General features: G+C 40.5%; 3 protein-coding genes across 11 annotated transcripts; 2 read left to right on the forward strand and 1 right to left on the reverse strand.

The window, feature by feature from the left end:
• The first annotated feature begins 474 nt into the window (after positions 1–474).
• On the forward strand, positions 475–126,867 carry NIN (ninein). 6 transcript variants are annotated; one of them, XM_058163093.1, is made up of 27 exons: positions 475–651; positions 25,010–25,216; positions 39,078–39,159; positions 54,013–54,182; positions 68,930–68,969; positions 70,517–70,704; positions 71,899–72,048; positions 74,402–74,569; positions 78,832–78,968; positions 80,859–80,999; positions 83,328–83,502; positions 85,290–85,400; positions 86,583–86,672; positions 88,919–89,051; positions 89,419–89,540; positions 92,878–93,389; positions 96,282–98,315; positions 99,971–100,040; positions 101,438–101,653; positions 102,293–102,406; positions 102,610–102,732; positions 103,481–103,594; positions 104,348–104,494; positions 105,966–106,142; positions 113,085–113,285; positions 120,905–121,018; positions 122,597–126,867. In XM_058163093.1, exons 2-27 carry the CDS (start codon positions 25,031–25,033, stop codon positions 122,801–122,803), a joined length of 5,922 nt encoding a protein of 1,973 aa, XP_058019076.1. In that variant the 5' UTR covers positions 475–651; positions 25,010–25,030; the 3' UTR covers positions 122,804–126,867. The 6 variants fall into 6 exon arrangements, with proteins under 6 accessions (XP_058019076.1, XP_058019079.1, XP_058019081.1 ...); XM_058163095.1 differs by lacking the exon at positions 475–651 and adding an exon at positions 785–894; XM_058163094.1 differs by lacking the exon at positions 475–651 and adding an exon at positions 1,671–1,887.
• Positions 126,868–137,138: 10,271 nt separating this feature from the next.
• On the forward strand, positions 137,139–157,997 carry SAV1 (salvador family WW domain containing protein 1). Of its 4 annotated transcripts, XM_058163103.1 has the most exons (6): positions 137,141–137,639; positions 138,918–138,968; positions 141,334–141,777; positions 154,255–154,525; positions 156,495–156,638; positions 156,896–157,997. In XM_058163103.1, the coding sequence occupies exons 1-6, from the start codon at positions 137,546–137,548 to the stop codon at positions 157,095–157,097; spliced, it is 1,206 nt and encodes a 401-aa protein (XP_058019086.1). In that variant the 5' UTR covers positions 137,141–137,545; the 3' UTR covers positions 157,098–157,997. The 4 variants fall into 4 exon arrangements, with proteins under 4 accessions (XP_058019089.1, XP_058019086.1, XP_058019087.1 ...); XM_058163106.1 differs by lacking the exons at positions 138,918–138,968; positions 154,255–154,525 and adding an exon at positions 152,166–152,436 and having other exon boundaries at positions 137,139–137,639; XM_058163104.1 differs by lacking the exon at positions 138,918–138,968 and having other exon boundaries at positions 137,146–137,639.
• Positions 157,998–158,109: 112 nt separating this feature from the next.
• Positions 158,110–202,046, reverse strand: ATL1 (atlastin GTPase 1). The gene is made up of 14 exons (XM_058163107.1): positions 200,804–202,046; positions 186,915–187,162; positions 185,980–186,114; positions 181,203–181,307; positions 178,171–178,221; positions 176,853–176,909; positions 173,991–174,083; positions 170,317–170,455; positions 166,881–167,008; positions 165,673–165,729; positions 163,445–163,516; positions 161,878–162,309; positions 160,193–160,207; positions 158,110–159,565 (listed from the first exon to the last, which is right to left on the reverse strand). Exons 1-14 carry the CDS (start codon positions 200,835–200,837, stop codon positions 159,452–159,454), a joined length of 1,680 nt encoding a protein of 559 aa, XP_058019090.1. The 5' UTR covers positions 200,838–202,046; the 3' UTR covers positions 158,110–159,451.
• Positions 202,047–210,997: the final 8,951 nt, after the last annotated feature.

Raw genomic sequence — 210,997 nt, forward strand, 5'->3', positions numbered from 1 at the left:
AAATCTGGCTTTCCCCTTCACTTTGTTTGTTGCAAATGGGGATCACATGACCACAGGGCATTGCAACGGTCATAAATGTGAGTCAGTTGCCAAGCATCTGAATTTTGATCAAGTGACCATGGGGAGGATGCAACAGTCAGGTGAAAAGCGGTCCTAAGTCCTTTTGTTCAGTGCCCCTTGAACGGTCACTAAACGGATTGTTGTAAATGAAGGACTGCGCCTGCACCTGCTCTTTTTTTGAAAACAGAAAGCCCTCCTCCGACTGACAAGCCTTCTTCGTATAGGGACTCTATGGAACGGGAAATGCGGGAGAACAGGAGCTGTACGAAGCACTGATGGCGGAGCGATGGGGGCATTTTCCCCCCCGTGCCCCCATTCCTCATCTTGCTCGCTCGCGCGAAGCTGCGCCTGCGAAGGGAGGTCTCCGGCCCCGGCTCTCCTCCTCCCGGGCGTTCCCAGCGCGCAAGCCCGCCCTCCCCTTGTCCGTTCTCGGCCTGCTTCTGCTTTCTATCCTTCCCCATCGCCCAGTTCCGTCTCGCTCGTCCACAGAGCCCCCCGCCCAACTCCTGTGCGCCGGGAAGCTCCAGGGGGCCACGCAAGAGCAAGCGATGCCGCCGTGACCGCCGGAGGGAGCGCGGAGCCCTGAGGCTGGTAAGGCCGGCTCCGTTTCGCGCCGCGGTGGTTTGCGTAATTGCGCGCGGTTGCCTCTCGCCGCCCGGGTAAAGCTGGGTAAACGTTAGCCGAGGGCGAGGTGCGAAGCGACCCCTACAGGGGGGTCTGGGGTACTGTGGGAGGGAAAAGCGAAGAGGGAGCCCCTGAGGAAAGGCGGCGGCGAGAGGAGAGATCCGGGCGGAAAGTGGGCAACTGGCCCGTGCCCGCTCCGCAGAGTCCCGGGTATGTGAGTCGTTTGAAGGCAGAGAGGCTGCCCTTTGCTGTGGGGATCGGCGACTTGGGTGTGGGGGGAGAGAGATGGTGTGAATGCAAAGAGGCTGCGGGAGAGGGGAAGGAAGCCTGAGAGATGCAACCCCCAAGGACGGAGGGGGGGCGGGCTAGAGCCATCAGCCTTTTCCAGCACTGTGGCGTGCTGGTTGGGGAGCATGGTGGTGGTGGGGGGTGTAGTCCAATATACCTCCAGAGTAGCTGGAAGGGAAAATATCAACTAGTTGGGCGAAGGGTTGGATGCCTCAGAAAAGTGGGGTGCTTTTCCCCACTTTTCAAGGCGAGGAATGAACCACCGCTGGAGGAAGCGATCGCGCCAAAGGGAGACTAACGGGAGGGCAAGAAAGAGCAATAACGGGAAGGGAGAGCCGGGCAAACGGTCGAGTAGCGAATAGTGAGTAGTAGACGACTTTGGTGTGTGGGGGTGTGTGGGACGCAGGCTGAGGAAGTGGCCAGTCTCTGGAGCAGCCAGAGCGGCTGAAGGAGAGAGAGAGAGAGATTCGAGGTGCGCGGGGCTGCGGGGCGGGTGAGGGAAGCTTCTCCCGGCTAACGGAGGGCGGCTGGTGGGACTCGAGCAAAGGAGCCGCGATTGTGCGCCCGGCGCGGATTTGTCAGGTGGATGTGAAGGCGGCGTTCACGTGTGGATGGGGGAGGGAGGGAGGGAGGGAAAGAAGTGGGGGGGGGGGCGAGGGAGGGATCCAGACGGAGGAGAGGAAAATCGGAGGCGGCTCACCTCTGCCCCCTCTGGGGCCGTCCCTTAGAGATGCTAATATCGTTCCAGTCTTCTCCCACCCCCACCCCACTCCGCTCAAGACCCCGGCCCCGAGACGGAGCGCATACAACAAAAGCCTCGTCTTTGGGGCCCTGGCAGGATTGCTGAGAGCCGCGGCGGCAGCAGAAGCAGCAGCGGCAGGAGCGGGAAAAGTGACGTGTAGTTCCCCGAGGCAGGTAAGATTTCGGGGTTGGGGCAGGAAAGTAGAGGCGTCCGGGACGCAGCTTTGGAAAAGCCGGCGCCTCGTTCTCAAGGCACTGAGAATAAAAGTCCCGCTGAAAGGGAGACCCGTCTCCCTAACGTCGTCTCCGGAAGCTTTCGGTAGATCCCTGGCCGTCTTTCCCACTTTTAAAGTGCTGCGTTTTCCTTTCTCCAGCACCCAACCTTGCTTCTTCTTGGAAGCCCACCTGTCTCTTGTAAAACAGAAAAACCGCGAAGGTGAACGCTTTCCCCCCCCTCCCTTTTCGTTTTCGCTTTGACTTGGACAATGGAGAAAAGCGGGGGGGGGGAGGACTAGTCAGTTTCATTGTTTGTCAATTGCGCGTGGCTCTAATCTTCTCTGGTAGCTATAAAGAAGTAAGGTTGTTGGGAGGGGAGACAGTAGGAAGGGGGTTGTTTTAGCAAAAGCTTTGGGGTTTTTTTCTTCAAATGTGCTTTCCTTAGAAAAGTTGAATGCCTCTTTGTGTTTGTGCCTTTGTGGGAAAGATAGGCACCCCTGCATTTTAAGTTGCCTAACTAAGAGGGCTCTAGTACTGCAACTGATGAGTCCGGTTGGAGGCTTGCTCAAGCTTGCTCTAAGTAACTTCAGAGGAAGCATTTGTGATTGGGCAGGTGGAGAAAGCAGATCTTCCAAGCTTTAGAAGGTAGCAAAGTTTCTGTCTTCAAGGAAAAAGAGGATGATCAAATCAACTATGAAAGAATAGAATTGCTATTCTCATGTTTTAGGAATATCTCTTACCCCCTTCATCCCCAATACTCTGATTTCTTTCTCTCCTCCCCCTCTTGGAGTAAAGAAAGGCATGAGCAGCATCTTTCTCAGAACAGCTAAAGAGGAAAAAAAAGTTTATAAGGTAGTATGGTCCTACAAGTCATTTACTAGTGAATTATAATCATGGGTTACTCAGCTAATGTAATGGGGGGGGGGTGCCATAAGTTAAGAAACTAACCGGCTGAGTTCACACAATATATTGGGCTAAAGTATGCCTGGCTAGTTTGTGTTTCAATGGTTGAGTTCTTCTAATATAGTAGATTGGATAAAAATGAAAATGGATCATTTGGGATCCAGCTGTTGTTTTAGTATTTTGTGTAAATGAAGCCCTCGGATTAAGTCAAGGTTTGTGGGAACATAGCATGGAACAAATCATTCATTCACTTTTAATACGGGTGTATGCCCGACCTGAGTGCATCCTTTGTTTGTGTGAATGTGCTTTATGGACTACATGAGCTTGTTCCTTGGTATCTTTAAACATTTATGTCAGCTTTGCCAAATCCTGTTAAGGAAAACATTGCAACTATAATGTTTCCAAGTTCTCAGAATCTCAGTGTTTGAAGCAAACTCTCCGATAGGCTGAAGAACAAAAGATTATTCAGAATTACAGTATGGAAACTCTGATAATCATGTAATTGTTATTCCTGGACACAAATGGGAGAGGGTCCCCCACTGTATCTTTCTCTCCTCCTCTTCAGATCACCTTTTGAAAGTAGAGGGGTGGGGGGTTTGTTTATTTTTGAGGTTTTTCTTATGAGGATTGGGTGAATTAATTACTCCATAGTACCCTTCTCTAATTTCCATTCACATTTTACAGAATAAAAACTGGTGGGGGTGGGTATGTGGGTTCCCCCCTTCCCCTTATTAGTGGAAAGGTTTATTATGGAAAGGCCCCTTTACAAATGAAAAAATTTAAATATTCACTGCTTCAGGGCTATTATCATAAATTTCTAGGGCTTTCCAGGCAACTTTATCTTTGGCTGAGCTTTCCTGGAACTCAGCCTAGTTAATCAACCTTTTTCCTTTGCAAATGCAAAAGAGGGTTTTAAAATTATTGGAAATATTGCCTGACCTGAATTGGTGTTAGTGGGAACATGGGGAGATGGCAGTGATAAACGTTCAACTGCCTGGCACTGGGTGGTGCAAATGATTGCTCTGCTCAGCAAATGAGGACAGTTATCAGCTGTAAAACTGACTTTCTTGGTGACCCTTAAAGTGGCTTGTGACATGATTGACTGCCACCATGGGTGCTGCATGCTCCTTTGTGTTCCGAGCTTCCCCTTAGAGATGTTCTTCCTGTGTTGCTCTGCTGAAGCTTCTTCAGGCAATTTGTGTTCAATTTATGAGACCGGAGACATTGTAAAATAGCTGATAAGTTGAAAATGGTTAGGAAACAAAATTACATTTTGTCTGAATTATTCTCCTGTGCTCATTTCTTATTATCTGCTTGGTGGACACTTAGAAGCAACTTTTCTTTACGATACAGATTGAATTGTTTCATGCATCATGCTAAAGTATGGTTGGTATCATCATGATTTACTGAATAAACAACAGTGTGTCCTTAGTGAGATACATAAACCCAGCCATTGCTTTTGTAAGAGGCTGTAATTTGTGACCTAAAAGACTCATATTTGCTCAACTTGTACATCATTAGATCAGGATTGAAATGTTAGTAATAAGATTTAAAGCTAGACAATCATATTTTAGCTCAGGATTAGTAGAGTTAGCCTTGGGTTCACATAATGTGTGCAGCCAGATCAGTACAGGCGAGAACTACTTAGTTCAAAGCAGAACAAGTTCTACCATTCCTTTTTTCCCCAGATATTGCAAGATCATTTCATTTCCCTTCTGATGACTTTTCTCCTATGAATGGGTCACCTTCTTGTATCTGAGAAGTTGCAAAAAGTCTACCACGGTTACTCTTCGCTTCCACTGAATAGAATAGAAGGTTTCCAGATGACCAAACCACAGAATAATATAGAACTGAGTCAAAGAAGCTTGGATTGCAGCAATTGCAGATTTCTATAACAGACAGAAATTAATAGGATCAAGCTACATTTAGAAACAGAGGAATCTGAAGTGATAAAATGGGAAAAGTCATTATGTTGGTAAGGAAAGGAGATAAGAGTTATTTGTATTTTACTGGTTTACCTGAGATCATCTTGCTTTGCGTCCTGTACTAAAAGGTATGGAATGATTCACTCATAAACCAGATTACTTAGCCATAGCTTATTGAAGAAACTGGTGGCTGGATAATCTAAACAAGTGAAGCCAAAGCCCACATACCATTTATAATTTATCATGCATGAAGAGTACAACTGAAAATTAACAGTTTTCCATCATTTTCAGGAACACCCTGAAATAGACATAAAACAAAACAACTATATCCCCCTAAAAGTGGAACCCGTTCCCCAATTTCTGCTACATGCATAATTATATCTATACCTTCTGTGGTCCATAAATTGTTAATGATGGTTGTTGGTCACCAAAATATGTTCTCTTGTGCTTAGCATCTTATGCAAACACAGTTAAGTAACCTAAATGTAGTATGCTGCATGGACTCATCCTACAGTTGGGTTCACATAATACCATGTGCCATAATTTCAAATGCAAATGGCACGTCTTATGCAACATGCTAAAGCAAACCAGCCATATGTTAGCTCACTTCAATGTATGGACCCAGTTAGAATCTGACTTTCTAATCAGGGAGATAAAAGCCTAGTTTCCTATGGTGAATATAAATGCCTTCCTGGTAACCACCCTGAAGTGGTCTTTGTTCTCTCTTTAATCCAGCCCGTTAGGACTGTGCCACACTTCAGATTCAAAGACCCAAAAGTGCTTTGAAAGGTAAAGGATGCTAATGTAAATCCATCTGCCATTTGTTAAACTAAGTACTTCTTTTTCTGAGATTAAGGGGACATGTTTGCTTTTAGGAGTCGAGGATAGGTAGCAGCGATTGTACAGCGATTGTTTTGCTTGTCACCATAAATCAGCTGTTCCTTACTCAATGCCTTTCACATGTATGGCTGGAGCAGCAGGTGGTGATGGAACTTCAAATCCAACCTAGTGGGGTAGAGCAGGAGTCGCCAAACTTGGCAACTTTATGACTTATGGACTTCAATTCCCAGAATTCCTCAGTCAACATGTAGCAACTTGGCAGCTTTACAGTTTGTGGAGTTTGGAGACCCCTGGGGTAGAGGGACCAACACATTACTGGAGGCTGCCTGCAGCAGAAGGATCCTTGTGGCTCTGCCCACTTTCACAAACCAGTGTCTGAACTGCTGGAAACAACTCTTACAAAGTTCTGGTGGTGAAGATCAAATACCTGATGGTTGGGAATTGCCTGACTTCCTGACAATTAATCACACCTGCAGCCAGCAACGTAATAACTGAGAGCAGTGGGAAATCACAGAAGGATTTTCCTGTCTTGGAAGAGCTAACTAGGTTTGTTTTGGAGAGCAGCTTTCTCATCAGCACTCCATAGAAATTGGTTTGTTTAAAAAGGGTTGAGTTTTGGCAAAGCAAGCCCCGCTTCGTGGATGGAGAGTGGCAGGAGAGCTAATTCAGCAGTACCACAGGGATTCTATGGGTGAGTAGCTGAGGTTACCTTTTTTTTTTCCAGGTTTTAATGGGGGACTGGGACCAGGAGGCCAAATCTTCCCACTTTTAAAGGGCCGGGACTTCCTCTTTTATGATACTTTGGGAAGGGCCTCAAGGACTGAAATGGGAGGATCTGACTTCCAAAATCTGCTGAATCTGATCCTCTCTCCAAGATGACAAAGCAGCTAAAATGGAAAAAAATTAATTAGCCTTAGCATGGGAGAAGGGATGTTAAAAAGGGCAGTCTGGTGGCTCAGACTGCTAAGACAGTCTGTTATTAACACAGCTGCTTGCAATTACTGCAGGTTCAAGTCCCACTAGGCCCAAGGTTGACTCAGCCTTCCATCCTATGTAAGGTAGGTAAAATGAGGACCCAGATTGTTGGGGGCAATAAGTTGACTTTGTATATAATATACAAATGGATAAAGCCTAGTTTCCTATGGTGAATATAAATGCCTTCCTGGTAACCACCCTGAAGTGGTCTTTGTTCTCTCTTTAATCCAGCCCGTTAGGACTGTGCCACACTTCAGATTCAAAGACCCAAAAGTGCTTTGAAAGGTAAAGGATGCTAATGTAAATCCATCTGCCATTTGTTAAACTAAGTACTTCTTTTTCTGAGATTAAGGGGACATGTTTGCTTTTAGGAGTCGAGGATAGGTAGCAGCGATTGTACAGCCTGGTATCCTGAACGATCTTTTGCTTGTCATCATAAATCAGCTGTTCCTTACTCAATGCCTTTCACATGTATGGCTGGAGCAGCAGGTGGTGATGGAACTTCAAATCCAACCTAGTGGGGTAGAGCAGGAGTCGCCAAACTTGGCAACTTTATGACTTATGGACTTCAACTCCCAGAGTTCCTCAGCCAGCTTTGCTGGCTGAGGGACTCTGGGAGTTGAAGTCCACAAGTCTTAAAGGGACCAAGTTTGGACACCCCTGATGTAATCTATTGTCCCTTGCTTTATCCAAATCTGAAGTGAAGGCTTAAGCCTGGAGAAATCAGCTTAATGCCCTTCCAGTTAATTTGCTAGCTTTTCACAGACAAGATTTTGATGTCTTTGAGGGAGAAGCATTTTCAAACCATGATTGTGTTTGCACATGTACATTCCTGATTGAGTGAATATGTACACAGTTCCAGTTTATTGTCCCCCAAATAGGTGCCTTTTTAATTTAAGCTACAGGGTTACAATATAGTGGCAACCTGAAATGGCTGCCATGTTGGATTGTTTATCAAGCAGATGTTGCAACAAAGAACAATCCTCAGATCTAGCAACCAATTAAGTTCCTTTGGATAATGACATGGGCGGCATATAAATTTAATAAATAGAATGATCCAGGAGGCAATTTGGGCTTCAAATGCCCTAAAAAGCCTAGCTGGTTGAAATGTTTTATGGAATGGGTTCATCTGTGTAAAATAGATCCATATATATGCTGGCTAATTAGTTGGGTGGCTATAATAAGTTTAAATGCACAGCATAATTGAGGTGGGGAGTTGAGCATATTTTGTAAGCAGAACTAACATTTCACGCATCTGGAAGATCTCCAAATAGGGGGGGGAAATATTTTGAAGAACAAAAGTAGCAACGAAGCTTGGCAACGTACCAGAAGCTGGTGCAAAATCTGTTGGGAGAATTTGTGTCGTTCCACATCTGTCGGGAAAATATGCAGCCTTGGATGGTAGGAGCTTTCTAGAGCTGGAATGATATTGCAAAGCGTTAGGATGATGGATGGGGCTTCATCTTTCAGGCTGGGATTTTAAGAGAACCCTTAAGATTCTTAGTTTTAATCCTAAAATAGGCTTAATTAGCATTTACACTGTTGTTTCCTACCTCAAAATGGCAGGAATCTGTTACTAATTGTCACTAATCATAAATACAGGAAGATATAGAAAAAGGGTCTTGGATTGCTTACTTATTTAGATACTGGGAGACTGTTTAGTGTGGATTTATTTTCAAATAATCCTGCCCAGATTGAGTAAAGATGTATTTTTTAAGTAGTTCGGGGATATTTTGATTCATATATATGTAGTTCCTCATCACTTCTGTTCAGTTCTGTTGCTGGTCCAGCTGTCTGCCCCTGAGCTGTGTTCCAAATATTTAAAAGGCTTTCGTGTTCCTTTGAATGGAAGCAGAATTCTCTGCATCTCTCCCTCCCTTTTGCAGACTTATAAGTAAATGTTGATTTAAAACAAGCCAATTCTATTGTTAGTAGTTTCTGGAATTATCTTATCAATTCAATCATCTACCTCTTTGTGAGCTTTCCTTGGAACCTTTAAGTTTGCAGTGGAGTTGATCTTTACACTTTAATAAGCATTTCTCACAGTCCTGACAGTTGATAATTTCTTTTGTCTTCTCTTTCTTTGCTGAATTAAGACTGGAAAGAAATCTTCTACACCTAGAACCTCCTTTTGTAATCCTTCAGATGAGGTGGTGAGTGTTTCCATCATTACCCAGCCTTTTGGCTAGTGATGTAGACTAACCATCTGAAGGACACTGAGTTAGGGAAGACTATTCTGAGTGTATAATTTTTGGCTTCACTCTTAACTCAGGAATGAGAAAGAGAAAAGAAAAAGTATTTTAAAATAACAGAGGAGTGATTTGATGGCTAAACATGACTCCAGTTTTAGATGTGTTTGGCTGAATTGGTAAGCTTGACTAATGAATGAATGCCCAGATGTGTATATACTCACACTAAACTAGTGTATATAAAAAATATTTTCACTTAGGTTCTTCACTGTATCTGCATCCAGTGCTCTCAACTGGGACTAGCAGCAACCTCCAGTAGCTGTGGCGGTGAATTTTTCCCTTCATTTCTCTACTATCTAGAATCATTTTAAAGTTAGAACTTTGCAAATGCCAGAAATTGTTTCACTATATCTAAGCCTGACGTACTGCATGCTGTTTCTCTGTTTTCCTAGAAAATCTCTGCAAGATTTCCCAGTAATCTAGTAGGGAGAGAAACAGATCAAGAGATTTGCTCTGTTTGCAAACATTGCAAGTCCCAACTCTGTGCTACTTTGAGTGATTTGAGACTGATTAGCCAGTGCCACTCCTATTGCTATATTTTGTGGAATGGCCTTTTAGAGTTGGGAGGACTTTATTTTTATTTTTATTTTTTTTCAAGCATGTATTTTATGACAGATACAAGTGTAAACATAATTATAAACACATGTAAAGGGTATGAATAAAAGAAAACATTAGGACAGGAATGGTAGCCATGCTGGTTTGCTTATGCATGCCCCTTACAAACCCCTTAGGAATGGGGTGAGGTCTACAGTCGACAATCTAAGGCAGGGGTAGTCAACCTTTTTAATACCTACTGCCCACTTTTGTATCTCTGTTAGTAATAACATTTTATAACTGCCCACAGTTTCCACAGTAATGCGCCGTGTATCATCGTCTGCACATGCCTCTTGCGCATCATGGATTGGATTGGGGGGGGCACCAGCTACCAGCTCTGCTTTTCTGTTACAGCTGGGTGGTGTGGGGGGGGAGATGCATGAGCTATTCTAGGATGAGGTTCTTTTGTTTGCGGTCGCACTATAGCGCCATTTAGTTTCACGTAACGTGAACTAAATTTATGCGCGGGCGATACAAATAGTATATTTTCAGAAATTTAAATTGTTACGGGGAATTTTATGAAAACATAATGAAAATGTTTTTAAATAATGCTATGAAAATTTTTTAAAAAGTCAATTAAATTTTAAAAAAGCAAAGTGCTTCAATATCAGACAATCCCTATTGTCCACCATGAAAGCTGGAACGCCCACTAGTAGGCATTGGGGACCAGGTTGACTACCACTGATCTAAGGTAAAAGTTTTGGGGATTTGGGGAAGAAACCACAGAGTCAGGTAGTGAATTCCAGGCGATGACAACTCTATTTCTGCAGTCTAGTTTGGATCGGTTTACCATGAGTTTGTATCTATTGTGTTTCTATTGAAATTCAACCAAAACAATACAAGAAATACATTTGTGAAGGCTTTGTGAAGAAATGTATCACTTCTTTTTTTTTTTTTATTCAAAAAGTTTTACAAAAAAAATTTTTTTCCCCTTTCCCCCCAACCCCTCTCCCTTCACAAACCCCCTCCCCCCTCCCCCCCTGGCTTCCCGGAACAAACACAAGGTATAGTTAAAAATAAAACAAACATATGCTAAAAAAATTTTTTTCCCAAAACTATTATACCAATTCTCCCTCTCTAGCTCTGACTTCCTCCTTACATAACCAAATCCTTCAAAAAATTAACAATAAACAGTAATAAAATATATAAATCAGTAGAACAAATTAATCCTAAAATATTTAAAACCAGCTAAAGCATAAAAATCCAATCCAGTTCAGAGAATATCTCCCTTATAGCTTCTATAACCATATAACCATATAATTTCCCCCCCAAGTCCTTCTTACATAAGATCTTTCAAGAATATTCTATTTAAAATTCAATACAACAGATTATAAAATTTATAAAATTTCAATAGAGAAAATTACAATATTATTTAATTAATTACAATATCTATTCAACTTTAGTCCTTCCTCATCAAAGTCCAGTATATCCAAATATCTAGTCTCTTATAATCACGAATTGCCTTTCGGGGACACTAATATTTTTGTCTATTAATATTTTAAAAAAACCTTGTTTCAAAAATAATACTTTTGTCTCTTGCCATTTTTTTTGGTGCATTAATCTCTGTCTTTCCTTCGTTGCTCCTTTTAAAAAGTCAATCACAATATTTCCTAGTAATTCCTTATGTCCAGAAATCCAAAAATTACTGCCGTATATTCCATCAGTCCAAAAAGAGAACTCTTGGGAAACATTAAGCTTGTGAGTCTTTTCCATTTGAGGAACAATCTCCTGTAGCACAAATTCAGGCAGCTCATCCAAACTATTTAAAGAAAACTTCTTTAGATCACCTTGTTTCTTCACGATCAAATCTTCATATTTATCCACTTTTATTTGTATGTCCTCCATTCCATTTTCCGAATAATTGCACTGGTTAATTTGCTCCAAACTCTCATCCAAAACGTCCCCATTTTTTGTCAATTCGTATTTTTGAATAATTAAATACATACTTTCTGTGTAGTCCTGTATAAAGTCACGAATCCATTCTTCTGAAAGAACCTCCATAACAAAATTCCTGCTGAGAATCCCCTTGTAAAGTACTTAAACAGCGTAATATAATCCAACAGTCCACAGTCAAACACAATAAGATAAAATCTCCATTCAGTTTCGATTCAACAGCAAAGCTCCCTTTGATGTATTGCTCTGCTTTCAGTTTCTCTAAAACGAAACTGAAGGGGGGGCGGAAGTCAGAAAATCAAAAATACTTGCAAACCAATAATTGTTCCTCACACTCGTTCCGCCTGCTTTTCGTATCCACAAAAAGAAATCAATTGTTAGCAGAAGTGGACACCTTCCTCTTTTCCTGTTTTTTCAGGAGCGCAGAGAATACTGGAGGTGGGGGAGGGGTAAATAAGGGGATTCGACCGTTCAGGACTTTGTATTACAAAAACAAAGCCCCTAGGGGAATCTACCCAAATCCTCCCCCTTGCTCTGTCTCTCTCTTTCAACCAGAGAGAGAAATGAAGCCGAGATCAGTTGTTAAATCCGGCTTTTACCATATTCAATGCGGAGTGCCATAAATTAGCACCCAACGAGAAAGGTGGCGCCACCCAGAAGCCTAGAAATGTATCACTTCTTATTGTCTCTTCGGGAAACCTGATGTCTTTCGCTAAAATCTACATGGAACCCAAGTCAAGGTGCATATGATTTCTCTAGGCCAAGGTGCCAGGGGGCTGACTCGAGACAGATATTCAAAGTCAAGGCAAAATATGCATACATGTGTGTATGTGTCTGTGTGTAAATATATACCAATATGTAATTAAATGCCTTGTGTCTTTACTTTTTTTCACCTTCTGTCATATTAGAAAGATTATAGTTTTTATTGTTCCCAAGGGTTTTGAAAGTGATGTCTAAGTCTTCCAAAGACCCATGTGTAATCCCAATGCCTCATTTAAGGGTAAGAGGAGTTTTCAGGACAGCTGATACAAGGAATTTGTTTGGCAAGCTTATCTAGCTAAGCACTTTGTTCCAAGTTCTCCTATGTTCTGAGATGCTTGTAAGCTTTTGTTTTGCTTTGTTTGAATTTTGAGCTTGGGCATCCAAGTTATACAAGGATGGATGACTGAATGGAGTATGTGAGGCTTACTTTGGTGGCAGTGATGGGGAAGGGGGATCTGTTGACATAAACCAGGGGTCTTCAAACTTGGAACTTTAAGACTTGTGGACTTCAACTTCCAGAATTCCTTAGCCAGCCATGCTGGCTGAAGAATTCTGGAAGTTGAAGTCCACAAGTCTTAAAGTTGCTAAGTTTGGAGAGCCCTGACATAAACTATTGGGAAGGTGTCTTGACCAAATTTTTTGCCCAGGAGAAAACCTGGGCAAAGGTGTTTGCCATTGCCCTGTCCCTGCAGTTGTCCCCTGGACCAGCTTTGCCTGGCACCTGATCACACTGCATCTATTTGTGCATTTCTGGACAGGTTGTTATTGAGGGTTGACCCTGTCCAAATTCTCCAGCCATGTTCTCAGCCACTGGGCCATCTGCAAGAAAGATAAAAATCTGCCTATAAATACTGACAAAGGCTTCTGGGAGGTGGAATGAAGCAACCTTCCCTTTGGTTATTTCCTCATATAATAGAATTAATTTTGCATTTGAAATACCTGGGAGATTATTTCGGTAACCTCTCTAATGTTAGGGATCCTACTTAATTTTTTTAATTTTTATCCTGCTTTTATTTCTTTAAAAATAACTCAAGAAGGTGAACATACATAATATTAATTCCTCTCCCCAACCCAATAATGTGGATGGGCTGAAAGAGAGTAACCCAAAGTCACCCAGTTGTCTTTTGTGCCTAAGGCAGAATTAGAACTCACAATCTTCTGGTTTCTACCAACACCTTCATCACTGGCTCTTGCATGTCCCCTCTTTGCATATCCCACTCGCCCCCAAACTTGGGTTGTTAAGGTTGAGTTGCAAAAGTTTGTTGAGTAATGAATATCCTGAACCATAGAGGTGCGTAATGAACATCCTGAGCCATAGAGAGGAGGGAGCAATATCTATAACAGTGTTTCTCAAACTTGGCCACTTTAAGATGTATGAGTGGCTAGGGAATTCTGGGAGTTGAAGTCCCCATATCTTAAAATTGCCAAATTTGAAAAATAGCGATCTGTAATCTGAACTGTTTTTCTTCTTTTTAGGAGCATTGTTTTCCAAATGGACTCTTAAACTTTCTGGACTTACAATAAATGTATTGTGAATTCTGAGTATCTGTTGTGAGTCTCTTCATAGGGCCATGACTGATCACAAACCAACATCCATTATCACAAGGAATATTGGTGATGTTGTATCCACCTACATATCTTTACAGCCAAATTTCCTTTTTTTCCCCCTGGGCATATGGGCACACTTCCAAGCAAGTTGTAACCAGTTTGCCCCCCAACCCCCTTGGAATATTTTTGAGTTTCTTGTGGGGCCCAGGAAGTTTCTTAGAGATAAGATGAGAGAGGAAGATGGCACTTTGTATCACACTATACAAGCTTCCCATTTATTACTTTTATGTAAAAAAACACATACCTTCAAAAAGTTGTGCAAGATTAAGAACATGCCAGTGTCAATAAAGTTGTGCAGCTTGCTGTAGACTTCTGGCTTAGAGGGTTAAAGAGTCGGATAAAGAGTTAGGAATAGAGGTTGACTCTGGCATGGTATGACTGTAGGCATAAATAACTTGGCACATAAAATAGAAGAGGGAGCCCACTTCATATAAGCTGTGGATCTCTTTGCTAAAAGTTAAGTTTCATACGGGAAGTACAGGTGTGTTATTATCAAAAAAATTGAATGCCTGCTTTATTGTGTGTGGGAGGGAGTTGTGCTATGATCTGCAACTAGAACACTGAATAAATTGGCAATTCCCTGGACAACCTCTCCAAGGAAGAATAAGCAGTTGCTAGGAGACAGACCAATCTTTGCATGTCACCAGGACACTCACATGGCTTTATGCTGTTGTTCAGTGTACACTGTAAACTTGAGGCAGGCTTTCCAACTACCAGAATTTAGACTCCTTTCTTAATCTGGGAGTTTGATCGTGCCTCGGGTCCCCTTAAAACACTTGCTGCTTCTTTATTGGGTGCAAATGGCTGTTCTTCAATGATCTCAGATGGCCTTGCATAAGATGATTATTTATTAGACTTTATTTACTAGAAAAAGAAAATCTCTAGCAGGGTTTTGTGGGTATTACCTATATCTGCTCTGTCCATGATTTCTGGTGTAACATACAGAGCGCTTTGTCTAAATAAACTCGAAAAGAAATCCCACAAGAAGTGCTTTTGGAATAGTTCATCAGAAAACTGAGTAATGGATGTGCATTACAAGAGCAGGATGTAGATCTTTATATATAAAGCAAGGATAACTTTTGTTGTCTGGAAAGGGAACAGATCTGATCAAGCCTGAATCAGTCCCTTCCTTCCATCAGTTAACTTCTATGCTGTCTCAAACTTCAAGCCTTACATAGTTTGGGGTCAGGTTATTTGAAAGACTGCCTTTCCCATGTTATACCACCCAGCCCACCAGGACGGGAAGACAGGGCACTTTATGGATTCTGTTGATTAGGGATAGTCATCTGGTGGGACCACAAAAAAGGGGGCTCCTTGGTGGTGGCTCCTTCTCTATGAAACATCATTCCTCCTGAAGTGTATGGTGGTTTCCACCCTGTTGCTTTTCTGAAACATGGTTTTGTCAGCAGGCTTGGGGACCACGAATGGAGACAGTTCAAGTGGCTGATTTGATTGTATTGCTGCTGCCATGGAGAGGTGCGGGAGGTGGGGGAATGGGTTTTATTATACGGTGGATTTTTACATTTTATAGACTGCCTGGTGTCACCTACATGTGAGTTGGCAGTTATATAAATTTGTTTAATAAACAAAAATAATCCATGATTAAGTTCCTTGCTTATAAGATTGTCCTAAACAGATTTAATATGAGTAAACTTTCAATGCAATTTCCCCATGACTAAAGTGCTCATGAAATTATGTAAGCTGGCTTTGCACATTGCACTTATTTATTAACAGAATAACAAAATAAAAAGAGTTGGAAGGGATGTTGGAGGTCTTCCAGTCCAACTCCTTGCTCAGGCAGGAGACCCTACACCATGTCAGACAAATGGTTCTCAAATCACTTCTTAAAAACTTCCAGTGTTGGAGCACCTACAACTTCTGGAGGCAAGTTGTTCCACTGATTAATTGTTCTAACTGTCAGGAAATTCCTCCTTAGTTCTAGGTTCTCTCTCCCCTTGATTAGTTTCCATCCATTGCTTCTTGTCCTCCTTCTGGTGCTTTGGAGAATAGCTTGATTCCTTTTCTTCATGGCAATCTTTAGATATTGGAATACTGCTATCATGTTATCCCTAATCCTTCTTTTCATTAAACTGGACATACCCAATTCCAGCTAAAACATTTAGCTTCCAGTCTCCTAATCATCTTCGTTGCTCTCTGCACTCTTTCTAGTGTCTCTTTTACATCATGGCGACCAAAACTGGATGCAATATTCCAAGTATGGTCTTATGAAGGCATTATAGAGTGGTATTAACACTTCATGTGATCTTGATTTTATCCTTCTGTTAATGCAGCTTAGAACTGTGTTGGCTTTTTTGGCAGCTGTAGCACACTGCTGGCTCTTATTTATATGATTGTCCACTAGGACTTCAAGATCCCACTCACAATTACTACTATTGAGCCAGGTACCACCTATATCCGTGATGGCAAACCTATGGCATGCGTGCCACAGGTGGCACGTGGAGCCATATCGGTGGGCACGCGAGCGTTGCCCTAGCTCAGCTCCGGTGTGCATAAGCGCTGGACAGCTGATTTTCGGGCCTTCTGGGCACACTGGAAATCTGGAAACAGGCCGTTTCCGACCTCCGGGGAGGTGGGGAAGGCTGTTTTTGCCCTCCCTGGGCTCCTAGAAAGCCTCCGGAGCCTGGGGAGGGTGAAAAACAGGCCTACTGTGCTTTCGCCTTGAAGCCCATGGCTTAGAGGTTAATATAGCTACCAAATATGCAAGTAGCCTGGGTTCAAATACCAGAAGGGTATGGCTTGCTGATGGCAGCTAAATAGATCTATACTAGTCTCCTTTTATTTCTTTGTCTGTCAGTAAAGCATAAATTTAACACAAAAATAGTTTTTCACTAAATGGATTGCCTGTGAAGGCCTCTGGATTGAGGCTGAAAGGCGAAAGTGGAAGCAGTATGCTCCGTCCCATAATTGGGTAGACCAGGTTGCCCTGATAAATACAAAAAACATTTAATTACTTATTAAGCCACAGCCATAAAGACCTGGTACAAAGATCTGTGAATTTTCTGGTATACAGTTGCCGGGAGGGAACTATCTCCCAAAGCATTTACTTTGAATCAGGTCCTTCTGTTCCTATAAATTTGTTTTTCTTTTTCCTGCTTTGACAAAGCATTACTTCAAACACCCAGGGAATCCATGAGATGCAAGGGGACGGTTTCTCCCTGCTTACCTCAGCTAATGCTCTTTAGAGGAACTAAAGAGATCACTTGCTGGTTGAATGGCTGGAGCTCCTGTTTAAGGAAGGAGATTGTTTACACAGAGACGTTCCCAAGTGCACCGCGTGTGGGCTTGAAGAAACTAATAGGAGCATTCTACACTACTGTAGTAATGGGAATTCAAAGAGCATGTTATTACCATATGGGCTTGAATACAGGTGGAATATTCATGTGTAGCAATGAAGCTTGCGTGCAGCCTCCTCCTATGCATTGATCGCGGGGTGCACCTTGATTTACTGAGGGGCTCTGGGAGATGAAGTGCCAAAAGAGATGCCTGGGGTACTATTGGATGAAGAAATGTTTTTGACGATCTGGGATAAGTTTGAGCTGGTGACTCCCAAGAAAGTGCAAATCCTGGTATTTTGTACTTTTTTTTTCCTAATTGTTTTTCCTCAATTGTAGCATCCCCTGGAATAGCAGCATCAATGTACTAGACTTTCTTCTTTTCAGTTAGTGTTATCTTAGGCATGTTATGAACAAAAGGCTTGTCTATTTGGATATTAAAAGTTGCATAACTTCTTAATTTGCTCATTTTCTAAAACGTTCTCAATTTAATAGTGTCAGTAGTTTTTTTCACCAATTCAGATTCAAACCTCTGGCAAAATTTCCATTGAATAATTCTGGTAATTTGTTCGTGACACTGCTTGTGGTCAGTGTGTGAAATTTTGCTAATCAAATGGTCAATTATTTGATTCTTTTTACTACAAAAACCAACAAATTTGCTGCTGTTACATATTTAACTGTTGCCTTCATGCAATTAATTGGCAAAGCTTGTTTTTAAGCCACTAAAATAAAGCCTATTTTAATCAACTCCATGTGGATTTTTTATCAGCTTTTCCTTCTACACCTTTCAGGTATTGACCATATATTAGCTTGTTCTTACAAATAACAAATCAGTTTTAAATTGTTTCTTTTCTATATTCAACCTCCATCTTTATTATTTTCAAGATTGACAGATGTCAGCAAGGGTTCTTGGCTTTTCTTAAAGGCCATGCTTTTCTTCCTCCAGAAACACAGCTGCAGAATCCTATATTATGTAGTTTTGGATCTTTACGATTAGAGCTAAAGTAAGGTAAATAAGTAAAGCATAAATCTCATGTAAATCTTACACATGAGGTTCATGGTTTAGGGCAGCCAGTTGTCTCTCTGCCTCACCTATCTCAGGAGTGTTTTGTGGATTGGGAACTGGAGGAGGGAGAACTCTATATGCTATCTTGAGCTCCTGAAGTCAGGCAAGGTACAGATTTCATGAATGATAGCAACGATATGCCACCTAAACTTATATTATGGGCACTATATATTATATTACGGATTGGCCAATCTTACCCAGCTGGTGTTCTCCTGCAAACCTAATCTTGGTCATTTGGTGTTCTCCAAAGTTTCTCGATTTCCGTTTCCAGAATCCCAAAATAGTTTGGTCGGGTAAGGGATTCTGGGAATTATAGTCTAAAACATCTGGATGGCGGCAGATATCCTAGCTCTGTTTCTGGATAAGAAGACTTTGCTCCCAGGCAAAAAGAAAAAAAATAGCTCTGATAAAGACCCGAAATGGAAACTTTGTACTTTTCTGTCCATCCGTTACCTATGAATATTTAATGAAATCACTTTTAAATAAAACGGGTGGAGAAAGATGAGAAGCCTAGGAGAAGAAAGTAAGAGGAAATCCATATGTTTGAAACTGCCTTCCAGGAGGGAAGTGGATTCTAGTTATAGACATTTATGATAGGATGCCTGAATGGGGCCCTTTTCTAGCTTTTAACAAACAAACAAACAAACAAACAATCTAGCGCACAGTTCAGGTGAGTCAAATAGTGTTCAGGACATTATAGAGATACAATATATCCAGGGACAAAGATCCTCATGAATATTGTATTGCCTACTCCGTCTTTAATTAGTGGCGTCTGTGCATTTTGGGTGAATTTCTCTATGTGTAATCAATGCTAATGTTTTTACCAGGAGTGGTTAGCATGAAACAACAACTTGTACTGTCTATCTCTTTTTTTTTTAATAATAATTTTTATTAAACATTTTTCAAAAAACAAAAAATCTTTAAACAATAGCTTCTTTCCAACAATTTTGCAATGGTTAAACATTTCTTACTTGTCCATTTTTTTCTCCCTTATTTCAATGTATCCTTTATACGTACAAGTCTAATATTAATTTATTTACATATATACATATAAATAACAGCGTACCCAATTTCATTTCTACAAACTACATTTTTTCTGTTTCCTCTTATTTGTTGTTACATTTCTATTCCTATATCTTCCTTATTTGATCTTTCCTTGCCTTTTATCACTCTCCTCTAGCCATTCCTACCATTTCTCCCACACTATATAATATTCTGTTTTCTCTTTTTCTTTATCTCCTTTGTTTTGTCTATCTCTTAAATCAGGATGCAGATAATGCACTGATTTATTGTATCAAGTGTCATATTTCCCTTTCTATTGTGTCATACTTCCATTACATAGACTTGGCCTTTATTTATTCTTCATTTCACAATATTATGGTCTCTAAGCCATGATGTATAGCTTAGTTACTGGACTGTGTCAAATCCACATGTGGAGTAGCAAATCAGAAGGCAATCACAAACTATTTCTGTTCTGTTGCTAAGATAATGTCCAGGTTGTGTCCTTGAAACCATCAGCAGCTGAGCACAATTCAGAGGTGACTTGCCTGGAACTAAATAATAGCAAACAGATACTTTTAGGAAGTCTATTAGCAGATTGTCAAGGCACCTATTGGCCACTTCTTTGTTCCTAGCATTAAATTACATCTGTCTTGAATATATGGAGTATGGAGATCCACCACTTTCTACCCCTGCCCAGTCTTACTATGTATTCACTTTATTAGTATACTCTGCACAAAGCCACCTCCTATAAGCAGAGTATGGTATGTAGCTAATAGTCCAACTTCTTAGCTGTTACACCTAATAGGCAGGTAAACCAATTCTATTCCATGGATTTTATGAAAGCCAGCTTTCTCACAGATTATGTCTTCTGTATAAATCGAGTTTTAACTTCCATTATTCCTAGCACATGTGGCCAACGGGGCAATGGACAGCACCAAGGTGAGTATGGCCAATCTGATCACTTTCCAAGCTAGCTGCACATTATTGCATCAAGTGTCATTATAAAGACCAAACTTTGGCCAGATTTATTATTATTATTGTTTACATTAATTGGCCGCCCAACTCCAGTGTTGGGCATGTTCATAGGACATCCTGAGCCACAAACCAGCCGACTGTGTTATCTCACAGAGTGTTGTGCAAATTTAGGAAATTGAGCATGATTCGGTTAATCCTAAATAGGCATATTGTACATACATTAGACGTCAGTTCTGCATCTGTGCAAACATTGCTGCTTGCATCTGTTTGGAATGGGGTGCCAGCCCATTTGATTGCATGCCTGGAGATCTGTAATTATGAAAAAGAGGAAAGCGCCCCATCCCCCATTTCCATGCCTATCATAATTTTTATAAAGCTGTCTTTCTCTTTCTCCAGAATCTTTTTGTTTGCTTTTCCCAAAGCAGAGGTAGAAAATCTGGAGTCAGAGTGTCATTGGCTCTTCCTTAGCGTTCCCTGCCTGTAACACAGCCAAGCATGCATCTGTATATTGGCACATGTTCACATACAGCCCTATCTAATCAGCTCTTTCTTATTCTAAGGCCATCGGAGCTGATTTCGAAATAGATTTAGAGCAGGGGTATCAAACTCAATTTCATTGAGGGCCACATCAGGGTTGTGTTTGACCTGGGGGCGTCAGGGGGGCGTGGCCAGGGGGCATGGCCAATATGACATCATTCATGTTGGGGAGTGCATCTGGTGGCCTGAGCGCTCTGCCAGCGAAAATAGGCTCTCGAGCTCCATCTTCGGCGGCGGTAGCATCCTGCATCCTGTCAGTGAAAGCAACTCAGGATGGCTGCACACGACCCTTGCAAGTTCCATTTTCGCTAGCAGAGACACCATGGGCCAGTTCTTTGCTGTTTCCAGGGCAGCTTTGCAGGCCAGATCTAAGCACCCTGCAGGCCAGATTTGGCCCCCGGGCCTTCACATGCTTGGATTAGAGTATCCCACCCCCATTGTCCTTTCTGACCAGTACTGGCCCTCCAACCTTGTTTGCATGCCTCTGTTTCTTAGTATTTTTTTTATTAGTTTCTCAAAATATAAAATACAAAGAGAAATAAATGTAAAGGGGAAAGTAAGGAAGGAAAAAAAGGTAAAGTGTAGTATAAAAGAGAAAAAAGAAAGAAAAGCATTGACTTCTGGCTCTTTATAACACAAAAGAATAAAGTAATAACCATTTCTGTAACAATAAATCTACAGAATCAACAAATCAAAGTTTTATGTGTTTTTGTCCTTTTTTAATTCATATTTTAGTACTTTTGTCTAGTAATAACTTTTCTATTATAGAAAGCTTTTGACAGCTCAAAAGAGTGATAGACTGTTCATATTTGACAGCAATTAATTTGTATCATTAGGCCAGAATACCATAACTGAATAACTGAATACCAATCCTTTATTACATGGTGTTAAAGTCCCCCCAAGAATCCATATCCAAAATTCAGCAACAAACCTCAAATTACGGTAATATATTTTCCTTCTTTTAATTTTTTTTTTAAAGTCACATTTTTGAGCGGCTCAATGTCCTTTTTTTTTTAAATTAAAAAAGTGGTCTAACCCCTTTAAATTTCCCTGATCTATGTGCCATGCAAAGACAGACATGATGAAAAGAATTGTCTTTCTTCAATTCTCATTCTTCTCCTAGAACGCAGAACATGGAATAATAAAGTAGTAAGGGACCTTGGAGATCTTCTAGTCCAACCCCTGCTCGAACAGGAGACCCTATACCTTTTCAGACAAAAGGTTGTCCAGTCTCTTTTTCAAACCCTCCCATGATGGAGCATCCACAACTTCTGAAAGCAAGCTATTCCATTGGTTGATTGCTCTCACTGTCGGGAAATTTCTCCTTAGTTCTAGGCTCTTTCTCTCTTTGGTTAGTTTCAAATCATTTTTTCTTGTCTTGCTTTTTGGTGCTTTGGAAAATAGTTTGACTCCCTCATCTTTGTAGGACCGCTCAAATATTGGAACAGTGCTATGTCCCCTCTAGTCCTTCTTTTCATTAGACTAGACATACCCAATTCCTGTAACTGTGCTTTGTATGTTTTAGCCTCCAGCCCCCTAATCATTCTTGGTGTTCTTCTTTGCACTCTTTTCAGAGTCTCAGCATCTTTTTTGTATTGTGGTGACCAGAACTGGATGCAGTATTCCTAGTATGGTCCTCCCAGACCAGTATCATGAGAGTGACTATTCACTCTTTCCAGAGAACTCTAAATTATGGCAGAGACTGCTTATAAAGAATGCAATTTGTTTTAAAAAGGAGAATTGGGAGAGATAAGAGATTTCTTATCATTCTTAAGCATGCTTTTTTGCTCCAAAGTATATGTGGGAGGTGTTGGGGTGGGTGGGCGAATTATGGAGGCATTTCACATTTTGCTGTTGGCAGTTAAGATAAAGTTCGCAGGAGATGAGAACTGAATTATAAAATTGACCTCTGAAGAGGTTGGTTTCTCTGCAATTTAGATAAGACTGGCAGTGGAGAAAGGCAGAGCCAGCTGAAAGGCAATTAACTCTGAATGTTGTTCAACAGTAATGATCTTGATTAGGTGTTTGCTTTTGCTGTCTGGCTGGAAATGTCTAAAATAATACTTGGCATGGAATGGATGGGAAGGGATAATTCAAACATTGCCAAGAAATGTGAGGAAGAGACCATGAAACAAGTGAGGAATTATGAAGAAATCGACCTGGTTCACAATTGCTTTTCATTCTCAAAACTGTTGGATACAGCCCAACTATACTTGTGCTGATGACTGAAGAATATATACAATGTGATCTAGCTTTGTCTTTTAGTGATGATACTAGCCTGTACAAATCCTTTGGTCAAAGATACCCATCCTGAAGTCAATACAGTTTATCATGTTTATCATGTCGCTGTACTACTGGTGACTTTATTAAATCTGGTAATAGCACTGATGGCTGTGTGCTGTATAATATTATGAGTTACAGCCATAGTTTCTGTTACTTTGAATATAGAGCAATTAATATTTATTTTTATTTATTTATTTATTTATGACAAGTTATATTTATTTATTTATAAATATAACTTGTCATGCAACTTTTAGTTTAAAGCTCTTTATTTTATGGTTTTATAATTGTTAATATAATTATGTAATTACATCAGTTGTTTTATTCTATGTTTGTACTATTTTTAATTATGAGTGGTTTATATAAATTGTTCCTACTGCTGTCGGGGGATATGGCAAAAGAGCTTAACTTTTATTACTTTCTTTGAGATATGCTCAGTGAATACAAACCATCTTGAAAGTGGATTTACAAATGACAGGCTACAAGTTAAAGATGCTACATGGATAAAGATCAGTGGTGGGATTCAAGTAATTTAACAATCAGTTCTCTGCACTAATGATTTCTTCCAACAACCAGTTTGCCAAACTGCTCAGAAAGTTAACAAACGGTTCTCCCGAAGTGGTGCAAACTGGCTGAATCCCACCACTGATAAAGATACTACATTGGACATATTGTACAAAAGAAATCAGCTGATATTTTAATAATTGAAAACAGTATGCAAATAGTAAACCAAGAGAGTAACCTGGATAATTTTCCTATGTTATATTTATAAAAGTGGCTTGTGGGATTCTTCAAAATTTTAACAAACCATTTTAAAAATTTTATTAAAAGGGTATTTTAAACATTTCATATGAATGGGGGAGGAGGAATCCTATATGTTTGGTTGTGAATACAGCTCACAGGTGTGGAGGAAAACATATGAACATGTGTTCACTGTGGAGCAGTGATTTTAGTTAATCTGAAAGTCTGGATTACTTAGGTAGATGTTAGATCACTTGCAGGCTGATCATCCAATAAAAGGTTTTTGTCCAGGATGGATATAGGTCACAGAATGATTTTAGCTGTGACCCATTGGCTATAATAGCATTTCATAACAGTTTATCACTGGGTACTAATTTGGTCTTACTTTGTGTTTTATATCTGTCAGTAATTATTGTTAAAAATATTTGATTATATCTGTTAAGAATATATCTTTTAACTTAGGGGTCTTTTGGCTTACATATCAGACTAAGACATGGTGTGCTTTTTCATGGAATACTGAATAAATTAAACTTGGCAGGGTTTATCAAGCAGGATAAGTCATGGTTGAAGTGCTACAATGGCTAAGTTCACAAAGCATGCTAAATCGAAACCCATCTAGCTAAGCCCACTGCATCCTAGAACTTCATTGCAGGCAATAAATTTTATATATTCTAAATGATGGCTGAAAATGTGCACATTTGTTTAAAACTTTAAATCCAAGAAAATGCCTGTATTGTAGATATATTGCTTCCATATACTCCTCAATGTATAGTTGAGATAGTAGTTTACTTTTATGGACTCCAACATCTGGAGAAAGAGAGCAAGCAAAAGAAAACAAATTTCTACTGCAAATAAAGAGTTCACACACCTGGGTCATAAGAAGTTATACTACTGTGATAAGTCTATTAAGACCTTAAAGTACTCTAAAAAAATGTGGAATAGCACAAAGTAGCAGTTTTCTACAATTTATAATTTGCTAAAATATCTGATTTAACACATAGTTTGGAAACCAGAGTCAGGAGAGGCAGTCAAACCAAGATCTATTATCACCACTTAAAGCTAGTTTTGCAAGCTATAGCTTGGTCAGCTTATGATTTAATATATCTAAAGCTGAGGAATTCTGGGAGTTGAAGTCCACAAGTCTTAAAGTTGCCAAGTTTGGACACCCCTGATCTAAAGTCACATTTGCCTGTGGAAGAGTCCATTGCTTAAGAGAATATGCTGGGTTTCTCAAGGAAAATAGAGATGAGAACTGCATAAAATACAATTTACTTATGGTTGAGAGTGTAAGTCCTGATTAGTATTAAGTCTGAAATGTGGGGTTAGTCTTCGGTTGTAGTCGAGAACTGCAACTGTTTGTTCTCTAGGATTTACACAGGAATGTTGCTATTTCTCTTTGTGACTTTCTTCTCTTTTCTTCCCTCCCCCCTTCAACAGTGAAGCTTGGTGGGCTATGGGATGGATGAAGCTGAGCAGGACCAGTACGAAGCCCATCTCAAAGAGCTCTTTGACAGCTTCGATGTCACCGGCACTGGTTGTCTGGGGCAGGACGAATTGACCGAACTTTGCCACGTGTTGCATCTTGAAGAAGTAGCTCCAGGAGCATTGCAGGAGACCCTGCTGCAGGACGGCCTCTCTAGGCGGGTAAGATCATACACTCTGTAGATGGGCACAGCTGTCTTTTCCAGCCTTGGAAAATCTGGACCAGTGGATCAGTGTAGGGTGTTCTTGGATCCAGAGGGAAAGTGGAGATTGGAATGGAAGGAAAGAACAAAGTAGAAATAATAGAAGGAAAAGTTCAGAGATAATAAGATAGGAGGCCACGTCAAATCCTATATGTACCATTGTGACTGAATTCATATATGATAGTAATAAAAAATGGCTTACAAACACACTGGACTATAGTTTAATAGAGTCACATAGCACCCAAAATTAAAACCCAATAAATATCATTACAGATAGTCTTTTCTTACAAGCACAATTAATTCCATTTTAAATTGTGTCTGGAACTCTGCACTTCGATATGGCCCAAGGGCTAATCAATAAAGTAAACTAACTACAACCACAATTGGGCCTGGGATTTCCATCATAAGTTGTTGCAGTTGTAACTCAAGTCAAACCCAATTTTACAACAATTTTTGCAGTGGTCATTAAGCAATTCCAGTTTCCCCAATGGACATTTCTTGCCAGAAAGCACCAAAAAAAGGTTACAAATTGCAGGATGCCACAACTGGTTGTGAATGTGAACTGGTTGCCAAGTACCCAGATTGTGATTATATGACCACTGAGGTGGTACAACCATGATAACAGGTCATAAGTCACTTTTTCCAAGGCCGTTGTGATTTCGAATCACTGTTAAATGGTATTTAAGTTCAGGACTACTTGTATGGTCTAGTCAGAGTACTGCACATAAAACAAGGTGGAGTTTGATTTCATCATCATGATTGCCATCTTGACTTTTTTGATCTTATTCTGTGGACATCCCTGACTGTAGTGAACTCTGCAAATGATGCTAATGTGCTTTGCTGGTTTCTGTTGAGGATGGTATGTTAATCCAGCAGCCCCCCAACCTTTTGGTTTTTCCACAGATCAGAAGGGGTGTGATTTCATGTGCTGCCTGTGTCCCGTGGATGGGGCTTCACTTGTTTGCATGGCCCGGTTTCCGGCATGCTACGGACTGGTGTCGGTCCATGGATCAGAGGTTGGGGACCACTTTGTTAGTCCATTACATTGAAGATCTTCTAATCCAGCAGTTTCCAACCTTTGCAACTTGGTGGCCCAATTGGTGGGGAGGGGAGAGGGGAACTGGGCTGCAGGAGCAGCAGGCCAGTGCACATGCACCCGCACACAACCCTTGCGCGAGTGGTAGGTTGGTGCAAATGGCTGTTCGATTTGCCTGAGCACACATGCGAGTGCCTGCCTCCTTGCCACTTGCATAAATTGAGTGGTGCATGTGCATTTGCATGCTCCAGCCAGCCACCCGTGCAGCCCAATTCCAAATAGGCCATGGCCCAGTAGGAGGCCATGGCCCCGATGTTGGGGACCCCTGTTCTAGTCCAACCCCCTGCTCAAGCAGGAGACCCAATATCATTTCAGACAAGTGGCTGTCCAATCTCTTTTTTTAAAAAAAATAATAATACAATAATTCCACCTTGAAATTAAACAGTGTGTTGTCCGTGTACAAATACCTTTGTAAAATGATAATCAAAATTTTATAATATTCATTACTGTCATCCCTGGAGGCCATCTTTTCTTTTGGATCTTCAGGGTTGCCACAGTTAGTCTGTGGGAAACTGGGAGGGGGGTTGCATGGAGTTGGTAGATAACAACATTCTTTTCTCTGGGAGTCAAGGACGTTCAGCCTGCACCTGGAGTGGCGTGACTGGGAGGCATTTGCAGTTGAGACGGACCATGTGATGGACATGTGGGTACAGGGGAAGGGACTTCGACTTTCCTTGAGTGGGGAAAATCCAGGAGCTTTCAGATTTGGGATTTCCTCAGATGTGTCAATATGACATCTCTAATATCAGTAAAATGGAACTTTGAGGAACTGTTGGCCTTGGAATCTTCATTGGTTGGGGTTGTTACTTGGAACCCTGACAATTAAATTAGATTTATTCTATAATATTAAAATGATAATATTAAACATAAAAATCCAATCTCTTCTTAAAGACCTCCACAATTTCTGAAGACAACCTGTTCTACTAGTTAATTGTTCTCATTGTTAGGAAGTTTCTCTATTAGGAAGCTTCATGCAGCCCATGAAATGGCTTCAGCCATTATTGTTTTTTCAACTGTCTTGAAACCTCCTGATGTTATTTGTGAATGCAATCACATTGAAGCACAACCCACAAAATAGATCTTCTTCTCCCAACCCGGCCTCCTTCCTGGACTACAGTTCCTTGCACCTAACAAGTATAATCATACTGACCGGGAATTCTGGGAGTTGTTCTACAACTCATGGGGATTATGCCAAGCTGGGGGAAGGCTAAAATAACAGATTTCTTATCTCCCTGACTCAGAGTTGGGTTTCAGCAGGTTGTGACCAGTTCTGGAGAACCGGCAGCAGAAATTTTGAGTAGTTTGGAGAACCGGTAGTAAAATTTCTGACTGGCCCCGCCCACATCTATTCTCTGCCTCCCAAGTCCCAGCTGATCGGGAGGGAATGGGGATTTTGCAATAACCTTCCACTCGATTGGAGAAGGAATGGAGATTTTACAATGTCCTTCCCCTGGAGTGGGGTGGGAATGGAGATTTTACAGTATCTTTCCCCTGCCACACCCACCAAGCCACACCACACCCACCAAGCCACACCCACAGAACTGGTAGTAAACAAATTTTGAAACCCACCACTGCCCTGAGTGTATTCTTTTTCTCTCTCTTGTGTTTCTACATCTACAATTTCTCGTTTTCTTTCCCCATCTCTCGCAATAGGCGTTTAGAAGAAAGGCAGCCTCTTCCACTTAATGTATAATTTTATGGCCATTGCATTATGGGTCCCTAATTCATTACATGATTGGTCCTTTGTGCAAATGTTCCTGCACCTTTGTATTCTTAAACCAATCTCCCTTAGGAAAACAAAGCCCACCCTTGCTCCAGTCAAAAGCCCTTTTCTTTCTCTTCCTTTGGAATTAATCTCACTCTCGCTTTGGTCTGTGATGTTAAGAAGCGAATCTCTGGGAAAGGTGGGGAAGAAGCAAGAAAAGCGCTTTCTGGCTCAAACTGGGCAAATCCTTTCTTTCTGAAGGGAGGGGGGAGGATTGGAGGGCTCCAGTCTCCCTGAGGGAAGAGTCTGGGTATCTCGAAGGGCACCTGGGAATTTGCACTGTGCAGAAAAGGAGGGGGTTGGATAATGAGCAGCTCTCAGTGCCTTTATTGTGTTAATAAGGGCACTGGCTCTGAGTTACCCTCCTTCTCAAATGGAATCTCCAATATTATTTCCTTTTGCTGTCTGGCACTCAGAAAACTCATCACTCAGAAGTTCAATGAAGCACTAACTAGCGCTGGGGAAACAAGCTGAACTCTCGGTATGTAGGACACCCTGTTAATACTATCACCTTTATAATTTTCTTTGGCTTTACCATCCTAAATGCTCTCTAATGGAAAAGATTAATCTAAGCTAGGTACATAATAAATTCCATCTCTTTTGACTTCTGGGGCCATGAGGCTCATTCAGATAAGACAGAGGGGAACTCACAGAGGTGGATGGGAGAATTTTCTGTATGCTTTGTTTCTACCTCTTACACTTTTGTCCTAAACCAGGTAGTGTAGCAATAGAAACAGGCCCCACATCTGGCTGCTTTGCAACCAGCGATGATTGGTTCATCTCGTGTGCTGTTGCATTTGGAGAAACATCCAAGTGAAAAAACATTTGCCACAATTTTGAAGAAGCTGATACCCTGCCACATTCTGGTTTCCCCCTAAAAGACCCTCGCGTTGCAAAACTAGAGTCAAAGCTTTGGTCTCCTTCCACCCAAGGGATGATGTAGGTGAGATACATGTGTTTCCAGGGCTGCATTTTTTTTTTATTTTGCACTTGTGCTTTAAATGAAGCTTGTGATATCATCTGATAACTCCTTCCGAAGACATTACGTTCTCCTATGCCAGTGGGATAAGTTACTTGAAGTGATTGCATTGATTTAGCTTTAGAGAAGTTTTTCTGGGATCTAGTCTTGCAGTCTTGAATTGATTTTTGGTCATTTTGGATCTCTTCCACACTGCCCTTCAATTCAAGACTTCGCATGATTGCTACTCCCTCTGAATGATAGGTTTTAACTCCTGTCAGTTATGTGATTTAGCCTCTCCTAATCATTCTTCCTTTGACCAATCAGTTTTCCCAAGTAAAAATATCATGCCCTAGAGAAGCAAAACCGAGGACATAATGCAATCATTGCATCTAGTAGAGCCTATATGCTCTAGAACAGGGGTCACCAACCTTTCGGACTTCAGGGACCACTAAATTCATAATTTTAAATCCTGCGGACCACTAATATGATCTGCCTAATGACCAGGTGGGTGTGGCAAGGTGGTCATGTGACTGGGTGGGCGTGGCCAACTCAACGTCACTCACATCGAGGGGCGCCTTGCCAGCCTCTACTCGCTACTCCTCACCTGGCTGCCGGGGCTCCTTAGGGCCCCAACAGGAAGCAGTTGCTGGAGCTAAGGAGCCACCATGAGAAAGAGTTGGCAAAACAGCTGACTCAGTTCAAATTGGATCTGACCGAGAAAGAGGCTCAGCAGAAGCACCTCATTGAGGACTATGAGCATAGGCTTTTCAAGCAGAGGGAAGACCTGCAGGAGTGCAAGGCCAGGAACCAGCGCCTGGAGGCTCAGTGGGCTGAGTTGGTCAGCCAGTTCCAGGCCATGATGCTGTCCCACTGAAAAAGGCCCTCTGTTTCTTTGCCATCAGCAGCGCTTCCCTTCAGCCTTCACCCAAAGCCCCACACCAGGAGGCTGAAGCAGACTCCAAGTTGGAATTTCTGCCCCCCTCCGACCCACACAAAAAGAGCCAGAAGGGAGAGACTCTCTGCAGTAACACAAATGTTCATTGCACGTATCTGGCCCAGGAGACATAGTTTGAGGACCCCTGATTTAGTGCAATATAAAAAATGCAAATAATTTTTCTGTGGACCACCAAAATGTTCTCACGGACCACCAGTGGTCCACAGATCACCAGCTGGTGACCGCTGCTCTAGAATGAGGTTTCTAGCCTGGGTTCAGGGGGACCTTAGAACCTGGATGGGTTCCACAAGGGGCCTGGCAGAGAGGACCCTCAAATGTAGTAATCTTGAATGCACAGACAGCCATCCCCTCTGTTTTTACCTCAGTGCTGCTTTTGCCGTTACACTGCACCAGTGTTTGTATCCAGGCCACATGTAGGGATTCACTGCCTTTCCTTTCCACCACTGAAATTGTCCGCAAAATGACTTCCTAGTTGTCTCCAAACTCCAACAAATATTTTCCTCAGCGGCCCAGGTTTTCTAAAGGGTGGCAGAGGAAGGTGAAAGAAGAGGTGGGAGCATCTAACTTAGCAGCACAAAAACAATTGTGAGTTCCTCACTCCCGTGTTAATGTTGAATTTGCACTAAACAATTTATTTTGTTATTTTATTATCAGTTTTTTTTATCGCTAGAATGTTGCCTCTTGAACGGAATTTCAGAGGCAGTGGGTTTTTATAACAAATAGGTTCCGTGACATGAAAAAAATTGAAAATCCCTGTTCTAAAACAGTGTTTCTCAATCTTGGTGACATTAAGATACATGGACTTCAACTCCCAGAATTCCCCTGGCAGCATAGGAATTCTGGGAGCTGAAGTCCACACATCTTAAAATCACCAGGGTTGAGAAGCACCATTCTAGAACTATTGGAATGTGTTAAAGGAGGACATTCAGTATTGCCTTGTCTGTCTGAATGCAGCAATTCAGGCAGCTCTGCTCAAATGTTGTAGCTATTGGGTTCAACAACATAGTAAATGCTGCAGTAGCTTTCTGTAATTTGGTTACAGAAGTTACTTTAATTAATTACTTTCACTAATTTTGTTTTTCCAAATATACTGTGTCTAGTACTCTGGAATTTTGTCATGCCTGGTGGGAGTCCTGGACATTTTACTAATATACCTGAGGAATGGAGAAATTTTATTTATTTATTTATTTATTTATTTATTTATTTATTTATTTATTTATTTATTTATTTATTTATTTACCATATTTGATTTTGATGCCAACAGCTTCAGAAGGATAGGTTTACATCACAAACTTAGGTCTCATGAAAATACTACTGTACCGCTTCCTTTTTTTTTTTTTTACCTTTCCCTACTTTATAAGCTCAACACCACCTTGTGTAAATTTTGATTCATACATTTTTAAAAATAAGCCTCTGAAAGTAGAAGCTGTGCCTTTTTTTCTTTTTTTTTTGGACTCTAGAAAACCCAGAGGGACTGACATCACAAATACTTTGATGGGAACATTAAAAATGTAGTATTTTAAGTTTCTTTGGATTGTCTTTGCTTTCCACGCTACAGTGCTTGAAATTTTAACCTGCTGTGGTCTGGAACTGGCAATGTTTTTGCACTGAACTGGCAAGTCTACTCAGTGATCATATCTGATGTGGTGTCTTTTGACGAAGTTGGACTAGCAAAATTTTAGCCTTAAGAGAACTGGAAGGCACCAAATTAACAAAAACCTGATGCATAGTTATTTGTGTCACTTGAACTCTATATTGGGATAGATTGTGGCCAGCTTTTGTTTAGAACCTCTGCCCACCAATACAGGTAGTCCTCGACTTACAACAGTTCGTTTAGTGACCATTCAAAGTTACAACGGCACTGAAAAATGAGACCTATGACCATTTTTCACAGTTATGACCTTCGCAACATCCCCAGGATCATGTGATCAAAATTAAGGCACTTGGAACTGATTCATATTTATGACCATTGCTGTGTCCCAGGGTCATGTGATCTCCTTTCACTTTCTGACAAGCGAGATCAATGAGGAAGTCAGGTTCACTTAACAATCGGGTTACTAACTGATCAACTGCAAAGATTCACTTAACAACTGTCAAGAAAAGTCATAAAATGGGACAAAACTCACTTAACAAATGTCTCTCTTAACAACAGAAATTTTGGGCTCAATTGTGATCATAAATTGAGGACTACCTGTAATCCCTCAACACTGTCAAACTATTTACTAAATTTGCACTGCTATTAATCTTTTCATCCTTCCCATCACCCATCTCCTTCCACTTATGACTGAATGACTGTAACTTTGTTGCTTGTATCCTTAGGATTTATACTGATACTGATTGTTTCCTGATTGCTTAATTGTAGCCTATGACTATCATTAAGTGTTGTATCATTAAGTGTTAAATTTGTACCCTATGACTATCATTAAGTGTTGTAAGATACCTTGATGAAGGTAACTTTTCTGTACACTGAGAGCATATGCACCAAGACAAATTCCATGTGTGTCCAATCACACTTGGCCAATAAAAAAATTCTATTCTATCCCTTTTTGATCTTGTGTTCTTCTGTGTCCAAATCCCATTGCTAGATTCATACATGGGACAGTAACTGGTGCATTTTCTCATGCCAACCAGACAGTATTTACACTTCAATACACTTTGCTTTTCCATGCCCCCCTGAGCATATGCTGTAGCCCTCCACTACATGTCCTCCACCTGTGGCCCCTCTGAAGTATCCTCTGGCCTTGGTAGAAAAGCACTCCCAGAGTTCCTCAGCCAGCAAAGCTCCCAGGAACTCTGGGAGTTGAAGTCCACAAGTCTTAAAGTTGCCAAGGTTGGAGACCCCTGCTTTAGAGCATAAAGGCCCTTTCCAGTCTAATACTAAATCCCATTTATAATCCTAGTTCTTTTTTCCCCTCTAATGAGCTGTACAATGTTTCCCCAAACTGACCCAAAAGTACTTTTTCAAAAGGCAACTGGACTTCTTGATTTTTCTTTGAAGATGTTTCGCTTCTTATTCAAGAAGCTTCTTCAGCTTTGATTTCCCCAAACTGGTTTTTTAAGTCGTGGTGAAGTGCCTCAAGGCAGAAAGGTGTTAAGATACTTTCAACTGAATATGCAGAGTGAGGTGTATTATTCTGAAAAACAGTGGTGGAGGTGTACATTTGATATATTCTACAACAGGTCCAGAGCAGAGTATTTAATATAGCATCTTGCTGTTCCTGTGTCTAATTGATTGCAAAAATGGTCTGGCTTTTGTTTGTTTGTTTGTTTTTACATGCCTTGTGATCCATCCGTGTGGGCCAGGCTCCATTCCAGGAACAGAAGGATATTTCAGAAAAGAATTGATACAAAAATCCAGTGTTAAAAATAACAATGAATCCAATTGCTAGAGTCTTGATTAGAAGCAACAAAGCCTATACGGGTGCAACTTTGATCCATTTTCCACTCAGCTCGCCCTGTCAAATTGTGATATTGTTTCCCTCGCCACACCCCACCCCTTCTGAACTTGGTTTAAATTCACTCTTCTTAATCTTCCCTTTGAGCTTCAGTCACGGTAAAATTGCTTCATGTGATCCAAACCCTGGCCATCTGTTCTGCTTGCAGCTGCAATTTCAAGGAAGGAATTTCAACCCCAACAGAGAAATGTTCACTTCTTCTACTCCATCAAACAAAATACCCTTCCGACTTCTCAATCCTTTCCTTTTTCTCTTTTTAACATTACCTTAAAATTTAGGCCAATTGCATAATAAATAGTGGAGTCCTTGATGCTCTCTGGGTTTGGTTGTTTGCTTATAGACATTTCATTACCCAACTAGGTAACATCATCAGTGTGAGGAAAGTGGGGTTTGCTCCTTGTTTATATATAGAAATATGTCCTGCCAATGTGAGGGGAGTATTGTTTTCTCCTTGGTAGTTCCTTGATTAGAGTATTGCTTTAGACAATGAATCGTCTGCAGGAAAACTGCAGGAAAGTTGTGAATGCTCCAACACTGGAAATTTTTAAGAAAATGTTGGATGACCATCTGTCTGAGATGGTGTAGGGTTTCCTGCCTGGGCAGGGGGTTGGACTAGAAGGCCTCCAAGGTCCCTTCCAACTCTGTTGTTGTTGTTGTTGTTGTTATTAAAACAAGCAAGCTCAGAGAGCACCAAGGACCCCTCATTTCAACCCTAAGCTATAAATATTCTTTATTGGTAATATTGCTTTCTTCTTGATTGTTTGTCTAGTGTGACTCCTTATCTAGGTGTGAGTTGCTGAATGTGCCTGGTCTTTTTTTCCCTTCTTACCAGTAGCTTTTTTATTGTCTCTTTTTAATTATGTGTAAATGTGGTTTATTTCAGTGTGTCTATTGATGTCTGATTTGGCTGAATGTCAAGCCTCCAGGACAGTGGTGGAATTCAAATTTTTTTACTACCAGTTCTGTGGGCGTGGCTTGATGGGCGTGGCAGGGGAAGGCTATTGCAAAATTTCCATTCCCATCCCACTCCAGGGGAAGGATACTGCAAAATCCCCATTACCTCCCCACTCTGGGGCCAGCCAGAGGTGGTATTTGCCGGTTCTCTGAACTACTCAAAATTTCTGCTACTGGTTCTCCAGAACCTGTCAGAATCTGCTGAATAGTTCAGGAATTCCTGCTCCAGGAATTCCTGAATTTAGCTTCGTCTAGGATGCTCACAGTTTCCCAGTTGAAAATATGGTTGAGTCTGCCCACATGTTGTAAGATTAAGAAGTTTTCATCCTGTCTTCTGACTACAAGTTGGTGTTCATGGATATGCTACATTAGTCTTCTGCTTGTCTGTCCTACATAGTGACTGTTGCAGTGTATGTTAGATGATTCCTCTTTTTGCTTCTGGGTTATTGTTTTTAGTTTATTTAAGGTGTTTTGGATGACTTTAGTTGGTATCTACAGTGATTCTGTATGGTTGTTATAGTCTGTTGGTTGTTTCTGTGGTGCTTTTGATATATGATAGAGCTGTCCTTTTCATAGCTTGTGGTGATTGTGCTATAGTGGATTAATTGGCCAGGCAACCCTAAGCTACATGTATTCCCTTATGTTGAAATAATAGTGTTTTAGAAAAGTAATAGGAGAGATGCTGAGTTATTTCTAAGGTTTTAGCTGGTTGTATTTCACCAGTCTCCTTTTAAGGCATGAATGTTTTGTTGATAAAGGAAATAATATACTTTTCATCATGGCATCCCATCATTTATTTTCTGCCACTTTGTTTTTTGAAAATTAAAATGTGATGAGAATTGCCTTAGAAAGCTGCTTTTAGTCAGATTAAGTACAGAATGAAGTCATGGACTAAAGATTACTGGATGAGTCTACACATACACCTAAATAAAACAAGTCACAGTATGTCTTAGCATATTGGTGAATCTAGGCAAATGTGATTTATTTGTGAGGAAACAATAGCTTCATTGCCAGGCCTTAATTTGTTTTAACTGCAATCCAATACATTACAGATCTGTTCACCTAAAACAGTAAACTATAAACTATGGTTTACGAACCACAATACTGGGTTCATACCAGGAGTGAAATCCAGCAAGTTCTGACAGGTTCTGGAGAACCAGTAGCAGAAATTTTGAGTAGTTCGGAGAGCTGGCAAATACCAGCTCTGGCTGGCCCCAGTGGGGTGGGAATGGAGATTTTGTAATATCTTTCCCCCAGGAGTGGGGAGAGAATGGGGAATTTGCAGTATCCTTCCTCTGCCACGCCCACCAAGCCACACATACCAAGCCACACCCACCAAGCCACACCACACCCAGCAAGCCACGCCCATAGAACTGGTCGTAAAAAAATTGGATTTCACCACTGGTTCATACCACATACTAAACCAAGATATATTTTGGCTTTGCATGATACGTGTACCCAACTTTATATATTAGTGAAGTTAGTGATTTATTATTTTTTAATTCTTCCTGTGGACAGCCCTAACTTTGAAGCTGAGGGCACCCTTTAGCTCTGATGTGTAAAATTGCCAGAAATAATAATATTAGCCTACTTGACCAAGCGTGTAACAGTTAGTGAGATTACACATGTTCAAAATTTTGTGAACACTGAAAGCATCTGGGCTCAAACTTACGCACTGCCCTTTGAAATATTTAACATTTCCCTAACTGTGACCTTTGGTTTAACTGTTAATTGGAATTCTGAAAAGTTGCCAGAGCTTTGAATATTTGGATTTTTGCAGTTTGGTAGCACCTAAATCTGAGAGTAAGTAAATAGCATCTTAAACCCAATGTACCTGATTACTTCTGTTAAAAATGTTGGCAAGTGTGCTGTTGTGTTACACTTCTTAGTTAGTGCAAGTGTGCTATGGATGAGTATAGATTACTAGGTCTTGCAAGTTCCCCACCCCTCAGCCCATGATTAATTGTAATGCACAGTGTGCTGCACACAGAGCCCTCCATAATCTAACGCTCCCTCCTCTTACAGTCAAGCTCATTTATTTTAAATGTCAAGGTATTTTTTTTAATCAGGAAAATCTTCCTCCCTGCAAACTGCTTTCTTTTAAGTACACCAGCATTTTGAAATATTGGTAGGATGAATGGCAGCTCTTAATGTATAAATGAGGCCGCTGCTATGAAGTTTAATTGAGCTGATTCCCAAGATGCTTTTAATTACTTCTTTGTGATAGGCACCAAGATCTCTATAGCTAGATTGTATGTTCAGTTCTGAAGTATTTATTGAGGTGGCACTGTTCGCATGCATGTAGGTACGTGCACAAATGGCATTCATAGAATGGCTCCATACAACTTTAGCTTATACTAAACTACAAAGGGGCTTGGTGTTGTGTCAGCCATTGCCTTAGTAAGTTGTGTGAAACAGGTTGTTGTTTTAAGCCATAATATGATTGTAGGGGATGCGGGGAAAGAGGAAGCAGATAATGCTGCATGAACTCAGTTATTGTGTTTTGTTAATTCAGGTTTGGTGATAAAATGTTGTATGAACTCAACATTAGGGCTGATATAGTGGTTGAAATATTATCTTCAGAAGTAGAGAAGGGATCATTCAGTTTTAGAGAGAAAGTCAATTGAATTGGCAAACAATGTTTGCACAAAACCCTTAATTAGGTTACTAATTAAGCCCTATATCTTGCCAGCTTAAGCCCAGGGAAGGATATTTCAAATCAGAATAAACCATGGGGCCCAATCCATAGTCAGCTTTGTGTGAATATCATAGGACAGTAAAAAGTGAAGATTGCCTTGACTGCGCAATATTGTACCAAAAAAACTGGAGTTGTAGAGTTGCTGGAAAAGCCGGTGGGAGAATGGGAATTTGCAGTATCCTTCCTCTGCCACGCCCACCAAGCCACACGTACCAAGCCACACCCACCAAGCCACACCACACCCACCAAGCCACGCCCATAGAACTGGTCGTAAAAAAATTGGATTTCACCACTGGTTCATACCACATACTAAACCAAGATATATTTTGGCTTTGCATGATACGTGTACCCAACTTTATATATTAGTGAAGTTAGTGATTTATTATTTTTTAATTCTTCCTGTGGACAGCCCTAACTTTGAAGCTGAGGGCACCCTTTAGCTCAGATGTGTAAAATTGCCAGAAATAATAATATTAGCCTACTTGACCAAGCGTGTAACAGTTAGTGAGATTACACATGTTCAAAATTTTGTGAACACTGAAAGCATCTGGGCTCAAACTTACGCACTGCCCTTTGAAATATTTAACATTTCCCTAACTGTGACCTTTGGTTTAACTGTTAATTGGAATTCTGAAAAGTTGCCAGAGCTTTGAATATTTGGATTTTTGCAGTTTGGTAGCACCTAAGTCTGAGAGTAAGTAAATAGCATCTTAAACCCAATGTACCTGATTACTTCTGTTAAAAATGTTAGCAAGTGTGCTGTTGTGTTACACTTCTTAGTTAGTTAGTGCTATGGATGAGTATAGATTACTAGGTCTTGCAAGTTCCCCACCCCTCAGCCCATGATTAATTGTAATGCACAGTGTGCTGCACACAGAGCCCTCCATAATCTAACGCTCCCTCCTCTTACAGTCAAGCTCATTTATTTTAAATGTCAAGGTATTTTTTTTAATCAGGAAAATCTTCCTCCCTGCAAACTGCTTTCTTTTAAGTACACCAGCATTTTGAAATATTGGTAGGATGAATGGCAGCTCTTAATGTATAAATGAGGCCGCTGCTATGAAGTTTAATTGAGCTGATTCCCAAGATGCTTTTAATTACTTCTTTGTGATAGGCACCAAGATCTCTATAGCTAGATTGTATGTTCAGTTCTGAAGTATTTATTGAGGTGGCACTGTTCGCATGCATGTAGGTACGTGCACAAATGGCATTCATAGAATGGCTCCATACAACTTTAGCTTATACTAAACTACAAAGGGGCTTGGTGTTGTGTCAGCCATTGCCTTAGTAAGTTGTGTGAAACAGGTTGTTGTTTTAAGCCATAATATGATTGTAGGGGATGCGGGGAAAGAGGAAGCAGATAATGCTGCATGAACTCAGCTATTGTGTTTTGTTAATTCAGGTTTGGTGATAAAATGTTGTATGAACTCAACATTAGGGCTGATATAGTGGTTGAAATATTATCTTCAGAAGTAGAGAAGGGATCATTCAGTTTTAGAGAGAAAGTCAATTGAATTGGCAAACAATGTTTGCACAAAACCCTTAATTAGGTTACTAATTAAGCCCTATATCTTGCCAGCTTAAGCCCAGGGAAGGATATTTCAAATCAGAATAAACCATGGGGCCCAATCCATAGTCAGCTTTGTGTGAATATCATAGGACAGTAAAAAGTGAAGATTGCCTTGACTGCGCAATATTGTACCAAAAAAACTGGAGTTGTAGAGTTGCTGGAAAAGCCGGTGGGAGAATGTGGGAGAGTGGATTGGAAGTGGGGGGGGGTCCCTGGGAAGTTCCCAATGTTTGTGAGACTTGGAGAAGATGCTTCCAGAACTGTTTGCATGATGGAATAAGCCAAATTTTGCCACCAAGTAGGGGTAAGGCACATTGTACTACAGTATACCAGATGTACTAATAATTCCTTCTTCTTTTTTTAAAGGTCCACTTTGATCAGTTTAAAGATGCACTAATCGTCATCTTGTCTAGCACATTAACAAATGAAGAGTCCTTTCAGCAACCAGGTAAGACCTGTTTTGGAAATGTTGAGATTCTGGCAACCACCAGGAAAGGAGAAAGTACCTAATGCAACCATAATTCATTTAGAAAAGTTTCCATGTTTATAATGAAGTGTGAAGCAGCATTTGGGCCAAGTGGCTTTGATTTCCTACCAGGAGTGGGTTCTACTTACCTTTACTACCGGTTCGCATCGTGCCCACGCACATGTGCAGATCACTTTTGGTGACATTCGGGTCAGTGGGCAGAACCTCCAGCCAGTTTTACTACCGGTTCTATAGAAGCGGTCCAAACCAGGGGCAACCCACCACTGTTTTCTACACTAAGTTTTCCTCCAAATAGGAACTAGTGGCTTCATTATATAAATATTCTGCTTAGTTTATATGCAATTTAGAAGAAGTAGCTGCAAGCAGAAGTAGGACATATCACCTCATCAAAAGATTAACAGGTTTTGATTGTTTGGCAAATGGAAATTAGAAATATTGGTATGAATCAAATTCAGGTATTCACAGCATACTTTGATTTAATTTTTAAAACTATTGGTACATGGTACTTATGGGCCAATCCGTAATCCAGTGTTTCTCAAATTTGGAGGTGTATGAATTTCAGGGTGAAGCTATGCTGGACTCCAAAGAAGCAATAGCAATAGCACTTAGATGTATATACTGCTTCATAGTGCTTTACAGCCTTCTAACTGGTTTACAGTATCTGCATATTGCCCCCAACAATCTGGGTCTTCATTTTACTAATCTCAGAAGGATGGAAGAATAAGTCAACCTTGATCTGCTCAGGATCAAACTGCTGGCAGTCAGAAGAGTTAGCCTGCAATACTGCATTCTAACCTCTGTGGCTCAGACTGGTAAAACAGTCTGTTATGAACAGCAGCTGCTTGCAATTACTGCAGGTTCAAGCCCCACTAGGCCCAAGGTTGACTCAGCCTTCCATCCTTTATAAGGTAGGTAAAATGAGGACCCAGATTGTTGGGGGCAATAAGTTGACTTTGTATATAATATACAAATGGATGAAGATTATTGCTTGACATAGTGTAAGCCGCCCTGAGTCTTCGGAGAAGGGCAGGATATAAATGCAAATAAATAAATAAATAAAATAAAAAATAACCACTGCGCCACCATGGAGCAGTGGTAGCTGAAGTCCGCATATCTTCAACAATAGATTTTCCAAAGTCCTGTAAAGTATTTGTTTCCCCAGATTCTGTCTCTGAGACCTAGATCACAAAATGTATTACACTTTTGCATGATTTAAATGTAGTCTGTTAGGAAAAATGTTAGCATTTGAGAGTTAGTCAACAAACTATAAGTACAGTAAACAAACCATGGCTTAGTGGAATGTATGAAAGCAGTTTTTATGTGATCACAGTTGTTTTTTTTCAGGGTGTAGCATATGACTCTTTTCCTTTGCATTCTGGTATTCACTTTTATGATCTCAGAGTCAGGCTATGTGAGACTTCTTGGCTGATACTCCAGGCTTGCCAGAATAAAGCTATTTTTGACCACCTGTCAAGAGTTTTTTTAAATGTATTTTTTCAATTTGTATGACTGCCCATCTCAGATATGACTCAGGGTGGGAAGCAATCATAAAGTCAATTAAAAACTGCAATCACAATACTAAATACATACACAGCTGCCAAGAAAAACATTATAGTCTATAGTAGTTAAGGAAATGCTTCTTTTTCACAAAATGACTGAAGTAAAGATGCTTAGCATTAATGAGTCTGTCAAATTGTCAAAAGACAGTTTGGAGAAGTGTTTCTCAATCCCAGCAAAATTAAAATAAATGGACTTCAATTCCCAGAATTCCTGAACCCCAACCTAGGTGTCTGAGGAATTATGGGAATTTAAGGCCACTCATCCTAAAGTTGCTGAGATTGAGAAAGACTGTCTTAGAATAAGGAAGGCGAGAGAGACAACTGATAGTAAATTAAATGGAGGTTAGCCTCTTGGGCATGAACTATAGAATTAAAGGTCCTGTCTTCTTTCCTGAGAAGAGGGCTTTGAGTAAGTGAAATGAGAGCTAGCTTAATGTAATGCAGTTAAACCTTTTATATTTTAAAATATTAAAGTGTAATAAAACATTAAAACTTTATTGCAAAGCTAAAGAAATATTTTGGATGTCTTTAGTAACTGAAGGGACAGCCAAGCTGACTTTGTTTTAAAGAAATAAGTTTTAAAATATAGTATAACAATAAGGGTTGCAGCATAGTTAGTAATTGCTTACAAAAATAGCTACTCAAGTTGATTAAACCTGACAGTAGTTAGCAAAGGAAAGAATTTTTGTGTGTTGGGACATTTTTTTCTGCCCAGTCCTCAGGGCTAAAACTATATGTTTGTGCTTGCACAGAAAATATTTTTAAATTGACTGGATTCATTTTGCTGAGTAGATACTTTACCAGAGGGCAAATAAAGAAGATTCATAAAGGTTTCTTTCCTTTATATTTTCTGACTGCCACTTGGAGATTCTCGGTTTGGGTTTTTTAAGTTGAAGTTTCTGAAGTGCTAATAATATATGTGGTCTAATAAAAGAAGTAAGAGTTCTTAATTCTAACTCATTTAGTCAATCAATTGGTTACTCATGTTCATATCCTTGCATTTAGAAAGCCAGCCTAAAATGAGTGAGAGGGGAGGAAAGGAGAAAATAATTGTCCCATGGCTGTAGACTATAGACCCGTGATGGGGAACCTATGATACGCCTGCCCAAAGTGGCACACAAAGCCATATCACCTGGCACACGTGCCCTTGCCTGTTTCTCTTCCGGGTTTCTGGCTCACATGCATGCAAGATGATCAGCTGTCCTTCGCACGTGGCAGTGCCAAAAACCAGAGTACGCATGCATGCCAGCCAGCTGATTGTCGGGTACATATGCGCACCAGAACCCAGAAGTTCAGCTTTTCCAGCTTTTCCAGCTCTTCACGCGCGTGGCAGTGCCAAAAACTGGCCTGCACATGTGTGCTGGACAGCTGATCATCAGGCACACATGCACACTAGAACCGGAAGTTTGACTTTTCCGGAGCATGACCCTGACGAGCATGCGCACACATGCGCGATGTTTCCGCGCGAGTGCCAAAAAGGTTCGCCATCATTGCTATAGACTATACTGTCTCTCTCACACACACTCAAGCTAAAACTTTTATAAGAATCATTTTCTCAAAGGAACCATCATTTTTGGTAGCATAATGTTCAAACTTTGCTCATGGAAGTTTAGTTTTTTCATTATTTTTAACATTGCTTGTCCATGACTTGATTAGCAAATCTACAAGAAGCCAAATGTGGAATGACTTCCAGCTCACATGGAAGCATTGTGGTGCATATTCAGATGTTAAATATTGTAGGCAACCATTCTGTAAACAGGAAGACAGTCTTGTCTCTAGAGATTTTTAATCATCCAGCTCATGGTTGTCCCAGAAGTGCTTTTCCAAAAGGCAACTGGCCTTTCTTGGTTTTTTTCCTTGAAAACATTTTGCTTCTCATCCAAAAAGCAGCACCGGTTCTAATGAAGTGAAATGTTTTCAAGGAAAATGTCTATGGAGATTCTCAATCATCCAGGTCACAGTTGTCCCAAAGGTGCTTTTTCAAAAGGCAACTTGACTTTGTTTTTTCTTGAAGACATTTCACTTCTCATCCAAGAAGCATTCTCAGTTCCAATTCCATTCCCCAGCATTCAGTCAGAACTGAGGATGCTTCTTGGAAGAGAAGTGAAACTTCTTCAAGAAAAAACAAAGTCCAACTGTACCTTTGGGTTTTCAAGGAAAAAGAGCAAGAGTTTTTTGGGAAAGCACCTTTGTGATGAAAACGGTCTTCTTCAATATAAGAGAATATACATGGTTAAAGTTAAACTGTAGAATCCTTGGTGCTCTCTGAATTCGGTTGTTTGCTTACAGACTTTTTGTTATAACATGAAACCAACTAGGCCAGGGGTCTCCAACCTTGGCAACTTTAAGCCTGGAGGCTTTGCTGGCTGGGGCATTCTGGGAGCTGAAGTCCTCCAGGCTTAAAGTTGCCAAGGTTGGAGACCCCTGAACTAGCCTCTCAAGAGGCTACTGACCTTGATGGTCATCTTGTTCTGTTTCTTTTATGCATATGGCCTGACTCAGCCTTGCTCTTGTTTTTATTGTTCTTTGTGTGCTGTGTTTTTTCCTGACGTTTGAAAACTTTCCATGTGTTAGATCTTGGGCAAAGAATGGATTCGAAATAACAAGTTACATTTATTAAGTTCTTACAGCAACATACACAGCGAAAGGCAAAGGCTTCAGGCTGGCAGCGCTCTTTATAGAGGGCTGTCAGCCATTAGCCAATAGATTTGGAGAATTTTCCCGCCAGAGGGCTGTGAGCCATTAGTCAATAGATTTAAAGTATTTTCCCGCCGCTAGCGCAGACGAGAGTGAAACTTATCAGCTGCGCCTGCGCATACACAACACCATGTATCCGTGCAGTCCTACAATAAAATGACTACATGCAAAGCAGTGCTTTTTGTAACGGCTTCATGTGTATTGCTTCAGAGATGTGGGTGTTTGGCTATTCATTCCAAGGCAACAAAATCTTGGAATGAAATTATGAAAAAGGTCTTGGGACCCAGTCCGTCAGCAGGGATAACTCTTTGAAACAAAATAGAATTGGAATATATTTGGTGTAGGGTGAGAAGGTGGCCAACCAGAAAAAAGTCTTGAGTTTTTACTGAGCTTCAGTAATGGCAGTCATGGCTTCTAGGCTGTGCTGAATACAGTGTATTTTCAAGCCACAATGCTATTAGTTGCACCTGTGAAATTCTTCTAAAGAAAAGTAGAAATGCTGCTTATGTAAGGAAAAAAATATAATTAAGCCATGGGTTTTTGTGAGCATTGTGAAACAACTAAAGGTTTATGAAAGTTATTAGTTTGGATTCTTTGAAGAGATCCAATTAGGACATTTATTAGAGAAGGAGAAGAGCAGCAAGAGGAGAATTTACAGTAGAAGCCATCTATGGTAACTACTTATCCAAATGGTTGGTGAGAAGAAAACTGAATATAAATAAACATATACACATATGTGCGCGTACACACATAAAGGAATGACACCTGTGCAAAAATGCAAAAAATAACATTGCACTAGAAGTCTGCAAGTGCGGTGCTATTAATCAGAAACCTTCCAACGTCCTACTTTTTCTGCAATGCAAGGTGTGAAAACCATGATTATATTATTGTAAGAGAAGGGCAGGCAGAGCTGGAGGGCAGAGTTAAATGCGTCATCAGTTTAGAGTCCTTGCATTGCCACAAGAGATTGCCAAGTTCACATCCACACCCCTTGAATTCTGTTGGCCCTTATCAATTCAGTGATGACCATTAAGTGATCAGATTCTTGTCAACTTTGTTCTCAGCAATCTTTCTGAGCGTGCCCTATCAATGTTGGGCAAGCCACTAGTATATAAAACAAGAGCAAACCCCATTCCTCACTAGCACTGATGATGTTACCTAGCTTGGTAATGAAATATCTGTAAGAAACAACCAAGCTCTAAGAGAGCACCAAGGACCCCATAGTTCAACCATGAATTACAAATATTCTTTTCTAATGGGGTCAATATTAGAATTCACAAATTCTTTTTTAGGAAATCATCACTAAAATTTGCTTATTTAGAGGGCTCTCCAGTGTATATTCTGCTTGAGAAGAGGGGCTAGATTGGTTTTTGATCTGACTCAGTAGGTTGCCTTGGTGTTTCCTTCATATGTTCCTATGAATGGCCACTGCCACTGCCCAGCAAGATCTGAAGATCTCTAGCGTTAGGTATTTTAATGGCTTTGTCACCGATGGGCATGGTAATATGTCAGCATATATAATTGCTCTTCTGAAATATATCTGCTTGTTCTGAGCTACGTATCTATTTAGTAAGATAAAATCTCCTTTGAGTCAAGGTCAGCTCCAGGGGATTTCATGGACAAATCTATGTAATATTGTTAGCAACCATAGAAAATTGTTGTTCCACTGTTATCTTCAGCAATTTTTTTTAACTTCCCAATTTAGCCTAAAGCCATGGTTTTTCATCCAGATGCTGAGCACATTCAACCCTCCTCAGTTTTTCAACATTACCCAAATATATCTATGCCTTGTTTAACCCCTGCTAACCACCGTTGCCAAATTTGAGTGCTGATGAATTGAAATTTGACTCTTGCAGAAGGCCCTACATAAAAAGGTAGGGGAGAAGCAGAACTGTAGTCAAAAATAATGTGGAAAGAACACAGTTCTCTTGCCTGTCTCCAGCCCAGCTTAGAGTACAATGGACAGGCCCCATAAAATTAGTTCTGCCTAAGATCAGCAAAGTACAAGTAGTTCTCAACTTAGAACCATTCATTTAGTGACTGTCTGAAGTTACAACGGCCCTGGAAAAAGTGACTTATGACCATTTTTCACACTTACAACCATTGTAGCATCTGGCTTCTCCATTGACTTTGTTGGCAGAAGGTCATGAAAGGTGATCGCATGACTCTGGGACATACTTACTGTATTTTTCGGAGTATAAGATGCTCCAAACTATAAGACACACCTTCCTTTTTTGGGAAGGAAAACAAAAAAAAACTCTGCATCTGCCTCCCAGCAATTTGCCTCCTTGCAGCAGTCAGCCTGCTTTAGTTTCATTTTAGTTTTCAGCACAGCCTGATTAGCATAAGTGAGCTGGGAAGTGGGCTGGGAAGTGGCTCAACAGGCTAATGTAGCCTGTTATTAACACACAGCTGCCTGCAATTACAATTACTGCAGGCTCGAGTCCCACCAGGCCCAAGGTTGACTCAGCCTTCCATCCTTTATAAGGTAGGTAAAATGAGGACCCAGATTGTTGGGGGCAATAAAGTTGACTTTATATATAGTATACAAATGGATGAAGACTATTGCTTAACACAGTGTAAGCCACCCTGAGTCTTTGGAGAAGGGCGGGATATAAATGCAAATAATAATAATAAAAAAAATTCAAATAATAAGGAAAAAAAATCTGCCTCCCAGCAGTTTGCCTCCTTGCAGCAAAAGGGGACGCCAATCCCTGCAGCCTGAAACAGCTGAGGGTTGGGAGGCTGTTCCAACCAACAATCAACTGGTTGTGCTAATCAGGCTGTGCTAAAAGATGAAATGGGCTGTTTGCTGCAAGGAGGTAAATTGCTGGCTGTGCTGAAGCTGAAACGAGCTATTTACTGTTTACTATTTACTATTTACTGTTTGCTGCAAGGAGATAAATTGCTGGGAGGCAGAGGCCAAAGGGTGAGGGCCGGCAGCAGGGTGTCACGCCTGGAAACCATACTAGGCCCAGTTATACAAACCCCAAAAGTCCCACCCCCACAACCCTTTTGCCGGTCACATGGTCCAACGTTCTTCCACTTTATTCGAAACCTCTTCTTGCCACTCCTTCTGCAGATGCAAACACAACCGACCTTGACCGCTTGAAGAATGTTATCATACCCATCAACCCCCCTTCTTCCCCTCAGGGGAGAAATGTGGCAGCATCTGGAAACCTACGGCCTAGTATGGTTTCCAGGCCTGACACAGGGCTACATTCAGTATAAGACACACACAAATTTTCACCCTCTTAGGGGGGGAAAATGTGTCTTATACTCCAAAAAATACGGTACATGCCAGTTGCCAAGCCTCTGAGTTTTGCTCATGGGGATCATGTGATCAAACTTCAGACGCTTGGCAACTGGCATGCATGTATGACTGTTGCAGTGTCCCAGGTTCATGCAGTCACCTTTTGTGACCTTCTGATAAGCAAAGTCAATGAGAAAGCCAGATTCATTTAACAACCGTGTTACTAACTTAACAACTGCAGTGATTCACTTAACAACTGTGGCAAGGTCATAAAATGGGGTCAACCTCACTTAACAACTGTCTTGCTTAGCAACATAAATTTTGGGTTCAATTGTGGTCGTAAATTCAGGGCTCCCTGCATTTTCTAACTTCCATTTGTCCAGTTAATTGCTACGAAGAATATCGTTTCAGCAGCTTCCAGCAGAATTTGTGTTGGTTTTAGACAGCCTTACCCATCCTGCCTCCCTTCCAGGTGTGTTGACAATACAGCTGCTAGGATTCCCAGCCAGTGTGGAAAAAAGCCACGCTGGTCCTCCTGGGGCCCACAACACGGCTGAGTGCCAGGTTTGGAAAAGCTGCATTATCCCCGAAAAGCCATTCTGGGAAAAATCTGGCAAGCAAACCAATCAAAGCTATGAATAAATAAAATACCTTTTAAACATATGACTGTTTTATAATCTCTGGCACTGCAGTCTGAGGGATTTTTTAAAAGATAAAAGAAAAATAAAAGCGATGTGAAGCTCATCATCGCTCGGCGGGATGGGCATAAATATTTCATGGCTGGACCCTCCGCTAGCTCAGAAATCAAGAGCTTTTTTTTTTTCCCCACAGCTGCTCGGCCTCCATCCACCCCCACCCCCCAAGCTGAGTGTGTGGAGAAAGTTAATATCGGAGGGTGGGGGTTGTCCTGATGGAAAAGTCTTGGCATCGAACGCTGATACATAACAAAGCATAGCCTCCAGCAATGGCTGATTGGGGGTGTAGTCAATCAGTTGGGTGGAAGCCCACAAAAATTCCCCAACTGCGATCTGATTTCATGCACTTGAGCCCACAAGCCCCCCACCTCGCCCCACACCACAGTTGCCTCTGATCTCAGCTAGATTCCAGCTGCAATGCTGGCAGGAGCCCAAGGCCTCTGACATCAAGAAGGGTTTTTTTCCCCTGTCCGTTGAATGATCTTTGGGGTCCCTCATTTCAGTTTAAGACAGAAAATCTATATTTAACAAAAGCCACAAAGAAGGGAGGGTGGTTGGCTTTCCTGTCTGTGCCAGCCTCCCTCTCAGTCTTGGTCAAGAGGGATGAGGGGCCTAGAAAAAGAATCCTTTCCTTCCTTTCACTCTTTGAATATTCTCTCATACCTTTTCAAAACATCTAGTACTCTTCTGTGATACCCAAGGACCTACTCCAAATAATTAATTTTATTATAATTGTAATCCTAGCTATATGTAAGGTAAAAAATAAACACTTCATTATACACGAAGCCCTAGAAAAGAGAAGGTTGGGGAAAAAAAGCAAGCCCAATATTAGAAATATTCCTATTTTACTACTAATATTAGGTTAGTGAAAAGAAGGACCAGGGGAGACGTGATAGCAATAGTCCAGTATTTGAAGGGCTGTCACAAAAAAGAGGGAGTCAACCTATTCTCCAAAGCACCTGAAGGCAAGACAAGAAACAATAGATGGAAACTAATCAAGAAGAGATGCAACCCAGAACTAAGGAAAAATTTCCTGACAGTGAGAAACAATTAACCAGTGGAACAGCTTGCCTTCAGAAGTTGTGGGTGCTCCATCACTGGAGGCTTTTAAGAAGGACTGGACAGCCACCTATCTGAAATGTTTAGGGTTTGAGAAGAAAGATGGACTAGAAAATTTCCAAGGTCCCTTCCAACTGATGTTCTGTGGTCTGCTTGCAGACACATAACTCCAACTATATTATGCGACAAGGTAGACGCAGACAGAAAAAAGAACCTAGATATAGGAAAACTAAAGATAAAGGGAAACTGTGGGTTTGAGAAATTATTTTCATATACAATGTATGAATGTATGGGAAAGGTTTGCTTGAATTGCTGAACAAAGCCCCTTATAAAATGGCTGATTAATGTAACTGTAAATTGCTAAGTGGGGCGAAAACAACCCCTTATAGCAGGGGTCTCCAACCTTGGCAACTTTAAGCCTGGAGGACTTCAACTTCCAGAATTCCCCAGCCAGCTGGCTGGGGAATTGTGGAAGTTGAAGTACTCCAGGCTTAAAGTTGCCAAGGTTGGAGACTCCTTCCTTATAGGATACTAACACGGGAGCGTGACTCAATGCTTCTTGTCCATTATAAAAATTTTGGGCAGAAAGGTAAGAGATACACAAATTTTGGGAGAGATCTCCTTGTGTTCTTTTTTTCTGTGCAGAATAAAAGTTTTTTCAGTCTCCACCCTGGTGTGTTCTTGATTGGGCTTTCATATATTGGGCACTAATTGAGAGTTTCTGGGACAACCTCTGCATCAGTGTATTTATTAATGATATCTATATGGCCGCCACCCAACTCAAAGCAATGAGACTCTGTGCAGTGAAGAATTTGTTTAAAATGCCAGCTAAGCCATAATAGGTGGGGTTCATCTATTCCATCAAACCAATATTGTGGCTTCATGCAAAGACTGAAACCAGTCACACGCAACCCACTGCCCAGTAGCTATTATTATTATTTATTTTATTTATAAAATAATAATTATTTTTATTTGTTAAATTGGTTTGCCACCCAAGTGACTTTGTGCAGTTTACAAATTATGTGGAAGATACTTGTCTATTGATGTGGGTTATGTTGTGACTGATTTCAAACTTTGCGTGAAGCCACAATATTGGCTTGATTTTGGTTCGGTGGCTTAGCTTTCATTCCGAACGAGATCTTGATGACTTTTTCAACAACTCATAGCTTTAAAAAAAATCTTGACTTAATTTGATGCATAAATCTAGACGATGTGTCCAAGTGTGATCATTATTAAGCGCATGTTGGCATCATTTACTGTAAGTTTTTGTGTGATGTATATTCACTGAATAAAACCTAGAATGCTTTGAAGCAGATCTAATTCTGTAATGCCCTTACATATCTATTGAATCCCTTCTACCATTCTAATAAGTTTCTCTCTAAAGCAAGATGGGGGAAAATGGAATGGGACACAGAGAGAAGCTAACGTTGCTAACATGCCAGAAATGAAGCAGTTGCCAGCAGCCCAGCTTTAATGGTAATGATAAGGTTTGCTTTTGTTCTTTTGGGTCTTATTTAATCAGCTCGCCTCGTTTCTGATTTTTCCTATCTGTGTGTTTCATCCTATGGCTTTTATGCCCAGGCTCCCAGCTGCAGGAAACCTTGTTAAAATTGCCTTCTTCAAACACAAGCGCCCGCTTGCATTCCCCAGGGTTTGTAATATGTATGGATGGGGGTAGAAATCCAGGGGAAATGAGAAGGGGGTTATCAAAGGATTTCTGTTCCTGTGTATTTTATAATTCATTGCATAGCTAAGCTAAAGAATACATTTTCACTAACAAGGTCTTGAGCAGAATCTATATAGAAAGGGTATTCAAGATGACATGAAGAGGTTGGATCTGAGCCCCTTGTATGTTCCTTGGCGTGTTTGAACATGCTTCTTGCTACTTAGCTTTAAATCCCGACAGCCTTCAACAGAATTCTCTTAAAATCAAACGTCATCTAATTTTGAATCCACATCTTAATCATCAGCACAACCACAGTACATGGCATAAAATCACTGGTATATGTGTAAATATGGATGTATATTCAGTGTACTTTAAAATACATTCTTTTTGGTGAAGTAGCTCATACATTTTGATACTTTATTCAACCCCTGGAATTGAGAATGCAGCAGTTTTAACACCATAGTCAGTTTTCCCTCGGCGTTGTCATGTTTAATAAAACTTGACTATCTCCCCTTTTTTATGGGTCGGAGCTGTCAGTGCCATTTAGAATTTATGCAAATCTCAATTAAAAGCTAAAAATAAAACTAAAACGTTTAGAGCAGATGGGAGATTAAAGGATTGAGTAAATAAAAATGTATTTGCTTAATGCCAAAAAGATAGAAGCTTTACGGGGTTCCTGGATAAGATCTTAATGTCTGATGTTGGATGATGCAATTGTTGGTTAGAACGAGTCCTACCATTTGTTAAAGAGGGGAACTTTCATCAGGCAGCAGATTCAGGGAAGTAGTAATGATGTATCATAGGATGCTACTTGCAAGAAGCGAGAATCGGTTTTGTCTAGTGGTTAAGGCAGGGGTTGGCAACCTTAAACACTCAAAGAGCCACCAAGGTCCTAACCGGAAGCTCCCATTCAATTCTGGACCCGACCATCATAGTCTCCTCCTAGTGCTGCGTCCTTTTTCCTCTGCTGACGAGAAGTCCGATTCCCCCATCATAGTCTCCTAGCACGGCGTCCTTTTTCCTCTGCTGACTGGAAGTTGGTTCCCCTACCATAGAGTCTCCTCGTAGCGCAGCGTCCTTTTTCCTCTAACTGTCCTAACCAAAAGCCCTATCAATTGTGGAGCCGACCAGCAATAGGGAGCCGCAGCAGAGGGATGAAAGAGCCACATGCGCCTCCAGAGCCGTGGGTTGCTGACCCCTGGGTTAAGGCACCAGACTAGAAACCTTGAGGTAGTGAGTTCTAGTCATACCTTAGGCACAAAAGCCAGCTGGGTGACTTTAGGGCAGTCAGTCTCCCTCAACCCAACTCACCTTGCAGTGTTGTTGTTTGTGGGAGGAAGAGGAAGGAGTATTGGATGTCTTTTGCCATGAGTTATCAATAAAGGGAGGGGGAGCTGCATACACATACAGTACACTGTCCCATCAGCAGCATTGATGAAAGATGTGGTTGCCACATGGACAAAAAGAATATAATACTGCTTTTTATCTCACTCAGATTTATATGTAGATCTAGTCTATTATTATAATAATAGCGTAGCATAATGTAATATAACATCATATACCTCTGTCTTTTGCCTTGAGATATATAATCCTCCCTTCAGAATCAGCAATGATATGCAAAATACAGAAAAGGGGTAAAGGACAGTAAGCCAAAGAAATTAAATGTATGAAATAAGAAAAAAGCAAAGGAAATAGAACTATACCTATTTTACAGCAATGGTATTCATTATAATTTACCCTACTATTCCTAAGTATTCTTGCCAATCATGCTTGCTTTCCCCATGTCCATACATCACTTTGTTCTTTCAACTTCTCATTTTTCTTTTTCAGAATCTCATCAACAATTTTCAGTCTTGAAGTTTTCGATTGTCCTCCCTCAATCAATTACTTTTCTTTCATATACCTGTTTGATGATTTGATCTTCATTCATTCAGCCATTGTGTACAACCAAGCCACTTCAGTGTATTTCTTTCATACCAGTCACTCATATATTCAATCAGTATTCACATAGTGCTAATTCATTTTGTAGTTCAATTCCAGACAATTCTATGACACTCTGTAACCTGATTATGTTCATTCTTTTCCAAGCAGCTTCCATCTCTTTTTTTTTTTAATCCACTTTCCATTCATTTTGTTGGGAGATTTATCTCCTGACTTTTTTCAAACCAGGAAAAAATTATCTTCCTGAAATTGCTGTACATTCACTTTTGTTTATTTCACTTCTTTCTCTTTCTTCCCTGTCTTTCCCCCCCCAAAATCCTTTTTTTCCCAATTTTGAATTTCAGAGCAGCTATTCTGTAATACCTTTTGCAACACAGAATGAGCTATATGCATTAAAATAGTATCTTTACAGAATATATATTTCACAATGTAAACCAGTGTATTGTGAACTGATTTCCTGGTATCTCTCATTATGAGAGACTTAAATGCCCAGAATCAATGAGTTTCCCCTACACTCACCATCTGACCCTTTTGTAGAGAAAAGAGGTGATACATTTTAACTGGCAGATGACAAAAGGAGACATCCAATAAAATAAAGGTGTGAGGAAGAGAGATTCCCTCAGAAAGTGCCTTGCAATGCAGTTGTTGTGCAGAAGTGGCAGTTCATGAATTAGTTGCAAGGATGCATAAAAAAGAAGGGCCAAAAGGAAATAAATCTTCGCATTAGCGTTTTTCCTGCTTATTTGATAGTGTAGGTGATGAAGAACCCATTAGATGTGTCTGGGATTATTATTTTCCAGAAGTTAACTTTTGTGCAAGATTTACTATAGCAGCAAAAACAATATTCTTTTTCAGTGCTCTTCCATAATAGAGTGCTTTACAGCCCTCTCTAAGTAGTTTACAGAGTCAGCCTATTGCCCCCAACAATCTGGCTCTTCATTTTACCCACCTTGGAAGGATAAAAGGCTGAGTCAACCTTGAGCCAGTGAGATTCGATCTGCTGAACTGCAGCTAGCAGTCAGCTGAAGTAGGCTGCAGTACTGCACTCTAACCACTGCGTCATCTCAGCTCTTGTATGATATGTTCCCTCAAATAAAAAAAAATTGGCACAGTAGTGGGAGAAACCATCCTTCTTCGTTTGAAGAGATTCGACTTACTTTTGCCATGCCAAGGCTCTGTCCCAGCTTGTAATGTAGTAGGAGTGCATTCCACTATAAAGCAATGATATCCGCAGAGGGGTGCCGAAAAAATCAATATGGGAACCACAACCACAACTCTTGTGAACACCCTTGTGAAAATAGGACCAAAATTACTACCTTGGAATAACTTTCTCTAATCTGGTAGTTTCCAAATTGCTATGCTGACTATGGATGAGAGGTGTTGCAGTCCAACCCAATTGTAAGCTGCCAGGTGGACAAAAAGCATGCATTCAATAAATAAATTGTACAGGGCCATCTAGTTGGTTGGCAATTCAAAGCAGTTTCTGGCAATCTAACCCAGTGTTTCTCAACCTTGACCTCTTTTTTTTATTATTTGCATTTATATCCCGCCCTTCTCCGAAGACTCAGGGCGGCTTACACTATGTCAAGCAATAGTCTTCATCCATTTGTATATTATATACAAAGTCAACTTATTGCCCCCAACAATCTGGGTCCTCATTTTACCTACCTTATAAAAGATGGAAGGCTGAGTCAACCTTGGGCCTGGTGGGACTTGAACCTGCAGTAATTGCAAGCAGCTGCTGTTAATAACAGACTGTCTTACCAGTCTGAGCCACCAGAGGCCCTCTTGAAGATGTGTGGACTTCAACTCTCAGAATTCTGGAAGTTGAAGTTCACAAATCTTCAAGGGGCCAAGGTTGAAAAACACTGATGTTGCACTGGTGTTGCAAACAGGCTACAGTCTATTCTGTTCTTAACATCATGGATTCCGTCTCATCTCCAGATTCTTCACTTGAAGCCCAGCCTAAATACATCAAGGATGGAAAGCGCTATGGGAGGCGATCCTTACCAGAGTGTCAGCAATCTGTGGAAGAATTTGCAGAGGTAACAGTGATTGAACCTTTGAACAAGGATGCCCTCTCTTCCCGCCTCTCCAACAATGACTGTGATGAGGTAAGGATTTAAAAGCAAGCCAAGTGGATAAGGAGAAGGGAGTCTGGATCTGAGATCGAAAATCCTTCTGTGTGCATGTGTGGAAAGCGTTTTAATGTTTGTTTCAAGAATTGTGACATTTTAAGATACAGGGACTTCAGCTCCCAGAATTCACTAGCTAGCATGCATAAATTCAAAGTTGCTGAAGTGGAGAAACATTGCTGTGGACAATGGGAATGAAAGTTTTGCTTCCTAAAGTCCATCTCTTTATATTGCAGCTTATTATAGTTTCTGGCTTTATAGGCCCTATGGAGAAGCACATTGAAAAAAAACCTTTTTTTAAAAGGAATTAAAAATGAAGCAGAAAAGGCAAAATGTAGAGAAACTTAAGTGGAACTAAAACAACATAATTAGGTTGCATCTTAAAATCAACAGATTACAGTGGCATAGGTCTGCATGGATCCTGATCCACTTCATTAAGAGAGGCACAGTTATACTCTTGAGAAAAGAATATCATGTTAGGGCTGTGCAATCTGGGAGGGTTGCTTTGATTCATAATCATAGACTTGCAGGTGACCTAAGAGATCCTCAAGTACAACTTTCTCAGGACTCACTCACACATTATTGCTGATAAATGTCTACCTACCCTGTTTAAAACCCCTTGTGAAGGAAAGAAACCATTTCCTACAATAACCTATTCTACCGATTGACTGTTCTTAGTGTCAAGACGTTAGTCCTTGAATCTAATCTGCATCTACATCCTAGGAATTTCATCCCATCAGTTCTACTCTTGTCCTCTGTAGCAAATAAGAATATTCAACATAATATAAAAGTCCCTTGGATATTTGAAGACTGGTGGCATATTCCTTTCAATGTTCTCATCTCAAAATAAACATACCTAGATCTTTTAACATACCTACATTCCTCATAGGACTTAGTTTCCAGTCCTTTCATTATTGTAGTAGCTTTCTATGGACTTGCTCAAGTTTGTCTCCTTTTTTTAAATAGAGTGGGCAGAACTGAATGCACTGCTCCAAATAATGCTTCTTTAAGCAGAATTGGGTGGGATAATTACTTCCTATGACTGGATACTGTGCTTCTCTTGAGGTTCTTCAACATGTCACTGACCTTTGCAGTTCCACTATATTGTTGAGACATGTTGAGCTTGTAATCTGTTAGTACATCAACATCCTACTTGTGTGTGCTACTCTTGAGCCACATTTTCCCCATCCTTTACGTTTCTTTCATTTTTCTAAGCTTGCCTAAATGCATACATTTTCATTTCTCCCTGCTAAATTTCATTTGATTTGTTTTTACTCATTCTTCTAGCTTAAGATTTGAATTTTTTCCCTCTCCTCCCTAAACCCTTTCTGTGGAGTTTTGTGCAAAGAACCCTACAAACCAGTGGTGAAATCCAAATGTTTTCACTACCGGTTTGGTGGGCATGGCTTGGTGGGCGGGGCTTAGTGGGCAGGGCAGGGGAAGGATACTGCAAAATCCCTATTCCCTCCTCATTCTGGGACCAGCCAGAGGTGGTATTTGCCAGTTCTCTGAACTTCTCAAAATTTCCACTACCAGTTCTCCAGAACCTTTTAGAACCTGTGGATTTCACCACTACTACAAACACACACACATGTTCACATACTTTTTAATGAACCAAATTTAAAGTTAAGCAAGCTGTCACTATATCTTAACCTGGATAAGCAATTAAGTTAAGAACCAACTACTGCTTCCCTGGCCTCACATGTCTCCCCAAACTTCTGTTGCTCCACACCCCCCATGCATGACTTTCTTAATGAGGAGACTCCTGGTGGAAGAACCCAGAAGCATTTGTTTCATCTCTGGTCTTCAAGAAGCCTATTTCATTTCTCCTCAATGTTGTTACAAAATTATTTGTTTACCAGTAGGCTGTTTGAAAATTAACAAGCCAACTATTCTTTGAGATTTTTTTTCTTCCCAATCGACAGTATGCTCATCGTATTGCTTTCATCCTACATTTGATGAGTCAACTCCATCCCATCCCATCACTCTGTATTCTGGATCTCTGCATCTGGTTAACATCTGTTGGCAGAATTTGTTCAGCTTTTTTGTGGTTCTGTATTTCAAGTGTTGCTTAACGTTTTTCAGGTTTTGAGAGATGCTCTGAAGCAAGAGACAAGAGCAGTGGCCAAGTCATTTTACTCTTCACAAATATCTATGTGACCTGCAGAATTACCATTTTCTAGTAGGGTTTTCTTCTCTTGCAGATGCTTCTTTCTTACAGGTCAAGTGGGTAGTAATAGACCAAATGCCTGAAATGCCAATGTATTCAGTGTGAAAAGTTTAAAATTAGAATTGCTCATGTAGCAAGTACATTACAAATGCAGTCTAATTGCTATCCAACTTTCTTTCTAGTGTTAAAATGCCAGAGCATCATCCAACTTTGCAGATGTCAAGAACTTACTGAAAGATTGTCAAGATTTTAAAGGTTGGAGCAGATGAGGAAGGTCTTAGCTCTTCTCTGGCCTGTTTTTTTTTTATGCCCCAGGTCAGGTATTTTTAAACTTTTCTTGATGACCCAGCATTTGTCAGGGACACTGGAAGAATGGCTGGAGGGAAAAACCAAGCCTTCAGTGCAAATGCAGATTGCCTAAGGATGTCGTCCATTCCCAGTGGTATGGGGAGAATTGATCCCTTGGGCTGTACTTCCATTCCTGCTTGAGGGTCCTGTACAATGGGAATGTGATGCCCATTAATGCAAAGAGATCCAGGAAGTATCTTTTTGAATTGGAAGTTACATTACTAATCCTAGCAGCTCTCTCTCTAAGTAGATAGACATCTCACATATATTTTAACCCGTGTGTGTGTGTGTGTGTGTGTGTGTGTGTGTGTGTGTAGAAGCATATATACACAATCCTTCTGATAAAGATAATAATAATAATAACAGAGTTGGAAGGGACCTTGGAGGTCTTCTAGTCCAACCCCCTGCCCAGGCAGGAAACCCTACACCACTTCAGACAAATGGTTATCGAACATCTTTTTAAAAATTTCCAGTGTTGGAGCATTCACAACTTCTGCAGGCAAGTTGTTCCACTGATTAATTGTTCTAACTGTCAGGAAATTTCTCCTTAGTTCTAAGTTGCTTCTTTCCTTGATCAGTTTCTACCCATTGCTTCTTGTTCTACCCTCAGGTGCTTTGGAGAATAGTTTGACTCCCTCTTCTTTGTGGCAACCCCTGAGATATTGGAACATTGCTATCATGTCTCCCCTATTCCTTCTTTTTATTAAACTAGACATACCCAGTTCCTGCAACCATTCTTTATATGTTTTAGCCTCCAGTCCCCTAATCATCTTTGTTGCTCTTCTCTGCACTATTTCTAGAGTCTCAACATCTTTTTTACATCATGGCAACCAAAACTGAGTGCATATTCCAAGTATGGTCTTACCAAGATATTATAAAATGGTATTAATACTTCATGTGATCTTGATTCTATCCCTCTGTTGGGTGATGCAGTCAAACTATCTGAGATGATGATGCAGTTAAACTACCTGGGACTTCATAACAGTACCCGAGATTCATTTTAGCAATAGCAATAGCACTTAGACTTATATACTGCTTCATAGTGCTTTACAGCCCTCTCTAAGCGGTTTACAAAGTCAGCATATTGCCCACAACAATCTGGGTCCTCGTTTTACTGACCTCAGAAGGATGGAAGGCTGAGTCAACCTTGAGCCTGGTGAGATTCGATCTGCCAAACTGCTGGCAGCCAGTGATCAGCAGAAGTAGCCTGCAGTACTGCACTCTAACTACTGTGCCACCACAGCTCATCATTTTGGAGTATATTCAGTGATGGAACACCTCCGAATATTCCCTGTGATGGCTTTCTCTTCTACTATCTCTTTGCCATAATAGACAGAAGAATCATAAGTGAGTTATGGCTATAATGTGACCCCCTTGCTTGTGGAAACTGTATAGAAGTGATAAGGAAAATGTGTTCATTCACTAAGTCATGTCTGACTCTTCACAACTCCTTGAACCATAGTATAGTATGCCATCCCCCCTCCGATCCTCACTGTCTCTCAGAGTTTGCTCAAATTCATGTTCATTGCATCAGTGACACTACTGAACCATCTCATCCTCTGCTGTCCCCTTTTGCTGATGAGAAAAAGGTAAACTGGTAAATGCTTCAACAGGCAATCAACAGTTAGAAAAAAAACTAAGAGTTATCCTGGTCAGTCACTAGTACCAGAATTGCCACCTTAAGTCTTGTTCTATTCCTAGGTACCTCCAAAGTTCAAGGAGGATGAGCACTCTCAAAATGGTGGCAGGTATGAATGGAGCTGTGGCCCAGGACAATTACTAGTGGCTTTTAAACTTATGGTGAATTTCTTCTTGCCTTATTTGCTTCAAAATGGAATGCAGTTCCAATCTTTGCAAAGAACATCCAGAGGGGACAGAAGCAAACTAAGAGGATTCTTAGTGCATTCAGAGAGAACTTTATTAGCTGCCAAGAGTGAACTGCTGGAACTGCTGCACATGGACCAGGAGCTACAGTTAGTGATCTCTCTGATAGCTATGGGAAAGATTATCTTTGGACAAAGGCCAGAATTGTAACCACTGAGCATAGTCCTCATGCAACTTTAGGAAAGACAAAGTTGAACCAAAAGAATATTCCATAAATACCTTTCAGCCCAAGTACTAAGTTGCTGCAGTTGAATCATAAGTAAATTCAATGTCCCGTGAAGATAATGAACTAGGTTTGAGGAGATCCATGGTCTCCTCATAAATGGAAGGTTACTATATGATTTAGGACTAGACACACTTTCTCAGTCAATCTACCTGAAAGGATTGTTCTGGGGAAAAAACTGGAGATAGAATGCACTATATATTTTGAGTTGCTGAAAGAAAATAGGCTACACATTGAGCAAATAATAAATCTAACAAATTTATTTTTTTGTCGAGTAAGTATTAGATAATATATATAACTATAAGCATGAATTGAATACATAAAATGAATACAATTAAAGGGAACATTAGGACAGGGACAGTAGGCACGCTGGTGCTCTTATGCACGTCCCTTACAGACCTCTTAGGAATGGGATGAGGAAAACAGTAGCCAGTCTAAGGTTAAAAGTTTTGGGGTTTGGGGATGAAACAACAGAGTCAGGTAGTGTATTCCAGGCATTGACCACTCCGTTGCTGAAGTCATTTTTTCTGCAATCAAGTTTGGCGCGGTTTACCTTAAGTTTGTATCTATTGTGTGCTTGTGTATTGTTGTGGTTGAAGCTGAAGTAGTCATTGACAGGTAGGACATTGTAGCAGATGATTTTATGAGCTATGCTTAGGTCATACCGAAGGCTGCGTAGTTCTAAATTTTCTAAGCCCAAAATTTCAAGTCCGGTAGCATAAGGTATTTTGTTGTGAGCAAAGGAGGACTCTTCTTGTGAAATATTTCTGGATGCGCTCAATTGTATTAAAGTCCGATATGCAGTGTGGGTTCCAGACAGATGAGCTGTATTCGAGAATTGGTCTAGCAAATGTTTCATATGCTCTGGTTGGTAGTGTAATCTTACTGGAGAAGAAGCTACGCAAGATTAGGTTTACAACTCTTAATGCCTTTTTGGCGATGTTGTTACAGTGGGCTTTGGCACTTAGATTATTTGATATGAGTACTCCAAGGTCCTTGACAGAGTGAGGGTTATCTACAAGGTCATGTCCATTTAGCTTGTATTTTGTGTTCTGATTCTTTTTGCCAATGTGTAAGACAGAGCATTTGTTGGTTGAGATTTGGAGTTGCCAATTTTTTGACCATTCTGACACAAAGTCAAGGATAAAATAGAATAAAATATATAAAAGGATAAAATAGAAGAGTAAGAGAAGAAAATAAATGATGGAATGTTCTTTTTATATCCCCATCCATCTACCCATCCTTGTGGAGTTGGAAAGGGCCATTAGGGCATTGAGAAACCCTTGCTCAGTGCAGCAATCTAAATTAAAAATTCCTTAACAGATGTGTGCCTGGTTTCCACTTGAACACACTCATCATCTTCCTGGATAATTGGGTCCATTGTCAAACTGTTCTTATCATTAGGGATTTTTTTCCTAAATGTGTGCAGATCTCTCTCTCTCTCTCCTTCACTCTCTCTTTTCTCTCCCTCTTTCTTTCTCTCTATCTTAGCTGTCAACTTCTGAAACACAATCAAGGTCTTTTAGAATTAGCACAAGGTCTAGTTGTCCTAGCACTGCAGTGGTCAGACAGAAGTCACCAGGAAAGCTCACAAGATGATTCAGTGCACAAAACCATGCCTCTGCTTGTTTGCTCTAGGATCCAGCAATCTAAAATATTCCATCTCTAATTATAAGATTTGGCATAGCAATTAAACTATTTGAATGAATTTGCACAACATGTTTAATTGGTTGTTGGACTAATCTATTGTATGAGTTGGCACAATACTTTCCACAGGCTCATATGCTATCCAAATGGGCTGAGTATGCACAACATACAAAACCACCCCAAAAACTAATCTTGTTTAAAGATAATTTGGTGTAGTATGTTGGGCAAATGCAGCTGTTAAACTGTTAATCTTGCTGAATATGGGGGTAGTAAATTTTTTACTTGATTTAAGACATTGGGAGATTGGTGTCCTATGGTTGTAAAATAGGAGTACAAGACAGCTGGATATCTTTGTCTAGATTCAGAAATTAAGCAAGATCAGCCTGGTTAATACTTGGATAAAAGATCAATAGAGAAGCCCAGGGCTATTTTTTTTTAATGCAATAGGAGCTGAGCTTCATTTAAAGGCACTTTGCCTTTTTATCATTGTAAAAAGCTGCACACATTTCACATTATTGTGATTGCTTAGGGCATCTGGAATATAACTCCATAACAGGTTCATTACAAAATAAATAATCCGAGTTAAGCATAGGCTTTTTGACCCTATAGCTAAGCATAGATCTTTTGACTATAAGAACTTAAAGAACTCCTGTTTTTGCCAAGGATCTGAGATCTGAGCTTCTTCTTTTTTTCTTTTTCTTTGGAGACAGCCATAAACAATGGCTTCATTTAGCTAGGGATTAACAACTCCTCTGAAAGGAAGATGTGACTCAAGGTCAGCGTGCATCAAGAATGGCTCACTCAATGTATCAAAATGCAAAATATGTCCATATGTCTGAGGAATTTTCGGAATCAGCAAGAGTTCTATTTCGCTAAAGTGCAGTGCAACCAAGAGACATTGATGCCTTTTACATCAAGTGGGCAAGATTTTAGATTTGTGCCACAGAGTCTAAAGAGTGCCTGGACATCACGAAATAGCAGCATGGTATCTGTGCATTTGATCGTTTTAATTAATGATATGTTCTGCGGGGAGAAGAAAAGGCTGTCGTGCGGCAGCAGATGGTCGGGTGGAAGAGGGAACTCTGAAAGAAGGGAGGAAAGATTGCATTAAGGAATTCTCAACCACAGATGCTTCTGTAGGTTTTGAGTTTGGTCATTGTGAAACTTTCAACCATCTGTTCTTTGGGCTAGCAAAGGCTTGGGTCTATCAAAGTAATATATTCCTGGAATATCGCATGGGCAAGGACTCCCCCCCCTCCTCCCTAATGTGTGGGACCCTCATCCAGCTGCAGAACAATAGCTGTCTGTATAAGAATACCTGGCATGGCCGAGGGGGGGGAAGGAGGTTTATGGTCCACAGAATCCATAGAGAGTGTCCCCCTTTTGTCTTAGCTGCAATCTGTTGGCTTGCCTTTGGGGGCAGCCATTTTGGGTTTAGTGATCTCTGACCTCATTTGCCTTCCCTTCACAATGAAGCTTTTGTTGAGCATCGGGTATGGTAATGAAGAAGGGTATGGTAATGAGGAAGCATGTGTGCAAAGGAGATCTGCCAGCTGATACTGGTGTGGCAGCATCCAGATACAATGGAGGGCCCTTAATACAATGGGAAGGGGGCCAAGTGGAAATGCTTGTAAAAGAGCAGACTTGCCAGAGCTTTGCCCTTTGTGCAGATTGGTCATCAAAATTAAGTTGAGGTTGACAAGTGTGTGGCTCGTCCTACTGTTGATATGGATTTTCAGGATATCATAGGAAGGGTGGGTGTTCCTTAAGGAAATCCATTTCCTAGGAAGACGGCCAGAGCATCATTGTCCAAAAGGCCCCCCAGTTCATATCTTCTGCTTTTTCTTTCCCTCTTCTTTTTCAATTATCCTCAACACTTTTCTGGCATTTCACACTTTTTTGTCTTCTTCTTCTTCTTGCAATGTTCAGCTCTGCAAGTTGCAAATATCTAAACACCTTTGGGCCTGTTTGAGGCTTTGCATCTCCTGTTACAAACCTCTCGGGTTGTTAAGATCTGCAAAATAATTTATTTTAAAGATCTCCTCATCGCAGCCCTACTCCATAGGGGGCTTTGACAGCTGATGTTGCCCAGGGTGAATTAATGCCATCACGTTGTTTTACTTTCCTGTGATGTGATGTGATAGGATGTGATGATTTTAAGAGCTACTTTGTTGTAGTAGTTAAGGAACCAGGGTAGAAAACTAGAGACTGTGAGAGCTCTAATCCCTCCTTAGGCAAGAAGCCAGCTGGGTGACCTTGGGCCAGTGACACCTTCTCGGCCCTAGGAAGGATGGCAAACCACTTCCAAAATCTTGCCAAGAGAGCTGCAGGGATTTGTCCAGGCAGTTGCCAGGAATCAACACTGACACAGGCGCCAATTTTTAAAATGATTTTACTGTATTTATTTATGGTTTTAAATTACGTTTATAATTAAGTATGAGTCAATTGATTTTAGTCGTATATAAAACTAACAAATATTTTTGACATGAGGGGGAGAACCTGCTCTTGCATTGCTCCAGGTGATGAATGCACTCCTTTGGGAATAGTACAGGTAGTCCCCGGCTTACGACCACAAGTGAGCCCAACATTTATGTTGCTAAGTGAAACATTTGTTCGGTGAGTTTGCCTCATTTTACGACTTTTCTTGCCACAGTCATTAAGTGAATCACTTTGGTGGTGTTAGCATAGGCAAACTGTTGTTAAGTGAATCTGGCTTCCCCATTTTTTTTTATTTTTTATTTTTTTATTTATTTTTGCATTTATATCCCGCCCTTCTCCGAAGACTCAGGGCGGCTTACACTATGTCAAGCAATAGTCTTCATCCATTTGTATATTACATACAAAGTCAACTTATTGCCCCCAACAATCTGGGTCCTCATTTTACCTACCTTATAAAGGATGGAAGGCTGAGTCAACCTTGGGCCTGGTGGGACTTGAACCTGCAGTAACTGCAAGCAGCTGCTGTTAATAACAGACTGTCTTAGCAGTCTGAGCCACTCAAGGACCCTATTGACTTCCCCATTGACTTTGCTGGTCAGGAGGTCACAAAAGGAGGTCACATGACCCCGGAACGCTGCAACCGTCATAAATATAAACCAGTTGCCAAGCATTTGAATGTTGATCTCATGGCCATGGGGATGCTTCAATGCTCGTAAGTGTGAAACATGGACATAAGTCACTTTTTTCAGTGCCGTTGTAACTTTGAAGGGTCACTAAATGAACTGTTGTAAGTCAAGGACTACCTGAATTTGTTCTCCGTATTCTTTCTATAGAGTATTTCTAAAAGGTATACAGTAATCAGGCTTGTTTCTTAGTTGCCCACATGGATTATTTTCCATTCGTGTATCTTAAAAGTCCTCTTTAGCAAGATTTATTGAAATGAAAAAAAGGGGGGGGGGGAAGAATTTCAGCAAGGGAAGTATTTTTAATCTAAAAATAATATATCTCCATGTACTTTAGGTTGGAGACATTTTTATTCTTATGAACCAGGGAAGAGTGGTTTGCAGCTGGTGGTTTGTATTAATAGTCTCAAAATTATCTGTCTGGGAACAACTCTTTCATTGTACCTCTTTCACTAAGTTTTAAACCAGGGGTCTCCAACCTTGGCCACTTTAAGCCTGGAGGACTTCAGGCAAGTCCTGGAGGACTTGGCCACTTTAAGCCACTTTAAATTGCTGGCTGGGGAATTCTGAGAGTTGAAGTCCTCCAGGCTTAAAGTGGCCAAGGTTGAAGACCTCTGTTTTAAACCATTCAGTGATTTCAGAATCTGTTTAGCATTAATTTGAATATATGTTTTTAGTATCTTATATTCCGTCTTTGGTTTTGAAAAATAAAGCGCTTGCCAAAGTAGAAAGACAGGGAATTAATAAAACAAATAATTTCTGTTTGCACTGAAGAAAGAGAAAAAGGTTGATGAATAGAAGGAGGAACTACAGTACATACAGCCAAAGATTATACCTTCTTACAATTTAACCCCAACAATATCCTGTGTGAAGCATGTGCAAAGACCTTATTGGGACTATTTCCAAAACATTAGTACTGAGAAGACTAGCCTGTTAATATCCAGAATGGTCAGAGATGATGACATAATATAAGGCAGTGTTTCTCAACCTTGGCAGCTTTAAAATGTATGAACTTCCAGAATTCCCCACCCATCATGCCCTTAAAATGGCTAGAGTTGAGAAACCGTGATCTAAGATACGTTTTTCTAATCTCATGCCACCCAGATGAGTTGGAGTTCAGCCCTTTTATTTCTCCATCCACTGAAGACTTAAGATCTTGCAACAATTCTCTCATCCACATAAACCTGTGAACAGGGAGGTTTGCAATATTGGAATCTCAGCTGCTTCTCAGCCTTTCAGATGATGAGTAACAGAAACTATAATACAGAGCTTGTTAAAGGCAGAGGACCTGGTCCAGTAGCCATTATGCTCTTGCAACTGAAACATGATTTCAGTTTTGCCTTAGGCAACAGTCCCCAACCTTTTGAGTACCAGGGACAGGTTCCACGGTAAACATTTTTTCCACAAATCGGGGAGGGGGATGGCATGATTTTGTCCACTACCTAGATTCTGCGCAGGTGCAGATGAAGCTTCACTCACTTGCGTGGACTGGTTCCTAATGGACCGCAGACAGGTACCGGTCCATGGACTGGGAGTTGGGGACCCCTGCCTTAGCGCATTAGTATCTTTCCTGGTACTCTGCAGGTCTTCCCTCAGATCTGTTGTTCATATAGATTCAGTTTCTTGTTTCTTTTGCTTTGTATCAACCAATGGAACAACTTGCCTTCAGAAGTTGTGGGAGCTTCATCACTGGAGGCTTTCAAGAAGAGATTGGACTGCCATTTGTCAGAAATGGTGTAGGGTCTCCTGCTTGGATGGGGGGGGTTGGACTAGATGACTTACAAGGTCCCTTCCAACTCTGTTAATCTAATTTTAATTATATATAGATATAGATATAGATATAGATATAGACATAGATATATAAAATGGCTCAGTGGCTAAGACACTGAGCTTGTCAATCAAAAGGTCAGCAGTTCAGCGATTCGAATCCCTAGTGCCACATAACAGGGTGAGCTCCCATTACTTGTCCCAGCTTCTGCCAACCTAGCAGTTCGAAAGCATGTAAAAAATGCAAGTAGAAAAATAGGGACCACCTTTAGTGGGAAGGTAACAGCATTCCATGCGCCTTTAGTGTTTAGTCATGCCGGCCACATGACCACGGAGACATCTTTGGACAGCGCTGGCTCTTCAGCTTTGAAACAGAGATAAGCACCACCCCTAGAGTCAGGAACGACTAGCATATATGTGCGAGGGAAACCTTTACCTTTTATACCTGAGATGCTGCTTTAAAACTTTGCAACCTAAATATCCTGTTGAATATACGAGCCTCTTTTTTTTGGCAGCTGTGGATATAAACAGGGAATTGCTTCATAAACAGCCACAGAGGCAGATCTCCTAGAGTCACTTTGGGAGATATTATATCATTTCGGTTACAACTGTGTTTTGATGCCTGTTTTAAAAATAAACCAACCATTACTTGTCACATTGGCTGAGTCTTTACTACTGTCGGATTCTTACAGCCCAGAGCTCTCCATATGGAATGACAGATGTTGAGCCCAAAGAAGAAAAACAAGCTCCCAAATCCTTGAAGCAATCATTTGTTCTAGTTCTAGATTTGCAGGGATTAGTTTACAGAGTCCTCTCTTCCTGGCGCAGTTTGGAAGTTGCATGTGTATTTGAAAACTAGACATGCATTTGATTACTCCTCGGCCCTGTCCCTTTGCAAAATAAGATGGGGGTCTAAATCTTGCAGGAAAATCTGAGTAAAAGGGATCTGCTGCTGAAGGTGATGAAGGCTCTCCTGCCCAACTGCTTGGATTCATCTTTTCAAAGGGTCACAGAGTGATAGAGTGCACTGGTCTCATCCCTTTCCCCACTATGCCTTTTTAATGTAAAAATGAACCTCTTTTCTGCTGTATATATGAATGGGGATAGACATGTTAAAAAAGAACCCATATCACATTTGCCCCTTAATGCGTTTTTGATGGATCTCATGAAGAAGAAGGACTCAGATAAAGCAGAGATCTTGCCTTGGTATTCAGCCCTGTCCTTAGATGGCTTGTTTGCTAGATGGTGAAAGGAACATCTGGTTGTCTGATGTCTATGGATGTTCTCTATTATCCAAGTCATGGCTGCCTGATCTTTCTTGTGTGTGCAGGAAGCTGAGAGGGGCTTTTGAACAGCACTGGTATATATTTCTATATTTTAGATCAGCACACATGTATGGAATCTTTTTTTCTGCTCCTCCCTTTATTTTTGTTGTGCTATGATTTTTTCTCTTGCCTGCTTTTGTCAAGGGAAGAGATGTGATGTTTACCTAACTGCAGGAAGATGTGTTTTTCCCACAGGACCGTGAAACATTTTAATAGGCTAATTGGAAAGAGAGGCTGTCTTCTATTTATGTACTTACATTACATATGAAATATTTCCATATTACATCATTCGTTCCTTACTGGCACGCTGCCAATCTAAGACATGACATAAAGTGGTACAAAATTACACAATTTGTGTCACTTGCATGAAGACACGTTAAGCGAATGATATAAATTCTCGCCAGAATTGGGCCTGCTGCATGTAGAGTCTATTCTGCTCAGATCTGCTAAATTTAATTTACCCTGCATTTTAAATCCATGCATGCCATGTGAAGTTGTATAATCCAGGATTCTAATAATCCTGTTTGTTTGTTTTACATCCTTTTGGGGGGAATATCCTTTTACTGCTCATGCTCAGGTTCTGAATAGATTGTATAATCCTGACCATGCTACGTTGGTTCTGCTCTTTGTATATTTGAATTCTTAGGGCTTTGACTGGGGAGGGGCAAGGAAGAAGGGCAATAGAATTTTTTATTGGCCAAGTGTGATTGGACACACAAGGAATTTGTCTTGATGCATAAGCTCTCAGCGTACATAAAAGAAAAGATACGTTCATCAAGAATCATAAAGTACAACACTTAATGATAGTCATAGGGAACACATAAGCAATCAGGAAACAATATCAATATAAATCGTAAGGATACAAGCAAAAAGATACAGTCATACAGTCATAAGTGGAGGGAGATGAGTGATGGTAACGATGAGAAGATTAATAGTAGTGCAGATTTAGTAAATAGTTTGACAGTGTTGATGGCATAATGTAGTAGCTGTTCTTGAAAATTTAAGAATGCTGCTCCCTGGGTACGTGCCTCCTTGGTTTTCCCCTCTGTCAAATGGGAATGTCGAAACATTCTTGCATGTCCTAAATGCTGTGGTGGTGCAGTGGTTGGAATGCAGTATTGCCGACTAACTCTGTCCACTGCCAGCAGTTCGATCCTAACCAGCTCAAGGTTGATTCCGCCTTCCATCCTTCCGAGGGCAGTAAATTGAGGACCCAGATTGCTGGGGGCAATATGCTGATTCTGTAAACCGCTCAAAGAGTGCTGCAAAGCACTGGGAAGCAGTATATAAGTCTAAGTGGTATTGCCAGGGCTATTGCTATTGCTGTCAGTTAAAAATGGCATAGTAGGGAATATCCCCAGCATAATCTTTTTTCCTTCTGCTGCCATTTTTTTCCCTTTTATATCAAGGTTGCCCATCCCTTCTCTCTCAAATTTGAGGCACATAATTCCTTGAAAACAAATAACCTAATTCCCCTATATAGCAAGCATCCACATGTATTCATTGCATCCACCTATCTGACAGATCATTTTTTAAACAGGCCCATTTTCAGTTCTTTGTATTTCAAGTTCTTTTATTGCTTAAAAAACAGCAGCTTGGGAATGGTGAGAGGGAAAGTAATTTGAAGTCTACTTTGCAAATAATGTTAAAAGGAGAGCTAATCTTTTGCATGAGAATCAGAAAGGCTTTGTGTCAAGAACCTTCATGAAAAGTTCAGGGATAAACGATAGGGTAGCAGAGGGATACAAGTACTGGTTTCCCCATTGACAGAAGCTGATTGGGAAGGTTGCAAATGGCAATCACTTGATTTCAGGATGCTGCAACCATTGGAAGTACCATTGCCAAGCCCCTGAATTTCGATCATGTGACTTTGGGGGGGGGTGCTGTGTGAAAACTAATCATAAATCACTTTTTTTCAGTGGCATTGTAAGTCAAAGACTACCTGTATTGGTAGTGTATAATTGATTGCAGAATTGCTTTTTCAAAACACCATGAAACAGACATTTTCATGGGGAAGAATCTAATTTACTTAGCTAAATGAATTGAAGTGCTCTCATTATTAAATGTATCTACATCTGGAGTAGGAAAATATTGTTTGGTCTTCATCCCAGTTACCGGTTACATTTTTAAGGTGCCATCAGATTGGCGCTAGTGACCCAACAGATTAATGGGATTGCTGTATTCCTCTTTTGGGTATACATATTTACTGCATTAAAATAAAACCTTATTTTCTTTCTTAGCATTGGCAATCACAAGACAGTGAAGAATATGAAGCCGAAGGTAAGAGAAGATGATGCCTGCTTCTTTTGAAATAAATGGAATAGAAAATGGACTAGGAGAAGGATTGTTTGATTTGGGAGCAGGGAGCAGAGAGAAGAGGGAGTTTTTATTTATTTTCTACATTTAAAAATTGTTTAACTTTTCAGAGCTTCAAAATCGCTGTTACAACCCTATCTACAGTATTTAACACATTACAATTCTGCCTTTCACTGTATTTATAATTTTAGAGAGTGTACAATTAATTGTAACAGAGTACAGAAGCAACAATGAAGTAATTTTATTGGTTCAGAAATTGTCAAGTGCTTTTGAACAACATATTATAAAGATACTATCAAAACTAAATATGATACATGAAGATCCTTCCAACCTGAGTTCTTTATTGTTTCACACAAAATCTTGTAGACAGGGCACCCTAATGTCAAATCTGCATCTACAGTATACAGTGAACTATTAGGGAGAGGCTGTCTCTCTCACACACAGAACATCCAGACTGAGTTGCCTCTTACTCCTCTGGAAGGCACCTCCTCCTTCCTGGAGATCCACCTCCTGACTGTATTCCATCACAGATACAGTCTGTCTTTAAAGTATCCATATTGAGTAGAAGCCGGACAGGAAGAGGTACCGTACTTTTTGGAGTATAAGATGCACTTCCCCCCCCCCTAAAAGTGGGTGGAAATGTTGGTGAGTCTTATACACCTCCGGAAACCCCACCACGCGTGTCCTGTTTTTGCTAAAAACGGGCCTATTTTTCACAAAAATGGATTGCACAGAGGGTTTGGGAGGCCTGCAGAGTGCTCCTGGGGGCTGGGGAGGGCAAAAACTTTTTTTTTTCTTGTTTACCTCTTCGAAATCTTGGTGTGTCTTTTACTCCGGTATGTCTTATAGTCCGAAAAATACAGTATGTAGTTCTGATCTGCATGTTATTTGGAAGTTTTGGAACTGTCCAAGGTGACCCACAGGAGCTGAACAGATCCCAGCACATAATCAACTAAATTTTTAATAGAACATTCTATATTAGGTTTGCAACCAGCAGTACTGGAAGAAGAGAATAGAAGAAGAGGAAATTGGAACAATGGAAAGCAATTTTGAACTATCTCAACCGGAACTAGAAATGAGATTAAGACAACGTCATAATGAAAAAACTTTGTATGAAATAGTTGTATGATGCTGTTAGAAGGACATGACAGTTAAGTTAGAAGTTAACTTAAGGACAGTTAGAAGAACGTATGGTTAACCTATACCAAAAATATTTTTTTAAAACTATACCTTAATTTATTTTAATTGTTCAAGGAGTTTATTAGACATTATAGTGTTGATTCTCTATGATAAATAATGTAGGATGTGTAAATTATTTAAAATAAGCAGTGAGGAAAAGCAATCTGTCTTTATATTAATATAACTAGAAAACATCAGGGAGAACATTGATAAGACTTTACACTTTTTGAAAGATTCACTAATTTTATTTGTGGCTTTTCCTCTGTGTGCTTTTTCCAATGTAGGGGTTTTTTTTTCCTCTCCCAAATCAAGCTTTGTTGCTTTCTTTCTAGGCCAGTTGAGGTTCTGGAATCCTGATGATTTGAATACATCTTCAAATATCTTCCCCTCTCAGGATTGGATAGAAGAGAAGTTACATGAGGTTTGCAAGGATCTTGGAATTTCCAGAGATGGCCACTTCAACAGAAAGAAGCTTGTCTCCATCTGTGAGCAGTTTGGTTTGCAGAATATTGACACTCAGGTACCTAATGAAGATTCTGCTCTGCCCTGCCCTGTCCTACCCTAAGTCAATATAACTGCTGGGGACTGTCATTCTTATTTCCTTAACTTTGCAAATTTAAACATAAATATATTTTCATGATTTGGGGAAAATATTCTGAGGTTTATAGGCTGCAGGCAGCCCCCTAACAAATTTTATAATTCTCCAGCACTTTGCTGAAATTTTGTAGCAAAATCACCAGTGGTGTGGTTTCCATTGATTTTTGCAGAACATGAAATAAAGCAAGTCTATTAACCTTCCAGTAGGCTCAATACAAATCCCCCATAGGGAATAATGAAATGACCATTCTCCCCTCCATCTCTTCAGGAACATCAAAATCTTTCTGCCTCCATCCTTCAGTTGACAAAATAATGTTAACATTATGATTTTGCTAATCCTGGAAGTAAAACAAAGACAAACAGTATCGCTACTGTCTGTTTTATATACTTTTTATAAAATTATTGTATATACTTCTTTTCCAAAACTACAGGATTTGTAAAAATCCCATCTTTATATTACTTTGGCATGAGGTGTTTGTGTTTTTTTAAAGCTAGTCCTTCTTTGGGGTAGGAAGTTTGCCACAAAAGCAGAGAAAAAGCTGCAGAGAGTGGTTGTCCTATGCATTTGTGGAAACTTTTATTAAAGTTGAATTCTCACGAAAACAAAGTTACAGAGCCATTCTTTAAATAACACAAGATTCAGGTCTACCTGTGCAACAATAGCTCTATTCTCAGCTTAAAGGTTCAGCATTTAGAAGAAGTTTAAGACTGAGTTCAGTAAGCCTAAAAACAGGAAAAGTCTTTTTGGCTTCAACTTGACTCCCAATGAAATCATGGATGCATGTGTGGTGTTTCCTTGACAACAGTATGGGTTTGTCATTGCCTTCTGGGATGCTTTGGTCTCCCCAGTCTGCCCTAAAGCCCTGGGATTCTCAGAGAGTTCTCCCTTATAGTAAGTATTAACCAAGATCGACCTTACCTAAGCCCAGATGAAGTTAGCCAGATGCTGCCACCTGCTGTTCCCTAGTCTCATTTTTCTAGGTTTCAGACTGCATCAGTGAATTTCAGTTATACAGGATTTTCTGAATTATACTAGGATATTCCGCCACCGCCGCCCCCCCGCCCCCAATGAGGCACTGCACATTTTTACTAATTTGAAACATTTGCTTCCTCTTAGATGCTGGAGGAAGTATTTCGCAACCTTGACCACAACAATGGTACAATGAGCATCGAAGACTTTTTCTACGGGCTCTTTAAAATTGGGAAGCCTCTCCCGCCTTCTGCTTCCACTCCATATAGGCAGTTGAAACGGCATCTTTCTATGCAGGTAAGTGCTTTCAATGTGCTTCCTCCATGCACATCACTAAAATGTTCTGCTTTGCTCTCCAACCACGTTTAATTCAATCTAGGTCAGGGGTGTCAAACTGGTGGCTCGAAGACCAGATATATCACGTGCAGGCCACACCCACCCCGGCTCCACAAAGGCAAAAAAGTTGTGATAAGTCATGTGACGTCATGTGATGCAATCTAGTTTGACACCCATGATCTAGGTCAGGTTTTCCTGTGTTTTGTTTTGAAAATAGCACGTATAGCTAAACTATTATGTCTAGTTTAATAAAAAGAAGGACTAGGGGAGATATGATAGCAGTGTTCCAATATCTCAGGGGTTGCCACAAAGAAAAGGGAGTCGGGCTGTTCTCCAAAGCACCTGAGGGTAGAACAAGAAGCAATGGGTAGAAACTAATCAAGGAGAGAAGCAACTTAGAACTAAGGAGAAATTTCCTGACAGTTAGAACAATTAATAAGTGGAACGACTTGCCTGCAGAAGTTGTAAATTCCCCAACACTGGAAATTTTTAAGAAGATGTTAGATAACCATCTGTCTGAGATGGTGTAGGATTTCCTGCCTGGGCAGGGGGTTGGACTAGAAGGCCTCCAAGGTCCCTTCCAACTCTGTTGTTATTATTATTATTATTATTAAAGACAGAGAGGAAAATATTCTTGTCAAATATTTGTATTATCTCATTGCTTTTTGGGATCATGTTTTTTCTCTCAACTGAGCTTTCCTATTCCCAATTTTTCTTTCTTTTATTTGTCCCAGGAGTTTATTGGATATTTATGGATGCTGCTGTTTAATTGACTGTGTTTGGCCTGATCTATATATGCCATCTTCATCAGCAAAATTGTAATGGTCATCTGAAAAATGAAAATTGAAACTCCTGTTTGGCCTTTATAAAACAAAAGAAAGAGCAGTGGCTCAGTCTTAAATATTATCCTGAGGCCTTGTTGCACACAGATATCATAGAATTATAGAGTTGTAAAGAACCACAAGGATCATCTAGTTCACTATTTTTAAAATTTGGCAACTTTAAAATGTGGGGACTTCAGCTACTGGCTGTGGATTTCTGGGAGTTGAAGTCCACATGCCCTATAGTTGCCAAGTTTGAAAAACACTGATCTAGTCCAACTCTCTGTAATGTACAGGAAGACCAGTTAAACTGTCCATGAGGGGTATAAAGCCTCAAGAGATGGAAAATCTAGATAGAATAGAATAGAATTCTTTATTGGCCAAGTGTGATTGGACACACAAGGAATTTGTCTTGGTGCATATGCTCTCAGTGTACATAAAAGAAAAGATATGTTCATCAAGAATCATAAGGTACAACACTGAATGATATTCATAGGGAACAAATAAGCAATCAGGAAACAATCAATATCAATATAAATCATAAGGATACAAGCAACAAAGTTACAGTCATACAGTCATAAATGGAAGGAGATGGGTGATGGGAACGATGAGAAGATTAATAGTAGTGCAGACTTAGTAACTAGTTTGACAGTGTTGAGGGAATTATTTGTTTAATAGAGTGATGGCGTTCAGGAAAAAACTGTTCTTGTGTCTAGTTGTTCTGGTGTGCAGTGCTCTATAGTGTCATTTTGAGGGTAGGAGTTGAAACATTTTATGTTCAGTATGTGAGGGGTCTGTAAATATTTTCACAGCCCTCTTTTTAACTTGTGCAATATACAGTCCTCAATGGAAGGCAGGTTGGTGGTAATTGTTTTTTCTGCTGTTTTAATTATCCTCTGAAGTCTGTGTCTGTCTTGTTGGGTTGCAGAACCAAACCAGACAGTTATAGAGGTGCAGATGACAGACTCAATAATTCCTCTGTAGAACTGGATCAGCAGCTCCTTGGGCAGTTTGAGCTTTCTGAGTTGGCGTAGAAAGAACATTCTTTGTTGTGCTTTTTTGATGATGTTTTTGATGTTGGGTGTCCATTTTAGGTCGTGAGATATGGTGGAACCTAGAAATTTGAAATTCTGTACTGTTGATACTGTGTTGTCTAGTTTTGTAAGAGCTGGTAGTATGGGATACCAGTTGTACTAGATGTGCTCAGGGATTGCTTATTTGGATTTATTCTGCGAGAGCAAAACCATATCTATAGCTTAAATATTACAGAGACGTGAGGCCTTTGGGTTATAGTTATACCATTACAAATATGGAGGGTGAAGATGCTCAAATGGAAACGCTTGCCTTCTTCTGGAAATCAAGCCCATCAAGAAGAAAGATTCCAAATTAATATCCTGACTTGATTGTTTCTTCCCCAGAGGGCACAATTTACAGGCTAGAGAAAATCCTATTTTTTCTCTCTCTCTCTTCTCCTCCCCCCACCCCACTTCCAGGCTTTTGATGAAAGTGGGAGACGTACCACCCCTCCCTCAGCAATGACAAGTACAATCAGCTTCCGTGTCTTTTCCAGCCTGGATGATGGGATGGGCTATGCTGCAGTGGAACAAATTCTTGATACGTGGCAAGAACAAGGCATAGAGAATAGCCAGGAGATCCTGAAGGTAATGTATTCCACGGTTACCCGGTTACTAATGCAGTTTCAGAAATAATATCTCAACCGCAGATTCAAAGTACTATTCAGAATCCACAAAGGATTTTAATGGGATGCCACACATTTCAATCTGGGGAGGATGCTCAGAGCGCTTTGTCAGGAAGCTTTCATCTTCCCCAACACAATTACACACCCCAGGGCTTCTGGGTGAACTGATGTGGTACAGTTAAAATGTGGATTATTCAGGCCTTTGTGAGCAAAGGGAATTCCCCATTGCAGTCTAAGCTGCTCATCTCCTATGCAACTCCCAGCTGTTTCTGAACCTCTTTTAAACATTTCAGCCCAGCATGCAGTTGCATTGATGTTCAATCAGGGCTGCAAGCACTGCAGGATTTGATTGGTTATTCCCCTGTTTCTCGTTCCTCCCACCTGTGCAGGGAAGGCAACCTTCATTGGCTAGCCCCTGTGCCTGCCTTTTCTTTTTAGAGCAGTGTTCCTCAACCTCAGCCACTTTAAGATGCGTGGACTTCCAAGTCTAGAATTCCTCAGCCTGCATGCTGTCTAGGAGATTCTGGGAGTTGATGTTCGGACATCTTAAAGTGGCTGAGGTTGAGAAGCACAGTTTAGAAATTATTCCTCCCCTATTAGTCTCTATGCTTTGCTAGGAGACATCTTTTACAGATGTTTGCACATGATGGCTTTCCCTTCCCTTGACACAAACAAAGGTTCTTCTGTTTTCGTTTTTTCCCCCATATTGCACCATCAGTGCTCTGAGGCTTCAGTAATCAAAGCAAGGGGAACGGATTGTCTCTTCATTCCTACACACAACTACAGGTCCATATAAGCTTTATGGCAAGAAAGAACTGCTGTTTCGGCATCATACAAGCAAAAATAATAATAACAACAACAACAACAACAGAGTTGGAAGGGACCTTGGAGGTCTTCTAGTCCAACCCTCTGCCCAGGCAGGAAACCCTACACCATTTCAGACAAATGGTTATCCAATATCTTCTTAAAAATTTCCAGTGTTGGAGCATTCACAATTTCTGCAGGCAAGTTGTTCCACTGATTAATTGTTCTAACTGTCAGGAAATTTCTCCTTAGTTCTAAGTTGCTTCTCTCCTTGATTAGTTTCCACCCATTGCTTCTTGTCCTACCCTCAGGTGCTTTGGAGAATAGCTTGACTCCCTCTTCTTTGTGGCAACCCCTGAGATATTGGAACACTGCTATCATATCTCCCCTAGTCCTTCTTTTCATTAAACTAGACATACCCAGTTCCTGCAGCTGTTCTCCATATGTTTTAGCCTCCAGTCCCCTAATCATCTTTGTTGCTCGTCTCTGCACTCTTTCTAGAGTCTCAGCATCTTTTTTTTACATCAGGGCGACCAAAACTGAATTCAGTATTCCAAGTGTGGCCTTAGCAAGGCATTATAAAGTGGTATTAACACTTCACGTGATCTTGATTCTATCCCTCTGTTTATGCAGCCCAGAACTGTGTTGGCTTTTTTGGCAGCTGCTGCATAACATGTTTGAAACATGTTAGCTTTATTCCAACATGTGCATTCAGATATAAGAAAAAAGAGAAATACTCTGAATAGGGTGGTAAAGCAAAAATAAAATGTTTTGATCTGGGCAGCAACTTAAAAGAAGTAAGGTTAGAATGGAGCAATGACCTTCTAGAGCAAGAGTCTCCAACCTTGGCAACTTTAAGATTTGTGGACTTCAACTCCCAGAATTCCTCAGCCAACAAAACAAAGTGGCAGAAAATAAATGATGGGATGCCATGATGAAAAGCAAAAATTCTGTTACTGAACATTTTCATTTGCTGAAATATCTAATCAATAAAGAGAAATTATTTCATTAATTGCAGAAGCCAGGAATCAGTGAAAACTGCAGATGACATCTCCATAAACCAGGGGTCTCCAACCTCGGCAACTTTAAGACTTGTAGACTTCCACTCCCAGAATTCCTCAGCAAAGCTGGCTGAGGAATTCTGGGAGTTGAAGTCCACAAGTCTTAAAAGTTGCCAAGGTTGGAGACCCCTGTTCTAGAGTAATGTTTTTTAAACTTGCCAACTTTAAAATGTGTGGACTTTTAACACCCAGAAGTGTGGGAGTGGAGGTCCACACATCTTAAAAGTTGCCAAGTTTGAAAAAACATTTCATTAGATGGTGAGAAGCAACAAGACAACTTAATGGACCATCACAGTATCAACTCCAAAATAATTTTTAAAAGGCAACTCCTGAGCAGCAGAAAGGATTGGAGCCAGGACAGAAGGGCAGCAATCAGCTGCTGGAGTGGAGGGCGTATGCCAAGCACTGTGGACAATCAGAGTTATTACTCTATTGGAATGAAGCACTAAAGACCATCTGCTTGGAAGGGCTTAAGAGGACTTACATAATGCTTTTAAAGTAGAGATACAAAACACATGGGATGGGGAGGGGTTCCTTTGACCAAGACTAAAGCAGGGAGTGTTATGTTCTGGCAATGAGACAAGCAGAAAGTATGGATCTTCCTCATCTGTCCATCTCGTCAGTGGTTAGTCTATCATTTTCAAGAGCAGCCATTATATGCCTATAGTACTGTGAAGCAGGGGTGAAATCCAGCAGGTTCTGACAGGTTCTGGAGAACCGGTAGCGGAAATTTTGAGTAGTTTGGAGAACTGGCAAATACTACCTCTGACTGGTTCCAGAGTGGGGTGAGAATGGAGATTTTGCAGTATCCTTCCCCTGGAATGGGGTGGGAATAGAGATTTTGCAATATCTTTCCCCCAGGAGTGGAGAGGGAATGGAGATTTTGTAGTATCCTTCCCCTGGAGTGGGGAGGGAATGGAGATTTTGTAGTATCCTTCCCCTGGAGTGGGGAGGGAATGGAGATTTTGCAATATCCTTCCCCCAGGAGTGGGGAGGGAATGGGGATTTTTCTGTATTCTTCCCCTGGAGTGGGGAGGGAATGGAGATTTTGCAGTATCCTTCCCCTGGAGTGGGGTGAGAATGAAGATTTTTTTAAAATTTGCATTTATATCCCGCCCTTCTCCGAAGACTCAGGGCGGCTTACACTATTTTGCAGTATCCTTCCCCCAGGAGTGGGGAGGGAATGGAGATTTTGCAATATCCTTCCCCCAGGAGTGAGGTGGGAATGGAGATTTTGCAATATCCTTCCCCCAGGAGTGGGGAGGGAATGGAGATTTTGCAGTATCCTTCCCTTGCCACAACCACCAAGCCACACCACACCCACCAAGCCACACCCACAAAACCAGTAGTAAAAAAAATTGAATTTCACCACTGCTGTGAAGGCACAACAAGATGAAGCTGTGCCCAGAATCCAATAAGTATCTATTTGGCTGCTGAGCTTTGCTTGTTTGTGCAAAGGGAACATCCGATCTGCAGAACAGATGATGTCCATGAAAACAAATTAACCATGGCTTTTTTCATAAGATTTATTCATTTGGTATCCACCCCAAAAGTTTGTCAAACTTTGCCTTTGTTATGCAAAGAATCGTTCTATTGGAACTGCTGAGAGATATAGGCTGCACTGAGATCCTGAGCAAAACCCATCTATTATCTGTACTCTATAGTTCCACTCATGTCTTCCTAAATATATTCCACATCAAAAATCAACAAGTCTTGTAATGGCATCCTGCATCTTATCCTTTGCTACCATCTTGACTTCTTCTAAAACAGAAGAGACAAAAGGGAAGTCATTTTTAAAGGCACAATGGGCTGAAACATTTTTTTCTCTGGCATATGAGGGTTTTGTTTAGCTTTGGGGGTTTTCCAGGGAGGGTTGCATGCAAGGGAGAACTAGAAAGAAAGGGAAGAATCTCTCTTTCATCTGATTCTTCTCCAGATTGGGGGAGAAAGTTGAGCCACATCTTCTACTCGGGTAGAATGAAATGAGAAAAATCAAAATACCATGTCAGACTTGGTGTTCTCTGGTCCAGCCCCCATCTATTCTCTGCCTCCCGAGTCCCAGGTGATCGGGAGCAAATGGATTTTGCAGTAACCTTCCCCTGGAGTGGGGTGGGAATGGAGATTTTACAGTATCCTTCCCCTGCCACACCTACTAAGCCACGCCCACCAAGTCACGCCCACAGAACCGGTAGTAAAAAAAAATTTGAATCCCACCACTGATCAGACTGTATGGTAATGAAATGTCTACAAGATAACCACCAAGCTCAGAGAGCACCAAGAATCCCACAGTTCAACCCTGAGCTACAAATATTCTCTCCTATCAAAGCTGACACGTTTATCCATCCTAACTTTCTTTCAGGCCTTAGATTTCAGTTTGGATGGCAAAATTAACCTGGCTGAATTGACTTTTGCCCTGGAAAATGAGCTTCTCATAGCAAAGAATGGGATATACCAAGCAGCACTGGCTGCTTTCAAAATGGAGATTCGGCATTTGATGTGAGTATCTTAACATAAATATGTATACAATGAGATGGAGATAGTAAATCAGTTTTAACAAAATCCTGAAATGTTGAGTGGTGGGGATTCCCCAAGGAGGACTTCACTTTGACAAAGCTTCGGTCAAAACACCTCTTCAAGTGCTGGATCAGAGATGCCTTGCGGCTTTGGTGTGAATGCTAAGCGCAGAGGCCCAATTTCCAGCAGGAATGAAGTCTTTAGCTAGAGAGAATCTTTCAAGGCATAGCAATAGCATTTAGGCTTATAAACTGCCCCCTAGCGCTTTACAACACTCTCTGGTTCACAATGAAGATGTATTATTTGCATATTGCCCCCAACAATCTGGGTCCTCATTTGATTGACCTTGGAGAGATGGAAGCCTGAGTCAACCTTGAACCCCATCAGGATCAAACTCCAGGCTGTGGGCAGAGTTTGCCTGCAATACTGCACTGAGCCACTAGGCTATCTTGACTCTTTTGGCGTTGCAACAAAGCAACTGATGAAAAGCCAAGAAAACTGTATAAGCCAAGGCTGACCAAGGCAGGAAAATTATAAGGAAACATCCTTTTATTTTCCAAACTGGGTTTGATTCCTAAAGACCGGTGAAATTCATAACTGTGTTTCACTGCCTGAAATGATTGTGGCAGGAGAAAATTAGCAGACTGTAGTCCCAATATTTTCCACTTTCTTGACACTCATAGACATATATCAGTTAGGGTGGCAGTTTCTTATCCTTACAAAAGCTCTGAACTGGGCTAGCCTGCTGGCTGCAGCATTTTGTTCAGGATCAGAGGAGTTTTGGCAAAGGAAAGGAACTCTTTTAAATAGTAAACCCATTTGTAGCAGAAGCAAAACCTTCTTAACTTGACGCTCTGTTTCTTAGCCATTCTCTTACCCCAGCAAACAAGCATATGCAGACTCATGCATATTCATTTCTCCCATCACTGTCAGTGCCAACCTACTTTGACTCCTGTGATTCTCTAGGCTAGCTTTCTAGCATAACCTCACAGCCTGAAAGATCTCACTATTTGCCTAATAATGATTTATAAAATTATTTGTTTATAAACAAACAAGTTATTTGTGCATCCGGGTAGATGTATGCTTGGAAATTTCAAGCTGCCCAAGGAGCTGCTGATCCAGTTCTACAGAGGAATTATTGAGTCTGTCATCTGCACCTCTATAACTCTCTGGTTTGGTTCTGCAACTCAACAAGACAGACACAGACTTCAGAGGATCATTAGAACTGCAGAAAAAAACAATTTCTACCAACCTGCCTTCCATTGAGGACCTGTGTACTGCATGAGTCAAAAAGAGGGCTGTGAAAATATTTACAGACCCCTCACATCCTGGACATAAACTGTTTCAGCCCCTACCCTCAAAATGATGCTATAGAGCACTGCACACAGAACAACTAGACACAAGAACATTTTTTTCCCGAATGCCATTACTCTGTTAAACAAATAGTTCCCTCAACACTGTCAAACTAGTTGCTAAGTCTACACTACTATTAATCTTCTCATCGTTCCCATCACCTATCTCTTTCCACTTATGACTGTATGACTGTAACTTTGTTGCTTGTATCCTTACGGTTTATATTGATATTGGTTGTTTCCTGATTGCTTATTTGTACCCTATGACTATCATTAAGTGTTGTACCTTATGATTCTTGATGAAGGTATCTTTTCTTTTATGTACACTGAGAGCATATGCACCAAGACAAATTCCTTGTGTGTCCAATCACACTTGGCCAATAAAAAATTCGATTCTATTCTTTTCTTTTCTATTCTATTCTGTTCTGTTCTATTCTATTCTATTCTATTCTATTCTATTCTCTGCCTTGCTGCGAAGTTCAGCTAGCATTATCTGACAACTGAGGTTTATTTGTTTTAGAGAACGGGCTGACCTGGTTCTAAGGGAAAAGGACAAACTACGTCTGGATTTGGAGAAAGTGGAGAAAAGAGCATCACTAATGGCCACCGAAGTGGATGACCATCATGCTGCTATTGAACGCCAAAATGAATACAACCTAAGGTATGTTGCCTTTATTTCAGGACTCACAATCTCTGTGCATGGAACCACAGTGACTTGAGTGTCAGCTAGGTCTCTTGAAATAACAACTGACAAGGCTGGCCATAGGTTCAACTGAGCCATGAATGTTAGAAACAGGCTGGGAAGTAGGTCTGTGGAGATACAACTTTAGCTTTTCAACATATTTCATAATATGTAGGGAGGCTAGACTAAGAACTGTAAGATGAGGCATCTTGAGGAGATGCCTTGAAGGAAGGTAGGAAGACCACGTGCTGCATACAACCCCTAAATCCATTTTACCACTTTTTATACCCCCAAGATCAAAATTAAATAATCCTTGATTATTAGTGATGTAATTTTTCATATTAAAAAAATCTTAAAGTATATGCATGTAGCCTTCAAGAGACTTGCTTTCATTCCCATATTCAGCAACAAAGATAAAAAACAAATGATTATAATATAATATAACAACAGAGTTGGAAGGGACCTTGGAGGCCTTCTAGTCCAACCCTCTGCCCAGGCAGGAAAACCTACACCCTCTCAGACAGATGGTTATCCAACGTTTTCTTAAAAATTTCCAGTGTTGGAGCATTTACAACTTCTGCAGGCAAGTCGTTCCACTTATTAATTGTTCTGTCAGGAAATTTCTCCTTAGTTCAAAGTTGCTTCTTTCCTTGATCAGTTTCCACCCATTGCTTCTTGTTCTACCCTCAGGTGCTTTGGAGAACAGCCCAACTCCCTCTTCTTTGTGGCAACCCCTGAGATACTGGAACACTGCTATCATGTCTCCCCTAGTCCTTCTTTCCATTAAACTAGGCATACCCAGTTCCTGCAACCGTTCTTCATGTGTTTTAGCCTCCAGTCCCCTAATCATCTTTGTTGCTCTTCTCTGCACTCTTTCTAGAGTCTCAACATCTTTTTTACATCGTGGCAACCAAAACTGGATGCAATATTCCAAGTGTGGCTTTACCAAGGCATTATAAAGTGGCACTAACACTTCACAGGATCTTGATTCTATCCCTCTGTTTATGCAGCCCAGAACTGTGTTGGCTTTTTTAGCAGCTGCTGCACACTGCTGGCTTATTATAATAAATAACAATACATTTACACACCGAAGAACAATAAAGACATTCAGTGAAAACATAGTAGGAAGATCAACCTCACAATTTACCAGCCTTCTGAAAGCATCAGATTTTAATAGCTTTCCAAAACTGCAATTGGATTGGGACTAAGCAAATCTCGAGAAAAGCACAGCTGCAGAGAGGCAGGCAGAAACGGAGAAATACAACAATTTGCACCCATGAAAGAATATGGGTAGCCCTCAACTTACAACACTTCATTTAGTGACTGTTTAAAGTTACAAGGGCACTGGAAAAAGTGACTTACGATTGTTGAGGCATTCTCATGGTCACATGATCAAAGATTCAGATGCTTGGCAACTGAAACATATTTATAATGGTTGCAGCATCCCTTTTGATGAGTCGTATGCAGTGGTGGGATTCAGCCAGTTCGCACCACTTCGGGAGAACCGGTTGTTAACTTTCTGAGCAGTTTGGTGAACTGGTTGTTGGAAGAAATCATTAAGGCAGAGAACCGGTTGTTAAATTATTTGAATCCCACCACTGGTCCTATGATTCCCTTTTGCAACCTTCTGACAAGCAAAGACAATGGGGAAGTCAGATTCACTGAACAACCATGTTCCTCACTTAACGACTGCAATGATTCACTTAAATGTGGCAAGAAAGGTCGTAATATCAGGCAAAATTCACTTAACCAATGACTCACTTAGCAACAGAAATTTTGGGCCTAGCTGTGGTCATAAGTCAAGGGCTACCTGAATTCTCAATTCATTTCCACATGCTCTCTTGAGGTGCTCCAGGATTCTATAGTAGTTTCAAACATTTAAAAATTCAGATGTATCATTTCTCTTGGGAATGAGAACTTCATTTTTAAATCTTCTCTGGTGAGGATGCCCGGCAGGGGTGAAATTCAGCAGGTTGTAACAGGTAACAGAGATTTTGAATAGTTCAGAGAACCAGCAAATACCACCTCTGGCTGGCCCCAGAATGGAGTGGGAATGGAGATTTTGCAATATCCTTCCCCTGCCATGCCCACCAAGCCATGGCCACAGAACCAGTAGTAAAAAATTTGGATTTCACCACTGATGCCCGGGGATTATTTTATGGGGCCATTTACATTATCAAGAAGATCCCAACGTGAATGATCATTTTACTAATAAATACCACTGAGTCTATGAGATTTTTGTTAGGTTGCTACCAACCACTGATTTCCAATACTCAATCCCTGACTTTTCTTAATCCGTGTGCATAGCAAGCTGGATGAAGAGTACAAAGATCGCATTGCAGCTCTCAAAACAGAGTTTCAGAAAGATTGCGAGAGGATACAGCAGCAGGCCAGCAAGCAACAAGCAGAATTGGAGCAGGAGATAGAGAAGATGAAAACCGAAGAGAATTATCTCCAGGACCGCCTTGCTCTCACACTGAAGGTAACAGCCGGCTTAAAACTTATTTTATACCACATCATGCTTGGCCTTTGAATGCTTGTAGGGAGTTTTACAGTATTTCCATGTAAACATGGCCCGGCTAAAGAAAGAGGCAAGACCATGACAACAATTAAAATTAAAATAACCTAAATGCAATTCTTATTACTACATGTATATCAATGGTAAAATCCTGTCGGTTCTCTCTGACTCGCGCGAACTGGTAGCAGCGGCAGCGCAAGGCTCTGCCCACCTGCCTGGACATCATTACTTCCTGGTTTTAACCAGGAAGTAACCTGTTTTTGACCCCCTGTGCATGCGCAGAAGGCTTTGCGCATGCACAGAGGGTCAAAAATTGGATGTGACGATGGCGCGCACGTGAGTGGAGCAACCTTCAGAACCGGTAGAGAAGGTAAGTAGATTTCACCCCGATGTATATTAAATAACTTTGCCACACTCATATTTATTTGATAAGATGCAACAGGCTCCCAAGCTCCATTTTCACTGGCAGACGGTTGCAGAAGGCCGTGGCAGCCGAAAACAGAGCTCGGGAGCCTGTTTCTGCTGGCAGAGTGCTTTGGCCACAACAGCCCCCCCCCGCCCCCCGCCCCCACGGACAGGAGTGATATTGAGCTGGCCACACCCACCTTGGCCACACACACACACACCCCGAGGTCAAACACAACCCTGATGTAGCCCTGAATGAAATTGAGTTTGACACCCCCGATTTAGAAGCTATACATGCGTTTCAGAGCTTAGAGAAGTTCCTTAAGAATGATAAAAGGTAAAGGTAAAGGTTCCCCTCGCACATACGTGCTAGTTGTTGCCAACTCTAGAGGGCGGTGCTTATCTCCGTTTCAAAGCCGAAGAGCCAGCACTGTCTCCGTGGTCATGTGGCCGGCATGACTCAACGCCAAAGGTGCACGGAACGCTGTTACCTTCCCACCAAACGTGGTCCCTATTTTTTCTACTTGCATTTTTTTATGTGCTTTCAAAGCTGCTAGGTTGGCAGAAGCTGGGACAAGTAATGGGAGCTCACCCCGTTACACGGCAGCACTAGGGATTCGAACCGCTGAGCTGCCGACCTTTCAATCGACAAGCTCAACATCCTAGCCCAAGTCACCGCATCCCTGTTTAAGAAGAAGAAGGATACCAGTGTAATATGAACACCTGTCTCTACATGTGGACAGCTTTTATTACCTGCACCTAATTTTTAAGGTGCAAATCAATGGGCTGACATTTGGACTGATGTATTTAATTTAAAAAGCTTGATGTAAGCTTTTTAAATTATGCACACACAAAAATCTATTTCATCCTGGGGTTGAAGGAAAGGAGGAGGGATGGGAAAGATGAAGATCATCTTCCAACATGATATTCCATGCGGCATCTTGCAGATTCATTGGAATGCATAAACTGAAAGTTAATTTTAAGGCAGTTAATTAGATTTTAGAACAAGGCAAGGGGTTTCTCCTTTAAATATTATAATTATCCTCCAGAGACCGAGCAAGAAATGAAGACATACAGTACATTCCCTTAGATTTTCAAACTCCTCTGGGGCTGAATAGCAGCCTTTTAAATATTGCCTGCTCTGATCTCATGTCACTCAATCTAGTGCCCTTTTTATTTATTAGAACTATAATTACCAGCGTTTTCAGTAAGGCTGCATGAAAAATCCAGACATTATTAATAATATCAGGGTGAAGAAAACTGAAACTAGGAAAACCACAGTCACTTTATGTATAGTTTGGGAACCAAACTGGATACTTTTGAAGACCCTCTGGATTTCTTTTTAGGAAAACAGTCGCTTAGAGCATGAGCTCCTGGAAACTGGGGAGAAGTTGGTGAAGTATGAAAGCATGATGAGCAAATTGCAGAATAATTGGGAAAACGTCTTAGCAGACAAGGTAAGAAGCGGTTGGGGATTAATTCAGCATACCAGGTGGCTGGCTTTAGGACAAGAAGAAAGTAAAATCCCAGAATATATTACAAATGTCCTTTGACTTTATGAAGAGTTAATAAAGGATTTTGGGTCTGGATAAATCTGGTGCAAACAAAGCCAAAGGAAAGGATGCAGAGCAGTAATGGGTTCCACTTACCTTCGCTACCAGTTCGGAACTGTGAGCGCTTGTGCACGGTGCTTCTGTGCATGCACAGAATCTTCTGCGCATGCGCAGAGCGTCTGTGATGATGTCTGGGCGGGTGGGTGGAACCTCCCGCCGCCGCCGTTATAGGTTTACCTGAACCAGGGCAAACTGGTAAAAACCCACCACTGATTCAGAGATTTTGAAAGTTAAATAGTAAGACTGATACAATAAAAGTCAACTCAGCCGTCTGAAACTCTGCAAAGATGTTTGGAACTATATTTTCAGACTTGCAGTTCAATCACTTCAAAGAAATAGTTCAACCCCTTTAGCAAGTGACTGCAAGAATAAGGACCGTATTACTACCGTCACTCTAATTATGGAGTGGTCATCCTAGAGAGGCACTTTTTCCTGGTGTCCTTCAAGTCTTGATTTTCAGGAGCTTCATGATGTATTTTTTTTGTAATCGGGAGGAGGGTAGTGTTTTGAATCCACAAATCACCAAGTAAACTTTTTATTATACTGCAGCCTATAAATACACCATACTGTGGGGCACTAAGTGATACAGTCACATGTCATTGTGCTTTATGACTTAGCAATGGAAATTCTAGTCCCAATGACTTAATTACTTAACGTCACTAAGTTAGGACTATATGTATTATTTATTTATAATACATTATTTTTTATTATTTAATATGCCACCCAGAATCACAGAGTTTGAGATGGACAGCCATATAAATTAAATACTACATATGTCTATATGCTACCGCTATAGATATCGTGGTAGCAGCACTTACCTTGCACACCTCCAGATTTGATCTCTGACATATTTTCTAAAGCGGTATCCCTTAGCTGAGTGCCCTCCCTCTATTCAGGGCACCAGATTTCCTTTCAAATCCAATAATAAAGCTTCATTCCCTGGAGCTTCACCTAACTGCTGTACCAGTGAAGAAAACAGACTGTCTAAAGGCAGAGAAAAGGCAACCATGTGTTCTTTGGTTCTAGTTTGGAGACCTAGATCCTGGCAGTGCGGAGTTCTTCTTTCAGGAGGAGCGACTGAGTCAGATGAAGAAGAAATACGAACAGCAGTGCAGGGTAAGAATAAAATTTCAGCTAGAAGACAATGAGGTTTTTCCAAGGCCTATGCCTAAAGACTCCAATGAATCACTTTTCTTGATGCTGTATGCCTAGATAAAGAGAGCTGCGAAATCATTTCATCAAAGTGAGTAGATTTACAAAATTAACAAGATTAAGTCCTATCATATGTTCCAGATGTGAATTGGCCCGCTGACCAGGGGTGAAATGCTCCTGGTTCGGACCAGATCGCCTGATCCGGTAGCGATGGTGGCAAATGGTTCGGAGAACCGTTAACAAAAATCCCTGCCCATGCCCAGCTGAGCCACGCAATCATCAGAGGTTGTTTTTTTTTTTTTACTTTTAAAAGCATTTTTTCTTCGGCTGAAAAAATGCTTTTAAAAATTAAAAAAAAGCCTGATTGCGCGGCTCAGTGGGATAGGCCGAAGAGGTTGTAGAAAAAATGCTTTTAAAAGGCTCTGACAATCCCAGCTGAGTTGCCTGATCGTCAGAGCCTTTTAAGAGCATTTTTTACAACCTCTTCAGCCCAAGAGGTTGAAAAAATGCTTTTAAAAGTAAAAAAAAAAAGTTGGCCACGCCCACCCAGTCACATTACCCCCCACCAAGCCACACCCACAGCTACTAACAAATTTTACATTTCACCACTGCCGCTGACTATGCAAGCCTCGGGGGCTTCATTTCTTCCTCCCACATCACCATCTACAAAGAAGAGGACTGACCTACTTCCCAAATGGCAACACATAGCCAACCTTGCTTGAGCCCCCCACAAAAATTAAAGAGTCAGACCTAGTTAGGATTTTAATGGCAGCCTCCCATGAATGCCGAAGTTTTTAGGATAGAGGAATTGAAGAAACAGCTTAAAAGAAGGCAATGAAGAACTGTTTCCATACTGTTAGCAGGAAAACTGTACGAACATGGACCAAGCATCCAGAGAGTCAGTTTGGTTCAATCTTTAGACCAGGGGTGTCCAAACTTGGTCCCTTTAAGACTTTTGGACTTCAACTCCCAGAGTCCCTCAGCCAGCAAAGCTGGCTGAGGAACTCTGGGAGTTGAAGTCCAAAAGTCTTAAAGGGACCAAGTTTGGACACCCCTGCTTTAGACCCTTCAAACAATGTCCTATATTCTCAGTCATCAAGGTCATGGTTGTCCCAAAGGTGCTTTTTTAAGAGGCAACTGGACTTCCTTGTTTTTTCTTTGAAGACGTTTCGCTTCTCATCCAAGAAGCTTCTTCAGCTCTGACTGGATGGTGGGGAATGGGAGGATTTATATTCCTTGCAGATGATCAGCTGCCTGCAAGGAATATAAAACTTTTCATTCCCCACTTTCCAGTCTCTAAAATATCCTCCTTACAGAGTTGCATTTATTCTACCCTCTCATTATTTAAGCAATATATAAAAGGCCTCTCTTTCACTTGGTGTTTTAACAGTTGTATTTTAATATTAGCCATCCAAGAACAGAAGGTTTTTCTTCCTGACCTGAAACTTACCTATGAATTTTTTCAAAGCTGCTCATTTTATGTTGATCTCAAGACATGTCACTACCCAGACAGCTATACACTATAAGCTGAAGAGTTGGCTCTAATGCTTAGTCCCCAGATTGCTCTATTTCAGAGCAACTAAGATGATCAAAGGCCTGGAGACTAAACCATACGAAGAACGGCTGCAGGTTTTGGGTTTGGCTAGTCTAAAAAAAAGGAAGAATTAGGGGTGACATGATAGCAGTATTTCAGTATTTGAGGGGCTGCCGCAAAGAAGGTGGGGGGGGAGGTCAAATTATTCTCCAAAGCACCAGAGGGCAGGACAAGAAATAATGGTTGGAAACTGATCAAAGAGTGAAGTAACCTGGAATTAAGGAGAAACTTCCTAACAGTGAGGACAATTAATCAGGGGAACAGTTTGCCTTCAGAAATCGTGGTTGCTCCATTACTTGAGGGTTTTAAGAAGATACTGGACAGCCATTTGTCTGAGATGGTATAGGTTCTCCTGCTTAAGTAGGGGGGTGGACTAGAAGACCTATGCTATGCTATGCTATGCTATGCTATGCTATGCTATGCTATGCTATGCTATGCTATGCTATGCTATGCTATGCTATGCTATGCTATGCTATGGTCAAGTTCAGTTCCAGCCTCTCATGCAAATACATGCGGATATGATGCTGTTCAGTTCTCTCAGGTCATAAGAATATTGCCGTTCCAGTTGATTGTTTGGCTGGGTTGCTCCTGATGAGATTGCATCTGGAACTTTCAGGAACTTCAAGATCACATAGATGAGCTTCAGTCTCAGCTGGAAGAGTATCAGATACAAGGCAGAATTATCCGACCTTCACTGCAAAGCTCTCTCTATGAGGAACTAAACGACATCGGAATGCAAGGTAGTCAAGGTACAATATGTCCTACCTATTATATATTATGGGGGAATTAGCATTAGTTTGGGGGCAATTGAGTCATCTTTGCAGGTTTTATGTAGCCAATATTGCAAGAATGTACCAACACTTCAGGGAAAAGCTAAAGCAAGTGAGCAAATCTCTTAAGAGTGTGAGTCTGGGGAGGTCACGGCAGTATATGCAAAAGAAATTGGATCTAAGGATTAAGCCGATTAAGCTAACAAGGCTGCTAAGTGCCTGGACTGGTGCTGCTGAAGGCAGCCTTCTAATACTTCGTAATGTTTTAATATTTACATCAATGTGATCCGTCATTGACTAGTTGTCCAAAAGACTTTCATTTCTTTTTCACTACCCTGTATTTTAGAGCCTGCTCCTGAAGACTGCAGCCATCTAAACATGAGCATAGAAGCTGAAATAATTATTGAACAACTAAAGGATCAGCTGCACCAGGATATCTACAACTTGCAGCAGGAGCTTGAAAACACGGTAAGTCGTCCCCACTTTAGCATGAAGCAGAAGTGCTTACATCAGAGATTTGTTATTATATTTGCCTAGGATATTTTTTTATTTAATAAAAATCTGCTGTTTTTGTAATCTTTAGTTTTCTCTTGAATAATTACTTATTTTGGCTTTTTGGAGCTTCTGGATGATTAGTGGTGAGCTAAGGAGTATCCAAATGAGTGAAAATAACTGCAGTTAAGACTGTGCTTTACAGCCCTCTCTAAGTGGTCTACAGAGTCAGCATATTGCCCCCAACAATCTGGGTCCTCATTTTACTGACCTCGGAAGGATGGAAGCTGGTGAGACTCAAACTGCCAAACTGCTGGCAGCCGTCAGTCAGCAGAAGTAGCCTGCAATACTGTAATCTAACCACTGCACCACCACGGCTCATTTGCGCTCTGGATAGCTGCCACTCATAAAGAAACTACAGCAGTGGTCACCAACCAGTGGTCCATGGACCACTGGTGGTCCGCGAGAAAATTTTGGTGGTCCGTAGAAAAATTATTTGCATTTTTATATTCCACTAAATACTATTTATCTTTTAAAAAAATTCATATCAGTGGTCCGCAGGATTTAAAATTATTAATGTAGTGGTCCCTGAGGTCCGAAAGGTTGGTGACCCCTGAACTACAGGACAGTAGTAGTTGTCCTGTAGTTCAGGGGTTCTTCTTGAGCACCAAGAAGAAAGGGAAACATCATGCTCTTAACTCCGACACTGAGTTTGCTAATTCATCTTCTAATCATTTTCTGAAATTGCCTATTCAACTACCTTAAGGACATTAGAGATTTTCAAAACAGCAAGTTTGAGAAGAAATCTCAACATGTTTATCTTCATTTTTGAATAAAAGAAAAAAAACAATCAGCTTAAGAACTTAAAAAATTAGAAGTATACACAAACGGCTAAATTCAAAACTGATTTAAGCGAGTTGTAAAATAATTAAAGGGCCAGACAGACTTGGAATAATGGAAAATTATGACTTTTTCTACAAGATTTTGGAAGTAATTGTAGAAATGAACAGCAGATTTGTGGGAACCAACTTGTTTAGTCTATCTTAAGTCAAAAGAGCAACATGAGACTTTATGATTTTGGAAACTGAACACTAGAGGGGACTAAAGATTTCAGGCGGAAAAGGGGGATAAATGAAAAAGTGTCTTTCGTCAGCATTAAAACATGAAAAATGATAGAAAATGCTTTGATATTTGAAATGCTTCAGCAAGTTTTTGAAGAGTAGGGTAAAAAAAATAGAAGCCTCAATCTCAGCAATGATGTATACATCTACAATATGATTAGATTATGTCCTAGAGATATTAAGAAAGAAATTACTGATGTGAAAGAGAAATTGTGGAAGATTTATAAAATAAAGAGATGAAAGTTTGCCTGATGTAGAAATATTAGAATAGAAAACAAATTGCAGAAGTAGTGGAAAATATTAAAAAAAGGACTAGAAAACAACTAAAGTGGAAGTACAAATGACAAACCAATAAATTGATCTAGATAAGAATGTTCATGCCTTGAAGAAATCTTCAAAATGGGAAAAAGAAAAATGGAAGAGAGATCAAATCCTACAATAGCATCTCAATGAACTAAAGATTAAGATTGTTAAAAGCAGAAGTTAGGACAAAGTTAGATTGTTTGACCAAGGTTAAAATAAGACATGTTTGTATAAATCTGGCATCCTTTATAGACTTTTTGCTAACACTAGGACTGAAATGTTAATGATTTATTGTTTTTATATGGGTTATGGGACAAAGTAATGTAACGTTGGGGGGGGTTGAGATATTATTAAATTTGTGCTTGTAATGAAGATCAGAAGCTTCAGAGAACTGATGATGGTTTCATGGATCACCAGATAAGGCTGTCCTTTGCAGACCTCTAAATTAAGTTTAAGAGACATGGTGGCCCACTGATTAGAATGCAGCATTACAGACTAATTCTGCCAACTGCCAGTAGTTCAGTTCTCACTGTCCCAAGGTTGGCTCAGCCTTCCATCCTTCCAAGGTCGGTAAAATGAGGACCCAGATTGTTGGGGGCAATATGCTGACTCTGTAAACCACTTAGAGAGGGCTGTAAAGCACAATGAAGCAGTATGTAAGTGCTATTGCTATTTGGAGGCTCATCAGCAGAAAACTTATTATTGAAGACAGGCTGTTCATAAAGTAGCTCTTGGAGGCAAAAGTATAGAGTACTTATTTCCTCCCCTCTCAGGCATTTTTGTCCCTGATGGACACAATCACCACAGAAGGAAGCTCTGTATAGAACAATTACAAAGGCTTATTGAATGAAAGTTTGAATACAGTTATCTCCTTAATGGATTTTTCCAGTTCCAGCACAGCTACTTAGAGATACACATAGATCAGTATGATTTTCCCAACTAAAATAAAAGCTTAGCTAAATTACAAATCAATAGTTACAAGCAATTGTCATGTAGCTCCTTGATTCCAGAAAGATTTTCCAAGAAAAATAATGAGAGAAGTAGCAGGCAAAATTTACCAAACAAAATAGTATGCTATAGAATGGAAATGCTTTGCATAGCACATGCAACCACTGCATTCTTCTTTTGTCACCTATTTTATGCCTATATGCTTTGGACTCTGACAAACTGGTTTTCATCAGCCTTATCATGAACTATTGTTACAATTTAGAAAACAATTGGGGATGGGGAGGGTCTGTCAAGTCTTGACTGTGGAAGTTCTTGTCTGAATCTTGGTACTTTTTTCCATCATCTTTGATGTTCTTCTGATAGCTGGCACATTATTGTTTTGACATCCTGTTATATATCCATGCATCTACTGTATGCATTCAGATGAACTATTATGAGTTTTATAAGACTATATAATCATCCTAATTGTTCATTGTCCATCATGGTCACTGGCAGAAGTCAATACTGGCTGGGCAAGCCTACAAAGAGGTTTTATATTCTGTTCATGCCGAGGAGTGTCTCTGGTTCCCTGGGTTTCTGTATCTCCAAGTATTCTTCTAATTCAATTCTTCTGGCCTAAGAATTGGTTTATATAGTTTGTTTCATTAGCAGCTTCCAAGCAGCAATTGAAAGTTTGTGAGCCTTTTATAAAAGTTATGCTGGCTGGACATATGGAGAACTATACTCCTACATACCTGGAAGATATCAGGTTGGAAAGTCTGCCTTTTTCCAGGTTGGGGAAATCTGCCCTCTTTTTAACAGATTTTAAAAGGTTATGAGTGGTGGAGGTCACGTTCATTTTCAGTTATATCTACTATTAAACCAAACTGTCTGGAATTATTTATGCAATGCTTCTTTTGAGTTATGCAGAAATGCTAATCATAATATTTCCCTTCACTTAGGTATGCCATTATGAAAAGCAGCTTGAGGAGACCAGGGCCAACTATGAGGAGGGACAAGAGAACCTCCAGGAGAAGTACTGTCAGGAGAGAGAATTGTTAGAAGAACAAATTGGGTGTCTGCAAGTCCAGATATCTGAGCTTCAGGGACAACTGGCAAGCTTGAGGCAGGCCAACTCCCAGCAGAATGTTGAAGGGAACAGTCTCCAGCTATGCATGAATGAGAAGGCTAGCTTTATAGAATGCCTGAAGATGGATCATGAGAGGGAGCTCCAAGCCAGACTGAAAGAGGCAGAAGAAAACTTTAGTCATGAGAAGGAAGAGTTGATTCAATCTAAAGCCTGGCTGGAAGAAAGAATGAGAACGTTAGCACAGGCCATCCAAGAAGAAAAAATGGAGCTAGAAAATGGCTTCCATGAGAAGTTGCAAAGATTGATGGAGAAGCATGCCCTGGAGATGGAGCAGCTACAACAAGAGCTACTAAGAGAACATCAGCGAGAACTCCAGGAACAAAAGTGAGTAACTTAAAAGAAAAACAGCATAGAATTTACCTTGAATTTACTATTTTATCTTAGGAACCCTGACAACTGCAGTTCTGGGGTCAGTTGGGTAGCTTTAGATCTCTAATGGAAGCTAAATCATATCCTTGCTAATGAGTGACATGCAGAATCTTTTAGAAGATTTCTGAGTTAGGATTTCTCAGATACAGTAGGGGAAAGCAAGAAAAAAGTGTATTTGTATCTGATAAATTATTTATTTTATTTATTTATCAAATTTTATAACTGCCCATCTCCTTCACAGGGTGGCTCTGGGCAGTACACAAATAAAGTATCAAAACATTAAAAAATCAGTATAATCAGCATAATTATCTTTCAAGAGCGTATAATTGTATCTACATTAGTTACATTGATCTGGTTGCTTTATATATTGTGGGGTGCATTGGATTATATATACATCTACATATATATTGAATTGTGATAAAGTATATTTTAAACAGTTTATTCAATATATCATAATAACAAATCACTATTTTTGCACTACTTTGTAGTGTGTTTCCTGTCTTGAAGGATACTTTTTTTGTTTGTTTTTAAATGGGGCATTTCCACCTCCAAAAACAAGCTTTGAATCTAAACCTATTCAGCTCTGCAAAGATGACAAGATCTTAGTGAGATGCCTTTTATTGTTCCAGCGTCTACTGACAAAATTGGTTGTGAACAATTGAATGACATTTTCCATCTGTAGATCCCATCATGTGCAGCATATATTAATATTTTAAGGGGACCATTAATTTCTTTTAAATACTACTATCTATATATGGCTATATTAACATCCATTAATATTTTACCTGAGAGTGAGAACCATACTTACAACAATATCCCTTGCTTGGACATTGTTACTGTTACAGTTATTACAACTAGTACAATATTCTAGTCACTGTCAAAGATTAGATATTAGCTCAAACGGTAGAACTTCTTAATAAAATAGGTTTTGAGATTGGCTATATACACATGAAGGACGGTATTATAGATACATCAAATGTGCTCTCAATGCTTTAAAACAGGCCAATATTATTATTATTATATGCCAGAGCAACTAAAAAAATAAATCTTGACTTATGGTAGTGGTACAATACTGCTTTGCTTGATCATGGATCTCATATGTTGCCTCTGTTCAGTTTGATCTGCATAAATACAGTATCTCATGTACTGTGTACCCTGATTGATTGATTGATTGATTGCTCTGCCCTATAAATGGCAGAAATCCCCAAGCAAATGATGAACTGATTTCAACAATATTTATCAAGCCTTTGATGCCTCTCAATCTGTATCACACAAACCCCCAGCATCCACCTTCTTTTCTTTGCAGAATGAAAGGAAAGTCCAAAGGTAGCGGGCTTTTGACTTGGGAATTTAGCCCTGTTTTCTCGAGATTATACAGTATTTCCTCCGGTCTCCTTGCCTACATTGATAACTGAATGGGGGCAAGTGAACCTTAACTGTGAATGGGATTGATAAGTTTTACAATACATGAGGTCTCAGTTTGGGGATGCTTGACTTGGAGGGTCTTACAGATCATAGCTGATAAGCGACTCAAGGTCTCTGATACAATAGACTGAAATTCAGGACCAGTGACATCATAGTGAAATGGTTTACAGCAAGCGAAGAAGCCTTTTGTAGCCAGAGGCCATAATTAACCTACTGGGGCAACACCTTAGTCATCTTATATGTAGACACTTGCAAAGGGGCTGCCTTTGAAGAATACTTGGCAGCTGCAACTGGGCCAGAAAGCAACATCCTTGGCAGTTATAAGCACACCTTGGTATAATTCCAGGTGCAATTCAAGGTGTTGGCTATGAACTACAAAACCCTTCATGGCATAGGGCCTGACTGAAGAACCACCTTTCTCCTATTGCTTCTGCCTCACTGGTAAAATCTGCCAAAGGAGCCATGCTCCAGGAGTCCATCCTAAAGCCCATTCCATGTGATGTGACTTCGGCAGCTACCTGTTGCGGCACCTACCCTCTGGATCCTATCTGAAAATTGAATTGCTCCAGTCCTGCCGTTCTTCAACAAACTTTACAAACCTGGATCTAATCAAGCACTTAATTAGGAGCATGTGCCTTGTTATTTTAGTCCCTCATGTATTGCTTTGTATTATTTTATATTGTATTGAATGTGAATCTTTTGTGTGCCACCCATAATTATTTTCAGACGGGTTGGCCATTAATGTCAGCAAAGAATGAATAAAGAAATAAACTGTGCAGACAATTTTGGCAAATGGATGGGACTCTTGGTCTTACACATATCTGGGGCTTCAAGATGCTCATCCTTGGTTTCTAGCATCTCTTGCTTCCGGTTTTACTGGTCCAATAAATCTGGCTAGCTCTTTTTGTGAGTCACAATTTGAGCATAGACTTCAGCAATTCCAAACATCAATATTATATAAATATGAATAAACCTAAGAAGACAAAAAACTTTTTTTTTTTATTGTGTTCAGGCTATTTAGGAGATCATTGTACTCTGAACTGATAATATGTTCATTCAAACTGCATTTTACCCTTTAGATGATAATTTATTATATTAAATAGAGTATCCTGTATGAAGAAAATCTGTAGTTATTTTGCTAGGTCATTATTCTTAATTTAATAGGCTGCAACATGATTGAACATGAGCCCCTTTTTAAAAAGAAAAAGAAAAATAAGCATGGAACAGGAATTAATCAGACCAGGATTAAAAATTAAAAAAAATACCAGGGGTTAAAAATTACAGATGGCCATTGTTGCAATTTGCAACTAAAATTGCATTCCAAGTCTAAGACATCTAAAAACTAGTACAGTAGGTGGTCTACAACCCTTTGTCCCTGAATGTGTAGAGATTTCAGTAATGTATTGTGTTGACCACATTTAGGATAAAAATGGAAAATGAGTATAATGGAAGAATATTTCAGAGAGAGGAATGGTTCACCACTGAACAACAAACACTTACAAGAAAGTATGAGGAAACCATAAACAAACTTGAGGAGCAGCATCAACAAGAATTGCTTAAGCTCTCCAGGCTGCAGTTAGATGCGAAATCCCAGTGGGAATCTGAAAAAAGTCAAATTCTCCAGGAAGATGTTGAGGCCCAATCAAAATGGAAAGAAAAGCTGGAGAAAGAGAAATCAATCTCTTCATTATTGGAGCAAGACAAGAAACTTCTAGAGACAAATTATAAGGAGCATGTGAACTTGTGGATCTTGGAGAAGAAGCAACTTCAACAAGAAGTTCAGGACCTGAAAAAGCAAGAAAATGAATGGTGTGAGAAATTTCTGAAGATTAATCAATCCAACCATGAGATGGGGCTAAGGGAAAGAGAAGAAATGCCAACATCAGAGGAAGAACAAAGGCAACTTAGCAAAAAGCTTGGAAGGCTAGAAACAGAATTTGCACATGAACAAGAAGAACAGAATTATAAGTCTGCAGAGTATTTGAAGCAAGCGATGCCCAGCAGAGCAATAGAAGAAAAAAAGGAACTGAAGTCAAAAATCTCAGTGCTTGGAAATAAAATAGAAGATCTACAGCAGGGATTGCAATGTCAGTCCAAACTGCAAAGCAATCTTGTTTCTTTAAACAAGGATGAAGAAGCAAAAGGAAGTGATTTTCTAGCATTTGTCAAGCACCAGGACTCTGGAAAGGAGATAAATGTTCTTTCAAAACAAGAAATAGTTCAAGATCCAGGAGAAGAAAATAGTGTGACTACCTCTTTGATGGATGACTCTTTGAAAGAACCAGAAAGAGAATCAACCCAATACCCTGGATTCATCCCATTAGTTCCAGAAACATTTGTAGATGCTCAGCTCCTAAGTGTGACTGACAAAGACAGCCAAGGTGTAACAGAAGATGGAACGAAAAAATTAGACAAGATTGCAATTCCAAACATGAAAAATGGAGGGACAACAGTTGAAACTATGGAGACTTCACATGTCTTGCAGAAGGCCTATGAAGAAATGCTGGCAGAGAATGAAGCCCTTAAACTGCGACAGAATCAGCTTCTGGAGAGGATCATTCTGCTAGAAACTGAATGCAATCAAGCAGCTCATGCTCGACAAGACATGGCTTCACAGGTTCAGAAGGAGCTTGAGGAAATCCTTAAAACTATCCCCCAGCCTAATGTGTTGCCATGTGCAAGTGATGAGAAGGGGGGAAGTTTGCACTGGGAAAAATTGCCCATTGGCAGTGCCACAAAAAACCAAATGCTCTTTGCTGAAGCTTTGGATGCTGATTCAAGTGTTGAGGAAATAAGTGCCTACTCTCTTTTATTTGAGGCAGATCATGGAGAAGTTAGAACTGACAAGGTAGACTTCCATGATGTAGCATCAGAATTTTGGGGTATGGATATGGTGGAAGATGCAGACTCCAGAATAGGACCTAAAATTTTCCAATTTCCAGAAGAACTCAAACTGGAAAACCAAGCCCTAAAAACAGAGATAATCAAATTGCTAGAACGTAACAATAAATTGGAGGGATACATGCCAATATTTATAAGCCTGCAGTCCAGGCTAGATGAAACTAACCAAGACTGCTTCACGCTTAAGGAGGAGAAAGAGCAACTGCTGCAGAAAGTGAAAGACCTGGAAAAGAAACAGGACCAGTTGGTGATGGAAAATGCCAACCTGCAGACTTCCAAGCTGATTTTGCAAAGCCAGCTTGGCAAACTAGATGAGCTCATGCTGACTCTGCAATCCCAGAAGAGTGGACGGCTGGGCCGTTGTGAGAATGTCACCAAAGATGCAGAAGTGGACAGGAAGGGGCTCCATGAGCTGAACAGGAAGCTCAAAGAGAAAATAGCAGTGCTCCTGAAGCAGAAAGGCACCCATACACAGGAGAAAGAGAGTCTGAATGCTGTTCTTCACGGTTTGCAGAGCACCTACAATGAGCAGCTTCAGAAGATTGAGTTTTTGAGGTAATGTGGAATCCTTCCATGGTCTAAATCCTGCCGCTTGGCTCTGCTTTTTGGAACTAACTACCTAATACTTCATTGTCCACCTCGCATGAATTGGATTAACATATAGATTAACTTTGTGTAGAAGACAAATGCTCTGTGATTTCTAACATGAATTAATAACATTTCATAGAGATTTGAAGAATAAATAACCAAGTATAACTTTTATGGAGTATTAGAAGGCTGAATAGTTTAGATGGTAGGCTTATCTATTGGGAGCTATGCAAATTGCATGAGACAATCATTTTTTGTGTACTGCTTAGCTTAATGCTTTTATATATCCTCATTACAATACTATCTTTTGTATCATTCCTCCTCTTCTTCCTCATTTTAATTCCTTGTTTTAAAATGATCATAATCCTAATTAGTTAACCATTACCACTTTTAATGTATTTTGATTCAACATAATTGTAGCCATTTCCTATAAAATAGAACAAGTTATTCTGTTTGCTAACAATATGGTAAGAAAAACATCTTTGCAGGTTGATGGCCTGCATCATAAAATAATAACAGAGCAGAATTTCCTTCAAGTTTATGATTTCATAGACATGATAATGGTGGTTTTTTTAAGGCAATAATAGTGGTTTGCTACAGAACGTTTCAACTTCCCACTACAGAACTGGAATTTCCTAGTGGTCTCCCACTCAGCTGCTAATAAAGTTTAGAAGCTTGGCTCTTTAAAATCATCTAAGATTAACTAGAAGAAGCTACCTGCCATAGGCATAAATAATATGCATTTCAACAAACTAATTCAGGCTGAAATAGTTCAAAGTGTCTTGAGTATCCTAAAGACTATATTTTTGCATCCCAGATGTGAGCATCTTAGAGAGGAAAATACTGCCAGGAAGACTGAGATTGCCTTATTAAATGAAAGAATCATCTCCAATATATAACCCAGGGAGCCTAATACAGGTAGTCCTCGATTTACATTGAAGTTACAATAGCATTGAAAAAAGTGACTTATGACTAGTGGTGGGATTCAAGTAATTTAACAACTGGTTCTCTGCCCTAATGATTTCTTCCAACAACCAGTTCACAAACTGCTCAGAAAGTTAACAACTGGTTCTCCCAAAGTGGTGCGAACGGGCTGAATCCCACCACTGCTTATGACCATTGTTCACACTTATGACTATTGCAACATCCCCATTACATTTGGATGCTTGACAACTGGTTCATATTTATGAGGGATGCAATGTCCCAGGGTCATGTGATCACCTTTTGTAACCTTCTCGCAAGCAAAGTCAATGGGGAAGTCAGATTCACTAAACAACTGTGTTACTAACTTAACAACTCCAGTGATTCACTTAACAAATGTGACAAGAAAAGTCATAAAACGGAGCAAAACCCACTTAAATTTCTCACTTAGCAACATAAATTTGGGGCTAAGTTGTGGTCATAAGTCGAGGACTATTTTACTTAAAATAATCTTTCAGCTGTTGTGAGATGCTTCTATAGTTCCTATTTATATTCACCCACATAAGCAGCAACCTTCCCCTTTCACCTTCCAAAATATTTAGGCAGCCTGCCATTCAGCCCCAAGGTATCCAGATGGACCTACCTGAGAGAAAATTGCCATGCTGTTGAATGTGATGGTTCTATGTACTGTGCATTTTTAGGCAAAAAACAGAGACCGTACTGAAGGAGAAAATGGCCATGCAGAAGATAGCTGAAAGCTTGAAGAAGCAGGTAGGATTTTCTACATTTAGGCAATCTTCATTGGCCCAAAAACGCTGAATTCAGATTGATTGTAAAATTGTTTGTAATTGTATAGGTCCCTTCCCAGTTTTCATCCCTGTACTTGTAGTTTTACATTAATATTTTAATTTACTTGTACTTAAATTCTATCAGGATGTTTCATTTTTACTTCTATTTTAGAGTGACTGTTATATTATTAGTTTTATATTGGTCTATGAAGGAAATAAAACACAGACTCTGAATCAAGGGTGATAAGAGAAAGCGGGTTAACAACTATAAAATTCACTGATGGCAAGTGCTAATATGATCATATATGAACTTTACTTCCAACTGATATGCAGATTGGAACTTGGCTATTCCCCGGCTTTATGCTTGCTCATCATAAGATAGGATTCATGAAACCTTCTCTTTTCAAAGTGTACTTTTTTTTTGGAAAAAATGTTTTTCTGGATACTATGTTTTTAAATAATTATTTACCAATCAAAGTTATATCGCTGCCCATTTCACAGAGATTCTGGGCAGAAAGCAAGAATAATAAATACAAACAAAAAATGCATAACATAAATTTAAGCCTTATTAATAAATATCATAAACATGAAAATATAAACCACAGAAGAAGGAGGATAAAAGTAGCCACCTCAACAATGGAGCCATTACCTGAGCAGGTTACCTGGGAGCCCCAGACTTGGGGCCAAGACTTGTGGGCTTGGGGGAATATCAAAACAGGGATGGAACTAGTCTAATTTCAGGGGGGGGGGGGAAATGTTCCATAAGGCAGTTGCCATGGCACATCTTCTGGAGCCCATCAAATGAAGATCATTCACTAATGTTACTCATAACCTGCCTACTTTGCCATACCTACTGAGACAGGCTGATGTGATCAGGAGAGGCAAGTCCCTCTGATAATTCAGTCCCCTGCCATAAGGGACTTGAAAGGTTAAAACCAGAACTTTGATTTGGACCCAGAAGCAAGCTGGTAACTAATGCAACTTGCAGAGCAGAGGTGTATCATGTGTTGTTCTAGGAGCACACATAGCTTTTTATATGCCGGCTTTTTGCTGCATGAATCCTAGAGGTCAGGACCACAAAAGGTATTGATATTTTGGGAATTATAGAAAATAAAATTCTGCTCATTGGGAAAATATTAGATTTGTGTTAAAGCGATAGATAGGCAGTAGTCTCAACTACTTACAATCAATGCTGGCTTTTTCAAGAGAATATAGTATGGCCCAGCTCTCCTCATATCCTGAAACCAGTTACGGTTGACTGAAGAGTAACCTTCATTCTCTTCTCCATTAGAATTACTTTGCAGAAGGAAAGAGGCTTGAAAAGTATGGTTTCCTTTGTCCAAAAAATTAATTTTTGTTGGGTTCTTGTTTCCTAATCAGGTATCTGAACTGAAAGCCAGGAATCAGCAATTAGAATTGGAAAATGCTGAACTTAGCCATCGAAACTCTTCAAATCGAGCAGATGTGCAAGATTCTAACCAACAGTTTATGAAAACATTTCGGCAAAAGGAAAAGGAGGCTAGGAAATACATGTCAGAAGAATGGGAAAGAGAGAATTCCCAGCTCAAAGAAGAATTGGAGAACTCTAAAATTCAGGTACAAGAAGCTACAATGAGTATTAGAACCAAAGTTGAATAGTAAGATGCCAGAGTCAGATCTTAGTTTGACCTCCATCACTGACCTCCCCACTTCCTCCTAATATTTTGAGAATAATACCTGCCACCATTATCATCATTGTCATTATTATTACTATTTCAATGTATAGGCTGCTTAATAAAAAAAAGAGACTCAATGTGACATAAAGAACAAAATAAAAGCACATTTTAAAGGAAAAAAAATAAATTTAAATTTTATTTTAGCCAATTCTTAAGCTGCAAATTTTTTTTGTTTTGTTTTTGTTTTTGTTTACATTTATACCCCGCCCTTCTCCGAAGACTCAGGGCGGCTTACAATGTATAGGGCAATAGTCTCATTCTATTTGTATATATTTACAAAGTCAACTTATTGCCCCCCCCAACAATCTGGGTCCTCATTTTACCTACCTTATAAAGGATGGAAGGCTGAGTCAACCTTGGGCCGGGCTCGAACCTGCAGTAATTGCAGGCTTTGTGTTCTTAATAACAGGCCTTACCAGGCAGAGCTAAACCGGCCCTTAACCAACCTTTGAGGCTTTTTGAAAAGGGTATTTGCCTGTACTTTCAAATTTAATTTAATTTTTCTTCAATTGACTTCTAGTCCTCATCATTGGTCTCATCCTTGGAAACGGAGCTAGCTCAGCTCAGAATTAAGGTTCATGGTCTGGAGCAGGAGAACCATTTCCTCAAAGAAGAACTGGAGAATGTAAAACAGGTAATGGAGGGCAGAATGCCTTTCTTCTCAAAGGGAATGGATATCTATTTCTGGGAATCAGTTAGTTTGTGAAGGGCACTCCTGAGTTGCAGACAGCCTCCATTTAGCTGCAAACATTTCATAGACATTATTGAGAAGTTCTTCTTGAATGCGGTTTAAACATACTCATCTCAAAAATTTAAACAGAGATTTTTTTTCCATAGCTACCCAGTTGCCTGGATCTTTCTGAGCTGGAGAATGAGATTTCCAGTGTCATCATAAAAAATGAGAAGCTACTGAAAGAGAAAGAAGCCCTCAGTGAAGAGCTGAACCGGTATATAGAGAAGGTGAGGGGCAGAGAATAATGTCCCATCCAAGTACACTCTTTATTTCAATCTACAGATACCAACACATTACTTTTGGGGTTTGTGGTGCTCATAGCCACCTTCCTTGGTCGTCTTTTGTTTTTAAACTGTTTTTACTTTCTAAGATCAAAGATAATGCACAAGAAATCATGCCTCTTCATTATATGTAAGTCCAAATAGAAATTAGGGGTAAATGTAGTCCATTGCTTCAGCAGAAACATATTCAGCCATCCAGAAAATAATGATAATATGGGGGAGCAAGGGAATGCCATAGAAGAGCCAGGGATGCTATCTGGATGACTGGAGGCAATGGCAAGATGACCAGAATGTATTTTCCCTTTCTTTTCCACCTTTTAATCCCCTTTGAGCATACGGTGCTGCATTGTGACATCATAATGCAAGTTTCACCTCTTATGTATTTATATGCAACATCATGATGCAACTACAAAAGGGATGGAATTTACATCATGATGCAATTTCCCACTTGGCCTCTCTTCATTCCCTTTTGTAGATGTCCGTGCCTTAGTCTTTCCATTAAGATGTTGCAGAGCGCTGATAGTTCAGCAACTCAAGTGGTTCACAAGCATAATTTGATCCAATTACTTTGGTATTGAGACTGCTTGAGCCAGAATAAAAACTATTGAATGGTATGTTTGCAGAGTGCTAGGGTCTTGGTAAGATGACTGTAGCTACTAATAGCAGTCCTACCTGGGCTTTACTATCTTTGCAGACAACTAAAGTTCCTTTCCTAGAGAGCCTCAATGCTTCCTTGAGGGAGGAGAACTCATCTTTGGAGCACCAGAATCAGCATCTGAAAGCACAAATGGCAGTATCACAAGACAAGGTGTGTTATTGTCCTGTTAAAGCACTTACGATTCTAATCTAGACTGTTGATACATTTACCCACATTGATCAAAATGGCTTCTAGATGGCTTAGAATTTAACAGTTAATTTGATTCTGTGCAGTTAAGCTGCAGCTCTGATTTCTCTCCCACAAAAGCATTAGATTAACATAATATTTGTGGAGAAGAACAATATCATCATTACAACCTTTGGTTCCCTTATGTTTGCTTGATTCCACAATAAACCAAAAAGTACTCTTTCCCCCCCCCTGCTCTTGCCTATGCATTTATCCATAGATGTCTCTCTCCGCCAACTAAAGATGCTTTATTGAGCAATAAAATGTCCTTCATAGTACTATATGTTTCTTTCATCATTTAAAAAAAATCTGTTGAGTAGGTCATGCTGGCTGGTTCTGATTTATCTTTTCCTTCAGCTCCCACCTGTACTAAAAGAGTTTATTCTGCATTATCTTGATTGCTTCACTTTTTGAAAAATGTCTCAAGAACAAGGACTGTTTCTATGCACTCTGTTGCTATAAAGGACAGAAACCACCCAAGTGTATTACCTGCAAGAACAGAGAAAGTGTCTTTACTCTTATAAAAAGTTTTTTTCATCCTGAAATACATATGAAGTACTGAAGTACATACAGTACTTCGATTGAACAGGGAACAAGTGTGTGGGAAAAGCATCTTGTCTTTGCTGGAATAACAATCTATTTCATGCCCCCAACTTCTTTTTTCTTTGGCCCTTTTAGATTCAGAATTTTGATGATATTGTGCAAAATGTTAGCCTTCAGGTATCCAGGCTCAAATCAGACCTGAGGGTCACCCAGCAGGAAAAGGAGAATCTAAAACAGGAAGCGATGTCATTGAATAAGCAACTGCAAATGGCCAATGAGAAGGTACACCCAGATGGGAGGGTCCGATTTCAACAGTTGCTGAGTCATCCTGATATTTATTTAAGGGATAAATGGGCTGCTATTGAGAAGCAGAAGGCTTCCCACATCTTTAAATACAGGTGTTGACAGATTTAAATAAATTGACATGTTTTAAGCATCCTTTCAAAATCCACCTTTTTATGCTGACCTTTCCTGCTGTTGATTAATTAATATATTTCTTTTTGATGAATTATCTTTGTTCTCTATTTTCTGTTCTATAAATATTGCTAACTGCTTCAGGATTATTTGTGATGAAAAATGGCACACACACACATCGTAGTACCACTCTCTCTAAACCCATTGCAGGATTTAGGAAAATGACGACAATTTAATATTTGTTCAGTTACCATGAAACCAAAATAGCTGCATGAAATGTTTTATAGCTGTTCAACAGAATACCTCACAGTAATTAAATTCTAAACCAATTAATTCTTCAATTATTCACACAGCTGGATTGAAATCAAAATACTTTCAGAGTTGTCTTTACCACTAGAGTAATTGAACAATGTGGATTAGATAGTCCTTTCTAATTGGAAAAATATCTGTTTAGTTTGGGTATATCCCATATTTTCTCTTCAGAGCCCCAGGTGGCAGATGGAGATCTCCTCTCATTTATTCCCCAGCCAGAATTCGGTGAGGTAGATTAAATACCACTGACTCTCAAATTTGGCAACTTGAAAATGTATGGACTTCAACTCCCAGAAATGCACAGCCAAAGGAATGGAAGTTGGGAGTTGAACTCCATCTTCAAGTTATCTAGGTTGAGAAAGCATTGGGTTAGATTGAGACAAAGTGATTAGCATCTCCTACTTTAAGGTTTCCAAGCAGCTTTCAGATCAAGTGAAGCTTGAATCCAGGTTTCTTCAGTTCTAAACTAGACTAAACTATAGTATGTGTGCTTTTTTTTTTCCAAATTAAGTTCTAGATACATGTCATAATTATCTTTTTTCAGTGGATAGCAGTGTGCGAAATTGACTTCCACATTTCTTTTGTTCCATGAATATAAGCAGTTGCTAATCCATACCCTTTCTCTTGAATGTTAAAATGATTTCATATACTTCATAAATATTTATTCACTTTTTAGCAATTACGTGCATCCCATCTGGGTTTGATTGAATAGAACACTTTCAAACTATTTCTATCCCGTTCAAAATTCTTCACCATACGTTCCAAATGAACTTATTTGTCGTAGGCTCACGGCTATGTTAACCTTTAATTGCAGAAGTTCACTTTTGTTTTGCCTTTCCAATAGTCCTATAAGACAGCACTTTCTATTTCTTATGCTTTTTATGGGAATGTAGCCAAGTTAAGAGGAAGTGACTTGCTCATATGAGCCAAGGTAGAAAGTGGCTTTGAATCCAAGCCTCTGAGTAATCAATCTTCCTAGCTTGTATCATAAGTTTAACTCTGCTGTCTGCTTGCTTTCTTGCTTCAGAGTCGGTTCCTGGAAGCAGCCGTGCATTCATCAGGGATACAGAACCAGCAGAAGAAGCTTTGTTGGGGTGAACTGGAGCTGATCAAGCAGGAGCAGCAGCTTCTGAGGCAGGAGAATGAGCAGCGGCAGAGGGAATTCCAGGGTGCCAAATCAGAGCTATCTCATTCTAGGGAAAAGGTGAATTGGAATAATTGTCAAGTGCTAATATGTAGACAGCCCACTTTATTCCGAGGTCGAGAGGTAGTCGATCAAGTCTCTTGTTAGATATTTGAACGACCAGCACTAGATTGACGAAAAATTGCTGATGTTAGTTATTTCATCATTATAATTTCTACTGCTAAAACAAAGAAGTTGGTTAAAGGGATGGAAGGGATAGGGATAGGGATAGGAATTCTGATATTTAAAATGATTTACCATTTGAGTCTTACAGCTATATCTTTTTGCACCAGGCTCTGCTTAGTGAGCTTAAATAAATGAGAAGAATAGTTCCCACAAGACTGAATTATTATTCATGTATAAAATCACTTCTATTCCTATTTCATAAAGAGCATTAGGCCTGGGGCCTGTTTTAATAAGTTACCAAGAACCTGGAACTGATACAGAGCAATTAATACAATGATGTAGTGAATTTAACTCCTTTGCTGCAAGGATTCAAATGAATCTGCAGTGAGGAAAGTAAAATCACAATTGCTACTGTTGTTGTTGATGTCCTTGGTTCATGGTGCAATCTGGAAGGCTTCCCCTCTATCAGGAGAGGCAACATTATAGGGAGAAGAGGGAGGTCCCACATCACATACACTTACGTAAATGTATAGCAAGTGTGGGAATTGAATTTAATTTGGGATTCTTTTCTGATCTTTGTCTATGGCAGAGTTCTTCAACCTTTTGCGGGGATTGGGGGGAGAGAGGATGGTTCCATGGACAAGTCTTACTTGCATAGCTCCATTTGCCTGAGTGGGGATGTGTCGCACATCCTCGCCCACCGCTTCTGCATCCTGGTTCCGAAAGGCTCAAGGCCTGGTAGTGAGCTGCGGCCTGGGGATTGGGGACCCCGGGTCTATGGAGATTCTCAATCATCCAGATCATGGTTGTCCCAAAGATGCTTTTCAAAGGGCAACTGGACTTTCTTGGGTTTTTTCTTGAAAGCATTCTGCTTCTCATCCAAGAATCTTCAACAGGTCTGATTGAATGGTAGGGAATAGAAGGATTTATATTATTTTATGATCTGTTGTACAGTAGATCATTTAGATTTATTAATAGGTCCCAGTGTATCTCCTCTTACCCCTGTTCTGTGTTTGTGTAAGAAAGAGAGAGAGGAAGAGAGAAAGGATATTTAAATTTAGATAGAGTAAATAAGAATATTACCAATCAGACCTAAATGCATGTCTGATGCTTTGCAGCGTGCCTGATACTGGTTTTATTTACCTATTGCTCTTGCCAAATATGGCAGCTCGAACCTACTATTCCAGGGATGTCAAACTCGATTTCATTGAGGGCCACATCAGGATTGTATTTGACTTTAGGGGGTGGAGTGGGCATCAGATGTCACTCATGTCAGGGAGTCTGTTGTGGCCCGGGTGCTCTGCCAGCTCCACTTTCAGCAGCGACAGCCTCCTGCAACCCCCTGCCAGTGAAAACAGCATTTGGGAGGACCGCATGCAGCCCTCCTGAGCCCTGTTTTCGTTGGCAGAGGCACCATGGGCCGGTCCTTCGCTGTTTCCAGGATGGCCCTGCAGGCCAGATCTAAGCACCCCACAGGCCGGATTCGGCCTGCAGGCCTTGAGTTTGACACCCCTGTACTATTTCAACCATCAAGCAACAGAAACACCAAAGCCAGTTATTCATTGAGCAAGAGAAGCTGAAGGAGCTACAGAAGGAGTTTGGCCAGCAAGATCAGTTTTAGGTGGGAGGGAGGCTGGCCTAGAAAATGCACTTTCATTTTGCACAATTATTTTAAACTTTGATTTTATCACTTAGTTTTATTCGATCTTTCAGAATCTGTCAAATTATAAACAGTTTGTTAGTTCCGTTTATTTTTACAGTGCACTTCTTTGGGACATATGGATAGTTTCAAACTAGTTCCTATGTTCCAAAAACACAAGCAACTATTCCTCATAATTGTTTTTATAGTTGGACAATTAGCTGCAGTCTCTGCCATAACCAACCAAATGGCTGTTTATCACTATGTAGACAATTGGATGTAGACCATCAAGCAACTGCTACCAGCCATGACAGAAGATATCTTTATGATCAAAACCAATCTATACTAGTTGTTATAGAAGGGCAGAAGCAAGAGAAGGATACTGCCGCCATATCCTTCTTGTTCATTTCCTGGAGATCAGAGAATGTTGGCAAAATGATTATTATACTTTAGATTAAAGAGGTTAATGTACAGTTCTGGTTATTTTCATCAAAGCATCATATGAAAGATTATAAAATCTAGACCATGCAGGCTTTTGACCTGTTTTAGATGGGGATCTTATATTCTCAATTCCTGTATATGCCAGTGATCGCCTATTGGAAGGATGGAAGCTTTATAAACAATATTTCATTCCTATCCCTATAAGCCTTACAACTCTTAAGGATTATGATGAAGTTCTAGACAATTTGCTAGATAACCTCTCTATTGGACTATACTATTAGAAAGGATCTATTTGGTTACATGCTGACTATACCTGCAGGTATGTTTTCTATCTTTGGTTGGCAGAGTTAAAACTAAATAAATCATTCCAATTTTTTTATACTAAAATCCTTGGGTTAGTCCAACAGAGATTTTCAAAATGGCAGAAGAATTAGCTGAACTTATCTTGATTTAGGAATTGACACTCAGTAAAAGAACAGAATCTTCTCAGCCTTGAGTGAGACTGACCTTGCAGTTTTCACTGATGTAGATTTTGCCATAAGAGATGTGAGGATAGCTGAAAGCAGATTTCAATTCACGTTGGCTTGTGGGTTATATTGAGTGATTTTGAGCTATTTATTATACCTTCTAACTATAATTAGGGTGGCATGGTGACTCAGCAGTTAAGACACTAGGGTTGTTGTCTAGAAAGCCAGCAGCCCAGGTTCAAGACCTGAGTACACCCGACAGGGTAAGCTCCTGTCCTTGTCCCAGCTCCTGTCAACCTAGCAGTTCAAAAGCATGTAAATGTGAGTAGATAAATAAGTATCACTTCAGTGGGAAATTAACACTGCTCCATGATGTCATGCTGGCCATATGACCACAGAAATGTCTTCGGACAGTGCTGGCTCAATGCCTTGAAACAGAGGCAAGCATCACCCCTATAGTTTGCAATGACTAGCAGAGTAAAATCCGCTTTTTTATATATACCTTCTAAACCTTACTACCTCAGAGTGATTGAAATAATAAAATTTTAGGAGAACTTAAAATAGGTCACCTTGAGTTTGGAAGGATATAAATGTAATAAATAAATATTTTTGTGAAAAAAGGAGCCACTGGAGGAGGAGAAATGGTGTTCGGAAAGTCAAGCTCAAAATAAAATAGTTTCATTAAACTTTGTGATCCAAATGAATTCAGAAAAGAAACCTTTTGGCCATTTTTTTCTGATTCTACAAGTTACTGTATGTACGGCCAACAGTCATCCAAGGTTTGGAAGTCCATCCAATCCATTGCTGCTCTGACCACTAGAAGAGTGAAATATTGATTCAGCTCCCACCCACCCTTTGCTTCTGACATTTAATTGGACACCTTTTCACATGTTCAAACATCAGCCATAAGATATTGAACCCTGTTCTACTTTTAACTCAAACCAGATCTCTTAGCTGAGTTCTGTGCATATTAAATGTGCAGGATGCACTCAGCCCAGCCTATATTCTCTTGAAGAGAATACACTCAAAAGAGTGTCTCCATTTACACATCCTACCAGCAGCTCTTTTCTGTTTCTCTGAAAAAGTCCTTGTTTTTTGTGTTTTATTACTCTTTTTCTGTGCAAGTTTCATTTGGCCCTTTTTGCCCTTTGATTCCCATAATTGTCTTTCCATCTTGTGTTTTTTCTTCTTCTTCCTTTCTGGCTAACCTATGCCTAGACCTTGGTGGCTGGAACTAGCAGAGACGAATGCAGTGCTCTGCCTGACTTAACGTGTGAAGGTAGAACCAACTCTTTTCTTCTGTAATCCCACTGCATGGAGCGAAAAGAAATGACATTACCTAGTACCTGCCATCTCATCTTTCCTTTCATTTGTTACAGACTTGGTCCTGAGCATTAAGGCAATAACCTGTCTCATTTGAAGGAGCTACTCTTCATTTTAATGGAAATATTAATGGTCTGGCTCAAACACCATAGGGCAATAGGCAAATAATTTCTCTAGTTTCAGGAAGAAAGAGAAAAGGCTTATCTTTAAAGTCTGCACTTTCCAAGAATATGAGGATGCTTAATACAAAACCAAACTTCAGGGGGGAAAAATGAAAAGTGGCTCTGAGATTCCATTTTCTTTTTTTTTCTCCCTATTTTTTGTTAATTGTTGGATGGATTGTTTATTTTGTGAGATAACTTTTTCCTTCCATGGTTTCCCAATTGCATGTCCTTAGTGGAATAGTGAGATTGACATTTGCATGGCCAGTTTACTGATCTTTGATGATCTCCAAACTATATAATTTCCCCTATGTTTCTTTACTTTGTGCAGCCGTGAGCCATACGCTCAGGGAAAATGCTCTTTGTAAGCTAATTGTGATTAAAAAAATTGTTCTCCAATTTGTATTACATTTTGAGCTCCAGCTAAATTTCCCATGAACATTGTGCTGATGATGATTCTGGTGGTTGATACCTTATATGGTTTTCCACAAAGTTCAGAGCATGTGAACTGGATGTGCATGCAAGAGAACAGTTGCACATGCCCTTTCCACTTCATTAGTTCTCCATTATACCATAACCAGAAAGACATATAAAAGATTGTTTATATAATTCAGGTAAGAAGTAAATGCAGGTGATTTTTCCCGAAGGAATCATTAAAGAACCTTTGTCAGACCTGGAAGCCATGTTTAAACACAGTATAAATGTCTTATCTGCTGCTTCATATTTGAATTTCAACAAATATTGATTTGTATTATTTTTCTGTAATAGTTCAAATGCAACCTCAACCAACCTGGTGATTTCCAAATATATTGGAATACAACACTTAAAGACTGGGAACTTTGTCTGGGAATTCTGGAAGTTGCAGCTGAACCAAAGAACATCATATTAGTTATACAAAATTGTATAACTAAGCTGGTTCTGATATTTCAGGACAAAAGCTAGTAAAATATTCTAACAAATAAATAACGTATCAAAAGCTTTCCCACATTGTTCAAAATTCTAATATTGTAATTCACTACCACTTTAAAAGCTATTTTCATTATATTGCTGTATAGCCTTACAACTGCAGCTCCCTACAGAGCTCACAGCATAAAAGGATTACTTTTGAGTTTGTAATTAGCAAATTGTATGGTTGGTTTTATAATGAGAAAAATCTCCAACTAGAACTGCAGTTAACCATGTAATCCTATAGTTTTCTCTTCAGAAGGCCTGCTGACTTTAATACTATTCATTCCAAGGTAAAGATATATTCAATTGCAATCTAATCTGGGGAGTGAGGATGGGGAGGTGAATTCTTAATAACATTTGGCAATCAATTATTTTTAAGCTATATCCTAGGGTCAACTGCTTTTAGTCTTGGTAATGTCTTAGTTGGGGATTACACAGAACTGGAAAGGTGTTTTTGTTCCTATCAATTTACTCTGTATGTTTTCAACATAAATTTATTTTCTCAGCTCAGTGAATTAGAAGAAATAATAAAAATGTTACACATTCTATTTATATTAAAATAAATCTTTAGGGGTATGTGGTGCTTCAGATCGAGAGCTAACAATGTTCTTTGCAGGGATATGGATATGCACACCAGCTCTATTGGTGCCGCCTAAAGACTGATTGTTTCTATGCCATCAAGTCAGTGTTGAGACTGAGGCTGAGCAACCACACAGAAGGCCTTCTTCAGAATGATCTGCCCCAACTGGCCTTTCAGGTCTCCCAACGGTGCAGCTATTGTCTCTGTCTTTCTCTGCTCCTGTTGTCTTTCTTTTTACCATTCCCAACATTGTGAACATCTCAAGGAATTCCTTAAGGAAGCAACACTTTTCCTTGAGCTAGCTTTGTGAATCTGGGAGAAAATGAATTGAAGTTTAAGAGGCACCAAATGTATGTCCCTACCACTTCAAAGTGCCTTTTTGGCCTCGGCTCCAAATTGTGGCACTATGTTACGAAGCACGAATGTACACAGCAAACCTTCATTTAATAGAACAGCATTAGAAAAGTACTTTACTCCTATCAAAGGCCATATTCTCTTTTTTTGCAATCTACATGAAGCAAAAATTGTACAGGAAGATCCATGTTTCTGCTTTAATTCTGAGGTTCTTCCAAAGAAGTGTGCTTTTCCTAAAGAGGGACATCCCTAACTAAACATTAAATGTGTTCAGCTGAAACTCCATCATCCCCAGTCAACTTGATCGGTCACTTGTCTGGCACTGACGGCAACCCTAATACAGTACTTCTGGAAAGGACCTGATTGGATAAAGTGCCTTAAAGTAGCAACCTAATGTGTGTGTGTGTGGGGGGGGGAAACGGGACTAGTATGGAACAATGTATTGCAAAGTGGTGTGCTAGTGGTAGATTTAAATAGAGGGGAAAGAGGGGCGCAAGCCCATGGTTAGCAATATGGTATCTCTTCATACCAGCAAGCTTTTTCTTTTTCTTTCCCACAACTCCATTCCTCCTTTGGTCTGGAGTACGGCAGAAGATGGTTGAAGGGGTTTTTTTTGGCCTAGATCTCAGATGAGAGGCCTTTCCCCTCCCTTATCCCCACTCCTTTTCTCTCCCTCTCCTTCATTGACTCCTTTCCCCCCCCCAAAAAAAATCTTACTGCATGGGCTGTGACATTGTGCAGTAGATTAAATTTGTATGGTTTAAATTTGCACGCACAACCTAAATGGAACGTTAGACCAGTTACTGGGAGTCCACCTTTGCATTCTTCCTGACTGAGCTTGATGCTCAGATGATGAGAAGGGGTTCTTGGTCTAGACTGCAAGGCATCTCTTTTATACTTTCCTACCCATCTTCTCTGACACAGCTGCTTCACTCAAACTCCAGCATGATGCTTAGCCCACCCCAGCACCCTCGAGAACTGCAGGAGATCCAGCAGCAAGGATGTCCTGTTGTCCCATCCGAACAATACCAGCAGCTCCAGCACCAGTTCCTTCAGGCAGAGAGGAGGTGTCAACGCCTGCAGGAGGAGCTTGAGAATCGGCCCTTGGAAACAAACATGCCCCAGGTATGTTACAGTCTGTTTCTTCTTCACTGAATGTAGATTAGTCCTCTATCACTTCACTTTTTCTTCATTATGTCCCTTTCTCTGTTTATGCCAGTTTCAAATTTCTAGTGCAACAGATATAATCTTTCCATATATTGCATCAAAGCATGCTTTCTTTGGACAAATGGCTATCTAATATCAGTTAGGAGACCTCTGGGGAAGGGAAAGATGCCACTTATGATGCAGCTTATTCTATTGGTTGAGAAGTCATGCCCTCAAAAAAAATTCTCCTAGTACCAGATTTGAATTTCATCTCATTCAATCTCATTGGTTCTTCTTGTCCTACCATCAGTGACAGAGATCATGCCCACTCTTTTCTTTATATGAATATCTGAAGATTCCTACCATATCTTCTTTGAGTCTAGTTTATTGCAAGCTAAACATAGCCAGTTATTTTTAACGTTCTTTGAAGGACCGACCATCTTAGTAGCACCCTTCTGTACAAGCTTCAGTTTGCAGTTCCTAGAAGTAAACATAGTAAGCAGTTTTAACAGAATTGGAAGAGCAAAATCTTTTATTGGATTACCTGTACAGCACAATTCAGTAGCAATCTAAGCTGCTGATATTTCTCAGTTGAACATGGCAATCATTTAATATGAGGACAATCTGCATAAGATAAGTTTTCATTTTGCAAAGTATCTCTGCACCAAAATGATTACACCTTTTATAATGAAAAATTCCGACAATCTGTAGCCATTCAGACATTGGACTCCAATTCTAATCTGACCCCAGCAAGCCTGTCAGTTAGTCAAAATGCATGATAATTACTCTTTAATAACATTTATATGGCCACAGGTTTCTCCCTCACATCCAATTCTAGAAAATGGGACTAGGGGCTTCCTTGTATTCTGCTTATTGTAACATTTAGTTATAAAAATGCTAGCAATCTGACATATCACTACTAATCCATGGCTTAAAATTAAGTAACCATAGATAAAATGTAATAATAGAAATGGAGGATCCTGCAATAATTTTGATTTATGATAATTGTCAGTATATAACCCTATTCTAGCTTCTACATATGAAATACTGGAAGATAGGATAAGGGTTTTTTCCTTAACATATAGCTGACACTGAAATGTTGAATTTCATCTGAAATTTATGCTGTATTGGCCTCCTCTTCCTCCCTTTCTCTGCCTGATTCCATATTTTGGATAAACCATTATGACTATTATATCTAAAATAAGATACTTTGGTTAACATTTTCCTCTAAACCTTAATTGAAAAGCAAGGTTTGAATGGGTTTCTAGTTTTGTGGTGTGGACAAACTACAACATGTGTAAATGACCAGTGCAATCAGTTTGGATGCAACAATAAATGACGGCTGACCTAAATAAGGAAGGGGTGATCATGCAAAGAGAGGAAGAGATTAGCCTGAGGCTTAGAATTGGCAATGAACCTCACCCCAATGTCAGAAAATAAGAGTCATTGGCTGTATGGTGCTTGCTCTTTTTAAAGAGCTATTGATCTTTAAAGAACTACTGTCTGCAATGCATGACCTACGTGGGTATGTGTGATTTCCTTGTTTTTGCAATGGGCAGTGAGAATAATTTTGAGGAACAAAAGGAAGAGTGGCGACCAAGACAACGGTCAAAGAAACTTGAGTTCAAAGCAGAAATATAATTTGAGAAAACAATTCAGACTTGACCCCCCCAAGTTCTCTTATGGGTAAAGGCAGGGAGTGGGGAGGTGCTTTCAGACTTGCAAGAGGCTGCTAAGGCAACAGTATAAAAGTAGTAGAATTCATAACTTTGGTTTCCTCGTCTGGTCTTACTTGAAGGGCTGACATCCATCTTATTTATAAAATAATTAGGGAGGGTCAAATTTGACATTTTTTCTCAAACTACAATTTTGTTTTGGACTCAATTTCTTTTACCTGATAGCAATAGCACTTAGGCTTATATACCGCTTCATAGTGCTTTTCAGCCCTCTCTAAGCAGTGTACAGAGTCAGCATATTTCCCCCAACAATCTGGGTCCTCATTTTGCCAACCTCGGAAGGATGGAAGGCTGAGTTAACCCTGAGCTAGTAAGAATCAAATTGCTGGCAGTCGTCAGAGTTAGCCTGCAATTCTGCATTCTAACCATTGCGCCACCACAGCTATTCTTGATCAGTTTTGGTCCTGTTTCTCAAAGTTAATCTCACAGCCCCTTGCAGTCTTGTGTTTGTATGTCTTGATGTGATGCTTAAATGGCACTGAGTGTTTGTGCTGCTTAAGTGTAATGTGCTGTTTTCAAAGGCCTGCGGGTCAAGTGTGTCCTCCTTGCCTTCTTTCCCCAGGCTTTGCTTCCGGAGCAACGATCATTGCATGCAGATACGTACAGGCGGATTGGTCATCTCTGACACCCCTTGGCTTCTAACGCACCGCATTCCTTATTCACACTAACTGGCATAAGCTGAGAAACCCAGGGATCAAATTGCATTTGTTGTTAATTTAAAATCATCTTTTTTAAAAAAAAGTCTTGTATTTTTCCCCATCCTTTATTTATTTGTGTCAGAATCTATTTTTATGAGGGGGAATGGGGAGAGAAAAAATCACATCTTTTTTATTTTAAATGTTTTAATTTTGTTATAAGTCAATTTCATTTTTTATGCTATTTAAAAATGGCTTAACCAGAGGAGTTTGGAAACAGAAAAACTTATTTTCCCCCCATTAATTGTATACTGTAAGTATTTTTTAAACAAAATGGTACTAAATTTTTTATATATTGGATTTGGAGAAGAAATTTTGGGTTATTTATACAAAATTTTGTACAAGATGTATACATACTTTTTAAACAAGGAAAGAGCAAAACTTTGAGACTTGTAACTGGATAAATAAACACACATTTTTAAATATCTCCTTGTCTTTTTGTCTTACTAATTAATAGGGTTTTTGGATGCATTCCTTGATGAAGCTGGAGTATTTATTAGGCTGAGTCATTTTGCTATGGAAGTTCAATTAAGGCAATATTTTCTTCCCTTGGCAACTTCCAGATGTGCCTATTTTAGTACCCAGAATTCGTAGTAATAGTCATTTTAGTAATTTCTGAAAGACAAAGTCACACATCAGAGAACTGCCAAGTCTGGAAAACACTGAATTAAGGCAAAGCTCAGTGATAGAGCACATATTCTATATACAGAAAGTCCGATGTTTTATCTAGCATTTATAGTTATGAGTAGAATACTCCAGTCTAAAATCCTGGTTGCAATTAGTATCAACAATGCTAATCATTCTATCTATCTATCTATCATTTATCCATCTATCTATCTATCTATCTATCTATCTATCTATCTATCTATCTATCTATCTATCTATCTCTATTTAAAAACAATCTGCAAGAAAAGTGCACTAGTTTCCCAAGCAAGACAACCACTTTGTGGGTTGCATAACTATGTTACCAGATCCCAGATGCCAAAACCATGATTTTAGGCCCTTCCAGAAGATGAAGTAAATCTGACATTGGAGAGAATGATGCTACAAAGAACAGGTGCCACAGCAGAAAAGACTCTCCTCCTGGGTCCCATCAGATGACCTTGGATAGAAACTGCAATATGCCCTTCCTGCCATACCTGATGGGATGGATAGATGTGATTGGGGAGAGGTGATCTCTCAAATAACTGTGTTCTTAATAAAACCTTCAAATAAAGTACCAACCCATGGACTCTGATTCAGCTGAAGGAATTGTATCTTTGAGGATAAATTCAAGGGTAACAAAATAAAGCAGCTAGGCTAAAGGATTATAATTTTTAATCCAATACCAGTAGTAGGAATGAAATGAAGATCTGTAATAGTTAATCTTTATTCATGGCAGAATAGGATTGGATCCTAATAACATACGACAATAATAAAATCTTAGAAAAGCCTAACAATTTGAGATATTCATATGAGACAGCTATCAATTTGTTATAGGCAAATTTATTCATGACAAACTATTTATAAATCTAATAAAATAAATAATAAATAATAATTCCCAGTTACAATAAAAAAAACTGATAGCAAAAAAATTCAAAAGGATTTTTTCATAATGAATAAACACTGAAATTTAATAACAAAATTTAGAAAATTGAGGCACAAATCCTATCTACATACACAACTACATAATACATAGCAAGAAAAAGAAATTGTGGGGTTAATATGGATTGTTGAATTAAAATATTGACTCTTTTGGTGTTTATACAAAGAATAATACATTTCAGGATATGCTGGAAAAGCATCTGAAAACGTAACTTATGTTATGACATCCATACGCTTTTAGAATGTCTGTACAAAATCTGAGGTGTGATTTCACTTGGAACATTGTAAATAGAGAGCTGCCACATCTCACCAAATGTATATTATTTCTGGAAAGGATGCAGATAACCAAAATCATCAAAATTATCAATTAAATCAATATTATTAATAGAACAGGAGCCACTAATTTGGATGTTTTAAAAGAGGATTGAGAGCGGTTTGGTGTAGTGGTTAAGGCTAGAAACCTGGAGATAGAATTGTAGTCCTGCCTTAGGCACAAAACTACTTAGGCTGGTCACTTACTTTCAGTCCTAGAAAGGAGGCAATGACAAGCCACTTCTGAAAAACCTTGCCAAGAAAACTGCAAGGACAGTCTCTGAGAATTGGACACAATTGAAGAAAAAAAAAGGATTGGAAAATTTAATGCAAAATAAGTCTATATGCACCTTCAGAATCATAAGCACTACATATTGGTACCAGAAAACTATCAGGGGAAAAAATCTGATTATGAGCATAGCTGCACTTAATAACAATTGAACAGACAGCACACCACAAAAGTCTCACTTTAGGATTCAGAGGTTTATTAGAATTTAAAGCATAGCAAACAAAGCCTTTGCTGTAGGCACTTACATCTCATTGCAATGAGGGTCAATCAGACAAGCAGTCTGATAAAATAAATAAAAATTGAATAAAATAAATAAATAAATAAGCAGTCAAAAGGGACGGCTTGAGGCCGACTGGCAACCTCCCATTATTCAGCTTTGTCTTTTATGCTTTAAAACTACAACTCACATGATTTTCAGAATCTGTCCATTCTGCCATAGCAACAGGGGCAGTGCTCCATTCCTTTAGCCTCAATGTTACAACATGGCTATTTGTACATCTACTTTAAGCATACACTTCCTCTTTTCCCTCAGCCGCAGCCCCCCCCACACACACACACCTCCCTTATTTCGGCATATAGGGAACTATGGTGTCCATGTCAGCTACCATTTCATCAGATGCACATACTGATTACAAATTTTCCTTTATACTTGCATCAGGCAATTTATGTCAATATTAAACCCATCTCAGGCCCCACCCAAACTTTACTGTGCTAGAAGGGGGTCCCCATTATTTTCCCCTCACAATACCAACTGCTGGTGAATAATGAGTCAAGAGAGCCAGTTGCTTTGAGACTCTTTCTGGAGACTCTTTCCAGAGATCTAGCTGACTGCTATAATGGAGCCTTGTGCCTAATCCAGCAGGTTTTTAGATAAATATAAATAGTTTTAGATGAGCTTTTTTTTTTTGTTTATGCTGGAAAGAATTGCTGATCCAGCTCATCACCAGAATTTATGCTCTGTTTTAGTTCTATGTTTTGTTTGATGACAAATGGAAGAATCTGGCAACTTAGTTTGGAATCAATTAAATGGCAATCAATTTTTTTTTTTACCAAATTATGCACTTTTGATGAAAAAGGTTGTTTCAAATGATGCAATGTACTCTAGGAGCGTTAATTCCTTTGTGAGGTCTGGGGGCTAACTCATGACTACGCCTACTGCCAAGAGAGGAATCATGATCACATAATATGGCTAAGTAAAACATAGTTGAAAATTGTGGCCTATAAACTAATCACAATGGCTGGTTTTAAATAATATGCTAAATTAAAATATGGTTAGTTTGGTTCTAATATATTATGTGTGAATGCAGCACAAGACCCCAAACAGCTACTTGAAATAAATTCCCTTCCAATTCTGCTAAAGCTTTTCACTTCAAACAAAGCTGCTATTAGAAAAGTGTTCAATTTCACATGACAGACTGAAGACCTTTCCGGCCAACACAACTCTCCATAAATCAATGAAAGAAGATTGTTGCTTTAAGTAGGAAATTGAAGGATTTACTATCGAACAGATGGAAATTGTTCAGCTCATCTAAAAACAACAGTACAGCTGCTTCCACTCCCCCCCCACTTTCTGCAAAGATTTTGAAGGGTATGGTGTCCATATAATTAAGATGCCCCTTGGATATGTTTCCACAACACATTTGATATGAATAGTGAACGCTGTGCTCTTATTTCACAAAATACTTCAACCTGACCAAAGCATGATGGGTTTGCACAATAACATAAACTACAAAAAAACAACTCTGAAACTTAACTCTTCTCCAAATTTAATAGATTGCACACATGATTTTTATTATAACTGGACCTAACCCCTTGTGAGTTTTTAATTGCTAGGAACTGACAATTAACACACACCCTACATCTCTAGAAGCACTGTAGTTTTAACAGCACCTATTTAACTATGCTTGCCCCGGGAAAGCCAAGCAATATTAGATTTAATACTACTGGGATAGGAGGCTACCAGGAAACATAAGGCCATGGACTTGACCATGAAGTCAGGAAAACGCAGCAGCAAATCATCCACAAACTGTTGACAAGAAAACTTTAAATCAGCAGAGTCAAGCTTGACTTAAGAGACTTTAGCTCTGGATACCATTTTTAGCTCTGGAGCAAGATAGACAATTGGGAATAGCTTCTACCTTCAAGTTTGAGGGGGCACCATGGCTTAAGAGGTTTTATCTATTATCCACCCACAATACTACTGATTCACTGAGATGCTGATGAAGTAGACTTTGGGCTGATCCAATTGGGTTTTTAAGCTTTTTTAGTTTCATCTTCAGATTCTCAACATCTCTCCCAGATCATTTTATTACACATTGAAAAGTAGAGCACGTGATTGGTACATCCTGGAAAAATGGTAGAACAAAGAACTGTCTGTAAAGCCTTCACGCATTCAGTTCTATGGAAAACCCTCCTGCTGCTCAGTTTTGTGCAGTTTCCTTGTGTGCATGGATCATGTCCATCTTGAAAGAGGCTGGAATGTGCCCATTCCTTAAACATTTTTCTTGGATCTGAATATGTTTGATAACTACTGTATTGCAACATTCCTGTTCTGGGGAAAGCTACATCAATGCAGCGATTGCTACCATCTGTTTTCATTTTAAACATTGTTTTTAGTAGATTTTTATATGTATTGTATTTATATTCTATATATAGGGGTTTTCCCATTAATATTATATTGTGGACATTTTAATATACAGTGATCGTGTCAGCTGCCAAGAGTTTTTTTGATTGTATCAAATCTAATAAACAACTAAGCAAATTTGAAATAGAGAATCACATGTACAAAAGAAGTCTGTGTCTTTGGTTTGTTTTGCTTTCAGAACATCATTTTTATCTGTACAAATAACCCAACTATTTCTCAGTCTTTTGGTTTCAAATTTTTTTCTCCTCTGTAAAGCTTATGTTGAAAAAACGACCGCCACTCACCAAGCTCTTCAGAGTACTGTAATTTTGATTTCATGCACACATGCTCCATTACAGGGTGGATATGAGCAGCTACTACAGAGTATGGAGAAACGCATGATGGATGTTGAACAACAATTGAGGCTTGTGAAACAGCTTCTCCAAGATAAAGTCAATCAGCTGAAAGAACAGGTGAGAATTCTAAGTGGTTTCTAAGTCAATGTGCCGTAATTGATACCTGAGGATTCCTTACACAAGGTTTGAGGTAACATTACAATCTAAGGCTAGGTTCACACTAAACCATAAGATTTGGCAATGTGTTGTTTGAAACCAGCTAGCACTATGGTTTGTAAATCAATGTATGGCCAAGCATACAGATATTAATATAGTTACTATATACTCATGCTTATATATTGCTTATGTATTGTTTAGTTATTTCATACTTATACTTATATACTTATACTTATATAAGTATACTTATATATACTGTGTGACAAAATAAATAAAAATAAATAAATAAATATTTTTCCAGACAGATTCTGAAACCTCAGAGCTCTCTTCCCTAGAGCTTCCAAAAATTGTTATAAATAGTAATTTGAATCAGTCAAAAACATCTTTAAACAAAATGAAATCAAGCGTGGTTTTGTCCTGGCTCCATTTACTACTCTTTGGAGTATAGTCACCACATGTGCTAATCAGAAGATCAAATCTACTCGGGCTCAACAAAGTAATGCATCCTTATTTTAGCATGATTTGAAAAAAGCAGGCAGTGGTAATTTAGATAATAAACTGGGGTAATGCCAACCATGACTTACTATATTGTATAACTGCAGAATGATACTATTTGGGGTTGATGTCAAAATACCTCATCCCACTCCTATGTAGATATAAATAGGCTTCATAGTGGATGAATTAGAATTATTTCATTCTAATTGTGCTGAATGATCAATTGTTGGCAATTTATTCTACATGGTACACACTCGTATTAACACTTGTGTTAGACATGGCATTATGGAGAGAAAATAGTAGCTAAAGCATTATTGTTATTTACACATAATCCGTCCAATATTTTTGACTGAATTTGGTACTTTTGACTATTGGATCCTTCCCAAGGATCTAGGATAGTTAAAATATGATAATGAATTTTGTGTATTTATTTTATTTATATGTCATCAACTCAAGCAAATATGGCAAACATATTTAATATGTTTTCCTCCTCCTATTTTCCTCATAATAACAATTCTGTAAGGTGAATTGGGCTGAATGAAAATGACTGGCCTACGGTCACCTAAATAGCTTTCATGGCTAAGGCGGAATTAGAACTCATGGTCTCTCAGTTTCTAGCCTGGCCCTAAGCATTAGACTATACAATTTAGATTAATGCAACTGTTTATTACTGGTAAATTCAGATTCTACCTATTCCCATTGTATCAAAATGCTTTTCAGATATTTTGGTATTATTATTATTATTTACCATTTGTCTACTAAATGTATTTAGACAATATACAAGACCCTTTACAGCAGGGGTGTCAAACTCACGGCGATACATCACGTGACATATCGCAGCTTTTTCCCCCTTCGCTAAACTGGTAGTGGGCATGGCCAGTACGTGATGCATCTGGCCCATGGGCCTTGACTTTGACACCCCTGCTGTACAGAGATAGCTTAAAAAGTAATACTGAATTTAGCTACAACTGGAAAGTGTATAAGTTATTTATTTGTTTTGTCCTCTATGTGGAACAAATGTACCATTTCTTAACTATGTTTCAGCTTGTAAGAAACACAAAAGCTGATGAAATGGTGAAGGATCTCTATGTTGAAAACGCTCAGCTGCTAAAAGCTCTCGAGATGACAGAACGGAGGCAGAAGATGGAGGAGAAGAAGAACTATCTTCTAGAAGAAAAAATAGCCAATCTTGGCAGAATTATCAAAAATCTGACCTCCAATGGAGGATCATCAGCTCAGTTGGGATCTTAGTGCCTTTCTCCACTTGCATTTAACGATAGTGCAAACATGTCTTGACCATTTATTGCAAGGCATTACCTTCATCTCATCCCCAGCCTATGTGTAAAACTTCTTCAGTCATGTTTAGCTGTACCAGTGTTAAAATAGTATTTCCCTATTTATTTTGACTTTAGGTGCAACTCAACACATGTACGATCTGATAGACTTACTGTATTACCTATTACTTTAGGGGAAAGTCGGATGACCAAAATGACTTGAAGCAAAGGCAATACAGGTTGGATAAGGCTGGGCAACTGGATAGCAAATTTCATGCTGGTATAGTCCCCAAAAGCTGTGGAAAGCACTTCAGGGGTGGGGAAAGACCCTAAACCTAACTACCTATTTATGCAGAATTATGCACTTTATTGAAAGGTGAACATTTCGTCTATTTTAATGCTGCATTTTGATAGCTGCAACTTTGGGGCTGTGCTCAAAAGAAATCTCACTACTCCTCTCAAAAACACAAAATTAATCTGTGTGTGGATAAACACCAAGCATAAATCCCAAGTGCCTTACTTTATATTTTTTTAGTTTGCATGTTAGTTTGGAATGGTGTGAGGAGGCACCATGGTCTAAGAGGTTTCATTTATTATCCACCGACCATACTACTGATGCACTTTCCATGAGCCATCTATCCATTGTCCTGAATGGCCAAAGCAGAATGTAAATGGCAGACATACCCTGAAACTTTTTTTTTTTGCATTTATATCCCGCCCTTCTCCGAAGACTCAGGGCGGCTTACACTATGTCAAGCAATAGTCTTCATCCATTTGTATATTGTATACAAAGTCAACTTATTGCCCCCCAACAATCTGGGTCCTCATTTTACCTACCTTATAAAGGATGGAAGGCTGAGTCAACTTTGGGCCTGGTGGGACTTGAACCTGCAGTAATTGCAAGCAGCTGCTGTTAATAACAGACTGTCTTACCAGTCTGAGCCACCAGAGGCCAAACTTCCCCCCTCTGCTGATGTTTCAGACACAGTAGCACTATAACCATACTTTGAAGGAAATTTGGAAATGTGTACATCCTCTCAGTTTTCCCAGATCCATTCAAAGGAACAATGGTAGCACAAACATCCCCTTTTTGCCAATCTCTAGGATAGTTAGACTAGGAACTCTGCCCTTTCAACTGACAAACACTAGAAAAGAAAGGTTAAGAAAATCAGAAAGGGAGAAGAAAAATCAAAGGAACACCAGAAGAAGCATCTTGACTCTTAAGGGAAACCACAGCTAGATCTCTTCACCCTCAAATGGTCCCACCCTCAAGAAAATCAACTTAATGAGTAAGACAGAAAAAGGATAATTGTACAGGCAATCCTCAGCTTACTACCATTCATTTTAACAACTGTTTGAAGTTACAATGACACTGAGAAAAGACAGGAAGTTTTTAGAAGATTGGATAATCATTTATCTGAAATGGTATAGAGTTTCCTGTCTAAGCAGAGGAGTTGGACTAAAAGACTTCCAAGATCCCTTCCAACTCCATTTTGTTTCTATTCTATTCTATTCTTTTATCCTTGCACTTACAACCATTGCAACATTCCAACAGTCATATGATCAAAATTTGGGTGCTTGGCAACCAGCATGTATTTATGATGGTTGCAGTATCCCAGGGTCATCTGATTGCCCTTTGCAATCTTCCCAGCTGGCTTCCAACAAAGTCGATGGGAGAAGTCAAACTCATTTAACAACTGCAGTGATCTGCTTAACAACTGTGGCAAAAAAGTTATAAAATCAGGCACAACTCACTCAACAACTGCCCTTTTTAACAATGGAAATTCTGGTCCTATTTGCGGTCGCTAAGTCAAGGACTATAGAAAAGTTGTGACATAGGGCTATGTGGTATGCAAACTGATGAGAAAACAAAGAACTGAACAATTCCAAAATTCTGATGCTATCTGGCACCAATGGTTTCTACTGTCAGCATCCACACTGCTGTGTTAATGGCTGCAGAGGACAGGAAAAATATCTTGATTTGCAGGACAAGCTATTAGTTGGTCGTAGTAGAACATTCTTTGCATGCAGAACATTCCTCTTAAGAATCTTAAATTCCAATAGTTTGTATATACAGCAGCAAAGCTTCATATGACTATTAAGGATTAAAACATCATGGCTGAGAAGTAGCTGACCTTCAGATATTAAATCTGAATACTGTTTGTATTTTTACTAACATTTTCAGGAACCCAAATTTCTCATATGTATATTTGAAGAAAGAAGATTGCATTCTTAAAGAGAGTGCTTCTGTTTGAAACCAGAAGTGACTAGCAATGAATTTTGGACTGCCTAATTATTTGGCTGGTTCATTTTAAATTTTATGACTTTATTTTAAACATCAATTTGATATTTGACATTTTGGATTTACTGTGATTTATTGTAGTTTATATTTATACATATGGATTCTTAATCACCCAATCATTGTCTCTCAGCAATGAAAAAAGAATAGTTGCTTTCTCCATGCTACAGCTACACTGCATGTGTGACCTGTCTTTACCACACTACCAATTATAACCTGAATAAAGAATGCAACCAGTGAGGCTAAGGCTAAAACATGTTGTAGAGACCAGAATATCTGCAGAACATTTAATTGGCCAATTGTGCCTTAATCTGTTTGTAGCTGCTTCTACATGCAAAGCATTCTGATTCCACCTCTGTAATAGACTCATTCAGAATTCTGCAGAGGGAAACCTAATTCCTTCTTGTGTACCAAATGATCCTTAGCATCAGAAAAAAGTCCAGGATCTCCATCCAAGCAATTTTGATGCACTTGCTTTTTTGGAAAGAATACGAGTGGAAAAAACTAATCAATCTTTGTAATTCTTATTTAGTACTGGCTAGAATGGAGAGTTTTTTTGTGGATGGGACCAGAATTTCCTGGGAGAGGTTGTTTCTGTGGGGAATGGGAGAGAGAATGTTGTAATTATTTTAAATAATATTTAACTATCTTACACTCAGTTCAGGGCTTGCACTACACCTTCTGATTCTTTCCCATCTCAAAATAATTGAAAACCATGCTAGCAATTTCCAGAAATTGTGATTAGAGATGGGTATATAGAACGGGCTACAAAAAAGCCGTTCAGGAGTCTGACTCCTGCCCTTAGGCAACTTTCCTCAACTAGATGCAATCCAGATGTTTAAAGATCCTTTAGATTCTTAGCACGGTATCTGAGAATGCTGGGAGTTGCACTTCCAATGTATTTTGAGAGTGTCAGGTTGAGTAATGGTGTCTCCCACTTCTCTGAACTTTGAACAATAGTTCCCATTAGTTGCATGTGCACAAAAAATTAGGTGATAAACATGGTAAATTTGTCATCCAAACAGAGCCATTAATTTTGGGGCTGAAAAAAACCTGACTCAACTAAAATGAGCTTTTTTCACTTAGGTTTTTTGTGTGGAAATTTATCACTCCAAAGCTTCTTATCTAAAGCAAGGGTCTCCAAACTTGGCAACTTTTAAGACCTGTAGATTTCAACTCCCAGAATTCCCTGGTCAATTATACTATACTGGCTGAGGTGTTCTGGGAGTTGAAGTCCACAAGTTTTAAAGTTTCCAAATTTGGAGAGCCCTGATCTAAAGCAAGCAACTTAGTATGGTAGAGTGGTTAAAATGCTAGACTGAAAGCATGGAAACCTACTCCACCATGATCACTCCCATCCATGGGCACTCACTCAGTATCTCAGCCTAACCTACCTCACAAAGTGATTGTTGTGAGGATAAATTGGAATAAACTCTGAAGTGAAGGAAGGATAATCCTGTGGGCTTGAAAACTCTCCTCCAAAAAAAGATGACTGATGCCAATGCTATGTTATTTGAGGCAATGGGGTAAGGCATTCTATTTGCCAGATAGCTTATCTTGCTATGGTGTCTCAACCAGCATCATAGGATTTCTACAGCTTCTACCGCCTCTCAGATCTGTTAATTGAGGTTAATGTTGCCATTTATCAGATTTGTGTTTGATATAAGTATTTTGTTTCTATTGTACATTGCCCTAAAAGTAACTGGAGGATGGACAGTATTAAATATTTTAAACAAGTAAAATCAATTTTTGTTCTTATATTGTTGATCTCCTATTTTGCAGCAGCTTTATTTTACTCCCATTATTCTGCCATCAATTCACAGAATTTATATTTCATGACCCCTTGGTTAAGACCTCTTCCTTGGGCATATCTGCATAGTTAGATATGCATACAGACTGGATCCTGCATTACAGGCATCAATCTGGCACTGCAAAGTATAGTCTCCTGTTAGTTCAGCTCATCTCCTAATGAATTCATGGATGCGTCTGTATAGTTTTCTTGACATTAGTTTGCCATTTCCTTCTTCAGGGATTTATGTTGAATCAACACTTCCACCCCTGGAGCTCTTGACTTTTTTCTGACCTCTGCTCCAAGATGGGATCAAAAATCCGAGGAAACACAGCCTGTAGCTGTGTTTTTTAAACTTGGCAATATTAACATGTTGTTGGCTGGGGAACACTGGGAGTTGACTTCCACACATCTTAAAACTGCTGAGGTTGAGAAACAGTGCATTAGAGCATCAGCCTTAGCTGGGAGACAGCTAAACCATGGCTATAGCTGGGTTCACATAATACATTTAACTTAAGTATTAACCCATTTTTCTGGGCTTGAACAATACACTGTACAGTACAATGTATACTATAAACCGGGGTAGTCAACCTTTTTATACCTACCGCCCACTTTTGTATGTCTGTTAGTAGTAAAATTTTCTAACCGCCCACTGGTTCCACAGTAAAGGTGATTTATAAAGAGTATCGTCGTCTGTGCATGCCTCTCGCGCATTGTGGATTTGGCTTGGGGGGGGCGCCGGCTACCAGCTCTGCTTGTCTGTTACAGCTGAGTGGTGTGGGGGGAGATGCGCGAGCTATTCTGGGACGAGGCTCTTTTGTTTGAGGTCGTGCTATAGCGCCATTTAGTTTCACTTAGGTAACATGAACTAAACTTATGCACGGGCGATACAAATAGTATATTTTCAGAAATTTAAACTGTCACAGGGAATTTATGAAAACCTAATGAAAATGTTCATAATGCTAGGAAAATTTTTTAAAAAGTCAATTAAATGAAAAAAAGGAAAGTGCTTCAGTATCGGACAAAACCCCTACCGCCCACCATGAAAGCTGGAACGCCCACTAGTGGGCGGTAGGGACCAGGTTGACTACCACTGCTATAAACTATAGAGTAAGCAAATGATCTGAGTTCAAACAACCAAGTCAGCCTCCCAAAAACAAATAAAAAAAACAAGTTTAACATATTTGAAAGTAGCTGCTATGTTGTAACTGATTTGCTGTCATAACTGGAGATATGTTGTTTTGACAAGGATGGCAATTGACACAAAAAACTAGATCATAGAGGCTTTTATGCTTTTCAGAGAAGCTATGTATGACAAATATTTATAACACAGCCCCTGTTCACCCAGTATTAGGTTTCTTCCTAAGTCTCCCACCCATAGACTCTCTCCCTCTAGCTCTCCTGCTAACAGTCTTGTTTTCCTCCCATCTTCACTCCAACTCACTATTCCCTCTAAACTGCGCGCGTGCGCAAATGCGCACTGCTGACACGGTCTCCGCACACAGAAAATCTGTGCTGCGCACAAGGAAAAAAAATCCAACCTGAATTGAAAATAAAATAAACGCATATAATTCATTCTGTGCTATTTTTCAATGTGAGTCAGTGAGTGACCGGTGCGGTGACTAGCTGTTCCAGCCAATTATGCGATTCACATACGTATTTACGCAGCTAATCAATGTCATTGACAGGCATCCATTTGTGGCTACCAGTGTTTTAGCTAGCCGATGTGGGCGTGGCCAATGTGGAGTGAAGACTCGCTAATAATGCTAAGTGCTGTTTATGCTAACCCCTTGTAATAATGGCAAAACGAACGGGCAGTGGCACATCCCCTCACCAAGCCAAAGTAAAAAAGAAATGCGATTCTTTTAAGATGGAATGGCTGTCGGAGTATGTGCAAACGGAAGAAAAAACTGTGAAACTGGGTGAGATTTTTTCTTTTTCGAGCGAGAAAGGTCTGCTCTGCAAAACATGTTACGAAGCCAAAATAGTAAGCGAGTTTTCGGAGGGGAAAATGTGGACAGAATGGAAGCTGGACTACCTCAAGCGTCACATTCAGCACAAAAGTCATTTGAAAGTGGTGGGAATTGTAGGAAGATGCAAGATGGGAATGGGGATCGGTACATTGTTGAGGGAGAGCACCAAAGATCGAGAGAAGAGGAACGAGCTGTCACTCGTAAAGAAATCCAACCCCGAGCAAGTTAAAGTTCTCATCGACGATATTCTCCTAGCCATCAACATGAATGCCTCTATGCTGTCGGTTCAACAAATTCACGATCACATGGCAAAGTACGTGAGTATTCCAGAAAGCTGGCGAAGCAAAAATTATGCCTTTGAGTTTGTGAATTCCATCAATCAAATAGTGCAGAATGAGACGATGTGTAAAGTTAAAAATGCACCTTGGCACACCCTGATCGTAGATGAGAGCACAGACATAACAGTGCACAAAATGCTAGTCCTGTATATTAAATACAGAGAGGAAAACAACGTCAACCATAAAACTGTATTTGGCGGCATCGTCCAGCTGACGGCATGCACCGCTCGGGATATTATGCAGGCAATAACTCAGTTTTACACCAATCATAAACTAGACATGCAGAGAATGGTGATGCTGACCTCCGACGGTGCCTCAGTAATGTTAGGAAAGCACAACGGAGTTGCAGCTTTATTAAAGCAGCAAATACCACATCTAACTGAGCAACACTGTGTAGCCCATAGAGAGGACTTGGGCATTGATGATGCGTGGAAAGACATACCTTTGATGCGTGACGTGGAAACTTTTCTTAGAACGGTTTATTCCACTTTCTCTAGATCCACTGTAAAGAGGGGAAAATTGGAAGAGCTAGCAAAGATTCTTGATGAGGATTCGCTGTCATTCAGGCCTCTGAAAGAAGTGCGGTGGCTGTCGCGGGACCAAGCCGTGAATGCTGTTCTGAGGAACTACACTGTCCTGGAAGAATACTGCAAGAGAGAATCCAGTGATAACAGAGATCCAGTGGCTAATTACTGTTACAAAAAGCTGACCGATTCAAAGTTCAAGTTTACTCTCACTGCTCTAGGAGATGTTTTGGGCGAGCTGGCACACCTGTGTCTTTCTTTTCAAAAACGCAACCTGACTGTGATGGAGGGGCACTGCTTTGCAAGAGCAAAGATTGAGAAGCTGCGTTCCCAATACTTGACAGGGGAAAAGGATATCAAGTGGAGTGACCGCGTCAAAGAGGCGATGAGGGCCTCGTCAGCTGATGGCAGAGATACTGGTGAGATTATTTGTTTTATTTGTAATCTCTGCGATCACTTGGATGCTCGTTTTCCAGAGGATGAATTAAAGGAGTGGTCTGCATTGGACATTGAGGCATTCAGCTCAGACATCAGTTTTGAGTACGGAGCAGCAGACATTGCCACATTGGCAAAGAAGTATGAGGCCATTCTCCACCAGCCACATTCTGTGGAGGCCAGTAACGGTGAATATGCTGAATTCAAGTACATAATGAGGCAAAAACTGAAACAAGGGTCAATCAGCACATTTTCAGATATGGTGGCTGCAACACTAAAATGTGAGGAGCTGAAACACGTCTCACAGCTTGTGGATATTTGTGCTACATTTCAAGCATCCAGTGCGGATTGTGAAAGAGGATTTAGTTTAATGAATCGGATCAAAACAGCATCCAGAAATCGTCTTGAAGTGGATCATTTGGACCAGCTGATGCGCATAAAGTCAAAGCTGCAAGCAGACGAGGCCATCAACCTGGACAATGTGTACAACCATTGGAGACGTGAGAAGGACAGACGGGAAAATTAAGGTGAAATTTAAGTCTTCAATCAGAATGTGCTCATCTAGTGTCACTTATTTACAATTTTCTTTTATGGATATTGATCATTGAACACTGCCACTAGTTTGAGTTGTAAAAATCAAATGAGTGTGTCATATACTGAATTTTGTGGAAAAAGAGTTACTTGACTGTCTCCCAGACCACAGTAGAACAATCTCACCCAGTGCATGGCAGGAGCTTCACACAATGGCTTATGCTCATAATGCAAGTCAGAGCTTTATAATAAAAATGTTAAGTATGTTTTCAAAATCGGGAGTTTACAGTTGGCTTGGTTTGGTTGGAAGCTCATGCTATGCCATAGTTAAAATTAAATATTTATACTTCCAATAGCGTTAACATACTACACAGGTCATGAACAAGATTTTTGTAATTTTCATTGTGTAAGTGGGCTAAATCACTTAATTAAAAGTGTTATAACAGAAATGTAAATGCTGTAATTTGATTCTTTTAATAAATCATGTGACTTGAATGGATGCGATGCTGGCATGACCACAGTGCGCACGTCTGATGTTGCTCACAGTGGTCCAAGGGACCGCTCAGGGAGTTAGTGTGCTTGCTCGGACTCGTGAAAAATTAGAGGGAACATTGCTCCAACTCCCTCCCCAATATGAGGCTTTAACAAGAGAGGGAGTGAGGAGGGGGGAGAATGTAGCTGGAATTTTACTGTCCGATGCTCAGCACAACTTGACCTCATGAAAATGCTCAGCTGAATGCTGGCTCTTCCACTGAGGGGGAAAACTCTTTCAGAATCTTCTGCCCAGTCCTGTCCCAGAGGACAGGACTTTGCCACCAACAACCAATCCTTCCCCTTTTGGGTCTTAGGTGAAGCTACTGCCTACACTCCATTGGGGTCCTCCTCCTCATCTTGGCTGGACCTTCTATCTCTCCATTTTCATTTCCCTTTTTTTCAGGAAAGCCACTCCTGAACCCTTCTTCTCCAACCAGGAACCAACAAGTCCGCACACTTAATCTCTCTTTCCAACTTTTCTCTCCAGCCACTAATGCAGTGACTTTTTCTTGCCTTCCCTCTCCAATTTTTATTCAGGCCAACAGTATATCCCCTTCCCCCAAATAACTGAGAAGGTAGGTGCCTCTCCCAGAGCTCTGGTCTCTAACATTTATATACCAGGCCAATCAATGGGACTCCAGTCTCAATTCACATCACAACAGCTCAACCCTTGTGATTGCACACCTTCACTTCAAGATCAGAACTGGGCATTTTGCTCCTTTTATTTATTCTATATCCTGGCTCATGGCAACAGAACGGCAGTCTTGCCAAGGCATTAAAACCCATATGCCATACCTGCTTGAATGTGTTGTATGAATACAGCAAATAAATTACAAACTAGACATTTAATCTAGTGTGTAATGCAAAAATCTATTGATTTGTCTTAATATGCGTGAGAACCCAACAAGCTGAGTCATTTGAGTTAATTGGGGGAAGTATATGGACAAACACTAAATAGTAAACCAAATGCATAACTTCCAATGGTCCTGCTCACAAATATGCCTGCATAAATTGTCAGAATAACTTGAGCAAAATTCATACTACATATTATCATAATTTGTTTGCTTGCTTGCAGCTTAGTGTATGGAGTGCACCCAGGCCCTGTGGTTAGTAAATCATTGTTTATGGCTTGACTTGCGAACATAATCAATTATGGTTTATTAGGTAAATCATGGTTATACAGACTTCTATTTTATTTGAACACAATTGTACAAGATCCTGATTACCTAAATTTAATTTTGGACAACCCATCTGGCAACCCAGGTATTTTACACTAGGATGTATTGTATAAAATGAATTCAGAATCAGATTGTTTTGTTTGCACACAAAAAGGCTTTGGAATAATATGGATAAAGATTGGGCTGAGAGTATTGATCAGTTGCGAAAGCAGGATATATAACAATGTAGCCATCAATAACCATTACCATATCACTGCATAGTCTCATCTATGGGCCTGGGTACTTACGGGACCGCCTGCTGTTACCACATGCCTCCCACCGACCCGTACGCTCTCACAGAGAGGGACTTCTCAGGGTGCCGTCCGCCAAGCAATGTCGGCTGGCGGCCCCCAGGGGAAGGTCCTTCTCTGTGGGGGCTCCCACACTCTGGAACGAACTTCCCCCGGGTTTACGCCAAATACCTGACCTTCGGATATTCCGTCGCGAACTGAAGACAAATCTTTTTATTCGCGCGGGGCTGTCTTAAATTGAATTTTATCAAATTTTTAAAATTCTTATTAATTAATTTTAAATGGGGTTTTTAGCTCACTGTATATTTTAATTTTCAGGCCAATTTTAAAATAAGTTTTTTAATTGCATTTTAAATTATATATTGCACTGTTTGTTTTATTTTTGCCTGTACACCGCTGTTCTGTTTCCCTTCCCCCAATACTCCCAGCAAAGAGTCCGTCAGAGGCCTTCCTTTTTTTTTCCTTTTATTTACATAGATACATGTCCTGGCCACGTCTACCCACGGGCCTGCCAAGTTTCTGGAGATAACGAGGAAATTATAGATAAGGCCAGAATTACTCACGAATATATTCTTCCCTCCATGAAATAGTTAGCTCGCGCCAAATTCATTGCTTTGTCCGAGACAAAAAACCAGGAAGTCCCGCCTCCTATTTATAGTCTCTGCAGATGTCACTGCATGACAATTATGACTTGGCTTTGTCCCAACTCTTCCGCTGCTGCGCACGTCGATCAAGCCTTCGTAATCTTGCGTCCCTCCAAAACTGTTCTTGGGCGTTGCCAAATCAGAAGAAGGCCGGGAGAATCAGGCGTGCCGGCCCCTCCTTTTGAGTGGGTGCCAGGGAGGGAGAGGGCTCAAGAGAAACAGGGCTTGCCAGGTCTTCTCCCTCATTTTCTGAATCATCCGAGTCCAGGAGTCTGGGTCCAGGAACCTGGGTCACAACACTATCCTCACCGCAGGGCCCTTCCCCGGGCTGACGATCGGGATGCGGTCGGGCTGGGTTCTGCTCATGGAAGGCCTGCACCAGGTCAGGGCATGAACGCCGGAGGCATCTACCCAGGAGAAATCAGTCCCGTATCCCTTCCACGCGATCAAATATTGGAAACGACCTTTAGCCAGCGAGAGTCTCGTACGCTGTGGACTTCAGATTCCTCCGACCCGCCCTCGGCGACAGTGACGGGTGCTGTTGGGCACCGAAGGGGACTCGTGTGGCCTCAGGAACCAGAAGGGACCGTGAAAACGGGTGGATCCGCATGGATCGTGGCAGGGTCAGTCGGTAGGCTACCGGGTTGATGACTGCCTCGACAGGGAACGGGCCGATGAATCGGTGGTCCAACTTCTTTACCGGGCGGTCGGACGGGAGGTGTTTGGTGGAGAGCCACACCCGGTCTCCAACTGCCAGCGGGGGCGTTTCCCTTGACGGAGTTCCTTAAGGCGCCTGGTTGCCGTCAGCATTCGAACGGGGTCCTCATACATGGTGCGTAGGTGCTGCCAAAAACGCTGTTGGTCCGCCAGCAGGGGGCTGTCCTGGAGCAAGAGGGGCGTGGCCCATCGAGCAGCCGAGCCGGAAAGAAGGTTAATCACGAAGGCCACCTTAGCCCGGTCGTCTGGGAAATCCTCTGGCCTCATAGCCATGTAGAGCTGGCACTGTCCCAAGAAGGTCGGGAACATCTCAGGCTGCCCAGAAAACTTATCCGGCACGGTTATCGGGCACTTGCGACGAGGAGGAGGAGGAGGAGGAGGAGGAGGAGGAGGAGGAGGAGGAGGAGGAGGAGGAGGAGGAGGAGGAGGAGGAGGAGGAGGAGGAGGAGGAGGAGGAGGAGGAGGAGGAGGAGGAGGAGGAGGAGGAGGAGGAGGAGGAGGAGGAGGAGGAGGAGGAGGAGGAGGAGGAGGAGGAGGAGGAGGAGGAGGAGGAGGAGGAGGAGGAGGAGGAGGAGGAGGAGGAGGAGGAGGAGGAGGAGGAGGAGGAGGAGGAGGAGGAGGAGGAGGAGGAGGAGGAGGAGGAGGAGGAGGAGGAGGAGGAGGAGGAGGAGGAGGAGGAGGAGGAGGAGGAGGAGGAGGAGGAGGAGGAGGAGGAGGAGGAGGAGGAGGAGGAGGAGGAGGAGGAGGAGGAGGAGGAGGAGGAGGAGGAGGAGGAGGAGGAGGAGGAGGAGGAGGAGGAGGAGGAGGAGGAGGAGGAGGAGGAGGAGGAGGAGGAGGAGGAGGAGGAGGAGGAGGAGGAGGAGGAGGAGGAGGAGGAGGAGGAGGAGGAGGAGGAGGAGGAGGAGGAGGAGGAGGAGGAGGAGGAGGAGGAGGAGGAGGAGGAGGATGGGGGCTGCAGGCACATTCCTGGCAGCAAGTTGGCCTGCCAAGTTTCTGGAGATAACGAGGAAATTATAGATAAGGCCAGAATTACTCACGAATATATTCTTCCTCCATGAAATAGTTAGCTCGCGCCAAATTCATTGCTTTGTCCAAGACAAAAACCAGGAAGTCCCGCCTCCTCCTCCTCCTCCCTTTGAGTGGGTGCCAGGGAGGGAGAGGGCTCAAGAGAAACAGGGCTTGCCAGGTCTTCTCCCTCATTTTCTGAATCATCCGAGTCCAGGAGTCTGGGTCCAGGAACCTGGGTCACAACAACCGCCCTGAGTCCTTCGGGAGAAGGGCGGTATAGAAATCAAATAAATAAATATACCCAATTGCATGGTAAAGCCAAGTCTTAGCACTCTCTTGGGACAACTGAAAGAATTTTTCCCTTTTTACTTCAGCCAGGGTATAACGCAACATGTCCCATGAAACAGGTTTAGCCACTTCTTTAAATCAGTTTTAATTTGATAATAAACTACAGTACTCCAGAACCAGAGGTACCTAGAAATTCCTATTTCCTCCTTCCCACAAAGAGATTGACTTTACACAGGATGTCCATATTAATTTCTCTACAAATTGAAAATTACTACAGGGCAGGAGTAGCATTGTTCCTCGAGATCCCACCACCCCAGAATTCAGAAGTAGTAAAGACTCCCACAAGTGGATTCCCTCAAAGCTTAGTAATTTATGCGAACACATCTGTATCATTTTCATTTCTTTTTTTTCTTTTTTTTTTTTTGCCCACCAGCAGTGTCAAAATCTCATTTCAAAAAGCCCAAATCTTACCAGTGTAACCTACAACCCTGGGTTTTCCTGTTGGTCTTAGCCATGTAGAGCTGGCACTGTCCCAAGAAGGTCGGGAACATCTCAGGCTGCCCAGAAAACTTATCCGCACGGTTATCGGGCACTTGCGACGAGGAGGAGGTGGGAGGATGGGGGCTGCAGGCACATTCCTGGCAGCAAGTTGGCCTGCCAAGTGAGCCACTTGCTGCTGGAGCTGTTGATTAGCCGATTTTCATTTCTTTTTTTTCTTTTTTTTTTTTGCCCATCAGCAGTGTCAAAATCTCATTTCAAAAAGCCCAAATCTTACCAGTGTAACCTACAACCCTGGGTTTTCCTGTTGGTCTTAGCCATGTAGAGAGGGAGCTAAACGTGTCCAGTTTTCTCAGCTATAATGTTGTCCTCCGATGTCACTGATTAAAACTACAAAGATATTTTATTTTCTACTGATGCCCATCTCAGTCAACGATTCTGAGCGGTTTACAATTCAAAAAAATATGTATCAAAAACGTTAATTTTTTTAAAAAAAATAGTAAAAAGTGAAACCAATAAAAAAACTTCCAATTTACACAATACACAAGAGCAAGATACTTGCCCAGTTGGCAATACAGCCAGGAAACGGGACCCTTGGCACACTCAGAATAGAATAGAATTTTTTCGGCCAAGTATGATTGGGCACACAAGGAATTTGTCTTGGTTCATATGCCCTCAGTGTACATAAAAGAAAAGATACCTTCATCAAGGAACAACAGTTACAACACTTAATGATAGTCATAGGGTACAAATTTAACACTTAATGATACAAGCGCCCCAGGTTTGGGAACATAAAGGCAAATTTTAGGGAAACTTTAGAAAAAAGCTTTAGGGAAGGTTAACAAGGCTGGGACCGTGCTGATCTCCGACTGCAATTTGCGCAAACTGTCACATCTGAGGGAAGGACCTTTCCGCAACAGCTGCTTCCAACTGCCAGGGAACTTCCAAGCTTAACCCGAGGAAGTATAAAGTCCTTTCCCCTCCAAGCCATGAGGTGGCGCACTCCCAACCGCCAGGTTTGGTTTTGGAGTGGGGTTTTTCCCCCCGCCCGCGATTGGTTTGCCATTGTCTCCTTTCCTAGGGATGAGAGAGAGTGACTGGCCGCCTGGCTTCGTGCCGAAAGGCAAGGCTAGAACTTAAGATCTGGTGCCTGAACCACTAGTTACGCCAGACTGACTCAGCCGGACACGCCCTCCACAATTGCCAGCTGCTCTTCCCCCTCCTTCTCCCTCCTCCTCCTCCTCCTAAGCTTTCAACGCTCCCAGTGCTTGCCTTCCCATTGTTCCTTGCGCGGGGAGCAGCCGCTGTTCCTTCAGAGCTCTCCGGCTGTGGGCGGGAACGGAAAGTTTAGTCGGGGAGCTTGCGAGAGTGAAGAGGGAAAGGAGCGCGGGTCGGGTGCGCGGCCCCGCGCGCGCCTCCTTCAGGGAACTCTGTCCCGCCCATCCGACTCTTCTTTTCCTTCCCCCCCCCCGCCTCCTCCTCCTCCCGCTCGCGCTCGGGATAGGGAGACGTGGTGCGCGCGCTTGGCCGGTCTGAGCGGAGGGGGGCAAAAAAAGGCGAAGGCGGAGGGCGGCGATGGATCCTGACCGAGAAAGAGTCGCCCGGGGACCGCGGCGTTGGTGGCTCCTCCGGCGGCTGTGAGGGGGGAGGCGGCGGCGGCGGTGGGGAAGGGGATGCTGTCCCGGAAGAAAACGCGCGCCGACCTCTCCAAACCGGGCGAGGTGCAGGGCAAGTACGTGATCAAGGAGACCAGCCCGTTGCTCCGCAGTGAGTTTTGAGACCTGGTCGGGGAAAAGGGGAGAGACGAGGGAGGAAGGGAAAAGAAGGGGGAAAGACACCCCCCCCCCAAAAAAAACAACAATCCTGAGGGGGGAGAATGGGCCGTGGGGGAGGGGACGGTGGGGTGGGGGGGAAATCTCAAAATCGCCGGGATGCTTCTTCCAAAGTGAGGGGTTGACTTTTACACAATGGTGGCAGAAGAGACCCAACGTTACTTAGGTTTACATCCCAAGATCTTCTTGCAAGCTTTACTGAAGCCATTCTACGTTTCTTAATTAGGGACAGCAGCTTCAAAAAGCTGCTTTTTTTGTCGTCCCACAAATGAAAGAAAAAAAAAAAAAAGATTTGAGATCTTTTGGAAGATCTTCCGATAACGTTAGATCAGTAGAGGGTGCTGGTTCTCACTTATCTAATTATAACAAATACAAACTACTCCTTTTTGACCTCAATTTAAGATGCTCTTTTTAAAAAGAAAAAAGAAAAAAAAAGGGACTCCTTGGAGAGGGAACCCGAAGTCGAATATTTTGTGAATTTAGTCCTGATACCGCTGGCAAATACCAGGGGTGAAATATGTTCAGGAAGACACTTTTTTTCTGAATTCTGAATATATGTCTATGTCTATATGTTTTGGGGCCCTAGGAGGAAATAAAGGATAACTGCCAAACCTGAAGTCTTTCCACTCTTGTCAGAACTTCAAAGGCACAGATAGGAAACTAATTGGACTTAAATCACCTGTAGCTGTTGGTGTCTCTGTTCATTTCTTTAAGGAGTGAAATTGCTCTTGTTCAAAGGCCAAGTGTAGGCCATGTGACTTTAGCTTGTCACCTTATTATAATCTTTAAAGGATTATGCATGGTTAACCTAAAGCTTTCTGGTTTGGAGAGAAAACAGCTGTGACTGTGGTCTCATTTCATTTGCAAGGGGAGAACAATTTTCTTTTGAATAAATTGGGGGAGAGATGCTGGTGATGATTATATAAGCTATATCTTTCTTATCTTAATCATATCTAAGTCTCACAGGAGTTCATATATTTATGGTTTGTATCACCTGGGAAGTTGAGCAGGACATAGCTTGAACTGATTTGAAAGGAGTTTGTTTTTTTACAATGCGTAATTAAATTGCAGAAACCTGCTTGAGTTGATATAAAAAGTTTCAAAACTGCGATTTGAATTAAATTTTCTTTCCCAGAGATGATACAGTTCTAATATTAACACAATACAAGGATGGCTTTTATCTCTTTCCCATAAACTTTTGATTGCTTTGCAGTAAGTAGAAATGGAATAAAGACCTGCCAGACTTTGGGTTTTATCTATCAAGGTAAACCATTAAATAAATAGTTTTTATTGAAATGAAATTCTTTGATCAATAGAACCCAGGTAGGGACCAATAATTTTTCCTTGATTTTCTGAGTCCTGCATGCCCTGAAAGGTAGTTTGAAGTTATAATCTGAATTTATTTCAAAAACAAATCCTATTCATTGGAAATGTTATTACAATTTTCAAAAAGCCTACATTGTACTGGCTGTGTTAGGGATAAGTAACAATTATCATTATAAATAATTAACCTTATTCTAATAGCTTGCTTAGACCCCTTTCTTTTATCTTAGAAAGTTAAGTTCTATCTTGGCTCAGACTTTTATGGGAATTGATAAAGGCTGAGTTTGGTATAAAAGTCAAGAAGTCTGTCTGATCAGAGTTTAAAGAACATGTAACAGAAGAGAGACTACCAGAATTTCACATTAATTACTACTCAATGCTATCTCTGACTGCCCTTATCCTTGTGGGATAAGATTGGTTGATATACAAACTTGGAAAGTGGCTGTTTTCCTGTTGACAAATGAAAAGAAGAGGCAAAATGAGTCACATTTAATATTAATAAAGTTAGAAATAAGTTTAAATCAGATACTGTATAGCAGTCTGTGAATGTAGGCTGTATTTATTTATAAAGACCCATTTTGGAACTCTCAGACTTCCTTCTGATCATCATTATCCGAAACAGATAGCATAATTATCTACCATTTTGAGGGGACAAATTGAAGATAGTAGGGTATGCATTAAAATGGCATAGTACGGGTAAAAATGAAACTCACCACCACTGTCATTTGTTTTGCAGCCATTACTTGCTTCTCACAAATACCAAGGCTTTAAAAAGGGTTGAATGAAGTTTAGATGAAGTAGATGCTAAAATAATTTGACTAATTTTGCCTTAGAGAAGAAGAAAAGGTTTTCTTACTGCTTTCCAAAAGAGTTCCCTGAGGTTCTTTTATTAAACTATTTATTCTGTTAGTTCTGATTTTTTAAAAAGGGAAATTAGATTTTGATTCGGTTTAGATTCACATGTAGGAAAAGGTCTTCTCTGCACTGTTTCTTACCAGGTTACAGAAGTGTGAAGAATCTAAATAAAACTTGTTTGCTTAAAACCTAGTTGATAGATTTAGTTATTGTGATGGAGGGGAAATTAGAGAGGGCTCATCTAAGAGAATCACTGCCAGGAGTGAAGAATCTGCTGGATTTCAAATGTTGTTGAACTTTTGTCTTCTATTAGCTTCAGCTTCTAGGCCATACAGTAGTATCTGGAAGGCTGCAGACTCCTTTCTTCTGAGGTTTGAAAAGTTATTATAGCATTTTCTATGACAAATTCTCATAAGTGGAGATTTGGGGAATTAAAGTCCCAACATAAGGGCATTACATCAAGCAAGTTCACGCTATAGAGTAAGAAATCTATATCAGCAATATTCATAAGACAATAGTAATGTATTTATGTTAAACACAAAATAGTCTGTATTGGTTGTTGTCTACACACACACACACACACCTCTCATTGTTTCAAAATACCCTAGCTCATACTACATTATTATGATATATTGGAATTATAGTAAATGATTAAATAGTTAAATTTAGTTGAAATGCCAATAATGTAATGTTTTACGCAGCTTGTAATTGCTTAATTTCAGAAATAGACTGAAATTAAGATGATTATCATTTGTTTTACATATCATGATAAGCCAGCATTTGTCTAGTTTGAGGGTTTTTTTTTACCTGTCTTGTAGAAGTACCGATAATTACTGATGATATGCAAAACAAGTCATTATCTAATGCAATATAATAACCATGTTATATTGAACAGCGCATGTACATAAATTAGGAAAACTCTACAATCTAGCTATCTAATGTCTAACTGGATCATGATTCCAGAAATATCAAAAGTACAAGTTTTAATTCAGAACATCCCACAAAATTCCTGAACATAATTTGGCATTCATGCTTATGATAATGTCAAACCTATTTGATTGGGGTGTGGATGCATTCCTTGGAACCTGACAGATAGATTCATAAAGTGAGAGGGATATTTTTGACCCGGCCATGCTATTTATTCGTGAAGAAGTAAAATTGATTAAGATGCATAAAATATATGTAGAATTACCTTACTTTAAAGAAAATAATATTAAAATCTTGCTAAAAACTTTGATTTTAGCATTACAAACTTGAAACAAAGTTTAAATACCTTGAGATTTCTTCCTAGAATGTTGTTGGAACTGTACAGTTTGGGGTTCATGTTCATATAAAGGACCTCCTTGGGGCTTTCTTTCTGTTTTACAGGATTTAATGTATCCACTCTTCATTAACATTTGTAAATATCCTAAGTTCTATGTATTTATTGTTACTATAACTCTCTGCCACAGATCTGATGCCTTCATTCATCCGTCATGGTCCAACCATTCCAAGGCGAACAGATATCTGTCTTCCAGATCCAGGGCCTTCTCCCTATTCAGCAGGCGGGGACAGTGTCCTTTCCAGACATCAGAGCTTCCTAAGGACTCCAGTGCAGAGGCCTCCTCATGAAATAGTACGGCGGGAAAGCAACAGGCTATCTGCCCCTTCCTACCTTGCCAGGAGTTTAGCTGAGGTCCCTCGGGAATATGGCTTATCTTCACAGTCCTTTTTAACAGAAGCCAACTCAGTTACTGAAAATGGAGATGCTGGACCCCGTTACTATTTTGGTCACTTTTATAATGATCAAAGACGACATCAGCTGGGGGATCATGTTCAGGAAGAATATAGATATTATGAACATAACACTGACCTCATCCAAAGGATGTCACAAAATCAGGGAAGACACAGTTCAGGCAAGTATCATTGGTTTTTTTACACGTAATTCTATTTTTCTTTTTTGGCTCTATGTGAAAACATCTAAACAGTATATTTTATGCTTTTACTAGTAGAATTCAGTTGATATGATTGAATATACCAACATCTGAAGCTGCCTTGCATTGGGTCACATAAGAACTGTGACCATGTTTAATCATCCCTCGTATGTTTATTAACATTACCTTGATCCATTGACTTAAGAGTCAAATTATTGTGGAAACAGCAAAAAACTTGGGGAACAGCTGTGGACAACAGCAATACCCTATTAGTGTGTAAGAGGATCGGAATTGAAGGGCTTTGGTACTTCCTCCACTAATATGGATAAAGAGTTGATCTCAAAGAGCTGGTGTAATTAGCATCATTTAACGAGCCTGTCCATGGACCCTTTTCAAAGATAAAAGTAAAGGTTTACTCTTTCTAGTTGTGTCCGACTCTAGGGGGTGGTGCTCATCTCCCTTTCTTAGCTGAGTAAGCCAGCATTATCCGGAGACAATTCCATGGTCATGTGGCCAGCATGACTATATGCCAAAGCACACAGAACAGTGTTACCTTCCCACCACGGTGGTACCTATTTATCTATTCACATTTGCATGCTTTCGAACTGCTAGGTGCGCAGGAACTGGAGATAATATAATATAATATAATATAATATAATATAATATAATATAATATAATATAATATAATATAATATAACATAACAACAGAGTTGGAAGGGACCTTGGAGGCCTTCTAGTCCAACCCCCTGCCCAGGCATAATAAATAAAAGGAGCTCACCCCACTGCACAACACTCAGGTCTCAAACCTGGGCTGTCAACTTTCCAGCTGACAAGCTCAATGTTTTTAACTGGTGAGCCATCATACCCCCTTTTAAGAGGACCCATATAGAATCTCAGCCAAAGAAGGAACCAGCTCTGAAGGGATCTTTTTCTTAAGCTCATTTGTGTTTTGCTTGTTGGTGTTTGCTTGACTAAAAAATAGGTTTTATCATTCTGATTTCAATTTGTTAAACTAAGAAATAATGTAAAATTTTATTTATTCTACTAGACATGTTAGTTTATCCCACTGCCTCCACAGCATATTTCTTTCTTAGCCTTTTAGTATATGTTTGAAGCTCAAAACCGAGGAGTTAATTTTTATCTTCATGGCTGACTTTCTTAGCAGTACTTTCTACTCTGATTCCTACTGTGTGGCCTGAGTCTCATCTAAATTTGGTTATATATAAAGTTCTTCTGGTTAAACAAACCATATTCCAAACAGTGTACTGTTTCATCTCCTTATTGAAAATATTGCACCAATATTTGAGGAAAAGGTTTTTAATTTTGGGAAAACAATTGATATATTTTAATTGTATATTTTGCTAATAGCATTTTAAAGTATAAATTGCATACAATTTTTTTTAAGTATTCACTCTCATTGGAAGTTTAGACTTAGGAACAGATAGCACCTGCACTGGTATTAATTACTTCAATCAATAAAAATTTTCATTAATTGTTCCATCTGTCTGTAAAACATTGTTCCAGTAATCTTCTGGATTATTCAGGTGGACTTTTGCAAACTTGAGATGGGTGGCAATTTGCTTTCTGGAGAGCACTAGTATACTCTTCCCATACCTACGATTCTTGTTCAGTATTTTCATTATGGACTCATGAACCCTGACATCATATAATGCAAGAGTGACCTGCAGGTCCATTGCTGTCAACTTAGAGTTGAATGCTACTTCTTGGAGTATTATATCGTTTGATCTTGGAAGACTAACATTGGTATTAGATTTTCTTTATTTATATAGTATCTATTGATCATGGATTGATGGAGGCCAAACATTTTGGCAATTTTTATAGTCATTTCCAGACTTAAATGTATTGACAACCTATTTTCTGTAACTTAAGAAATTTTGATTGGAACATGGTTCATATCCATAGACATGACATGAAAAATGGTATGTATGTGCATTTTTAATGGGAGAGGGACCCTCAAACTCATGTTTATCTCATTGATTGGAACATCTAACTTACCTGCTTAAGAGAATTTCTTATTGTAGGATTGCGCATAGTTTTTTCCAACAAAGAGAGCGAATCTGGTGGTCATGTGTTCAGGTGACCACAGCTAAGAGCATAGTATAGTATGTTGTGTGTGGTTTATTTAATCAGAATCTGTATATTAATAGGACTTAAATGAAACTCTGATCACTTTATAGATCACATTGTTAAAGGATCATAGATCTGAAAAGGGATTTTCAAGCTTTCCCCATTGTGAGGCCTATTCTGCTGGGTGATTTGTTTTACCAGACCACAGATAGGCAACATTTGAGAGGCCAAAAGTCAAGTTCTGCTTTTGGGCAGGCTACAGGAGGCCATGGTGCTACCAACAAGAAAAAATGGGACTGAACATCTTGATGCTTTTTATGTTTTAGAGAGGTTTTAAAGATGAGAATGAAGCCTTTAGGGAAGGTAATTCCACTCTCACCTTTAACTGTTCAAACATTAAAAAAAACCTGCCATCACTTTAAAGTATATCATTTATTCTCTGCATCAAATGGGTATATTTCAGCAGTCTGGTTTTGCCTCTCAGAGCCCTTTTACTTCCATTATGATCTGAATCTTGGAAAAGAAAGAATTGAAAATGTGTTTCTGAAAAAGGGTCATTTTGTTGCCAAAAACAAAAGGTTTTATTGGAAGTGTGAACTTGAGGTTCTGGGAGATTGCATAAAAGCAACTTGTTGCCTATCCTAGCTTAGCAAGATTTATTTGTGCTTGTATATTGAAAAGTCAACTTTGATCAAAAAACAATATTAAACCCAAAGCTGGTTTTAGTGCCAAGGAGGAAGTTTAACGATTTAGGAACTGCTATTAAAATGGTATACTGAAGAGTAAGGCATACCAAACTTTGAGGAAAAGCTTGATAGTAAAAATTATTTGTCTCAAATATGATTTTTTTTGTGTGCTTAAAAACATGTCATCAGATTTTTGAATGTGATTTTTGTGTTTGTGGGAGGCAGTAAATGTTTGAGTACCACTTGTAGAATCGTAGTCCTGGGAAGCCCATAAAGTGTTCGAAGTACAACACATATTACATTGTAGTCAATGGGATATATAGACTTGTTACTATGTATTCCTCGTATCTTATTGCAAATTGTCTGGAGCAGTTTGAAGAGAGAGGGATATGAGATTGTCAATTCCCTTCTCTCTTTTTGCAAAAGATGGTTTTATTTGAAGAATTTCTGAGACTCAACAAGGTAGATTGTTTGTAGTTTTCCCTTATATATAAAATCTCATGTTCCTGTAAGAGAACTAATACATTCCTGTTCACTCCAGAGGGGGGGCTGGAGACCTGAGGGAAACAGATGGCTCCTCTCTCAGTTCCTCCCTCACTCCAGAGAGTATGTGCAATATGGACTATCCTTAGCCATATATTTTTTTTCCTTCACTTTATTTTGCTTTCTTTTCCATTTTTCCCTGAGCAAAACCCAGGGTTAGGAAACTCACAGAGCCCTTTTCTAATAGCAGAGAGCAAGCAAAAGGGTCATCTTTCATTTGGCATCTATGCACAGTCTCACTTCAGTCAAAGCTGCAATTCCCAAGTCATCAGCCATGAGTCCCATCGTTGCCCAATTCCCTCACCATCCTTTGCATGAGTACAGTATTCTCATCTGCAGTCCCCCTTCCTCAGATCCCTCTCCTTGCTCCTGTTGTAAAAGGCAAGAAGCAAGCCGCTTAGCTATCATTGTGACACTTCCCTTCAAACCCATTCAGATAAGAGTGTGAACAGTTGTGGAAGGGAACCTACAAGCAGCCTTTGAGTCTCAAATTTTTTAAAAGGTACTTTACCATGATTACTCAAGAGGTGTGTAAATTCCTGGGCCTGGGAGATCCAGAACCTGATCTCCTTCCCAGATCTCTGATGAGTTTGCTGACAATAGAAGCAACCCCACCACCTCTCTTTCTACAGAGCATAGCCCCTGGAGCATAGTGCAAGCCCTATAGGCAATGAAAAGTGTTTATTCCTTGCTCCTAAACTCTGTATTTTTCCTCATCCAGTTCTAGACCTGCTCAAATACTTCAGCGCTTCTTTTTGTGGCAACCCTGATTTCAGGAGCTATCCTGAGTAAATATCCAAAGCCCAGGAAAATCGGAAATTGGCAGTGCAGAACACGAGACAAGAATTTTAGCTATAAGAGGTTCCATGGCTATCTCAAGCTTCTGCCAGTTTTTTCTTTTCCTGCAGGCTAATTCAACCATCTGGAACAAAGGATATTCATGTCAGATAGACAAATTAACCAAGTTGGCCACCTTCATGGCAAATGATAGTCTGGACAGTGCCCAGTTCTCAGAGGCTCAGTGCCTAATATAGCTCCTAGAAGCAATTACTATTGACGAACTGGAGTAGATTCTAAATCCAAAACATCTAATCCATTAGTGCAGTCTACTCAAGACCAAGCATAAAAAGAAACCTCTGGCCTTAGTTTTGATACGGGTTTGGTAAGTCTCATTTTAGAATGCTCTGGCTTCCCTGCAGGAAAACGGAACATAAAAGGTCTTTTTCTACATCAGAAACAGAGCATCAAGCCCACTCAGGTTTTATTGGAAGTGTGAACTTGAGGTTCTGGGAGATTGCATAAAAGCAACTTGTTGCCTATCCTAGCTTAGCAAGATTTATTTGTGCTTGTATATTGAAAAGTCAACTTTGATCAAAAAACAATATTAAACCCAAAGCTGGTTTTAGTGCCAAGGAGGAAGTTTAACGATTTAGGAACTGCTATTAAAATGGTATACTGAAGAGTAAGGCATACCAAACTTTGAGGAAAAGCTTGATAGTAAAAATTATTTGTCTCAAATATGATTTTTTTTTGTGTGCTTAAAAACATGTCATCAGATTTTTGAATGTGATTTTTGTGTTTGTGGGAGGCAGTAAATGTTTGAGTACCACTTGTAGAATCGTAGTCCTGGGAAGCCCATAAAGTGTTCGAAGTACAACACATATTACATTGTAGTCAATGGGATATATAGATTTTGTTACTATGTATTCCTCGTATCTTATTGCAAATTGTCTGGAGCAGTTTGAAGAGAGGATATGAGATTGTCAATTCTCTTCTCTTTTTTTGCAAAAGATGGTTTTATTTGAAGAATTTCTGAGACTCAACAAGGTAGATTGTTTGTAGTTTTCCCTTATATATAAAATCTCATGTTCCTGTAAGAGAACTAATACATTCCTGTTCACTCCAGAGGGGGGGCTGGAGACCTGAGGGAAACAGATGGCTCCTCTCTCAGTTCCTCCCTCACTCCAGAGAGTATGTGCAATATGGACTATCCTTAGCCATATATTTTTTTTCCTTCACTTTATTTTGCTTTCTTTTCCATTTTTCCCTGAGCAAAACCCAGGGTTAGGAAACTCACAGAGCCCTTTTCTAATAGCAGAGAGCAAGCAAAAGGGTCATCTTTCATTTGGCATCTATGCACAGTCTCACTTCAGTCAAAGCTGCAATTCCCAAGTCATCAGCCATGAGTCCCATCGTTGCCCAATTCCCTCACCATCCTTTGCATGAGTACAGTATTCTCATCTGCAGTCCCCCTTCCTCAGATCCCTCTCCTTGCTCCTGTTGTAAAAGGCAAGAAGCAAGCCGCTTAGCTATCATTGTGACACTTCCCTTCAAACCCATTCAGATAAGAGTGTGAACAGTTGTGGAAGGGAACCTACAAGCAGCCTTTGAGTCTCAAATTTTTTAAAAGGTACTTTACCATGATTACTCAAGAGGTGTGTAAATTCCTGGGCCTGGGAGATCCAGAACCTGATCTCCTTCCCAGATCTCTGATGAGTTTGCTGACAATAGAAGCAACCCCACCACCTCTCTTTCTACAGAGCATAGCCCCTGGAGCATAGTGCAAGCCCTATAGGCAATGAAAAGTGTTTATTCCTTGCTCCTAAACTCTGTATTTTTCCTCATCCAGTTCTAGACCTGCTCAAATACTTCAGCGCTTCTTTTTGTGGCAACCCTGATTTCAGGAGCTATCCTGAGTAAATATCCAAAGCCCAGGAAAATCGGAAATTGGCAGTGCAGAACACGAGACAAGAATTTTAGCTATAAGAGGTTCCATGGCTATCTCAAGCTTCTGCCAGTTTTTTCTTTTCCTGCAGGCTAATTCAACCATCTGGAACAAAGGATATTCATGTCAGATAGACAAATTAACCAAGTTGGCCACCTTCATGGCAAATGATAGTCTGGACAGTGCCCAGTTCTCAGAGGCTCAGTGCCTAATATAGCTCCTAGAAGCAATTACTATTGACGAACTGGAGTAGATTCTAAATCCAAAACATCTAATCCATTAGTGCAGTCTACTCAAGACCAAGCATAAAAAGAAACCTCTGGCCTTAGTTTTGATACGGGTTTGGTAAGTCTCATTTTAGAATGCTCTGGCTTCCCTGCAGGAAAACGGAACATAAAAGGTCTTTTTCTACATCAGAAACAGAGCATCAAGCCCACTCAGGAATTATTAGCAAAAAAAGATGAAACATCTATGGGGAAGAGCATTTAATTACAATATTGTTTATATTGCATCAATCCAAAAAAACTAAACCGATGCAGAATCATTTTATATCTTTTTAAAAAACTTTTTTCTGATGTCTCTTTCTAGGTTATTTCAAAGCTGGGAAATTAGTTACCTCATTCCACAGGAAACAATACCAGAAATTCTCCTAGTTCTAGCTTTGAAGTGAGTGCATATAGAGAGCCAGGGAGATGGATTTGTAATAAATATTCAGAAACCATAATGTAAACAAGGGTAAAATGGGAAGGGAGATAGTAATAAGAAGAGACTCACAGTTTCTCTCTGACTCACTGAGATATAAGAGGGAGAAGAGGAATAGCACAACTGGACTTTAAGATTTTGTTATTATAGCCTTTCTCAATAAAGTATAGTTCTGGTCTTCCTGTGGAATGTATTTCCTGATCTGGCCTACGTCAAAGGGCTGACAGTGGGAGAGAAATACCCACTTAGGATACCTATTGCTGTGGTAGAAAAAGGACTACTGTGGCAAGTCCAATGTAACATTTTGGTTTGTTTGGGAAAATATGCTTGGTATATATAGCATACTTAGATTGTTAGATCTCGAAATCCGATTATGTCCATCACTTTTTATTGGACTCTGATGATCTCCTTCCTTGTTGCTTCATAGAATGTAAGTTTTAAAGAGCATGGGCAACTTTGGTCTCACTGCGGTTTCTGTTGTGGGAATTTGATGGTATGGCTGGCCTGACAGTGGAAGCAAAATGAAAAATTGCTGGGCTGTCTGGTTGCCTTTGTTTAATTCTGAGGTTTGAAAACAGTGACATTAAGACAGAGGAAAGGAAGGCCAAACCACAGCTAGTGCTTTCTCATGGTTTCCTTCTTAAGGCATTGAAATAAGAGAAAATAAGATGTTTTAGTGAAATGGAAGGAAATTACTTCGAATTCTGGTCTCAGAGTTTGGAAGAAAAAAAAGGAAAGTTTGCATCTTTGAGAGATTGGAAGTAGATTGTTTCTTTTACCATTGGCTAAGAAGCAGTTAATGTATGAGTGGACAGAAACTAAAAATGTGGATTGTCTATTCTGTAGAAATAAGAGGACAGAGTAGACATATTAAAATGAGGAGGAATGGCAGATTTCATAATATCCTCAGGCATTTATTCTGTGGCTTGGATACCCCCAAAATACAATTCCATGTTGAGTAGGTAAACTTAACTTGTTTTTTCACATTTTGTAAAGGCAAAAGTTCTAAAAGAGGGTTTTCAAACTAACACACACTTACTTAGTGATTATAGTAGAGAAGAGTTTTTACCCAATGACCCTAATCCTTATTATGAAACTCTTCAAATTTAGGAGACATTTTAGTACTCCCAATATCATACAGCAGTAGATTCTATATATTTCTTAGAGTGTCCTCAAATGGATGGCCTTTTAACACTTAGGTCAAATGCATCTTGGATTCTTTTGCTGAACAAGGTATTTTCTGGTGAGAAAAAGATAGGAAAAAACAGGAAAGTTCTTGTAATAGGATAGGTTACAACTTTTAAGATGATGCAATTCCCTCACCATAACATTCCTTGAATGAAGTTTTTGCATACCAAAAGTCTTGTCTGGAAGCACTTTTGGAAATATCTCATTTCAAGAGAATGAGATTGTTCTAAGTCAAACCAGATGCTCATATTTCTGTCCCACAGCCTCCATCTACCAAGGAAGAAAAGAATTTGTGAGTACAGCCATCATGACTCTTAAAAAAGCTGGAAAATCATACTAAGTGAATTAATGGACCACTACTACCACACATCCCCAAAAGCATTAACATCAGGCAAAGTGTTCAAAGGCAGTACTGATCAGCACAAAGAAATCTCTCATACAAAGCATATTCATCCCCACCCTATGAGGTCAAAAACCACAAGGCAGGCCCAAAAGAAGATGGAGAGACAAAATCAAAGTTACACTACAACAACATTAATTAACAGTGATTGAGGCTGCCAGAAGAGCAAAGAACCAGAACTTTGTATCTCCTTTGACACCTGAAGCAGAAGAAGAGGAAGAGGAGGAGGAGGAGGAGGAGGAGTCCCTCATGCTGGAGTGATATACAGTTGCAATATTATTGAGCTGTCTAGGTACAAATGAATGGATAATTATTTCCTGGAAGCAACAATTCATATAATCACAATATAATACATTTTAGCCTCAGTGGTGTCATATAGTATCGGCAGCATGGTTGCCCTGTCCCTTCACGATGACTGCACTGTACTAATGGCTTGGATAATTAAAGCTTTTAAAACATGTAAGATGATCTTCAGCAATTTTGTTTTTGTTTTTTCCACACACACCCCTTCCCAAAATTAATCAGTGAAAGGCTTTGATCGAAGTGTTGGCTGTCTTCTCTTTTCCTTCTAAATTGGCCAAAGACACTGAGAGGGTCTCATAATTCCTGCCAGCATTTAAAATAAGTCAAATTCTCCTTAAAATAAAGTACTTGGGAAGAAGCTAACAAGGATGCCTGTGGTCTTTGTGGCTTGATCACGTCCTGTAGAAACTAAGGGCAATGACCTTGTGACAGACATATGCAAAAATGTTACTTGGGCAAAAGGACCCGAAGCAGTCCTGAGGTAATATTTAATATTGAGAAGCATGTCAGGCAGATGCTGATTCACAGGACTATAAGAAGGTGAACGAGGTAAAGCAAATCAGACTTGCAAGGTTTTATTATAGGCTACGTTTCGAATTCCTGTGGAATCAATTTCCTGATTTGGTCTACCTAGAGGGGCTGACCAGTCTTGTCTTGTCACTGATAAGAGTAGTAATTTGATTTGCTCTACAGTAACAGTCTCTTCCAGCCATCAGTTTTTTCCTCTGGAAAACTTGAGCCAACTAGTCCTCTTGTTTAGAGCAATGATGTAGAACATCATTTCTGCAGACAGCCGGTATTATTTTCTTTGACATCCATTATATCTTCATTCTTTTTCACATGAGAGTGATAGAAGGCAAACAAAAGATCAAAGTGATGAGATGGTAGATGAGAACTAAGAACCTCCTCTCCCTGTCAACTTAGAAAATTGATGCTGTTTGGAATAGAATGTACTAAATTACAGGAAGTTTAGTTAAGCCAATAACTAAACTTTCCTTAGATATTGGCTAAGGAAGCTTTGTAATGCTTCATCTTTTCTGAGACTCCATGCCTAAAACCAAAGGAAGACCTACTTTCATTTTGTCTCTTAATTTCTCGGAAAACTTTGGTTCCAAGTTTTCTGACATCTTGGAAAACTAACTTCACAATAAAAACCCTTTTGTTTCCAGACAATCAGTTCTATATGATTTGTGACCTCAAGTATCTATTTCTTGAAAAAGGAGTTTTCAAATTTTCCAGTTCAAATGTTTTCCAATAAGAGGAAGCTTGTGCTAAAGCAAGCTCCGGTCCACAATTAATTGGTCATGTGGTCAGCCCCTGGCTTACATTGGCCTTAGAAAGTACACATTTAGGCCTGGTTAGTATTTAGATGTGAGACTACCAGGGAAATACTTGGGATTTAGGCTAGACTGGGAAATCAAAAACATCCTGGAAGAAGGCAGTAGCAAATCACGAATGTATTGTTACAACAATTTGTAATGTACTGTTAAAATATTTGTCAACAAAATATCAAAAAATTGAACTGACTAAAATATACTTTTCATAGTTTATTGATGAGTATATGTGAATTTCTGAAAGCAAAGAGTTCACAGATACATTCTCCAGACAGGAACATTTACATGAGGAAACAGGATGCAAAGGTATGATTATGAAACTGATCACAGCCTGTTTTTCTGAGGAAAGAAATTAAATAATATTTGGTTTATTAATACCCCAGTTGGCTTCGTTTTCCAGGCATTGGAAGGGTTGCTGCAACATCATTGGGAAATTTAACAAATCACAGTTCAGAAGATTTACCTCTCCCTCCTGGTTGGTCAGTAGATTGGACTCTTAGAGGAAGAAAGTACTACATTGACCACAATACTAACACAACACATTGGAGCCATCCACTTGAGCGAGAAGGTCTGCCTCCAGGATGGGAACGTGTTGAATCAGCTGAATTTGGAGTGTATTATGTTGACCACATCAATAAAAGAGCACAATATAAACATCCTTGTGCTCCCAGGTAATATACTTGTGATCTTCACTATGGAATGTTTGAATAGATAGAGATAACTGTGCTACAGGCTAATCAATTTCTTTATTGCTTGTATGTATTTTCTCTTACTTATTTCAACATATAATCACAATATAATACATTTTAGCCTCAGTGGTGTCATATAGTATCGGCAGCATGGTTGCCCTGTCCCTTCACGATGACTGCACTGTACTAATGGCTTGGATAATTAAAGCTTTTAAAACATGTAAGATGATCTTCAGCAATTTTGTTTTTGTTTTTTCCACACACACCCCTTCCCAAAATTAATCAGTGAAAGGCTTTGGTCGAAGTGTTGGCTGTCTTCTCTTTTCCTTCTAAATTGGCCAAAGACACTGAGAGGGTCTCATAATTCCTGCCAGCATTTAAAATAAGTCAAATTCTCCTTAAAATAAAGTACTTGGGAAGAAGCTAACAAGGATGCCTGTGGTCTTTGTGGCTTGATCACGTCCTGTAGAAACTAAGGGCAATGACCTTGTGACAGACATATGCAAAAATGTTACTTGGGCAAAAGGACCCGAAGCAGTCCTGAGGTAATATTTAATATTGAGAAGCATGTCAGGCAGATGCTGATTCACAGGACTATAAGAAGGTGAACGAGGTAAAGCAAATCAGACTTGCAAGGTTTTATTATAGGCTACGTTTCGAATTCCTGTGGAATCAATTTCCTGATTTGGTCTACCTAGAGGGGCTGACCAGTCTTGTCTTGTCACTGATAAGAGTAGTAATTTGATTTGCTCTACAGTAACAGTCTCTTCCAGCCATCAGTTTTTTCCTCTGGAAAACTTGAGCCAACTAGTCCTCTTGTTTAGAGCAATGATGTAGAACATCATTTCTGCAGACAGCCGGTATTATTTTCTTTGACATCCATTATATCTTCATTCTTTTTCACATGAGAGTGATAGAAGGCAAACAAAAGATCAAAGTGATGAGATGGTAGATGAGAACTAAGAACCTCCTCTCCCTGTCAACTTAGAAAATTGATGCTGTTTGGAATAGAATGTACTAAATTACAGGAAGTTTAGTTAAGCCAGTAACTAAACTTTCCTTAGATATTGGCTAAGGAAGCTTTGTAATGCTTCATCTTTTCTGAGACTCCATGCCTAAAACCAAAGGAAGACCTACTTTCATTTTGTCTCTTAATTTCTCGGAAAACTTTGGTTCCAAGTTTTCTGACATCTTGGAAAACTAACTTCACAATAAAAACCCTTTTGTTTCCAGACAATCAGTTCTATATGATTTGTGACCTCAAGTATCTATTTCTTGAAAAAGGAGTTTTCAAATTTTCCAGTTCAAATGTTTTCCAATAAGAGGAAGCTTGTGCTAAAGCAAGCTCCGGTCCACAATTAATTGGTCATGTGGTCAGCCCCTGGCTTACATTGGCCTTAGAAAGTACACACATTTAGGCCTGGTTAGTATTTAGATGTGAGACTACCAGGGAAATACTTGGGATTTAGGCTAGACTGGGAAATCAAAAACATCCTGGAAGAAGGCAGTAGCAAATCACGAATGTATTGTTACAACAATTTGTAATGTACTGTTAAAATATTTGTCAACAAAATATCAAAAAATTGAACTGACTAAAATATACTTTTCATAGTTTATTGATGAGTATATGTGAATTTCTGAAAGCAAAGAGTTCACAGATACATTCTCCAGACAGGAACATTTACATAAGGAAACAGGATGCAAAGGTATGATTATGAAACTGATCACAGCCTGTTTTTCTGAGGAAAGAAATTAAATAATATTTGGTTTATTAATACCCCAGTTGGCTTCGTTTTCCAGGCATTGGAAGGGTTGCTGCAACATCATTAGGAAATTTAACAAATCACAGTTCAGAAGATTTACCTCTCCCTCCTGGTTGGTCAGTAGATTGGACTCTTAGAGGAAGAAAGTACTACATTGACCACAATACTAACACAACACATTGGAGCCATCCACTTGAGCGAGAAGGTCTGCCTCCAGGATGGGAACGTGTTGAATCAGCTGAATTTGGAGTGTATTATGTTGACCACATCAATAAAAGAGCACAATATAAACATCCTTGTGCTCCCAGGTAATATACTTGTGATCTTCACTATGGAATGTTTGAATAGATAGAGATAACTGTGCTACAGGCTAATCAATTTCTTTATTGCTTGTATGTATTTTCTCTTACTTATTTCAACATGTAATGACTATGTGAATAATAGCAATTTTGGATTTGTGCATGTTTGTTCATAAAATGTGTTAACATTGATTGAGCAAAACATTCCTGTTTGGCATAAAGCTTCAGAAAATATCCCATGAATATAAATGGTTTTCTAGCATTTTTGGAAACAATTGAAGCTTAAAACTCCTTCATGCAAAAAAAATGGAACATTTCCAAACTTTGTAATCTACTGGATGTTGAATACCCAACAATTTATTAATATGAGGTATCTATGTAGTAAAGAAATTGACATTATATACAATTTCCTCTACCTCTATTCTACAGTCATTGAACTCTGAACAATATATTTAAAAATATTTATATTTATTTATTTACTCTGCAAAGAAAGTGAGTAGGCCAATACTCACATTTTGCAAACAGAAAATACTAAAATGGAAAGAATGGTGGTGTGCCAAACCTAAATTAGAAAACTTGAACTGAAATGAATTCAGGGTTCCAGGTCTAGCACTGATTTCAAAAATTGTCTGTGTCGCAAGGTCAGAGAATAATTTTGCTTAGTATCCTTCTTGAAATCAAGTCATACTGGAAATTGTATAAATCCCCATGAATTTCTGAGAAGGATCATAATGTTTAATTTTATAATTGGCTCAAAATGAAGTCTTTAAAAAGTGCACTCAAGTCAAAATGTTCAAATACTGTGGTAAAAATGTTTCCTATTATATTAATACTCCTAGATTTATGTCATTTTAACTTTGATATTAGTAATTGGAGCTTTAACAAGAAGAATTGTTAATTACTATCCAGAGTTGCTGGGAGTTGGGCTGCGAATTGTGAATTTTAATAAATTATTAGTATTATTAATAGTTCTCCTTCTCATATGTACTTGTGCATCTTACAGAAATTTTGTAGATCTGATGCAATGTAGTAGGTTGAATTCCCAGGAGGGAGGGAGTACATTCCTAAGGAATAAGTGGCAGCTCAATCCAAATAGAGAAAAAGATTCAGTGTGAGAGAAAGAGGCTGAAGCCAGCCACTCCGTAATAGCTCTTAACGAGTGTATGATAGATGCAGATAGCAGAGTTCTTCAGTTTGGCAAGATTCTCTCTATAGGTGAGAAACAATAAAGAACTCAGGTTGGAAGAATCACCATGGGTCTTCCTTGGTTTTTGGGCCTGCCATCAATTGTTTTAAATCCTCTTGGTTAGACATATTGGACTACTGTATATGTTGGAATTATTTGTATATAGGCAGATGGGTAAATATGAGTTTATAGAAATTAATAGTAAATTTAAATTATGACTCAACGGCAGCACTTAACCAATATAGGCTGATATCCACCCCACCCCCCACCCCCAAAGCCAAGAAAAATCAGATTTCATTAGTACTTGAATGAAATTCACCACCAAACGTGAATGCTCTGCTTTGGAGTGCACCATTAAAAGCCACTTTCATATTGTTGCCCTAAACCAGTGTTGGCGAACCTTTTCAGCACCGAGTGCTGAAACGGGGTGTGTGCGCATGGTGGAAACCGGAAGTAAAGCCTCCCAGGGGTGCATGCACACACCAGGAAGATGATCTTCCGGTTTCCGGCTCACACATGCGCACTGGCCACCTGTTCTTCCAGTTTCTGGCACACAACCACCAGCCACCCAGTGCGCATACGTGCGCTGGAACCGGAAGAACAGCCACCCAGTGTCCATGTGGGTGCTGGGAAGATGATCTTCCGGGTTTCTGGTGCAGGCATGCACAACAGCCACCTGCTCTCCCGGTTGTCTAGCCACGCCTTGCTCAATTTAATGTTTTCTTGGTTACATACGTTGCTAGATTGTGATACAAATATTTGCTGTCTGGTTTTTGGTGTGTCCCTTTGCAGTGTCCCCCGTTATGACCAACCACCTCCTGTGACATATCAACCACAGCCAGCTGATAGAAGTCAGCCTATCCTTGTACCTGCCAATCCGTATCACACTGCAGAGATTCCAGACTGGCTGCAAGTCTACGCTAGGGCTCCTGTGAAGTGAGTATTGCTTAAACTGTTTTTCCTATGCCTGATGATAAATATATTTTATAACAAATGTGTTATACTGGAACCTTTAAGATACCAAGTATAAATTATCAAAAATATTTCTTCTCCTTAAATCAATTTTGATGTAGTGGGAAGTGTTGAGTGTGCAGTTCAGTATAGTGTTATAAATTAAAATGTTTCTGACATACTCAGTGACATTAGCCTTTCCTTTATACGTTTGTTTTATATACTCCTGCATTTTCTCTTAGATACGATCACATACTAAAATGGGAACTCTTCCAGTTGGCTGACCTGGATACATATCAGGGAATGCTGAAGTTGCTTTTCATGAAGGAACTGGAGCGGATTGTGAAGTTGTATGAAGCATATCGCCATGCCCTCCTCATGGAACTGGAGAATCGCAAGCAAAGGCAGCAGTGGTATGCGCAGCAGCACAGCAAGAATTTCTAAGCTTTTTTGCTATGGACGTTGATGAAGGTTATTAGAACTCTTAGGGACTTCTTGCTCTCTTTAAAAAAATCGTGAATGAGTGCTTTGGTTAAAAAGGCAGCTTCTCCCTGGATCTTGCACCTTTTGTAATTATCTTCTTTGTGCATCATGGCTTTTGAATACAAAATGTTTGTTGTATAAAAAGTTAGTTTCCTATTCTGAAAGCCACTGTTGAGGAAAAAGGCAAAAACAATTTTGTGATTATTTTGTTTTTCATGTTTTTCTAGCAAATGGTTCTACTTTGAAGAAGCAAAATTTCCTTTTTCGAATGGGAAATGTCATTGCACATTTTTCTTGAAAGTAGGCACATGTTCCCATTGCACAGCTGGTGATTTCACAGGTGGTCTTGTATCTGGAGGATAAAGAGATACTTCTGCTGCAGCAAATGAATTGTAAAGTTTGTAGCTTTCATACACAGGGTAACCACATAGGTTTTTTTTCCAGTGGTTGCCTTGCAGAATAAGAGTTTTCTGTTTGAACCAAGCACTTAATAAATTACTGCCTTATTTTGTTCAACTTTGTTCTGATTTGCTACTGGGCATTTGTTTGAGGAAATGCCATATGTAGGCTGGTGGAAGCAGTTTGTAGCTTTGGAAGTATTCCAGGCAAGTAAGGACTGGACCAGCATTTAAGTAACTATAAACATGATGTTGGAGGAGTGAGTTGTCCTGGCCATATGCAGTAAACTGTATCATAATTAGAGTAGCAGTGAACAGCTTTATAAAACCTTTATTTGGTGGGAAAATAAGTTTTACATTCACAACTCCAGAGCAACTAATCTATTTTCATTCTGAATTGTTGCTTATGAATCCTCTATGACATGTTTTCTGTAAAATAAATGTTTTTGTTTAAAATTTGTAATATATTGTTTCTAAATTTCATACTTCTTTGCCTTGTCAACAAAGAGGTGGGCTGCGGAATGGATTAGTCCTAATCGGATTGCATTCATTACCCCATGTTGAATACATTTACCTTTAAATGCCTCTAGATGTGGTAATGTAGGACAAAACATTCATAGGCCTTGTGGGTATGTTTGTGCAATATGGTTAGCCAGATTACTGAATTTACTCATTTTCTAGATTCATATATGCCACATTCCATAAGCTTCCCTCATAGTCTGAGTTTGTGTTTCTGTAACATACTGAGCTGCAACAATCTAACTAGAATTAATCCTAAATTCACCCTATAAGAATTGAACACACAATTCAATTTTGATTGTTCTTTAAAAAGAATTTGTGCAGATTTTTCACCAAAAAAGGCTGCTGTTAAGGAAAGCAGAATGACAAATATTGTAAGTGAAACAGATGCAGTGTAAATTCTTGTATTTGACACAGGGAAGTTTCTGCATGAATATTCAGAAATTAATAAAACAACAAATAGGTAATTGTCTTAGGAACAAACTTTTAATCAACAATAACATAATAAAACTAGGAACACTCTTTATGCACTAAACAAATATATATATACAGTGGAATTTTCAAAGACATGTTAAAAAAGGCTTTTCCATCTCTTTAACATATCATAGCAAAGGAAATTTCTGCAACTTCAGAGAAGGCAAGTGAATAAGCTGTATGAAAAAAAGTGTGCATATCAAAACCTTTAGGTGTACATTGGGCAATGTTAGGATAACCCCACTTAAATAGGTGTAGAGTTTACAGGCAGACCATTACTTTTATTCATCAGGTTTGCCTCACAAAATCCTCCAAGTGCACATAAAAGTTAATTTGCATACTTCTCTTCATCAAACTACATGGATGTGTCCATGAAGTTACCAAGAGTTGAATTTGACTCAAAAGAGAGTCTTATTTTTTTCCCCTAGAAAGCCTAAGATGGTCTTAATGATTCAAGGGGCTCAGATTCAGAGAAGCCCACACAAGCAGTTGTGTACATGATCGTCAGCTGCACTGCTGCTACATCCCGTTCTTGCTTCTTTGGGATGGCATGGCTCAGCTGTGAGGAAAAAAATCTGGTGTAAAAGGAGAAACAATTAGTATCTCTGGCTCTGGCCTTATGCTCTTAAAAAGATCTGAAAGTAACAGCATTTTCTAAAGAACCAAAGAGTACTGAGTCTGCAGCAAAATTAAGTCACTGCCTCCTTTTTAAAAAGAAAATGACAGTCATGCTGATTCATCCACTCTCAAGCAGGGCATTGTCCAAATTAAAGCAGCCACACTTAAGCCATTGGTGCATGTGAATGAGTTATCATTTTTCTCCATCTTCCGTTTTGAGGAGTGCCAGAGATTGGTACATGGATGCAGAAGTGATTAACGTGTTTTAATGATGTATTTCTTGCACCTCTGTGGAAAGCATCTGGATTACATACTCTTTTTCTCTGTCCCTTCCTTGGGCTCCACCTTCTGGGCTGAAGGGAACGCATGATGGTATAAATGTCTGTGTGTGGCAGCTGCACTGTAAAGTTTGTACAAAGCCTGAAAACCAAAACATAAAAAACAGGAGAGGAAAAAAATTTTCAGCTGTTCTTCTCACGGATTACTCCTGAGCATGCAGATGCTGCATGTATCCATTCCTTTTTGCTTTATCTCAAGCTAATGCCTAGCTAGAATTTATGTAAAATGTGAAAACACAGTGCAAATTTCTCAGTTCAACTACATGTATTCCACTGGCTTTAGAATTCTGCTTTTTGCCAGAGGAATTGATGTTTTAAGTTATTTCAGGGATGGTATTCTCTAGAGAATTGACCCTGCTTCCTCTAGCATCAGGGACCTGGATCCTTTCCCAGCAAACATTACAGGGAAGAGCAGCAGATTTAATGGATACAATCCATTACAGATTGCTGTACAATCTGCATGTAACAATGGACACTGCGGTATGCCCTGAGAGCCGTATTAAACAGGTTTTTTTGGTCTCTGATCTGAATTCCAAAATGAGCCAAGCAGTCAAATTCTGCAGCTGCCTTCCCAATTCCAGCCTAGGATGGGAAAGATTTTAAAACGAATACAAATACCCTGAAGTAATATGAACCCACATGCACAGCCATTCATATATGTATACTGGTGGAGAAGGAATTGCTTTTGCATAGCAATAAATTGGCTTACCTCATTTGTGTTGCCCTGCAGAAAAGGCAGTTGTAAAAAGAAAGAAAAAAACCAAGGTAAGAGAAGGAACACAAGATGTCCTCGCATTTCTATTCCCGTTCCCACTGTACCCTGAAGCAGCCTGGAGAAGGTACATTCAGTTTATTCTGCCTTCTCTTCCTCTTGCTAACTGAACCTATAAAGCTGCCTCATTCATTTTTCCAGCCACCAGTTCATCCAGTCAAAAGCTATCTTATTAGCAACATTGCCCTTCTATATTTAAGCTAAGTATTGACTTCATTATTTTAATATCAATTCTATAGATTTGCTGTTTATTCTTTTACTTCTTTTGGGGAGAGGTCTCTTGAACCATCGATAAAGGAGAGAGTTCAGATTATTAAATACATGGTTGTCATGATTTTTGCCTGGAAGATAATATATAAACCATATAAACATTAGATAAACCTAAGATCTGAAGACAAGATTTCTAAAGTGCATTATGCAGATATTTATGCAAGGACTAAAACCCAGGAAACCTAGTTCAACACAATAACATAATCTAAACAAACCTTCCTCAACCTGTTGGATTAGAACACTCTTTGATATAGCCATCAAGTAACTGGACACCATTTACTCCTGTTTATTTATCAGGGGACTCTTAGAAGGATCATCTTGAGATGAATTTGGGCACAATCCAACTTCATGCATGTACTATACATTTGTTGCTGTTTTAATGATGTTCCATAATAATTCACCTTTCAACACCATCAAATTGGGAGTGATTTTTAAACCAATCCCAATTCCCCACAAAGCAACTTGGCCAATTCAGGTTACAAAAGAAGGCCCAGCTGAAAAACAGACACTATAACACTGGTCCTCACAAGAAGAAAATGTCAAAGCATCCTGGTTTATATGTGCCTCTGCTTTAATGCCATATGGGATTTAGACATGATTTTTGTTAAGGATTTTCTGATCAGAGATGCATTTGCTTTTAAATCTTTTACTTTAATTACTGAAAAGATAACCAGAGCCTTTTATGTCTGCCTTCTCATATTTAGAGGGTAAATCCATTGGGGAACATTAATCTCTCAAATTGTCTTTATATTGACTAGTAGCTAGTAACACAAGTTGAGTATTTCTCAACTGTAACAACTTTGAGATGGCTAGCTGGGGAATTCTGAGAGTTGAAGTCCATCCATCTTAAAGTTGCCAAGGTTGAGAAACACGGCTCTAGGTCTTCCCATACCTGGAGAAGTCAAGAGAGCAAACATTATTTGACTTTGATCTTTTCATTACTATTAAGATGCCTACTAGTGATTTTCAGCCCTCTAAATCTCCTTCATAGTCTCTGCAATTATTTCCTGCGATGTAAAAGAACACAGTCCTTTTGAACAGCAAACCTCCAAACTGAGGGGTCACTGAGAGCAAACTCCACTGCTTATTAGCACTGATGATATTATACCTAGTTTGGGTAATGAAACATTTGCAAGACAACCAATTCAGAGAGCACCAAAGACTCCTCATTTCAACCCTGAGCTACAAATACTCTTCTTTATTGGTTTCTCCAAACTGCTATCTGTTGGATTCTGGGAGCTGAAGTCTTCCAGGCTTAAAGTTGCCAAGGTTGGAGACTCCTGATCTAGGGGGACTAAAGGCTTGATAGGAATGCTAGTGTTAAGGCTCAAGAATGGTTAGTGAGCTCTTACCTGGTCCCAGAGTGCTGCTGCCACTTGGTCTATGACGGCCCCCAGCTCCCTGTACTCCCCGGAGTATCTGATGTATGCCCATGTGCAAAGGGTGATCAGAGTTAGCCCCATGATCATATTGCAGAGACTGGCTATGATGTCCAATCCAATGAAGCCTGTGACACCAGCAATGACATAAGTGATGAAGATGACAACAAACAAGGTGGCTGGGGTGCGAGCAGCGTGGAAGATGTTCTTGCTGTCGTTGTGCTTGATATACTGGACATAGAGCTCGTCAACTTCTGCCTCCAACTGCTGGAGGTAGCGACGGCTGAATTCTTCACCCCCCATCTTTTTCACACCACGGAATTGCCGCACTGCCTCTTCCTTGATCTCCAGGTGTTTATTCTGAAGGTCACTGGGTGCAAGAAAAGGTTTGTCCCCTCCACACACCTGAAACAAGCAAGTAAAGCATTAAAAAAAACCCACAGGGTAAACCCCTGACCAAAGAAATGAGGCATCCAACAGATTTGTTAGATTTGAGTTCCCAGAAATCCTAGAGTAAAAAGGTAAAGGTTCCCCTTGCACATATGTGCTAGTCGTTCACGACTCTAGGGGGTGGTGCTCATCTCTGTTTCAAAGCCGAAGAGCCAGCGCTGTCCGAAAACTCCGTGGTCATGTGGCTGGCATCACTAAATGCCAAAGGCACACAGAACGCTGTTACCTTCCCACCAAAGGTGGTTCCTACTTTTCTACTTGCATTTTATATGTGCTTTTGAACTGCTAGGTTGGCAGAAGCTGGGACAAGTAGCAGGAGCTCACCCTATTATGCGGCACTAGGGATTCGAACCGCTGAATTGCCGACCTTTTGATCGACAAGCTCAGCATCTTAGCCACTGAGCCACTGTGACACTTAGTCCTAGAGGAGACAATATGAAAAAACGTCATACTAGCTGGGAATTTGAATTCAATTCAACAGGCTGAGAAAGCTGGCTTATTCACATGTAACTAGGCCATCACCCTCCTGCTCAGTACAGGAATTGCAATTAAAAGATCTCCATTAAATGTCTATCTACGCTCTGCTTGATTCCTTCAAGTAAAAGGAAGTTTTGGATAACTAGTTCCACTGTTGGACTGCCCTTAACATTTAACGGATAGATCATTATTACATGTCTTTCCCTTGGAACAAGTCTTGATCTGCTTGACATCCATGGGAGTCCACGGAATCTCTCATTTTGGATACTATAGTGATTTAACATCTTTAGCTCTTTAAATTTTTCTTCATAAGACTTAGTTTCTACTGCTCTGATCATCTTCACTGTCCTTGTCTGACTTGTTCTACTATCTTGCAACCATATCATCAACTCACAAGATTTCAGATGACTTTTGGGGACAGGATGACCAGACCATAACGCAGCAATGTCGAATGAATCTGGGGGCTGAAAAGTTCAAAGACCTTCCCCTGAGATCCGGGGGATCTACATTACTACAGAACTACATTACTCTTCAGAAGACACCATGAGGCCTTACATGGAATGAAGGAGCTATGGCTCCTTAGAAAAACGATGGGACAGAATCTGAGCCTTACCTCTTCCATTCGTTTGTTGTAAGTATCTTTTGCAGTGGCAACAGCTGCCAGATTGTTTGCTTCTGCAGTGGCCTGTAAAGGCAGAATGGGGAACAGGGACAAAGAGGAAAATAAAATGTTGCTATGGAAACAGGAGGCCATTGACCATAACAGTTGGAAAATTCTGTGAGTTTATTAATTGCAAGCAAGGCGGCTTTTTTTTGCCTAAAGCATCAGGGAAGCTCAAAGTCAGGATCAAGCAAACCATGTCAACCACTGGATGGGTCTGAAGGAATCATTCTCATTCAGCACAAGGGGAAAAAAAAGTTTTTTGGAAAAAATGTGTTGGAAGAAATGCTCTGCACATTGCCTTGAACTCTTGGAGCAAAGGCAAGGATATAAATCTAAATCTTATATAAATAAACACCCAACAGAATAATACACAAATAGCTTCTCTACTACTTGTAAAAAAATTTTCGGGGTGACTCCAATCAGTTCTCTTTTTCCATCCACAATCCCTTTTCTCTCCTAGTGAATGCACATTTAACCTGGAAGAGGTTATTCTATGCTTTAATTAAATACTTTCCACAAAATCTCTCCTCTAGTCCTCAGTTAATCAGTTAAGGAGCTGGTGATAAAGCAGGGACTGCTTTTTTCCTTACGGTTCAGCAAATTTGATGGAAAGGGGAGAAAAACTGAGATAAGGGAAATGTCTATGGAGATTCTCAGTCATCCCGGTCATGGTTGTCCCACAGGTACTTTTTCAAGAGGCAACCGGACTGTCTGGTTTTTCTTTGAAGACATTCCGCTTCTCATCCAAGAAGCTTCTTCAGCTCTCAGCTCTGAGCTGAAGAAGCTTCTTGGATGAGAAGCAAAACGTCTTCAAAGAAAAACCAGAAAGTCCGGTTGCCTCTTGAAAAAAGCATCTTTGGGAGAGATAAGGGAAACCTTTTGGATTGAGAGCATCAGCCAGGCTTTTGCAAGCTGAAGGAGGCTGTATGGCAGTCAGTAGATGGAATGGAGGAACATCAGGATCATCTACAGCAGTGTTTCTCAACCTCACCAATGTTAAGATGTGTGGAAATCAACTCCCCAGAATCCCCCAACCTATTACTGGGTTGAGAAATTGCTGTGGTTGAGAAACACTAATCTACAGCATACACTTTTCACTTCAAGGCTGCAGTCCAAGGAGTTGGGAACAGGAAGTCTCAAAGGCCCATTTATAGAACTGAGAACTCTTTCCCAACCAAACTTTTCCCCAAAGTGTTAAATTACAATGCCTACAATTCCCAGACATCATGAAGAAACTTTAAAAGCTAGGATTTCGCACATCTGGATGGTACTAGGGTGGGAAAAGTTGGCCTAGAGACACACTTAGGACTCCTTCCTACTTTCTAACTTCTTAGGGCCAAAGACAAACATGTAACATAGACCTGGAAAAGGCATAACAAACAATTTGGACCAAGATGCCTTGCTAAGCAATAAGTAGAAATACTTACTTTGTCCACTAAATAACTTTTATTGACATTTATGTTTTATTCCTTTGAAAGTAAACATTATTTTACTATACTTGAATAAAATTAATGTTTCAGTCAGGGGTGAAATCCAGCAGGTTCTGACAGGTTCTGGAGAACTGGTAGTGGAAATTTTGAGTAGTTCGGAGAACCAGCAAATACCGCCTCTGGCTGGCCCCAGAGTGGGGTGGGAATGGAGATTTTGCAATATCCTTCCCCCTGGAATGGGGTGGGAATGGAGATTTTGCAATATCCTTCCCCCTGGAGTGGGGAGGGAATGGAGATTTTGCAATATCCTTCCCCCTGGAGTGGGGAGGGAATGGAGATTTTGCAGTATCCTTCTCCTGCCATGCCCACTAAGCCACACCCACCAAGCCACACCACACCCACAGAACCAGTAATAAAAAAATTTGGATTTCACCACTGGTTTCGGTGTTTTTGCATGTTTCTAACTAAAGAGAGATATCACTATGACCTCTTGGCCATTTGCACATGCTCTCCATTATTGCACCTGCTCTCCATTATGTTCTCCCATCGCTGTATTAAATTCCATTAATTTGTTGCCCTTCCCAAATTAATGGGAAGTGCAAGATCTGAGCATTTCACACATCTTTAAGAGACTTGATTTGCTCTGTAAGTCACCTCTCGTGATCGATAGAAATTGATAGGGGGAAAAAATGCTTTCTCCTTCCCATAGAAATATATGTTCCCAACCCCCCAGAATGCAGTAATTACCTGCAACATTGATTTTGGATGAGGGAGCTCTTCTCCTTGGTAGATCTTAATATAGGCCTGGGAGAAAAACAAGTTTAAAAACTCCAAGTAATATATGGAACATCATTTAAAACCTGCCCATAAAATATTATGTCAAAAAATGTCAAAAGTGTTTCTAAGTTCCTACTTACAGAGCTACAATATTAATTTACCATATGACGTCTACTATGTCATGGATGCTATGCCTTTAATGGTGATTCCAAATATATCTTTAAAAATGCTGTCTTTGTTTTTTTAAGTTACTGAATGGAAAAGCTGTGACTTCTAAATATGATTTAAGTGCAACTCACAGCAGTCTTAATTACTAGCTATGCCACTAGAGATGGTAAAATTCTGCTTTCAGCCACATCTGAAGGGGTTTAACCTCTAAACCAGGGGTCTCCAACCTTGGCAACTTTAAGACTTGTGGACTTCAACTCCCAGAGTTCCTCAGCCAGCTTTGGAGACCCCTGCTCTAAACTGTTTCTGGAGAAATCTGTTCCTGTAGATACTGCTCTCTGTTTCTACCTGAGCCCAATATGGCAAAGGGGACCTTAGCCACTGATCCCTAGAAAATGGAGGATTCCAAGCCAGAAAGCCCTCTCTTTTACACTTGCAGCTCACCTTGAAATATTCCACAAGGCCTCGGCAGGTGATCTTATTCCCGTTGATCTCCTTGACATCCAGGCTTTTGGGGCTCAGTAGCCATGGAATCAGGATTTTCAAGTTTTTGATGAAATCATCATCTATTTCTATAAGGGGAACATGAACCTTGTTTATGAGTGTGCCTTTTGCAATGGGAACACTAGAAACCCCAAGAACTGAGGAGATTTCAGAGTGAACCAATGATTATCTAAATCAAAATATGAATTCCATACCAAAGTGTCCAAAATACTGTCTCCTAACTCAGGGGTCTCCAACCTTGGTCCCTTTAAGCCTTGTGGACTTCAACTCCCAGAGTTCCTCAGCCAGCTTTGCTGTCTGAGGACTCTGGGATTGAAGTCTACAAGGCTTAAAGGGACCAAGGTTGGAGACCCTGCTCTAAACTGTTTCTGGAGAAATCTGTTCCTGTAGATACTGCTCTCTGTTTCTACCTGAGCCCAATATGGCAAAGGGGACCTTAGCCACTGATCCCTAGAAAATGGAGGATTCCAAGCCAGAAAGCCCTCTCTTTTACACTTGCAGCTCACCTTGAAATATTCCACAAGGCCTCGGCAGGTGATCTTATTCCCGTTGATCTCCTTGACATCCAGGCTTTTGGGGCTCAGTAGCCATGGAATCAGGATTTTCAAGTTTTTGATGAAATCATCATCTATTTCTATAAGGGGAACATGAACCTTGTTTATGAGTGTGCCTTTTGCAATGGGAACACTAGAAACCCCAAGAACTGAGGAGATTTCAGAGTGAACCAATGATTATCTAAATCAAAATATGAATTCCATACCAAAGTGTCCAAAATACTGTCTCCTAACTCAGGGGTCTCCAACCTTGGTCCCTTTAAGCCTTGTGGACTTCAACTCCCAGAGTTCCTCAGCCAGCTTTGCTGGCTGAGGGACTCTGGGATTTGAAGTCTACAAGGCTTAAAGGGACCAAGGTTGGAGACCCCTGTCCTAACTTATAACGTGGATCTTTTGGACAATTTCTGTCAACGTATTTTTAACTGTTACCCATGAATAAGATATTGAGGCAGATATAACATAATGTCACTTATACAAACTTTTCTACAGTACCAATTGAGAATGAAAAGATCAGGATGGCAATAGCAGACATTGCCTATTTCATTTGACCCAAGATGATAAATTTTATCAGGGTCAGATGCTCAACATAATAATAGAAGTTTGGACAATCAGAAGACCAATTGCTCATTAATGTATTGGCAAGAGCAGTTTGGTTCATACATTGTGCTAGATTTAAACTACAGCATGCTAAAGAACCTCCAATGACCAGGATCAAAATAAACCATTAACCATGGTTTACAAACCAAAACTGCTAAATTGATTTAATAAGCAAAGCCAAAACCAAGCAGATCATATCATGGATTAACTAATTAATTAATTAATTAGGAATCTGTTGGTGCAGTGGTTAGAATGCAGTATTACAGGCTAACACTGACCATAGATTGGAGTTCAATCCTGACCAGCTCAAGATTTACTCAGACCTCCATGTCGGCATTTCCAATGTCAGCAAAATGAGGACCCAGATTGATGGGGGCAATATGCTGACATTGTAAATCTCCCAGAGAGTGCTGTAAAACACTATATGGAGCGCTATATAAGTCTAAGTGCTAATGCAATGGGTGAGCCCAGCCACCATGCTCCTTTTGTCTAGTCTGGATTGTCCTCACGAATATTTTATTGGTGGACCTTCTGAGATGGTCTACTAATTATTACATCCTCCAAACCTTTACCTGGAGATGGCCATGACTGTTAGGATCACACAATTCTTGAAAGATTAACCCTGGAGGGTTCGAACTATCAGATCCATCATGGCCATATTAACATTATACTGGGAATTAGGAGAGAACAATACCAGCAGTTTGTTCAAAGGTCTCCTTATTCCCTGGACATTTCCATGGCATAGCCTGAGACAGCATTTCTCCAAAGAATTTGGCAGAATCTTACTTTCCTCCAAAAACCGTTGAAATCTCTATCGCAATAATGTCACTTTATTACTAGACGGGCCCCTTTGCAACCCTTAGCTTGAAAAGTATTGATCAACAAATGTGTCTCTTAGGCCAAAAGAGTTTTACTGCCTTTGCAAAACCTGGTTTGATGCCCATGAGCCCAGAGGCCAGTTAGAATGGCCCAATCAGAAACCTAATTCAACCACGAAATAAACCTCGTCTCTGTATGATACTGCTGTGTTGCTCTCCTCTTCTGTGTAGAGGTCATAGTTTACCCTTAAGGAATACTCTCTAATCATGTTGAAGGTATCTGAATGGGTGAAGAGAAATTCTCTCAGAATGGCAATCAGAAGAATACAAATTATCTGAAGAACTGTCTCACCCCAATGGGATGGGTTGTTTGTTTGTTTGTTTGTTTGCATTTGAGGCCTCTCATTTAGACCCCATCAGCGTTCTCTGCTGTGGCCTCTGGAACATCTTGCCACCAGAGGTAAGATCCATCTCCTTTAAGTCCTTTCAGAAGTGCCTTAAATCCTGGCTTTTCTGGTTGACCAGAAAAGTTCTGATACAGTACTGATACGGGGCGCTCCATGCTGGAAATGGTTGGTCAAGTGAGAGACAAAAACCCACCCCTATATTGCTTCATCCTCTTGGTTTTTAGCCTTTACAGGTAGTCCTCGACTTACAACTGTTTGTTTGGTGACCATTTGAAGTTACAACGTCACTGAAAAAATGGACTTAGAATCATTTTTCACACTTACGACCATTGCAAAATTCAGATCCTTAGCAACTGGCATGTATTTATGATGGCTGCAGTGTCAACGGGAAAGCTGGATTCGCTTAACAACCGCGTTACTAACTTAACAACCGCAGTGGTTCACTTAACAACTGTGGCAAGAAAGGTCGTACAATGGGGCAAAATTCTTGTTTAGCTACAGAAATTCTGTGCTCAGATGTGATTGTAAGTCGAGTAAGACTAGCTGTATTTATTTGTGGTTAATTTTAATGTTTTTATAAATATGCTTTTATGGCATTGTAAGACTCCCAGAGTCTCTTTGGCTAATGAGAGGGTTATTTATCAATAAATTCTTAGTAAACCACACCTGGAATACTGCATCCAGTTTTGGTCACCACATTACAAAAAAAAATGTTGAGACTTTGGAAAATTTGGAAAACGGTAATTAAAGGCCTTGAGACTAAAACGTATGAAGAAAGTTGCAGGATTTGGGTTTGGCCTAGTCTAGAGAAAAGAAGGACTACGGATGACATGATAGTAGTATTCCAGTATTTGAGAGGTTGCCACAAAAAGGATGGGGGGGTCAACTTATTTACCAAAGCACCAGTAGATAGAACAAGAAACAATGGATGGAATCTAATCAAGGAGAGAAGCAACCTGAAACTAAGGAGAAATTTCCTGACAATGAGAATAATTAACCAGTGGAACAGCTTGCCGTCAGAAGTTGTGGGTGCTTCATCACTGGAGGTTTTTAAGAAGAGACTGGACAGCCACCTGTCTGAAATGGTATACGGTCTCCTGCTTGAGCAGGGGGTTGGACTAGAAGACCCCCAAGGTCTCTTCCTGCTCTATTCTGATTGATTGAAAATGAATGTTATCCCTAAAACAGCCATAGACAACACACACTTCTGCAAACCCTGCCTCAAATTTGTCTATGATACAGCCAGAGGTGAGCTGCCGGGTTGGACTGGTTTGAACGAATTGGTAGTTCCGACCACTGGCTGGGCCGCCCATCCGCCCAGCCCATCCTATATATTTCACTCTCTGGCTTGCTCACCCGCCCACGCAGCCCAGCTGATTGCCGTGCCTCGCCCGCTCTACTCACTGAGAAGGTGTAATCGCCGTGTGTTTGAAGCCATTCGCTCACATTTCGGTTCTGCACTAGGCGAACCGGTTTTTAAATTATGTGAAACCCACATCTGGATACATTACCTCCAACACTCAGTTTTTGTGCTGCTTGGTTTCTTACTGATGCCAATGAACTCACCTCTGAGTTTCCCATCAAAATTGGGATTTGTAGCTACTTTCAAACCCGGATGAGGTAAAAGGAAACAGGAGATGTTGGTGAAACAGGAGTGTATATGCTTCCGTACGTTCTGCAGCTCTTCATGCTGGTTTCCAGAAACCTGGGAACAACAGGCAATTAAGGAGGGCAAGTATAACTCTGTTATTCGTAACTAGGGATTCCATTGTTGCATCTTGGTACAGGTAGTCCTTGACTTACAATCACAATTGAGCCCAAAATTTCTGTGGCTAAGTTGTTAAGTGAATTTTGTCCCGTGTCTGATTTTTCTTGCCATGGTTGTTAAGTGAATCACTGTAGTTGTTACGTGAGTAACATGGTTGTTAAATTGAATCTGGTTTCCCCATTGACTTTGCTTGTCAGAAAGGGACAAGAGACGATCACCTTGCTGTCCTTAGAGGAACATTTGACGGCCGTCGCCAGGGGAGCATTTTATCAGGTTCGCCTGATTTGCCAGTTGTGCCCCTTCCTAGACCGGGACTCCTTGCGCACGGTCACTCACGCCCTCGTTACTTCCCGCCTAGACTATTGCAATGCTCTCTACATGGGGCTCCCCTTGAAGAGCACCAGGAGGCTCCAGCTAGTCCAGAATGCGGCTGCGCGGGTGATAGAGGGAGCACCTCGTTGCTCCCATATAACACCTATCCTGCGCAGCCTGCACTGGCTGCCGGTAGCCTTCCGGGTGCGATTCAAGGTGTTGGTTACCACCTTTAAAGCGCTCCATGGCTTAGGACCGGGTTATTTATGAGACCACCTTCTGCCACTGATAGCCTCCCAACGACCTGTGCGCTCCCACAAGCTGGGTCTTCTCAGGGTGCCGTCGACCAAACAATTTCGGTTGGCAGCCCCCAGGGGGAGAGCCTTCTCTGTGGCGGCTCCGGCCCTTTGGAATGAGCTGCCTCCGGGGTTACGCCAACTCCCTGACCTCCGGACCTTCAAACTGAAGACTTTATTATTTCATCGCGCGGGACTAGCGTAAGTGTAATTTTAATTGTAATTTTAAATGGGTTTTATGTCGGTCTATGACCGTTTTTGTTTGATTCGGCCTTTTAAATATTTGTTTTTAAACTCTGTTTTAAATTTGTTGTTGGTATTTTGTGTTTTAATTATGGCTGTAAACCACCCTAAGTCCTTCGGGAGAAGGGCGGTATAGAAATTAAATTATAAAGAAATAAAGAAATAAAATCACAGGATCCCGGAACACTGCAACCGTCATAAATATGAGCCAGTTGCCAAGCATCCAAATTTTGATCATGTGACCATGGAGATGCTGCAAAGGTTGCAAGTTTGAAAAACAGTCAAAAATAGCTTATTTCAGTGGTGGTGTAACTTTGAATGAACTGTTGTAAGTCAAGGACTACCTATATACAAAAATAGCAGACAGAGATCCTTCTAAAGCATAGCCTGTACACCAATCTTTTTCAAACTTAGCAACTTTAAGATGCATGGCCTCTAATTCCCAGAATTCCTCAGCTAGAATCCACATACACTTAAAAGTTTGAAAAATACTGCTGTAAACTGTGCCCTGGTAAACCTTCTTGAATCAATGCCAGCCTCTATTTATCTTCAAGCAGAAGACAAATTCCCTCTGGATTCATCCCTCCTGCCACTGCAGAAATCCTATATCCAGCACTCAAGGCCCAAATTCCTCCAAGTTGGTGGAAGAAGGCAGCTGCCACAAAGAAATCCTCATCTTTTCACAATGTGATGTGTATTTGTACAGTTGCATATACGTTTTTTTTTTAAAAAAAAAAAAACAGGTTCATTAATATGGGTTCAGGTCACATTTCTACTGGCACAAAAGTCCTAAAGTTATCCATCTCTTATTTCATGCATCACCTTTTGGACAAAAGATTTAGCAGGAACCATCCCACAGTTTGGAGGCAATCCTCAAAAGCTCATTGTGCCCTCTCCAGACTGGGCCATAATATCCGATAGCAAAATTTCAATTTTTAAGAGTACGATTTTCTGTTTTTTAAAGATTTCTTTGGCTTTAAAAATAGCAAAATATCATTCAGTTTTCACAAGACTTAATGCAGCTTGTTCGTATTTTAGCCATCCCAAACGTTAAAACAATTCAACCTTACCCACCTGACCAGATCATCACACACCAATCAATGCACCTTCTAGACTTCTTAGAGGACAAAGTCATCATTATCCTTATGTTGAAAATGGTCTACTCCTGCCCTCCTCACTGTGAGCCACAGACATAAAAACTAGTCTGGAGAAAATTAGTCTGGAATAGGCAAAGAGATGATGCAAAGGCTGTATCAGGGGGTTAACCTGTGTCAGAGGGAATGGGGCTAGGATTTTCCAGTTTTATTCCTGTTGAGAGAAGCTACATTTTTTCTTTTAAATGCATGAAGTCTATTTTAGGCTTGCAAAAAAAAAAGTTTTCATACCTTTCCATCTCAGAAGTGCAGGAATTCACTTTTTTTCCCCAGACATGCCACCAAAATTGAGGGTATGTTAAGAGGCTGTACCAGGGGTGATATCCAGCAGGTTCTGACAGGTTCTGGAGAACCAGTAGCAGAAATTTTGAGTAGTTTGGAGAACTGGCAAATACCACCTCTGGCTGGCCCCAGAGTGGGGTAGGAATGGAGATTTTACAATATCCTTCCCCCAGGAGTCGGGAAGGAATGGTGATTTTGCAGTATCCTTTCCCTGAGGTGGGGTGGGAATGGAGATTTTGCAGTATCCTTTCCTGCCACGCCCACCAAGCCACGCCCATAGAACCAGTAATAAAAAAAATTGGATTTCACCACTGGGCTGCACCCACCACACAGGGTGTGATGCACAAGTTCTCATTGGTCAACCAGGCTTTTCCGCTCTGCTGCCCCCTGCAGTAAATTTAACAACAGTACCTTAAAACGGTGATTTATTTTTTTTTCCTGCAAGAATGACTCTCAATTGATTTAATGTTAACTAAATTTAGTTTAATTTGATAACCTTAATCTGTGAATATTATTTCATTATTGACTGAACTGATTAACAAGTGCCCATTAACAAGTAACACCACTCCTGCGCAGACTGAACTGGCTACCTGTGGTCTTTAGGGTGCACTTTAAGGTTTTGGTTACTACCTTTAAAGCGCTCCATGGCTTAGGGCCTGGGTACTTACGGGACCGCCTGCTGTTACCTCATGCCTCCCACCGACCCGTACGCTCTCACAGAGAGGGACTTCTCAGGGTGCCGTCCGCCAAGCAATGTCGGCTGGCGGCCCCCAGGGGTAGATCCTTCTCTGTGGGGGCCCCTACCCTCTGGAACGAACTTCCCCCGGGTTTACGCCAAATACCTGACCTTCGGACCTTCCGCCGTGAACTGAAAACACACTTATTTATTCGCGTGGGGCTGGCTTGAATTTTTATTGGTTTTTAAATTTTAAATTTTTATCATGAATTTTAATGGGTTTTAGTTTAATATATTTTAAATTTTTAGGCCAATTATGTAATAAGTTTTTTAATTCGTTTTTTAATTGTATATTGCACTGTTCGTTTTACTTTGGCTGTACACCGCCCTGAGTCCTTCGGGAGAAGGGCGGTATAAAAATCGAATAAATAAATAAATAAATAAATAAATACATAAATAAAATTAAGCTGGAAAATCAAATAAGAACACATGCAACTGTTAATACCAACCTTGAGACGTTTTTCCAAAAATTTGGCTCCACCTTCAGCCCCGTAAGCAAATTCATAGGGAAAGCTCCAGTCACGAACAAGGAAAATAAGAGACTATAAATGTGATAAAAAACCAAGAGCAAAATGAATACAATATACAGGCGACAAAAACATTGCATTCATTTAAATGCATTGTTTGGTATGGAACAACAGAGGGTTTTTATCTGTTTAATGTGAGGTTTAAATAAACTGCTTCATTTTGAAGAAATTAGCTGATTTGTAGCAAGTTGTTTCTTGAAAATTACAAACATTTTACAGTGCTTATTTATTAACTTTCTATTCAGGAAACTTCCAATGCTATACACTCAAATTTCATTACTGAAAGCAACCAATATGGGATTTTATAGAAACAAAAAATTGGCCTCTTTGATGCCATATACTTTTCAAAAGAAAAGTATTATTGTTTATTTATTTATATCCCAACTTTATTATTTTTGGTGGTGAACGTATCTAACATATCTCGCTTCTCTTATTTTCCCCACAACACTGTGAGAGGAAAGTGACTGGTCCAAAGTCACTCAGTTGGCTTTCATGGATAAGGTCAGACTTGAACTTAGGGTTCCATTCCTCAGAAAACAACAAAATACCTTATCCCACCAGACTTGAAATCCTAGGCTTAGAAAACTTGGAACTCCGTCGCCTTCGACAAGACCTAAGTTTAACTCACAGAATCATCTATTGTAATGTCCTTCCTGTCAAAGACTACTTCAGCTTTAATTGCAATAATACAAGGGCAACCAATAGATTTAAACTTAATGTAAACCGCTTTAATCTAGATTGCAGAAAATATGACTTCTGCAACAGAATCATCAGTGCTTGGAATACTTTACCTGACTCTGTGGTCTCTTCCCATAATCCTAATAGCTTTAACCAAAAACTTTCTACTATTGACCTCACCCCATTCCTAAGAGGACCATAAGGGGCGTGCATAAGCGCACAAACGTGCCTACCGTTCCTGTCCTATTGTTTTTCTTTTCTTCTTCCTATATATGTTTATATGTGTATATACTATATAATCTTTTTGTATGATGTTGTGACAAAATAAATAAATAAATAAAATTAATTAATTAATTAATTAATAGTTGAAACATCAGAATCAATAGAACCAGAGGTGATATTCAGCAGGTTCTGATCAGTTCTGGAGAACCAGTGGCGGAAATTTTGAATAGTTCGGAGAAGGGGTAAATAGCACCTCTGATTGGCTCCCCCCCCCCATCTATTCTCTGCCTCCCGAGTCCCAACTGATTGGAAAGAAATGGGGATTTTGCAGTAACCTTCTCCTGGAGTAAGGTGGGAATGGAGATTTTACAGTATCCTTCCCCGCCATGTCTACCAAGCCATGCCACGCCCACCAAGCCATGCCCACAGAACCGATAGTAAAAAAATTTGAATCCCACCACTGAACAGAACTATGGTGTTGAAATCACAGAAATTTATAATTCCAGCATATTCTGCATTAATCAGATCCCACCTTGAATACTGAATTATATTTGAACCATATTCTACTTGTATATTAATTAATATTGTTTAAAGGTTTTGATGACCAATTTGCTGCTACCTAAGTTACATAGTGTCTTTATTCTGTATTTTATTGCATTTTGTTTGGGTACGTTTTAACTCAAATTGTATTTTTATGTGTTTGCGTTTGTTTTAAAGCTCCCAAAAAGCTGCAGCTATTGGTCAGTTTAAACATTTTAAATGATTAGTTGGTTGATTGGTTGATTAACTGATTAGAGCCTCTCACTTTAAAGATTTAAGTCAGGTTTAGACAACAGCAACAAAGATAATCGGGGGACTAGAAATGACGTCCTTTGATACAGACTGAAACTTGTTTATGTTGAATCTTGAGAAAATATGAATGAGGGGGATAGGACTGTGCTTTTCTTGGACTGGTAGGGTAGGGTAGGGTAGGGTAGGGTAGGGTAGGGTAGGGTAGGGTAGGATAGGATAGGATAGGATAGGATAGGATAGGACCGGACCGGACCGGACCGGACCGGACAGGACAGGACAGGACAGGACACTTTATTGCCCAAGTGTGATAGACACACAAGGAATCTGTCTCTGGTCCAGAAGCTCTGGATGTCACAGGGAGCGTCTTAAGGAGTGGCAAGAAGGACAAGCTGATATAAACCATGTTGCAATACCTGCCCTTCTCTGTGTGTCATGATGTTGCTCACCCACCCAAAACAGACAGAACTTAGGATGCCACTTCACAATGTGGTTTTCACCTTCAAAAGCATCAAGATCCTGCAGATGCCACTGCTTGTCATCAAGAAGATCTGTTACCTGTCATTGCAGAGGACAGGGCATAGAATGATGATCTTAAGTTATGGCATGGCAGATTTAATGCAGTTCTACAGTGGAATCAATTATCCAGAAAAGGGTGAGCTTACTGGATGTATTCAAGCAGAGGTTGGATAGTCATCTGCCAGGGATATTTTAATCTGGATTTCTGCACTAAGCAGTGAACTGAATTTGTTGTGTGAAGTGGCTCCTTCCAGATCCTAGATGCTGGGGTGTGTCTATACCTACAAAGCTCAGAATTGTGCAGGGAATGGGAGCATAGTCCATGGCTGTGCTGGATGGGGACTGAGAAATCCAAAATATCAGAATAATATCGGTGCATAATGCTGCAGCACTGAATAGCAACTTGATGATATAGCCGTACCTTAAGGCTATTAAGCCGTACCTTAAGGCTACTGAGAATCTCTTCGGAGTATAGAGGTTTCCATTTCTGTTTGAGTGCCACCTCAAGATTATCTGTGCAGTAATAAAACGTAATTTCTGCAAGTTGCACGGCAAATCTCTCAATTATTTTCTTACCTGAAATGGCTTCAGGAATGTTTCTTCCATGGCTAGCCTCCCATATTCTGTGAAGAGCTGAAACAAGGAAGCCAGGGGGGGGAATTTTAAGCAAGATCTATGTGTTAACAAATAGTTTTGCTTATATTGCATTGACCATAGTGCTTTATTTTTAAATTGGAGCTGAATATTATACTACTTCCATTGCTTTCAATTCAGAGTGTTTGTACTCTTTCTCCCCCCTAAAGAACAAGTTAAATCAGTAAAACCACAAAGAGAATCAAGGGGAGCAGGCACCTTAAAATTTAATCAATGTATTATCACATCAGCTTTTGCTGATGACACGTCTCTTGATCAAAAGTGAGTGCGTCAATGGACTCCAGTCTGTAAAATTTTACAGCTAAGTGTTTTGTTACCTTTAAGGTGCCAGAAAACCTATTGCCTTTATCTTGATGACTTTCATCCATAAGATTGAAAACAGGGCTTTAAGTATGAAACTGAAGGTGTATAGATTACAGTATCACAGGACTTCTGTGTTATCCTTCCACAGCTCTAAAGGGATCTTTGAAGCTTGGACACAAATTAAAGGCGTTAAACCAGGGGTCTCCAACCTTGGACCCTTTAAGACTTGTGGACTTCAACTCCCAGAGTTCCTCAGCCAGAGTTCCTTTCCCAGGAACTTCTGGGAGTTGAAGTCCACAAGCCTTAAAGGGACCAAGGTTGGAGACCCCTGCGTTAAACATTTGGCCGAAGTCTGCTTTAAAAGTACAAGTAACTTGTCTGACATGTAAATATTTTTAAAACCTTCATCCAAAGCACCCAAAGGCCAGAGAAGGAATAATGGATGGAAACTGATCAAGGAGAGATTCAACCTGGAAATAAGGAAAAATTTTCTGACAGTGACAGCAATCAACCAATGGAACAACTTGTCTTCAGAAGTTGTGGGAGCTTCATCACTGGAAGCTTTCAAGAAGAGACTGGACTGCCATCTGTCAATGATGATGTAGGGTCTGCTTGGGCGGGGTGGGGGGTGTTGGATTAGATGACCTACAAGGTCCCTTCCAACTCTGTTAATCTGTATCTGTATCTTAGGATATTCCTATACCCAGGCCTGATCACAAAGATATTGTTAGCAATAATAAAACTAATGGTAGTAAATAAATACATGAGATAATCAAAACTAAATAAATACTAGCTGAATAAATAGTAATAATGCTAAGTCACAATTCTATATCTTTGCACCATAAGAATAAACAGTACTTCTGTACAGAATTATAGCAAATGGAATTGTCCAACTCTTAGGGACAGAGCAAGAGATGGGTGAGCAGCATAGAATTACCTGCAAGTGCTGAAGATCATCTTCTTGTACGTTCTGTGACAAATTGTACACCTGAGTACAAAACAAAGCCAGAATTGTGTAAAAATGGCTGTGAAAATTCTTATCTTCTTGCATGCTCTTTGTGTATGCAATTTATTTCCTGCTACCTATGCTGTACTCCTAAAGAGGTCTCTAAACCAAAGACAAATACCTTGTGGGTCCAATACAGAAGTGCTATTCAGCAGGTTCTGACCAGTTCTGGAGAACCGGTAGTGGAAGTTTTGAGTAGTTCAGAGAACCGGTAAATACCACCTCTGACTGGCTCCGCCCCCATCTATTCTCTGCCTCCCAAGTCCCAGCTGATCAGGAGGAAATGGGGATTTTGCAGTATCCTCCCCCTGCCACGCCCACCAAGCCACACCACACCCACAAAACCAGTAGTAAAAAAAATTGAAACCCACCACTGCCAATCACACTTGGCCAATAAAGAATTCTGTTCTGTTCTGTTCTTTCCTATTCTATTTTATTCTAATGTCTCTCAACCTTAACAACTTTAAGACATGTAAGACATGCTGGCTGGGGAATTCTCGGAGTTGAAGTACACATATCATAAGCAGCAGGAGTTAGGAAACACTGAATTAGTTCTTAACGGGCCAGACCACAAGCCAACAACAATTTTTTAGGGCAATATGTAACTATTTTGTTCTCACCCCATCTATCATATAGTTTGGCTGGCTCAGATGAACAATCACAATTTAGCAGTTCCACCATCACCGTTTTGCAATCACACATCTCTGTACTTTTCAGGTACTAAAACACTGCATGCTCTGGCTCCTGCACTGAAAAGACTCTATGATTACTGGATCTTGCAAAAAGCAGGTCTTTTAATGTCTAGTTTGATGAAAAGAAGGACTAGGAGTGACACGATAGCAGTGTTCCAGTATCTCAGGGGTGGCCACAAAGAAGAGGGAGTCAAGCTATTCTCCAACGCACCTGAGGGGTAGGAAAAGAAGCAATGGGTGGAAACTAATCAAGGAGAGCAGCAACTTAGAACTAAGGAGACATTTCCTGATAGAACAAATAATCAGTGGAACAACTTGCCACAAGAAGTTGTGAATGCTCCAACATTGGAGGTTTTTAAGAAGAGACTAGACAACCATTTGTCTGGAATGGTGTAACTCCTGTCTGAGCAGGAGCCTGAACTAGAAGACCTTCAAGGTCCCTTTCAACTCTGTTATTCTGTTTTATTGTATTTTTAAAAATAATCAATGGTAAAGGGCATGTAAGCTAGACAGAGTACTGCGGCCTTAACTTTTCCCCCTTGAACCCTCACCTACCCTGGGATCATGTAGAAGAGCAGAGAAAGCCTTATGTTAAAGTGCTACTGCCTGGACAAGTGCCTGCAGTTTTTCTCTGCAAAATTTCAGAAATGGTTTTGGCATTGCCTCAGGGGTGAAATCTAAAAAGTTTCCCTACCGGTTCTGTGGGTGTGGCTTAACTGGTGGGCGTGGCTTGGTGGTCAGATGACTGGGTGGGCATGGCCAATAACAATAAATAATAAAAATAATAAACAAAGTATAAAAAAACAATAAGAGGTACCAAAAACCAACTTTCACACTTTACACACACACAACACAACTGACTCACACACAATGTAAAAGCAGCTGCACTTCACACTTCACACAGCCACAAAAAGCTCAAAAACCAACTTTCACACTTTACACACACACAACACAACACAACACAACACAACACAACTGACTCACACACAATGTAAAAGCAGCTGCACTTCATACTTCACACAGCCACAAAAAGCTCAAAAACCAACTTTCACATTTTACACACACACAACTGACACATACACACACACACAAAATACCATACAGCTTTCTGAGATTTTGTGTGTTTGTGTAGTTAGAGTGAAACACTACAAAAACACACCAAATCTCAGAAAGCTGCACAAATATTTTATTTTATTATTTTATTTTATTTTATTTTATTGTGGACTTCAATTCCCAGAGTTCCTCAGCCAGACAGCATTAATCACTCAATGGTGAAATAGATTAGCTAAGTTTAGATTAGTTCTGTCTCCTGCTAAAAGCGAAACTGGGGCTTTCGGGCTGTGAGCAGAGCCATGAGGTCGATCAGTAATCAGATAAGTGGCTTAGACTCTCTTAAAAGGAGTTTTTCTATAAGTTTTCTACAGAAAACATGTTTTTTAAGGTTCTGCTGATGAGGAACTCACGTGAGATCCCCAAAGTAGCCTTTAATTTTAATTTTAATTTTTAAATTTAAAGGCTGGCAATCTCAGCTGAGGGGCGGGATCCTCAAAGGCTTTTTTTTAGTTTTAAAGGCTGAAGCAAAATCGGCTTTTAAAAGTTAAAAAAAAAACACCTCTGCTGATGGTGCGGCTCAGCAGAGGCGGGGGGGCAGGGCCAGGGATTTTTGCTACTGGTCCTTCGAACCAGCAGCTGCCATCGCTACCGGATCGCGCGATCCCATCCGATCTGGGAGCATTTCACCCCTGCATTGCCTCCTTCCTAGGGCTGAGAGACAGTGACTGGCACAAGGTCATCCAACTAGCTATGTGACTAAGACAGGACTAGAACTCACACTCTCCTGGTTCCTAGCCTGATGTCTTAACCTCTACACCAAACTGGCTCTCTTATCCATCACTGATACTACTGGTACTCCTCAACTTACGACCACAATTGAGCCCAAAATTTCTGTTGCTAAGCAAGACATTTGTTAAGTGAATTTTGCCCCGTTTTACGACCTTTCTTGCCACAATTCTTAAGTGAATCATTGCAGTTGTTAAGTCAGTAATACAATTGTTAAGTGAATCTGGTTTCCCCATTGACTTTGCTTGTCAGAAGGTCACAAAAGGTGATCACATGACCTCAGGACATTGCAACTGTCATAAATATGAGTCACTTGCCAAGCGTCTGAATTTTGATCCCACGGCCATGGGGATGCTTCAGTGGTTGTTAAGTGTGAAAAATGATCACTGCATTTGACACTGCGGAGGCCCTGCCACTGACATTGTCTATTACCTGGATGGAGCTGATCATGGTGCTCAGAGCAAAGACGGTGGCTGAATCCCGCAGTGTTGACTGGCTGTCGAAGGTGCCCTGAGTATCCATTAGCAGTACAGCAACCTGTAAAACCACGAGAGGGACAGGAGAATACAAGATGAGGCTCTTAGGCACTACATTTGCTAAAAAAAAAATCAAAGTCTTTGGCTTCAAATCTGACTCACTTAAGGAATATTCTCAACAGACTTTGTCTGCAACAAATGAAGATCCTACTGTTTTTCTAAGCATCTCTTACTTGGAGGGCTAGAGGTAGCCTGTATCATCCAGGAATATAGGCTGAGGTGCTCTGAAAGCATTTTACTGTGAATTAATTACATTTCTTCCGAAGATGCTACATTGATTATTAATACATTACTGAGCCAAGTTGACAATAATTTAGATGAAATATTATTAATGTAGGAATAAGTAATATGGTACCCAAAATATGCCTTTGGGATGCCTTCTAGTTTCCTGGTCCATCTGACTTTTTAACAAGGTTTAACAAAATAAGTCAGAAATCTGATCTATTACAGAACAAAACATTTGGCAGTTTTTAACTTTTATTATACAATATTATAAGCTTCCTAGAGTTATTGTATTAGTGAGATGGGCAACACAGAAATCCAATAAATAAGCAAATTAGCGTTCAGCATCTTACTTATTTGCAAGCATGGTCTGGGGTCCCACAAAATCCTACCAGAATGATAAATAGCATGTGTGAGTTGGAAGGTTAATTTACCATCTGGTACATGGATGTTTTGTGATTGACCACCACAACCATGGGCAATCTTTTTGTGAACAAACAGATCACCTTTAGCTGTCATTTTGTAAACTCCTCACACGAACCCAAAATTTTAAAGGAGCCTCCAGGCCAAAACTTTTGATATCCCCTTTCGCAAAGATATACAAAGAGCTATGTAGCATAGGATTGGATACCCGATATAGATTATCTCCCTTCGGAGTCCACCCAGAAATTGAAGTCAAGACAAAAGGCTTTCTAGAGGTGCTGCCCTTGCCAGATTTGCCACGTGACAACTCATGGGGGAATATTTTTTTGATACAGGAGCCTGAATAATAGAATTCCCTCCTGGTTTATTACATCTGGCTGGCACCACCCCAATTAATGATAGCTTTCCCTGACAATTAATCACCTCCTTATTCACCCAGCCTTCGGCTCACTTCATACTATGATATCATTTAATGTGTTGTCGCTGTTATGGTTCTCTTTTTTTTTGGTTTTAATTCTTTCAAATCTTCTACTTTTTTAGGGATTTGCTTTGCACTATTGTATTCTGGATATTTTTGATTTAAAAAAGAGTAAACAACTGGGTGAATAAAATAAATGTACAATCAATCAGCCTTGAGACACCAGGGAAGTCTGCGGGAGTGGTCGCAAAGGGCAAATATCTGGGCAATCAAAGCTCCACCCCCTTTTAATGTGCTGTGCATACCTGCCATGCACGTAAAAGGGGCGGAGCTTCACATATCCAGTCCCACCCACTACTCTGACCTTGATGACTACCTTTGCAGATGCCCCTGTCTGATGCCACATACAAAGCCAGAAAAACTTCTAGTGGCTATCCAGGTCAATTTATCCATTCAGGCTAAACAGAGGCAATACTCCTCCCGTTAGCAGTGGAATCCTGTGTAGAAGGAAGGAAAGGCTTGCTATTTCAACACTGTCTGAGCAGTGTAAAAAAAAATTGCAACAGCAATAGCACTTAGATTTATATACTGCTTCACAGTGCTTTACAGCCCTCTCTAAGCGGTTTACAAAGTCAGCATCTTGCCCCCAACAATCTGGGCCCTCAGTTTATTGACCTCCAAAAGATGGAAGGCTGAGTCAGCCTTGAGCCAATGAGAATCGAACTGCTGGCAGTCAGCAGAATTAGCCTTCAATACTGCATTCTAACCACTGTGCTACCATGGCTCAGTTAATAAAAGAATTGCCAACCTTCATAACGTGAGCTTATGAAGACATTACAGAATGGCCCCTTGGCCAGGTAAGGTTTGCAACAGAAAAAAAATGTCTAATTAATACTGCAGGTTTATAAGACACAGGGATGACTCACACCTTGGTCACCACTTCTTTATTCTCCTACCACTGGGAAGGAGATATAGAAGCATAGCCAGCTGCACAAACAGGCTAAAGAACAGTTTTTATCTATGGGCTGTCAGACTCCTGAATGCAAAATAACATCATAACTACATAGTACGATGGACTTGTAACATGTTCACACTGGTGCAATAGGATTGGGTGGTTGTTAATATGATTTATTGGGTTAGGGATTCTCTGTCTTCCCTGTGAGTTGTATTGTGTTGTGGGGGGGTGCACTGAGGGAGCCCAACCAATCTCATTGTACATATGTTGTGCACTGACAAGAAAGGTTTGAATTGAACAATGTCTTGTAAATGCACCAAAGGCGAACTTCCATTGTTGCAGCAACTTAACATTTCTGGAAAACTTATCAGAGAAGGTAAATTTAGCCAAGAGGTGTTTGTGTGACCAGTAGTTAAGATGTTCTTGTTTTCTACAGCTTCTATCACCATAGGCTGATATCTGTTCTGGAACTGCAGGCCAGCTGTTCTGAGAATTTTAGTATGTGCTCTCCTGTCCCTTAAGCTTTTCTGCCTTCTTCCTCCTGGACTGAGAGCTGGTTCCAGTATTAATGGCCAAGGACTTCTGGGTTCTGTTAGATGACGCACTCTACCTTCGATCACTTATAGAGGCAACCGTAAGAAAGTGTCATTTTTAGTTACTGAACAACTGTCAGATCCAGCAGTTTCTGCCAGTGAGGCTCCACATTTATCCATTCAGGTGCTGGTGATCTCTTCCTACTACAATACTCTATGGATAGCTCTCCCTTTGTTCAGAGACACTGTTCTGGACCTCTCACATTTTTCCCACACAGGGCTTTATGATAATGATCCCTATTAGGCTACAGATTACTTTAAATTCTTGGCACAAGCATTGATAGCCTTGCCATTAGTTTGTTTCCCATCCCTACTCCAGCTCTGCTCATGATAGGATCAGTGGTGGGTTTCGTATTATGTTACTACTGGTTTGCCCCGCCCGCCCGCACTCACTTCGTGCTCATACACCCAGTTCACACATGTGCATGCCTTCCACGCATGCGCTTTACTTGCACGTGCCTTCCGTGCATGCGCCAGGCCTCTAATACGTTTGTTGTGCTCCGCCAGCAGCCTGCGGAGCTGGCAATGGAGTCGGACAGCAATGAGGCTGAGGAAGAGCATGGGCCAGGCCTGGAGGCAGGGTTCTGGTACCTTGGCAGGCCTGGATGAGGGCTCTGCGTAAGAGGCTGAAGTGGGGCCAGGGCCATCAGGGAGTGAGGTGCGGACTCCAGAGCCTCCAGAGACTGACAGTAGTGAGGCAGAGGAACAGGAGGAGTCTGTTCTTAATGCACGCATCAGAAGAGCTGCCAGAAAGCAAGAGCAGCTAAAGCAAAGAGGACAACTCGGGAATAGGGCCAAGACATAATTGGCCCCTCCCATAAGGCTTAAAAGATCAGCAACGGCATTTGGGCTTTGCCGGAAAACAACGTTGATAGCTTCGTCTTGTTACATTTATTTTGTATTGGTGTCTTCTGAACTTTTGCCAAAAAAGGCCTTTGGCAGTTTGCCTAATTGAACCAAGGTTGGTGATAGGACTGAGGAATTTGTGTTTGGAGGAATTTGCTTTAATTTAGTTGAACTACACTGAGAATGAAGTAATTCTCAGCTGTTCGAATAAAGTTTGTTTGTTTTTACACTGACTGAGTTTCCTATTACTTACTTGGGTCTGGGTCACAACAACATTCCTAAATAGGATGGCATAGAGCTGGGGTGGGCGGGTTCCGCTACCGGTTCAGGCGAACCAGTCCAAACCGGCTGAAAACCACCTCTGGATAGGATTTTGTTTTATATAACACAGTTGACATTTCCTTTTTCACGTGTTGCCCATCTTCTTTGCATGCATTTCAGGATCTGGGACTTCAATTCTTCTCTTCACTTCAATTCCAACACTACATATCTTTGGGTTCTTTTCAGAATCTATTTGTTCAATAAAGTGGTTGTAAACCGATACCAACAATGCCAATAAGGTTGATTTTCTGAAAACTTGTATTTGTAAAGTTAGATAGAAAGCAAGTTTAGGCAAATGGAAACCAATGGTTGGGTTCACACATTATGTTTAAGCCATAACAAAATTTAGCTCTAATTTAGTGTGTTCTATGAAATGACCCACTGTGCTTTGCCTGCCTATGACTTAGTCTTACCCGGTAGTCCTCGACTTACAACAGTTAGTTTAGTGACAGTTCTAAGTTACAATGGCACTGAAAAAAGTGACTTATGACCATTTTTCACACTTATGACCGTTGCAGCATCCCCATGGTCACATGATTTATATTCAGATGCTTGACAACTGGTTCATATTTATGACGATTACAGTGTCCCAGGGTGATGTGATCATCTTTTGCCACCTTCTGACAAGCAGAGTCAGTGTGGAAGCCAGATTCACTTAACAACCATGTCAGTAATTTAACAGCTGCAATGATTCACTTAATAAGAATGTGACAAGAAAAGGTGTAAAATGGGGTAAAACTCACTTAAGAAATTTCTCACTTAGCAACGTAAATTCTGGGCTCAATTATGGTCGTAAGTCGAGGACTACCTATAGCCAGCATTATAACTTATTCAATATATCACAGCTGGTTTGATACCAGCCAGTGGTTATGAGTAACCATAAGAAATCACCAACCTTGTTCCCATCTGGTTTGTCCACAAGGAAGACTTCACTCCAAATCTGGATGCCAGTTGTCTCCCGTTCAGATCCACCTCTCCAAGAAAATCCCGTGAGTGGTTCATTAAAATCCCCAATCCAATCAACTAGCTCCTGCAAAATAATGGGCAAGCAAGTTATTATCCTCAGAGCCATGAAAAATCATGTTTCTTTATCCCAGTAGCTTATTTCTAGTATTAGTGGTCACCAAAGAAGCTAGCAACCAAACAATTACTGAGTAGCTAGACATTTTCAGCAATTGTCCATTTGAATGAGAAGTAAGATTATCCATTTCAATTTAGACAAACCATTTTACTACAGAAGAAATTTTAAATTTTATATTTCAAGTAGGCAATAAAAAGTTTAACCGGGATTTTCAGATTCCCCACCAGGCTGGTAATGTCAGGGAATGATACATCAGATTACAGAAGGTTATCTCTACATGTATGTGAAATGGTTGAAGACATTCTCAGTTATGAAATCACAGATGCAAATCTACAAAACTAAGTCACAGACTACACTTAGGCAGGTTATTGTTCTCCCAATCTTAATGCACCAAATACTTTTGGGTAAACCTACAAATAGCCCTACACAGCTGTGCTGTATCCTGAACCCTGTATAGTTGCACAACATGTGGAATCCCAACATGAAGTTTTGCTACCAGTTTGGATGGATTCTGGCAGACGAATCCCACTTCCTACCCGCAACAACACATCTTGTCCCTTGTGACATTCTCATTATTCATCTCTCAAGTGTTAAATCTAGTATTCAAGGGCACTTTACTTAATTACATCTTCTTAATTGCACCAAAAGCAAGTCAGACATATATTGCAATCTGCAGGCTTGCTCATGTGCTAAGTTCCCGAGCATGAAGAAGAAGGCCACAAACTCTATAGCAACCAGTTCAAACCTACCATGTTATGCATGTATCTCAGCATGAAGTCCATCAAGAATGATTTTCCCTTCCGAAAAGCCCCAGCCACGGACACAGCCACCACCTCCCGATCACAGACAGCTTTGGAGAGCAAGATGCGGTTGAGAGCAGCTTCATCCAGCTCAAAGGAGTGATCATCCTTCACAATGAGCACTTGTACCGGGTGGGCCTTCCCACCAGAGTCTTCCTCTTCTGAGCTCCATTCGTAGCTTTTTTCTGAAAATCCACCTGTGTTTAAGACAACCATTATCTGATCAATGTCCCAATGAGGTTACATAGAAGCTTAAGCTAACATTGTACATTGACTTACCAAACATAGGTTCTTACATATCAGTCTCACAGGAACACTGGGGGCCGGAAGGGAGAAAGGATACAGCAGAGGGAAGGAAAAGATGCTTAGCCATTATCCTCCAGACAGGTTTAAAGCCTTCCTAATAATTGGCTGCCTCAAGGGAAAGAGAAAATTCCATCTGACAATTACAGAAATAGACTAGCAGCTGAATTTTACTTTATTTATGAAACATATTATATTACTGTCTAATAATACCTCTTGTTAGTTTTCCATTACATTAGTCATATTCTGTGTTTACACCCAAAGACATTAGGGTAATTTAAAAGTTAGAAGGATGCTCAAAAATTGGCGCTCCAAGATTTCACTTTCCTTTTCTACCTGGCTTCTGACACTATAATAGACATCACACTCTGCATCACTGAAAGAGACCTTGGGATCTCAATTTTTTGTTTCAGATGCAGGAAAGAAGCCATTTAAATGGCCTGAGACCAATGGCTGCTAGGGAAATCTGGCAGCTAAATGAAGAGGCAGCCACCCTCTTCCACCTCTGGATTCTCTCCTGCAAAATCCACTGCCCCACATTTGTTTCAGAAGGCAAACAAAATTCATAACATAACACCATATCCTCAGGTTTGCTCAGAAAGACTGCCTATACATTGGCAGGTCAGATACATAAAATAAAGAAGCATCTTTGTTCTGGCTGGGGAATCATGCCAACCAAACAAGAGACTATCAAATGTTACCAGACAAGGAAAATTGGCAAACACAGTCCGGCTGTTTACGTTGAAATAATATATCCCAGGCAAATACAGTAGATACAAAGATTTAAAAAACTCTGCACTAGGATATTGTAGGGACAAGATAGGTACATGCAGCTATATTAATACATGATTACTGCGTAATGAAAACCTGTATAAACACTGAATAGTCATCTTCCCATGTTCCAAAGAGACATAGTGGCTCAGTGGCTTAATGACGCAGGAGATGGTCTCTGCTCTGGCAGTTTTAGCCTTTTGGGGTAAACTCTCGTCATTCGCCTCAGCTTCTGTCCAAATAATAATTCAAGAGCATGTTCTATGCAAGTAGATAAATAGATACCACTTTGGTGGGGAGATGAGTTGGCACTCCATGCAGGCAGTCAAATTTCTGTCAACTGAACCTTCCCAGCTGCAGCGCCCATTTGCAAGGCTGCTCTGGGGAGGGAGGGGCATTGGATGATGCTACAGGAAGAGCTGCTCATTTTTCTTTCTGATGTGAAGTCAACTCACCCACCTGTGGCACATCTTGGGAAGTGTGACAGCGTTTCCTACAATAGAAACCTGGCAGGTTCTGGTACCTTGGCAGCCAAACTACTACTCTGCAATAGCATTGTGGTCTGCTGGCCAATGTAACAATACCATACGCTAATAATAATAATTCCCATGTTCCAGTTGGCCAATGCAGTTGCCTCTAACCACAGCAAGCCTCTTCTGAACTGGCATACACAGCTTCAAGTTTTCACCCATAAGGCTCTATAGGAAAATACATTTCCCTACCATCCTAGTTCTGGAATACCATCCATATTATACCGTAGAGTTTTACATGGGCTGCCCACTTACTATAAATAATTTTCAGCCCCATACAAAATGGATCTAATTATACTACCATAGCAGATATTTTCTAGATAAAGATCTTTCACATAACCTGCTCGCTGAACCTCCAAATATTGGGGGGGGGACTAGGAGATTGGGGGGGATCTTAGACAAGCACACACACACTACGTAACAGTGGGCACATTAGCTAGTTTGCATTTCAGAATTGCTTAAGAGAAAAACACTGATTGAAAATGGAACTTCCATCTATAACAGGGGTCTCTAACCTCGTCAACTTTAAGGCTTGTGGACTTCAACTCCCAGAATTCCTCAGCCAGCAAAGCAAGCCTTAAAGTTGACAAGGTTGGAGACCCCTGATCTATAAGACCAATATAGCTAATAATACCATAACCTGGAACTCATATACTAATAAACCGCCTTTCTCTGAAGGAAATGGATTCCTGTGGTTGGCAACAAGGCACTGAAGTGAAGAGCTTTTTACAGGTAGTCCTTGACTTACAACAGCTGGTTTAGTGACTATTCAAAGTTATAATGGTACTGAAAAAAATGATTTATCACCATTTTTTTCACATTTATGACTGCATCTCCATGGTCACATGATCAGAATTCAGATGCTTGGTAGCTGACTCATATTTATGATGGTTGCAGTGTCTCCAGGTCATGTGACCAATTTTTGTGACCTTCTGACAAGCAAAGTCAATGGGAAAGATTCACTTAATAACCTTGTTACTAACTTAATATCTGCAGTGATTCACTTAAACAATTGTGGTAAGCAAGTTCATAAAATGGGGCAAAACTCATTTAACAAAGATCTCATTTAGCAACAGAAATTCTGGACAAAATTGTGGTTGTAAGTTGAGAGCAATCTATATTCATGCTGTCCACAAAGGCGTCTCTTACAAATTTCAATATTATACTGCATTGTTATGTACAGAATATCATGCAATTTTTTTCAGCTATGCAGTATTTGTGCTACTTAACTTCTATTTTTTCCCCTCTTTCTCTCTTTTGTTTAAGTGCAAAGCAAGCAGATCTTTCTCCCTTCCCAGCTGCATGTTTAAGGGAGGAGAAGCAGAAGGAGGAATAAGAACTATGGGAAGAATTCTGTTAATCCTGACAACTGTTTCAAAGGAATTAACACTGGATGCTTGGCTAGAAAGAGAAGAATTTCTTCCTTAGTGGTACAGCTGCTAGTATGTGATGTAAAAAGCATCCAAGGGGGTAGGATGGGGAAAGAGGCATGACAGGTTCCCCTGCCCCAAATACTTTACTTTCATTTTTTCTTCTTGTTTGTAAAAAAAGAAACCATTTCCTAATATTAAATAACAGAGCACATGATTTTTGCAAATCTAATCTTCACTCTATCATCAACATGCTAAAGCAAAACACCAAAATTATGTCGCAGCTGCTGATTCTAGTTGCCGTCTATTACTTATAGCAATAGCAATAGCACTTAGACTTATATACTGCTTAACAGTGCTTTACAGACCTCCCTAAGCAGTTTACAGAGTCAGCATGTTGCCCCCAACAATCTGGATCCTCATTTTACCCACCTCGGAAGGCTGGAAGGCTGAGTCAGCCTTGAGCCTAGTGAGATTTGAACTGCCAAAGTGCAAGCAGCCGACAGGCAGCAGAAGTAGTTTGCAGTACTGCATTCTAACTACTGTGCCACCGAGACTTATAAAATATAACTTATGTAGTGGGGTTAGTGCTGCACTTATAAAGTCCCCGAAAGCAGTGGTGAAATCTGAACTGGTTTGCTGGCCTTGCATGCATCCTGCGTGCCAAACGCATGCGCAGTTCATACCAAAAGGAGGCTCGGGAAGGTACGTGGAATAGCGAGTGGGGGGAATCAGCTGTGGCATGCGATCTTGGGAACCTTTTTAAAAAACTTTTTAAAAGCATTTTTTACTACAGTTTAGGCGAATAGGTAGTAAAAAATAGTTTAAAAAGTAAAAAAAAAAAGGTCCAACAATAACAGCTGTGCCGCGTGATCATCAGAACCTTTTTCTTTTACTTTTTTAAAGCAATTTTAAAATTGCTTTGTACCGCCGGAACCAGTAGTAAAAAAATGTTTTAAAAAAGTTTTTAAAAAAGGTTCAATGATCATGCGATACAACTGTGATCCTAAGGACCCCTTTTTTTTACCTTTTTAAAGCATTTTTTTTTACTACCTATTAGACGGAAGTGGTAGTAAAAATGTTTTAAAAAAGTTTTTAAAAAAGGTTCAATGATCATGCGATACAACTGTGATCCTAAGGACCCCTTTTTTTTACCTTTTTAAAGCATTTTTTTACTACCTATTAGACGGAAGTGGTAGTAAAAAAATGCTTAAAAAGTAAAAAAAAAAAGTTCCGACAATTGCATGTTGCTCAGCTGATCGTCGGAACTTGTTTTTTACATTTTTTACTACCGGGTGGGTGAACCAGTAGCATTTTTTACTACCGGTTTGGGCGAACTGGCCCAAACCAGTAGCATTTCACTCCTGCCCCAAAGGCTTTATGATCAGTTTATCTAAAGGACCTCTAACTCTGATTGTTTCTGCCCATTTAATATACATTAGTAGAGTAGGTACACTGCAGGTCCCTTCAATTAATTAGTGTGAACTATCAGGACTTAGGAAACATAGCCTCTATAAAGGTAATCCTTGTTTAGTGACTGCCTTATTTAGCAATTGTTCATAATTACGATGGTGATGAGAAAGTAACTTTACAACCAATCGTCTATGGAGAGTCTCAGTCAACAAAGTCATGGTTGTCCTAAAGGTGCTTTTTTTCCAGAGGCAACTGGACTTTCTGATTTTTCTTTGAAGATGTTTCGCTTCTCATCCAAGAAAATGAAGAAGCTTCTTGCATGAGAAGCAAAACATCTTCAAAGAAAAAACAGAAAGTCCAGTTGCCTCTGGAAAAAAGCACCTTTGGGATTTACAACCAGTCCTTACATGTATGTCCTTCGTAGGTCTGTAAAGCAAAGGAAATCTGAAATAAAATCAGAAACACAGTTGTGCTTTCACTTAGCAATTGGTGAGTTGACAGCCCCAATCGTGGTGGCCGAAGGAGCTGGTGCTGCCTTCCTCTGGGGTAGTATCCACCCAGAGACAGATGTCGTTACCATCCTAATGACATTGCAAAAGTCTTTGAAGACCTGATTGTTGTCCCAAGACTTGGAGTAGAACCATGGAAACAGAACCTTCTTAAGTCATTTCCTTGGTAGAGTCCTTGATGCTCTCTGAGCTTGGCTGTTTTCTTGCAGACATTTCATTACCAAACTAGGTAACATCATCAGTGCCGCAACTGATCTCGCAGTGATGATGTTACCCGGTTTCATAATGAACCGTCTGCAAGAAAACAGTCAGGCTCAGAGAGTACCAAGGACTCCACAGTTCAACCTAGAGCTATAAATATAAACGCCAACACTGAGCATTTCTCAACCTCAGCAACTCTAAAATATGTGGACTTCAATTCCTGGCTGCCTGGGGAATTCTGGGAGTTGAAATGCACACATCTTAAAAGTTGCCAAGGTTGAGAACTACTGCCTTAGAACAAGAAGGCTGTCAAGCGAGCAACTGCTGTTATTTATTATTCACATATTTCAGCTGGCAGAGTTCAGTTCAGCTAACTACTGAGAGTTCTTAGTAACTATGCCATTAAGATTACATAAAGAGTTCACAATGAGGGTAAGGTTTCAATCATAGTCTGTACATTTTACTTTACTTTAACTAAACATTTCCCACACACCCACAAAAAAATACGTATTTATCCAGGTAAGCATGCACACTGTTGCACTATGAGCTTCTCAGTTAAATCCATGCAGGAAATCCTATCTCCATCTATGATGTAGCACTTTGTAGCAGATGAAGAAATAGACTCCATAGGAAGACTAGAGCTGTATTTAATGAGTTAAACTATATTAAAAGAATCTTGCAATCTGGATTGTTTCTATATTCTCTTCCTCTTATATCCCTGTGAATCAGGATGATTGATTAATTGGCCACCCAACTTACCATAGGGCAGTGGTCTGCAAACTTGGCTCTTTTAAGACTTGTGGACCTCAACTTTGCTGGCTGAGGAACTCTGGGAGTTGAAGTCCACAAGTCTTAAAAGAGCCAAGTTTGCAGACCACTGCCATAGGGTAACTCTGGGAGGCTTACAGTTGCAGTACATAAAATCTAAAACATAAAAACTTAAAAACAAACATTAAAGCCAAAAGTACATGGGGTAGGTGGGAACTGTTATTACCCAATCAACCATCTGCATTGCCAACAGTAGAGAAGGCCCTCCTCCTGGACCCCGCTAGCCAGAATACTCGGACTGACGGGACCTGCAGCATCGCCCTCCTGCCTGTATGAGTGGTATAGGCCAATCCCAGTGAGGCGAGAGGGTCCCTCAAGTAACCTGGACCCATGCCAGGATGGGCTTTAAAGGTGATCACCAATACCTTGAATTGTACACGGAAGCAGATTGGTAACCAGTGCAGCTCGTGGAGCAGTGGTATCACAGGGCCCCCAAAACTACCCACGCCGCCATATTCTGCACCAGCTGCAGCTTCCAAATGCCCTTCAGGGTAGCCCCCATGTAGAGCACATTACAGTAGTCCACTTGTGAGATGACTAGGACTGAATGACTGAATGAATGAGTGAGTGACTGAATCCTGGTCCAGGAAAGGCGCACAACATGAAGTTGTGCAAAGGCTCTCCTGGCCAAGACTGCCACTTGTTCCTCGAACAGGAGTCACAAAGTCCAGGCGAAATCCCAAGTTGTGGACCAGGTCTCTCTGGGGCAGTGCCACTCCATCCAGAGTCAAAGATGACAAAGTCCCAGATCCCAGAGCTCTGTGAACCCAAAGCCATTCGGTCTTACCAGGGTTCAGTCAAAGCCTGTTGTCCCCTATCCAGGCCCCCACAGCCTCCAGGCACCACGAAAGGGTGGTAACAACATCACTTGGATCACCAAGAGTTGAAATATAGAGCTGGGTGTTATTACCTTGATCCACAGGATTTAAGGAATGTTTTAGTCCTCTTTATTTATATAATACTTCTTGCCGATTTCCCTAGAGGTCACCTCCCTAATTCTTGGACAATCGTTTCTTCAGGATGGTATAAGAACTCCTGCCTTGGGCAGGGGGTTGGACTAGAAGACCTCCAAGGTGCCTTCCAGCCCTATGATTCTATGTTTCTCTATATACAATGCCAAGACTGGTTTATCCTGCAACTCCTTAAAGACACCATTATGCTTTAAAGCTTCAAGACTATATTTTGTCTACATAAATGCTACCTATCCACATTCGCCACCTGTTTCTCTCTCCCTTACAAAAAGGTTTCATGAATGGCTGCTCTCTGCACAGTAATGTAGTGTAAATTCTGATCACGGACAATAATGAATTTCAGATATAAATCTTTTGAATTTGATCACAGAATTGTAGAATTGTAAAGCTGGAAGGGACCACAAGGATCATTCAGACCAACTCTCTGCAATGTGCAGGAAAATCAATTTAAATCATCCTCAAGTGATGTCTATCTAGATTCTTCTTAATGAACCTGCATGGAGAACCCACAGCCTTAGACTATTCCACTGTTTTATAGATCTTACCATCAGGAGAGTGTTCTTTATGTACAAAGAATATTGTACAAGAATTTAAAACTTACAAAAATGGGAAGGGAGATAGACAGACAGACAGACAGACAGACAGACACAAAAAGATTTTGCACCCCATTCTTCATATTAATCAATATCCAGTATCTATATGAGACATTTTCTGATTTAATAAGATCATATTGGCTAGGCATCTTGGGAGTTGAGTCCCACAACATCTGGACAATATTGATGGAAGCCCCCTGTAGCACATCTTGACTCTAAGGGCCTTTCCAAACACCCAGTCATTATACTTCAGCTAGCAGAAGTCTATATTGGTATGAAATTTGCTGTCCCTATCACCAATCCTAATCCTATTTCTATTGTTTCTGTTCTGACATGTTGGCCAACAGATCTAATCTGATGATGTATCTCCAGTGCATCTTAAATGAAGCAATTGGTTAAGTCCTTTGGCTTTGCTATTCTCTCTCTTCTGAACAGGATGCCTTGTTTAATAAATAAATAAATAAGTAGACAAACATCACCAGGCAGTGGAAAGAAAAAATCATTTCTGAAACACAGTGCTGCAGCAGCAGAAATGGGACAAGTCAGACTGTACACTGCCAATCACTAATTTAAAAAAATTACTTATCTTTATTTTTAGATACCCAATTCCAGTGGATTCTTCCTAATTCTCCACTCCTATATTCCATTCTCTAATAATCCAGGTTGAATAATCATTTGTTTTAAAAAATATGCTTTATTATGCCATCGCTCTGCTGAACACCTAATTCTCACAATGCTTTCTAGTGTCTATGTGCATTTTACTCATGCAATATGGCTGTAGCTATATTATTTATCATTATTACATTCTTTATTTCCCCCCCTCTTTTTTATTGGTATTATGATGATGATTATCATTATTCTGTTGCTTTGCATGTATACTGAGAGGTTCTGCATCAGACACGAATTCCTGGTATGTCTAATCATACTTGGGCAAATAAAGTACTCAATTCAATTCAAAATCACAAAGGCAGCTGAGTCATTTAGGGTCCCTTTCCTATTTCCTTTATACATACGTGTGTGTGTGTGTGTGTGTGTGTGTGTGTGTGTGTGTGGATTGGGAGGCACAGGACGAGGAAGAGCAGACTTTATCTCCATCGTTCCGCTTTTTTCTAAATTAGGAAGGCCAATAGAATTAAAGCATTTCCAGGACTGCCGTGTGATATTATGCATTTCTAATAGACTGCCAGCACAACAGTATCTGGGTTTTTAGGAGGACAGCAGCAAAATTAGGTTGAACTGTGACTGGAAGAACAGCAGTATATTCTGGAATGAGTAATAAATACCACTCTGATGCCATCTGGGCTTAAAGGGGAAAAGACTAGTATCTCTAACGCTAAGGATATCTGAAGATGATCTCACTCATGGGCTGGGATTGAGATGAACTCAATGACATATGGCCACGGGAGAAAAATGTTGCCAGTTATATTTTACAGGTCACAGGCAAAACGCCTGCTAGCCAAGACTTTTATTTATTCATTTATTAAGAAATGTTATATGAGTACCAAACACACGGTGATGTTTGTATCTCAATCAATGTCTCAGCAACCCCAGGCTGACCTAGAAAACCAACAAGGGTTGGCCTAGTTTAGTACTTAGATATCACCAGTGGATATCAGAGCTTTAGTTTAGACTGGAAATGAAAACAAGAAGCCCAGACGAAGACCATGCATTTTGATGAGCAACACAGCATAGAAATGAATAAGATCTCCTTACATATACAGTGATAGATAACTCAATGCCTGCTCCATCAGGAAACCCACAAAAATTAGGTGTAGATGCATGCAGTTTGTTTTGGAGTGGGTGGCCATCAGAGGTGGATTTCAGCAGGTTCTGACCAGTTCTGGAGAACCGGTAGCAGAAATTTTGAGTTGTTCGGAGAACTGGTAGTAAAACTTCTAACTGGCCCCGCCCACATCTGTTCTCTGCCTCCCAATTCCCAGCTGATCGGGAGGAAATGGGGATTTTTGCAGTAACCTTCCCTGGAGTGGGCTGGGAGTGGAGATTTTACAGTATCCTTCCCCTGCCATGCCCACCAAGCCACACCCACCAAGCCATGCAATGCCCACCAAGCCACACCCACAGAACAGGTAGTAAAATTTTTGAAACCCAGCACTGGTGGCCATTATGAAGTTAATCAATAATGATAATAATTCCTCCTGTTAAACTGTTAAGCCAGTGTTAAACCCTCCATAGCGAAAGCTTCCTTGGCAGGTTACAAGATGACCCTGGGAAGCACAGCAGACCTATTTTAAAATATTAAATTTGTACAGATTGCTAATTAAAGTACTGCTGCAGATTTAAGATAATAATAAATTACATATGTAATGGAAGTGGGGTCAGAAGTGAAGGCTCATACAGTTCAAATTAATGCTTTATACCCTTCCTTATGGGGCTAATGTAACTTCCTTTTCTTCTTTGTTGATGCTGCTATTTTATTTTTGATTCTACCGTTAGTTTTAATTTTCAAGGTTGTTTCTGCTGCGTTTGTGTACATCGTATCTAACTAGGTTATGACTATACCACCACAAGTAGGAAATCTAAAATCAGAATATTTCCAGCAGATGACGACCTAACCTCCCCCTCAAGATTTTTAGCAAGAGGGAAGAACCAAAGCAAGTTATAGAGGGAGCCCCTCGTGGCTCCCGTATGACACCTATCCTGCGCAGACTGCACTGGCTACCTGTGGCCTTCCGGGTGCGCTTCAAGGTTTTGGTGACCATCTTTAAAGCGCTCCATGGCATAGGGCCGGGTTACTTACGGGACCGCCTACTGCTACCGAATACCTCTCACCGACCCGTGCGCTCTCACAGAGAGGGACTCCTCAGGGTGCCGTCAGCCAGACAGTGTCGTCTGGCGACACCCAGGGGAAGGGCCTTCTCTGTGGGGGCTCCCACCCTTTGGAACGAACTCCCCCCAGGACTCCGTCAACTTCCGGACCTCCGAACCTTCCGTCGCGAGCTCAAGACACATTTATTTATCTGTGCAGGACTGGACTAGTTTTTAAATTTATAGGGGTTTTTAACTGGTTTTAATATTTATATTATTTTTAAGAATCTGGCTTTAGAATAAGTTTTTTAATGGTTATTTTAATTTGTATATAAATGTTTTATTTGCCTGTGAACCGCCCTGAGTCCTTCGGGAGACTCATTTACCCAACAATCTCTATTCTTTCCACCTTGGCTTGTATCTTTAAATTATGAGATTATCAGATCTGCTTTTGTTAATATTAAAAATTGCAAGATGCCTCCTTTCTTAAAGGAGATAATTACTGGATTCCCCTCTGAGAGGTGAAATTATAGGCTTGTCTCTAACTTTCCACGGCAGTTGGGAGAGAGGCTTCTCATTTAGAGAAAGCAGGTCTGTAAGGGGCGTGCATAAGAGCACCAGCGTGCCTACCATCCCTGTCCTAATGTTTTCTTTTATTTCTATCCTTTACATGTATTTAAAATTATGTTTACTCTTGTATCTGTCATAAAAATACATGCTGGATGAAATAAATAAAATAATTTTTTTAAAAAAAATCATCTTAGACAGATGCTCCTTGAAATAGAGACAAATATATGGAATCTCTTATAACTTTATTTTTCTCCAGTGCTTTTCCATACGAAATTCCCTGGGAGATATCATCAAAAAAAATTGGGGCTGGGAGTTATCAATGATACCAAAATCTAATTCAGATTAATAAGAAATCCCACAATGCCTGAAGTAACACATTGGATTAACCATGTTTGTATGTATGTATGTATGTATATATGTATGTATTTTATATCCTGCCTTTATTATTTTATAAAAACAACTCAAAACGATGAACATACCTAATATTCCTTTCTCCTTCTATTTTCCCCATTGGGCTGAGAGAGAATGACTGGCCCAAAGTCACCCAGCCAGCTTTCATGCCTAAGGCGGGACTAGAATTTATTTATCAAATTTATTTGCCACCCTTCTCGAGGCGACTCTGAGCAATGATTGGCCCACAGATACCCAACCAGCTTTCATGCCTAAGGTGGGACTAGAACTCCTGGTTTTTAGCTTGGTGCCTTAACCCAAACAGAATTTGAATGACTGAGGGGTCACTATGCCAAAGACAGTGGATCACTCTGTTGTGAATGGGGCTTTGCTGCCCCAGAATAGCAGGTACATCATTTGAAATAACACCTGGAAGGGATCCAGAACTCTTTTTGGTTTACCAGAAAAAAACAAAGCCAGTGGCTTTTTCTTCTGCTAAGCCAAATGAAACAAACATACTGTATGTTAAAACTATTGCTCATTTTATATCTCTGATATTAATTTTGGTTTTATCATTTTATTGTATACCACTGAAAGACTTCGATAGCCAATGTTATAACAAGTTAAAGAGAAATGTATTTCTTTTAGGCTGGATTCACATGAGATTAGCCCATGATTTATTACATAACAGAATTTCTCAGATTTCTACAATAAATGGAACCCTCAAATAAACATATGGGTTGGATTTGTACAAAACAATAGGTTAGAACAGTTAGTAGTGTGTGATTTATTGTATCTTGCAAACACACCCTTAATGTGCAACAGAAATATATATACCTGTAACTTAAATCTAAAAGTTTCTGCTTTCTAGATAGCTTTCCACCTATTTGAAGAGAATGATCATGCCTTCATTTATTTTACTTATTAATCACATTTATATGGGCGCCCATCTCACAAGAAGCAACTCTGGGCAGGTACAAAAACCAATAAAACAATTATAAAAACAATCATTATAAAATATATGGTAGTAAATCATATTAAAAATGAAAAACACTCCAGCATCTTCTGGGTAGGGAGTGCCTGAGTCTTTCATATCTCTGGCCGCTTCTTCAGTTTACACATTGTCAGCTCCTTTTACATTTCCCCATAAAAATTCACTATAAATTTTTATTAACCTGTAAAATTGGGTGTCAGAACCAGCCACAGTTCACCAGATAAGATCTGGATCTACTAAAAAAAAAGAAACCTTGACTTGGTATGACTGGGAAATTCTAATAATGGAACTTAAATTATGTTAGTCTTCTTTGCCACCATGTCACATTGCTGACTCACTTAGGAAGTGATTACAATCTCAATTCACTGGTAATATTTCCACATATTCTACTGTTTCCCATTCTATTTATGTGCATTTTTCCTGACATTAAGAATCCTTTTCTTTTTCATCCATCCCAACCCTAAAGTCTACGTTTTTATCCTCTTTCATCCCTACCTTCTGAATTATCCTTTATCCATTGGATATAATCTACATATTTTAAAAAAAAAACATGAGGCGCTTTTAAAAATTACCTGTATCTTGTTAGCCATTTTAGCATTTCCAAAGAGAAGACAGGATATAAATGAACTAAAATGCATAGGTCCTCACTCACATTTATTTAACATGTGTGCCCGCCACACCTTGCTGACTTCCAATAAATTAAACTACTCGTTTTCTTCTTTCTCCTTACAGCATATAAAACTGCAGTTTAAAGAAAAAAATTTTCCTGAGGTGGAAAACTGGCTTCCTGATCCCAACTAAATGTCAGTTTTGCTCTCAGATTTCCTGTTTTGAGGAAGGCTTCCGAATGCAGTTAAGGCAACTGGCATAATATAAACAGCCATACTTGCATCATTTTGTGCCCATTTTGTAAACAAGAACTCCAGATGCCCCCTTTCCCAAACCGCTGTCTCCAGATGTGCTGGGACTATCCCTCCCACGATCCCCAAAGAGGCTGCCTGTCTCCATACTGAGGAAGGCGGCTCTAATGGGAAATTCTTTTCCGCTAAACAGCTTTGAACGTCTGCTCGGAGACCCTCCCAGGGTGGAACAGACCCATCAAAACCGAAGCGAGCAAACCCCACCCTATCCGCCCCTTTCTAACGGTTTGGAAGGAGGACGGACGACAACCATGGCAAGCGACGGGAGCGGGAGCTGCACTTCACCATTCGCCCCCATTGTCTCCCTTCCGCTTCTCTTCGCGCACCCCCCACCCACCCACCCCCACTCGCGGAGAGGGGCAACCACAAGGGGCAAAAGAAAAGACGGAGGGTAATCACGGAGCAAAATAAAGGCAGGAGCCAAATCCGTTAGGTCCGGAGACACAGCAATCTCCTCTGCCCAGCCCGTGGCCGGGGGACGATGGGCGGGGCCGTCTGAGACCCTTCGCCACCTCTAGCCTAGCCCGGGCAGGGTCCCGGCGCGGCGATAAAGGCGTAGCGGAGCAGGCAACGGGCCGAGTCCGGGAAAGGCCGACCCTGTCCTGTGCCCCAGTAGCTCCCAGGCCCTCAGCTCGACCAGCTACGGATGGAAGTAGTCCAAATGCCGAGCCAGCCCTCCCACTCCCGGGGCTGGTCCTGATCAACCTACCCCAGCTGTTCCTCTCCTTGCGGTTCTTGGCCATGGTTACTCCGCCCGGCGGCTACCTGCTGCCTCTCGGATCCGCCGGGATCGAGGCGGCGGCGGTGGTGGCTGCCGCTGTTGCTAAGATGAAGAAGGAAAGCGCCGCCGCCGCCGCCGCCGCCGCCGCTGCTGCTGCTGCCTGGCCAAGAAAGGCGTCTCTGTCTCTCAGCTCAGCATCGCCTGCGGGAGGGTGCAGGGAGTACCAGAGACGCGTCCGGCGCAAAGGCGGATCCGCAGGGAGAGAAAGAGAGCGCGCCTACGACGGCGTGCCGGAGCTTGCTTCCCCACGCACACGTGTCCGGCCGGGGCTCGAGAAACACCGCACTCTCTTCTAACCAGCCTGGCGCGCACCATCCGCACGACCTGATCGCGCTGCGGAGCACCTGCGGACGAGGACGCGCGCATCGCGGGGCGCGGCACCAGTTTGCGCCTGCCCACCGGTGCGGCGGAGTTTGGGCACACCCTGAGATGGGAATCGGCGCCCGCGACGCCTCGCCTCTTATTTTGGACCCGTGGCTCGAGGACTGGCGGAGGGAAGAGTCTGAAGCCACGTGCAAAACTCACGTGCTTGTTTGGCCCGGCTGACAATTCGTATTTTGTATTTTGGACTAGGGGTACGGAGGTTGCATTGTTTTTACGTGCCTAGCACCATTTGTGCGAGGACAGCCCACGAGAGATTACCAAGACGCAGGTCCCCGCCCTAAGAGTTTACAACCCGGTCTGGATACAAAGCAGCGAAGAGGGCAGCCAGAGCTGGAGAAAACAGAAAAATAAGCACGGCTGTCAGCAGCTGAGAATGTTGCACGTTTATTTCAGTGGCTGGCTTAGCTATAGCAATAGCACTTAGACTTATATACCGCTTCATAGTGCGTTACAGCCCTGTTTAAACGGTCTGCACAGTCAGCATATTGCCTCCAACAATCTGGGTCCTCATTTTACCGACCTCGGAAGGATGGAAGGCTGAGTCAACCTTGAGCCTGGTGAGATTCGATCTGCCAAACCGCCGTAAGCTGGTGATCAGCACAAGTAGCCTGCAGTACTGCATTCTAACCACTCCGCCACCGTGGCTCATTTTCTCCCATAGGGATTCTCCTTAAGAAGCTTTGCTCCAACGACAGTATTCCTGGCTTTTCAGATATAAATTATAGGCAGAGATAGGATCTGTGCAGGCAGAGATGAGAAAAGAATTACAACTTGGATGCACCCATGTTCAAAATCCTGGAGTGTCAAGGAAGGTTCCTTCAGGCTAAGACCTCAAGGGTCCCCATTGAAAGAAAAGCTCCAAATAAAGGAATCACTGAGTAGATCTTAATGGTACTAGGTCTACATGGAGGGAAGTAAGCAGTGGGGTACCACAATGTTCCATCTTAAGCTCAGTACTCTTCAATATCTTCATAAATGACTTAGATGAGGGAATAGAAGGGGAACTGACCAAATTTGTGGATGATACTAAGCTGGCAGGAAGAGCCAACACCTTAGAAGATAGGTTCAAGATCCAAATGGATCTTGACAAACTTGAACACTGAGCCCTAACTAACAAAAGGAAATTCAATGTAGAGAAAAGTAAAGTCTTACACTTAGACAAGAAAAAAAAAACCAAAAGTACAAATGTAGATTGGGAGAAACTAGACTAAATAGCAGTAACTGTAAGAGGGATCTTGGAGTCTTAGTGGTCAACCAATTAAATATGAGCCAACAGTGCAGTGGCAACCAAAAAAGCCAGAGGGATTCAATCAAGATCACTTGAGGTACTAATACTACTCTATAAAGCCTTAGTAAAACCACACCTAGAATACTACATCCAGTTTTGTTCACCACATTATTAAAAAAAAGTTGAAACTCTAGAAACAGTGCAGAGAAGAACAACCAGGATGATTAGGGGACTGGACTGGAGGCTAAAACATATGAAGAACATTTACAGGAAGTGGCTAGTCTAGTGAAGAGAAGGACCAGGAGAGACATGACAGCAGTGTTCTAATATTTGAGGGGCTGCCACAGAGAGGAGGGGGGGATCAACCTATTTTCCAAAGCACCCGAAGGCCAGACAAGAAATAATAGATGGAAACTGATCAAGGAGAGATTCAGCTTAGAAATAAGGAGAAATTTTCTGATAGAACAATCAACCAATGGAACAGCTTGCCTCCAGAAGTTGTGGGAGCTTCATCACTGGAAAGTTTCAAAAAGAGACTGGACTGCCATTTGTCAGAAATTGTGTAGGGCACGTGTGTCAAACTCAGGGCGTCACGTTGCCGTCACATGATGTTTCACAATTTTTTCCCTTCATCGAGCTTGGGTGGGTATGACCTGTGCATGACACATCTGGCCCGTAGGCCGCCAATTTGACACCCCGGGTGTAGGGTCTCCTGGTTCGGTGGTGGGTTGGACTAGATGACCTACAAGGTCCCTTCCAACTCTATTATTCTGTTCTGTTCTTATTCTGTTCTAAATTCAGAGCCTCTTTATGACTGCTAGAGCCTTGGGGTTTTGTGGCCTCTAGCTTATTTTGTGAAGTTTGAAGATGGCTACCCATCAGAATAGGGAGAAAGAGTCCCGAACCCCTCTTAATCAGCGGATCCCCATTTGTCTCCTGCATGAAGGTAAAACTCTGACTAGGTTCAGCTTATCAGAGTTTTCCTAATTTTCACAAGTATCCACCATGATATCAGAACCACTGTTCTGTTGTTTTGAAAATTGCAATTAAAAATATCCCGTCTTCTGTTCAAGAATTGATATATTAAATTATATACAAAGGCTCTATTCAAAAGGCTCTTGGAACCCAATCAGCCTCTAATTTGGCCCAATTTTTTACCAAAAGTGTCGGCAGTACTGAGTACATATTCAGTACATATGTACTGAGCAGTGGTGGGTTTCAAATTTTTTTACTACCAGTTCTGTGGGTGTCGCTTGGTGGGCATGGCATGGCTTGGTAGGCGTGGCTTGGTGGGCGTGGCAGGGGAAGGAAACTAAAATCTCCATTCCCATCCCACTCCAGGGGAAGGTTACTGCAAAATCCCCATTTCCTCCCGGTCAGCTGGGACTAGGGAGGCAGAGAATAGATGAGGGCGGGGCCAGTCACAATTTTTACTACCGGTTCTCCGAACTACTCAAAATTTCCGCTACCAGTTCTCCAGAACTGGTCAGAACCTGCTGAAACCCACCTCTGGTACTAAGCTTTTAAAAACACCTTTTGGGGAATATAAACATCACAATTCATTTTCTCCAAAAATTCCTAGGAGTCAGAGGTATCTGCGGGATTTAAAATTTTCACCAAATTGACAAAAGCAGCATGAGCTCTGCCATGTTCATATGTTCATGTGATGTAATGACACACATACCAAAGGAGTTTTGTTATTTCCATCCCCCAACACCATGCTTCTGCCATGAGCATCAGTAAAGAAATGAAAAACTTTTATGCTGTTACATTGGGTTGGGTATACTAGTCAATAATGGGAGGTGTATTTTATATTGTTTGGGTATGGCAAGGTACAGTTAGTCCTCAACGTATGGCCACAATTGAACCCAAATTTTTTTGTTGCTAAGTGAAACATTTGTTAATTTTGCCCCATTTTACAAGCCTTTGTGTCACAGTTGTGAAGTGAATCACTGCAGTTATTAAGTTAGTAGCATGGTTGTTAAGTGAATCTGGCTTCCCCATTGACTTTGCTTATCAGATGGTCATAAAAAGTGAACACATGACCTTGGGACACTGCAACCGTCATAAGAACGGGTCAGTTGCTAAGCATCTGATTTTTGATCACATGACTATGTGGATACTGCAATGGTCATAAGTATGAAAAATGGTCATAGGTCACTTTTTTCAGTGCTGTTGTAACATTGAATGGTCACTAAGTTAACTGTTGTAAGTTGAGTATTCTGCATCTATAATATGTCTTGTTTTCAAAATTGCTCTTGGCAATTAAAAATAAGACTTATTGAAGTGAATCTCCAGATCTTTCCTAAAGATTGAACACTGCCCATTTTTGTCCAACATATCTGATGGATCTGTGAATATCCCAAAGACACAAGAGGAGAAGCTGCAGACAAGACAATGTCAGATATGAGAATAGAATAGAATTTTTTTTATAGAATAGAATTTTTATTGGCCAAGTGTGATTGGACACACCAGGAATTTGTCTTGGTGCATATGCTCTCAGTGCACATAAAAGAAAAGATACGTTCATCAAGGTACAACATTTACAACACAAATGATGGTCAATATATCAATATAAATCATAAGGATTATGAGGCAGCTTAACCTACAGAAGTAATAGGGGAAGGCAAACATCCCAGAAGGATGTTTGTGTATTTAACACACAAAATCATCTATTGCAATATCCTTCCTATAAAAGACTACTTCAGCTTCAATCGCAATATTACAAGAGAAAAAAATAGATTCAAGCTAAATGTCAACCGCTTCAAACTTGATTGCAGAAAATATGACTTCTGTAACAGAGTTGTTAATGCTTGGAACTCATTACCTGACTCCATAGTCTCTACTCAAAATCCCAAAATCTTCAACCAAAAACTGTCTACTATTGACTTCACCCCATTTCTAAGAGGGCTATAAGAGGCGTGCATAAGAGCACAAAAGTGCCTACCGTTCCTGTCCTATTGTTCCCTTCATCATATCAAACTGATATAGTTGATGCATATTTTTATACACATATGTATATTTTCTTCAAAATATGTTGTTTTATCTATGACAATTGTTTGTGTATACTGTTGTGACAAAAGAAATTAAAAAAAAAAAGGTATCCCCTTCTAGGGTTTCCTAAGACATTGCGGAAGTGATGTACTTTCAGACTCACAATTGTTACTTTAAAATAAAGGTAGAGTTAGTATCCATAGTTTGTGCTCTTTATCTGGACCGCTTCAAAGGGCTGATGGATGTGAAAGAATTATCAATGGTCAAATGGCAGTTCCCCATTCAACAGCGGTGCACAATCTAAAGGTCTTCCTGGATTCATGATGACCAGATGGTAGCTGTGGCCTGGAAGACCTTTGTACAATTTTATCTGGTGTACCAGTTGCCCAGTTGTCCCTCTTCCTAGATCAGGAGGCCCTTCATGCTCTGGTCATCTCAAACTTGACTTGGAATGCATTCTACGTGGAGCTTCTCTTGAAGATCACCCAGAAGCTTTAACTGGTCCAGATTGCAAGCGCTGGGCAGTTTCCTTCCAAATGCAATTCAAGGTGCTTGGTTGCTATCTATAAAGTCTTAAACGGCATAAGGCCTGCCTATCTCTATCTGCTGGGCTGCTTTGATCTGGCAGGGTCGGTGTGCTCTGGATTCTTTCCCTTGACCATACCACCTATTGGGCCCCTGAAATGTACCTTTTCTTCATAGCAGCTACCTTCTGGAATTAGGTTCTTCCCACCTGAGATCTTAATGGTTCCCACCCGATTAGCATTTCTGAAAGGCCTCAAAGTTCTTGCTCTTTGGCTAGGATGGGTGTAGCCCCTTTCAAGGAAGAGGTGTGTGTTTGCTGCAGCTTAATTTTGCCCTTATTGGTCTTCCTTTATTACTATATTGTTTTATTGTTTTATAGTTCTCGTGCCTTCTTGTGAATCCCTCAGAATCACTGAGGCAATGCAAACATTGAATAATATAAAAATAAACAAATAAACAAAAGCACTGAATTTTTTTTTTCCAAATGCTTCCCGTTGTCACCATTCCTTTGTTCTATTGAAAAATCCCTTTGAATTTACAAAGGTGAAATGCTGGCCTGTCAGCAATTTTGCAACTAGCAGCTTTTGGATTGGGGGATTGGGAAGATGAGGTCTAAACAACACACATTGAAGCTGTTGAACTCCAGGAACAGGAAACAAAATATCCACAGGAGGTGGGGTAAGAAAGAAGTAGCTTTCTTAGCTCAAGAACTGGGCAAGAGTTTCTGCCTAGATCTGCAGAGTCACAAGGGAAAATACCAGCTTTACTTTGTATCCCAATAAGATGGAGAAAAAAATCAGTAACCAGTCAATACAGTGACAAATTATATTTCTAAAATCAGTCTGGTCCACAGCCAATCCCAAAGTGTATGGCATCAGTTTAGAGGCGCCTGTAGTTCCCTCTCATTGATTCTTTTCATGTTTTCTAACTAGGGCTGCACTTCAGATTCAGAAACTTGGTTGTAAATGCTATAATTAGACAAATACCTTGTGAAGAAGATAGACAGAATTTATGTTAGTCTCTCTTTTATACAAATGGCTCTGGCTGCCATTATTTTTTGGAGGGAGGGAGGCACAGTTTGAATGCTGGTTCTATCCAATAAGTTCTTAAACAGATTGATCCTAACCTATTTAAGGTATGATTGGGCAGAACTAATACAGCCTAAAACAGTGGTGGCGAACCTATGGCATGCGTGCCAGAGGTGGCACTCAGAGCGCTCTCCATGGACACGCCCCAGCCCAGCTCCATTGCATTTCTCCTGCAGGGGGGAGAGAGAGAGGGAGGGAGGGAAAGAGAGAGGGGGAAGAGAGATAGAGGGGGGAGGAAAACAGAGTGGGAGAGAAAGAAGGAAGGAAAGAGAAAGCAGAGAAAGAAAGAGGGGGAAAGAGAGAGAGGGAAGGAAAGAAATGATATTACAAAAGTTTTTTTTCTTTTTTATTGTTGCTAAAAGTAATATTTCAAAAGCAGGAAAAAAAATGAAGGGGCATAAAAATGCTTTTATCACATTTTTTTAGAACATTTAGCTGACCTCTGCCTTGTTTATCATTATTTTAGGTAGTAAAACCTCATTATTCAGATTAAATTGCCCTGTTGGCACTTTGCGATTAATAAGTGGGTTTTGGGTTGCAGTTTGGGCACTTGGTCTCTAAAAGGTTTTGCCATCACTGTCCTAAAACGTTGCCTTTCTCACTATGAGAATTAAGATTTTCTATCAATACCATTCTTGCTGTCTCTTCAGATTACTGTCAACTCACAAAGCATCCCTGGCCTGCTCTTGAGTTGCCATAGGCAAGGGGGATGGGGAAATGAACTCTGCAGCTGTGTCAAGGCTGCACGTCAGTCAAAACAAAAGCCCATTCCAGCTATATCTCTGTCAAGGCCATCTCCCAAGGCCGTCTCCTTAGTTATCCACAGTGGCCAGAGGAGTGATCTCTACAACCCATGAAATTGCTTTGATGGAGAATGTGACTGATGACCCACCTTGTGGGGAGGGGGAGAAACAGGGTCAGAGCTGGAACGTAAATTACGTGGGGTTAAAGTTGGCTTTACTCGGAACCAATGGTGCATTGCCCCCGGTTCGGACCAGTTCGCAAGAACCGGTAGTAAAACCAGCGGGAGGCTCTGCCCACCATCATCATAGGTGATCTCCCGATGCAAACCGGTAGTAAAGGTAAAGTAGAACCCACACCTGCTTGGAATCTGCCGACAATCTAATACATAACTGGATTTCTTTTGAAGCTTGGCTCGAGGCTCATTATTTAATTAGGGCATCGGTCGGAACCCTGACAATTACCTTGCAGTTACAATGCATAGGAAGGCCATTTCTTTTCCTGAAAAATGCACAGTTCTTTCACTGCTTGTATTTAGGGAAGCGATTGAAACATTTCCTTTTAATCAAGCTGGTGAACCTGCCCAGATATTCTTTGGGCCAACCCAGTGATTCCCAAACTGTGAGCCGCGGCTCCCGCCACAAGGGCGCCGCGAAGAAGCAGCGTCCGCTCCACACGCGGTGCCGCGAGATCCCAGACGCACAAAGCCGGACACGGCCGCAGCGACCGGGACTCGCACACCGCAACTCAGGACAACTCCAAAAGCCAAGGGACCCCCGCGCAGCCGCACCCACACACCCCGCGGGGCAGGCCACAGCAGGCAGGAAGACGGCAGACGCCGACGACGGACCAAAGGAGAAGCGCGAGCTCCGGCCCCGCCCGCCCGCCTGAACCACAGCGCCCGCCCAGACCCGCCGCCTGACGAAGCAACGGCGCACCTCCCCTCCAGTCTGCCCGCGACGCCACTGGCCTCCCAGACCACCCGACACGCTGCCCAACACGGCCGCGGCCACCACGCTCGACGGCATCGGGAAAGAGGGGCTATGCAGAAAATAGCAAAACCACCCGTTAGTTCCTCCCAGGTGAGCCAGGCTGGAGGCGAGAACAGCCACCTCCTCCACAAGGCGGAGACCCGAGGGAACAAGGGGATCGCGAGAGGCCAAACTCCGAGACCAAGCAGGGACCCCACGCCTGGGAAAGTTCCACAGAGGCCGCTCCCATCAAAGGAGACGGCGCGTCCATCAGCAAAACATGAGTATGCCAAACACTTTGTAGAAACAGACTTTTTGATTAAACTCACATACCTATGTGATATCTTTGAAAAGTTGAATGTGTTGAATCTCTCTTTACAAGGAGGCAATATGCACATTTTAAAGTTAACAGAAAAGATTTCAGCTTTCAGAAAAAATTCAGAAAAAAAGACAAAAATTAAAAAAAAAATCGGATGTACCTATTAAGGGAGCCGCGGAAAAAATCCGAAGTGTTATGGGAGCCGCAAACCAAAAAAGATTGGGAACCTCTGGGCCAACCACTTTCCCAGCCCTAGGAAGAGGCAATGGGAAACCACTTCTGAATTGCAGAGACTTGTCCAGGCAGTTGCCAGGACCCAACACTGATTCAAAGGCACATACAAGCACACACACAAAATCATAATATCCCGAGGGAGGAAGAGAGGAATAGAAATTATTTTAATTACATTAAATTAGATGATGAAATAAAAAGTAATCAGTAAATTGAGCAAAGAAAATTAGGAAAACAAGACAGGAGTCTTTATCAAGGGATCTCTACAACCCATGAAATTGCTTTGATGGAGAATGTGACTGATGACCCACCTTGTGGGGAGGGGAAACAGGGTCAGAGCTGGAGCGTAAATTACGTGGGGTTAAAGTTGGCTTTACTCGGAACCAATGGTGCATTGCCCCGGTTCGGACCAGTTCGCAAGAACCGGTAGTAAAACCTCATTATTCAGATTAAATTGCCCTGTTGGCACTTTGCGATTAATAAGTGGGTTTGGGTTGCAGTTTGGGCACTTGGTCTCTAAAAGGTTTCGCCATCACTGTCCAAAACGTTGCCTTTCTCACTATGAGAATTAAGATTTTCTATCAATACCATTCTTGCTGTCTCTTCAGATTATTGTCAACTCACAAAGCATCCCTGGCCTGCTCTTGAGTTGCCATAGGCAAGGGGGATGGGGAAATGAACTCTGCAGCTGTGTCAAGGCTGCACATCAGTCAAAACAAAAGCCCATTCCAGCTATATCTCTGTCAAGGCCATCTCCCAAGGCCGTCTCCTTAGTTATCCACAGTGGCCAGAGGAGTGATCTCTACAACCCATGAAATTGCTTTGATGGAGAATGTGACTGATGACCCACCTTGTGGGGAGGGGGGAAACAGGGTCAGAGCTGGAACGTAAATTACGTGGGGTTAAAGTTGGCTTTACTCGGAACCAATGGTGCATTGCCCCCGGTTCGGACCAGTTCGCAAGAACCGGTAGTAAAGGTAAAGTAGAACCCACACCTGCTTGGAATCTGCCGACAATCTAATACATAACTGGATTTCTTTTGAAGCTTGGCTCGAGGCTCATTATTTAATTAGGGCATCGGTCGGAACCCTGACAATTATCTTGCAGTTACAATGCATAGGAAGGCCATTTCTTTTCCTGAAAAATGCACAGTTCTTTCACTGCTTGTATTTAGGGAAGCGATTGAAACATTTCCTTTTAATCAAGCTGGTGAACCTGCCCAGATATTCTTTGGGCCAACCACTTTCCCAGCCCTAGGAAGAGGCAATGGGAAACCACTTCTGAATTGCAGAGACTTGTCCAGGCAGTTGCCAGGACCCAACACTGATTCAAAGGCACATACAAGCACACACACACACACACACACACACACAGTGTGTACACACAAATACATTTACACATTGTAATAGTAGTTCACCAGTGGCATGGATAAGTCTGTTGGTGGCAGACCATAAAAAACCACCCCATTGGTTCCTCCCAGGTGAGCCAGGCTGGAGGCGAGAACAGCCACCTCCTCCACAAGGCGGAGACCCGAGGGAACAAGGGGATCGCGAGAGGCCAAACTCCGAGACCGAAGCAGGGACCCCCACGCCTGGGAAAGTTCCACAGAGGCCGCTCCCATCAAAGGAGACGGCGCGTCCA

This window comes from Ahaetulla prasina, chromosome 1 (assembly GCF_028640845.1).
Source record: "Ahaetulla prasina isolate Xishuangbanna chromosome 1, ASM2864084v1, whole genome shotgun sequence".
Lineage (NCBI taxonomy): Eukaryota > Metazoa > Chordata > Lepidosauria > Squamata > Colubridae > Ahaetulla > Ahaetulla prasina.

Coding starts and splice junctions, on each gene's coding strand:
- ATL1 (XM_058163107.1), bottom strand. CDS start 200,837: ATGGCCAAGAACCGCAAGGAGAGGAACAGCTGGG. Junction 187,163..200,803: donor CAAGGAGAGGAACAGCTGGG/GTAGGTTGATCA, acceptor TCTTAAACACAG/GTGGATTTTCAGAAAAAAGC. Junction 176,910..178,170: donor ATGATCTTCAGCACTTGCAG/GTAATTCTATGC, acceptor TCCTTGTTTCAG/CTCTTCACAGAATATGGGAG.
- SAV1 (XM_058163103.1), top strand. CDS start 137,546: ATGCTGTCCCGGAAGAAAACGCGCGCCGACCTCTCCAAACCGGGCGAG. Junction 137,640..138,917: donor GACCAGCCCGTTGCTCCGCA/GTGAGTTTTGAG, acceptor ATTGCTTTGCAG/TAAGTAGAAATGGAATAAAG. Junction 141,778..154,254: donor TCAGGGAAGACACAGTTCAG/GCAAGTATCATT, acceptor TTCGTTTTCCAG/GCATTGGAAGGGTTGCTGCA.
- NIN (XM_058163093.1), top strand. CDS start 25,031: ATGGATGAAGCTGAGCAGGACCAGTACGAAGCCCATCTCAAAGAGCTC. Junction 25,217..39,077: donor AGGACGGCCTCTCTAGGCGG/GTAAGATCATAC, acceptor CTTTTTTTAAAG/GTCCACTTTGATCAGTTTAA. Junction 93,390..96,281: donor CGAGAACTCCAGGAACAAAA/GTGAGTAACTTA, acceptor GACCACATTTAG/GATAAAAATGGAAAATGAGT.